The sequence below is a fragment of the Caloenas nicobarica genome, chromosome Z (genome assembly GCF_036013445.1).
Source record: "Caloenas nicobarica isolate bCalNic1 chromosome Z, bCalNic1.hap1, whole genome shotgun sequence".
Classification (NCBI taxonomy): Eukaryota; Metazoa; Chordata; class Aves; order Columbiformes; family Columbidae; genus Caloenas; species Caloenas nicobarica.
This window is the reverse complement of record NC_088284.1, coordinates 47,918,578-48,206,935: the sequence shown is the minus strand read 5'-3', so window position 1 is coordinate 48,206,935 and position 288,358 is coordinate 47,918,578. Positions and strand designations below refer to the sequence as shown.

Genomic DNA, 288,358 nt, shown 5'->3' with positions numbered 1-288,358 from the left:
ATTTTTTTTAGAAAGTGAAATAATAGAATTTTAGATCAAATCACAAAACTGCTAATGCATTTTATCTTTCTATATTCACTTAGTCTGAACTCTCCAATGTTATTAACATAAACCAATCTGCAGAAGGACATATTTATCTATCAGCTCTATGGAAATGAGAAAGGAATTATTAATAAGAGCTCAGGACTGCAGTTTGCCCATCCCTCTACATACAAGAAAACTTAGTCAAGCTCACATTTTAGAAAGAAAAATTCCAGATCTGGGCCCAAGCTTAATACTCTATTTGTAAAGCAGTTGCCATTTTTGCAAATTCAGGCACCAAAAGAGTGTAAAGAAAGGGTCTAAAACCGTTCACTATTATTATTTGCTAAACTCTAGCTTTGATTCTGTCTTACTTGTAAGAAATAGTTCTCTCCTTTTTTCTATCCATATATCTATACCTGTCCATCTATATAAACAAAATGGTCCCACCATATTTAGATGGTAATAGCGAACAACACAAGAACAAATTTCAACTGTCGATTAAAGAGTATTTCATACTTTAGACTAAGCAATAGTTTCACCAAAAAAATTTAAAGATTCTGTAAGAAATGCTTGTCCTGAGCAAGCAGGATGTGTAGGAAGTGTTTTATCCCACAACATATTTCCTGTGATGTGTTTATGAGTCTTCTATAACTGTTCTTTCAGGTTTGTAAAATTTCAGTATATTATCAGGGGACAAAACAAGGATGTGCCTTAACTCCTTCACAGTCTTTGACAGTAACTGAACTTCCTGCTGTAAATGTAGTTCATACACTCAGTCTGTGATGTCTGTAGGTGATGTTTTGTGACTAACATGCCTAGAAAAACTGTAAGATACATCATGTGCAGGAAAAAGATACGGAAAACTGTGGGGGACTATGGTAGGTCCGTGAATTCCCTGACAGAGAGCATGGGAACAGAAATTAACCTTGAAGATATTAAGGCCTACCAGTGAGAAAGATGGGAGTAAAGGAGTATCTGGAGATATTAAGGTGTACCCGTGAGAGAGAAGGGAGTAGAAGAGTAACATTGATGACAGCAAAATTAGCCAATGAGATGTTGCTGCTGTAACTTGTAACCAATAGTGAAGAGACACGTGAATTGGTAAAACTCTATGAAAATGCACTTGTGGCAATAAATGGCATCTACTACTTTCATCCTGGAAGAACTTGGTCTATGTCATTTGTCCGTCTCAACTGCGACATATGGTGACCCTGCTGCGATCCTGCATGAATAAGGATCTCACATGAAGAAGAGAGAGCGGTGAAGCTGTGACAACCGATGACGAGCTGGGGAGATGGAGCCTGGTACAGCTGATAAAGCAGCAGGGGGGAGCTGCCAAAGATCCGGATCCTTGAAAAGACACCACGCCAAGAGTAGGTGAGCTACCGGGAACATGGAGGGGAACTTATCTAGAGAAGAGGGTATTATATTATCTACATGGAAATTACTTCTAAAGAAGCAGGGTATTAGCCTTCTGGAATCGACTTTATGAAGGATGTTACTATGGGGCAAAGCACTACCCAAAGATCCAAAGAAACAACGGAACTGTTGTTGATGTTTGTCAGGTGATGCCACCTCAAACAGCAATGGCTCTGGGTGCTTTTCTCTGTTAGACAAGCAAACATGACACTTGTTGCTAGAGGCTTTGAGAGAATTAAAAGAGCAATGGGAACAGGCAGATATAGTGGAGGGGGGTGGCTTTCCTGGGCTAGATGAATCACTTATATCTAAGTGGTGCAGCCAAAATTCCCCCTGTGATGAAACAGTTTACAAGTATGACCCAAAACCACGCTAAATCAGAAAGAACCTACATTAGTTATGTTCAAATCACTAGTTGATAACCTGGCGGGGAGGCTATGCTTGTGTCTTTAGAGATCAAGGGCCACAATGGTTGCTGGCGCGAAATGTGAAGCCTGTGTTATCTTCCTGAGAATGATTGCTGCAGCTGCTGCGTTTTGGATGCCTGCGCAGACAAAGACTAACATGTGGATTACTTTAGCCAACATGACTGGCCAGGACTCCATACACCTAGCTATGTATGGCATCTCCGGAAAGCCCGTTCCACACATGCTTGGTTAGCATCCCCCTTGACGACTACAGCAGCGTCACACGATTGTTTCAAAATAGTGGTCGGTGCAGAGGCATTGCAACAAACTGTAATAATACCAACATGGCACTTAGGATAAATTGCATCCCGGAAGCAGATATTGAACCACAGGAACTGGAATTGCTGGGATCTGTGCCCAGGGACGCTTGTATCCAGCTGGTTTGTGAACAGTGTCAGAACAATATACAAGAGCATGAATGGATAAAACTGCAAAATGTTAATGCTACCCTTGGTGACTATAGAAATGAAACTCAATGGTGTAATGCTTCGCAGAAGAATACAAGGGGTGCCGTTGATAATGTGGGACAGTGACCCTGAAAACTCCCGTATGGTGTATTCTTGATCTGCAGAGAAAGAGCCTCGCCAGGAATTCCTTCTAATGCTGTTGGATGACTGTGTAGTTTGGGATGATTAACTTTCTTAATGCCCAATGCATCCATGATAGTAGATCACAGAAGAGCAACACAGGAAAAAAGTTTTTTGCATAGATATAAGTCAAAGTGTGATGATAATGTAGATCTTTGGGGATCAGGATTAAGGTTTTAGGATCTCTTGTACCTGGTGTTGGCACAGCTCAAGCTTTAAATACTTTAGAAAAATTAGGATGCTGGCTAGCTAAGCAAACTAACAGAACTCTAAGGCTTTAAGTGGGCTTTTCTTAGATGTAGATTCTGTAAGACATGCAACACTGCAGAATAGAGCCGCAATAGACTTTTTGTTGTTAGCTCAAGGACATGGGTGTGAAGATTTTGATGGTATGTGCTGTGTGAACTTGTCAGATCACTCTGAGTCAATCCATAAAAGTATAAAATTATTGAAAGAATGATTACAAAAGTTACAAGTTGATGATGGATGGGACTGGTTAAACAAACTGTTTAGTGGTTGGGGGCTCTCAGAGTGGTTATCAGTAGTGAAAATGGGACTGATTGTTTTGGTGATTGCTGTCGTTGTGTTACTAATGTTGCCATGAATGATTTCTCCGCTGCAAAGGGCCCTGCAGTGGACAATGAAGGCAATTTTTTTAGCATAAAAACAAAAAGGGGGAATTGTGGGGGACTATGGTGGGTCTGTGGATTCCCTGACAGAGAGCATGGGAACAGAAATTAACCTTGAAGATATTAAGGCCTACCAGTGAGAAAGATGGGAGTAAAGGAGTATCTGGAGATATTAAGGTGTACCCGTGAGAGAGAAGGGAGTAGAAGAGTAACAATGATGATAGCAAAATTAGCCAATGAGATGTTGCTGCTGTAACTTGTAACCAATAGTGAAGAGACACATGAATTGGTAAAACTGTATGAAAATGCACTTGTGGCAATAAATGGCATCTACTACTTTCATCCTGGAAGAACTTGGTCTATGTTGTTTGTCTGTCTCAACTGTGACAGAAAACTTGCTCCAATTCCATAGTGTAAAGAACAGTCCATTCTCCATAACATATTGTTTTGAGCCATTGCTTCTTTCACCATTAGGTAGAAGTCATGATTTGCTTTATTCGACTGTTACAAATACGTGATATGTTACTGTCATCACAAATATTTCTCTTGCTTACTCTTCAGCCATCAAAAAAATTGGATAAATAATACTTTTCAAGGATGGTGTTCTTCGTGTTAATCAGATACCATAACAAACAAAGCCAAATGACATAAAATGACATAAAATGACATAAAATAAAATAAAATTACATAAAATAAAATAAAATAAAATAAAATAAAATAAAATAAAATAAAATAAAATAAAATAAAATAAAATAAAATAAATAATTCCACACGAAATCACATTGCATTTATGTGAAGGTTTGACTGAAAATGAGTTAATTTTCTTCATGTATTTAGAAACCTTTCTTTTTCATAACTACTATGGTTATTATTTGGACTCAGTTTGAGAACAAGACATAACACCCCAGAACAGAGTTAATGTTTTTAATTGCTCTGGTCTGAGAGCCAAGGACATTCCGAGTGCCCTGCCCACGGGTGTGAGGCAGCGAGGGAGTGGGGCATGGATCGGGCAGAGCTTGACTGACATCCAGACTGATCAATAAGAGTATTCCATCCCATTAGCATCATGCTTCATATTTAAGGAGAGTTGGGATCTTCTGGTCTCTCTCACCTTCTTCATTTTCTTCTCTCTCTTTGTTGGAGCCAGGGGAGTTCTGTTTGGGACATTTAATTTGGCCTTTTTGCCATCCCGCCATTTTTCAGAGGCCTCTGGGCCTTTCTGCCTTTTCCCTCTCTTCTCTTTCTGGGATCGGCTTTGGGACCAGGTGCTGCTGCCTGGGACTGGCTGCTCGGTGTGGACAGAGTTCATGAGGAATTGCATTGAGTATCTTTTGGTTTATATTCTATTTCTATTTTATATATACATTTACTAGTAATGTATTAGTATTTTGTTATATTATTATACTGTGTTTATCTCAATCCAAGTTTCTTCCTTCCCTTTCGATTCCCTCCCTTATTTGGGCAGTGGGGAGAGGAGTGCGCAAGTGGCTATCGTGGTTGTATTGTTAGCTCAGGTAAAATCATGAAAATTTGAAAATGTCATTTGTTAACTGGTAACATAACTGTTACCAGTTTAAGAATTGATACCAGTAGCCATTGTAACATAATTAACAATGTTCAAATGTTATTACTCTTCATATAAGGAAATGCTAATCATCTGTTTAGATTTTGCGACGGCAGCAGCCAGGATCCTCTCTCTCATCCATGCACTCTTCTAAATGTGTGTCATGCCCTTTCTTAAGAGCATGTGAGACAATTAAGCCAGTTTTTCTTTTGAAGTTCTTGGCTACAAGAAGATTTAACTACATTTTGATGAGATCTAGTATTCCTACTGATATTTTATTTAGATCATCCTTTGGCAAAAAAGACCTCTCCCCATCCCCTTACTCAAGACAATTCTGAATTTATAATGCTATTTCCCGATCACACAGGAAAATAAATCAGGACAAGGCTCAGCTCAGCCACTGAGCTGCCCTGTGGTTTTCAAGTGCCCTGTGCTTTTCAAGCACGCACCCATGGCATAATCCTCTTACTAGAAGCAAAAATTAGGGAGAAGGGAAACACTCTTAGCACATCTGGGAAAGGCAGAAGTTATATTTTACATGTTTGTGTTTTCCTCCAGTACATCTTCTTCTTCAGCCTGTGTCCAAATGCACATGTTGCACATTTTATGGCTTTTGCTGCAAGCTACAGGCTTGGTTTACTCCAGCACTAGATCCTAGAGGTGAGAGAGACACTTTATTCCACTTCTCCTAATCCACATTTGCTGACACAAGTTACTCTCAGAGCAATATTCTGCCACCCATTCAGTCATACAAAGCAAAGAGGAGAAGTGGTACCAGCCCTTCAGTCTCCCACACCGTGTTCCTGCCCTGTTCTCCAACTGCAGCTTGGCGGTTTCCACCTGTTTCCACTCATACAGCCTAATTAAGTCACCAGCTGTCGGCGTAGTCCAGCTTGCTGTCTCTGCTCCAAAAAAGGGTGGTGTGGTTGCAAGTATGAGGCAGAGGAAGCTGACAGGGAAAGCAGACAGGTGATCTCCCAACCTGTACTTGTGCCATTGTGCATGCAATGTCCACCTCCACCAGCTATGTGGCAGCCACCATGGTGCAAGCACTCCCAGAGGCCAGGTGCCATCACCCAAGAATTTCCATCCATTCCAAATCACCAAAAATGTAAGCCGGGATGTGGCAAGTGGCTTTACATCCACTTTGGCCATGCCTCCAATGGGCCACCAGTAGTTTTTTTGTGAGGTCACATAGGCACTTAGATTAATTCAGACACTATCAAGCCCTAAAAAAATAGTTAAAAGATTTTAAGTTGACCATCTCCTCATACACATTTCTGAATATGAAAGAAGGTAAGTGAGGGACAAAAAAATTTCCTTGTCGATGTTAGATCCTAATTTTCAAAGCCCTGCTGTTATACAACCATGTAATAAAGTGTTTAACAATAATAGGAATTCTAATTAAGCAAAATGGACTTTATGCAGTAGCACATAAAATGAGATTGCAGAGATTAGTATCATTTGTCCCTAGCTGCCATCCACAGCTAATGCTTTTATACATGGTGAATCACTGGTTGGCATATCTAATATTTTAAAACACCAAATAGCTAAAAAATATAGTCAAAAATAAAAGGAATTTTTTCTTAAATACAAAGATAGTGTCTAAAATCAGAAATATGCATAAAACGATCAGTAACCATCAAGACACATTTTTACTGCAAATTGTGCCAAGGAAACTACAATGTAGAGAGAGTCAGAGTAATTATTCTCACACCTTTCACATAGATATATTGGCATATATATAGGTACAATGTACATTTGTGTAGAATATATACAAACACGCACATATATAAATCAGCTTCTCAAGGGTAAAATGACATCTAATTTCTCTTGCAGAAATAAGGTACTTCAGTTCAAAGATTGGATCAGAATGGAAAATCAAGGTCCTGGCCTTGAAAATGTCAAATGCCTCTTGGGATGTTCTAACTTTGGTAGAAGGGAGGATATTGAACATTTAGCTGGCAACTTCTGCAGATGTTGTGGACTTTAATTACAGTGTCACAGATAACATGGTGTAGCTGAAAGGTAATACTGGGTTTTTATTATGCTAATCTTCTGTTATCTAAGATTGTAATCCTCAAGGATGGGTAAAATATAATTTTGTCCACTTCCAATATTGTGTATTGTACTTCAATATTGCAGTTCTGGGCATCTGTAATTAAAAATAAAATAAAATAAAATAAAATAAAATAAAATAAAACAAAATACTCAAAGCCTTGACTAAATTTTGTATCATTACACAGTTTTGTAAAAGACAGCTGAAGTTTGATATTAAATCAAACACTTCATCCTAGAAGAATTTCAGAATGAATGCTGTTCCAGTAGCTGGTTACATGTTGAGTTGTCATATGGCCTGGACTGGTGTTTCATGTTAAATATATGTCTATCTGAGAAAACAAACTGAAGACGAAGAAGGCAAATTCCTCATTTTACCCTAATGTTCTGAATACTGACGGAAATTTTGCTCTCAATATAGATGGGTCAGGCCTCCAGTCTACAGTGGATTTCATTCTACTTTGTTATAAGGAAAACATACCTTTTCTTTTTCCCTTTCATAATGAAGTGTTCAATCCATATATCTTACTTTCATTTGGCATAATTGGCCCAAATCTTAATTCTTTTCTCTCTGAGGTTTACTTTCTATCATATTGTGTTAATTTTCCATGTAAATTGCTGAAGCATGATTTTAAATATGTTACCTAGGCACCTTACATAAAATAGATCAAATGGTAAAAAATTAATGTTTTGCATAAAATTGATCGTATTGAAATGAAAACCAAGTCTTAGCCTATTGCCCTTTAGAATAGTTCAGGGACACCCTTAAAATTCCTTTTACATCTATGACTGCAATCATTAAACTATCTATTCTCTTATTTTGCATATCTAATAAATGCAAAGAGATTAATCAAATTTTTTCTTTAGGTGATATTGGGTGGTAAAGAAGTTTAAAAAAAAATCCCCCACTTTTTTTTTTTTTAAAATTATTATATATGCATATTAGTACCATATGGTAGAACAATAGAGATCTCTTAATCTCCACATCCTTCTTCATTTAAATATGATTACTCCTGAAAAGTTACCAGAGATTTCAGAGAGAAATGAAAGAAAAGACAAAACCCAAACAACAGACACCAAATCAAAATTTGTGAAAAACAGTCAGTCGTGTCTGCCAAATGAACAGCATCATTTGGCGTAATTTTACCTTACTGTGAATATGTCCCATTCACCTCCATATGCAGATATATAAAGCAACCCCCTTTATGTAAATATAAGATATTTGATCCTGAATATTCCTTCTTACTGAAAATATCAAAGAATTGTAATCTTCATACAGCAAGCAACTTGATTTAAATTTACATCTTGTTTTTATTTAAAATGGCTGAATTATTTTCTTTTATCCTCCTTTTTTTTTTAAGAAAGCTGTTACTTTCACTTTCAACAAGTGTGTCATACTCTTTTTATCTAAACATTTCTTTACTCTTCTACATAAATACATTGGGTAGCTTTCCAAAGTTGGATAGACTTTGTTTTAAACTTTAGAGCTTGGTGTACACTATTGTTACTCAATACAGATACTGGCATTTTTTTAAGATTAATTTTGTTAGGCTAAAATAGTTGCTGTGTGAAAGATGGGAAATATCAATGTGAAATTGTTTAAAAAATATTGTCACTGGGCGACTCCATTGACCTGAGAGCTGCAGCCTAAATATGCAGTCTCATCCATGGAGTTGTATTTCATATTCATCAAGGCACCATCTTAATTCTATTCCAGTGTATTAACTTGAGGGAAGAGTTCTCTGCTTGGTGCCATCACGAGTTAGTAGCGATACATAAAAACATGGATTACTCAGTGCTTTAACTCCATATGGGGTAGAGTGTGCCACTCCTACTTATGTCAAATGCCACTTTATTGTATGAGAGCTTCTTGCTTGGGAGCTGCAGAATCAACTGAAGCCAAAATGAAAAAGAATGGCAGAAGCCCTGTGTGCCAGGCATCTGTTTCATGACCTATAAATGAAACATAAAAACAGTTTTCTTTTTCTGTAGTCATGATATCTTTCTCTTTTGGCACCTCTCTATCAAAATGGAGCTCTTCTGCATCTCTTGCTTGACTATATCTTATGTGAAATAATGGACAACTTTCCCTGGAAGTGTCCCCTTCAGCTTATTTAAGTGGGAAGTAGCTTTCAGAAACATGGCTTATAACAAAGCATTGAGTGCATACATGCACACTCAGGTAAGCACTGTAGCAAGATTAGTCTTCAAATAGCTGCTTAAGTATTTGCTTCAATTTTAAATTAAGATGTTTAGAGTTAAATCCTAAATAGCTGCATTTAGTTACTTCTGAAAGCTATCTTCATTGGAGATAACAACTAAATAGACTTCTTCCCCACATGATTTATTTTACTACAAGGGATGAGAAAGCCTTTGCTAACATTCTCGCCATTTTGAATTCTCTAACCATCTTTCAAATATAAAATCTGGTGCTTCAAATCTTAATAGTTTCTGCCCTTACTGCATCTGTTAACTGTGAATTACAACAACAGACCAAATAAGACACCAGGAGAGAAGAGCAAGAGGTGATCAGAAGGGCAGATGCCCATGCAGAGGGACACTAGGGTCATAGCGTAGCAGAGTGCAACCCATACACAATTAGTTCCCACTGCCTCTCCAAAATGAGCTGTGTGTGGTCTCCATTTTGTTGTTCACTCACTGTGCAGTAGGAAGGAGTAGCGGAGGCTGTAAATGTGATTACTGTTCACAAATCCTTAATGATGCAGGACGCTTTGCCTTCATCAACAGCCACAAGTGCAAAGTAAGCACATACCATGTTTTGGGTTTGGGCATTTTGTGTAGTGAAAGAGGAAAGGAAACTTGTTCCTTGCTCTGCTCCCAAATAACTGCAACGCAATGGCAAGATTTTGCCCAAGCTAGACAAAAAAGCCTCATGGATGTAATTTATTGTATTTTCTAGCTGTCCTGATCTAGCCATGTGTGGGTTTGATATCATTCCCAGACGTAAGTCTCTCTCTTTCAAAGAGTAACAAATGTACAGGTGTACAAAACAGGTGTGTCTGAAGCATTGTTGTTGATTATTCCATTTAGTAATAACTTCACCACAAATGGAGGCCTTCAATTTTAGTAAAAATAGATTATCTCATTTCCATCTCTGGGACTGGACAGACTTGTGAGATAAAGGTCTTCTTCTGGTCTTCGTCATTATCTACTGCGTGTACTCTTTCTCTTCCATTGGAAAACGAACTGTTTGCTCTGCCAGTTTGAAACTGGAAAACACATAGGTTTGGTAGAAAGACCCTGATTCTCCCTAAAGTCCAAGGTGTCTTAAACATTCAGGATATTATGTTGCCACTAAGCTGTTAGATTTAGGTCAATGTGCTATTTCTTTAGAGGCTGTAAAACCAAACTGACCCGGATTTTGATAATACAGGGATTTTCCCAGCAGTTCCTGTAGCTGGGAAGCTATCTTGTTAACATGAACATGCGTGGACACTTTGCTTTTTGGATATTAGATGGAGCTTGGGGAAATTATCTGGAAATTATTTGCAATGTGCTTTCAAACAGTATAAATCATCCTCAACACAGACATAGCAGTTTACCCTGGCTTCTTCGAGGTATATGAATGGGATGATAAAAAGTCTCTAACAATTACCTGTTTGACTCTGATGTACTACATGTGTATGCAAACAAGCAGAAATTCAATATTGTGCTATGAAGAAAATCAATATTGTATTACTTTAGATTAGACACTTAAATGGTGAAGACATCAATACTGTAATACACTGCTGCTAGTCTTTTCCTTCAAATAAAAAGCAAACTGTGATAAAGTTCCTTCTTTAAATAAAACAAACTACTCAGCCTCAGGTTTTGGGCAGCTCCAATGAGCCAGCAGAGAATTTGCTTTCTTTTATTATGGTATGGAATCTATAATTCACAAAGCTTTATGAGGCAAAAATGGGTATAAAAAGGGAAGGGCAAAGTGATAGAGGGTATTTGCTAGAAAAGGAAAACTGCATTAGTGGACCACAAATTTCAGGCCTTTTCACACTTCCTCTACCTTTGTTAAATCTTCATGCTGCAGCCTCTGCTTTGTTTTCTGTGAAAACTGGGAGTAGCTGTTTCACACCATTAAACACCAATGAAATGTATGATGATAATTAACTACCATTTGTCATAAGAAGCTGACCATGTAAACTATTCTGTATGTTTACCAAATATGAGCTGAATTTACAGCTAGATCTGTTTCTTATGAAATGTTGAATACACAAGTTAGGACAAAGGTGAAGGAAAAGTGACAAAATACACAATACTAATGAAGATGAGAAAAGCAAACAAACTTTTCACATACATTCACCTTTCTCATTCACACTGGGAGCGTGAATAGTTTCACGAAGATTTCACTCAGAACTGATTATTGATGTAGCAAAAGATCTGATCCAGCATTAGAAGGCAGGATTGTCAAACTCGGCAGTTTGTGTATATTTGCTGTTCTCTTTGTTGGCTGCAAACCTAATTTCTTATTAATCTGTTGACAAGCCGCTCATATTCATGAATCCATGAATGGCAGCTGAAGGAAGAAAACCTATCAAATGCAGTGAGACACAATAAATTGTCCCAGGTTAGCATTACTGTAAGGATATCAAATCGATAACCATTTTTCCCAGATGTAAGAATTTACAATACTTCAAAAATCCAAGATTTTCACTAGGAAGCCAGCCAATGGTTATACACTGCATTTCTATATCTTTTATATGAGTTCATTTGACAAAATTATAGACAGGAACTGCTACTACACTTGTACATTTAAATATTTATGAAACCACACATAACTAATCTGTATAATTTTGTCCCCTAAATCAGTGTTTAGATCTCCAGCATCTGTCCCTTTCTTACAACTAAAGATTTTTTCCAGGTGTAGAGGTGGCATCTTCCTAATTTTTCTTTCTCAGTTAAATTTTATTTATTTGTATGTAACACTAACCACAGTGCTTCAGGGAGTTGTACTTTCTTTCCAGCTTGATACATTTCAGTACCTCTGTTACCAAGCTACTGCTGCAAATCCATCCAAGTGTAACTCCAGGTATGAAAAATGACCTGATTTCATGTGCAGAAATCAATCTCTTTTGTGCTGCTTACTTTCCATGCTAAGATTCTTGAAATTGAGTGCACATTCTGCCTGGGCGGATTGGAATCCTGCTGCAAAGTCATGGAGGGCCAGAGCCACTTTTGGCAAAGTATTATTCCTAAATGTTCACAAAGCTGTTACATATTGGATGCAGCTCATCACAGGACATGACGTAAGATCTAAACTGGATTTCTATGAGTTAGATACTAAAAAAATGTGTTCTGAATCTGCCCTTAGTACCTCTTTTATTTTCACTAAGCATTGCCTTTAAAATGCTCAGGATGTACTCCTGTGGGATTCCCAATGCAGATGCCTCAAATACATAGATATAGTTTAAAGGAGTAATATATATGCTAACTAAGTGACACTTTGCAGAGAAGAATGACAATCTCCTGGGGACATAATTTTGCTCTAAGTGGTATCCATATGCAGTGGGTGACTTTGGGGTAAAAAGAGCAACAATGAAGCACAAACTGAGTGTTTTGCCAGTAAAACACATTTTTAAAGATTTTCAGAGTATTAAAGGGTTTGGTAGCAATGTTTGGAGATTTTTCAGTCCTTTATGTATTGCAAACCAAGCCAAATATTTTTTCCTAAATGTTTGAAAAAGAATACAAAAGACCCAGTTCAGATTATAAAGATGAGTTCATTATCCTCTGAGATCCCCACAGAGAAAAGCAAACAAATAACACAGGGAACTGAGAGCCCCTGAAGAACCATTTTTACATATATACTTCCTTTAATACTAGTTATGTATTACAAACCAAACCAAGCCAAACAGTCCTGAGAAATTAAAAACAAGTTCTATAATATATATTATAAAACTTGTTTTTAATTCCTCAGGACTGTTTAATGCAAAATGGGAATGAAATATCAAATGCTAGCAAGGACACCAGAGACATGGGGAACCACAATTGTTTTACTATTTTCTCACCCAGAGCTAAAATTTAAAGAACTTAAAAAATTGTTCCATCTGCAAGGTCTGCTGCATTTGAAGAGCCATTTCACCATTTTCTTTGCAGAACAATAACTTATGTGTTGTATTAAGTACTCTAATGCCACCACACTGTATTTTTGGTTTTGAATTTTCAGGTCAGAAAAATTACTTCTTTAATTACCATTTTAAAATCTGCATTGAAGTGGATCAAGTCTTCATTTGCTATATGACAGTCAATCCATACAATTTTAATACAAATCTGCATTGCAGAACATTGCAAACATGGTATTATATTCAAAATACCAATTACTTCCATAGACAATATTAGCAGTCAGAAGCAGTCACAAAGGTTCTTTTTTTTTTCTTTTCTTATTTTTTTAATTCCATGGTTTTACTCTGTGGCTAATAAAATTATGTGAAATCACAGTACATCAAAAGATGCAATTACCTTAAATGAATTACTCTCCCGTAATACAGAAAAAAACCCAACCAGACAATGTTCCACATCAAAGCCATTTCAGAAACAAATGTGACATTTCAGGGAAGGAATTTGTTAACTAACAACTTGTAAGCCGTGGAAAGAAATGGTCTTCCCAAATAAAAGTGCTTGAAATCTCATCTTTTTGTCATCTCAAGAACCTACTGAAGTGATAATAGACATTTTCCTCATGTGTTCTTCATTATACATAGTTGATGTACTGGTTTATGTATTGCTGTACTTTCTAAACGTACTGCCTTTCCTTTTTCTTCTGCAGTTAAAAAGAAGTTATTCACACATATACCTCTAGTGTCTTACCTCATTTTTGATGGAATGAAGACTGCAAGTGTGTCTGTCCCTGCAGGACAATGAAAGGATCTTGTATCTTGGGAGAGGGGAAAAACTGACCTGATGATGTGGCACCTGTCCTTCTTTTGATTGAGAAGATAATACTGAATTTCCTGCTTTGGTATGTGAAGTAAAATATTTGTGGATATACTGTGAATAGGAACACAGGAAATGTTTTATTGAACTCTGCCTCTGACCATCATGACTTTTGGGAAAAACCTAAAAAAAAAGGCTTAAATGGAGAGGCATAAGGTATTTTCCAGGGCTCTAACAGTTGGGAAATTACAGATAAATCCAGATACTCCATGCTTAAGACAGCTGTTCTCTATTACTTTGCCTAAGTGCTATTCCAAACTCTTCTGTACTCTTTCCCTCCCCAGCACAACAACTGAAGATTTTGTCTTAGGCTTGTAGGACCCATAAGTGTATATAGCACCACAGTATTCTTCACTTAATTGTTCTCCTTTCCCAAGACAGACCTATGCTCTGTTTGTCCTTTTAAATGGCTCTGCAGCTGGTCCTTAGGAAACTGTTCATAATGGACCCATGGCTTCTTTCTTAGAGGTAACAAGTAATTATAGCCCCTTATGAAGTGAAGATAAGGTTAGATTTTTTTTCCTGCATATACTATTGTGCACTTACTGATTCTGAATGACATCTGCGCTCTGATTTGTAGGCACGCATCATTAAATGAACTTACTGTAGCTCTTCTTGTGAGCTTTTAATGCAACTATTTTGGATAATTTAGTACCACCTTCAAAGCACTAGCACAGAAGGTGCACAGAAGTCATCTTCCCAGCATCTCAGGTTTCTCTACACAGGCACAAACCTAGACCCTGGCAGACACTGAACTTGATCAAGAAAGCTTATTATATTATAAGGGAATGCAAATGCTGAAAAAGATGCCTCTGATGAATTTGTAAATCTAGGTCTGTTCTGTTCCTAACTGTGATGAAATGATGGTGATTTTATATCTCACTTCAGATGTTTATTTCGAATACATATATTGTGCCTTTTGTATAATCCAATTTACTCTCATATTTTCATTTTCTTTAAAGCTTGATTTATAGTAAATTCCAGATGAAAATATTCCCTTTATTTCTATCACTCCAGTTAGATGCATAAGTTTCATAATAATTTGTTACAAAGTCTTTATTTTTTATTCATCTAACATCTGCTGTAGCTCTTGGTTCTCCAGTATATAGGATCGTAGAATGTCCTGAGTTGAAAGGGATCCACAAGGATCAGTGAGCCCAACTCCTGTCCCTGCACAGGACAACCCCACAGTTCACACCATGTGTCCGAGGGCATTGCCCAGTGTCTTCTTGAACACTGTCAGGCTTGGGGCCGTGACACCTCCCTGGGGAGCCTGTTCCAGTGCTCCACCACCCTCTGGGTGAAGAACCTTTTCCTAATGTCCAACCTGAACCTCCCCTGGCACATCTTCTTACCATCAGCGCCTGCCCCTCCTCCTCCCCTTGAGAGGAAGCTGTAGACCACGATGAGATCTGCCCTCAGTCTCCTCTTCTCCAGGCTGAACAAACCAAGTGGCTTTAGCCGCTCCTCATACGGCTTCCACACCAAACCCTTTACCAACTTTGCAGCCCCCTTCTGGACACTCTGCAGTACCTTTATATCCTTTTTATCCTGTGGCACCCAGAACTGCACACAGTGCTCCAGGTGAGGCCGCACCAGTGCAGAGCAGAGTGGGACAATCAACTCCCTCGCCTGGCTGGCAATGCTGTGCTTGATGCACACCAGGACACGGTGGCCCTCTTGGCTGACAGGGCACACTGTTGGCTCAGGTTCAACTTGCCGTTGACCAGAACTCCAAGATCCCTCTCTGCAGAGCTGCTTTCCAGCATCTTGTTCCCCAGAATGTATGTACAGCCACGGCTGCTGTGTCCCAAGTGCAAAATCCAGGACTTCCCCTTGTTAAGCTTTATGTGGTTGGTAATTGCCCAGCTCTCCAATTTGTCCAGATCCCTCTGCAGGTCCTCTCTGCCTGGGAGAGTGTCAACATCTCCTCCCAATTTTGTGTCATGGGCAAACTTGGTTAGTTAGTATTCCATCAAGTCCTGCATCTAAGTAATTTATGAAGACATTAAAGAGCACTGGCTCTAAGATAGATCCCCATGGAACCCCACTAGTGACTGGTTGCCAGCCTGACATAACCCCATTTACTAGAACCCTTTGAGCCCGGCCCGTCAGTGAATTGCTCACGCACTGCATTGTGTATTTGTCCAGCTGTATGCTGGACATCTTGTCCAGGAGGTTACTGTGAGGACAGTATCAAAGGCTTTACTGAAATCCAGAAAGATCATGTCAACAGGCCTTGCTTGGTCAACTAGATGGGTAAACTTGCCATAGAACGAAATCAGGTCTATAAAGCAGGACTTTCCCCTCATGAACCCATGCTGGCTGGGACCAATGACTGCATTGTCTTTAAGGTGTTTTTCAATAGCTCCCAGAATAATCTTTTCCATCATCTTGTCAGGCACAAAAGTGAGACTGACAGGCCTGTAGTTGCCAAGGTCATCTCTGTTGCCCTTCTTGAAGACTGGGACAATGTTCGTGAGCTTCCAGTCAACTGGGACCTCTCTGGATTCTCAAGAATGTTGAAAAATCATGGGGAGAGGTCTCGCAATGACATCAGCCAGCTCTTTAAGAACCTTTGGATCAATCCCATCAGGCCCCATCAACTTAGGGAGATCCAGCTGGAGCAGCAAATCCTGAACAAGTTCAGTGTTCGTTGGGAGTTTATTGTTCTTAAAGTCATGGTTCTCTAGCCCAGGGCTCCTGGTGCCCCAGAGTCCATCTTCAGTGTTGAAGACTGAGGTGAAGAAAGCATTAAATATCTCTGCTTTGTCTATGTCCCTGTTTGTGAGGTTACCATGATCATCAGGTAAGGGGCCAGTGTTATTTCCAGCTTGCCTTTTGCAACCTGAAGTCTGCTCTTATATCCAGATTTGAGGTGTCGCTGGCAGTTTTTCTCTTATTAGCATAGATTTTAAAAATTAACATCTTGAACCTAGTAGATGAAGGATTTTCATGAATTTGAGGGAACTTCTACAGTAGTCATTAGAAAATAATACTTTGTCTCATTTAGTCATTGTTTATGATCTTTACTGTCTTTTTTATTCCTCAGGGATTCATGACATTCTTTCCACTCCTGCAATAAGGAAGGACATTACTCAGGAAAAATTAGAGACACAAGTTAAATCCATCAACAGTGTAGGTGACGTTCTGTGTAAAACACTTCATAGTAAGATACTATTCGTGTTTCTATCACTATCCTAATTATTTGTTTCCCTAATTTTGCTAGGAGAGTTTCTGTAGAATAAGAATTTTAGTCAATTCTGCTCAAGTGCTTTAATTCGTAATCACTCATTTCTCCAATTCAAATGGCATAGTCATGGAAGTAGCTTCATCAGAAGCCAGAACAAAGATACATACTTTTATGTGCTTATAACTCTTGGTTCCCATGCCTGAAAAGGGAGTTGGAGCAAATGACCTCCAGAGGTTCCTTCCAAACTCAACCATTCTGTGATTCTGTGATGTGTATTTCCTATGGATAAAAAATATATATAATTATAAATTTTTTCCCCTGAAGACTGTCAAGCAGGCACAGTGACTTCTCTTATGATTTATTAAATATCTTCTATCTAGTCAAAGACAAAGTTTAATTAATTTTCATGAAATAACTTTCAAAGCATCATTTGGAATACACATCAATAAGTAAAAATCCAAGAGTGATCCTCTGAACTAAATGAAAAAAAAATCAGTTTTGAATTTGTTTCACGATTTCCACAGTAATTATGGAGCATTGTGAGGGAAGCTCTGACACTTTATCTGAGAAATTATCATCACCAGGTGCAGTGCCTGCACACATCCTGCAGGCAGGATGGGGAGCAAACAGGAGGAATTGGAGGTCTGCGTGCCACTGCAGGTCTGCAGTCTCATTGAAATCACATAAGCACAGTGGAAAATCTCACATGACTGGAGTGCTGCAATGGATGGGTACAGGCCACTGTAAAGGACAAGCTGGAACTGCAAGAAGGGGCAGTTGCCCTGAATGTGGGAGAGCAGCAGGAATACACGGAGTTCTGCCTGAGATGGGTGGTCAACTGACTGGGAGTTTATGAGTCAGGATTAGAGGGCAAGCCAGTGTAGGCAGCATTGTGGTGGGTGTCTGCTGCAGACCAACTGATCAGGGAGAAGCAGATAAGGTTTCTTCAGCTGGCTGGAAGAAGCCTCACATTTGGAGACCCTGGTCCTCATGGAGGACTTGAACCACCCAGATAATCTGTTAGAGGAACAACACAGCAGGACACAGGCAGCCCGTGAGGTGTCTGAAGTTAATTGTTTAATAATTTCCTAAGACAGATGACTGAGGAGTGGATGAGGGAAGGTGCTCTGTTGGATGTGATACTTGTTTGTAAACAGGGAGAACTGGTTGGGGATGCAAGGGCAGCAGAGATTGCAGCAGCCAAAGAAGGGTGGAGTTCAGGAACTGAGAGGAGGGAACAAGGCAAATAGCAGTGGGCTTCAAGAGAACAACCTTTGGCCTATTCAGTGACCTGCTTGGAAGAATCCCATGGGAGGTTGTCATAGAGAATAGAAGGTTCAGAAGAACTAGTTGACTTTCAAGGATCACTTAATTCAAGCTCAAGAGTCCCATGACCAAGAAATCAAACAGAAGTGGCAGGAAGTCTGCATGGATTAATAAAATGTTCCTGACTATACTCAAGCATAACAAGGAAGCATGCAGGAGCTAGAAGCAGGAACAGGTGACCCAGGACAAATAAGTATACACTGTCTAAAAGTGCAGAGATGGGGCTAAGAAAACTAAAGCCACCTGGGCTTTACCCTGACAAGTGATGTGAGAGGCAACAAGGGTTTCTACAGGTATATCAGCAGCATAAGGAAGATGAAGGAAAATGTGAGCCCATTGCTTTATGGGGCAGGGAACATGATGACAGAGGATATAAAAAATCTCAAGGCATTCAATGCCTTTTTTGCCTACACCTTCATGTGTCAGATTTGCTTTCAGAAATCCCTGGCCCAAAACCAGCGAGGAAATCCAGTGCAAGGAAGAACTACTCTTGATGTAGGAGGACCAGATTAGGAAACATACCAACAAATTAGACATTTTTCTATAGAAGTCCATGAATGGGATGCACCCATGACTGATTGGGGAGGTGACTGCTGCCTTTATGAGGCCAGTATTGATGCCCTCTGAAAGGTGGTAGTCATCAGGGGATCAGAGGAGGAAGGTGCTTCTTGGGGACTGGAAGAAAGCAAATGTCACTCTTGTCTTCAAAAAGAGCAGGAAAGAGGATCCAGGAACCCTTGATCCCTGGGAAGGTGTTGGGGCAAAAACCTGTAATCTGTTTCCAAACACATGAAGGAAAGCAGGTAATTTGGAGTAGTCGGTAAGCATTTAAAAAAGGAGAAATCATTCCTGACCAACCTGACAGCCTTCTACAATGGGATGACCGGCTCGGTGGACAACAGAAGAGCAGTGGATGTTCTTTATCTGGACTTAAGTAAGGATCTTGACACTGTCTCCCATAATATCCTCATAGATCAACTTATGAAGCACAAACTAGATAAGAGGCTAAATTACCAAGAGTCCAGTGAAAGGCTGTGAATACGATTAAGGGTCTGGAGCGTCTTCCATATTAAAAAGGCTGAAAGATCTGGAACAATTCAGCCTAGAGAAGAGGAGGCCCAGAAGGATCTTGTGCTTGTGTATGAATACCTGATGGGTATTTATTCCTGACAGGAAAAGAGGCAATGACCACATAAATTGAAATGCAGGAAAAGCTATTTAAACACGAGAAAGCACTTTTATATTGTGACTGTGGTTGAACACTGGCACAGGTTGCCCAGAGAGGTTGTGGAGTTTGCATCTCCGGAGATACGAAAAACCTGACAGGACACAGCCCTGAGCTACCTCCTGTAGCTGACCCTGCTTTAAGCATGGAGTTGGACCACACGATCTCCAGAGGTTCCTTCCAACCTCAATCATACTATGTTTCTGTGATTGCTGTTTTCGAGCAGTCTATGCACTTTAAAATCATCATTTTCACCTTATTTTAATAATTTGAAGAAGAACAGTGTCAAGAACTGTTCCTCAAGAACAGCACATAACATGAAAAATCATAATAAACACAATGCCCAAGGCAGCACTTTGACAGAAGAAAATCCGCTCGTCAGAATGCATTATAGTCAAAACACACTTTGAAGCACAGAACACGGATTTATGCAATATTAAACATAATCCGAAAAGAAACTGCTCATTGTTTGAATTTTTCTTCATTTCAAGTTAATCACAATGCATGTCCTCAGACCTGGGAGGTTGATGCTCTTTCAGTTTCTGTTTACTGCAAGTGAAAGCCCTATAGCCGCATAGCGATTAACACCATAATCACATAGGTCTTGTTCAATCTTTACAACACCCATGATTTTGAGACACTAATAGTTATTGTTCTTTGTTATATAGTAAAATGCATTGACATAAAGTACAATACCCTGCTGAATAGTAGCACTCCTATGTATAGAGGAAAAATATATATTTATTGTTCTTTTGTGCACATAATTCTACTTCTCTAAAGCAGATCACAGAAAGCAAGGCTGAAGTGATATTTTCATTTTAGCTGTCCCTTTTCAGTTTCTTCTTTGGGACCAACTTTTCCTTGATGTCTGTTTAAAATATGATTTTTTTTTTATAGTATGAGAAAATGTAATTGATTTTTAGGTATGTGACAGTGAAAACATTTCTCTCTTTGTATATTCCTAATAGAAGTGGCATTTTTAGACAGCCCAGTAACTCAGAAACTCCAATGAAAACGAAAGTAGCTTGTTTCATTGAGACCACTATTGCCAAGGTTGTAGTATTTTCAGCATAATAATTGTTTAAACTGTCTACTTTACTATGGATGTAAGTTTTCTTCTGTGATTCAAGGCATTTTCAGGCTCAGTGCTCACTGGTTAGAGAAGCAGGAGGTATTTGGTTTCATGGAGCAAACACAATCTAACAAAATTCAGCTTAAAGACATAATTTCAGGGGAGATGGAAAGGTGTAAGTCTGCCAATGACTTGGAGTGTCCAGCTTTCATAAATCTCACCAATAAAGCTATGAGATCAAACAGCCTTTAGCAAGCAGGAGGATTATTTAAAAAAAAAAAAATTAAAAAAAATCCTCTCATTTTCTTTTTAATTCCTCCCACTATTAATTTGGAAAACTTGAAGATGTATAACCCAGGAAGAATTTGTATATTGCTACTCTGCTGCAATGTCAAGCACTCAATGTAGGCTTCCATTGTAGTTTTCAGGAAATTTGTTTCGGACAAATAGTGCTAATGTAGGTAAACTGAATTTACTACTGCCAGCTCAGCTATTTGGCCTCAGAAGTGTTGTAGGGAAAGAAATAAACCCAAAATCAAAACTTAAAGCAATTGAATAGAATTTAGGGAAGCAGCAGTCAGACCAGTGGCCCATAGGTGGCTTACTGTAGCTCCAGAGTGAAGGTGCAACAGCCACAGAGGAGGGAGATTTGGAGACAACCATTCACTGCAAAGGCTTCATCCTACAATTTGAAATATTTAAAGTACTGAACTGCAGGAAGGAGAAGGAGATTTTATTCCTCACTTGTGTTATAAGTGTTCAGCCAAGATTTTCAGATGGGGAAGGATTCTTCCCTATGATATTGAACGTACAAGAACGTTCTGAGGAAATGTCAACAGGCGATTTATGTTTTTTATTGCTCCCACTTCCTTGCTTGGCCTGACTTTTAGTTCTTTATAAGTTTAGTTCATACCTCCAAGCTACGTGAGATATTCTCAGATATGCTTTCTGACACTCATTTGTTAAATATCTGTCATTATCTGCCATGCAGAATTAGAAACCACAGTGTGAAAAGTTGGATCTGTTTCTTATGAGTTTTGTTCACAGCAAAATCCCAATGTTACATCAAGGGAAGGAAATTATTTGTTATAAGGAAAAAACAAGTCAAAACAACAAAAAAATATTATCTGATCTCACTGAGTTTTAGACAATTCAGTGAAATTCCTGAGAAGATTCTATTAGTAAATAAATAGAAATAGAATTTTTGGGGGTACCCTTTAAACATTATTTGATTAAAAACAGACTGCATAGTCTTCTGTTCTTTGCATTAACGGTGTGCCAGCAGGCCTTTCTTGTTTGATGAAGGACTGCAAAAGCTGGCTGAGTACAATTCAAGGGAATAATTATATCACCCTATGAATTAAATCTCACCACTGCTTTTTCCAGAAAATCTGACAAGCAATGAGAGGCAAGGGGAGCTGCAACGAATTTTCAATGAAAGAGTGTGTTCACTTTTGGAGCGGATATTTTCAGCACATGTGGTTTAACTCATCGCCACAGCCCCAAGAAATAAAGGCTGACAACAAAGAGAAGAAAGTTGCAATACAAGTTAACCAAGAAAAATAGCAAGATACTTTAAGATATTGTCCAAAACAAATATGGGTATCCAATTGTTATGCAGGGTTCAGTTTCGTATTTTCAGTCTGCCGCTGTAAACTCATTGAAATGAGGCTGGAAAAACGAAACTCATTCATATTTTATCGTACATATTCCAGAATACTGCAAGGTGGTAAGCCAAACAGAGCCATGTTGAAATCAAATACGTTAGTGTGCAGACCTTAAGGCAGTTTTCATAGCTACAGCTGAGTCACGAAGGCAACTGGGCCACTCAGTGAAATTAAACATAGTAAATTAAAGACACGCAGTTAGCTCTCTGTACTTATTGCTCTCTCCATTTTCAGTGCATCTGAATATGGTCAGGATCAATTTCATAAAATCTCTTGTGGCAGAATTCCTCTGTTCCCTTTTTTTCTACTTTCCTGTAAAAAGGACCTTAGTGAATACAAAAAACAGATTACAACTAGTATTAAAGGAAGTATATATGTAAAAATGGTTCTTCAGGGGCTCTCAGTTCCCTGCGTTATTTGTTTGCTTTTCTCTGTGGGGGTCTCAGAGGATAACGAACTGATCTTTATAATCTGAACTGGGTCTTTTGTATTCTTCTTCAAACATTTAGGAAAAAATATTTGGCTTGGTTTGGGTTTTTTTGTTTGTTTGTCTGTTTGTTTGTTTGTTTGTTTGCTGTTTGCTTGGGGTTTTTTGTTGTTGATGTTGTTGTTTCATTTCAACTGTCTCAGTAGAAGTTGGTAATGAGAACAAACAGGTACAAACGAAGGCTATCTTTCCAATACCCAGACTTTTTTTTAGTTTAATAATTTGCCAAAATCTGTCATCAGTCCCATAATAAAAATAGCAACTTAGAAGTGCTCCTCTTCCATTTGCTTCTATTTGACACATTCATTACCGGCATAAGCAGTGTTCCCTTGCACTGCCTCGTTATCTCCTAGTGGCAAGATAAATCTCAACAAGTTAGCTGAATGTTGATGCAGCAAGAGCCCAGAAAAAATAAATTACTGTTTTTCACCATAAGGATCTCCAGAGTTGTGAGCGTAACTACTGCCAACCTGCCGTCCCAGGAAAGGGCTATGCCACCCTGCTCCTCTTTTTTTCCCCTTTCTTGGCCAAATGCAAATTCAGATACAAACTAAAGTCCCCAAAATTATCATCCCCAGAGATGCCTCCCCAGCACTTGTGCTGTCCTGGCAGTGCTCAGTTTGCTTGAAAGCCAGGGCAACCAAGAGATTGGCAGTGCAGTATGGATGCCACCATAACATATTCATCTCAGGGACAGAAGCTCCCTTTTGGATTTGGATCTGTAAAGAGCTGTTTTGAACTGCAGTGGACACCATTTAACAGACTTGTGTGCAGGGAGGTGGTGTGAACTCTTTCCCAGAAGCTTGGCTAGCTCCCCACTCAGTTGTCTGTAATTTATAGAGAAAGAAATAGTGAAGGGAAAGTACTCAGGCTCTAAGACCATTTCATATGTCACAATGGGCATGTCTGAAAATAGACACATCTCTAATAGGGTGGCTTGAATACTGACTTAAGACAAGCCTAAAAAAATCCAGCATAAAATAATTAAGTAAACAGACAATCTAATATCTCCCCACTTTTCTTCTTTTCCTTTCTGTTCCTGCATTTTCATACATTTCCACCCTTTCTATGGCCACTCTTAAAAGAATTAAAACAGAAGGACTTCTAAACTGCTTTGTTTGTTCCTAGGCTGTGTAGCGGTGGTGGTGGATACCGCAAGCTCCCCAGTGAGGAAGCATTTGTTGACCTCCAGGAAAAGTAATTCTGTGGCATGACTGCAAATCACCCTAGTCTGTCAAATATAGCATGGCTGGAGTGGATTATATCCTGGACTTTATTAATCAGCCTTGTAAGAACAAGGCAGGACATGGAAGCTTTCACCAGGTGAAAGTTTAAAGAAGGCACCACTATAATGTTGTCTCTGGACTGCTTTTGTTGTGAACAAGAACTATAGAGCCTTCTCTATCTTACTAATTTTCAATAGGGCTGCTAAAATACATTAGTTATTTCATGTTATCCTGCCTGACTCCCCCCAAGCCCCCATTTGCTTCCCACTGCAAAGCTTAACACATTATTTGGCCAGCTTTAAGCACGAAGTCTACCCTGTTCCTCCTTGCTAATACTGCTCAGCACCACACTAGTTCTTTGCATTTCAAAGGGAAAAGATCCTACATCTTTTGGGTTAACTACTCCAAACACTACACTTCCCAAAGAAAGGAAGTTCTTGCCAGTTATAAAATAGATAGATTAAGCCAATAGCACAGTGAATTAATCAACACACAAAAAGTATGCACAAAGTAAAAGAAACACATCTAACAGATTTAAAAGCCCATTTGTAAACAAGAAAGATCTTCATTATCTTTAACTTAATGGAATATCAAATATAAAGAAAAAACCACAATGTTTCTGACAGATTCATGTTGATTTCTCCAATACTTGCTGGAAAGCAATTAGATATTAGAGGCTTTTTTTTCTTTGCTTTTTTTTTCTTAATATGTTATTTAAAGTAATTTAAAAACTGTCTTCTTTTATAATAGATGGGGAAAACAGAATGATTTGTTTTGCTTCATATACAAAATGAACTCCAGAAGACGTGTCAAAAATTTCAAAGATCCATAGTACAATACAACAAACTAAAACTTTTATCTGAAAAGACAAAAAAAAAGAGGGGGGGGTGGGGAGGCGAATTTTTTTTTTTTTAAAGGCAACATTATCATTTTATATGTCACAAATGCTTTACTATATTATTCTTATTCCTGCATTCCTGCAGCAGCTTCAGAGTGGTCAGCTCATGTTCTCATAAGCATCCAGTTTAACACAAAATGGTCTGTTCTGCTCTCTAACTGAGCTGGTACTGGTCTCCCTCAGTGCCTAAACCAGCTGGTGCAAGCCAGGGTTAAGTGCTGAGACCTTCACTGAAATCAGTTATCTCACCCAATGGGAAAATAATGGCAACACAACAATGAACCTTCCAAGACTCAGAATGCACGTCTGCCTAAGTACTGGAATCGTAGACTTAGAAATAAGTACTGAGTTTGTTTTTCAGAACAGATGATCCATCAAGTGAGGGGGAGGGGAGAGGTGGAACAGTTTTCTAGAATGGGAATAAGTAACTCACTCTTTCATTCCAACTTTACAAATATTTTGCTTAGACTATCTGACTGTATTCATTTACGTTTTACCTCTTTCTATTTTTGCACATGTAGATTTCTCCTGCCACTTTCTATTTCCTTTTTGAAGTAGAAAAGCTGAAAGGAGAGGCTTTAAACATGATGGAAAGTGCATGGAGAAATGTAGGAAGCACTCCAGCGGGGAAAAAAAAAGTAACATGTAACATTGTCAGAAAGACAGCACTTCAAAGTAAGGCAGACTTGCTGAATCATTTATGTTGCCAACTTTAATCCTTATAGTTCATAATTTCCATGAGATTGATTTAGCAGTCTTTCTGGTATTTTGAAACATAATGACTCAATGTTACATTTCCAATGCTGCCCTCAGGGTCTTTGCACAGATGGCAAAATGTTTCCTGGGCATATCTGGCTGACTGTCAGTCTGTGGTCCTGCATGGGTGCACCTGCCCGCTTTCTCTTTCAGGGATAACCATGTAGCTTCAGGCTCCTGAGGTCTCAGAGAGACTGACACCTTGAATTATCAATGAATTCTCTCTTTCTCTTCCTCCTCTGCTCTTTACTTCAAGAGCTGCTCAGTTGACCTGACAGGATATTTCTCTTATTCCTAGGGGAAAAGGATCTGGTTTATTTTCATATGAATCTGCCAGCCTCAATTCATCTGCTTACTACAGTGCAAGTTATTTGGTGCATTTGTTTCAAAGAAAGACATTAAGTCAATTTAACTAACTCAACACATTTCCCCAGAGGAGTACAACAGAGGTGTAGAGGAAAAGCCCTCTTCCCTTCATGTCTTTCTCTGGCAGAAGGATTTGCTGAAGATAGGGGGAAGACCATGCATCGGTTTATGGCAGGGCAAGAGCTGCATGACCACTTTTCCAACTCACCTGATCCTGAACTGGGCCAAAGCACTCAACTCTTCCCTTCATAAACAAGCTCAAGTATAGACCTGAAGAGGACAGTTTCAGTCTGCTAGCAGATTAAAGTTTTCTCAAAGCTACTGTACACAGCCACCTTTCATAAAACAGCTGTTAAAACCTGTTGTATTTAACACATTAAGGAAGAGTGCTTTTTCGTTTGGAGAGGTGTGGGAAAGGTTGGAGGAGGATTCTTTTCAGCCATGCTGCAGCACTAGAGACCTCTCAGGTCTGTGTAGCGAAAAGGCTAGGCAATTCAAGGAGCATGACAAGAAAGGATTTTCTTGTCAGCCTGGCAGAATAACAGAAGTATCTGGGTATGTAACATTAGTGAGGACTGTTGCAGATCTTCTGAGCTATGTTATTCCCAGACTATACCTTCAATACAATGAATGTAATTTATAATTCTGAACATGATGAAAAAAAATCAACTAAATTTATTATGGAGTTGTCTATGAGCATTACAGACGTCTTATTAGTGTTCTTCTTATGATCTCTCCCTCACCTCAACACCACATATGGATTTATAACAGTGAAGGCTGGATCAAAACTGAAAAAAAAAGTGAGTTTCCTTTACTGGGAACCAAGCATAGCCTAAAATTAGGACTATCAATTTGAGCTCCCACTCTTTATTTTAATTCTGGTCATATGTGCTTTTCCCAAGTCCTGATCAGGTAGGAATGCAAATTTTACCTTGTTGGAAAAAATCTGATGAAATCTTTTTCTTTTTTAGGTTTGTTTTTTGTGGGGTTTTTTGCCATTTTCTGGCATCTTGCCTGCCTCATTTAGGGGCAAACTGCAATATATCCTGTCTGTATGGATTCCATACTAGAATTTCACCACATGGTGCTTTATTATATTTACTTTCAAATATTTTGGGAAGGAATAGTAGGGAAATAGAGCAAATTGTGGGGAACACAGGTTTAGGGAAATATGAACACCATTGGTGGCATAAGGAGAATATTTAAGAAAATATCTTATATTGGAAAAGCTTTATTTCACTCTATGCATACACTGTGCACTATACTGTCAGTAAATTTGAGGAAAATTATTCTGGCAAGAAAAGCCGTGCCTTTGAAAGTGGAACCCTTTTTAATAAGCACACATCTGGCTGAATAAAAAAGAAAAAATGGGGTTAGCTGACAGGGAGAGAATGGAGTGGGTATTTGGAAAGAGAAAAGAAGAATGGTTTGGAGACAGGGATGACAGAGTGTTATTGCTCTTGTGACAAGAGAGAAAAGTGAGCACTATCTGATCTCACAAGGATTTCCTGCCTGTTCTAGCTTCAACAGCAATTTTTTTTTTTTTTTTTTTTTTTACTGCCACTCTCAGCATGTGCCTACTAAATGATTATGCCTTCAATCAGGAGATGATCCTGTCACAGCTATTTCAGGATAAGTTACTAAATGATGGTGCTAAAAAAGGCTAAAGTCATGGAAATTCCTTTTTTAAAATGTTAAAAAAGGGTACACCACTGCATGAAAAATAACATTTCCCCACTCAGGACTGGCCTGTGAAAAGCAATAACAAGTGATGAATTTAAACATGCCCTTTGTAAGCCAAATTTAGTTTCACAGTCTCTCCATAAGTTTTCTCATCTGATTTGGTTTTTCATATGGATGTGGTTTTTATTGAGATTCAACTAGTCTTTCAGAAGTTGATGTTTAAGGATCATGCCTTCCAAGCTCAAAAATGGCTGATTCCATCAAGTAGGAAATCAAGGAAGGGTGGCAAGAGGCCTGCATGGATGAGCATCACATATACCAACAAAATACAATAAATTGGAGATCTCAGATCACGCAAGTCTAGGTTTAGTTATTTTCATTTGATAACAAAAATCTGAAATAAACTGTGATAAAAGATATATGGAATTAAGGGAGAGAATACAGTTTTCTCTGTGAAGTGAATAGAGTTTGAATTTTCATTTCAACAAGGACAAGATATATGCAGTGACAGTGAATAATGTCAGATCCCCAGACTTCATGGAACATACAAAGGTGCAGCTTCAGGACAGAGGAGCAGTCTGTATCTGAATTTTATTTCTTAGCTTTCCGAAATTGAACTGTTGATGTCATTTGGGGTTTGGTTGGATTTTTTTTTTTTTTTTTTAAATTTATAGGCGTAATTGCTTTAGCAGCAGCAGCTCTAATTGTAGCAATTAGCAATGTCACTTTTTTCCTCTTTAAAAAAAAATCCAGCTGAGGGTGTGGAAAGAAATTCTAAAATAAATGAGATTAAAGGTATCAAAGACTTCGCATGATGGCATATTTCATTTATACTCTTACTAAAGAGACAGCAGCATAATTTTAATTTTGGAGCTTAACATGCAGTTTTGAGAAGAAGAAAAAACAAGACCACGTGAAGGAATAATATAGACCACAAAAAACTCCTGTCTAACCTAGGAGATCATCTGTTCTTCACCTGAACAAAACCTTGGTTTTCCATTTCATAATTCCCTTTGTCCTGATGTGCTGCTTACTCAAAGGCAGGTGAGTGACAAGAAAAGCCAATAAATATATAACTAAACAAACTCCTGACATCTGTGCCACATTTTGACACCTTTCTCTTCTTGCACTCTTAGTCTGTATTGATAAAGCTAATCAACTTACTGACTTCTGTTCATTCATCAAAGTGCTCATGTAACTGGGAAATGAAAAAGAAACCCAAAGCCATTTAGATTTCCAAAGAGCTTCCTGAAATTTTTCTAGAAATTTTTCGTATGCCCAGCCTCTCCTAGTTTTGCATGTGAAACTACCCCGTCAACTGCTTCATCTTCTTGGAAAGCAGGTAATGACAGAGGAGCTCTGTAGCTTGTCCTCTTGCCCCATTCTTCATTTTCATAAGGCACTTACTGGTAGTGCCCAGTAAGGCCAAGCTGGACAGAGATGCTCCACCTCTGCTAACCAAGTGAAATGCCATGGGCAGACAGTAAATCACTTACAGAAGCACATAATTGGTCAGAGACAGAGCACAATGGCATATTGCATTTTATCATCAGTCTCTACATAGCAAATGGGTATCTCAGTGTTCTCAAAATCATGGCAGCTGCTTTTGACTCTTTCTTGCAAATCCATCTCAAAATTCTCTCAAATAATTACAGGAGAATTTTACACAGATCCTGGGCATGCAACTGAAATTAAGGTATGCCAGATGTATCAGGCAAACTGAAAGAAGAATAAATTTTTAAAGGAAGGATAAAGATGGGTGGTCTTTAGATGAATAGCTATGGTAATCCCAGTCCTGTTCAAGGGCTCTGTTTCAGTTGCCATTAATATACTAAACAGGTGCACATTTAAGCCACTTTTAAACCATTCTCCCAGACATACAGGCTGCACCTCTCTAGCAGCCTAAGTGCAATTTCTTCTTTTCAGCCAGCACGTAGCATTTTCAATAGTCTGTTATGTATTCTGAGGTAGTCCAAATGATATACAGTAGTTATTTTACATACAGTGATTTGCAGCTCATTATAATTTCCTGGAACATCACATCTTAACACAAGATGGCCACTGTCTGCATGCCCTTTGAGAAGAATATTGCTATAAGGGAAAAAAAGGCAGAAATAGGTAGCTGCTTGAGTTTATATCATGAACAAAAGGCTTTAATGCACTAGAATACAGAAACTTCCACTATATTCCAAATTTTTCCCTTTATGTTCCAGCAAGAGAGATACACAAAGCGAATTAAACTCTGGATGGATGCTCCTTTGTAGGAGGAAAGAAGGGAAGAGTGCAAGAGTGAGGTTTGTCTGTTACATGTAGAATATAAATATCTTCTTTGCAATAAGGCAGAAAGTCGGTGGTTGGAGGCGAAGTCATTGTCTGGAGAAAAGACAAAAGGGGAAAGGAAAGGAGAAAGGAAACCAAAGCAATGGGAAACAGAAAATTGGCATATACTTGACAGAATAGTTGATCAGGAAAAAGAGAGAACAAATAAAATATGTATTTTTTAAAAAAAAGCATATATGAAAAGGTTAAGAGAAATTTGAATATGTATCAGTTAGGATCTTTGGATGTTTTGAGTTTTGTTCTCCCTTTAGAGAAGGCTTATTATCATCAAGCTTTCAAACTAGAAGGTGTGAATGTAGATTAAATCCAACGACAAACTACAACCTAGAAAAACTTCTGTAGAGATTGAATTTTGGCTGTGAAAAAAATACAGGATTAGGCTGTGTTTCAGTTAGTGGAATTTGTTCTTAACCATCTGTTCCACATCTTGAATTCATATTAGAGCCTTCCCTGGAGTGGTTGTGGAGTCTTAAATAGTTCTGTGTCAAGAAAACAGCCAGAACAACAAACAAGTGGTCATGCCTGATCAACATGAGTGATGTCCAAAGGCATTGCTCTGGGTAGCAGCAGCAGGAGTGTCTGACAATGTCTCTTCTCCAAGCACACTGCAGATCAGGTTGTGGGGATGACAAGATTGTAAGGAAAAGAAAAACAGGTTATTGTTGCCTTCTGACATCACTGCAAATGTACAATGGCAGGGATGAGGAAGGGATAGAGAAACACTCTAATTCTAAAGGCTTTTTCTGGTAAATGAATTACTATTCTTATAGAGAAAATTCAGCTAGCTGACTCAGTATAATTTATTCTTTGCAAGTTTTCATTTTAGGATCTTTTCAAGGGGAAACACTTTAAAGAGGATAACTTTCCTTAAAGTAGTGCTCAGGGGGGTGATCCAGCTGCACTAAAACCTCTAGCAGCTGAGTTCAGTTTCCTTTGAAGACCATTTTATTATGGCAAATAAAGACTGAAGGACAAGGTACCTAATATATTTGTGCTATCAAAATATTAGTACAAGTTCAGTTTTTCATTAACAATTCCATGTCATACGTTTAGCTTGTAAAAAGTCGAGCATTTGTGTCGGTGCGTAACATCCATGAGAGAGCTACTCCAGTCTCCTGTTATGACCTTCCAGATACCTGCCAAGGGTTCTCAGTCATTTGTTCAGCCCTGGCCACTGGATCCTCAATGGAAATGATAAAATCATAGCCTAGAGTATACCTCAGTTATGAAATGCAGTGTACTGCCACCTTCAGTAATAATGCAGAGGTCAACATCAGTGCTACAGTTCCCTTGTGGCAGTAACCATGGATTGCCCCCTATTAGAGGAATGATGCTGTTTAAGTGAGGACTACATGATGACACTTTCCTTACTCATGGGGGTTTCAGTCTGTGCTAAACTTTGTAAAGTTTCCTGGAGCTTTGAACAATTATATGAAAATGGACAAATATGGGATAGTTCCTCTGTTTCTTCTGAAGGCTGTCCATCACATCAAACAGCTCTTTTAATTATTATGTGAATGAATTAAGTGAACCTGCTTTAGCAGGTGGGTTGGACTAGATGACCTCCAAAGGTCCCTTCCAACCTCAACCATTCTGTAATTCTGTGAATACTGTGAATAACTGGCATCTTGTCCTTTTACACTTAATGAGCAACTGCAGCATCTTTCCTTGTCTCTCCTTTATCTTAACAGTGAGTTTGCCATTGTAAACTCATTCCTTTTATATTAATTTTTCCAGATGGTGCTCTCCAGAGAACATTAAGAAGAATCCATGGCTTAATAATCAGGCCTATGAATCCCACAGTTCATGTCCAAAATTCAACTGGAATTTAGCACCTTTGCAGCCCAGCAGTCCTTAAACTGTTAATGGTCAGAAACTGAGGCTATAGCAGTAAAGAGGATGTACTGCACTTGGGCACCGAATTGCTGTAAATCTACCAACAGCTGCAGCTGATTTGTCTATATTGTACATAGTGGATTTTGCTTCAGACATTTATTAAAAGGTGCAATTGACACTTTATCTCAGCACATGAATGGAGATGAAACAAGGTGTGAAAGACAGTCCCTTTCTTGCCCTGCCAAGATGTTACCCTGTGATGTAAGGTATCACTCATTCCACATCAGTCAACCTGGAGAACCATGAGTGCCCTTTACACAGCAGGGCAGGCTGAAAGAAGTGTTTCGCTTTCTCTAGTCCAGAATATCACCTCTAGGACCTCAGAGAATTTGACTGGCATTTGCCTGTTGTTAAGCAGGTAAATGTCATAGGACTGATGTGGGAAGAAAAGCTTTTTTTTTTTTCTTTCTCTTTAACTCTGCAGTCACTTTTAACCTAGCTCTCTTCTCTGCCTCTCTGCCAGACATGGCTGTACTATTATCTCAAGTATTCAAAATGGCAGAAGCTGTTTGCCTGAAACTTAATTCCTTTGGATTAGATAGGAAAGCCTTGTAAGTTCAGCTGCTGTTCAAGTGAGGGAACATAAGGGTAAACCAGACAGAAAATCTTTATATGCACAGGATAATTCCTTGAGATCCTGCATATGGCCAGCATATTATATGTGAGTTCCAAAATTGTCATTATCACTGTAGAAGCAGAGTAACCAAGGACACTTAGGAAAGTTTTGGATTCTTTGCGTATCCTTCCATTGTTCTGAGTTTTAACATTAAACTGCTTTACCTCACTGTAGCCTCACAGAAGTGAACATGTTAAGAAAAGAATATTGATTAATACTTCCTGGACATCTGGGCCAAAATTCTGTTTCATTATGAATCTCTTCCAGTAATTTCACTGTTCTTTTTTTCTTATGATTACACAATAAATGAAACCATGACTGTGAGAACAATTAGTTTATCTAGAAATCCTGTGTAGGGTCTCTGGCCAGAGCAGCGGTAAAACAACCTAAAATATACTCATTTCAGACTGGAAACATTTTAACAGACTTGGAGAGCTTGCAAGTATTATATCATCATAAGAATATTATATCATCAGTTATACATACAAACAACCTCTGATGTGCACCTGGAAAAATGGTACCTTTTCATGAAGACAGAATCTGCTAAGATGCTGCATTCAAAAAAACAGAATACTTATCCAGTATTTGCTGTTCTTCCTCATGGGACTGTTCAATTGAATAATACAAGTTCTACAGCATATTGGGGCTTAAGCAACTTATATTTCCAAGAAATACACCCAGAGAATATCAGGACACACCACTTTGCAAAGGCCTGGCAGATATTTGAATCATCACTTTTTTTGCACATTTCTTCTTACACTGAGGAGCTAAAACTAAGGGATATCACAGAACATTTACCATTTTACTGTGGTAAATTCATTGAATTTCATAAGCTTGTCTTCATAAGCCAATAAATTATTCAGTTCCTTTGCTGTTTAACTGAATATTTTACAGAGAGAAAGAAAAACGCTTTAAATCATAAGAAATGACAGTATTAAAAAAAGAAAGTCATCTGAATGCACATCATCTTTTGCATGATTCAAAGGAAATGCAGCATCTGAACTAAGCCACTACTCATCCCTTAAAGTTAAATATTTCATTATAACAGTTCTCCTGGAATTCTGAATTAATATTAGCCCTCCTCCCTACATTCACAGTGGTCGTTTCAGAGATACTGAACTACGGAGCACCTCACATTCCCTGTCTACTTGCTCCAGCAGCAGGTCCTGGCTGTGATGCAGTGCTTCATGGCAGCGTAACCTGGAGACTACACCACTTTATCTCACTGAACTTTGTTTGTGATTTGGGAATTTAGAATATTGTAACAGAACAATAAATGTTTCAGACCTTTCTCAACAAATTTGCAGAGCTAACAAGAGTTCATATGATATTTTTGGATTAAAAATTCTTCACATGTTGCATAGCAGGGCACCGTGTTGGAGGCTCTACAAACCACTTCTGACATACAGTATGAGGCCTCTGAGTAAACTCTACTGTTATTTTTCTCCTGCTGTGTTTGTTTCAAAGTCACACAGATTCTTTAAGGATAAGTACTGATAGGCTGCATTCAAAGGGATTTGCATTTGCCAACATGCTAACAGATTCCCCCACCAAAAAAATGCCTTTAAAAAGTAGACATTTTCCTGTTGTTGCAATATTCAAACAATTATTCTTCTAGCACAAGTGGTTAGGATGAATCAGTGGCATCTCCCTCTTTCAAGCAAAAGGACTGGAGCAGATTAGCAGTTGCCTAGAAACATCATATTTTTTTTTTACTCTGTGTAGTCAAAGTAGAAATGTTTTCCCTTCGACAATTTTAAATACTCAGATTGGTCTTTCATAAACACAAAGCTTTCAAAGCCATGTCTGCAGATTTGACAAATATTATTTACAAAGCAACAAACAATTTAAACAAAGGAAGATATGAAATCTTTGAGGACTGAAATTAACTACAAATGATTAATTCAATGATAGAAATAAATTTGGGTTTTTTGATAATATTCTTCTTCAGGATTCTGATTATGCTTCCTAATTGCAAAGATAGAGTCTGCAGCTGAGGCATAGCTTTCACATAATTTTGTATGGGTGGAGTTTTACATCTGACCTTATACTGGTACAAAGAGCCCAAACAATGGAAACATACAATTTGTAAATCATTTTCATCACAATATAGTCATATTATTTTTCAGTGGCACATCTTTTATCTGGGGCTACTTGCCATATTATCAATTTTTTTTCCAAAAGATGGCTTTAAAAGAGTTTTTGTATAATATAGTACATCGTAGTATTTTGAAATGAGATTGGCTCATTAATCAACAGTCTATAATGACTACAAAGCAAAAACAAAGAAACATCACTTGAAGTCCAGCTGTCCTGTAAACTCAGCACACATCGGCATACACTCTCACCTTTCTTCCCATTTCCTTTACCTTTAATTTTGTTTATAGCACAAGAAAATCTGCACGCAAGGGAAACCAATGTGTGTCTTATTTTAAAGAGAAATAAATTAGTAGTCGGGCAATGCATTTCTGGGCAAATATAGCAAGCCTGTAGTAGCACTGAAAGGCAGTGGAGCATAAGCCAAATGGCTCAGAAACATGCTATCTGGAGAACCTTTTGAAAATGATATTATACATAAAGGGAAGTGCAGCAGTTAGACTTGGCTGTGAGCTTAGGAGATCTTATAGACAGAAAGATGAGATCACCAGCAGCCAATGCAAAATCTTCATGTCTTTCACACACGTCTAACTATTTTGCACTTTACTGTCTTTCCTTACATAGAAAGTAATAAACAATCAATATAAAGGACTAAAAATGTGTGAGAGAAAAGACAGCAAACCCCATTTCCACAAAAGACTATTGTAGAGTTTTGTTATGAGGGGAAGAACATGCTAGTGCCAGCTTGGTCTTGGGTCCCCAGCTAGTTCCGGCACGAAGCACACCAAACCTGAGGTATCCCATATTTCATCTGTAGCTGGTTAGAGTTTGTGTATGAAAATCTACCATGAAAATTTACTCCGAAACTTTAAATGTTGTAAGCACAGGTCTTCCCTGTTTGACCCAAAGCACTTAAAGTTAAGCATTTTGCATTGTAATTTCTACACTGTCAGGGAAATCAGGACCTGTTCTTTGCCAGACAACAGATTTGGTATTGTCCTACTTGAAACATCATAGGGAAGTTATTTTATAGTGTAAGTATGAACTTGCTACTGACAGCCTTAGGGTTTGAAAATGTTTCCATTTGATGTAACTGATGTGATATATGAGAATAAGGATCACATACTGTTTTCTCAATGCAAAAGAATGAACATGCATTCCCCATTAGTAAACTGAGATCACTGATTAAGATAAAGAAATGGGTGTTCACCTGTTATTTCTCCAGTCATATTCCATTTTTCATAAATCGACAATAGAAATGTAGTTTCAAGCAATACAGACATGTTTATGAAGTTGCATCCTTTTGCTAGACACTTTATTTAATGCCTACTTCTAAGCATTAGCACTGAAACTAATCTTGGGTCTTCTCAGCTAGTGACATAGAATGTAGTTACAGCATGTTCTGATTGCATCTGATTTTTGCAGTGTATTATTATCATTGCTTTCTACTGGTGGTTCTAAATAATTTCTTTCAGTGTCTGTGAATTTTATTCATTTTCATATACCTGATTTCAGAAAAATGAAGATGATTAAATATAGCAAGACAACATGATGCCATAACATTTCCTGCCCAGAAATTTTAAGGCTTTCAGGATAAAATCTGTTCTTGGGGAGGTTTTCTCACCAATTTCACAACCAAAGAGATAAGAATCTACACTTCAGGACACTTCACCTAAACTAGTAATCCTTTTGAGTTCTGCCCTTCACTCATCTTTATAAGTAATTCTGCTATGACAGAGAGCAGCTCAAGCAGATCTAGCTAACTAAAAACACTCTCTAAATCAAGAAAGTGAGCAAAATTTCAGCAGTTTTCTAAGGAATGACAACACTGAAGATCTTTGACATGCCTGCAAGATTATTCAGACATCTTACATAGGCTGAAAGATCGTAGATTGTGTTGAACTTGAGAAATTTAAGAGATCAAATTAATTGACAGTACTTCAGTTATTAGAATATATGAGTTTATTTTTCTACCACCATAACACAGCAAGTGGATTAATCCCTTGGAAGTAAATTTGGGGCACAAATTTTGTTGTAAGCTTATGCATTTAACCCAAAATCTTATATTCCAGGTAAAATTATGTTTCAACACCTTGATAGTTTATTCATACAAATATTATTAATTTGGACACAGTAATGATGTCACTGCTGTGTAAAATTGCTGAACTACACCACTTTCGTTGAATTGGTTCCCAGCTCTGTTGCAAGTCATTTCTATTGGCTTGTCACTTCTCTTTAAAATATCCTGACTTTTATTACAGCTTCCCTCGGTCTCTTGTCCTGACATCTTGAGTTTCTTGCCAGGAACAGGAACACAAAACCTTTCCAGACTTTGAAACACCTCTCCAAAATTAGGACAGAAACATATGAGACTCACTGATTCACCTGATATAAAAGGGCTCAGTGACAGAAAAGAAAACTCTTGAAAACAGAGAGAGAAAATGATAAAGAAACAGGAGGTCCTCAGCTCATGAGACATATATCACACTTTGTGAGGTCACATTTTTATAATGCTCTTTTACCTGCTAACACACATGACAGCTACGTTGCTTTATTACAGTCTTAACTGCTGAGTGTTGCTTGACAGTAGTAATTCTGAAGTAAATTAAAATGTCAAGAAAGGTGTCTGGGAGACAAAAGAGGAGGAAAAATGCACCCATACTTCTCTACTGCAAGGCTGGTTCTGTTAGTGTTCCCAGAATGGTGGGGTCAGCAAGGCCTCTGAGGGGCACTCTCCTTTCCATAGTGGGGTTGGGTTCCCTGAAGATGAATAAACACCTTACTAAAAACTCTCATGCTTGTGTACCGCACATATTTTACAGTCATACGCAATCACAGAACGGCTGAGATGGGAAGGGATCAGTGGGTATCATCTAGCCCAAAGCCCTGCTAAATGGCAGAATCAGCTACTGCAGGTCGCACATGACTGTGTTTTGAATATCTCCAGAGGTGGAGAGTCCACAGTTTCAAAGGTCAACCTGTACCAGTTTACCCAGACCCACTGGGCACTACTGAGAAGAGCCTAGCTCTTGTCTGTTTTGTTCCCCCCTGTGACAGTTGCACATCCCCCTGAGATCCCCCTTCAATGGGCAGCTTTTGTGCCCCACTGTGCCTCTCCCCACATACACACCTAGGGTGGTACCAAGGTGTGGATAGTCACATCCTCCCCTAACCCGAAGCAGGGTGACTTCACCTCCACCAGTTGGTGGGGCAGGAGGGGTGCTGAGTCAATGGACAGGGCCGTTAGCAGAGGAGGTGCCCAGAGTAGCTGCAAAGCTTCTGGGCTATGTTGTAACACCCACAACCAGATCTGACCAGAATATAAAAACAGGGTTCCTGCCAAAGGCCCCCTTTGAGTGGTCTTCTCCGAGCAGTGGGTCTGTGAACTGGAGCCCTATCCTTAGACTGGGATGCTGTCTAAGGAGACTTCCTGGGATTGAGAGTGCCTCACTTCCTCCTGTGGTGAGTGGTTATTTACTGGATATTTCCTTGAATGAGTCCTTGCCTAACCCAGGTGAGTGATTATTTCTTGTGGGTACCCTGGAGTCAGAGGGCTCTGGTTTTGTTTCTCATGAGTGTGTGCATGCACGCTGTGGATCGTCACTATTCTTATTTTGCTGTACCCTCATAGTCTCCTCAACTGATATCTGAACCTGTATTTTATGTTGTCAGAGTGCTAACTAATTTTGTAAACCCTGTTTCTAGCCAGTTTATTGGCTGTACTTTTCTGGCCAGAATAAAGTCTGTTTTGGAACTTGTTGTCCACCTAAAACTGACTTTGGAGTGCCTCCGTGACAGGGTCGGTCAGGTATGATTTCTTATTTGAAAATCCTGCTGACTACTTCCAGTCACCTACTTGTCCTTCATGCATTTTGAAATGGTTTCCAACTTTATTTGCTCCATCTCCCCACTCCCCTAGGATCAAGGAGAAGCTGACCAGACTGCAGATCCTTGGGTCCTCCATCTTACTAGACAGGGTGGCATTTGCTTTTTTCCAATTCTCAAGAACCTTCCTTGAGTGTTATCACCTCTCAAAGATGATCAAGAGTGGCCTTGCAGTGACATCAGACAGCTCCCCAAGCACTAATGAGTGTATCCTATATGATCCTATGGACTTGCGTATATCCAGTTTGTTCAAATATTCCTTGACTTGGTCCTCTTCCACCCAGGGTAAGTTTTTCTTGCTCCAGACCTTCCCACTGGTGTCAGAGGTCTGGGACTCAAAGAATCACATAATTGGTTGAAGCTGGAAGAGACCTCTGAAGGTCATCTTATCCAAATCCCCTGCTCAGCTCAAGCAGAGACACCTAGAGTTGATTGCCCAGAACAATGTCCAGGAGGCTTTTGAATGTCTCCAAGAATGGAGACGCGATGACCTCCCTGGGCAACCTGTGCATGTGCTTTGTCAGCCTCACAGTAAAAAGTGATACCTGCCATTTACATGGAATGTCCTGTGTTTCAATTTGTGCCCATTGCCTTTTGTCCTATCACTGGGCACCACTGGAAAGAGTCTGACTCTGTCCTCTTTGCACCCTCCCTTCAGGTATTTATATACTATAATCGGATCACCCTAAGCCTTTTCTAGGCTAAATAGTCCCAGCTCTCTTTGCTTTTCTTCACACAAGAATTGTTCCACTCTCTTCATAATCTTTGTGGCCCTTTATTGGGCTCTCTTCAGTGGCACCATCCCTCTTTCGTACTGGAGAGTCCAAAATTGGACACAGTACTGCAGGTGTGGCCTCATGAGTGCTGAATAGAGGGGCAGGATCCCCTCCCTTGACCTGCTGGCAATACTTTTCTTAGTGTAGAGCGGGATGCCATTAGCCTTCTTTGGCACAGTACTAGCTTATCTTCAATTTCATGTCCATCAGGAACCCCAGGGCCTTTTCTGCAAAGCTGATTGCCAGCTGAGTGGCCTCCAACCAATATTGGTGCATGGGATTTTTCCTTTCCAGGGGCAGGAATTTGCACTTCTCCATGTTGAACCTCACAAGAGTTCTGTCAGCCTCTTTCTCCAGCTTGTCAGGGTCCCTCTGGATGGCTGTATGACCCTCTGGTGTATCAGCCACTGCTCCCAGTTTTGTGTCATCAGCAATCTTGCAGTGGATTCACCCTGACACATCATCGGGATGTTTAATGAAGATGTTGAACAGGACTGGGCAGGAACAATCCCGGGTTCCAGTATAAGTTGGGGAACGACCTGTTAGAGAGCAGTGTAGGGGAAAGGGACCTGGGGGTCCTGGTGGACAGCAGGATGACCATGAGCCAGCACTGTGCCCTTGTGGCCAAGAAGGCCAATGGCATCCTGGGGTGTATTAGAAGTGGGGTGGTTAGTAGGTTGAGAGAGGTTCTCCTTCCCCCCTACTCTGTCCTGGTGAGACCGCATCTGGAATATTGTGTCCAGTTCTGGGCCCCTCAGTTCAGGAAGGACAGGAAACTGCTTGAGAGAGTCCAGCACAGAACCACAAAGACAATGAAGGGAGTGGAGCGTCTCCCTTATGAGGAAAGGCTGAGAGAGCCGGGTCTCTTCAGCTTAGAGGAGATTGAGGGGTGACCTCATCAATGTTTATACATATGTAAAGAGTGAGTGTCATGAGGATGGAGTCAGGCTCTTCTCGGTGACAACCAATGATAAGACAAGGGGCAATGGGTTCAAAGTGGAACACAGGAGGTTCCATTTAAATTTGAGAAGAAGCTTCTTCACAGTGAGGGTGACAGAACACTGGAACAGGCTGCCCAGGGAGGTTGTGGAGTCTCCTTCTTTGAAGACATTCAAAACCTGCCTGGACGCCTTGCTGTGCAACCTCATCTAGGTGTTCCTGCTCTGGCAGGGGCGTTGGACTAGATGATCTTTCGAGGTCCCTTCCAATCCCTAACATTCTGTGATTCTGTGATTCTGTGACTGGATCCAGTACAGACTTCTGGGATACACCACTAGTTACTGCCCTTCACCTAGAGTTCGTGCTACTAATCAGCAGCCTCTGGGTTCAGACAGTTTTTGACCTACCTCACTGTCTGCCTATCCAGCTCACACATCAAAATTTTGTTTATAAAGGCAAATTCCTGAAGGCAAATCTTAAGAGTCAGTTGTAGGCAAAGAAGTCATTGAGTAACTTATAGAATTGTAGAATCATAGAGTGTCCTGAGTTGAAAAGGACCCACAAGGATCATCGAGTCCAACTCCTGTTCCTGCACAGGACAAGCCCAACATTCACACGATGTGTCTGATGGTGTTGTCCAATTGCTTCTTGAACACTGTCAGGTTTGTGGCCATGACTACATCGCTGGGAAGCCTATTCCAGTGCTCTACAACCCTTTGGGTGAAGAACCTTTTCCTAATGTCCAGCCTGAACCTCTCCTGGCACATCTTCCTGAATTCTCTTGAGTTCTGTCATGGGTTGCTAAAGAGATCAGCGCCTGCCCCTCCTCCTCCCCTTGAGAGGAAGCTGTAGACCACGATGAGATCTGCCCTCAGTCTCCTCTTCTCCAGGCTGAACAAACCAAGTGACTTAAGCCGCTTCTCGTATGACTTCCACACCAAACCCTTTCCCAACTTTGTAGCCCCCTTCTGGACACTCTGCAGTACCTTTATATCCTTTTTATCCTGTGGCACCCAGAACTGCACACAGTGCTCCAGGTGAGGCCGCACCAGTGCAGAGTAGAGTGGGACAATCAACTCCCTCGCCTGGTTGGCAATGCTGTGCTTGATGCACACCAGGACACGGTGGTCCTCCTGGCTGACAGGGCACACTGTTGGCTCAGGTTCAACTTGCCGTTGACCAGAACTCCAAGATCCCTCTCTGCAGAGCTGCTTTCCAGCATCTTGTTCCCCAGAATGTATGTACAGCCACGGCTGCTGTGTCCCAAGTGCAAAATCCAGGACTTCCCCTTGTTAAGCTTTATGTGGTTGGTAATTGCCCAGTTCTCCAATTTGTCCAGATCCCCCTGCAGGTCCTCTCTGCCTGGGAGAGTGTCAACATCTCCTCCCAATTTTGTGTCATGGGCAAACTTGGTTAGTTAGTATTCCATCAAGTCCTGCATCTAAGTAATTTATGAAGACATTAAAGAGCACTGGCTCTAAGATAGATCCCCATGGAACCCCACTAGTGACTGGTTGCCAGCCCGACATAACCCCATTTACTAGAACCCTTTGAGCCTGGCCCGTCAGTGAATTGCTCACACACTGCATTGTGTGTTTATTCAGCTGTATGCTGGACATCTTGTCCAGGAGGATACTGTGAGACACAGTATCAAAGGCCAAAAAGATCACGTTGGCAGGCTTCGCTTAGTCAACTAGGTGGATAAACTTGCCATAGAAAGAAATCCAGTTTGTTAAGCAGGACTTCCACCTCATGAACCTGTGCTGGCTGGGACCAATGACTGAGTTGTCTTTAAGGTGTTTTTCAGTAGCTCCCAGAATAATCTTTTCCATCATCTTGTCAGGCACAAAAGTGAGACTGACAGGCCTGTAGTTGCCAAGGTCATCCCTGTTGCCCTTCTTGAAGACTGGGACAATGTTCGTGAGCTTCCAGTCAACTGGGACCTCTTTGGATTCTCAAGAATGTTGAAAAATCATGGGGAGAGGTCTCGCAATGACATCAGCCAGCTCTTTAAGAACCCTTGGATCAATCCCATCAGGACCAATTGTTTTACAGAGACCCAGCTGGAGCAGCAAATCCTGAACAAGTTCAGAGTTAGTTGGGAGTTTATTGTTCTCAAAGTCATGTTTTTCTAGCCCATCTTCAGTGTTGAAGACTGAGGTGAAGAAAGCGTTAAACATATCCGTTTTGTCTATGTCCCTGTTTGTGAGGTGACCATGCTCATCAAGGAACTGACCAATGTTATTCCTGGCTTGCCTTTTGCTATTAACATATTTTAAATACCTTTTTAATGTCCCTCACAGTACTGGCCAGCTTCAACTCTAATTGAGCTTTGGCCACACAAATTTCCTCTCTACAGTGGCAAGCAGTACATCTGTAATCCCCCCATGACACCTCAACTTGCTTCCACTGGCCATTTTTGGTTTGCCATAGTTCTAGAAGAAGATCCCTGCTCAGTCAAGCAAGCCTTCTACCTCACCTGTTTTAATTTCAACATTTTAGAATTGCCTGCTTCTGTGCTTCTAGGAAGTGGTAATTAAAAGGTGACCAGTACTGTAGGACCCCAGCACCTTCAAAAGCTTTTTCCCAGGGAACCTAAGTAGTTCTATGAGCAACCTGAATTCTGCTCTTCTCATATCCAGAGCTGAGGTCTTGCTGCGAGTGTTCCTCCTGTTAGCAAAGATTTTTAAACCTGTTTTTTGTTCACTGTGGCCAAGGCAGCTACTAGTCACCACTTCACTCACAAGACCCTCTCTGTTAGTGAGCAGCAAATCTAAGAAGGCACGTTTCCTGGTCAGTTCCCTTAGTACCTGTACCAAGATGTTATCATCCAGATGGTTTAGGAATCTTCTGGACCCTTTCCATGATGTTTTCCTTCTCTTTCGTCATGATGTTCCTGGCCTGATTCCAAAATGGACCTATATTTTCCCTCCTCTTCCCCTTCTCTTACATTTAGCAGCCCTTCTTGCTATCTTGTGCCAATTGCCAGGGTCAAGTCCTGGTGGCTTTCATAGAATCATTTCAGTTGGAAGAGACCCTCAGGATCATCGAGTCCAACCATAACCTAACTCTAGTACTAAACCATGTCCCTAAGAACTTTGTCTAAATGCCTTTTAAACGCCTCCAGGAACTCCAACACTTCCCTGGGCAGCCTGTTCCAATGCCTGACAACCCTTTCCGTAAATAATATTTTCCTAATACCCAATCTAAACCTTCCCTGGCACAACTTGAGGCTATTTTCTCTTGTCCTATCACTTGCTGCTTGGGAGAAGAAACCAACATCCTCCACGCTACAACCTCCTTTCACGTAGGTGTAGACAATGATAAGGTCTCTCCTCAGCCTCCATTTCTCCAGGCTTAACAGCCCCAGATCCCTCAACCATTCTTCATAAGACTTGTGCTCCAGGCCCCTTGCCAGATCCGTTGCCCTCCTCTGCACTCTCTCCAGCACTTTAATGTCTTTCCTGTAGTGAAGGGCCCAAAATTGAACACAGTATTCAAGGTGCAGCCTCACCAGTGCCAAATACAGTGGCACAATCACTTCTCTACTCCTGCTGGCCACACTATTCCTGATACAAGCCAGGATGCTCTTGGTCTTTTTGGCTACCTGGGCACACTGCTGGCTCTTATTCAGCTGGCTGTCAATCAACACCCCCAGATCCCTTTCTGCTAGGCAGCTTTCAAGCCACTCTTCCTGAGCCTGTAGCACTCCATGGCGTTGTTATGACCCAAGTGTAGGACCCAACACTTGGCCTTGTTAAACCTCATAGAACTGGCCTCAGCCCAATGATCTAACCAGTCCAGATTCCTCTGCATGGCCTACCCACCTTTCAGCAGATCAACACTCCCACTCAGTTTGGTGTCATCTGCAAACTTACTGAAGGTGCACTCAATCCATTTATCTGGATCACTGATGAAGAGATTAAACAGAACTGGCCCCAGTACTGAGCCCTGGAGAACGCCACTCGTGACCTGGCTACCAACTGGATTTGGCTGTGTTCACTACAACTTTTTGGGTTGAACCATCCAGCCAGTTCTTTATCCATCGAGGAGTACACCCATCCAGGCCATGAGCTGCCAGCTTCTCCAGGAGAATGTTGTGGGATATGGTGTCAAAGGCCTTACTGAAGTCTAAGTACACAACAACCACAGCCTTTCCCTCATCTACTGGGTGGGTCACCTTGTCATAGAAGGAGACCAGGTTGGTCAAACAGGACCTGCCTTTCATAAACCCATGTTGACTGGGCCTGATCATACAGTTGTCATGTACGGGCTGTGTGATGTTACTCAAGATCATCTGTTCCATGACCTTCCCTGGCACCGAGGTTAGACTGACAGGTCCGTAGTTCCCCGTATCCTCCTTCTGACCCTTCTTATAGATGAGTGTCACGTTAGCCAACTACCAGTCAACTGGGACCTCCCCAGTTAGCCAAGATTGTTGATAGATAATGGAAAGTGGCCTAGCGATCACCTCCACCAGTTCCCTCAGAACCCTTGGGTGTATCCCATCTGGCCTCATAGACTTGTGGTGTCCAAGTGGTGTAGCAGGTCACTAACCATTTCTCCTTGGATTATTGGGGTTTCATTCTGCTCCCCATCCCTGTCTTCTGGCTCAGGGAGCTGTGTACCTGGAGAACAACTGTTCTGACTATTAAAGACTGAGGCAAAGAAGGCATGTACTACCTCAGCCTTTCCCTCATCTTCCGTCACTATGTTTCCCTCTGCATCCATCAGGGGGTGAAGATTCTCCTTAGCCCTCCTCTTGTTGCTAATATATTTATGGAAACATTTCTTGTTGCCTTTTACAGTGGAAGCCAGGCTCAGCTCTAGTTGGGCTTTGGCCCTTCTAATTTTCTCCCTGCATAACCTCACAGAATTCTTGTAATTCTCTTGAGTAGCCTCCCCCTTCTTCCAAAGGTTATAAATTCTCTTTTTATTCCTCACTTCCAGCCACAGCTTTCTATTCAGCCAGGTCAAACTTCTTCCCCCGCCGACTCGCCTTCTGGCACATGGGGACAGCCTGCTCCTGCATCTCTAAGATCAGCTTCTTGAAGAGAGACCAGCCTTCCTGGACTCCTTTGTCCTTCAGGGCTGCCTCCCAAGGGACTCTGACAACTAGCCTTCTGAACAGGTCAAAGTCTGCCCTTCGGAAGTCCAAAGTAGCAGTTCTGCTGACCACCCTTCTAACTTCTCCAAGGATAGTAAACTCAATAATTTCATGATCACTATACCCAAGCCAACCTCCAACCAACACATTACTCATGAGCTCTTCTCTGTTTACAAACAACAGATCAGATGCAGTGGCTCCTTCCCTAGTTGGCTCACTAACCAGCTGTGTCAGGAAGCTGTCTTCCATGCACTGCAGAAGCCTCCTAGACTGCTTCCTCTCTGCTGTGTTGTACTTCCAGCAGACATATGGTAGGTTGAAGTCCCCCACAAAAACAAGGGCTAGTGATCAGGAGACTTCTCCCAGCTGCCTGCAAAATATTTCATCTACCTCTTCATCCTGGTTGGGCGGTCTGTAACAGACTCCCACCAGGATGTCCGCCTTCTTTCCCTTCCTCTTGATTCTCACCCACAGACCCTCAACCCTATCATCACCCACCTCGAGTTCCAGACAATCAAGCCCCTCCCTAACATACATGGCTACCCCACCTCCTCTCCTTCCTTGCCTATCCCTTCTGAAGAGTTTATAGCCATCCATTGCAGTGGTCCAGTTATGAGAGTCATCCCACCATGTTTCTGAGATGGCAATTATATTGTAGTTTTTCTGCCTCGCAGTGGCTTCCAGCTCTTCCTGTTTGTTGCCCATCCTGCATGCATTCATATAGATGCACTTCAGCCGGGCCATTGATTCTGCCACCTCTTTCTGGTGAGAAGGCCTGATTCCTTTGTGGCCACCCTCAAGTGCTTCCACAGTTTCTGATGCATCAACAACCCTCGTGTTTCTCTTACTGCATGGTTCTCCATCCCCTACCTCCACTTAGACAGCAGGCCTAGTTAGCATCACCCTCAGATGACAGTATGTTGCTCTCGGGTGTGCCTCTGCCACACTCGGTTTCCACCCCTTCAAATCTAGTTTAAAGCCCTGTCAGTAAGTCCTGCTAACTCCTGCCCCAGGATCTTTTTTCCCCTTTTGAGACAGGCACATCTCATTTGTCACTAGCGGGCCAGGTGCCATGTAAGCTGACCCATGATTTTGCCAGGGTCAAGTCCCGGTGGCTTTCTTAACTCACTTCTGCATGACAGGAGAGTGTGTGCCTACCTCTATGGGTTACTTGTCCCTGCTTTCACATCCTGGATGTTTTATGTTTAATTTTGTTCATCCATACAGGCGTGTTTTTCAAAGGATGATATTCAGGTAGCCTTCCAGTAGAAAACACTGTTTTCTCTCTGAGCTGGTAGCCTGTATGTGTTTTCAGATGTAATTTGTAGTGCTAAAAACCCTGCTAGATTGTAACTGAAAAACATCCATGGAGTGAATACATAGTTGCAAAACAGCTACCATGAGCTTCTCTGCAGGATCCATCTTGTCCAGCAGTGGCAAGTAGGATACTCAACAATATGAAGATGTTACGGGGAAAAGACCCAGGGATAAGCAGGCAGAAAAGATCTGGAGCATCTCAAGAAGTTTTTTATTGATATTTCTAAGATAAACTTCAGTGTTGCTGTTGCTAAGAAGACAGTTACCTGCTGAGAAATGAACTGAAACAGTAAATTGGTCAGCTTGACTACCAGGGTGGCCAGAGATATCTGTTAAGTGCTGTGATACTGTATTGATAAACTAAGCCATTGCATATTTGTGATTTGAAAACTTGGGACTGTGATCCACCTGCTATCAAATAGTGAATTTATTTGCCCCTTTCATGTTCTTTTATGATAATGTTAGGTATTTATATTAAAAAAATTGGCTTAATTTTGGTTCCTGCAAACCTAGTCTAAAGCGCCAAAGGGAAGAAAATGCACTAAGGTGAATGCCACTGATACTGACAGAAAATATTCGGTATGTATTGCTATCTTTTAGGAATACAGAAACAAGAGAATCTATGTTTTGTCACTTCTTGAGTTTTTTTAGGCAGTGACATTTCCTCCTATGAAAAGGAACAAATGGTTTATCCAGTTACTGCCCTGTATTATCTCCTTCTGTTTTGTCTACTCTAGGTCACTTAGACTTGCTGAATGTGATCATTAATGGTGGCAACAAATGCGCGCCAAATCGGTCTCATCGTAAGTCTGTCAAAACAGATTCGCGCACAGACCAATAAATGTAAAAACTCCGGAGAGCAGCAAGTGACCAATTAAACTATTGCTGGTGGCATTTAACAATTAGGAGGAGGAAGAAATGACAGTTTTGTGAAGCTGTTAAGGAATACCTCTATGACTGAACCATCTACTAGAACTCAATATAGAAGTGCTCCAAGGTTTCCTATTAACTAAAAGCAACTGATCTTGTAATGGCAAGTTGGACACTCCAGATTACTGTAGCAATATCAGGATTTACAGAGGAATATCTGTAGTACAGATATTGTGTATATTACATGTCTCTGGAAGTAGGGGTTTTTTTTGCTATAAATATACTCAGTGGCATATTCACACCACCTTTCTGGCTGGTTTCAGTTTTCTAATTTTGACATGAGTCAGGCCACAGAAATCTGTAACCTAACTTCCAAACAGTCTTTGAGAGCATGCCAGAACTAAAAGAGAAGCATAAAGCTAACATGATTCCTGCCCAATGTGCGGCACCAGAGGACATGCCACACAGTTTCTGCTACTTAACATAGGAGCTCAAGTGGTATCACAGTAGTCTTGAGTTTGCTCAGAAAATGAGCGAAATGGATGGGTTGGGAATGTCTTGACGCTTGTAGACAGTGTCAAGGTAGCCACTCACTAAGACCACATTTGGACAGCACTCAGGTTCTGGTTCTGTATCTACCTTCAAATGAAATAAAAGTTTGCTTAAGAAGCAAGTCTTTCAACATTGCCAACAAAACATGTTTAGATGTTCTACCTGTTTTATTCTTGCAAAATCCTTTAAAAATATTTTAAAACATTAATTTATGACTATTTAGTGGTTTTCTGCCACCTTGTCCTCCAGTAAAGCTTGATGTGACTCAGAGTTCCCTTTTCTTTTTCACCCACCTTGAATGGGTGAGATTGGTTGGGGGGGATGGGTAAACACAAGCTAGACAAACTACTTGCCTTTTCTAAAAGTTCCTTTGGTTCCTGAGAAGCTGAAAAGCAGTCATTCAAAACAGGATATATTTATCCTATTTTGATACAGAAATGAGGTTCTGTATCAAAGGACTGCAACAAAGTGAAGTGATTCCAAAAGTGCTTTTTGCAGCCAGATGGGATTCATAAATCAGACTGATAAAATAGATTGCAGTACACCATATTCCACATAAACAATATCTTTATGATGCAATATATAACTTTTAAAAATAAATTCACTTTTAGAAAGGACTTTTGAATTCTGTACCACTTTCATTCAGCCATAGGAGTGAATCATAGTTGCCTTTTCATCTGCCCTCACTTTGAGAGTAAGACACAAGGAATTCTATTATTTTATGGGCCATTTATAGACGAAGCCATCTTTACAGAAGGCTTTGATGTAGGATTTTAAAGATTTCCTGAAGGGAGTTTTTTTATTAAAATGGAATTCTGCAGGGAAGGGGAGTAGAGTGAAGGATGAATGTCATTTGGCGTACATTATCTGGCTGATTAAAGCTACACTAGACATGATTTGAAACTCTTAAATTGTCTCAGAAAGTTTGCAGCATCTTTGCTATTGTGGTAAGCGTAAGATCAGCTTTTGGAAAAGTGGTGTAAAAAAACCATCATCCAGGAGAAACAGATAATAACAAATGCTAAGGATTGAGTTTACAGGACAAAATTATACTGAAAGCTGGAATAAATTTAGAGTAAATTTTCTCATGAGCTCTCACTCTTTATAAACCTTCAGCCTTGGCAAAGGGGTTGTGGCTGCTGAGGCTACAAAAGGCTGCAGCCAGCTTCAGGGAAGCAGGAGACAGGTTGCTTGAACTCATAAGGTTTGGAGGCAATTGGATTCCTACAGCTGTTGGAACAGAAGGACTGTTAACTGTCACCCAGGCCAGCTTCATTACTGGGACTACAATCCACGACTTAAAGGTTTTGAGGAGAAGAAAGCAAAATTAACAGTGCACATGTCTGTAGAGTGAGAGAACAGGAATGATCACAGAACCACAGAATGGTTGGGGTTGGAAGGGACTTCTGAGATCATCTAGTCCAACCCACCTGCTAAAACAGGTTCACCTAGAGGAGATTGCACTGGAATGTGCCCAGGGTGGTCTTGAATGTCTCCAGAGAAGGAGACTCCACAACCTCTCTGGGCAGCCTGTTCCAGTGCTCTGTCACCCTCAAAGTAAAGAAATTTTTCCTCATATTCAGATGGCTGAATTATCACTGCCAACAGCCCATCATTGGGCTGTGAGAGGTTGTCAAGCCCTATCTTCAGTTTTTCCCAAATGGGATGGAGTCAGCAAAACCCTAGGAAGACACTGACAAAGGGTTGCCATGCTAGTCTCTCTCATCTGGTGAGTGCACACTGCAGCAACCCTATACCTGCTCTAATTTATTCTAGAACAGGTTGAGCATAAGGTTAACTGTCAGTCACTACCTGCACTGCTGGCAACTATGGCATTACATTTGCAAATAGGCAACTAGTGCTTCCAGGCCTGGAAAGAAATACAGAACACCTTGAGGAAGCACAGAGTGACAGAGAGAAATAACTGCTGTGGAGGCGTTGTGCCACATCTTCCTTTATGTAGGGAACGAAAGGGTTATTTGTTATGGCCAAAAGTCACATGAAGAAAGGATGGGGGGTGCAAGAGTAAAAGGACAGTGGGAAAGATGCTCGAGGTGAGTTTTGAGATTAAATCTGCAGTGGCTGGAGAAGCATGACAGGGTGGGGTTTATGCCCAGACCCCCTGCATACCATGGTTATTTAGATAAGAATGTGAAGTCAGGAAGAAATGTACTGCTTACCCTGGAAAATAGGTTGTGAACTTGTTCACAGGAAAAGGTGAAGATACAAACATCACTGAAGCTGGCAAACTCTTTGAGACAGGCCATGCTGTCGGAGTTGGAATGACTCAGAGGACCTTGCTGGCAGAAGTTGGTAGAAAACTTCTCCAGTCACAGTTGTTCTTATACAAATGCCAAAGGAATCAAATGTGACTCCCTTTGTCAACTAGTATATTTTTGATCTCAGGAAAAATCAGTCTGCAGCTCAAAGCTTAATCAAAGCAATGTAATTTGATGACCTGCTAAAACCTGTGAAATCAAGATGTCTTTCCCGGAAATAGTATGCCATTAAACATCATGAACTTCATCACCACTGACCCTTTAGAAATCTTTCCAGTTTCAACATTATCAGTTTGAATTAACAGTAATGATTTGTGGAAGGTACCTGTCTGGCTTGAGTAACCTTTGACCGATTGACAACACATGCTCTATTTTGCATAATGCAGTTTCCTGAAGTTTCATTAAAGAGATTGTAACTCTTATGAAGAGTACATTTTTGACAAGGGCAATGATATTTATTGTGTCCTTATTTTTTCCTTTACAAGCTTAATATATTTGGTGGAAGCCATGCTAGAACTCGAAGTTAGGATGAGAACCATTAGAAACACAAATGCCAGCCAATTATCTTCTGTATTCCCTAAAATGAATGCTACTTTTCTGCATTTCCAGAGGTGAGCTCACCTCTATACACACAACCTTTCACCATCAACATAAGTTACCACTCCCAAAGCTTTGTTATGTTTTTAAAACAAGCTTCTTATACAAGCTTTAAACAAGCTTCTTATGTCTGGAGTGCATTCTGCTTTCCATTGCTGACAAATATATTCATTTTGTTCCCTTCTTTTCTTATTTGAAACATGGCTAGTAGGCCTCTGAGGTCCATTCTGCTTCTTGACCTGTGTTCATACCATGTACAAGAGGCTGCCAAGTCCGTTTGTGGGCTTCAGTGCACCCCAGTAACAAGAAAGCCTCATGTGGTTTCTGCCTTATATTGTCTTTGTGCTTAACCCCTTAATGAAATTATACACTGATTTAGGATCTTGTGAGGTCAGCTTTGCAGAGACAATGCTTCTACATATAATATGGTAGCATATAATTTCTTGCTGGTATGGAAACACTAATCATAGAAACATGAACTTGAACATTACAGACATTTCTGTTACAGTAACTTCCAATTACTTTACTTCACATATAAATGCTTCAGTTGGTAGAAATACTAAATAACAAAAAAAATGACTGGACAGCTATACGTACGTTTGCAAAGAAACATAAGTTTTCCAGTCATGCAATTCCTGTTAAGATCAATGAGTTCTGCACCTCAGTCCCCTTGCAACTTGAAGTTCAATTGCATGGTTCTGGCTTTAGAAGTTTATAACTACAGTACTCAATGGCAAAAAAATGTATGTTCCAGAAAATTGGTATCTGTGTCTGCTTATAGAGACCTCTACCACTATGTAGATTTTCCACTTTAAGTGCTCCTCTATCAGGCTCAAGAATGCAATTAATTTGGTCATATAAAAACTTTACACACTTTTTTCTTTGATGTCTGTTGCCTGAAAAAGAGAAGCAGTGACAGTAAGAGAGAATATGTCTTCATGGTTCAGTAAAAAACAAACAAACAAACAAACAAGAAAACCAAACAACCAAATACATAGCTGTCTTGTAAAGGTTGTCTTTAGATAGGATCACCCTACTTTTGAACATACTTGTTCTGAAGCTGTTAGCTGAGAGTTATTCTTAGGACAGTATTACTTTTTGTAACTCTGTTCAGCATTTTGCTTTTGTCAGCTGGCAGTGAGCTAAGTGTATCACCCCTCGTTCATCCCTGTAAATGCTATAAAGCCTACTCCTGCCAGCTACTGGCACTAGCGAACAGGCAGGGACATCTGATGTCTACTCAGAAGTGGGCAGCGGAGAACCATTCACCAGCCAGGAAACTGGACTGAAGCCACAACCAGGCCCAGATAAAATGTAATGAAATCTGGTTTGTTCTCCTTCCCTTCCACATGTGTTGGCCATTGCCCTTTCTTTAATTTACATCAAAGCCTTATCTCCTGAAATAATTGCAAAAAAGTGGGACCTGTGATGTGGGTACCTAATCATTTGTGTGTGGTGGGGTATTTTGGTCCATTAACTCCATTTGCAACTGCTGGAGTCATCACCTTCAACTCAATAGGATGAAAACGTGAAAAAGGAACACTACATGAGTTTATAAAAGACTGTAGAACAAAATTACAATAATTAAGAGACACTGATGAAAGAACAAAGCGTAAAACTAATGACAGGCTAATGCAGAAAGGCAGACTGAAAGCATTTCCACAATTTGAGATGAGCTGAGAACTGTGACAAAGTGAGAGGGGGAATGGGAAACCTGTTAATGAGCACAGCTCCCTGCTCTGTCAAGAGTGCCATCTTTGAATTATCTCCCACGCATTTTTAATGCTTTGTAAAGTGAAGAAATCACACAGATAACACAGCATAGGCTATCTTTTTTGTGTTGTAGTGCTGGGCCACTGTAACCAACTGGAAAATCTGGTGGCGTTTCATTGTGAAAATTCACGGACTATGGTGTTCACCATCTGCACAAATCAGTAACTTTTCCTCATCTTTTTCACTGCCCTTTCAATGGGTTTTGAAGCCAGTAAAAAATGTAGTTGGTTAGTTTTAAGAGAACAAAGGCATAAAATCGCACTATTTTAGCACTGAAGTTAACTGTTCGTTAAGCAGTATCTGACTACATGAAAATGAGGGAACTTTTTCCTTGTCACTCATGTTCACCTTTTTTTGTAAAAAAATTATCTGTCAAGAGATGTGTATGCTTTCATTCAAGTACATTCAAGTACGCAAGGAGTACGTCTGAAAGGCAACCATATAGTACTGAGACTTGAATCAGGTCCCTAGACCAGGTGGAGCAAAGCTAATTTCTATTGAAGTCAGTGGTTTTCAATGTTTAAGTTTGGTTCTGACCCAGCTTGCACTCTGGGGCTTTGGAGCATCTCCTAGGTCTGGAAGGACATTCAAGCCCTGTCCCAGAATCCAGAGCAAACAGGATTTATGCAAACAGTGGTTCCCCTTCCACCCTCATCTACTAGTGGGTGCAGGGAGCCATGGGGCAGTCTGAGAGGGTCCCTCCAGGGACCAGCTGAGGTTGTGATGTGTGCAAGAAAAGCAAATGCTTGAATGAAGGGCTCATCTTGCATCTGGTCATCTTACCACCTCTGTGAACAAGCAGGTTTTCTAGAATAACTCGCCATTTTAGTTTAAGCTGTGGCAGCTTCAGCTGAAGTCTTGATATCAAGGTGGCAATCTCAGCCTATGTTCTTCCACTTGATTTTAAATTTTTATTCCTCCCTTCCCCAGCTAAATCTTTCTTAAAAGAGTTTTTTTATTCTAGGTCATTAAATAGCATGTTCTGCACCTCTTAAATGCACCCTTGACATTCCTCTGTTTATTTCAATGGATGACATTTTACAAGCTTTTACTTTTCCATACAGAGCATTGCTGTTTGTGGTTTTAGAAATAGAACATTTTAATAACTGGTGAGATACGCATGAGTCGAAGATAATTGCTGCTACTTTCCAAACCGCATTACTCAACTATACCTGCAAAGCACATCTGTAGAATATTTTTCTTCATATTTACACTCTTTCACAGATTTCAGATCTGAATCCATTTGTGTTTGGGATTTCTATTTAGATTTAAATATTTTGTATGAAAAGCATGTACTTATGCTTAAATATTTTTATTGTAAGTAAGATATATCAAATTTTATTAAGTTGGGTTTTTTTTTTCTCCAGAGAAAAGGTGAAATGTAGACAAAAGTATCTAATTTTAACATCAGATTTTTCAGAGTTGCCATAGTAATTAGTGCTAGCATTTTTAGTGTTTAGCATTTCAGTTTGACAGCTTCTGTGTTTAAAATAAGTGACTTCTGGAAAGAAATGTGGTTTCAGCATCACAATGTCAGTTGGCTGGCAGTATCTGATAGCATTCAGTATAGTTACAGAACAGGGGTAAGGATGGAGGGGACACCTTCAGCATACCTTTTCTGTGACCACTTTATAACTAATTCTGAACTTATTCATGCTTGTATGTTCCTATGCTGGTCCTAAGTGATAATGCTGTGTCATATTTTGCTCACAAAGAGAACAGGAATTACTGACTCAGGAATGTAGCATTTCCATTATGGTACCCTGACTGACCTCCTTGAGGGGAGAGTTCAGGGCTCCTTGTAGTGGGAACTAGGGAAAAAACAGAGACACCATCATCTCTTTAAAATTCAGAATGTCCTGACAAATGCTTACAGTCTGACAAATTTAAAGTTACCTATTTCCATTTTAGGAATCTAACTGTAATTATATTAGAGCTTTTGAATATGTAATTTTCCAGTTAATAAGAACAGAAGAAAATGCGTCAAGAGCATTCATTTGCAAACTATACTGATACATCCCTGCTCTCTTCTACTTTGACAGAAGTGCTGTGAAGAAGCCTATGTAATTGTTTTGTCACGAAGCAATGCATTTAGCAGCCAGCACATACTAGAGAGGCTGGAAAAAAATGCAGTATTTTCACATGAAGGATAAAAACATGTAGCTTTAAATGGGAAGGATAAAGGATGACATAAACATGTACTTCCAGAGTTGCCCTTGCTGCTGGAGTCCACAGTCCCTCTTCATTTTAAGAACAACAGCTTGAAGAGGATTAGACCTCCATGTTCTCATCAGCACACTTCTTTGTATATCTAGAATAACATTAATGGCTCAGCTTTCATGCTTTTCATTATATTGCACTGGCAGAATGTTAGATTTCCTGGAGATAAAATATAACAAAAAAGACTTTTGGGCTGCACTACATGCAGTGCATAGTCTTACTGAATTGAATGATGGTCACATTTCTAAACAACTCTGAGTTCATTTTTAGGACCCAAAAAGAACTAGATAATGGGACTCAAAATTCATGCTCATCCTCTTAACACTTGAAACCCTAGCTTAAGTAATTTTGTAGAAAACAGTAAACAAAATTTAAAAATAGATAAATCAGCATTATATAAGCTGTATTTATTTGCAGTTCCATTGACCATGAAAAGAAAAAATAAAAACACCTTACAGATGCTGAGTTGAGCTTAAGTAAGCAAATGTAGGAAAATAGATAAGAGGTTACTCAGCACTGGTTTTGAGTGCTCAACAATCTTTATACCATTTTTTTTTGTAGACAGAATGGCTCTATGAGAGAGTTAAAGGGAACTAAATCATCTTTCTGTATGCTCATAGGAAAAGAACAACTGTGGGGAGAATTTGTGATCAAGCCAGCAGGAGCCTGCTGTAGAGGGCTTAACCTCTGAGTACTAACAAACAGAAGTTTCTGATATACGTTATGCAGGCAGGGACTGTACATGTTAATTTAACTTCTGCCACACTAGGAAAATTTGAGAAAATCTAACATATTATAGAATCATAGTGTCATTTTGTCTGGAAAAGACCTTTAAGATCATTAAGTCCAGCCGTTACCTAGCACTGTCAAGTCCAACTCTAAACCATGTTCCTAAGAACCTCATCTACATGTCTTTTAAACACCTCCAGGGATAGTGACTTACCCACTTCCCTGGGCAGCCTGTTTCAATGCCTGTCAACCCTTGAAAGAATTTGAAAGGAATCTTGCATTGCTTAATTACAATGAGTTATTGCATGCCATGCATTAGAGAGTACCTGTCGAAAGAGTAACATGGCTTTCCTTTCTATCTGCTGTCTTCACAACGCTTTATCTTGCTTTCAGATTATTTTTTTCCTAACTGTGTACTCTGCCTTGATTCTACTGAAAAAGTGGCTCTGTACTAAGACGATATGTACATATTAGAGAGGCTAAACATAATGTCTTAAAATTGCTGGGATACTCCTGATCTTCATCAGGTTTGTGTGCCTCATGTTGTGTCCTCAGGGTGCATGTGTTTGGGCCATGGAGAGCACAACACTCTAAAGAGTAGGAAAAGCTGTATTTCCACATTCAATTGAAGAATATCACACTAGAAAAGTTTAAAAGAAAATATCAGCACATGTATAGCTTCATGAAAGTGTAGACCCTAAAACCAGTAGGACTAAAAAGGAGACAGATTTCCTTAGACATAGAATCATAGAACATCTTGGGTTGGAAGGGACCTTCAAAGGTCATCTGAACCAACCCCCTGCAATAAGCAGGGACATTTTCAACTAGATCACGTAGCTCAGAGCCCCATCGAGCCTGGCCTTGAATGTCACCAGGGATGGGGCATCTACTACCTCTCTGGGCAAACTGTTCCACCCTCACTGTAAAAAATTTCTTCCTTGTGTCTAGCCTGAATCTTCTCTCGTTTAGTTTAAAACCATTACTCCTTGCCCTGTCATAACATGCCCTGTTAAAAAGTCTGTCCCCATATTTCTTATAGGCCCCTTTTAAGTACTGGAAGGCCGCAATAAGGTCCCCCTGGAGCCTTCTCTTCTCCTGGCTGAACAACCCCAACTGTCTCAGCCTGTCCTTATAGGAGAAGTGTTCCATCTCTCTGATCATCTTGGTGGCCTTCCTCTGAACCCTCTCCAACAGGTCCATGTCTTTCCTGTACTGAGGGCTCAAGAGCTGGACATGGGACTCCAGTTGGGGTCTCACCAGAGTGGAGTAGAGGGGCAGAACCACCTTCCTCAGCCTGCTGACCATGATTCTTTTGATGTGGCCAAGATACCATTTGCCTTCTGGGCTGCAAGTGCACATTGCTGGCTCATGTCCAATCTTCCACACACCAGTACCCCCAAGTCCTTCTCCACAGGGCTGCTCTCAATCCCTTCATCCCCCAGCCTGTATTGATACTGGGGGCTGCCCTGACCAAGGTGCAGGACCTCGCACCTGGCCTGGTTGAACCTCCTGAGTTCACATGGGCCCACTGCTCAAGCTTGTCCAGGTCCCTCTGGATGGCATCCTGTCCCTCAAGTGTGTAAACTGCACCACACAGCTTCATGTCATTTGCAAACTTGCTGAGGGTGCACTCAATCCCACATAGTCCTCTAAATTTGTCATCAGTACACAAGTACAGCAGGAGCTAGAAACTGAAGGTGGAGTAGGAAGGGAAGGGAAGATGAGACAAGACTGTGGAAGTCCTAAGTGCCAGCTTTTTGTAATTAGAAGACGATATAATCTCAATGACAAACCAAAAAAAAAAAATCAGAAGATGTACTGTAACATTGGTTTTGCCATTTCTCTACCACTAAGCTGCAACTGTTAGTATTAAAGACGGCTCTCCCACCTTATTTATGCTGTTCAGAAAAAGAAAATCCCAATAACTCAGCACTGGAATAGATATTTATCACAGGGTGGGGGCAAACCAACAGGAAGACAAATATGGGTATTTTAGTCTCTGATAAAAAGCAAACAGAAGTGGAAATATTTTAACATTAGCTTGGTATTTGCTTCTTAAGACATCCCCAGGTAAAGCAGCGGGGTGCAGTGCTACAGAAATGTTTCCCAGAACTTTCGCTGTGTTTCTCAAGCACACTGCAAAGCATTCTGTACCCAATACTTAATTGTTACATCTATGCTAGTTCTTTAGTTGTTTTTTATTAAACCTTTCCAAGTTCTTATTTTCTTCCTGCAGTTTTTTTCCTTCCATTGCTTGTGCTATTTTTCCCATCTACTTTAATGTCTACTTTATACACAGGTACTCTTGTTTTCTGTATTGTGTCTGTATCTTCTCCTTCCTTTCAACTTTATGTCGTCTTATTTCTTCCTCTGTTTATAACTGGCTCTTCTCTTTACAAATCAAGGTGAGTAAAATTGGTTACCCATAGACTAAATTTCTACTTCACAAGGCAAAAAAAAAAATCCATTCTCTTGGCTTCTTACATAACTTCCCATGCACTTTCCTTCCCATCACCCATGAGTATCTGCTCCTGTCACATACACAGCACTTACGCTTTCTTTCCTCAGGGCTTAATGAATGGGCTTCCCCACTCGGTGCTCAGCTGAATGCAGGGAGACCTGGTGGCTTCCTCTGGAACACGGCAACATGTCAAGCTTAAAGAAAAAGAAGGGAATCTTTCTTGCATGCTCCCTTTTTTGCCCGGTCCCAGTCCTATTTTCTCTCAGAGCGGGCTTTCTTCTAAGAGTGTTCTGGGCTAAATCTTGATCTCTCTGGTCTCTTTTGTACATGAGGGCAAGATCCAGGGATCTGTCCTTGTGTCCTTCCCTTAAACACTTGTTGATCATGGCAGAAGTTATCACTGATACAACTCTACAAGCAATACAAATCATCTGCTACCAGCAGTTCTGGAATGGAAAACACAGCATTTCTCATTCACTCTTACTAGACACATCTTCCTCTAACTTGTTTTGTTAAAAACACCTATACTCTCTGGCCATCCTCCAGTATCAGCACATGCCGAGTGTATGGCTCACCATTTGGCTTCAGCTATTTAAATAAATGTGCCCAGCTTTGTCAACAGAAAATATTCACTCATAACCCATCTTCATTCTGGATTTCTCATCAAGTAAAACAATTCTATCAATGCAGCAAATAAAAGGCCATAGATGAACATACCTTATTTCAACCATGTAGCTGTGCTTGCAAGGTTACACCAGGTGCATACTACTGTTCAGAAGTCTTTGCTTAAAGAAATTCTTTCTCATTTAAAGCAGTGATGTGCCACATAATAGTGTGATATATGAAGTTATAATGGAAAGACTAGATCATCTTAGGCACAAATAGAAGAAGGCTGTCAATCATTTCACTCCCCGTTAAATAACTATAAAGTGTCTCATGTCTAAAGAGACCAGGAAAAATTCATACTTGCCAGTTAAATTATAATTTCAGTGAACCTGGGCTTGCTGGTCAGAACAAACCAGGTGTGAAAGGTCTATAGTTTTGGTATTTCTCCACATGGTTTCAGCATTTGTCACTGTATGTAGAAGAGGAATGTAAAGCAAGGCAAAAAGCTTTCAGGAAGACAGCAAAGCTGAGTTCTACTTTAAAACAATTGTGTTCCACTCTGTTAGTGTAACACAGACACACACACCCCTCTCTGGATTTATGTAATTCCTATCTATCCTGTCACCCATGAAACACTTTTTACTGCACTCCTCACTTAATTGCATTCCTCATTTTTCTTCAGCTGGTGGCAGCACTGTGTTTGGACTGCTCCAAGCAGTCAAACACTAGAAGCATGAAGATGGATCCCCAGATGCCATGATGCTTTGTACAAACTCAGGCTTCTACTTCCTACATCTATTCAAATCAGCCAGCTAAGACAATTGTCCTTACCTGGAGCAGATCTGAGTCTTGGTTTTGAGGCTGAACTATGCTCAACAGTTCTCTCTCCAGTCATTCATGGTTCAACCATCATCCTCAAAGCATTTATTCAGCTTTTCTTTAGTCAGCAGTGTATGGACAAATGTGTAAAATCAGCATAGTTTATTGCTCCATATTACCATAAACAAGGGCAACAGCAAGTCACAGAGGCTTCCCAAATAACAAATAATAAAAATGTTCATGATCTCAAGCACAAGCATTTTTTTCTGATAATTAATTTTATTCTTTCTATCTTGTGTGTGTGTGCGTGCGTGTGTGTGTGTGTTTAAATAACCTAAGGGCAATTTACCTAAGTATTTGGCACCATGTTAGCTGCCATACATCTCTTTTAGGACTATCTTCACAGAGCTCATTGCATTGCTGGTACCTCCTTCAATGGCTGTGCCCAGAAGTTGTTGCAGCAGATGTATTTGACCTACGCATGTACCATCTTGAGTATGCCACACCAGAGTCCCTCTGAATCTATGGATCAGTCTCTCACATGTTTAGGTAAGTTCAATAAGTCTTGACTGCTGTATGAACCTGGGTGCTATGTCCATAGCTTTGCATTTACTTAAAATAATTGCTAGACATGGCTGAACTGTGAAGAACAGTACCACACTAGAAGCATCCTGTCCAGAGCTGAGGATCTTCCCACCAGCACTACAAAAGAAACAAAACCCAGAAGCCTATGGAAAACAGTGCAACACTTGATCTCTGCCTACATGGTTAAGCTTTCCACTAATGTTAAATAAAGCTAAATCAGCAAGGATGCCTTTATTTTATCTTCAAAGTTCCTACAAATGGCAAACATCTCTTGAGTAATTAGGTGCCTAGAAAATAAGGATGCAAAATTACAGTTTGCATCATATAGTTCATATGCTTATACCTTAATGACCATTATTTACTTTATTAAAATTATGGAACTGATCAATATACTTCTGGAATTCTAGATAAAATATTTGAAAGTACAAAAAACCCCAAACAAAACAACAAAAAGAGATGAAAAAACCCCACAGATTCTGTCCATTTTCCTAGACTTAAGGATTGGAAAGTTTTTGCATTTCCTTGCCTTGGTGGGATTCCAGTGTGAAGGAGACCAGATGAAGGGATGAAGTAATAATATTCAGAGCACTTTTAACTTACAGTGACAGGCAAATTGAAACAATTTGAAGCAGGACTGGAAACTCATTCGGCAAAATACTCTAGTTCAGCAGTTTTATATGGCAGTGGCATCATACAAACACAACAGAAATATCATGCTAGCTCCAAAAGTTTCAAATACTGTAGTTAATACATACTACAAATGGGAAGACCAAAGGAAAAGGAAAATAGGAAGTAGAGAGTGAGTCATTAAAAGCCAGCTTACTAATCAAGTGAACAAGTGCTGACAGAAGCAAATGTAAAGAAAATTATTCTAACAAATGAGAGAATTTAAAATGGACTGAGTTAAATTTATATGTTACTAACAGATTTATGACAGAGTATAACAATCAGTGATATTCAGTTATTGTAAATAGTTAGACTTCTGTGAAACATCTCATTGTCCTGCAGCTTAGGACCATAATCAACACTGCTACCCTCACATCATGACTGATTTTTGGATAACCACTTGAGGCATTTTTTCTGTTTTCTTCTCACCTGATTCTCTTTTAAAAATCAAGCAGAAACACACAACTTTCCTCCAGTCAGTGGCTCAGCAATTCTTAGTCCATATTTTTTTCAAAAAATTTTAACCAATTTCAAGTTGCAGGAAAATCAGATGTAGATTGCACATGTGTTTTGTTTATAGCTTAGCATTCGTCTTTGGAGCAAAATCCCTGTGGCAAACTATGCCTTCAGTAATCACTAGAATTACTTCTTAAGAAACCAGAAGTTTAAATTGCTTATTTGCTCTATTTAAATAAAGTGGTTGTTAACTAACACTCTTTGGAAGTCTCCACAGTTCCTCAGGATCCGCAGTACACTCCCATGAGCTGTTTTACCAGCATTATAATTTTTGCAACAGTCTTGAGGCGTTGTTCAGCACACACTGCTTTGAAGGCCCTGAAGGCACTTTTGTGCATAACCTTCTGGTCTTCGATAAGTGCAGAAAGTGCCTTTCTCTGTAGTGCTTTTTGGGAAGACCATTTGGCAGATTTTCCCCACAGGTCCCATGATAAGGTAGGACTCCAAGTGCATGGTCCAGGCCCACTAGCCCCACTGCGTGGAGGGACTGCTGGTTTTACCCTTTCCTTCACAATACCCCTTGAGAGGAAGCAGGGAACAGGTGTGGGACCAGACTCCCATTCCAACTGGGAACAGGGAGACACAGTATCTACACAACATACCCTGCTGCTCCAACCCAATGAAACCTCAGTTTGGCATCCTCCTTTCACTCCTCCCAAGGTCTGATTAAAATGGCCTGTTTGCTTCCCAAAAGCAGCTGGTGGCAGCAAGTGGAGCTCTCCTCCCGCATTGGCTTGTGCTACCTCTTTGCATGTCCAAGGAGAGGCACCAGGCAGTGCTGGTGGCAGCAAGGATGTGATGGGCAGAACATGCTGACTCCCACGTCTGAGCCTCACACCTCCCCCTGGCCCTCTGCCTTTCTCCAGCTGGAAAACCAGTACCCTGCTCTAGAGTATACTCAGCAAGTCTTAGGAATCAGAATCACAGAATGTTAGGGATTGGAAGGGACCTCGAAAGATCATCTAGTCCAATGCCCCTGCCAGAGCAGGAACACCTAGATGTGTTGCACAGCAAGGTGTCCAGGCAGGTTTTGAATGTCTCCAGAGAAGGAGACTCCACAACCTCCCTGGGCAGCCTGTTCCAGTGTTCTGTCACCCTCACTGTGAAGAAGTTTCTTCTCAAATTTAAGTGGAATCTCTTGTGTTCCACTTTGAACCTATTACCCCTTGTCTTATCATTGGTTGTCACCGAGAAGAGCCTGGCTCCATTCTTGTGACAATCACTCTTTATATATTTATAAACATTGATGAGGTCACCCCTCAGTCTCCTCTTCTCCAAGCTAAAGAGACCCAGCTCCCTCAGCCTTTCCTCATAAGGGAGATGCGCCACTCCCTTCATCATCTTTGTGGCCCTGCGCTGGACTCTCTCCAGCAGTTCCCTGTCCTTCTTGAACTGAGAGGCCCAGAACTGGACACAATATTCCAGATGAGGTCTCACCAGGGCAGAGTAGAGGGGAAGGAGAACCTCTCTTGACCTACTAACCACCCCCCTTCTAATACACCCCAGGCCTTCTTGGCCACAAGGGCACAGTGCTGGCTCATGGTCATCCTGCTGTCCACCAGGACCCCCAGGTCCCTTTCCCCTACACTGCTCTCTAATAGGTCATTCCCCAACCTATACTGGAACCTGGGGTTGTTCCTACCCAGATGTAAGACTCTACACTTGCCCTTGTTATATTTCATTAAATTTTTCACTGCCCAACTCTCCAGCCTGTCCAGGTCTCACTGGATGGCAGCACAGCTCTCTGGTGTGTCAGCCACTCCTCCCAGCTTGGTGTCATCAGCAAACTTGCTGATAGTACACTCAATTCCCTCATCCAAGTCGTTGATGAATATATTGAATAATACTGGCCACAGTACTGACCCTTGAGGCCCTCTACTAGATACAGGACTCCAACTAGACTTCGCTCCCTTGACCACGACTCTCTGGCTTCTTTCCTTCAGCATGTTCACAGTCCACCTCACTACCTGATCGCTCCTCTGTTTAGCTGTGAGGATGCTGTGGAAGACTGTGTCAAACACTTTACTGAAGCCCAACCTGATGTTTTTCCTTCATCCAAAAGATGCAAATGGTCTGATACATTAAATACCGTGAATGGGAAAATATGTCACAATGGGGGTGCTATAGGGATTTCTGAGGTTTCTGTGTGGGGATCACAGAAAGGCAGTGTCTGAAAAGCCGAAGTGCCAGCAGTTCACAACCTACTTCCCAGCAATGAAACCATGGAACCTATCCCCACACCAAGGAGATTTTGGAAAAATTGGTCATTATGTTCTATTACGGATTAATTAGTTATGCATTTACAATGGGACATCATACACATAGAAATTTCATTTTACAATCAAGATTATGATTCAGACTAGATAAAAGCAAACAGCTGATTAGCACAGACATTCCCAACTTAATCTATACATACATAACATTACTTTAACACTTTTGTGCTTTTATTTCTTTTAATACGATCTCCTTAGAGGCATATTATTCCTTAAAGAAACTAACACAAGTTATCAAGTTATCTCAGGATAGTTATTTCAAAAGACAATACAATATATTTCATAATAAACATTTATAATCAGGTTTTTAACAAAGTAATTCATCATATAAACAAATGAATCAGTCAGACACTAAATAAATATTTGTACTGGTAAATACTAGCATTTTGCTTATATCATGTAGGACCTGATCCTGCAAGCCCTATGTATACATCTTTATCCCCACTGAATGATTGGTTTCATTTCTTGTTCTAATCTACTATTTTACTTCGAGTTGAGCAAATACTTTCTGGCCACTAAGTTAAATATAATTGAAATAAGCACTGGAATACAACCCAGCAAACAATAACTCCCTTAGATGTCTTTGCAAATAATTATTTTTTTTCTGGTTTATGAAATCATCAAAGACATTTACCAACAGGCATTCAGTTTTTGATATTTACAAGCTGAGCTCCATCAGTTACTTGAGATTGATTGAATAAATTGTATGTTCCTTGTTCTTGGCTCTCTAACTGAATAAAACATGACCTTTGCACTCAACTTAAAGAGCACTTTCCAAGAATTATTTCCTAAGTAATACTGAATTTTACTTTCTCCAGACATTGGAGCTAACAATAGTAGGCTAGTCAGGCAAGAGTCTCCAGGAGAATAACAAGCCAGGAGATTTCCTTGAGGAGGGCAGACAACCATGAATTACCTTCTATCTGTTCTCATCTACCATAACTCCTACTTTCTCCAAGGCAATGGGGATGGCCATTTTTTAAAGCATACTAAAAGCTATGGCCAGCTCTTTTATTCTGAGTTTACTCACTCCTTTTCAGGGATGCCTTTTTCCTTGCATGGTAAATCCAGAACAGAGAACTTCAGGTAAGAGACATTAACTGACTTACACACCTTCCTGATGCCTTAGGAAATATAGCAGGATAATTCCATACAAGTAGATGTGTCAGGGAACTCCAGTGTCTTAGCTGTTTTTTGAAAGGACACACAGAAGGAGTCAGTTACATTTTAAAATGTTTTTAAGCATCTGAAAACTTAAATTCAATAATTGCTTACTTTTTCTTACACAGCTGTGTTTGAAATATAGTTCGAAATCAAGGGTACTGAGGTTATTAGCTGTACCCACTGTATTAATTTAAGTTTGGCTGAATTCCGATGGTTTATTGGATGCCTTTGAGCTATTATCGCAGTACAACGTGGAACATTCTAAGCATGTGGCAAAAATAATGACAACTGTAAGGAATTGCTGCCTGAACTGAAAAGAGGAACATATTTTGAAATTAATCTCTCTCTCTCTCTATCTAAATACACACACACACATATATATCCCTACAGAAACATTCCTCTAAAACACGGAAATTTATTTCATTATTTCTTATGTTGGGTGCATTTTAAATACTTTACTCTGGGAATCCACAATATGACAACTTCAGGCTGTTCATCTTAAAACAGTCTTATAACCTCCACTAATACAAATATATTGGCAAGGAACTTTGACCAGCAATAGTAAAATTTGAAACTTAAAATATTATTCTGCATTTATTTTTAACAAAAAATTGCTAATGAGTACCAACATTCATGGAAAATGTCAAAAAAACCCCACAACATACTTCTAATGCTCTGTATCAAGTGCAGCTTTATGAAACGAATGTAAAAGAAAAATGATGTATTAGACACTCATTCTAAAAACAGAAACAGCAACTTATACTATGTGTTAAAAAAAAGAAAATTGTATGTCTGCACTTTATCATAAATAACACATTAAGTCATAGTTTCTTCTTGTCTGCAAATAAAAGACATTGGTTCACAAATCTTCTAAAGTGTACATAAGCATTTGATTAAATCCTGTTCCTTGTGAAAATAAACTTCATTTACACTTGGAATGAACCACCATGAGGAATTTGTTGTTCTAATAAGACATTTAAGGACCTTGGTAGCCAGTACCAGTTGTATTTGCAAGTAGCTCCTCAGCGTTTCTTTTTTTAAAAAATAAAGGTACAATCATAGTTATTCATTTGCTTTAAAAATTCTAAAGATGAAGAAAAGTAGCATTTATACATATAAGTTCTTATATAAATTAGAAAACTCAAGTTTGCCCTATAGAGTTCCATCCCCAGAAGAAGCATAAAGCACTTTTGTGGTACCTTCACCGGTAAATATTTGTATCACATCAAATCTGAGAAATGCAACAACGATGATAGTGCATCCCAAAGCCGAATGAGAACATTCTTCTGATGCAGTTTCTTATGATAGATGGGATCATACGATTGCTGTGACTTGATGGAATTTCAAATAAAGAAATATCAAGGAATTCACCTCACGAGTTCAGTAGGTATAAGAAACATCAGTGAACAGCAGACTCATCCCGCTTGAGGTCAACAGTCTTTGGAAGACAATGATGAGGGAGTTTAAAACTATGACAGAAAAATCAAATAATAATAACAATAATGAGGTAAACTCCCCTAAAGAGGACAAATGGGCTGATATGTCAGGAGACAGTTCGATTGTACCTGACACCCAAATGTTTCTGTAGCCAGAGTTCAGCGAGCTGCATGGTAGAGGCAAATGTACTTGCTTTGGACCCTAAACACATTTTGTATTGTTTCGGATCTAAATTGGGGTCACACTGAACTGGATGAAAAATATGGACGACTCCTACTTCTTGACTTCTGAAAGCCTTCAAACCAGATGTTATCACTTTAGTAAACAGGTCTACATCCTCAAGGCCCCAGCCTTGGATTGAGGTATCAAATCCACCAGCAGTAAGTAGATCACTTTTGTAAATACAGGTAATTCCAAATCCATACTCCCTCCAAAATCCAGTTCTTTTTGTGAAAACAAAGCTACTGTCAGCTGGAAGGTGGCCTCTGTATATTACTTTTGGATCATATTGGCTAAAGATGATAGGGTAGTAAACTTGTTCTCCCTGAATAGTGTTGTCTCTGCATCTCTGGAGGAAGTCTGGTGTGAATACCAGATCAACATCACAGAACAGCAACAAAGTGCCATTGTCAAATTGAGATGAGGCCATTTCAAGACCCAAACCTCTAGAAAACTTTCCTGTTATTGGAATCAGGGTCATATCTGCCTTAGGATACTTAATGTTGTATTCTTTCATTAGCTCTATGTGTTTCCTGGAGTCTTGGCCCGACTCGGAACTGAAAAGAATTATTGCCAACTTTACATTCTGCCTTGGAATCAGACATGTCTTCTCAAAGTTATCCATAAATCTTGAGAAAATGTCAAATCTTCCTGTGAGAGGGACAAGAATATGTATTTTCTTGTCACTGCGTCCCCCAATGTCTTTGGTGCCTTGGAACGATGAGGAAAAAATCTTTAAAGAGTTCGAAAGAAAAGAGAAAGATTGAGTGTCAATGTTAGTATCCTCCAGCAGGCTTCTTACATCCAGCTCCTCTGCTTCTTTGAAGAAAGGTTTGCTAAACAATTGCTGAAGGTAAGCGTGGCGTCTCACTGGAACCGTAACTTTTCTTCCTTTGTGCCTTTTGTACAAAAGCAGTAAATCCAGGATATACTCCACTCCATGCAGAGGGTCCACCCTGCGGTAGCCATACTGTATTTCCTTGAAATCAATGAGCCTTCCTCTAGATCTGGAGTTCTCATTTATCATTTCCATGACTTGCATCACAGTGTCATCCAGTGCAGCCCGCAGGACACTGCTCAGGCTCTGCCGGGGTGGCTGGTTCTCCATCATCGAGTAAAGAAATTTTCCTGTCAGGAACTCCCATTCAATAACTTCATCCCTTTCATGTGGCTGGAAATGATTGAAAGATGGCATCAATCCCAGTAGCTGATCTTCCTTATTTACTTCACTGTTACTCAGCCTACTCATCAGGGCACTTTCCCTATGGAGCTGGATGGTCCGATAGCGCAGATCAGAAATTTTGCGACTCAGTATGTAATTGTGCAGCCTGTATTGGTAGGCTGGTCTTTTGTTTGGATGAAGTGTTATGGCTGTGTGGATCTTGCTGTTGTGAAGATCTTGAATGTAACCCTTGCGGTTGTGTTCATAGTTTTCATGGAACAATTGCTGCATCTAGAAAGAGAGAGAGAAAAAAAAAGACACTAAGTGGAAGCACTTCTACCCACAAATGGACCCACATTGGCACTGTTGATCATTACCAATTCTAATAGATCATGGCTAATTTTAGGCACAGAACTTTAAAGCATTGAGTAAGAATTATTTACTCTGTTTTGGTCTCAGTTTCAGTACTCTCCACAGCAAGCAAGTATTGCCCTCTAACTAAACAGAAGGGCAGATATCTTGGGGTTATTTTCACTTCATCTAACTGCAAAACTAAACTAAACCAAACTTAACCAAAGATCTGTAGGTAATATTTCTGAGTTCCTAGGTGCAGGCTGAATGCTGCTATTCATGAAACACTAAGACTTCACCTACATCTAAACTCTTATTAGCATAGATTTTTACTGAAAGGTTAGCAACACTTATTATGGTTTTCAAAAGGACCTTGGATTTATGTCTGTGGAGCACAAGGCTGCTTGTACTTCTTACAGACATAAGCAAATGGATAGTGCTACTTAACGTTCAAAAACCCAACGGACTTCATTTCAACAAAACTATTTTTTTTCCATGTGGACAAAGAATTCAATGACTGAAATATAACCATTGGAATATGTGTTTTGTCAGGGATACATACAATAGAGTATGTCAATTAAGCTATAGATCATGCTAGTGTAACTCACCCCTAGTAATTTCCAATGTATTTCTGTGGCAAGAAAAGACCTTCTACTTCTGTCAAATTAGCAATTGTAATAGCTTCTAAACAGAAGAGATACACTTTATGGCTTAAGCATGGGTCTAGGATTTAAAGCATCTGCCCTTTTTACCTTTCTATGCTAACAGCTGAACTGTAAGCAAATAATAAAACTTTCTCTGACTCAGTTTCCTTCCTAAAAGAAAACTTAGATCAATATTGATTTAATGTGATGAATGTTTATTCTTAAATGGGAAGTGATATGGAGGAGTAAAATATTAACGTCATAAATACATCTAAGATTCACTGCTCTTTGCTAAGCTAACAGCTACTAACTCCAGAGAAACACAATTATTTCCCACAAGTAGCAGAAAAAGGAGAAGAGGCTGACTTTTTAATCTACAAACAGACTGGTCTGTAACTAATACATGAGGAAAATGTGCTAATTAGATAGGAAATGTTGTTCAAGGAAGTGTTGTAAGATTGAGCTATAATTAGATTTCGAGATGGGTATTGAAGTTTGTCTTTTATACACTGAGGAAATCAAGATAGGTGAGGTCTGATGACACAATGTCTCAGACTCAAAACATCTAGCTCATTTTACTGCAATTCTTTCTAGAACAGAGGTTTTGCTAATGGCAGTAAAATAACTCCTAACAAAGCTAAGCACCATGACAATTATTTAAAATCCATTAGCACATACAAAAAATACACATTGTCATATTTAGAAAAACAGGATTTTAATATAAATTTTCTAGAATCTCTCTCCCACCCCATTTAGACCACAAATTACTCTTCTTGCACAGCTACTACTATTAGTCAGGTTGGCATTTTTGAGGCTACAGTCATGTAACATGAAGAGAAGCAAGAGCCTAATTCTGAGAGTTAAAAAACATACATAGTTACAAAATTACTCAAATAGTCATTATTCACAGAACTCCTACTTAAAGCTGTCAGAGCACATCTGTTCTGTCTTGGGAGGTGGGTATTTTACTTGTCACAGGACATGAGATGAACCAGGGACATGAGGGTTTGGGTGATTTCTTTGCTATCACAGAGAACAGGAACCAACACCATCAGTACTGAGTCAGTGTTTCACCAGCAGTGCTGGCAAAATCAAAATCATCAGGTGAGATTTTAATCTCTCCAATTATAAATCACACTCCCTTGCTGGTCCTTTTTATTTAAAGCTGTTCACTGTGTGCTCCGCAAGGTGACTGTGCTTTTGTACCCTCCAATTTTTCTGGAAAAATTTGAATTCATGATCATTTAGAATTCATGATGTTTAGAATTTCACATTAAAGTACTCTTATAGGAAAATAAAGAAAAAGTATAACATTGAAAACTAAAGAAAGAAGGGGAGGATGTTTAATTGCTGAATGGTATCAGCATTATCCCCCACAAAACCTGATACTTCACTCTTTCCTAAGTCCTCTAATCACTTGAGTTTTTCTTCATCCACAGTGAAGAACGGTATTTGAGTATAACAAAAACAACCACTAACTACCTTTGCACATTTAACTTTTGGTACCTGATTTTTCATAGTGATTTGCTTTTAAAGTAATATAATGTATTTTATCCAAAAGATTTTTAACAGATAACAAGCTATTGCTGTAAAACTAAATGCTGTCCTCCTATTGTGCAAATTCTTTTGTAACACTCAACTTATTACAAGCTGAGCTTCACAGCAGATTCATTAGCAGTACTCATTTAACAGGAATATTGTATTAACATAAATACTGCATTTTTATTACATTCCAATTTCAGATGCCTGGGTGTATTAGATATCCTCCACTGAAATCATAGTGAGAGGATGCACTCCATTATACTAATGATTTTGCTTTTGATAATCAACAAAAGATTAACAGCAGGAATGAAAAAAATCAACTCAGCAATACAATATTAGCACACACACACAAAACTGTACTAATCCGTTTTAAATTATGTTACCGAACACTTTTAATAGATTTCAATACAGAGAAAACAGTTCAGAACAAATATGACACTGAAATCATAAACTCTTCCTGAAGATATCAGGTTTTAATCTTGGTGCCACACAGAAATTTGTTTCCAAAATTGCAGGACAAAAATATATTTTTACAACTCAAATTATTAACATCTAAATGAAAGCAATTCAATGTGATCCTAACTTTGCTTTGAAATTCCTAAGCAAGGTGGTCAAGCCTTGGAGGCAAAGGGAAAGATTATTAAGTTTCCTGGAAAACAGATCTGTGCAAGTGTCTGAATTGGTCAATGGAGTCATAAGGGATCTGCAAAATGAGGTGATTTGGGAGGTGGTAAGATTTACTGAATCTATATGAAATTTATTCAGCATGGTAGAAGTAAACCTGCTTGTAAAAGTTCTCACGATTTTTAATACCTACGTAATAAAATGGCAGTGTAAATTCTGTTCAGATAAATGCAAAGCACATGTGAAGAAGGCAATTCTAATTATACCCAAAGAGTATCAGACTGTGTGCAAGCTGCTAGCAACCTGGAAAGAGAACCTAGTTACACAGTAGGCAATTCTGTGCAAGAAAGGAAAAGCAAATAGCATGAGGACAAGTCTAGAGTGAATTGGAAACATCCTTATATCGTTGTGTCCATAGTGTAACCTGAATCTTGAAAGTTGTGGGCAGGTACCTTGTCAATATCATGATGTCCCATCCAAAACTGACAACATGATTAGAAAGGTACTAACCAAGGCCATCAGACGATCACAAACACAGATGGTTAGATGAACAGATGACTAGGGTGAAACGGAGTAATCCAAAGAGGGCCAACCTCGAGATCTATAAAGTCAGTAGCACCATAAAGGGAAAGGATAGCAATAGTCACCATCTCACCACACATAAAGAACTACAGCACATGTAATTATGCTCTCAGGATTCCAAACCAGAAAAGTAAATGCAAAGCTCAGTGAGAGAACTTGCTGGCACAGTAAGCTGCTGATGGTAAAATCTTGCATGGCTTCAAAGAGTGAGCCAGCAGCTTAGTGGGAGACTTCTATCTTTGCTATGTTAAATGCAAAGGTACGCTTTCCCCACAATATTGCTGTGCTCAAGACTCCCAGAACCCCAGCTGAGCCCATATCACAAAATCTCTTTATTGTTGTACACACCTGCCTCAGCTTTTTCTAATGGTTACTGCAGAGAGAGGATATTTTGTCAAACGAACATTTAGTCTGACATGATACAACCACTTTACATTCACTGAAAGCGATGAATGGGAGAAGCTGTCTTCAATTCAATACAATACATGGAGGCACAACATTTTATTTTTTCATATTGCATGACTTTGTGACATTCCTGAAAAGTTTCCTGTCTTCTGAACAATTCTTACAGCACAACTAATGCAAGAGTTGGCAAGGACTTCTGCTTGCCTCTTTTCATGCTGCTGAAACTAGAAGCTGGCAAGAAATCTGAATAATTTAATTGTGCTCTGAGGAACTCTGAACTGCAAGCAGGAATAAAAAAATAAAATGAAAAGAAAGAAATTATAATAAAGGCAATGCCTCATTATTGTGGCAGAGAAATACAATAGCTAATACGTAAGCACACTGTAATTTGCATTGCAAGCTCTGAAATCATTATAATCTCTCTGACTTAGTGATGTAATAAAAAAAATGAATGTTCTTATTACATATATACAAAAGCCCAAACCAACCTACTTTATTATTGCAAGACTATCTCATATTAAAAGATTGAATGCAAATGCTGGTTTTTAAATAAACACAATTTTTCTTTGAGCATTGTTTAACAACAATTTTTCCCATTTAACAGAGAAGACATGGAACTTAATCCTTCATCCACTCTAGCTCTTCCTAAATCTACAGTAGCACTAAACTGTTGACCATTTTATCTAAACTGCACTTTTAGTAAATTTAGAAATAAGAAGAGAAGGAACTATTTCTGGTCTTTCTTCACCCTTCTCTTTAGAGTTTAGCTCTCCTAAAGATCTATTCACTATTTTCAGTGACTTCAAGGGGCATTTCATCCATTTGAAGAACACATGTAAAATCTACTGGGCTCAAAATGAAACTGTTTGGCTGAACAGCAGCAAGCTGAGTACCTTCATCAAATGATGAGTTAAAAAAAAATCAGGTAACTAGAGGCACAGGAGGATGTTCTCAATAATGTATAGTATAATAAAGTGCACCACTAAGCTGTGGGTGGTCATAAGTTTCTGGATGAGAAAAGAGATCTCAGCAAATCATTTGGTATGGCGATATGAGAAAAACTATCAGCCTGGAGAAGACAAGGATTAAGACTGGAATTATGAAATGCATATGGACTGGATAACAGAGAAGCAATAACCAGCTATGTTTAAATGGGGAACTGTTAGCTTGGAGGGAAGTAATTACACAAGCTTCCAAGGAACAATATCATACCTAGTGACATTGGCACAAAATCTGGGACACTGCTCATGACACGAAGTCAAAGACAACATGGAGACAAGAGGAGAAGACACTCCACAAGAAGAGCCAGAGAACTTGGAGAAGCAACACTTCAGAAATTCAGCTGTTATAATAAAACACATAATCTTATACCCATGGTTTTAAGAGGTAGGTGACTAAATATCTCAGGAAAATTGACTTCTTAAACTGGGAAAAACTGACAACTAAGGAGAACATAATATTAGCAGATAGTCAGGTCACACGGAGAGATTATGAAACATCAGTGTGAATCCTCCACAGAAAAGGAAAACAAGATTTTGTGTTGCATCAGTCAGAATAGTTCTGAAAGACACACCAGACGATTTCACACAATTCTTATTCTGTACCTTTATCAAATGCATGGAACCAAATCAACACAAAAGAGATTTGACAGGACCAGAAACTTTCCTATGAGAAGAGGTTAGTGTTACTTGGCTTGTTTAATCTTGCAAAATGAAGGTCAAGAATAGTATTGTATATAAATACATTAAGTAAATAAGAAAGTGATAATGAAAGCAAACTAGCCTTAGGTTTACCTGGGAAGGAAATTAAAGGAAAATTTCTAGCTGTCAGAAGAAGGCTTTAGATTGGATTTTCAATAAAAGTAACGCATACTTTTAATCACGTTATAAAAAACCAGATTGCTTGTGAGTAGGGAAATCAATGACTTGAGAGATCCATTCAGTTTTTCCTAATGCTATAGTGTTCGGTTTTTAGTAAGAATTAATTACATATTATTAATTGGCAGCAGTCAACCTTCCTACAGACATTACACTGAAAATATCTAACTTCCTCTTTCTATTCACAGTCCTCAGCCAACAGTAGCTCCTTATATTTTCACTTAGCGTAATGCCTAACAAATGAGCTTTATATCTGTAAAAATGATGGCTGGTAATGTAATAGCTTTATAACACAACCATTTGTTTGTAGTTTATAATGCCATCAGAGTAACAATGTTGTGAAGCATTTTGCCACAAAACCAGAACAAAGATTCATGTTTAAATACTCAAATTATTGTAAGGGATTAAAACCTGCTGCTATCTCTATCTTATGCCCATCACTTTAGCATATGATGCACGCAGAAACAACAGGGAAAACTGGAGTGTAATTATAATCTATGCATGATAGTTAAATGCCATGTATACAAGAGTTACATCCTGCTGCATATTGAAAGGCAAATCCACTCATTCTCCTAGAGAAATAAGTTTGAGCCCACATGGCCATAGGAGAAAGTGCTGCATACTATTTTGTTTCACACATCATTAACAGACACATTAAATAAATTAAGCACCAGAATCAACAGTCTTTCTGCTGACATCATTCACTGGATGTACAAAATCTGATGTACTGATTCTAGCTCTGGTATGTAGGGGTTAGTAAGGAAAAAAATTATAAGCACACACGACAATTAAATTAACAGTTTCTTCAGCATTAGGACTGTCTACTGAGTAGAAAGGGATCTAACTTCTTATTTGCAGATTCGCTAGGTATGATATGTAGTGATCAAAACTAAAAAAGAGCTAATTTTTTTTAATACTTATTAAAAGTAGAACTTTATAACTCTTCTGCTGGCCCTCACTTTAATGAGATTACTAAATAAAGGTTAATAGCAAACCCTTTTGGACCATTTTCTCCCCATCTCCTTCTTCACATTAGTCAAGCCATTGGACTGAAATCAGTTCAGCATGCAGTAAGCCAGGTGATATCAAGAAAAGCTAAGATAAAGCACTCATGAAACAGTGCTGCTCTGTTAATATTAGTAGACTTTTTTGACATCTCATCTCTTTATAGTTTTAAACTAAAAAAACCCACTCCAAGTCCCAAAGTTTTCCTGCAATGTAGGACAGACAATACAAGAAGGATGTATAAAGTCACGCTGTTTCAGCTACGCTCTTGCAATAGGGGTACTTCACCAAGCACACAATGTAATAAAATCCAACAAATCAGTACAGACAAATAAAGCATATGCTAGAAAAAGAATGGTAAACACTTGAACTTTTGTAATTTAGCTGATAAACAGGGAAATTAAACAGCATTGACATGCAAATACAGCAGCACACATGGAAGAAAACAGCAAAATGTTTTCAATTATCCTCTGCGTTATCTAAGTGGAGTAATTGTGGTTTAAGGAAATTAGGCTGTCATCCTTTCAGCCTGCTTAGGTTTTGTCTGTCGTCACTAACCCCCTTCTTTGGCACAAACCAGCCTTCAGAGCACCACAGGTAATGGGGAAAGGGTGAGAGATTAACGAATTGCTAACAGTGCAAGAATGATAATGAAGAACAGCCCCCCAGTCACTGCAAATCTTCTTTCCATTGGCAAATGAAAGGGAAAAGGCTGGCTCAGAAGTTTTGATGATGCTGAAGATCTGATTCATTCCCTGTCCTGGATGAAAAAGGAGAGGTGATCGTGGAAAAGGTATAACTGATTTTCATACCATAGCTTAAGCTTTGTATAATTCAGTGATCTTCAGGCTTGTAGTTGCTCCTCCACCCTCACGTCATTGAGAGATCAGGAGAGCAAAGCACATCCATATTCTCATGGAGTTACACAGTGAGACACTAGCAAGTGCACTGGGACCAGCTACACATGCTTACAACATGAGTCTTGGGAGCCGAACATGCCCTCTTCAGCACTAACTGAATATATTTGCAGTCCAGCAGCAGTTAAATCCGCCTGCAGTTTTGCCACATTACTGAAGGTGATTTGTCATAGCAGCATTTCTTGCTATTGCATCCAGGTGACAGCCCTAAGCATGCATGTACTTTATATACTTTTGAAGATCCTGGAGACACATGCACTTCCTTAATCAACAGGTCTTTGCTTAAAAGTTTTCCAAGAGATAAAACTGTTCTTGGGCTCCCCTCAGTCAGGTGAAGGGGCAGACAACCCTTAGGCGGGGCAGACCACGCTTAGGCAAGCCAAACCACCCCAAGCCCTCAGGGACCTACTGCCAAACCAGATCTCACCCACGCTCCTGCCATGCCATAAAGGCTGCTGCAGCTCCCCATACGACCACCCTTACCGAGGGCTCTGCCCCTTGCTCACTGGTAGTGGTTGTGCCTCGGGCACTTTGTCTGGAAGCTCCCTGAGAAACAGGGATTCTGATTTTATTCCTGCAGTAAAGAAAGATGCCCAATATTTGATTGCCAGTAGCCTGCTGGAAAATTTAAGAGATTGCTGCCTTGGTTTCTGAGTAAACTGTTTCACCTCTAGGAAAAGGAGATCTGACAGCTGTTCGCTACTTGTCAGTGAGCTCTCAGAAAACAGTCAGATCTGTAAGAACAGTGTCAAAGGTGTCGAATTTGACTGGTTTTTTCTACTCCGAGCTTGCTGACGGTTAACATCTATTCCCAATCAATTTTTTTTGGTTGGAATTTTCCTAAAAACAAGACATCCTTTTAATAGCTTTGTATACAGTTCAGAGAACTTGAAGCTGTGTAACATCCTATAGCAGTATCTATATAAATCATTCAGAAAATACAACACATATTGAAATTCTATCTTCAGACTGTAAATGTTCTAGGATCAACAAGTAGTACATTCAAATGCTCTCCTGCTGAGCCCTTAAATAATTTGCTGTGATGAAGGTAAAGAAAATCAATTTTCATTCCAAATATAAAGACCAAGATTTCAATGATTTCTGGTTTAGATATACAGTATGAGACAGGTGCAGAGTTGATTAATAAGTGGTATTTCACAAATTTTAAGATTTATTTCATAACCTTATTTCAGCATTTTAGAAACAATAAAAACAGACTCTTTCTGCATTTGTATCAAGTCCTTAAAATATTTCATCATTAAAATAGCATGCTTAATTTCATTATGATTGTCTACCAGCTACCTATAATCTGCATCAACTACACTCAACAAGAAACATTAGCTTTTTATATACTTGCATTGTTTATAGAATTCATATTATATCTTTAAAAAAGCATTGCAAAATTTGATCACAAATGTAATCCATAATCACTTGCAGAAAACAAAACATCTTCAGTATAACTCACTAAAACTTTCCAAAGGTTCACACACTTCACCAGAGCATTTAAAAATATTTCTACCTACAAAACTTATTTTTAATATGCACTTGAGAAAAACCTCAGTGAGCAACAGAAGAGTAAAGTTACTTTGCCAACATCTTACGCATAAGGCTAGACCACTTCTGAAGATATTTTACAGCCATCATAGAATCAAAAAAATAAAACAGAGGAACACAGAATGTTAGGGATTGGAAGGGACCTCAAAAGATCATCTAGTCCAATCACCCCGCTGGAGCAGGAACACCTAGATGAGGTTACACAGGAAGGCATCCAGGCGGGTTTTGAGTATCTCCAGAGAAGTTTCTTCTCCTATGTAAGTGGAACTTCCTGTGTTCCAGTTTGCACCCATTGCCCCTTGTCCTATCACTGGTTGTCACTGGGAAGAGCCTGGCTCCATCCTCGTGACACTCGCCCTTTACATATTTATAAATATCAATGAGGTCACCCCTCAGTCTCCTCTTCTCCAAGCTAAAGAGACCCAGCTTCCTCAGCCTTTCCTCATAAGGGAGATGCTCCACTCCCTTAATCATCTTTGTGGCCCTGCACTGGACTCTCTCCAGCAGTTCCCTGTCCTTCTTGAACTGAGGGGCCCAGAACTGGACACAATATTCCAGATGAGGTCTCACCAGGGCAGAGTAGAGGGGGAGGAGAACCTCTCTCGACCTACTAACCACTCCCCTTCTAATACACCCCAGGATGCCATTGGCCTTCTTGGCCACAAGGGCACAGTGCTGGCTCATGGTCATCCTGCTGTCCACCAGGACCCCCAGGGCCCTTTCCCCTACACTGCTCTCTAATAGGTCGTTCCCCAACTTAAAATCCAAGTTTTTCTGTTAGAAAAAATTTAGAACAATGAAAGTTTTATCATGACTATGGAATGATTTATTAAAATAAATGAAAGTTACAATTAACTCTATTACATAATACATATATTTTGAATCATGTATTTATTTTTAATTCTTGATCTTAAACTGTCTCTTCCTCACTGTGTCACCGATTTGGCCATACAGAGGCAAAAACACAGAAATGTTAAATTATTAGCCTTCAACACTTAATCAGAAAAAATAAAAAGGAAGAAGTCTTTAAAAGTCACATATTTAGCCATAAACATCAAATTCCATCCTTTGGTTTATGGAAAAAAAAAAAGAAATGGTCATTTCATGACTGATGTTCTTTTCTGAATTGTTTCAGACCTAGTGTTATTTGTTTAATGATAAACTTCACTAAAACATGGTGTTGTGCATCTGCATATCTGATCAAAGATTTGAACACTGTTATTATTCTTGTAAGTGTATTAATAACACAAAAGCTGATTCCACATATACAAATTATATAGAATCTGTAAACTTGATTTTTTTTTGTGTGCTATATGGGTAATGTCGCATTTGGTCTAGCAACATATCCCACTTTACAGGATTACCCCAGAAGGAATTTTTACTGAACAATTTCCCTTTTGTTACACAGACAAAGGTCATGGGCAAGTCCATTATTCTAATGACAAGCTGGGTTTTTCAAGCTTTTGATTTTTCTAATCCTGTGTTTTATTACAGAGAATTATGGAATACTTTGTGGCTTGTGACAGATGGTTTGGATGTCCTCTGGACCTTTGTGCATCAAGCAACTAGTACATGTTTGCCTACAATTGTTGCCAATAACCTACAATGACACTCAGTGGTTTTTAGCATGGTTGTAAGAAGGCTGAAGCTCTCTACAGTGTTACAGCAGAGAGCAGTTTGTTCTACGATTGTACGAAGGTTCAGGGGACAGTATTTATTCATACTTAGCTGGAGCTATTCCTAAAAAACATAGCTGTATTGGATTCCCTCTGTTCTTCACTTGTAGAGATCAACGTTCTCATACGATGTGTTTGAGAGCTTTGGTTCATCCAGCCCCACTTCATGTTACCCGAATACGTTTGGGGCAAGGGAACTAACATCCTGTAGTGGGCCTGAGGCCGTGCTGCCTGGCTGTGCTTCACACCGTGACTTCACTACTATCAGACAAGCTGACACAAGTACAGAGGCTCAGCACATGATCTGCACTCCTGTCATATCGCCTTGATGTGGGAAAGTAACTGCTTCCACTCAAAACCCTGTCATGTGCAATGCACGAAATCTCTACCACTGAATGAAGAATGGGGAGATTTTTTTCCGTGCCTCAATTTTATGGTGCAATATAGAAACACAGGGTTTCTATAGCCTTCATGCTTCAAGTACTCTGAGTGTGTAATCTCAATACCATGGGAGAGAATTTTATAAAGCAAGAGGAAGCAGCCCCCCGCATGCACCCACCCCAGTAACAACACTTTGTGTTTAATATGCACAATATATTTAGCATAGCCTACAAATGGGAAGTGTTTTGAGGCACTATGCATCAGTGCAGTAAATTCTGGGTTTTCCTCATCTTGTTAGAGTAGGTTTTAGGAGTCTAATAAGTATTACTGTTTGAGGCTAAAAGGAAAACAAAAAAATAATTTTTTCAAGTTGTTTTTATTGCTCTTTACCCTCAGTTTTACCAAATCATCTGAAGAATCCATTTTGATATGAAAGACAGCAAAAACAAACAGCCCTATTCTCTCCAAAGTCCACAGTTATTTGGAAACAGCACTTCACTTTCCACAAATGTTAAAAGAAATAATAGGAATCTCTTTACTGTAACTACAAGATTTATCTATACAAGCAATGCACCAGAAAAGTTCTCCTTTTAGGCTTAGCATCACAATTATTTATTGACAGCTAATTAATATAAACTGCCTTTGAACAGCAATAGGCATTCTGCCTTCTCATTCTGTCCTCTTCTGTAAAAACATGCAGTTTGGGAACTTGTTAAGTAATGTTAATCCAGTGCAACCTGATGCAACTTTGATCTTCAAGCTTTAAGCTGATCCTGCTTGCAGAGCAAGGCACTGAACAAGATGATCTCCAATGTTTCTTTAACTTAAATTATTCTATGACTCTACAATTCTGCATTAATAAGTATTCTGATGTTACAAAACATAATTTGAATAGGAACATGTGGCAGGAATTTCCACTGTATTATCAGTATTAGGGAATCTGTACATGGCATCCTCCAAAAGTCTTTCACAAAAATATAAGCTTTGTGAGACTGGAAACATTGACAATTCAGGGTGTTTTTAACTTGTTAATACATGACCTACAGTATATAGCAGATATGGAGAAGCAAACATATAGCATGATTCAAAATTTTTTGGAGTAACTCAGCCTTAAATAGATTCTACTTCCTCTGTTCATTTTACTTCCTCCCCCTTTATCTTACAGTTAATTCTTTTCATTTACCTCTATTCTTGGGAGTGTCTTTCTCTTCTGAAGACTTCTGGAAAGTATTTAGATACAGCACATTCTCCTGTGCTTAGTTGATACACGTCCGTTTAATCAGATACGCAATGGTGTTTTTTTCATTCTTCCCCCCCCGCCACCTCTTTTTTTTTCCTTTTCTTTCCCCATTAGGTCTACAACTAAATACTTTATATTGGCCTGGAATTATGTATTAGGAGTCCTCTGAGAAGAGTACCATAATATTCCTGAAGATGAAATACATAGTCTCAACAAAAAGTAGTGTATGCAGCCAGCTAAACCAAATGACACCAATGGCAATGTCATCAGCTGGACTTCCATGTAGCTTGAAAAAGCTGGCTGATATTTTAGTAGCATGCAGCTGATACCATGAAGAGTGCTGTATAACATATTGTGAAGAATGTGATATTTCTTTTTTTACTGACAAGACTGTACACACATCTACCAGATAAGTGGCAAATGAGAATATTCGGCTTAATACTGAACACATGATACTTATTTCTTGGTCAAAGTAGAGCTGTTAAAGGACTGTCTGAGCAGAAAAATCAGTTTGCTAAAGTTCTGTGTAAAGCCCATGGAGGCAAGAATAGAAGTCAGCAAGAAAGAGACATTTTAAAGTCAAAACAAAAAGTCAAAAGAGCAAACTTCACAACAAGACAAGGATGGGATGCCAACCTACTCTGGGGAGTAGTGAGGATCAATTCACTTACATGACCAAGTGAGAGCTGGGAAGGCAAGATACACTGGAAGGAATTTCTTTATCAGAAAATATATCTTGCCCCATGTAAAAGAATGTAGTGTATCAGTAGATCTCTTCTCTGCTAATAAAAAGCTTTGAACAGTAATGATAACAAAGCAGGGAAACGAGCGTGGGGCTTGCTTTGTCAGTAACCATGTACAAGCGAATACTAGTGGTGTGCTCCTAACACCACTGCAATGTAAGTCTTGCCTATACCCATCTCCTCCCAGCAGGAAGTTAAACTGTACCAGGAATGCTCACACAGTTGGAATTAAAGGATTTAGCTAGAGAGGACTATGAGAAATAAGCACTAGGTTCATAAAAAGACAGCTTTTCTAATACTGAATGGCTGCTAGACAGAAGATCAACCCCAAAGAGGCCTGGGACTGCTAGGTAGAGCAGTGCTGGTCCCTGGCTGAAATGCCATGAGATTAAAGTTTGCTATCACCTGCAGACTGGAACCAAACAGAAGGGAGTTTGGTGAGTTTCTCAACACAGTTTGTTCAGATCTCTGATCTCTGAGTAGATCTGCAAAAGAAGAAACAGAATGCTACATTTGCCTTCACTGTTGCTTGTTTGATTATTTCTAGAAGTATTTTCTCCTCAGATATAGGCACATCTGAGAAGAAGTGTTTTCATATCTGAAAATATTCATAACGCATAATAGCAAATCAGATTAGTAATAAAAAACCGACTCAAGCACTAAAATGAGAAATATTGTTTAAAAAGTCATTGATGTCCTAAGGAAAAATGAGATTGGCTGGAAAAAAATCCCAGAACTATTTCCACACAATCCATAATTATGCATCTAAAATTTTATTTCTCTTGAGGCAGAGGCACATAGCTTGTTTTCTTCTCTACTGTTCTGTTCACCAACTACTTTTTTTTTTTAATCTTAAAAAGTTATCATTCTACCGCAAACACACTTCAGAAAACTGATGGTTTTATCTTCTAAATAAGATTTTAAAGCCTTTAATTATTAGAAAATTCAAAAATGCTTTCATAACTGATTAAGTACAGATTTATATTCCAGCACTATCAGATAGTGTTGAAATGATGTACGAAGAACAGCATGAATGTCTTCCATTAAGTAACACCATGAGTTCTGTGTTTAATAACTTTGCCAATCAAATAAATCCACTGTCTGAATATACTACACATTTGTTTACATTAATGCCTAAACACCTACAAGAAAAATGTGTAGGAAAACACTTGGCCTCAAATGTCTTTGTTTATTCACGATTAGCAATACTTCACAAAGAATTAAGGTATTTCAATTCCCCAGTCCATTAGCCTCACTTGGATAGATTTTCCATATAAAATAGGAAAGGACAAGCATTACATATATAACGGAAAGCTTAGCATAGGAATGATACTTGCCTGTATCTTTAAAGATGGAGAATAAGAATTCAGTTTGCAGCATCCGTTTTAAATTACACTCAGCCAGGCAGCATCAGATAAAAACTCACTGCAATCTTTTATGCAGTGCTGGTCTAAGGACAGACACAGAATGTGAGATAGAAGCAATACATGTTTTTAAATCTAACTAGCATAAAAGGAAAATATAAACTTGCTTCTAGGGAAAGAAAACTTCAAGAGACCTACAAAGCTGCCTGGAAGCCTTTCAGACATCTTAGATAGCTAGGATGTTTGCTGGCTTCAAGCTCAGGCCATATTTGGATTTCAGTTTTTTGGTAATAAATGCAAGATACTGACAAAAAAGGAAAAAGGATGATGATGAAAATCGGCAAACTGAAAAGAGAAAGAGATCGGGCCTAGTGCATAGCTAAGACTTACAAGGAAGAACATATTGTTAATATTAAAAAGGTAACCTCATAAAAATCAGCACTTGTAGCAGAGCACCAACTTTCTGTTTAAAACTCTAAAGGCATTTAATTTATTTGATTTCCTTTGAAGCCTACGTGTTTATTCAAACTGCCCTCGAAATACTGCAGCTTGCAAAAGATGTTGGGTGGAGTAGGTGTTCGGTTATGGACATGTTGGAGCAGAGGAGTCCTGAAAGACACCATCCAGGGGAAAAACACAACAACAATGAAACCCACGACACAAAACCCCAAAACCATAACAAATTTTTTAAATTTAGCAGAAGCTACAACCGCTTCCGCATGCATTTGTCTGGATATGAGACTATGAATGTCATTCCACTTCAAGTGGTTTCAGTATATTGAGGCTTGACAGACGAACGACAGATGATACAAGCACTGAAGTGTGTTCAAGCACTCAGCCATGACTTAATTTGTTTATATACATTATATGGAAGTGGTTCGGGAGACTTAGAGCTGTGACAAAGGGCTGCCCACAGCAGAAAATACTGCTGAGTAGTAATCTTGACCTTCCTTATTTGATTAAAAAAACAGGCATAAATTGTATTATTACAGGAAACCACTGAGAAATGCTTTGCTCAGGGTGTTATACACTTCTATACTCATGAGGTAAGAGGGAGGAAATGTTTTTTCCACTTGTCTTCGGCCATGCTACAGCGTTTGCCTGCTGTGTCCAGATATTTTTTATAATTTAAGGCTCACCTTTGGGGACTCAGACGTAAATACAGTGTTCAGTGAGGCGCGAGGCCTTATCGTCAAGAGAAAGGAGATTTACAGAGCCCTTTTCTGCATGGGCAAGCCTAGGTTCTTTCTTTGCTCACTCAACTAGTGGTGGGGCTTTATATTCCCCCCATGCAGAAATCTTGCCTGCCTGGGTGCATGGTCTGTCCTTCCCAGGCAGGGGCAAGTGACTGAGTTTAGCACTGAGAGCAGAGCCTCAAAGATAACTGGAACTAAAACCTGCCTCCAGCCAGATTTTTATAATGCTAGGAATATTAACTTCACAGAGAAAACATACCATCATGCAGCTACAGTAACACAGGAATAATTTACAAATAATAGATAACAAAAATGAGATATTTCTTTTTTACTAGGATGAAGAAACAGAAGATCAGCAGATGTAAAATGGAGAAGGACAAACTCTGTGTGTGATAAAATACCTAAGGGAGCCATGGCTTCTTAACATTACTGAAGCTCAGAACCTAGCATGAAGCTAAAATGATTAAACACACAGATAACAAGAATACCCAAGACAACATTATAAGGGACAGGAGCAGTGAGAACCCTTGCTGCTCCCAGGCAAAAGCAATTTGGTAGCTCAATAATGTCCAATTGCAAGGTCTCAGCATTAGCTCACTGCAGAGATCAGTCCTACAGAATGCAATATTAGTAACTCTTCCCAGAGAAATGTATTTAGTAAAAAATGAGAATTTCACCACTTTCACATATATTACATGACGTTAACATACCAAAACCAGGATTTTCAATACCTTTGGACAACAAAATAAAAAAATAAACAAACCAAAAAAGAACTTATCTCTTTTTTTAACTTCATGTAAAAGCTGCTCAACAGTCTGCATACTGATAGCCTGCATGATAGACCAGGTTAAACCTCTTTTTGCTTCAGTTTTGCTACACTTGCACTACATTGAGTCACTACTCAGCTGACAAAGTGATCAGCGTGATCTCTTCGTCAACCCAGTTTTCCTTTCTTGCTTTGTCAGTAAGAGGAAAAAAAAAAATGTTCAAATTAAGATTTTACTTCTTATGGTATAATCATGGAGATTAAATATAGCTTCCTTCCAGTTGATTTTACTAACATTAAAGTTTACGATAAATTATGAACTGCCCCCGAGCTAAACATCCAATTAAAATAAAATAAGCATGGCAGGATGTCTGTTATAGTGTTTTTCTTAGAAGAAATTGTAATTATATTGCCATCATATTTTTCCTCAGGCATAGCTGTGTTGTTTTCTGACTGGATGGGATGAAAAAATAGCATTAATAAACAGGAATGTATTCTTACATCATCACTGACACTTAATCTTGCACTAAAAATAAACAAAATCCAAGCCTACTGAGTTATATGCTTCATGGGGACTGGAGATGGTGCACTGAACAGTATTATAAAATATTCTTAACAAGATACTTCATAGTTGGTTTTCTGAACTAGGAAGTCCTGCTGATTAGTAAAAAGAAAAAGTCTTCCAGCTACAGAGTGCTAATTTAAAACCCATTTTACATTGCCTCATACATCTTTATGGCTGAAAATGTTACTATCTTTAATACACATTTGAAGACCTATGTTATGAAAGGAGTGGTATTACCCTCCTAATGGCAACTTCTAATTCAAGTCATAGAATTCAAACTATTTTTTTCTTTCAGGTAGTAAAAGACCCTGTGCATTCACTGGCTCTGTCATTAATAAACTCTAGCAATTTTCTTACTAATCACAAAAGCATGTCTAGCTTGGTGATTAGGTCATTAAGGAATTAATAATCCACATGTGCTGTCTTATATAACATTATATCACATCATTCTGTTTTATACCAAATCTGTCATAGCATAATAAAATACACAGAAACCATTTCTATAAATACTTACCATAAAGATTTTGGAACAAAAGTGAACAAAAAATATGACAAATGGGGAAGTGTGATGGGGTATGACAAATGGCCAGGATTGATATATTTGGAGAAATACTCAAAAGAAGCACGTTCCCAGAGAAAATAATTCAGAAAAAAAGTTAAGGACTTCAAATTTTACCAATACAATTGACCTAAATAATTCATAAATGAGATGGCCCTTGTTTCTATTAAATTGTCGGTTGGCTTAATTTATGTTTTGAATGGAGGATGTAGGGCAGAAGGGAACAGGCAAAGGAGAGTAAAAGTCTAAAGTGCAATAGTTCATTTTAATTGTCTCCTGTCTCTCACTGTAAAATGTTATAATACCTTGAAGGAATGAGACCAGAACTATAGAGACCTGTGGCTATTTCTGTAGGATAACGCTACATTTATGGATATTAAGAAAAAGACTCCTCTGTCAAGGTAGCAAATGCTTCTATTTTGTGACGACGGTGACACCATATAGCAAGACAAAGTCTTTCTCACACAATTTCATTTTATGATCAGCTTGAAAAAACATTACAGAGCTGTTTGAAACAGGATTATTACTTGGTTTTTTTTCTTGGACATATGCCTACTGGGAGCCGTTATTTCTGTTACAGCCATGCCTGTAAATTCATATAAAGAGTAAAACCAGACAATGTTTGCTTAAAATACTGAATGAAATGCAGAAAACAGCAAAGACCTTTAGAGAGATACGATAATAGTAATAAGTTCATTCGAAAACATGGCACCAAAATTATTTTTGCTGTATTATGACTGAAGACAGATGTGGAATGCAGGGATGCAAGCGGTAAGACACAAATGGTATTGACACTCAAGTTACACTGAGACAAGGTTTAGGAGAATGGGTTGAAATGTCACTGTATCTGTCTCGAAACCAGGTAGACTCTGCCTTCTGAGAAAAACTATACCCTGTAACATGCAAAGGACCTCACTCATATATGGAGTTCACAAACCTTATCAGAAAGGAAGGAAGAAATAATGTATTGGAACTTACTGCTAACAAGCGAAAATGCACTAAGACTAGGAAATAGAGACATAATTGGTTATTGTTCCTACCACCATTGTGAATATGATAAAGTGATCAATTATTTGCTGAAAGATTTCAGAAAGCAAGCAGAAGATTCAGCTATCTTCACTTTGGAAAATAGTTTTGGTCTTTTCTTTTTAGTGCCAGCTGAGTTCTTCAACATTTAGAACATCTATCAACATCTTTTCCCTACAGATATCACCAACAGGAGCTTCTTTCAAAAAGAGGTCTAAATATACAGATATGGCACCAGTTGGAATAGCAGTCACCTCGTTCACCAAAAAGGCATATTGTATTTAATCTATTTGTAAAAGGACAAATAATGGTGTTAGTCACTCAGATTTAAGCTTTTTCAGACTTACTTAGCCTGGCTATGTGACAGCAGCTATATGTTAATATATCTCACCAGTCTGAATTATGGTTACACCGGTAGCACAGAACAGTTCAACACCACAATGGAACAAAACTCCATCTAGCCGAAAGGGTCATAAGGTCGATACATGTAAGTTGCATCAACTCATTTCTATACGTGAATCAAACTGAAAAACCTCTTTTGCCATTTTACAATTTATTCTTTCTTGCATCAGCTTAAAGAAACTGCAGACATACGAACCAGTCCCTTCTCTTTCCAAGACAGGTGTTTACAAAGCAATTCCTTACTGAGCTCTAACTTAAAAATGCCCACATTAGAAGCCTCAACACATGATGACATGAAATCTATTTTTGTATGAAATAAATTCAGAATCATAATCACAGAATTTTCATCAGTTTCCTTCACAAAAATCCTTCCTATGCAAGACTTTGAAGAGAACGCAAAACCTGGATGCAGCACACACAGCATGGAGCATCCACACAAAATGATGCTTAATCACTGCTTTAACATGACCCAGAAATTTTCAGTTCAGACACTACAGTAAAGGCTGTTCGCCATAATCAAACAACTAAATTTTCAGAACACTTAACTTTAGATCTCATGGTACAAACACTATTTTTCTAAAGCTGGCAGCTACTTGAGAATTACAGTAAGCAAGTCAACATCCTTGAAACACTCAGCTACACATTTACCTTCCGGATATGGATTATAGATTCAATAAGCTCAATATCCCCAAGTGAACAAAGTTGCAAAGAATTAAAACTTGTGTAAATATTTTTGGAAATAGAAGTACCTAAAAATATGCATTTCTGAAAACACTACACAAATTACAACCCAAATTTACAATAATTTAGATTTGCAAATTAAGATTCAGAAGTTAGAAAAAAACAGGGCCCTTTAGAAAAATATTAAGTGATTGTATTTTAAAAGGATTAAAACATTCACTTCTGATATTCTGCAAGCAAAAAGATCACCCACAGAAATGCATCCCATAAACGACTTCACCTTTCCAACCCTGTCAACACATCCTCCCACTCACTGCAGTTTTTCCTCAGATAATCTAAGCAATTTCATATAATGAAGTGCCAAATAATTCTTTTTGAGTTGTATTTAATTGGAAATGAATGCTGTATTGAAGAATTGAAGAGGGTTTGTACGTCCAAATCCTATGTTTCAACCTATATCAAGTAGATCTAATAAACAGCATTATCTCTCCCTACATACCTTTTCTCTTAAAAAACACTCAAATGCATTAGTGCACAGAAAGAATTAAGTCTGATCTGCCCCAGTTTCTGAGTGTGGGAGATTTCAATGCTTCTATTTTTTACTAAATTCTGGATACAATTTTCCTGTTTCTTGCCAAGTAACAAAAATTAAAAACAAGTAACTGCTACCCCATCCATACCACATAAGTAATTGCTCTTCTCAAATTTTGGACCTCACAAGGAAGTTCAAGACCAAAGGTATGGGACATGGTCAAAGCACAAAGGCTTAAGCCTGGGCCAGAAATAGCCAGGTAGGGCCATGTTTACTCCTAGCTGCTACTATTAAATCAGTTTGGTGTCCTAGATTCTCAGGCTTCATCCTTTGAATTAATGAAGGTAAATTTGCAGTCTGCTTTTAGCTACTGCTGAACAAAGAGGAGTATAGAAATGAGGACTCCTACTGATGGCTCCAAAAGATGCATGCGCTAAAATGTACAGGTTCTTCTGTCTCTGTCCTTGTCGGTACCTGTGATAACTCCTAGTGTATTATCTCCTAAAAGCCTTGGTCCTGCCAGTGCCCCTCTGCCAGTTACAGTCTCCACTTCCCTGTTCCTTTCCCATCTGCATTCCCGTGTGATTTTCTGTCCCTCTCCACTCCTCTCTGCTGCTCAAGGGTGTTTCTGTTTCACTCCCTTGAGTCAGTGCATTGGTGTGCTCTGGTGGGATGATGAGTAATGAGTTTTTCTGGCAGGCAGGAACTGTCAGAACACATCCTTCCAGTAGACGGTATCTTTGGAGATCATCACTGTCTCTGTCTTTCCTACAAAACCACAAACCACCATCAGTTTGGAGACAAATTTTCACAGTGATTTTACGTCAGTACACATCTCCACCCTGGTCACCGCCTCTTAATTTTCAAGTAAGTTTCAGTGTGAACCAATTTATCAGTAAAAGGCATTTCTGTTTTCCTTAATACAGATCAGCAATACAGTTTCCCTAATCTTGTACTTCAAAGGACCACAACATTTTTCACAATATTTAAAGAAATCTGTTCGTGGCATAGAAAAATTTCAGACCAAACAGTTCAAATCTGGCAAAATTATAAGCAAAGGAAATAAAGCCCTTTTCTAGGAAGATTTATGCAGCCTGTAATTAACAGCAGCACAATTAGCCCATACTAAACTAAGTAACAGCATATGCTCTGTAGAAGAAGAAGGGAAATCTTGGGCTTCTTAGCCAGAAATACATTTTCCTTCTGCTCACCAAAGCAGAAGACAAATCAATGTCTTTGATCAAAAGTCCAGATATGTCTACATGATGCATTCTGATTTATCCAAAATTTCCAGTCACTTCTACTACTACAGTATCTGTGTTTGATGAGTTAATCTTCTCAGGGTTTGTGGCTAGATTTGCAGCTGTTTGAGTACCAATTGTGTAAAGATTTTCAATATTTTACTTGAGATTTAAAGATCTGTTTAACATTTAAAATACTGGAATTTTTAATTCTGTTTTCATCATTTTACTTACGTGTATTTCTCTATTTTTACATTATTTTCTATCACCTTTTAACCATAGTCATAGACAATTTTTTTCCCCATTAAGAGAAATAATACCTCTTGGTATTAAGTGAAATTTAAATAAAACTAATGTTCATTTCACATCAGAGACTTTTAAAGTTTTGATAGGAAAACACAACATTTATTTTTCTGTATTAGAAAAGTTAGTTAATTTTGAAGGAAACTGTTGCTATGTGTTTGGCTGAGATTAGCCAACACTTTTTATATTTGTGGCTAGTAAATAAATCTGAAGTTTGACATTTGCAACTGCTCCTTCAGATGTCCAGTTGCAGAAAACACTGTATTTTAACCAAGGTTCTTCATTATTATTTCTATCCCCAAATAACTATTTTCTCTGGACACAATACTGCAGATAATAGCTAACTATAAAATTAAATTCTTCTCATTTTTGGCCAAGCATTTTTTTGAGAGAAGCCATTCTGGGTTCCAGCTGAGTTTCTAACTAGATGAAGGTGCATTGGGTACACTTCAAAATTGTGAATACGGGGCATTGCAGGCACTGTATACATAATTGACAGTCAGGGAATTTTCTTGCAATGTATAACCACAGATTTGAACTATGCTGAAAGTGAAGAAGGAAACCCTATAACCTGATAATTAAGTAAAAAGAAATGAAAGGGGACTTCTTTGGATTATGGAACAGATAAGTTTAATTCCTGAAAGGTTAAAAAATAAAAATAAGAAAGGCAATGTTCAATATAGTGATCCTGTGTGAATATACCCAAAATTTGGAAGGGACAGTAATGCAATAAATGATTCACAGAATGAATTCCTACATAGTGTTTTCTTCAGAAGACATGATCATGCAGACCATAACTCTTTCTATGACCTTCCAGTGGGATGCGACATAGAGACAGGAGCCTGCACTAATAAAAGCCTCAAAGCAGAACTGCAGCACCCTGGTAAGAAACCTTTGATGGAAGCTGTCCAACTTACACTTGCAGAGTCAGCAGTGTGTGTATTTACAGCCTTCTACTTGTATGAATGAAATCTTTGCTGATAAAAGCAAAATCACCATCACTTACACTAGCGAAGTGCTTTGCACAGATGTTCAAGAGCTATGAAAAGTATTAAAAGTCAGGTTGATTTTATACTTGGTTATATTTTCTTTGAAAACAGATGGGTTTCTTTTTTATGGCTTATAAAGCAAATTTTTATATATATTTTAATTATTTCTCTTCCATCTGTGCAGTTTAATTACTGATTTATTTCCCTTTTTAGTAAGATACCCATCTCTGTGTATTTTATTACTGGCTATAGTGAAGACTGCAAATAACTTCATTTTCCTTATGAAAGTGGCGGTGCAACTTTTAAAGCCAGCACAGATAGGACATGTCATCACAAATAACTAAACAAACTGCAGAGAGTAAGAACTGTAACTGCAGTTTCCTTTCCTAGTCCCTATATTTTATCAGCTAATTATAAAAAAGAGTTTTGTTGATGAGACAAAATAATATATATACTAATTCAATGTCTGATTACAACTCATGTTGCACAAAGCTTGCCCAGAATTGCCTTACAATTGTCTCTGCAAATGCACAAACTCTATCTCAGGGTCTCTGAAAAAGTCTGTTACTTTTTAATGTAAACACTGCGACATGATTAGTATCATTCCTGTTTCAAACTTAGACAGACTCATTCTGATTTTGATGCAATTCTGCACATACAATGAAACAGAGCAGTCTCCTTGAGAATGTGTCTTTTTTTTTTTTTTTTTTTTTTTGATAAAGCCATAAAACACAATGTGCGTCCTGTTATGAAACGCTGCAGGAATTAACACAATCTTGTCTAAATGGCACAGGTGCTTAAACAGTCATAAGGAAACACAGTACAGAAATAGTGTGATTAATTCAGCTCACAATTCACAGTTGGGAGGTTACATATGTGAATAGATAAAATTTAGGAAAATGGTGTAGTTAACTCCTTGGATGACCTGGATCAGTAAAACTAGCACGGTTGCTTTAACAGATGAAATATTTTACAGTACTTTTTTTAATCCTGGCTTTTCTACATATGAGAAGCTTCCAACCAAATGGAGTGTAAAACATCGTAAGTATTTATCAGTATGGCTTATAAATCATTTCCTCTCCAAAAGCAATTGCCGAGAAATAACTGTACATTTCAATGGTGACATTCTAGTATAAGCAAAATTATGTACAAAGCCTGCAGAAAAGCAGTAATATTGTTGCAGGGTAATATGCATATCAATCCAAATTATGAAAGTCTTTTAAGAATGCATGTAACTTTTCAACAGGCTGATACAAATGCTATCAAACTGTACCCCAAAAAAGGCATCTTTTACATTTGACTTAGCAATGGTCACACTGATATAATAATAACAATTATGGAAGAAAAAAACTATATGCTACCATTCTTTGTAAACAGCAACTGTGTTTAATTTGTCTCAAAGCTGCTGTGAAGTATAAGAACATACTAACCATCTTATGACAGCTGAGTGTTTTGTTAGAAACAACTGATAAGATGCTTCTCTACAAACTGACAGATTGCACATGTCAAAGTGCATCATGGACCAAGAACACAGGGTTTATGTTAACAAAATTATTATACATTTCATTTTAATCATAGGATCATAGAATCATTTGAGTTGGAAGAGACCCTCAGGATCATCAAGTCCGACTATAACCTAACCTAACTCTAGCACTAAACGATGTCCCTAAGAACCTCCAGGGATGGTGACTCTCCACCACTTCCCTGGGCAGCCTGTTCCCATGCCAGACAATCCTTTCTGTGAAGAAATTTTTCCTAATATCCAATCTAAACCTCCCCTGTGCAACTTGAGGACATTTCCTCTTGTCCTATCACTTGCTACTTGGGAGAAGAGACCAACACCCTCCATGCTACAACCTCCTTTAATCACCAGGGACAAACTTGAAAATGGTAGTTTGTTGTGCTTGATCTTAATTTTAGATTAAGATCACATTTTCGTACCTACCAGTTATACAGCATTAGGAAATCTTCAAAAAATAAGTAATTTATCAAGCAAATGTACCTCATTTGGTCCTGTAAAGACAGAGCGAGGGCTTTATTGGAGCAGTTAGCTCAAGTTATTATACCTCAATTACTCTCCTTACTTTAGCCCAAATGAAAGAAGTACTCCTGTGAATCAATACTGACACCAGCATGATTGATTACGACCTCAAGTACTTCTGTAACTGCAGCTTACACAGCTCCCTTAAATCACTGTTCTGTTGTCAGCATTGCATGGGTTTTAGGACCCCTTCCACACTGTGGGCTGGTCTGCTTGACATTAGCTTAAATCACCATTTAAATCAAAGAATTTGGTGCAGATAATGAGTAAAAGGTAAGATCAATGATAGTCCACCTTTGTTATCTCCAGTAACGGGAAGAAAGGACAAAGAGGATTCCTGTGATGATGGGATAAAATAGATATAACAGTATTATATAGCAAATGGAATGGACTGCAAGCGGCGTTTCTGCATGGGCCTGTATGCTGCCTGCTGTGGGTTTATCAGGCCAAGCACCACATTGCCCTGAAGCAGCTGTATCCCTTTGCTACCTGGGAGCCACAGGGCTGTATCTGTGAAGAAGGCACTGGAGCAAATACACCCTGTCTGCCCTGAGCCAGCTTGGTGTGGGACCAGCTCCATGCTCCTGTCCATGTCCCACTCAGTTAGCACCTCAAATAATCCAGCCTTAATTAATTAAAGTGAGAACCCTGCAAAAGAGCTGAGAGCACAGAGAAGATGACCTCTAAGCCAGCTGCACCAGCTGTCACACAAGACTATGAACTGCAGCAATGAAGTCTCCTGTTGCTTGCAGAAGCACCATTTATTGCAGTGACCATTTTAAATCTGATTTCTGAAGGACTGTAAACCACTAAGCCAAATCCAAAGATGTTTTTATGTGTGTGTGTTAAAACTTGAAGCTGTGTTCTTTCTTAATTGTTGCCTGTGTCAACTGGAGACATGAGTGCTTTTGTTCTTACGTGTAGCTATGTCTACTACAATTTCCATAGAGTTTGCAAATGGCTTTTAAACATTTCTTACTTTACTTACTAAAAAGCGTACATTTGCATAGCAAGTGAGAATGGTAAGCACTATAGTCCCATGCTACCTCAGACAGGCAAACTTTTTAACTAGTTTTACTATCACAGGTCTTTGCCAAAAGCACATTAATTTTTTGTGACTACGTAGTCACTGCATCAACATACCGATGAATTCCTACAACCAGGTTATTGATATGTAAATGAAACCATTTCTTCTATGTCTACCTCATCTGATGAGGTCAGTGCCTTGTATATGATGCTTTTACTGAGAAATTAGGATTGTTCTTAGACTGTAAGGAATATCAAATTAGCTAAACCTTTGAGAAAAACAGATATTACTTTCAAAGAGTGCATGATAATCACCCTCATGCCATCTCACTGCTCCAAGGAGGATGTAAATCTTATTTGATCCAAGAAAACAATGTAAGTTTCAAAAAAACACAACAGAGCAAGATGGATACTATAATGCTAAATTGGGTTTTGTGTTATGCATAACATTTTAAATTATTCTTCTTCCCCAAAAGTTCTCATTCTTATCATATTTATTTTAGATGTTTAAAGCCATATATTTTTATTTTTTCTGGGTATATGTTAGCTGCTTAAAGCTATATGGTTGGATTTCCTACACTAGCTATTGTAAAAGGATACTAAAATTCTTGTTTCCCTAGACAAGGATATCATAGCCCTCCTTATCTAAATAGAGGTAAAACATTCCTCTTCTGTGAGATTCTTTAGAAACCTTGATACTGAGAGTTCCAACGTAAATCCTTGTCATATCCTCACCAACACAGGGCAATGTACAATGGTGAGGTATATCTGTGTCGTGGTTTGATTGCGGGGTGACAATAAAACCGCAGCAGATGTATTGTTAACCCTCTCCCCCCACTATCCCCTTCAGCCCCTCCCTCTCCCCCCTTCCCACTAAGGACAGGCGATTGGGAGGGAAAGAAGGACTGAGAGAAGAGAGTTGGAAAAATTAAAAATGTTTTACTAATGCTACTAATAAATAAATAAAAAAATAGAGAAAATAATACAAAATATACAAAACCAATCTTGAAAGTCCCGGCAACGGCTCCGGCAGATGTAGGGCCGGCACCCGAAGTCCTGGACTGGACTCTGCAGCCAACCGGAGCTGGATTCAGTCTGTCACTGGGCCTCAGTTCACAGGGAAAACTCTCAAGGTCCTCTCCCAATGTCGGCCATAAGGAAAAGGGATGAGATCCTCGTGATCTCCCACTTTTATATGAAGTATCACGTGGGATAAAATATTTAGTTGTTCAGTTTTTGGTCACTTGTTTCAGTTCACTGTACTCGCAGGACGTGCATCCATCCTTATCAATGACCTTGCATTCCATTGCTATGTCTAGCAAAACATGTATCTAACTTTTCAGAAAACGCAGTTAGCAAGAAAACTTTAGCTGACAGGGAAATTCACTAAAAAAGAAACTTGTTTTTAACAAAACCAGGACAATCTGAGACCAACTTCTGAAAAAAACAGGAGTCTCAGAAGGTGATTAAGCACAATTATTCCAGATTTTGTTGAGAATGTTTCAGTACCTGGTCACAAAGAAACACTGCTTCTATAATGATATCCTGGTAAAACAAATGTTCAACATCTTTTTTCCCCCCAAAAAAGAGATAAACAAATATGCGCTGTATAGGCCACACAGAGAAAAACCTGAGACTTACATGGACTTACTTTCACCTACATGTGGGTTTGATTTCCAGATAATGCAGATGAAGTTAAAATGATACTACAAAGACATGCATTAAGTTTATACCAGCAGCTAACATCCAGTAGCCTGTGGCTAATCTGACATCTTCACAGACTATTACAAAGAACCATTCATTTTCTGTCTTTTTAAACTGCATTCCTCAAGATGGAACCTTAAATAATTGCCTGAATATTCTTCAATTATGGTAGCTTGGTCAAAGGTAAAACTTTCAAGAGATAGAACTAGAAACAAAAAGGAGCATGCAAATATGCATAAAACGATGAAATGAAATCCTAAACAAGGAGAGAGGGAATCAATTGTAATCAAGTTCTGTTTTGTTTTTGTTTCCCCAAGATTAGTATTGTGTGCCAGGAAATAAAATAATTCAAATAATCTGAAAGCATTCCAGTCAGAGTAGAAGATAAATATGAGGAGACATGGTTAAGATAAAACCTTAACATCACATCTGGAAATACTAGGTAGTTATGAATCGCATCACAGGTCATCACTTCCCTTGACCACTACTTCCCTCTGTCTTAACTTGGAATGGCTACTGCAACTGGACTGCCTTGCAGACAGTCTTGTCTTGTTTCATCTGTCGAAAACTTTAAGAAGAAAATTGCAATTTAAGACACCATTAAAATTGAAGAGGTGACATTGTTGTGTGCAATAACAGAGTTATTTTGGTTTATTATACAAACACCAGTAACATCGAGTCATAACACCAGAGCTGGTAGTCTGCTGGAACAATATATTTAACATACTACATAAACAACTGACAATGGTGTAACACATGGTTAAGTCCTGGGACACACAGATCAATATTTATAAGCCTCTCCCTAACCTGCTGAATCCTCGAAGGAACATCTCAAGATAAACACTGCAAGGAGCCTAAGTTACTGATTACTTTTATTATAAAGTTGGATGGATATACTTAGAAAACTAAGGATTCCTGCACTTCAAAGCGGATAGGTTTAATGCATGCACAGATTATGTTAATTCGCACAAAAGGACACATGTGAAAAAAAAAGGCACAAAAAGACTTTGACGAAAACAGTCAAATTTTAACCAAAAACAAAGGCATATTCAGATATCTTTAGGCATTATGTTTAAAACACTGTGTTGCGTTTCTCTTAGTCCCCTTGTTGTAAATATCGCCACTGCATGTTGCTGATAAACATGGTCTATTACAAAACCGTTTTGCAAAACATTTATGGGAGATGATATCCAGTGCTATTTCCCTAATATGATCAAAACATGATTTTATCATCATACTTTTCCCACCTCTTTATGCTTTTCTCAGTTTGTTTTGTAGGTTTCTCACATCCAAAACATTGTAAGAAAAAAAACTTTTCTGCAAATTCAATTTTCTTTTCAGCTAAAAGATGATTGAGAGCAACTAATAGTGCTATAACAATATAGCAATCATTATTGTTGTATTGCAAATGGATACTGAAATACAGCAATTTTGTAGATTGTATTCAAAACACAATTGTTCTTTAACACCGTTACCTGCAAGCACAAAGTAACATAACTTATTCTGCAAAACTGTTTTCCTCGTGTTCTGTAGTTTTTTGCTTCACACATATTATACTTCACAGAAAATGCTTGTTTTCAAGCTAAAGCAAAAAAGAAACACATTTATTTTCCAACTACTTCCTGCGCTAATTAAAAAAATGGTAATGGTGACATGACTGCAATTTGTGGGCTATATTGAAAAATCGATGCAAGGAGTATGCTAAAAATTATTATCTAGTTAAATATCTGAATTAAGTGTTAGAGTTTGCTACCTTCACTAAAGCATAAGGATTATTTAGGGAGACACTGCCAGTTTCTGGTTGGAAGATCCTATGTGTTCTCATATTTCTACACTCGTACAGAAGAACACCTCACCTTTTCTTCCAATATTCAGATATACCTAATGAAGGTATTAAATGTAAGAGATAAATTATTCTTTATGCCTAAAAGAATAACATGGCATAACAAATGCTGGGTTTTAACAACCTAACTGTGGGCAGTTGGATATGGATATTCACCAAATCTCAGCAGGAAACATGCTGGGGGCTTGTTTCTCTGAAATCATAAAATCATTCAAGAGTCACCAGGTAAAAAAAAAAAAAAAAAAAATCAACCAAAGCCACGCTTGTCTTATGTCTTCAGTGCCAAACACTGTATTTTCCTCTGGCAAACAGGGTGACTTTGTCCAGCAGAAGCATTAGGGATGAAATCACAGCCCACTTGAAGCACTGGGCAGCATTGTAGCTCAATGATCTGCAGAGAGTCTGTGATCACTTGCACACCTTCTCTGCAGCAAAAGTGTTCCAGTTACAGGTGAACAACCACAGGCATACAGGAAACTGTGACCCATTACCTCCTGTCTCGCCATCTGTTTTCATCAAGACACTGTTGTAGTACACTCACTCCACTTTAATTAATCACCTACACATAGGTAGTGTACGAGAAGAAAAGGAGAAGTAACTTTATTACTTTTCTGGATTACTGCAATACTTCTTATGTCATCTGACTAGAAGAAAGAAATCAAAAGCTTTACGACTTGTCTTTTGAAACTCAAACTCTACTTTTTAAGATAAAAACAATTTCTAAATGAAACATTGTTAGTTAGAAGAGAATCCAGCAAAAATGTTGGATAGGAATCAGGAAAAAAACCCCCAAAACCCCAAAGATCACTATTTGTGTCTACCATCAATTCAAAAGTTACACTGATGGAGAGGGAGCTTGTTTGGTTTTTCTGGTTAGTGTCCTGCAGCAGCTCTGCTCTCTGACTACAAATACCATCAAGATGTGGCACTAAAGTAACCTAACAATAGGAAAATACCTTTTTGAGTATAATTCAAATCTATTTACAGTGTTCAAACTAAAGAAATACTATTTAGAACAGTTCCTGCTATTACTCTTCCCTCCAAATGTGTTAAACACTACTTAGTAAATACGATCTCTCCCCAGCTGCTAGTATATTTTAATGGACTCTCATCCTTAGGTAAGGCAAGGGGGTGATGGCTGTCTATTACGGTTGCTGGACTGATAGTGTCTCTTTTACAATTAAAATACAGAATATATAAAACCAAACCCACCACGAGGTTACCTCTTTTAGCTCTCATGTACTATCACAACTCACAAAGCCTTTTTCAACACAGAGTAGAATACAGAATATTTGTGCACAGAGTTTCTCAAACATCCTTTAGAATTTATCTGGAAACTTATTTCTACTACAGATAACCACATACTGTTTTACTACTTACATACTGTAAACAAGATTTAACATTTCCAGCAGAAGAAGACATATAAACAATCTGTACCCCTTAAAATTCTTATGATTTTATATAACCTTTTGCTTTTTCAACTCACAGGACTCTAACACTAGGTTTCACGGAAAAATAACTAATTGTGAAACACTAACTCCTACTCTGACATGCCAAACACACACACAGAAAAAAGGCTTAAACGATTCTTCACGGGGAAAAAAAAAATCACACTGAGCTTAGAAGTAAGAAGTTTTCACTGGAAATCGAAGGCTTCAGCTTTTCTCTGTGGCTTTCTAATACAATACACCTACTTAAGGTTAGCTTTTTCTGCAGCTGCTCTCCAGCACATCTGACTTGTGTGCCAAACTTGCTTAAGAATTACTAACCTCAAGTTTCCACTAGGGAACACCTTGCAGCTGCAGAATGTTTACCAAAATATGAAACCTTGCTGCTATGTTAACAGATTTTATCATAGTCCCTATTGGTCTCCTGCTTCTTTAATAAAGAGAGTCAGTCATGTTTTTCATTTGCTTTAGGTGGTGGATGTGATCAAAACCTCTCTGGGTCCACAGAAATGAATTACTGCAAGATCTATTGCTACGCATTGCTTAATACGTGCAGAGAGTGTTGTTGTTGGTTTGTTTTGTTTTGGTTTGGTTGGTTGGTTGGTTTGGTTTTGGTGGGTTTTTTTTTTAGAAATTAGAGTGTCTTCATCACTTTGAAAAGTAGATGCATTCATCCCAGAAATGGGCTGACATAATGCTTGTAAAAATAGTGATTTTCCTCTTCACCATACCTCAAATTCTCATTAAGCAAAGAGAATCAGAGTAGATGAATACAAATGAAAGAAACAGCAGTTCTGTGATTCAGCACTGAAGTTTGAGGAATCCGTATTCAGTTCTTTATGCCACCAGAAATCTATTGGTGACACTTGAGACAAGCCACTTGGAGTCATGATGAAAAAACTAAAGGACACAAGCAAGATGTCACTACAGACTCAGGCACATAGAATCCAAAGTCTCACTGAAATTTGTTTTAAATCTTACAGTAATGCTTGCGTATATCCAAGGTAATACTTGCAGTTACTCATCCCAGCCTTGTGCTTGCATGGAGCAACGTCAACTGCAAAAAGGTATTCAGTAAACTGGTTAAATAACATCAGCAACAGCAGGCACTGACTGCAAATAAACCTCGAGAAGCACCATGATACTGTTTGGGTGTCACTTGCCTGACTCCCAAAGATCTGATGAGCACAAACTCGTGCAAGTGTTCCTGCTAAAGCCAAACTATCTTCAGGAATGTGAGACTTCAGGTTTTGTATCCTTTTCCTGTCCTTCCTTGTTCTTCTCTTCCCGATTGTGCAGGGCTCTATTTCTTTCTGGCCTATTTGGAAGTGAAAGGAAGGGGATATTCAAGGAAGTAAGAATAAAACACAACTCAGTTCAATGAAGTTCCAACCCCCTCTCACCTCCAAAACTTTCCAAAAGAATGCTAAAAGCAGTCTTTCTCATTCTAAACCAAAACAGTTCGTTGTGGTGTGGTTTTTGTTTTGTTTTGTTTCTCCCCCCTCCACAGGAGACTGTAAAAAAATGCAAATATTCCTTAAAACTTCGTGTTTCAAGTGCGTTAGTGGTTTCCCTCCTTTCTGTATTTTAACAAAGCATTTAAATGTTTTAAGTAGCAATTATTTGACAGATAAAAGTCCCTGTATCTGAAATCCAAAACCCTGTACGACTACTTAGTAGTTTTCAGTGAGAGGATCAGACTAATACAATTGAATTTCTGAGCTCATTTAGTCTACCAGAATTACCCTACTTAGAATAAATAATTAGACACTTGCAGTGCGTTAAGGAAAGACTTGTAAAAAGGCACAGGAAATTTGTCATTTATTACCAGAAATTAATGAGACTTTTATAACGTGGTAGAAAAATGGTTTGAGGCATACTAAACACTTAGACGTGCTTTCACAGTAACTTTGTTGCATTTGGCGTAAGCCAAACTCATACATTCTCTTTGCGTCAGTTTGTCTGACAATATTTAACCAAACAGCCTTGTGGTTTTTTTTTTTTTGGAACAGTGGATCTGACATTTTCTTATCCACACTCGTAGGTAGTTCTGCCCATGCTTTAATACACGGTTGCTCTAATGATCTCCCTGACCATCACGTAATCACGATTGCTGTCAGCAGACTTGGGAGTGGAGTGAGAACAAGGCAATGCCACAGGTTTTCAAATCAGATGCTGAAGAACTTTGAGATGCGGCCACAGGAAACCTCAAAGGAAAGACATGAGAATATTTACCATGATGAATTGTGTAAATGGATCCAGGAATCACTCTTCTGAAACTTTTTAAGGTGGTTTCTTGAACAGCCTAATGGGAGAGTCTTCAGCAGCTCCTCCTCGTCCTCCTCTCCAACAGGTTCACAGCTATTGAGGCCAGCAAGCACATAATTTACCTTGACTTTTGATATTACATACCCTACAACATTTTATGCTGAAATTCCTGAAACAATCCTATGAATTCTGATTGTCACGTCTCTTGAAAAGACTGTCGATCTTAAAAGATCCAGAGAGAAAAAACTTACTTACACCTACTCATAAATGGTTTCAACATTTAATTACCTTAATTACTAAGCATTGTGCCTTGCTTCCTGTCTAAATTTGTCTTGTTTAAACCTGTGTTTGCTTTGGTAATTTGCAATGCCTTTGGGATTGAAAAGTGTTCACCAAACCAAAACATCCCACCCATGCAAAATCTGCTAGATGAAAAGAGATTAGGAATGCCTGGGGAATGTCAGATGGAGGTGGTTTTGTAGAGTTCCAGCACTTCCACCCAGAATCACTTAAACATTTGTGTGTCTTAGCAAATCATTTATATGTACTTAAAATGATCTCATACTGCTGGACATTCTGAGAATGTGAAGAAGGATAAGTGCATAGGTAAAGGAAGGGAGAAAAAGAATTTATTCTGTATATCAGAAGTATCCACCTTTCTATTGGGTCCACCTCTTTGAAACACCCTGTACAATTCACAGTATTTAAAGGAGACCTGGGTACACATTATTTTATCATTTAACTGCTCCTTTTGTCTGCCTTTTCTACTATACAGAGCAGTAATTTGAAAGGCAGAAAAACACTCTGGCTTTAATGTTCCAGAAACCTACTAAAACAGCTTTAAAGAGGCCTCAGAACCAATCAAACCCACAAAGGGACTTCTTCAAAGCCTTGCAATACAGTTTTAATTTTATCAAAGACTAAGGTTGATCACTGATTCAGCCAATATTTTGGTCTTTGGTGTTTTACCATCTTCTAAAGTAATATAAGGAAACAAGCATCCATGTTTTCAAACCTGAAGAAAAGGATAAATTTTGATCCCTGTAAAAAAAAGCCCTGCTTCTGGGTCTCATGAAATCTTTAATTGGACCCTATATATTGCTAAACATCGAAGATGTATACAAAATACAGACCTCAAATCTAGGTTAACCAGCGGTCCCCAAATGACAGGAGCATATAACCAAATTCTATCACTGGCTTCTCAAATTAGCATTTTATTTGACTGAGTTTTGACAGGCAACACGTAAGATGTGGTAGGTCAGAATAAAAAAATAAAATTTATGCACAAATAGATTATGGAAAACTTTAAGATACTTACAGTTTTGTTTATCTTCCCTTGTCAAGCCAATAGTGGAAGAAATAAAACAGTCTGACAGTTTTAACTAACTAGGATTTTTTGATCACTAGTTTCTGTAGGAATTTCTAGCTTTAAAGGCCAAAGAAACTCAAGATGACCCAATTTGGAAATAACTCTAACAACATGTGACAAGGTTCAGCACCGGTATCTAAAAATTGAATACCTTTTGATGCTCAACTAGTATAAACTTAAAATCGATATTTCATTCCAATAGTCCATACAATTTATTGCATTTTCACATATACCACATATTCAGCATCAAGTTTTCCATTACAATATATTACTCTAGAAGAAAGATGTCAAAATTTGAAATGCCAGCATATGAGTGCCTGATTATAATTAGATGTTTCATCATTGAAATGAAATAATAGTTTTACCCCTTGTTGCCTCAATTTCATAAAGAAAAAGTTAGAAAAGTTTGTGTTATTGTTCTGACAGATATTTTTCTGGATTCTTAGTAACAGATATAACAGGAAAATCAATCTTTTTTTGGCATTTTATCTCTAGAAAGACTGGATCAACACAGCAACATTTCTGTGTTTTAATTGGAGACACTTGGATATTCTGAATCTTTAGTAAACACATAATTTCTTTCCTCTGTTTAAACTGTAATTGAGATCTGCAGGTCTTGAAACAAAACACAGCTATAGACATAGCGAACAAAAACTTGCTTCCTTTTCTACATCACGTGTTTGTTCCTTAATTCTAAAAAGAACATACCATATTCCTTTAAAGGAAAACCTATGGGAAAGGTATACTTTTAATACATGGAATGGGAAAAAAGAGAGGTTTTGTATATTGCAGCATGGATAAGAGAAGTAAATGAAAGAATTCACTAAGTATTTCCTGCATGTATTTTATAAAAATCTATTGTCTTATATAAAATTATATACCTAATATGTTAAAAAGTTTATATGTAATATATAAAGTATAAAAGTTCTCAGCGTGGTTAAAGAATACCTATAGGAATTTGAATTTCCCTACAAACCCAACCACAACGTCTTAATGCTCTGAAGCATCACTTAAAATGACAGCAAATGTATGACTCCTTAAGTAAAATGCATGTATAACAGAGACCACCTATTTCCTTGCAGATCTGCTATCTACACAGACAAGCAAACCCCAGCGCTTTTCACTTTCAGATGTGTTTAAACTGATATTTTTCTCAATTCATGTGGTATGGAAACTAATGGAGATCTCCTGAGGTTAAGTGAAGCTATTATGAAAATCTGGCAGTTAGGGAGGGGTGACTTCCCCATTTTCTGCACCAGTTTTGAGAAAGGAATGACAGGACTTTCTCCATGGCCTAATGAAAATACTAACTTCTTAGTCTAGCACCATCTCTCATATGTTTTCTGAACTGTAGATCATTTGGACCTCAGTCTGTTAAAATGCTTTATCAACCAAAAAAGGTGCTGCAATAAATGAAGTAATCTCATGAATTCAAATGGTCATCTCAGTTAGAAATGCACTTACTCTGATTTGGAACAACATGCTCTTAAAAAACTAGAGCTTTGGGATTTTAGGTTTGGTGGGAGATTTTTTTTTTTTTTTTTAAGACTGAAAACATTATTGCTACTCCGAGTCTATTTTTGTCACTGGATGCCTCTCATATTCCTGTGAGTGTACTAGCTTTGAGCAGTTCCTGACTGTATAGAGAACAGGAAGGTTGAACTCTACTGTTTCTATTCATTTTTTGGTTTGGTTTTTACTGCCTTTAACCTTTCTGCTCACTGCCGCTTCACATTCCCACTTCTAAGCACTTCGCATCTCAGAGCGGGAACATCGAACAGCATAGCAGAGATTACAGCTGTTGTCCACAAACCCAGAGCAACACATTTAAAAAATGTACTTGTACAAAGCTGGATTTATTGCTGCAACTGAAGAATTCTTCACTGTGTTGCTGCTGCCCATTTGGGTGATCACAGCCACACGCGGAATGCAAAGGACAGATCTTGCTCTAGGTTTTCTGTCACCTTATCTGTTTGGTTCTCATTCCCAAAGTCTCAGATCTCTCCGAGCCATATTTGCTTTATTCTGATCAAAAAACAGTTACCTTGTGTTTCAAGTGCCAATCTGTTCAATTTTTTCCCCTTGGTGCCGGAAGTTTTCAACATTTGTTTGATTTTAATTATGTTATGACATTATTTTAGTCCACCAGGAAGTTACAGTAACACAGCTGAGTTGTTTAACATGCTTCTTCAGTTGTTAAAATTATTTACCCTGCTTATTTTTATTAGCAAAAATATAGGTAGCTATAGAATCATTTAGGTTAGAAAAAGACCTTTAAGATCATGAAGTCCAACCATTATTTAGCAGTGCCATGTCCACCTCGAAAACCACGTCCCTAAGCACCTCCTCTACACATCTTTTAAACACCTCCAGGAATGGTGACTCTACCACTTCCCTGGGCAGCCTGTTCCAGTGCTTGACAACCTTTTCAGTGAAGAAATTTTTCCTCATATCCAGAATCATGGAATCATCAAATTATTTTAATCACTCCTCTGGAGAACTCAGTCTAGTTCTTGAAAGTTCTTTCCTTTATAAGATGACCAATTTCCCTACCACCGCACACGTCTTCCTCATCCCTACCCTCCCTCCAAATTAACTCCATCTTAGTGCCAGCCTTGTATTTGCATTTACTACAATATCATGCAAGCTTTCCTTCTGCCTCCTCTGCCATCATTTTTGGAGGTGTTATGCCCTTGCCATTTTCTTCACCTCATGCCAGGAAGACATCAGAAATACAATTTAACTAGGCACTACATGCAAGAGCAACCTAGCAGCAAGTAACCCAAAAGGGTAATCCATTTTCATGGACTAATAGGCACACTAATAGACCAGAACATCCATTAGAATACACAGTCAAGCTTACAAACCTCAGGTACCTTCTAATTAAGCTTGATATTAAATTCTACATATCATCTTTGGCAAATACATAGCTTCCCAAAAGGCATACTCTGATTTGAAGGCGTTAAAGGGAAGAGTATCTGCTGTGTGCCTCAGTTGTCAATCCAGGAATTAAACATGTTTCATTTAACATTGTAAATTTTTCAGTTTGTCTGCTTGCACTTTCAGCCTTTTGTTTTTGTTTTGTTTATGTGATAAGAACCATCTAGTACCAGTATTTTTTTTTTTTCTGTGAACTTCTGTGTTCAATCCTGTCATGTCTGTTGGATTCTCATTTTTCAAAATGCAAATACTCTTTCAAGTGACATTCACAGGTTTTCTCAGTAGAACTGAACCCACATCCTTTCTATTTACTTCTTCCTCATTTCCAAGGATTTCACTAACTCCAGTGGCCACACTGGAAGCTCATGTTCAGCGTTTTCTGCTCTGACCCCTGAAACCTGTATGAAGCTGTTTTCAGGGACAAAAAGTCTCCCACCACATTTTATAGGAACAGTTTCCTTTCCATGTTCCTGAAGTACTCACTCTTCACTTGGCTTGTTAAAGCATAGACTGGTCAAATTTACCACTGCTCTCCTTTCTTTAAACCCATGTTTCAACTGTGCCTTTCACCATCTCTGTCTGGTTAGCAGAAAATGCAGTTCCTAGAAACAATTGATCTCTCCCAGTTGCCAAATATTTTTAAAGATCTGACATGCTGTTAATTGTATCTTAATGACTTCAGCATGTACCCTCTTCATAGCATACAATGCTATTAAAAAAATTATGCCTAGCAGTATTAAATAGTTAACAAAAATCATCAGTTCTACACAATTTACCCATATTAAGCAAACCTGAATCTCACCAAGGGATTCAATTTAATCTGGCTGGCAGTTTTTATTTTCCATGTAACAGTTCTGATGAATGTTATTAATAACTACACACTTCACTTTTAACTCTAATTCATTTTTCTTTCAGAAATTAAAAACCTAAATAGTGGGCTATTGAACTTAAAGATGTCAATCTGGTTCCAGAACAAATTTATGGAAACAAGTTATGGAAGAAGGACAATCCAAGACAAAGGAGCAAACAGGGACTTAGAACTGCCAATGTGTGGACTTGCAGAACCCCTCTGAAACAAGAGTACAAAATAAGCTATGTTCAAGTAATTTCCTTTATGTTACCTAACTTGGAGTTTGATCTCAAAAGGCTGCAGGGCACATGATTCCCTAGTGTCACAACACAAGGACAAAGCAAGGCAATCTTTGTATGGATGTGGAGAGAGGAAATAATCACCGATGTACAAGAAAGTTATGTGGCAACTGCAAAACAGCTGTCCCAGTCTATGGACAGACATGCTATGATCTAATACAGTAAAATATCTCATAAAGTTATTAATTTAAAAAAGTAAGGTCTTACCACATCACTATTCCAATAGCACACCTAATGGCTTTTTTTTTAGAAAGACATGAAAGTCCTGATAAAAAAATTCAAATGAAGGTCATGCTTTGTTGTCTCAGCCAAAGCTTCTCTCTCTCCCTTAAATACAGAATCCAACTACAAGGTCACAGGAAATAACCGAGAACACTGAGCTGGTTGCAAGCATAGTAATCCCTTACTTTTTGCTGAAGAACTATCAGAAAACATCCAGGTCAGGGAATCACAAAGACAAGAGCAAAGAGAATGGCAACATCCTGGGAGAATATAACATGCATTTTGTGGACTTCAACAGTCAAACCTCCAAAGTGAACAAAGTTTCTTCTGTCTGATTATAACCGGCTGAGGCCAGCAGCCAAAGTAACCAAATAGTCTAACTGCACTTTTACAGTAAATTACGTAATTTCACAGTTGTAGATCCTATCACCAGGTGACATAATATTTTTGAGCTAATGCTTGAAACTCCTGGCTGAAATCTACTATTATAAGCATATTGTCAAAACCTGTAGCTACGTTATGTCCTGAAATCTTATCCTGTGTTTTACAGTTCATCATTAAATGCACAGACTGCTATAAAATAGTAAAATATAAATATAAAAGCTCATTTTTACTCAGAAAATGAAGTATTAGAGTCAGATATATGCTACTTAGAAAATAACAAGAAACAAATCACCATAAATGGTTTAAATACTGTTAGTGCTTGCTGCATATGTTAGGTGGGAGAAGACGGAAAAGGCAACTCTTTTTTCTTTTTTAAATAAATCACACTACAATTACAATGAAACAGGAATATAGCATTAAGAAAAACACAATGAGAGGGTATGATATTGCTTAGCCAGATCAATGTTTACTGCACATTATGTAAACATCTCTGAATAATATAAACCCATACATTTTACATTAAAGAAGGTACTAAGGTCTTAAGCTTGTATACAAGTCTTCACAAAAAACAAGCACAGCAAAATAAATACGCTCACCAAAAATATATTCTGGAAAGGGGTGAAAACACTGTCATATTATTCAGCTTACTTCCATTTCCAAGAGAGCCTTCAAGATTGAACACTATCATCTATCATTCTTGGTTTACACTGTTCATAAACAGAACAAGAGTATTTAGGGCAACATCTGCCTGAATTTACCACCAAATGTTCTCTTTAGCCACAATTTGCAAATAAATTTCATTGTACTTAAAAATTAAGATAACTGATCTCCTCTGGATCTATCTTCCAGTGGTGTCAGTATTGCACGAGGACAAAGGCATAAATGTACTCTAACACATATTTCAAAATATTTTATTTCTTTTTCAGAGGCAGTGGTAACAAATAAATAAATGCTGTTTCCTCCACCCCCCGCCTCACTTATTTTACTTTTCCATGCTGATTACTTTTCAGTCCCATTTAAAACGGTCATTAGTTTGGTTGTTTCATCCAGATTTGTTTCAAGGGAATCTAATCTTTATATAATCGGATGCTTTTCTCCATTGGTTAGATTTCAGACTCTAAAGGAGTAGGTTATAGCTTAACCTTTTCACCTTATCGCACAATCCAAGTCTACTAGAAGTGTTTGACTATAACAATATAGCTAATGTGGTAAGAAACTACAGAGTAAGACCTGCTGATTTTATTGTAGCATGATTAGGCACAAGAGATTCAAGTCTAAAGGGAAAAAAAATACACATGACCCTCTTTTACATGTCTCCTTTTCCAGAAATGAGAGCTCAGAGAATCCTAAATGCACAAATATATGTATAGGAGCTTTGCAATTACAGTACTTTAGTCATAAAATTACAATACATTATATATAGCATCACTGTAAGAGGAACCAGATTGATTATATGTGTTCTTTTTTTACTCAAAATCCATGGATAATCTCAAATCCATGGATAATCACATCTGCTTTGCTGTCAAATACACATGATGAGCATTATACTCATCACTTATGCAGAAACCAATTGTTTTACAAGTAGATGATCTAAGCAAACAGAATTTTCATAAACTCAGAAACCACAGAACATTTGAGGCATATACATTCCCCAAATAATTCTTTATGCAACAGATAAGTAACAGCTTATCTCAAAAATTTTTAATTTCTCTGTTCTCGGGTACAAAGTAATTGGTTTCAGAGCAAGAAGTGGAAATTCGCATGGATCACTGAAGTGGCTTAAAAAGCATGTAACATCCTTCTGCCCTACGCACTATGTAGCTATGACATTAAATACATCTGCCAACTGTATGTCATGGATAGGACCTGCTTAGTTAAGCTCCTGTAATCCTACTGTTACTCTGCTTTTTCAAGCATCTGCCACTCATGGCTCTTCTCTCTTACCATTTCGTTTATCTTGGCAGGCAGCTCTGCAGGAATGACCAGCAGCTGCTGCGTCTGCAGGTCTTGACAGTAGATGACAACATGCTCTAACAATACTTGCTGAAGGCGCAAGTGCTGCCTATTTCAGTGTCCTTTCTACAGATTTCTCAGCCACAAAACAGTCAGGATGTAGAAGCTGCAATTCTTTAAATGCACTAAAATAACAAACAAGAGACAAAATGAGGTCTTGATCTGCCTTTCAGAAAAAGCGAAGGCCTTTCAGTGCAAAGAAGTCCAACTCACTGAGAACAGAGAGCTCGAAAAATCAGGTTGGACTTAGTAACAGCAATTAGCTTAAGCTATTAAAAACACTTTAAAACAATCTTAAAAAATAGGCTTACAGAGTGCCTTATAGATAGTAATGAGCCGTAATAGGATTAGTAGTCATGATATTGGTGGAGAAAACCCTAATAATATCTGACCCACTGCTAGTAGTATGACCAAAACTGCAAAGAGAAGAAAAATATGAAACCTTCTAGATCAGGGTTATATATATATATATAGATATGCATAAATACTGTATTTATACAGTCCTAAAGTTACATTTGACCCTTTGAAGGCAACTGTGAGGCTAATGTGGCCCTCAGTGAAAACGAGTTGGACACCCCAGCTCTAGATCAATTTATAACCTGTATGTTGAGCAAAACCAGCATTTATTATTGCTAAGCTTTTAAGCACAGAATCAAGCATACCTTCATAACTAGAAAAATTTTTTCCTTTCTCCCACATAAAAGCTGGACAAACTTACATTGTGCTGTAAAAAAAAAAAAAATTAAAAGGAAATTCCACCCAGCGTGCAGTCCTTTTTCCACCATAAACTCATAGAGTGAAAATACCACCACTTCTACATGCTGAGGCCAGTAGCTAGCCAGTTGTTAGCTTTGAATCTACCAAGTGAAAACACAAAATGTTATTTGCATTAAGGAGAAAATATTTAAATTTGGAGTGTTGTATCAAAAGGTTGGGTTGTATCAAGAGGTATTCTCTAGCACCTGTGAAGCTGGGACTTTACGCACCACAGCAGACTCCATGTTCTGGGTGCGTGGGGTGTCCGTGTCCCAGCGCTCGTGCGAGGCGGCTCTGCAGCACCATGTGCTGCCATAGCCAGTTACAACCAGTCCCCACCATCCCCAAAAGACAAACAGCGGGACACAGTTGAGCCCACCAGCCACGTTGGTGATGCCTCTGTGAACGTATATTTAAGAAAAGGCAAAAAACGCTTGGAAGAAGGAACAGCAGAGCAGCAGATAGAACATCAAGGTCAGAGAAGGAGGTGTCATTTTAATTGGCACTGAATTAAGTTAATTTTCCCCAGCTTGAGTCTGCTTTGCCTGTGATGGCAATTGGTGAGTGATCTCCCTGTCTTGGTCTTTTCTCTCCCCATCCCCTGAGACAGGGGAGTGAGCAAGCGGCCGGGTGGGAGATTGGTCCTTAGCCCAGAATGACCCACCATGCTGGCTCAAATGCTTAACAAGCAGCTTCCAGTGTTACAAGGGCAAGTACCAGAGCAATAGTGTCCAAATACTTTGTTGGTATGAAAAGCTTCTACATTGCAGACGCAACAGTATATTTAATCACAAGCCTTGTTCATGACCTAATTTCCTAATTTTGTCTGAAGAGAGCTGCCACGATACGTATCACCAAGAACACTGAGCCAATAAGCTGAAAACATGCTTGAATGCAGAATTCCAGACTGCACCAGCACAAATTATGAATATACCCTAGGTTTACTAAGCTACATAAGACTGTGACCAGTAGCCACATCTGAGCAAAGATTTAAGTTTCTCCCAATGTAACTAAAACAAAGTACAACCTGCTGACCACCTGTCCAGATCAATTAGTGGACAAACGATAATGCAAAACTCATTTTAAGATGAAAGAATAAATTGAATCTAAGTTAATAAAAAATGCAGCTGATGTATTCAGTCTGTATCTTTTTCAATATGCTTTTTGAGTGATGGCTAAGTTTCTCATCTTGAAGACATACAAACTTATAGAGCATTTGTCAGAGACAGAATTCAGTCACATGAAGTGGCAGACAAAAACCTAACAGTTGTTCCTTAGCTCTAGAAAACAGCTTTTCACTCAGCTTCAGCAATACTGGTATTTTAACACCTCCAAAACAGGAGAAAACAAAAATCCTCTAATGGTTATACGCCTTCACTGCTCTAGACCTAATAAAGCCATCAAAAGATTTTTTTGAAAAAAAAAATACCAACAACAAACCACCATAGAAGCATGCCCTGCTCTTTTCAATACAAGACAGATGTATGCAGCCTGGAGCTAACTATAGAGTATGGAAAGATAGCAAGAAGAAATGCAGAGTTTGGGAGAAGTGAGGGGTACATGGCTTCTTAATTTTTAACTTTTTTTTTTTTTTTTAAATAGGAGCCTAAGGCAGAGAGCAGCTAGGTCCAAAAAACAGGTTTCAAGTTTCTTCTCAAGACGCTATATATAATTTTTAATCAAGATATCAACAATCTACAGAAGTTGAGGAAAACACAAAACCAGCTCATACTGGAAACATGATCTACCTGGAGAAAAATCTACAAAGAGAAGAATGGGAGAAAATAAGGTAGCAACCTTCTAGCATTGAAAAAAACCACTATCAAAATGTGGTTATGAACTTCTCCTGATGTCTATTTGGCCTCCAGGGAAAGGGAAATTTAATTTGCAGCAAAGTTGCTTGCACATTAGAAACTGACATTTTAGCTATATATACAGTGAAAAAAGTATGACACCATTAAATAAGATATGTTAGAGTATCCTACCTGGGAGACTTTTAAGAACATATTTCTACATTCTTAAATTTATATTTAATTAAATTCATATTAATATAAGGGGAAGTCTAAGCAGCGTTAAGCAGGTGTGTGAACTGAATCAGTTGAGGTCAGATGACCTTCATGCAGTTACATTCATGTATGTCCAAATAACCCTGAAGAAGTTAGACCCACATGTTAAATTTGAACATCAAAAATGTATGTACCCATATCAGAAGGAACAAATCAGAAATTAAATACATTGTAACAGTGAACTAGGTTAAAAAATGATCCTTTGGAAAAATATCTAAGGATTCATGAAATAATAACTTATACACAGAGACACTTTTATACAGATACAGTTTTATAAAACCTTCTGAATTTTAAATAGTATCGACAATAGTTAAAAAGCATAATGAAAACAAAATCGCCCAAACCTGTGAATGATTGGTGAAAGACCTGAGTAAGACTATCAGTATCTGGAAAAATACCTCTTTCTGGAGGACTTCCAGTAACCTTGGGAGTTTTCTAAATGTCTCAAACCTAATAACTCAGCAATAAAAAATCAGTTCTAACTCAAAGGCTATACTTTGTTTGACTCTAAAATAGAAAGACAGGCGAAAACATTCATGATTTCCTCAGAGGAATGCCTTTCATGTACTAACTGAGAAGGGCTGTATCGGCTATTGAAATTATCAAAGCTTTTATATATATCCCTTAAATTTGTCCTCCTGAACACCACTAAAAAACCCTTGCTCAGAGGCACCAAAGTTTATTTTATAACTCTCACTGCTTTTTTCGTTCTGCTTACTGAGTGCTTTGTAAAGGGAGAATTCCAAGGTTTTTCTTTTTAGAATGCTCCCGAGGGCACAAAACATGTGGCAACTCATTCATAATCAAATGGTAAAAACTCTGCAACACTACACTGCCTAGAAGAGCTCAGGCTCTCCAGCATGTGGGCAGCACCAATATGCTCCAACAGACTTCTGCCAGGAAGACATCAGAGGTCTGAACAGAACCAATATGTCATGAAGGACACGCAGCAGCCTTCTGGGGACTGAGATTACACCCCGTCAGAGCTCTTTGCAGCACGTGTTCAGCAAGGTACTGTTAAGCTCAGCTTGTGTACAGAAAAACACATCCACGTGAACAGGCACATTTGGAATTCCCACCTGTGAAGTTAAGATCCATTTCATTAATTTCTTCTCCCTGTTTCATTAATTCTTCCACTCTTCCCCAGTGCCACTGTTGCTCTAACTCAGAGTTCACAATAACACACTGTTCTGAGTTTCTTCCACTCAGTTCTTTTATAAACAGATTGTCAATGAATAAAACTTTCAGCCACTTTATCCACATTTTCAGAGTGACGTGAAAATGTCATAATGTGACTGTCTCTCACCATGGAACATGCAGCATTTGAATCACACAGACAAGAGCCTTTAAGTATGTTCCAAATCAATGACCAACAACTACAAACAAGATCTTGGCATTTTAATAGGTACTCTAATAAAACTTTCAGGTTCGTACTAGGTTGCGGTCAAACACAACTGACAAAATTTTAGGAACGATAAGGATAGGAAAGGCTAGAAGAGCCTTCCTCTATTTACAAATTAAGAGAAGGAGATAGCAGAACAAAACACAAGTGCACACACAAATAATGAGGTAAGAATGGAGGAAATTAACAAGAAAAAAATAGTTACAAGGAATGTGAATGAGGAAAACATGGAAAAAGAAAAAAATCATGAGCCATTTGAGTCCGTAAATGATTGGCTTCGGGACTGGTGCTACAGGCAGGGCTTTGGGTTCTTTGATAACGGCTGGTTTTATAAGACACCAGTCCGGTCAGTGATATGTGGGAAAGGTTTATCCCACAGGGGAAAAAAGATGCTGGGACAGGAATTAGCAGGGCTCATTTGCAGGGCTTTAAACTAGATTTGAAGGGGGATGGGGTTGTAGCTGGGCTTGCATCAGTGGGGCAGCACACTGGAATCAATAAAGACCGGGAGGCCCCCCAGGCCCCTAGGGTGAAATCGGTGTACTCGGCTCGCTCCCTGAAATGCCTGTACACCAATGCGCGCAGCATGGGGAATAAGCAGGAGGAGTTAGAAACCTGCGTTCGGTCAGGAGATTATGATCTGGTGGCAATTACAGAGACATGGTGGGACAGCTCACATGACTGGAATGTGGTCATGGATGGCTATGCCCTTTTCAGGAAAGACAGGCCAGCCAGGCGAGGTGGTGGAGTTGCTCTTTATGTGAGAGAGCAACTGCAATGTATAGAGTACTGTCCAGGTGCGGTTGAGGAGCGAGTTGAGAGTCTGTGGGTGAGAATTAAGGGGCAGGCTGGCAGGGCTGATACTGTTGTGGGTGTCTATTACAGGCCACCAGATCAGGGTGAGGAAGTTGATGAGGCCTTCTATGGGCAGCTGAGCGTGGCCTCACAGTCACAGGCTCTGGTTGTTATGGGGGATTTTAACTACCCTGATGTTTGCTGGAAGGACTACTCAGCCAGCCAGCCTCAGTCTAGGAGGTTCCTCCAGTGCATTGACGATAACTTTCTGATACAAATGGTGGAGGAGCCGACTAGGAGAGGTGCGCTGCTGGATCTTGTCCTCGCTAACAAGGAGGGTCTGGTCGAAGCAGTAAAGGTGGGGGGCTGCCTTGGTTGCAGTGACCATGAGATGGTGGAGTTCAGAATCTCCTGTGGTGGGAGCAGAATACCGAGCAGAATTTCAACCCTGGACTTCAGCAGGGCCGACTTTGGCCTTTTCAAACAGTTGCTGGAGGAAATCCCGTGGGCAAGGCTGCTTGAAGGTAAAGGCGCCCAAGATAGCTGGTTAACATTCAGGGACTGCTTCTACCAAGCTCAAGATCAGTGCATCCCGACGCGCAGGAAGTCAAGGAAGGGAGCCAGGAGACCTGCGTGGTTAAACAGGGAACTGCTGGGCAAACTCAAGTGGAAGAGGAGGGTTTACAAATCATGGAAGGAGGGGCTGGCCACTTGGGAAGAATATAAGGCTGTTGTCAGAGGATGTAGGGAGGCAACTAGGAAAGCTAAGGCCTCCTTAGAGTTAAACCTGGCAAGAGGGGTCAAGGACAACAGGAAGAGGTTCTTCAAATACATGGCAGATAAAACTAACACCAGAGGCAATGTAGGCCCACTGATGAACGGGGTGGGTGCCCTGGTGACAGAAGATACAGAGAAGGCAGAATTACTGAATGCCTTCTTTGTCTCTGTCTACTCTGCCGGAGGCTGTCCTGAGGAGCCCCGTACCCCTGAGGCCCCAGAGGAAGGCAGGACAATGGAGGAGTCTGCCTCAGTTGATGAGGACTGGGTTAGGGAGCAATTAAGCAATCTGGACATCCATAAATCCATGGGTCCAGATGGGATGCACCCGCGGGTGCTGAGGGAGCTGGCTGAAGTCATTGCTGGACCGCTCTCCATCATCTTTGCCAAGTCTTGGGAAACGGGAGAGGTGCCTGAGGACTGGAGGAAAGCAAATGTCACTCCGGTCTTCAAAAAGGGCAAGAAGGAGGACCCGGGCAACTATAGACCGGTCAGCCTCACCTCCATCCCTGGGAAAGTGATGGAACACCTTATCCTTGGTGCCATCTTAAGACATATCAAGGATAAGAGGGTCATCAGGGACAGTCAACATGGCTTCACCAAGGGGAAGTCGTGTTTGACCAACCTCATAGCCTTTTATGAAGACGTAACAAGGTGGATTGACGATGGCAGAGCAGTGGATGTGGTCTACCTTGACTTCAGCAAAGCATTTGACACCGTCTCCCACAGCATCCTCACGGCAAAACTGAGGAAGTGTGGACTGGATGATCGGGTAGTGAGGTGGACTGCAAACTGGCTGAAGGAGAGAAGCCAGAGAGTTGTGATCAATGGGGCGGAGTCTGGTTGGAGGCCTGTATCTAGTGGAGTGCCTCAAGGGTCAGTTCTGGGACCAATACTGTTCAATATATTCATCAATGACTTGGATGAGGGAATTGAGTGTACTATCAGCAAGTTTGCTGATGACACCAAGCTGGGAGGAGTGGCTGACACGCCAGAGGGCTGTGCTGCCATCCAGCGAGATCTGGACAGGCTAGAGAGTTGGGCGGGGAAAAATTTAATGAAATATAACAAGGGGAAATGTAGAGTCTTGCATCTGGGCAGGAACAACCCCAGGTTCCAGTACAGGTTGGGGAATGACCTATTAGAGAGCAGTGTAGGGGAAAGGGACCTGGGGGTCCTGGTGGACAGCAGGATGACCATGAGCCAGCACTGTGCCCTTGTGGCCAAGAAGGCCAATGGCATCCTGGGGTGTATTAGAAGGGGGGTGGTTAGTAGGTCCAGAGAGGTTCTCCTTCCCCTCTACTCTGCCCTGGTGAGACCTCATCTGGAATATTGTGTCCAGTTCTGGGCCCCTCAGTTCAAGAAGGACAGGGAACTGCTGGAGAGAGTCCAGCGCAGGGCCACGAAGATGATTAAGGGAGTGGAGCATCTCCCTTATGAGGAAAGGCTGAGGGAGCTGGGTCTCTTTAGCTTGGAGAAGAGGAGACTGAGGGGTGACCTCATTAATGTTTATAAATATATAAAGGGTGGGTGTCACGAGGATGGAGCTAGGCTCTTCTCGGTGACAACCAACAGTAAGACAAGGGGTAATGGGTTCAAGCTGGAACACAAGAGGTTCCACTTAAATGTGAGAAGAAACTTCTTCTCAGTGAGGGTGACAGAGCACTGGAACGGGCTGCCCAGGGGGGTTGTGGATTCTCCTTCTCTGGAGACATTCAAAACCCGCCTGGACGCCTTCCTGTGTAACCTCACCTAAGTTTTCCTGCTCTGGCAGGGGGATTGGACTAGATGATCTTTTGAGGTCCCTTCCAATCCCTAACATTCTGTGATTCTGTGATTCTGTGATGCCTTACTACTTTTTTTCCCCCAACCACCATTTCCTTCTCACGATACATACAGGTACAGCACGCCATGGACATAGAAAAGGTAACAAAGCAATCAAGCAGGAGAGGAAAGAAATACAATGTTGATATTGAAATACTGAGTAACATCCAACTGATTATTTGTCAGCTAACAGACTAAATAATAGGAGCTTCCCCTGCATACAAAAGTTTATGCACAGTTCAGTCAATGCTCGTCATCAGTCTCGGCTTGGTCATTAAGTTTCAATCACATCAGCAACTGCAAGTTTAAAGAAAATCAGTGGTGGTGTTGACTACGCATTTGAAGAACTACTCATCTAAAGACCCTGCTGCCTGGATCTAAACACAGGGCAGGCACCAGACAGCGTGTGGGCATGCAGAACACCAGCCCAGCAGATGGGCTGCAGGGAGACTCTGACAGGAGAACATTTATCATGTGTGTTCACAAAGCTGGTTTTGAGTACAAATTCTTGACTATGCCTTTAAAAATAATATTTCTGTATTGAATGCACAACTTCACATACCTGCTACAAATGCTACAAGCAGGCAAGGTTGTTTTTTGTTGCCTCTGTGGGGTCAAATACATAGTGGAGAGCAATACCCCTGTATTGACATTTTGAAACACAGAGATCTACTGTTTGAGTGGGCTAAAAAAAGTCTTGTCTCAGACATATCTTTGTCTAGTTAGTTTTGAACTATTTATATGGACGCTTCCATCGCTAATGTGACCTACAGTCCCACAGGCTGAATCTGGATTTATACCTAATACATTTTTTTTACTGGCATGGTTACTGTCAGGGGGCACATCTCCTTGGCTTATTCATTTGACGTGGGAATGGGTTCAAACCACACTACTTTGCACACTCCAGTTTTTTAAAAGAGCAGATGCTTTCTATAAAAGACAATTTTAACAGTTTGTCTAAAAGTAGAAGTTTAAAGTGCTAAAAATACGATCAGGAATTCGGCCTACCTGAATAAATTCCTTATTAACACAGGCTAAATGAAACTTAACTGTACTACAACCAAATGAAACATTTGTAAAGAAAGTTCCATGAGCTTACCTTACATTGGTTTAACCAACTTAAATCGGTTTAACTATGAACACCAATAGGCCTCAGATTTCTTACCCTCTCATGATTTCATCAAGTTCTGAATGTATACAAACACTGAACTTTGGCAGCAATTCAGCTCTGCACCATGCAAGTAAGAGTGACAGCTACCAAGAAGGGTGCACATTTTACAAAGGTGCCAGACAGTGCCTTTACTAAGATCTAAGAGAAGTTTTGTGAAACAGCATCAATAAATTTTGCCAGTATTGCCAGATTCAGACTGTCTAATGTAGTATGTGAATTTGTGGATCAAGCTACCGAAATCTGTATAGATCCCATTGATGGGTTCAACCCTTTACGCGAGCATTTTCCAAATATTTTCAGAAAACCATGATTCGTCTTAATCAGAATTTTTTCAGTTATAAGGTTGTCTACATGACAACATAATGCAAGGGCCTTAGGCCCCACAGAAATGGGATGTCAGTGCAGCAAAGCCCGTGTGTATGAAGCCCCAGCTCTGACAAGCCCCTAAGCTGAAACTGGGGTGGTAGACCCAGAAACAGATAGAAGGGTCTGTCACAGGCAGTGACACACCACTAGCACCTAATTCCTTGTCATCCTTGACTGGACAGATATCAGGACAGATTATAACTTATACAGTGGGTAGAACAGGAGTGGAAAAAGGGGAAAAAGCATCTGGCTCTGGAAGACAAGCATTTGAATTGCATAAAAGAAGAACCTGATTTTGCCTTCCTCCCTGAACCACCTTCAAAAAGATGGAGGCATCTTTTTCCACTCAGTGTAGAAAGAGCCCAAGATGAGCTGATGAGGCTGATATGCAGTAAGCTGATATGTAGATTCAGAAGTAGGTTACCACAAAATTCCCATCTATACCTTTCCATCTTCAAAAATGTTTTCCTTTTCTGATTAAGCCTGTCTGTCTTCTGGACTGTTGAAAGAACAAAAGGAACAAAAGCCATTGTTTCAAAGCACTAACCTAAAATATCACACTACTTAAAACTTGCATTACACCATTATCATCCTGGTTTATTTGGCCTTCAGTATGAACTCACTTTTGAACTTCACAGCTAAGCAAGATACACATACAAAAAATAAGAGCCAAATATTTGGACACTAATAGGTAGCTTGAACATAAGATTTAAAGACACTATATTTAAATGTCATATCTTGACAGGAAATAGTCTACCATGAAGACCTCAAATATTGAAAGCAATTAAATACTGATATAAATATTAGCAGGAATAGAAAGCTATTAATGAAGATTAGATTGGCCAGATTGTATGTAAAGACACTGAAAATTATTCTGGAACTGTTCACAGGCAAATATCACTGTCTGATTGTAATAAACTTTTAAAGTGCTACCTATACTCCAAACTATGCATCTATAAAGTATCTGAAGGATTTAACTTACAAGGAAAGAAAACAGGAGAAGGTATTATACACAAATTTCTAGTTATATGTATTTAATGCTAAATGTAATAAATTATTCTTTCTCCTCTAGCATAGTATCTAGGTACAATTCCTGTTGTTATTACCCTTCTGGCTTCTGTAACCAATAACAAATAAATAATAGTAGTAACAACAGAAATATGTAGTCCTTTCATGATATTACCATATTTTACTAATTAATGAGTTGTAAGTAGGTGGCCCAGAAAAAGCAAATTTCATGAAAGGGTATAAAAGAGAACAGGTGTACTGCATTGGTGAGACAGATTAGGAATATGGTACAGGACAAAATGTTGAGCGGTTGACGCACTGGATTTTGTGTGTCTTAGGAACAGTTTTTTTGGTTTACAGAAAACAGGAAATTAAACATACTGATGAGTAAGGTAACATCAAGAACCAATGGGATAAAATAAATATCACTTTAAAAGAGTGATTTTTTCTGTCTTCCACTTCGTATCACTAATAAAATAATTTTCACTCTTCTATGTGGATCTCACCATGCAATTTACACCATCAAAAATGAAAGCTTTAGTTTTCTTCTAAAAATTGAATATTTTATTATGCAAGATGTTTTCAAGGAGAGGCTGTTGTAAACCAACCTGACTCCAGTACATTCTGTTGAACAAAAGAAGACACAGACTATGCACTATATATTTTAACAATTTATAGTTCCTAAAGCCATTTGAAACTCTTCCCAGCACGTATTTTCAGGCTTCTCCCCAACAATTATAGCAAAACACTTAAAGATACTATTAATAAACCAGCAGTGAATCTTCCTGAGTTCCACGCAAACACACTAAGCCTAAAATGTTGCTTTTAGCTGAGGCAATTTAGGCAAGGCTGTTACGACTGTGTTGTCTTAGAATAATTTCACAAGCAATTGCTGCCTGAACTTTTAGAGGAATGAATTCATAACAAATTTTCTAAGTGATTTTAAGTACTCCTACCTTCACTAGCTAGCTCTGTCTTCCTTCACATGTTAACGTGAATGGCAGAAAGAGCTGACTTGCTTGACCTGAGTAAAAATAGCAGGTCCTGCTTTCCACATTTAGGATCAAACAAAGCTAAAATGAAACAAATAACCATCACCCAGCACTATCTTAACTTCACACAGGGATCAGAATTAGTTTTAAGCATCAACATCTCCCAATAGGGCTAATGGATGAAAGAGCTCCTTTGCCAAAAAAATTTAGGAAAGGTGTTCAGCATAGGTAAGCGTGAGAGCTGGCCAAACTCTGGATATGCCATTTGGTTATAAAAACGTGTTCCTAGCTCTTTTATAACCCGCACCAGAATTGCTTGGTCCTCAGAGAATACTGTTCCTCTGTGTGCACTAACAGTGAAGACTGAGCATATTGTTCAATCTTTTTTATTCTGTTAAGCATTCAAATCCAATCCAGCCAGAAACAGGTATCTGCAATATGTCATGCAAGAAGAACTTAGCAAAGAAGACCTACCTGCACAGTAAACATACAAAACATAACACATTTTCTGCTTTCTGACATGCTGACGACTGCACTGCAGAGAAGCTTCACCTTAGTCAGATGGAGGCAAACAACTTGTGTCCTACTCTCCCACTGATAATTTTTTTTTTTTGTTTCCCCTGCTGGGTATCTTGCAGTGAAGTGCTTCCAAGACTTCGGCACTTCATTTCAAAATGTTTTCAACTCTTCCTTCTGGAGGATGAAGAGGTTTTAGGGTTTTTTCTGATTTGTTTCTTTGAAACGAACAGTGCACGTTATACCTTCTGTCATCACAATTCAGCAGTCTGGTATCACAAGATTATAGAGAAGAAAAAAACAAAGAAGACCTAAACAATTAACTAGTTCAAAAATTATTCTAGGTCAAGAACACAAGGTCCCTAGGCATTCTGTGGATGATCACCTTCTAAATTACATCAGTATTTTTGGAAAGGCAGACATATCAATTTGTGGGTGAAGATTCATGGGAAAATATGAAGTTGTGGTTGAATGTCTAGTGCTGATATTTTAACTAGACATGTTGGTTACACTCTTTTTTCCCCACAGTAGAAATTAACTCTAAATATTTTGAATCTACAGATCTGTAAAACTGCACTATTTGTTGCACAGATCAACAGGACCTATTCAGAAGAATGACACATGATGCTTCAATAAACCAATTTCCATTTCCAATTTGTGGACAATCCTGTTACTCAAAGAGCCACATTCTTGTGTCTACAGATACTGAGGTAGGCACAGAGAGCAGTCATGCTTCTCTGGTCTGCTACTACTTGGCTTTGGCACAGCTGGTAAGTGTCTAAGAGCAGGCGTAGTGCTGTACTTAAGCCACTGAAGCTGCTCTGCTGCCAGCTCTCTGGTTCTGCACCACAACTACACCTGCCAGCCACTGCCTCTGTGCTCTGCTTCTGGCTGCAGCACTGCCCTGTCTAAAAGAGAGACGGGTGTCCTAGCAGGCAAACTTACACTATTGAACCACTAGGCTTATCTTAACTCTGCTTGTTTTCAAGCTTCTAGTCAATGGGAAAGCTTGTGGCAATGGCACTGAGCTCTCCAGCTGAAAATTACTTAACATAAAGCTCTGTATTGGCTGTGTGCTCCAGGACATTACGTTACACATGCAGGCTTCTCAGACCTAAGCAATAATATGCCATGATTTGGCCTGGTAATTAAAATGCCTTCAGAGAAAGAAGAAGAAGAAGAAAAGTATGTTCATGCTGAGATAGCTCAAAAGTTCAGGCTCCCCTGTCAGGGTGACAGCATTCACAGGCAAAAGTTTGTACACCCGACTTTTGTAAAGATAACTAAGGAACAAAAGCAGTAATTATCTACTACACTGTGTTGTGGGGCAAAACTATGTCACACATGACAGATATTTAGAAGCTAAATATCCATATAAAAACACGTACTTTGTGAAACACAAACCATAAACACATTTAGAGGCCAAAGTGAAAATCTATTCAGTCAGGAAAGGGATGATGCAGGAAGTGGCCATGACTGGAATATTCACTTTATAAGCACACCCATCCCACAACTAAAATGCTAACTGGAGGGGAATGGGGGTGTGGTTTTAAATGCTAACAATCAGTGTTTTGCTGTTAATCATAGACATATAATCAAGATTTGTAACCATGGGAAGATTTTTCCCACAGTTTTAGGCCTATCATAGGATTTCCAGGCTTGTCCCACAGACCAAAACATGTATTTAAGTCACAGTAACTTCTAGTAACTATTGCAAATATCAAAGAAATCTAGATCAGCTTAACTATAACTTTCTTGTTGTAGTAGTTCAGTAGTACTAAGTTAAAAATATGATAAGAATAACAAAGTAAGCTGTGTGTGCCTCTTTAAAGTTTGGAGGAATTCCTTTTAAATCTCTAAAAGCAATAAAGATAGGATTCCCTCAAAGAGGGGAAAAAGTAGTACTATATTAGTAAATATTCACAATGTACTCAGTTATTTTTGCTTATTTTCTTGCAGTTCTGACAATCTTTAAATTATCATCACTGCCTTTTATAGAATTAAGAGCTGAAAGTCATTATGATTTACATATTGCATTCTAAAAAGTCCATTCTTTTCAAGGGAAACTACATTAGACTTCCACAGTAACCACTTCATTTATTAATCCATTTCTTATATAAGTATCTCACTGCCAATGCCAGAAAACTGGAATCTCCTCATTAGCTTTAACTTGAAGTAAAAGATGTACATATTGGTATCATATCAATTTTTTTCAACTTTGTAACATCTCAACTTTTTCATTTCAATGTCTCTAAATAGAGAACAAATGCATCCCAGGAAATTCCCATCAGCCTGCTTTTCTTCATTGGAACAGCAACTGGACAACAAAGGAACTGGATCTGAATCCAATGACTGAATTTTGTCTATTATTATAACATAATATATTCGTATAACATATTATTCATAGCTAAATACACAACAGATTCTCTACTATTCTGTTATTGAAGTTGCCTACCTGAAGTTCATCCCACTTTGTCCTGCTAAAATATGAAATTACTGAAAATCATTAATCAGGAATTGCTCTAAAATGAGGCATTAAAAATACCAAGTTTCTCATGCCCATAGCTCACTGAAGAATAAAAACTGGACAACCACTTGAGACAGAAGAGATCCCTCAAGGAAATGCCAGCCACAGTGTTAACTGAATTGCTGATTGCAACACAATGCACAACATATTGAGAGGAAATCCAGGCCTTAGTTTTGGTGCACAGAAAGTTAATTGGATCCCATGTGGACTCCTGTGATATTCCAGTGGTGATGAGCTCAGCTGAAGGTTTTGTAGCTGATAATGTGCGTGGGTATCTGTCCATGTACCCAGGCATACATTGCAGCTGAGGAGAACACTACCACCCAAGAGAAGAACAGCACAGGTTAGGCATTATCAAGACTTTTCCGTGTTGCACGGCGCCCAGATAAATATATTTCTAAAACCTATATAATTCCTATACACAAGCCTCAGTCGTCTTTTCCATAGGCTAGGATGAGTTTTTACAGCGAACAACACTGCACCTGAGAGGTAGCTCTCAGTGAGAACTTTGCCATCTGCAAGCTTGCAGAGACAGGCTGTGTCAGCTCAGGCTGAAGCCCAAAAGAGCCAAGCAGGAGACAACCACAAGGTGCTTGACATGCAATCAATCAGTTTTTTTGTTCTCAAACACCCAGCAGACATTTCCACCTTGTTAGTATTGTTTTGATGCTGAATAACCTATACTATTTTTGCTTTGTGTAACTGTGCTCTCTTAAGCCTCCCCTGCACCATGCTGCCACTGCCTGTTCCTGCTAAAGCAGAATAAAAATGAATGATTTTAGCAAGTTGTATAAAGTTCTGCTGTGTGTGGACTTATATAAGGTATATAGAGCCTTGCACTATTACAGTCAAAACATACTTCCAGTGCCCTGTGAGGCTGCAACAAACAAACACCATCAGTCATTTTTGATCAAACAAAATTTAATACTGAATTAATGGTATAAAACCTAAAAAAATTCCACAACAATCTCCTCCCCGCAATAATGTCCGGCCTGGGTGTCTTCAAAATCATCCAGACATGCTCCAGGGTTATTTGGGCTGATGTAGTTTGAAAGTCATAGTTTAAAAGTATAATTTCTCAAACAAATCTTCCATGTAAAGCAGCTGAAGAGTTCGTAAGATTATGTTGGAAAATCTGTAAGTAAATGGTGCTATCACTACTAGAATGTCCACACACAGTGCAGACAAACACTTCAGCTATCAGTGACAGCTCTAGATGTAACTAACATAATTTAAAACAAAAATACTTCATTGTCTTTGGAAAATACAGACTACACTGATTTAAAAAACAAAACCAAAAACCAACCACCCCACACCTTATGCTGGAGAACTTGACTATTGTTTGAGCTCAAACAACAGTAAAATATTGCAGTATTCAATCTATGACAGCTGTAAAATCCTCTCACATAAAAGTGGAAGGACAAATGGTATAAATAGGAATCTATTTACTTGATAATAAATATGGACTTACTGGACTAACATTTTTATGTTGACAGACAGACAACGTATCTGTTGGCAGCAGATACATGTATCAACACAGGTTTACGTATAGGAATGAAATTGTATGTTTCACCATAATTAATTCTATTTAGATCCATCTCAAAATACTTATTTCAGTATTTTTAATTCTATTTTCATCCTGCACTAGTTCGTATTATATTCATTAGATGTGCTGTCCTTTAATTGGATTCTCTCTACTCTTACCAGTTGCCTTTTCTATCCTGAGGCTACTGTCTCTGTTTCAAATTTCTTGTTTCAGATTACTGCTTGTTCTGCTGATCCTTAAATACTTTCACTGTTACTTCTACCTGGATAGAGTCTATCTCTGACACTTATTTTACCCGATTTTCCTCTATTAAGACAAATACCTGACAAACCATCTTTTCTTCTATTTATTTCTACTCTTTCATCTTTTTGATTCTTTATATGCAGACTCCACATTTTACCTTCCTGTAAACAGTACAGATGTAATTAATTAGGAAGTATCTGGAGAAAAGAAGATAAAAAAGGAAAGAGTGCTTCAATACGAAAGTGTTACTGAAAATATGAGTCATCCCCACTCACCCACCAACAATCATAGGCCAGAACATTGCAGTGAAAGGAACTGTAGCCATGAAACTGCAAGAGAATATGGTTTGGTAGTGGCGTTATACTGAGGAAATAGTATGTTAGATCGTCTATATCACATCAGTTCCCATCGCACGTCTGAAAATCTGCAAAGGTAGCTATTGCATGCAGCATTGTCTTCAGTCTCTCCTAAAACATATAATCCCTTCTTGTTTGTGTCATCTCTAGTCCTTTCATGGGGTGTTACGCCAGTGTGTATTTTGTCCAGCACACTGGCTTCAAGTATCACTAGAGTTGTTGTAAATCCACTAAAATTTAATAACATCTCTTTTTGAGAAGGAAGAGAAAATAAACCTTAATTCATCAACACAGGTTGTTTTAAGCCAATGACATTTTTCACAGTAACCAAAACTAAATTATCTCTTTATTCAGATTTGACATTTGGTATTCCTGCTGCCTGAAAATATTTTTTTAAATTCCATACAACAGATATTTGCCATGTAGTGTTTTTAATCAACAGTTCCAAATTTGTAAAGATTGAGATTGATTTTTGAAAGTTTCTTAAATTTACAGCAAATCTTCTCTCATAAAATGTTTTCAACACAGAAAGCAATCACATAAGACTTCTCAGCTGGCATTCAGAAATAATAAATAGAAAACCCCTTGTTACTATTGTGACTTTTACACATAACATTCAAGTGTAAAAAGGATTCCTTAATGGTTATTCCACCTGCCTGCTGTCTAACTTCCTAAGACTGTACACATAAATTGTACTTAAAAATCCATATGTTTTGGAAGCCTTATTTGACTGTATGTTCTGCTTTACTGGTAGATGACCCCATAAATCAAGCTATCTAAAATCATATAGACTGTATTGAAAAATACTACTTCGAATGCAGCAAATCTCAGAAGTCTTAAGTTAAACACACACATAAGTGCATCATTGCCTGAACTGTACCTACACTACAGTAGAAGCACTAATGACAACATAATAATAATCTGTTCAACTTTTTACCCATACAAACATTGCAGAAAGATTTGACTAAAACAACACGTTGACTGTTGTAGATGAGTAGGAAAAGCACAATCAATTCAAAAGCAACTGAGAAAGCCCAACATTTAGATTTATGGTTGGCTGGGTTATTTGTTGGTTGGGTTAGGTTTCGTCTGCGGTGCTAAAATAACTGAAATACATAGAGATCCTAATTTATTCTATTAAGTTTAAAAATTGTACAAAAGTGTTTCTCATTAGCTGTCAGATTTTAGTAATCAGGTAAATAAAAGTTATGCCTGTTAACACATAATACAGCAAACTTTAATGTGCATTTCCCAGAGATATGGTTCCATCTATAAATTTCTTCAGTGTTTTTTCTGCAATACTTCATCAAACAAAAAAATAACCATCGAACAACTTAGAAAAGAGAGGAAAAAAAGAAAACTTATTTCCAAATGTTCTACTGTTGGTCAAATTCTGATGAATTTTGTCATCAAGAGGGTACATTATCTCAGTCTGGTATATCTGTAGCTTAAATGCACATATCATTCTAGTATGAAATCACAAAACACACAAATGTTAGTAACTGCCCAAAATAATTTAAGTGTAAGCCAATGATATAGAGCACTGTCATGGGACATAAAATTGGTAGTGGTATACTTAAATGTTTACTTGTACAGAACTTGTGCAGAAGAAAGTCACACAGACAAAATAAGACAAAAATGAAAGAAAAAGTTGAGTTTGAAGAGAACTTATTTTTATACTGCAAACAGGATTAAAGAACTTGAAAGATTTTTTTCTTCTTTAATGGGTGCACAATTTACAAGTGTCTTAGAACTATTATAAGTAAGCAAAATATATCAAAGAGTAAAATATCACAATAGTACTGGAAATCGGGGAACATGTGAGGGAGTTGTAGTGATAGAGTACAATCCTGAACTATAACCATCATAGTTATTTCAACATCAGGGTTTGTGTTTACTTAAAAATAGAACAGTGTCCAGATCAATTCCTATTTAATTTTAAGCATTTATGTTGAAGACCTAATACACAAGGTTCAATCTATAGGGAATAGTAAACGCGTTTCTTAATAACAGACAGAAAAAGCCAGCCTTAAGAGCTGTAGTAAGCAAACTGCGGTGTACCGTCTGCCCGTATATACAGATACCAGGTATAACTGTAACAGCAAATATTTTTCCTCTTAATTTTTCAAAAGCTGTATTTATTAGACAGCAATAATGCAATCCATTTTGTTCCAAGTGTAATGTACTCTACATTTTTACTATGCAAAATACTCTTGAGAATGTATTCTCTGAAAAGGTTTTGGAAACCTTAAAAATTAATATAAAACTGGAGAATATCTTTCTGTCTACTTCAATGATCTTAGTATGCTGTACTATATTAAGGCAAGTTCTCCAAAGACTGCTCCAGTACAATTCAATAAAATATATATTGCACTACAATTAAGATGCCGAAATGTCTCTAAAGGCATAATTATGGCTGTAAACAAAACAAGTATTTCAAGCAATCAGCTGGTGATCTAAGGTGTTACTTAGGGAGAAACTAAGCATTCAGTTATAATGAAAAGCAAAGCAACTGTGCATTTATAATAGCTGATTTTGAACACAAACAAGGCTGAGAATAGAATTCTGATACAATTACACCTCTGCTGTTACTAAAATCTCAAATATCTGTGGTCACACAACTTAATTCAATTCTTGCAGGACAAGTTCCTAGGTACATTAGACTGTTAAACTTTAAAATCCATGTGGCAGCTTTGGATAGATATACCTAATATTCAAAAACTTATAGCACTATGTTTCAAATTCACTTACTTCCACCATTTTATTTCATTTAGCACAAGAGCTTTTAAAATAAAGTTATCAGCTGATGAAAGCATTATTCTGTACTAAAAATTAAATTTAAAAGTTGAACACCATGAGATCGTAGCAGAAGAAAGTTGTATAGGTATATAATTACATAAAGCGTCTTTTCAGATGCAGTTCTGGATTGCAGAAGCAGTATTCATCACTATCTCTGCAACTTAATAGGATTTGCTTGCAGTAAAAACATGCCATGTTTACTTAGAATTTGAAATAAAAATAACGGCTTTACTGTATGATTATATGTATTTCACTTTTCCAGTTATCCAGATGAAGTCAACTCAAAACACCTGCTGATGGAAAGAATGTAGCTGTGGGTTTTTTGTGAGTGGTTGTCGTTTGTTTGTTTTTGGGTTTTTTAAATTTTTTTTTTTTGGGGGGGGAGAGTGTGTGTGTTTCTTTTTATTTTTTTCCAATCCTTGTTCTTTTTTCAAAGCAGTCACAAGGAAACCAAACCAAACCAAATCAACAACCAACCAACCACAAAGAAAAACCCCACATGCAAGCAAACAAACCCCCCCCCCCCCAAAACACGAACACACAAAACCAATCAATCAAAAATAAACCCCCAAAAACCAAACCAAACCAACCAACCAAAAAAACCAAAAAACCTCCACACCACCACCACCACCAAAAAGGAAGTAACATAATGAAAAGTGAAGAATCTTTATTCAGAGATAAAATCTACTTCAATAATTTTTAGTGTTTAAAGCAGGGTTTGGGGACATTGGTTCCAAAATGAACCTTTTAAAATGGAGAGAGGAAACAAACCGATGTAAAAAATGTGCATACAGCTTTCTGAAAGTGTTAGAAAAAAATCAGTAAAATTTGTATATGTACTACACTAGAAGGGTACAACGTTGTCTCACTAGCACCCTTTGTAATAACACTTTTGTTACTGGGTGCAGTTTGCATTACATTGGTAGAAGTTTCCTGTTGCACCATAATTCTTCAGGCACATCCACATATGTAAGTATACTTGACAGCAAACATCTTTAATAAAGCTTTTCAATGAGAGTGAGAACTGCTAGGTTTTATTTTGTTTTGGTTTTAGTACTGGTGACTACAACTAGGATTTTTAAAAGAGCAGAAAGTCCTGCAGTTAAATTAGCTGTCATGACAAACATAACAATCAAGTCTTATGGAGATAACTGCAGCAGAATGTTCACTCCTTATGTCTTGCCCTGTGATAAAATTCTGACAAGTAGTGACTAGCCCATGAAAGTGATTGTGTTTATTCATTCCAATAAATAATAATAAAAGTTAAAAATCTCATCAGAATAGATGTGTTCAAACATTAAACTACGCTGCTTCAACAGCAATTGAACCTTTTTCAGGAGAGTCCATGGCAGTATATCTTTGCCAGAAAAAGACAAATTTTGATGCCACATATTTTTATTGAATAGTTGTTAATAGATAGGACTGATATTTAATCTTCGTTTCCTCACATTTTGAAAAGAATTTTAATTTATATGTATATTTCAATGGCCAAATTGTTAATTCAAAGACAAAAAAAAGAAAAAATACCCAAACTCTTCTTGATTTACCTCCATAAATATTTTGCTAGTGGTAACTTACAGCAAATATAGTATTTGGTTAATACCAAAGCAGTTCAGGTATGCAGTTTGGTATTTTCTTACAATGCTACTTTGCCTTCTGCAAATTAGCACCTTACTTAAACTGTCATACATGAACTGCTTCTTTTCCTGTGTGCGAAGACCAATTTACTGAGGCAGATAAATGTGATGAACTACTTGCTGTGGAAAATATTATTCCCATAGACTGAGAAAATAATTGTTAAAAACAAACCCAGATGTGCTAGAAATCATTATTATTAATGTAATCTGTTCAAATCTTACAGTATAAGCATAATGTAAAGGCATTGTACAGCCCTTCAATGTCTGAAATATTTTTTTCCACTGTGAATCAGAGGAAAACATTATTTACTGTTTCCCCTTTTGCTAGAGTTGAATTAGTGCTCCTACACTTACTAAAATTAGCTGGTTTTTTATCTTTTTTCATCGAAGGCACAGATAAGCCTAGCAATTGTAACCCAAAGGTAGATTTAGACAGCAAAACAGAATGCCACTGCAAATTTCATTGCACAGAAGGGCAAAGATAATTGGTTCCAAATGTCTTAGAAAAAAAGATCTGAATTAACAATAAATTAGATCAGTGAGCATACATAAATTACACAAGATGATAACTGGACCTCTGCTGATTTAAAGTTATCAGTTAATCCTATTAGTATTTTAAAACAAAATATATTAGTTATCTCCTGAACAGTTTACCACATTATTAACGGCACTCCTACTGTTCAAGTCAGAAAGTCGTTCATGTTATCTAAGATGTTCAAGGATGCACATGTAAAAATTTCTGAAACAACATCTGTTTCAACACTTGAGCTGTGGTCCTCCTAAAAAAGAGAGTCAGAGGTCTCAACATCCTGATATGCCCATCACATGCATGGATATAGTAAACATTGCAGACTCAAACACAAAGCAAGAACCCTCTTCTTAGAAAGCCTACCATCCCCCTTCCCTCCTCACTCACTTTTAAAGCAAAGCATTAGGCAGACAGACCCCGTAAACCCATTCCCTTTCATATCTGACCTTACAGGTTTTGTGAAGTTCAGCTCATCTTAACCTTTTGCATCCAACTTTCTCTGTCTTTGCATTCCTTTCTCATCTGGCTACTCAGAATTGTTTCCAGCAGCGTACAGGTGTGTTTCATGGTTTTTTGTTTGTTTGTTATTTTTAAATGTTTCTCCAACAAAGAAGAGTGCAAAGATGAGACCTAGTGTTTGGCTAAGTTTAACACTGAAGAAAATACATAGATGGCACATACAGTTTCCACACGACATAAAAAAACCAAGACAATAGTAATGGGGGCTAGCTAATAGAAATATAATGTCTATGGATTGTATGCATTCAAATAATTTGGGAAACACAATGTGAATTAAAATTGATGCACTAAAATTGGAACAGAAAATTCTATACATTATACGAAATATAAGTTCTTAGGTAGTTGCGTGAAGTCAACATGAAAGCTAATGGGTCTGACTAGCCTTGGAGACATGATTCTTCTTTGACATCTGGCAGTAAGGATCTGCACAGCATAGTGCTGTCAACTTCCTCTCCCAAGGAAACAGTCTCCTGTCTGGAGACATTTAATGTGACATTTCATTAATATATAATTTGAATAATATATCATTAAAATTATATAATTTGAAAATGTATTGCAAGTTTGAAAGTTTTATGGGAAAGGTTTTACTTGTGAAGAGAGTAGAATAAGATATCAGGTACTGGATAAATACTTAATTTGAAGCCCCAGCTGTCATCATTCTGTGTCTCCAGTTGATGGTTATTGATGTAAAGTTCAACACGACACAACCCATAGAATATAGCAGAATTAATTACATAACCCCTATAATAAGATAAGTAGTAAAATGGGAGATTAACTCCAGTATCAGAAGATGGGAGAGCAAAAGAAAGAATCCACAGGGAAGTAACTGAAGAGAGGTTAGAAATTATAGTAGTTAAGAAACAGATCAACAATTTGGATAAATATAAAAAAATGTTGCTCATCAAGACCAGCATCCACTCTTATGAAGAATGTAATTGCACGAGCTTGGCTTAGTAGTGAGAAAAAGCAAATCAAATAACAGAGAAAACAAAAGAAGCAGAAACAGAGGTATGAGGAGAGAGAGAAATGAAAACAGAAAGAAGATGGACTGCAAACAAATACTATTACTGTAGACTAAAAGTGACACAAAATCCTGAGAAAGATACATAGCCCTGAAGAGAGAATTGTGAAGGTTGCCTGTTCCTAGAGGATTATCTGACCAAGTTAGCTAGAGCTCATATTTGATTATTATCTGACTATAATATGAATATTGTTGGGCTACAACAGCTAAGAGATGTGAATTTCTAATTTCACTTAACGTTCTCTCCTTAACTCTCTCTTCACTTAACATTTCACTCCTTAATTATATAAATAACTTAAAACGAAACTTGAAAGCAATTTTAATATGGCCTCATCATGCAAGATCTTTCACTATTCTCAGTACATCATAGTCACGATATGTATAGAATCATAGTCTCATAGAATCATTTAGTTTGGAAAAGACCTGTAAGATTTAGTCCAACCCTTAACCTAACACTGTCAAGTCCACCTCTAAACTGTGTCCCTAAGAACCTCATCTACGCATCTCTTAAAAACCTCCAGGGATGGTTACTCGACTACTTTTCCGGGCAACCTATAAAGTAAAAACACTGTCAACGAAAACCTAGGTATGTTAACTGAACTGCACTACAAGAAGGTTTACTTTCCTGAGATACCTACGACCCAAGCTATGGCTTGGCACAAAGTCTACTTCTTTTCAGCTTGGGATGAACTCTATTTCTTTTCAAGTGAAGGTGTTAGTAACTGAGTGTGAAAATAGCAAATACTGCTTTGTCTTGATAAAAGAAGAGCACATTTCTGTAATTCCTAGAACAAAAACGCAGCTTTTCTTCAACTAATAAAGCACATTTCCAAAGGGCAGTTTATTCAGAATATCTGCACTTGAGTATTCTCATGATATTCTGATAAGAAATATCACATTACTTTAGCAGGACACTGACCATTATGTGGGAGATTTGAGGGTTTTTCTCAAAGCTAATGGACATTATATGGAACTGAACTGAACAGGCCTGTGAGGCCTATGTGAACAAGAAGAGAGCAAAACAGCCTACGTGCCTTACGTGACTTCGAGCAGCCTTGAGCAAGAACAAGAGAAAGTGTGGCCAGTGAAGAAATCAAGAGTCAGCAAATCAACAATTTTGTAGTGAAGTAATGCTGAATGTTAGAGCTCGTGCTAACTGTAAAGATCCAATCCCTTGCTAGTTTGCGGCACGTGAACAGTAGCTATTAACCAATACATGCAGCCTGTAAGCGCGTGGACAAAACAAAAAGATACTTAAGGAGAATTGTAATAAGAAATAAACGGCTTCAGCTGGATTCACATTGAATTGTGTGGAGTCCGTGGTTTTCGCCTTTGCACCATTTGTGACACCAGAGACAGCACTGACCAACAATCTTACTAGATTAATTACATTAGAACCAAATCAGACACCACTTTTACCATTATTTGCCTGTAAGCTGCTAATTCTATTTGAGTATCTCAAACAACTTTACAAACATTAGCTTTCAGTCTAACAGTATACTTGAGAAGAAGCTAGCTATTATTTTCCACTTTGTAATTTCTCTATGCCATCAAAAAAAATTATTTGTCCCCAAACACTTGGGATGCTCCATAACATAAACTCTGATGCCTATATGTCTCACTTCTTCTTCCCACTTTGTTTATTTCTCTATTGTACCTCACCTTTTAAAAATCACATGATTAACTGCAAGTTATGGAAAAATCAGTAAGGTGGCAGCCTAGCATAAACACATTAGCACAACCTTTGAGCCTAGCCATCAAAGAGTGAAATGCAAGAAAACTATTTCTAGATAGAAAAGGATAGAGAAAAAAGACAGGCTTGACTTATGAGTCAGATTACTATTCGAATTATGCTCATTCCCAGGATTAAAAATATCTCAATAAAGAGGGCTTATAATACTTTGGGGAATAATGAGTACAAAATTCACCTTTTTGTTAAAACCCACATATAGAGGCACATAAATGTCAAATCTGTACAAATGATTTCTGGAATGCAGAACTTAAATACTTCTGTGAAGAACAAAATTATACAACTTCTCAGGAATATAATTAATATTTTGCTCTTCAAACAACAGGAGAGATCTTAGCCAATATTCTCATCTAGTACAAAGATGCAGACTTTGAAGAAATATTTTCATGATTTCAGCTACTGATACAACTATCTCTTATCTCATGATCAAGACGCCATTACAGGACAGCTAAAGTAAAATTCAGTTACATGTTCTTTTGAACCTGTCCCTTTGCAATACTATCTCCTAATTTTTCTCTTTTAATAAACTATCACTACTTCTACGAAGCAGAGAAAGCTCAAAGTAATTATATGTGAAAAGAAGTTGGAATCAGAGAAAGTGAGATAAGATAAAATAAATAATGCCTGTGTAATTAAAGAGAACAAGAAAGTTTTCCATGAAAACAAACAAACAAACAAAACAAAACCCACCCCACCAAAAAACCCCAACAGAACCCTGGCTATGTTCCAAACGCATTAAAATTTATCTTCTGGTAAAACATCAATTACAAGTATTTCATAGTAAGACTGCAAACTGCAGTTGTAGGCTGATAATCTGGAAAGGGGAGTTGCCATGCTTTAACATACATCCATAATGTTCATGGACTTTACAGGCTGAGGGGCACCTTACAGAAGAACATGCTTACTTCTAGAATACTCACAGCAACATCCAGGGTCCCCTTAAGCTACTGTACACAATACAGAAATGAAACTCATATTTTATCATGTTTCACACATACCAAAGAAGAGCTAGCTTTTGAAGAAAAAGCAAACAATAAAAGCAGAGGAGAAAAACAAAGAAAACCAAAACAACAAAAAAACCTCCAAGCAAACAAACAAACAAAAAATCACACACACCACCACTACCACCAACATCAAAAAAAACACCCCAACTACAGTTCAGGTTATTGTCCCAGTGTAGGTTATGAAGGATCTCTAAAGATAATCTCAAGCTATAGTTCACCCTGCAAGCAAATCTGTGACAGTCTTCTCTCCCCGTAGGTGATTAAGGACATGCAACAACAGCTCTACCTACCCAAATCTTTGTCCTGTTTTGTATAGCTCCTGCAGCTCTTATGTGGAGAGTCCTTCCCTTTCTTTAACACCTGCTCAAGCCTGCAAATTTCCTGGTTTTTCCCCCCATCCACTCTTCTCAGTTTCCTCTGAGGCTTTGCAGTCCTGTTGGCTGGCTTGAATTACTAAGTAATTTGCTATTAGTAAAATAGAGGAAAGAAACGGGAGGTGTTGAGAAAAGAAGAGGGGATGACATGTATCTATGCACAAAGGAGAAATCTGAGTATACAAGGATCTGGCTCCTTGGAAAGGCAACACCACTGTTTGAGGGATTCAGGCTGACTGAGATGTAAGTTGAAAGAGTCAGAAGACAGAAATCCTTTTTGTTTGTCAACATGGAAATGGACTCTTGATATTTATAATCATAAATATTAATTTGGTTCACCCTTAAAATTACTTTTTTCAAACCATATTTATTAACCTACGTCACATTATTCCCAGCAAGTACAATGGGGAGATTTGCAATTTTTCAGTATGCCTTATGAGAGTGAGCCAATAATTTTCTCTTTGTTCTACTGGCAAGATGTCTATCTGTTTACTTCCTAAGCATCACTTTTCCAATATCTTGGTTAAAAAGTACATGGATATAAAACTGGAAATTGTACCATAATGTACATGAATGAGGGGAACAAATTAAGCAAATGAAGGCTGTGCAACATACCTTTAGATATAGTATCTACACAGTCAAGTGAGTAACTATGTATTTTTTTAATACTCTATTTGCAGCAGTTAAAGTCTACAGCATATATTTCCAACTCAGTAAAATTCAGTACCAAATTCTCAAGTATACAGTTATGAATATTTTAAAGGGCAATACTAATTTTATTTTAACAAAGCAATGAGACAGTCACATATAAACTTGCGAAATTTTACTTAATCGATTTAGTGAGGTTTTTATGTGTGCTAATACTGGTTGAGAAAAGACTGGTATCCTGAGCTAACCAGCTCTAAATTATTATCAAAACACCACTTAGAGCCAGAAAAGAAGCATTGCTCATCAAACAAAAAAACACCTTTGCCATTTGATGATCTACACATTAAAAGTTTTCACAGTGTAACAGCTGAAGGAACACATGCCTTCTCCCCCCGAACGCTTTATATTACATGAGTGAAAAATATTTAAATATTACATTGCAATTTTCTTTAAACTAGTAGGCAAATTCTAAGTTTTATTATCACTTAGAATAAACCTAGGTGCCATGTAACTAGCTCTATTACAGAGACGATAGAATGGTTTCAATTTTATGTTGCTGCTTTGGGCAGTAAATAGAAGATGATGGATTTTTAGATGGTTATTTTACAATATCACTGAAACAATTACGTTGAAAACTTGGCAGTAGAAATAATTAAATTTATGTGATAATTTGTTCATCAATAACATACCTGAAAAGTTTAATAAATCATTCACTTAAGAGCCACTGGAAAATCTCCGAGTGTGAGAAATAGCAAAGGTAATTCAAAAATAACAAAGCACACCCACTGGAAATGGAAGAGAAAATATGTATGATTTATTCTACATACAATGTGACTAATATGTGTACTTGTTGCAAATGGTAGAGGCTGACAGTGACCAGCACAGTAAAAAACCACATCAAACAAAGCAAGATAGTGTACTTTGAAGTCAGAAGAAAATTTGGAGCCAACATAATCCCAACAGCCAAAACACAAACATTTCTGCTGTCTGCACAGTGCCCTGGGGGGAAGAGGAGGCAGAAGAGTTGGGAACAAAGGAGTGAAGTTGAGCCTGGGAAGAAAGAGGACTAGGGGGAAGGTGAGTTTAATTTTGTCTTTGCTTCTCTCCATCCTACTGTATTTTTAATTGGCAATAAACAAAATTAATTTTCCCCAAGTTTGCTTTGCCCATGACCCTAACTGGTAAGTCATCTCCCTGTCTATTCAACCCATCACACTGTGTGTGTGCACGTGCACCAAGATAGCCACAAATTACCTAGAAAATTAACACCCTCAGTTACAGAGTAAGTATTCTTTTCTTGCACAACTCAAAGAGTATATTCACCAGTTTCTCAGAAAATTACTTGGCAATGCAACAGGACATTAGCAGGAGTGAAGCTCAGACATACACACACATAAAACCGCTGCTCTCCCCTCACATCGCTCTACTGGCAAAAATAGGTATTGCTGCAGAAGCCCAAAATTAAAAAGCAATCAAACTATTCCTCAAGTTCCATTATCAAATTCAGATACTTTACAAGTAAGGGATTTCATCACCACCCTTTCAGGAGAAGGTTATCATCACTGTTAAGCACTGCCTGCATTTCTTGTGTGTCCTCTGCACTCCAGTGTGCAGTAATAGCCAGGCCTGCTATTGTTGAGTGCAGTACAGCTGCAGCATCCACATGGCAAAACAAACAAGAAAACTAGGAGTAATGCAGAATCCAGAATACACTTGTATACACGGTAACACATAAAACATACATTGGATTTAACCAAATTAAAAAATAACAATATCCTCTAGCTACTGGATAGCCAACTTCTACAAGTCAAATTCCCTTTCAACTGTCTTGTTTCCAGTAGGTTTCTTAGACAGCTAAGATTCATAACAATCTACAGTAGTCTTCATTAGCAAAATGTTCCCTGATGAACAAAATTTTTTTTTTTTTTTTTTTTTTTTTTTACTTTGCTGCGTTGGCAACAAAGAGTATCAGAAGAATACTTCAACATGCCTTTAAAACAATATGCCTTTTCCTTGTTGCAACAACAACAATCAACAAACAATTAAAAATTTAATATAGATTTCTAATTTGCAGTATGTGTTGGAGAAGGACATCTTCACTTATGTTTAACAACCAAAGAACTGAGAGACTGCTCTTTCAGCAAGTTCTATTAAATCTCATTTTCTTTACTAACTGAAGCTCTGCTTCATATTTCCAATTTTTCACATGCAGATAAAAATACAGGTGCACATATGTATAAGTGTATTTGCCACTTCAAACCATATAACACTGAAATTAGTGAAAACAAATCTTGTTGCCTTCATAATATTCTGCTCTTTTTCCACTCTTCACAAGAATGAAAAAATTATGTTACTTCTTGATTTACAGTAAAAAAGGAGTCAATATCTTCCGTTAGAAACAGTGCTCTTTCTAAGTCCAAGTCTATCTATATGTACTGTGTCTCTATACTACTGGTTAGTATGTTCTGAAGTAGCATATGCTTGTAGCAAAAATGCTGGATGAAAAACAGTGAAAAGAAAGAAAATGTCATTGTATGATAATTACTGCTGAATGTCTTATCTTCTTACTGTTTTATAGATAGAGGAAAAAATAAAGAGATCAGGGAATTTTTTTTGCTAAATTGGATTCCACTTGAATTCAAATGACTACTGTTGAATTCAGCAGAAGCAGCTTCTGCAGCTTTATATAGTGAAAATGTTTCTTTGTCTGCAGTGTAAAGGATTAATATAAAAGATTATAGGAGTTACAACAATATTCAAGGATAAATGGCTTAAGTTAAGGCCCAAATCTGGGACAGTCAGCTTCTCCAGCTTTCTTATTTTTTTCTGGATAGTCGTCAGCCTAAAGTAGCAGATCACATTCTCCTACAGTCGTAATATTGTCAGGCTGCGAATAATTAATTTGAAATGGAGAAAAGGGGAAAATTTGAATTACTGTTCTAGCAACTGGAAGGATACTGGAAATGAGACTCTCTTTAAATGTCAGTGCATTTCATGCAACACAAACCAGTAAAACTGTAATAAGTACTTCTCCTTAGATAACAAAACAGAACTGTTAACAGAACATGAAGCATACAAGCACCTTAAAAACTGAAACTTAATTTCTTCCCACGGGTGTATCACACAGAGTATTTTTTTTCAGATGGCCATTTTTAAAATTTAAAAACGCAAACAAAAATATTCAAAAGAAGATGCAAAAAGAAACAGAGATAGAGTACAATGGCTCAGCATTCAGAAAGAGCTCCAATAAAGTTCTCCATTTTATAAAAAAAACAGTGCAAGATGGAAGAAAAGCAATTCAACTTTTTATATTATACATTTACATTGCTTATAGATGAAAAAACCCCGCCAATACAGCTCAACAATAAGTATCTCCTACTTAATTATAAACCAGTCTCCTCCTGACTGTTTCCTTTACAGATATGGTGAAGAAAACATATTTGAGATTTGTAACAGTGCTCCGAAAAATGCTGAAAGACTTTCTTCTGTTAGGTGTATTTCCATTTACAACAAAAATATAGGATCATCAGGAATATAAAAGCATTAAGGATAATTTCATCTAGTTCTTTTCAGAAAAACCTTTAAGAAAAAGCTTCTCAAATCCAGCTACTGAAGGTACACTGAACATATCACCTAACATTAAGGAAATAAAAAGATACAGTTATGCTATTCAAAATTCTTCATGTTAGAATACACTGAAACACAATGGCCAATTTTAAAAAGAAGTAAGGTTAAGCAGGGGTTAAACAAAAACCCTTCTTAAAAATAGTCTTAAAATTTTCTTCCTTCTTATATTGGCATGTTTCAGAATCTGACAACATTCTATTTTAATACTTCCAGAGTTTTCCTGAAATTATTGGCAAATAAAGATGGATGTGATATTGCTCATAAGCAAAAAACAAAATTAACTCTCCCTATTACTTCCTCTCTCCACCCAGACAAGAAGAAAAATACACTATTTTTAAACTAACATATCAGGTTTCTTAACCAATGGTAAGACTGAAACACAAAGCAATGCTATCCTTTTTCCACAGTGTACTCCTAATGTTAACAACTCCAGGTATTAAACATTTTAATGAACAGTCAGCATGCCGATGAAACTATCTCCCTCCATCAGCTTTCAAGCATATAAATTCAAAAACAGTACAAAATGAGACAAAATAACTGACATCCTACAGGTACATTTTTCTTTTTATTTGACCTGCATAACATGAGAAAATAGGAAGAATCATGCCTCTCTTCTTTCATTCTACAAGGCATTTTAAGACTATGTGTTGACAGACTTGCACAGAAAAGCTGAGTGGCACAATTTTCTCAGTAACATTGGGAATGATCAGTATTCAATGTATTTTCCTGCTATAGGATCTGAAAAGCTACAGATAAATCCTTGAAGTAACAATTGATGCAGATCAAGCGTGCATCTGAGCTTATGAAAGGATCTTTTTTCCCCAACACAGCAGATAGCAAAGGCTGGCAAGATACGTGATGTCTGAGTTGAATGAAGAGATGCCTTTAAGTTTGCACAGAGCAGCTGGGTTCACAAACACACTTCTTTAAGGGCTTATAGGTGAGCTCATGGAGCTAACAATAGTCTTTATACATGCATACATCCATTTGTAAGCAGAACCAGGAAGGCAAATCTATCTCTTTTCCATTTTCAAAAAACAACAGTTTCCTCTGGTCAAATAAGCGTGTTAAATTGCTTAAAAACCTATTTAGGGAAAACAGACTATTTTTGAAAGCTTTAACACTAATCAAAAGATTTACTTTAAAGTCATTGTGCTAATTCAATGTCTGTATTCTCTCACTGCATGAACATTGTCAGTAAGAAGGGGTAAACTGATATTTATTGATGGAAGAAGCCAGCAACAGGACTTAACTGCCATTCTCTATTCTACAGAAGTGCTTAACAGCTCAACATCCAGGCCTTCCAAGTGTGGCGCTACTGCTTTATCCACTGGATCACCAACAAGTTGAAAGTAGAGCATGTGTACGTGCAAATATGTTGTTCCTGTAGTCACACTGCTTTGTAACAGACATGCAATAAGCTCTCACACTTGTTTCCGAAAACCTAGGTGCAACTTACTTATCGTGGTAGTTACTGCTCTTCATTGTTTTTCATTACTTCTAAGTAAGAATCTAAATTAGAATTCTTCTTAGTAACAGAATTTACAGCTTCCATTTAAGAAACCTACCAGAAAGATTATGTTCTTTAGAGAAAGTATACTCTTCTCAAATGTGAGTATATTAAGGATAATTTGTAGTGCATTAAATGCTACAGGTTTATACCATTTATTAGTAAGCCTCAAAAACCTTCTGTTCTGCAATATCTGATGTATTTTCTGTGTTATATTGCCAATTTAATTACTTTTATTTTTGTCTTAAGAGCAAGAAGGTCCCAGTGCCTTCCCACAAGAAACAGTCACTATTCAAAGCTGCAAAGAGAACAGGCATGAAGGCTGTATTTGCTGCCTAAAATGTGACAGCTGGAGTGCTTTGCCCATACAGAGAAATCTGACCATAAAACAAACAATTATCTGAACTCCTTGTTTCTGTAGAACTACTCCAAAAAAACCTGAAAGCCATCTTTCTTAAATCTGAATTGCAAAACTGGTTCTTAAGCTTTGTTACCACTTCCATCATCTCTGAAAAGAAGACTGTCTTGTAAGTTTCCCCTCTAGCACCCCAGACGCAATGCTTGTCACATTCCCTATTGGAAGAGCCTTACAGAGCTATAAGACTTGTCAAACTTGTAACACCTGATGATCAATAAAACCAAATTTTTGTAATATTTCTTGCAGGCCTTTCTTTTCTAGCAGGAGCAGCTCTGTCTGGTTTTACGTAATGAGAAGCTCAGGTAGCATAGATGCATATGATAGCCGAAGAACAGCTAGCTCAAAATCAATGAACCAAGTTCTTACAAGAATATTCTAGTTGTCCATTAATTAAGTCTTATCCATTGTTTAATTTTAAATTAGTGGTTTCCCCTTCCAAATTAAAGTATGCTGATGTCTTATTAATGGCACATATTAATTGGATTGCTCTAAATATAGAGTGAGCAGATGAAGCTCAGCTGAAGGGGTATCATAGGCAGCAAATGACCTGTAAAATGTGGCCATTCTATGCTACACTTGCTGGAAGCTTTTCTGTGCAATGGTCTGTTTCTGAACAATGTCAAAAAGTGTAGCTTACAGGAGCCTAATTTTAAAGGTGTTATTCTATAGAAAGAGTACTTTATCCAAGTCAGAATACAATTACAGGACTATTTCTTTAATTCCGTGTAATGTGCTGATTCTTAGATTTTGAAACCCCTCCCCCAGGTTAACATATTTCCTTGAACACTGATCTCACCTAAATACTATCAAACTAAAAAGTAGTAGAATGTGTGTGAAACAAAGGTGATATAATATTACCATAGAAATTCTGGCAAATAATTTTAAATTACTCAGTAGCCAAACTTCAAAACATTCGCTTCCAGAAGGCAAAATTTCATCAGCCTTTCCATGGAGTAACAACACAACAGAAGTTATAGGAACATCAATAACATTAACAACCCTTATTAAACAGTGCTGTAAATTAGATATTCCTTTCTACTCATTTTATAAACAAGCATATCTTACAAAACTGAACTCTGCAACAAAAAGTAACTCAGCAAGAAACAATTGTGATGTGAAGGGTAAACACAAAGACACCTAAATATGACATCTGAAGGAAAATTATCCCATGTATGGAGATGTAGCATGGCTGGGATATAAAGTTTACGCAATGTACACAATGTTTTACAAAATGGTTCAGGAAACAACGACCTGAATGAATGGCTCTGCAAATAGCAAATATAATTAACCTTCTTTGTACATTCCAGCACAGAAAGCAGGTGGAAGGTTTAACCCGTTCTTGATTCAAATAAAATATTTTTCCACTAACTACAACTATATACCTACCAAGCTGCTGAGAGAAAAAAAAATGCACACAATATTTTTCATTCCTCAATTGTAAGTCAATGGTTTCATCTTTTTTTTCCCATTTATTATGGTGCCCTCCCAAACAATTTGTGCACCATGTACTATTAGTAATTTGTCTTTGTAAGTAGAATTCCAAAATTACAAATGGAAAAATTTTACAAAGAATACAGTAGATATAATCTAAACACATTTTAAGCTGTTTAGCTAATAACAGAATAGCTTGTCATTCACCAACAAATAATACTAATTTTAATATGCTTAATGCAAATATGAGGCAGAACACATTTATTCTAAGAAATGCATATATGTGGCTTTGAGCCAAATACTGAATTTGTGCTAACCAAAGAAAGTTACATAAGTCAAGTTATATTTATAACACATAGTAAGAAAATCAACCAAAAAAGAAAAACCTTGCATAGCATGTCTGTCCAATGCTCCCTGGTTTACAAAAAAGAGAAGGTATACGCATCCTTGTTTACAACACCATCTAATAAAGTGTCTTCTGCTGCCTACAAATGATTAGACTTTCAGGTCTGTGAATAAAGACTTCAAAAAGATCCAATATTGTTGCAAAACCATTTGCCAATCTGCATAGTAAGAGTACAGGCATTTATATTCATTTCATCCCAAGAACACATTTTCAGTGTATTTCCATTATGCAAGAATCACCATTAAATTGAAACCAAAACCCTCTGAATAACAATCAAGATTTTTCCTGAGAGTTTAATTGTCACTTTTTAATTTGAGTCATAACCATCTTAAAACAATGAGGTACACAACTGCAGTCCTGGTGCTCTTACTCTCTCAGACTAACATTACAGAAGGAAAAATGAATAATAAAGCTGATGTGTGTCTGATCATCATCTTTTTCACTCTCTTCTCTGTTGTAACAACAATTCAGAACTATCCATAATGCTGCAAGGAGTATTGTCTTTACAATAGCTTATCATTACCATTAATATTTTCATAAAGGCAGAGGAAAAAACTGACAGGTCTTAATGGAGCAAAGGTGCTAATTTTTAATACTTCCTTATTAAAAATATGAAAGAAAGTACAGATTTTATCATTAAAATCAGATTTTTCTTTTGTTTGTAGTTAACTATTTTATAAGTCTTTGAGAAATAAGACCTACATTCTAAAAAGAAGTCCCAAACTTGCGTACCTTTCCTGATGGGAAAGGCATTTGATTCCTGTAATTCTTCTCAAGAGTATAAAAATACAACCTTAATTTAATGTTACAATGTTACCTCAATCACAGTGATGAACTATGTATCGAAAATAGAAATTAATTATGTTACAAATTTCTAAGAATATTTTAAGATTTAGAATCCTTTTCATTCACCTAGAGAGGTCAAACTTTTGCTCTTTATGTTCCAAATTGCAGTTTACACATGAAGAGGATAAACCAGCTATTACAGTACAGATGATAACAAACACTGATTTCTGTCAGCATTTTGGTTAATCATGTTACATTTCAGGTTTAAAAAATCAGCAAGGATATCATACTTATGGAGACAGAGAACTGAGTGGTTCATGAAGACATTGGTTGCAATTTACTTCTGTTGTTTCTTTAAATGCTTTATTACTTTCAAATTTAAAAGCTGTTTCATTATATAACTTCTGTAGTGAATCTCTAGACCATTTATAATACCACTCTTAAAAAGCCTTTCTCTAGTTGCTTTTATTAAAATTAACTCATCTTCTTTAATTTATCTTAGAATTGATGGTGACTATGAAAACATTTATGAAAATAACTCAATTTGTGAAGTCATTTCCTAAAAGTGTGCACTGTCTGCCAGAACAACTGAAGGAGCCATGAATTTTTGCTGAATTAGGCTGCTGGTAAAACGTAACATAGAAATAAAACACACTTGCCAAGGATCTGCACATTGCTTGCAAAAGAATAGAGGAAGGCAATAGCAGAAAATACTGCCTTTTGAGATCTACCTTTTTCATAGTTGTAATTTTATAAACCAAATTCAAATCTTGATCCAGGGTTTTTGCTGTATAGAGAGAAAAGCAATATATGATCTTCTAAACAAAGCAGAAGAGGAATAACATAAAAAGCAAAACTATTTTTGCACTTCTTATAAATGCCACTTCTTATAAATGCTGATACTGACCAGATCCCTTCAATGAAGAAGTAATTCCTATTTTAGGAGAGTGTACCATATATTGAAGCCTGCCTACACAAGTCTATTGAATCAAATAGAAATTACAAACTAAGAGTTGTTTTAACTTTTATATAATTATACGCACATATATATATATGAATAATGCCCTAATTCCAACTGAAATACTTTGGGACTAGATTAAACCAGGGCAAAATAAATACAGACACACACAAACAGCAGGAGTTAATTAAGGGACTTCCCCCTACAGACAAGCTCTTGAAGCATATCTTACATCCATTTATCAGAATCCACAGACATTCATGATCAGATTTACCATTCAAACTAATTGTCAAATACAGAGATTGTGTAATTCCCAACAATTTTTTTATCATAAGCAATGTATTGGACTACCTCCAAGCTGACAGTTGTTAATGATTAAATTACATAGAGATTTTAAATAAATTATTTGAGAACTAAATAAGGAGATGCTTAAGTGCTTTTGTAATATTAACAAATAAATACTAACCTGTAAACTGGCTTTATTGCAAGTAGCAACTTAACTTATCAAGTGTTCTGCTTGTTATTTTTTTAACTTTCCATGTTTATTTTTCAAGTTGTCTTACAACCCCTGCTAAGGAAGAAGACTACAGTTGCTTCTACATTTAAAATGTTTATCTAGGTAGCCCCAAAAGGCCAGCTTTCCCACATGAGATGTCAAGTTACGTGTAATGTCTCTCCACAATAATTACTCCATGCTACAGTTCACGAAAGTGTTTATAGGCTAACTGAGCTTTAGTAGAGTCTCAAAATCTTCTCTGTATCTGCTCTAACCTGAAGAAATTACTAGGTACAATATTACCGGCTTCTAGGAAGCACAAACTTTCAATGTTTATACACTGTTTAGCAAAAGGAAAATCAATGTCTGCTAAGCAGATTCATCCTGTAAAACAGTATAATTTAACGTATCAATTTCCTGTGCTTTTTACATCAAGTATGTGGTGACTGACGAAGCTAAGGGCCAGCTCAGGATTGGACAAGAGTTTCCCTTTAAGGGTAGCTATTCCAGCTGACATGACAGCAATACCACTTCAAAGCACTCATCACTGGCAGAGACTTCTGGACTCTTGATTTATCAGTTAGGCTACATTAAACTAACGTTTAAAGGAATCCAGGTTATTTTCATAAAAACAGGACAGGGTGCCATTCCAGGGACAACAGTGACAGGGAGAAGTGACCTTCCCTGGAATGATGGTAGCAATAGGAAGTGATGGCCTTCAGCCTGCACATTTATAAAAATCTCGACTTTCCTTTTAAAATGAGTATATCACAATCTCAAAGAAACTGCACAGACAAAACATGGACAAGTATAAGAACCCCAAAGGCTTCACTACCATGCAGTCAAGGGCTGAAGCTGCGGGATGGCAGTGTAAAGTTTCTGCTATATCATCACTTTTTAATATATTTTTAACAATTGTGGGTACTTAATTCATGATTAAAAAAATGAGTATTGTAAATAAGGTAAGTAGACACTGAGAAGCTGAAATCTAAATGCAAAATGGAAAAGCACTCCACAAACCTGTGCTTAATTCAGTTGAAATTGTTGGAGAGCATGCTTTTCCACAGAGTACTTACAGTGGTGCAATCAAGCATTTGGCAGTTCATAATTAAGATACAATATAATAATTAGAAAAATACAATTCCAGGTGCCTGAGAGATGGAGTTTCCAAGAAAGGGGAGCTCAGGTTTCCAACACTGATATGGTAAGATTAATTTCCGCAAGCAAAAAGACAGCAGATATGCTTTTCTGTGATGATGAATACTTCTGTTTTGTTGCTATGTAGTCATTTAAAGGATCTAAACAGTTATGAAGCACAGATATCTATCAGTCAGTATGGGTTTAAAAGCACCAGTGTTTACTATCACCAAAGCATACACATGAATCAAGTAGTTCCTTGTATTAAAAAGCACTTGTTTTTATTACACTAATAGTCCAAGAAAAACATACTAGTAAACACAGCTGTGGCAAAAAAGAGGAAGGAAAGAAGCCTGTAACACAGAAAGCAACACATTGCTCTCGCTCTCCTTTTTCTTTGCACGAACACCACACTGTTGGGCTTTTCTCTCTCATCTTTAATGGGGCACAGCTCTAACCAGTGGAACCAGACAGTTTGCGTCAAGAGCCCAGTAGCTGTCGCCAAAGGCTTTCTGGGTCAATGAATTGTATTCACTGCGGTGAACCTAGGATGTGCACAGAAATGAAAGAAAAGCACAAGATTTTCAAGACAGCAACACATCTCAGCACAAAGATGACAGTCTAGTAAGGTCTTGGAAAGCCTGAAGAAAAGTTTTCAAATGGCAACTTTTGACCTAATGCAAGATATTCATTAACTAAATTACTGTTTGGCTCTTAATAGATTTTGAGTAGAACAAAGTAACTTCATTTCGGATGCAGTGCTAACATATGCTGTTCACCTTTTTGACGGATCATAAATAAGGGAACAGCTCCCCTATGGCATTTATCAAAATAGCACAGCCTCCTCATCTTATCAAAATGCCTCTGGTTCCAATCTTAACCTCAAAAAATCAAATGTGCTTTTAATTGGATAATTTGGGGTGCTAATACTCTGGATTACAAAATGGCCAAGGTGCTCAAACAAAGTTCCTTCCATGCATCTTTTAACATGTAAACAAAACACTCCAAGAAGAGGTAGCATATTGAAGAATACTGAATCTCAAATGTCCTCTATTAATCAGAGATTGATTAATGAGGCTGAGAAAGAACAATTGAACAAAAGAAATGGAACAGCTTTATACTGTGTCACTCAAATTCAAGGTATAATGTAGGCTACACTACACTGATTCTATTTCATTGCCTTATGCACTTCCACACTTCTTAAAATTTCCTAGCATAAATCAGATCATATTTGTTTCTGGGTAAAATAGCAAAAATTATTATAATGACAACTTTTAGCTTAATTCACCAATATTTGATGATTAGACTGGTTCTCACTTAAGAAGAGGTGAGAAATTGAGTGATATGGCAAGACCAACTTTAGAGTAAATCTTGCCGAAGACCTGTTTCTTTTCTTTCTTTATTAGTCTGATCACAAGGATGGTATGTCACTAATATATGACTATGGTTAAGTTTTGGGGGAATGTTATTAAATAAATTGGTGTATCTCAATTAAAAAAAAATTTACATACACTAAAAAAAAAAAACCCAACAAAAAAATCGTACCATTATACTTAATATCACTGATTACTATTGGACACACGACAGTGGTTGACACCAAAATACATTTAAAACATTAACACTCCAAAATGTTTCTTTCTGTCCTTCTAAAAAACAGCAAAGCTTTCAAATAATTAAAATGTCCAGCTTTAAGCATGTGAATAGACCTGCCAGAAGTGTTCATATCATCATGGCTAAGAGTATTTAAAAAGCCTGCTGAGTGCATGTCTTTGGTATTTATGATTAAATTCTGCCTCACAGTGAGCTGAAGTTTTGCTCTCAGCTCTACAGCTGGACCAAAATTCCACTCCTGCAATTCCAGATAAGGATTTTAGGCATGTGCTCTGACTACATTTAAAAAACCTACAGTCCACATTGAATGGAGTTTTAAGCATGACACAAAGCTGATTATTCAAACTGTTAGTGCTGATGTGCATTTGCCTCTGCAAAATACAGGATGTTGAGCTCTATTGGTTAACTATAATAGAAAAGCTTCAAATAGCACGTATTCTTATGTGAATACCAAATGTTTTGTGCACATATTTCTTACACATTTTCCAGACTTCTTTTTAATATATAATTTTCTTATGGACAATATATAACAAAAATAATATTTTAAAAAAAATTTAAAAACCCAAACCAAACAACAAACAAACAAACCCCCAAACAAATAAAAAACCAAACAACAAACAAACAAAACAGAGGAATCCTTGCAACCATTTAGATGCTGTAAGAAGAAAGACTTACAGAAACACTAGTTGATTAGTTTTAATCACTGACTGTTGGTAAAAGAAACTACTGAAAAAGACTATCATTCCCTCAGAAAAACCCAAATATCACATAATAGCTGAAATTATACATAAGTCATTAAATGCATTAAATATATTATATATAGTGTAGCAATTATAGTTAGCAATTTCTGTATTCATAGTATTGTTCCTTGTAATCTCCATCAGAAACAGCACCATTAAAACTGAAATCTGATTACAAACTTAGATTGAGAATAAAAGCATATATGACTTACTAATATACTGAATGGGTGCAGTTAATGGCTTTGTAAACAAATGTCTGAAAAGTCATTTTTGCATTTCATCTAATGTGCTTCAGTCAAAATGACCTTTATCTTATTCTAATTACTTTTAATTTTTTTTAATTCTATAGATGTTAAAAGAAAAATTCTGGTAAACAAAGAATTGGTTGCAGGTCTTTAAAACTGAAAAAAACCCCTAAAAAAACCCCAACAACAACAAAATCACTAGCTTTCACTAAGAAAAAGAAACGATTATACATCTAAATGCCACATAAATCAGATGGTTAATCACAGAATAAACTGTTTATAGTATAAAATGCACGTACTGTTACTGCTTTCCTAGGTTGTGAAAATGTAACTTTGAAAAGCAGAGTTCTTACAGAAAGCATCTTCTGAGATCTGATTCTTAAAAATCAAACTGAACACAATCTGTGTGACTTGGTTTTGGCACTTACAAATTTAGAAAGCAAAAGCTTATTCCATTTAAGGAAAACCAAAAAAGCAATCAACCTGAAATATTTTTAATGTATAGCAAGTCTTTCTAATAAACTCAAAACAAATGTTATTGGGCTTGAGGACACATACATTCACAATTTTTGAAATCTGTTCTACAACAGCATGCATAAATGTACTAAATTAATACACCTGTTCATGGAGCATTTATGGAGTTTTAGACAGCTCTGCAATTACAAATTTCCAAAAACATTTTAATGTAGACAGTGCATGAATATGAAGCACTCAAATAATTTTAATAGAGAATGAAATTACAATGCAACATAGTAGACCCTCTGTATGAATTTCAGCCATATTTCAAGAAAAGCTCCTCTCAATTTACTACCAAAAATCCCTGTTACTTACGCATCATCACGATTCTTTCTAGAGAGGAACATTTTAACTGAGTGGAGCAAAAATCACTCATCTAACTCAGATGAAGACTGAAAAAGCAGAAATAAAATGAGAAGAAGTGTATCATTTTTATTTATTCTCAGTTCAGCCTGTGCCTTTCAGAATTGTAGAAGCCTGCATAAATGAATAGTATATGAACCAGCTCACTTGTAATTTTACAATTACTGTCCCTGACTTCATGCAAGGTAGAATTTCCATTTTCTTTTTATGTTAAGAACATTTTTGTAGACAACTAGAGAAACGGGAATATTTAGCAAAACCCTGGATGATTTCATTCTTTTATTTTAAACTGACTTCACTTGGAACTTCAGTTGATCTACTTTCATTCTCTTTAAGGTGTTCTACCACATTCTTGAATCATTCCACCTAAAAGTCCAATGTGATCTTTTCTGTGACAGGCCTGTGGAGTAGTTTAGGGAGATTAAATTCTGCAATACTTTTAGAATTCGGTATGCAAATAGGCATCACAGTTCTTAAGTGACCTACAGGTTCACAAAAGGTTGTGTCTCTTACAACTGAAAACGGTGAAAAGGATAAAAGTATCCTCAGATCATGAATAAGAAAGTTCATTTAAAGTATTCAAAAATCTGACAGTCCATGAAGACCTGATAAAAGAAACTCCTAATTCAATTAATCAGTAAAGCTTATACACATTAGGACAACCATGTTTTATGTTGAAATTTAAATTTGGATTTCAAAGGCCTGAGCATGTTACACCCGCTGAGTCAGCATTGGACTGAATCAACAGGACTGGCCAGAATAAATTATTTCTTTCTTTAGGTCTAACTTAACAATAAAATCTCTATCATCTATATCAAAACCAAAACAAAACAACAAGCTCCCCTGAGCACGTTGACCTAATCATGGCTAACCTCCCACAGTGATAAGTCCATATGATAGTTGAGGACTTAAAAGTGTGAAGTAGCAGAGCAATAAAATTGGTGAAACAGTCAAGGAGCCCATGTAAATGCCCTCCCCGCTGGCTGCAACACACTGCAGGTTGCAGCGCCATTGCATTTTAGACTGACTTGAGTCCAGGCTGGTTTAGCCTGCCCACATGGGGTTAGTCTAACCCCCCTTCCATCAGCAGCTGTGCACATTACTCCTCCTCTGGCCACCCCAATGTCAGAGGCTTCCCTTACTTCAAGCAGAAGGTATATATTTATTATTGAACCAGGACAAACATTCAATTTCCATAACTACATTAAAAGCTAGTTGTAGAACTCCATTGATTTTAAACATGGAGTTTAAACATGGAGTAAAAGCGAAATACGTTTTTTAATGCTATAATAAACATTGCTGGCACATGGCCCAGTCTCTGGCCAACATATAGCATACATGTATTGTCCACTGTTTTGGGATAGTTATCTTAAGCAATAATTAAGAGGTACATACAATTTTAACAAACTGTTTCCTCAGAATGAAGATGCTTCAGTCTGCAAGGCTACTCTCAACCTCATTTAATTTTTTTTTGTCCTTCTGTCTCTAATAATCCAGACCTAATTCCAACATAACTGGAAATGGATAAAGCAGTGAAAAGAGAAATACAGAGATAATGCTTTTCAAATGCAGGCAAAAGCTATCCTCTCTGTCTTCTTAATGTAATGGTAAGTGGGAAAAAGTGACAAGGAAAGACCTCTCCATCGTCCCTTTCCCTTTACTACAAATATCTTCAAATATGAAGATGGACCTCTCCACTGCCCACTTACTAATGATCTCATTTCCCAGACCACCTCCAGCCTTAAGTAGGATTTTGCAGGTGGAGACCCAATATAGGTGGAGGATGCATATTCAGAATTCTCTTGGCAATTTTCGCAAATAACATGTCATTATTACACAAACATAAAATAAAACACACAGACACAACTTACAAGATTACCACAGCAGGCATTGATTAAATTTTTGCAAATAAAGTTTAGACCAGGTGCCAAATCTAGTGAAGGGTAGACAGTCTTGTCCCGATTCAACGTACCACACTAGCTACACAAGGGAGCTAGGTAGAAAGCAACTTATATAAAAGATGTAAATACTTATCAAAACTTCAACATCTGAGATATTGTCAATATGCTGGTCTACAATCAAATTTCACAGGATGTAGTAACCACAGATATTTGAAGTGTAATCGTACTTCAACAATATAATTGGACAGATGGCTACGTTAATAATCTAAAGACAGAATTAACACCACAAACTACTACGGTGCCCATTTCAAGTCAATGGCCACAGTTAACAGGGAAAAAGGCCAGGTTGGATGGGGCTTTGAGCAACGTGGTTGCGTGGAAGGTGTCCCTGCCTATGGCAGGGGTGTTGGAACCAGATGATCTTTAAGGTCTCTTCCAACCCAAACTATTCTGTAATTCTATGATCTTATATTCCCTCTCTTCTACATGCCCATGGGTGGGGATGCCCCCATTCAAAAGTCTAATCATGCCTACCTCCACAGACATTTATAGATACTAGTGGGAAAAGGTGCCAGGTACTGGGCAGCAAAATAGTCACTACTTACCTGATGTAATATAGATGCAGACACACCTCCAAACAATTCTATTTTTCTGAAACATTCTTAGGTATTTACCTCTATTTGCAGAACAAGCCAAAATTTCAAAGGCTTGACAGTCAGCATGAAATGAATGCTAATCCTCCTGACATGACATCAAATACATTCATCTCTACCAAGAATATGCAGACTACTCCAAAGATAAAAATAAACATATTTCATAAATTACACCCATGCAATCTCATGAAGTGCATTCATAAAAAGTGATTTAGAAAAAATAATGAACAACTGAAATGAACAATTCAGTTTAGCACAATCCCAAATTATGGGCTTAACACAGACTCTTGAACTGATTCTTGACCAAGATTTGACTAGATTTCAATAATGGTTTCTTCAGACTTAGAACAAAGACACACTCTATCATTTCACACTTCTCTATGCAGAAAATATACCCAGGAATTTTCTGTGACTTCCCTCTGAAATTCCTCAGACACTGTGTTAAGAACATGGACATACCACATTTCAACATTTCAAGGACAACCTAGAAAATCAGCAATACTCCCATGGAAGCTATTTCTATAATATGTGATGACTGAGATGGCAGACAGTTTTTTTCTGTCATCTCTGGAGCAATGCACTCACTCTGAGACAACAAAGCATTGAAGGGGCTTATGGGATCTCTTTGATACACAGAAGAAATGCTCCCACTCATTTGAAGGAGGTGGTTTTGTGCTTACTTTTGAAGCTGGAGGCAGAGAAGGCCTCACTGGGTGCAGCAGCTGGTTTCCATAACTTCCTCGCACTGCTGAGGGACCAGCAGGACCAGCCCGGCTCTGCATCTCATGAGTGGCAACTCACAGGGGGCTAACTACAGTGGGGGGCATGGGCAGGCACTTGTTTTTCTGGAAAAAATAGCAGAGACCAACCACACTTCTTCAGAAGGTCAGAAAAGCAGAAAAAGCTGTAGTATTTTACAGCAGACTGACAGGTGTTTTTGTCGCAAGATAACATAGGAGCAGTGTTGATTTGACATGCTCACGGCCCTGTGCACTGGACATCCAAGGAAGGATCTGGCAGATTATTCTCCAAGATGCACAGTTAACTCCCCCCCACATTTTATGCAAATGCTTTTCCTTACAGAATATTCATATTCAATTTAATGGGTAATTGCAACATTTCCATGTAGTGCTGTAAGCACCCATCAAATTTAATAGAAGTATCTATACTTTGCATGGATCTCTACAGAATGGCTCAAGAGAAGCTATGGAAAGCAATGCTACTATTGTGTTCCTTGAGGCATTTGAGCTTCACAGAAATTGCTCAGTATCCTGTTTGCCTGACTTGCAAAGTCAGTTTCACAGCCAGCTCTGTTGGGCTGTGTAACAGATACTCCTCGAAGATTCTTCAAACTACCATTACAAACAACAACTGTTGAATTTCCTGTGCTAATGATCCTTGACATATATTTCATTGCCTAATATCCATTGACATATACTGAGTACATCTTTGAAAGAGAATGAACTACTTCAGGGTTTTCTTTAAATTGGTGAAGCCTGCGATTTAGCTTCATTGAATATAGGTTCTTGCTTTGATAGTATGTCGTTGTCTATGCTCCTTTCACAACAGCAAATGCTTGTCATTTGAGTGCTGAACATTTCATATCTAAGCATATCTTCACCTAAAAACGATATCAAAAGGCAAAAACTGAATGCTTGATATATTTCTTCTTTTTAAACAATAAACAAATATGCAACAAGGAATCCGAGAATCAGTTTTAAGATGCACGAGCTGGCTTGGACATGTTATAAGAAAAGTTACATGTTTTAATTAATTCTATGTATGTATATACACACACAGCTGCACACACAATATTATTAATAGTTATTTAGAGAATCCCAGTTTGCTGTTTCTCTTATTGCATAATTGTGAACCTGGATCTGAATCTTGAAAATCTCACTTTCTCTGAAGGAAGCTTCAAAGCATTTTAGTAAGAGGATAAGGACATATATGTATCTAAAATGTAAGGACGCCTTCTCATCCTCAAGCCTGCTTCAGTTAATGCTTGTGTGGCAAAAAAGGGCTACACCAGAAAAATGCTAAAATCACATATAAACAGATGTTGAAGTCAGGAATTAAGGCTCAACTATGTCACTAAAGCCTGACTAAATCGTATCACCAGTATGCATAATTCTAAGTTATGTTCAGATCGAATTCTAACATTCCATTTCTACATTGTGTATGCTTGTGTAGCTACAGTGTGTCTAATCCAACTACATAGCAAATTTATTTAAAAGGCAGATTTTCTCCTTTCAAGACCTCCTCCTCTTAAATCTAACAAACTCAGTACCCCAAATCCAAATCAAGTTAGAGTAAAGTTGAATCAACAGATGCTGTAGCATTAGACAGCCTTTCTCTTTTAACTGAAAAGTTTTTTTCTATCGTAAATATCTGTGTGGTACACTAACAACCAAGCTCATTCTGTAAGCTAGTAAACTAGTAAACTACATATAATACATATATACATGCACAATATGTGTATGAATACGTTCCTTACAATTTGTTCACTGAACCAATCTGGAGCCAAAAATAAAATTAAAACTCTATCACAAATCAGAAAATAAAGATTTTAAAATGTTAATTAACAATAGTGTTCCTGAAAAGAAGAAGGAAAAAATATTAGTTTCTGCAGATAAATTTGAGAGAGGTTAAAGCATGATAAAAGATAGATTAAGTCTTGCATACTGATAGTATGAATAGCTAAGGTCAATATAATGCACATGTTTGAACAGTCAAGCAAATAAGTTAGGATGGAAAATATTTTATGATTCTATATCTGGAAAACTGAAATTGGTAGTCTGTTGAATGAACACTAGTAATATGATAGGGCATGACCAAACCATTCAGGTTTGATTGTTAGTTTCTGTAACCTCATTATTCTGACTTATTATTATATCTAAATGTGGATTCTGCCCTTGCTTGGCAGACCTCTGTTCCTGAACTTTAAGAAGTCCCTTGTTTTCTTTCACATCTGACTCTAATAATTCCCCTCATACCAAAATCTTTACCATCTTACTTTTAGCAATCTCTCAACAAAGAGTGCAATCGGAAGTTGTATTTTCTAGCTTGGCTGTTGACAGTTAAGACAAAGGAGGTTTTTTGTTCACTTTGCAGCTAACAAGAATTTCCAGAAAAAGGTTATGAAATATCTACTCCTTGGATCTTCTCACTCCTACTGAGGCACCGCACTTCTTAAAATGTATGCAGCTAACAGATGCCACCCTCCTCCCTTTTTATTACCACCCACATTCATTGAAACTCAGCTGCAGCCTGCAGCTCTGCAAAGCATCCCCATTAATCTGAAGCTTTACCTGTGACTGCATAACACCTAGAGATCTCCTTCATGGTTGGAATTCCACTGAACTAAGTGCTGCCCAAACACCCTGGTCTGTGTTTCATGGTTATTGCTAAGTCTGTTCATAAAAATACACCTTTACTGACAAATATTCAGTTGGATTCCTCAAAAGCAAGAAAAAGTAAAAATCCTGTAGATTCAAAAACAAGACACTATTTAATCTTGCACCTTTGAATAATTGCAGGCAGGTCATCTGATGAAAATTAGGCACATCTTGATAATCTTCACAGGCTTGCTTCCTAATAATTTAAAGTATTACAGAAGAGGAACTGAACAAACTCTAGAAACTGGCATGATAGAGCATTTCAAATACAAATATTTATCAAGTTAGACATAAAATTTCAATGTTTCTGAGCTAGAAAAGGAGGCACCTATCAAAGCTACAAAAGCTAGCTGATCTTCAAATCTAAGTTTTGAAGAGCGACAGATTAAAATTTCAAGATACTGATCTGAATAGTATGCATACACTTGCAATACTTTTTTCTGTTGTGACTCTCCTCCATAACACCTTTCATGAAGGATAGATTACAACTGGCAATAAGAAAACATAGAATCTGGGGGTTTTTTATTCCAACACTAAACCAGAAATATCTGCCAAGTGTCTTTTAAAATCCATCATTAGAAATCCAATTTATAAAAAAACCCCACGTTATAATTGAGGGGTTTTCAAAGCTTCTTCCAATTGAAAACTGCAGATCAAAACATTATTAATGAAGTGTAAATTCGGAAATAAAATTCAATTTTTCTAGCAAGTCTCAACTGGTAATGACCATCAGTACTTAGAGAGGTAAAATAAGGAAAAGCTTTTCTAAATGTGATTTCTCTGACTGAAGATGGAGGTTTTGAATCCCTCTTTTTTCACACACTGTCTTACAGATTAACCTCTCTACCTAACAATGCTAAAACTCAGAAAACTCAAACTTTTTTTTTAAAAAAACCCCTCTTAGTCATTTGTAAAACTGTTGCAGCATCCTATTTATGACATACTCCTATGTGGATATATTAAAGCCTTTATAGTTCTGTAGAAGTGAGAACTTTTGTGACAGCTACAGAAAGAGAAGCAGAAGGAACCTGTGGTACCATTTGACTCCATGCACGTTGGCCAATAACTTAAGGCAGAATCTCCAAAAACACTTCCTGGAAAAGGTAAGAGTTCAAATTCAATATAGAAATTTGCTTTCTCTGTAGGAGTAGCATTTGAGGGGTTGCTGTCAAGGTTTTATTTTTTTTCATGCTACATGCTGGATCACAGCTCCTTCCCCAAGTAGTCCTGGGCAACATCCTCCAGATTGTTTTACAGAATCAAAGCTTTGCTTCGGCTTCTTGCCGATTCCCAAAGCCTCCTTCACAGAACAAACTTTCTTTCAGATTTTCAGTTATCCTGAGGTAGCTAAGTTATTCTAGTCAATAAAACTGAAATGAAGAATATTTTTTTTAAAAAAGCATTTTTCTCCTAAAATAAGCTACACACTAAAGAAAAAAAAGTATTAGTTACTATCAAAGCTATAATGAACAAATCATCAGATGCTAATATCTGTAGCTGACATATGTGTAATTATCAAAAAGATCTCCTATTCATTTGATTGTAAGAGATAATTTAATCCCCCTTCCTTCCTTCCTTCCTCTCTCCCTTCCTTCTTTCATTTTACCTTTAGTATCTTAATGTTTTGGTTCCTTTTCTTTTTCTCTATCAAATTTCTTTTTGATTTTTTCAACTCATTTGCACAGAGCTATGAATATTTTTTAAAGAGATTCCATTCAGTTTTAACATAGAGATCATTTTTTTTCCCTCTCATTTTTTGCCTCTCATTTACCCTATGGGAGAAATAATCTAAAAATTTAATGTTGTTTTGTGTATGGTGTTGATGCTGGGTCATAAATTATTTTATTATATAGCCTTTTCTGGCTCACCCATTTCTTTCCATTATCTTACTTCCAGAACGTGTCCTGATGGTTCAGCCACCATTCTGCTGACTGTGCTGGGGCTTGCCACAGCAAGAGAGTGTGGTGTGTACAGGAGGTTTAAAGAGTTTAAACTGTTTCAGTGGTGGTGTGTTGCTTAGAGTCTCAGAAGTCAGAAATCAGCTGATCTTCTAAACTAGTATTGTATCAAGGAAAAAACTGAAATATAAAAAGTAAATTTAAATTAACTGTTCAGAGCTTCCTTTTTAGCTTCTTATTTATAAAAAGTTAAGTAGAAAATATTGATATTGGTGTGACCATGCCAAATTCTAAAACCATCAGAGCTAATTTTTTAATGAGATAATATCTTTTTGCAGAAATGGAAGCAGATAAGAGTATGACTAGCCAGTGAGATTCAAGGTGAGATAGTAAAAAATCTGCGTACCTACTCTACTCCTAGTATTTCCCTTATCATCTGACTCTAATCATAATCAAGCTCATTTCTTACTGCATTGGTTTTCTACAATTTCACTAGCAGATGCACTATCTTCCATCATCTTTAGAGTTTTTACAAATGCTGTCAATTATGAGTCATATCTTTGTTTCCAAATTAAATGGCAAAATCATCAAAGCAGAGTATTATGCATAGAATCTGTGTAAAATCATGTTCAATATTCTGCAGAATAAGGAGTTCAACCACAATTCAAATGCAATATGTGTAGTCCAACTCCTAATGGATTATTTCAGAGATAATGTTCTGAAATTCCATCCACACTAAAAAAAACCCAAACCAACCAAATAAAAACAACAACAACAAACCAAACTCAACAATTTCCACACTCCCAAAAAAACCCAAAACCAAAACCAACAAACAAACAAACAAAACTCCAGAAACACTTGGAAAGTATAATATAATTCAATAAACACAACTATGCAGCTTATGCAACTCTGTCAACGTAAAGAGTCTGCCAAGTTGATACAGACTGATCTGCAGAGCAAGAGCTCAGGAGGCCAAGTACAATTTTCTCAGGGAAAAAAGAATTCCAGGCAAGTGAATAAACTAGAACATCTTTTAAAACTTCAGGTATACATCTCTTGACACATTATTTGGAGACAATGAGGATAAAGTGGGTCTTAAAGCCTGAGGCTACACGCTGCTCAAGCAGTTAGTAGCTAGCAGCTGCTCCTTCTCCTTCCCACCCAGTGTCCAGAGTTCCAGCTCTGATCTATGAATTTCACATTTTCTTTTGAGAAAATGAAAATGCACATTCTTACTTTACTGTATCTTCCACACAGCTAACGTGAAGGACTAGGATACCACGAGCCAAAAAAAAATTAAGCTACAAGTATCACCGAATAGGAGCTTTGTTTTCTAAGAGATATGTCGAAAGTTTTTTACATATGCTATTTCTCTATGCATAGTAAGACAATAGTTAGAGACGTATCATGACGTCATGATACGATGTTAAATCTTCCCACGTCAGAGTTCATTTCTCATTAACAGTACAGCAATATTAATAGAGAGGACATGTACATTTAATAGTTTTTTGCTCCATCCCAGCCTTTTAAATAGAACTGTTCAATGAATTCAATCAGTTTTATCTCTGCAAAACCAAGCACCTATTTTTATGTTAATAACTTAATTCTGTGATAATAAAGACAGAAAGAACACCTGTTTTCTGAGGACAGCTCCTGTGGAAAGAAGCAATATGCAGCTAACATTAAGCTTCTCTAAGCACTGACTTGCTATTAAAGATCGTTTCCTCATGGTCACAGTGAATCCTGTCACAAGCTTGTAATCACAATTTATGTAATTGTACGACCAAACTGCGGGCTGCATTTGAAAAATAGTTACAGAAATCTTAATAAAAATACAAATGATAAAATTAATTTCACATAATGACATAAAGAAAGGGGTTCAGATTTCATCAAATGCCAAAACCAGCAAAACTGACAGTGGAAACTGAAGTAAATATTTTCTTATCTGGATAGTTATTAACTTAAAAAAAAAGTCATAATTATTTTAAAATCAAAGAAATCACTTTTCATTTTTTTTAAGTCTATTTAAATTGAAGTATCAGAAATTTTTCAAAGCATAAACCAACACTTAACAGACTTCTTCAGTTACTGTGAATCAAATTCATGTACCTGTGCCTATTATTCTCCAAAAGACCAAAACAAAGCAAAACCAGACATTTGAGTGCCTTATAAATTGCTTTTTACCTAGCATACTAGGCAAACAAGCAGATGATATGAAAAAGAGGTATTGTGAAGGGATTTCCTTTTTTTTCTAATATTACTAATTTAATTTGGATCTGACCGAAAGAATGTCAATGTATTTTACTCACTTTACTGGATTTTGTACCTGCCTTTGAATATTTTGTCCTTAAATTAATTCTGTGCATATGTTCTCATTTATACTGCTTGTATGGAAATGAGGAATAGCAGAAACCTTAAATATCTGTGCAGCCTGTCATAGTTAACCAATGCTCCATGCACAAAACATTGCGACCCTAAAGACAACATCAAAATAACAATGGCAGCACTAGCTGCTTATTTTATACCTTAAATGAATATAGACACAAAACAAGACAGGTTTTTAATAGCATTCACAGTCATTCAACTGTCAGAAAACTTCCGATTTCCTGGAGATGAGTTAATTTCTCCAAACTAATTCCAAATAATTAAACATATGTAACTGTGCAACATTAACACAAAGCAGAAATAGTTCTATAGCTAACCATCAACAAATAAAGCCATGCTGTAGTATGCAATGAAATGCTATGAAATGGAACTTGTTTGCAAACCTATGCAGGGTTCATTGGCAAAGAATAGTGAAATAAATGATTTGGCAAAATGCGTGTTCTATAATCTCTGAGGATATAATATTTATTACATAACATATTTGATTTAAAGATTTTTTCATTGTTTTCACAGACCAAGTATAAACTAGTTTTTGCTTGGTTGGTTTTGTTTTTGTAAGACTGACTGCACAGAACAAGGTCCAGTATTAGAAACTGATCAATTGGTATTGGTATTAGCATTACTGTTACTATTAGAAACAGATTGCTCATTGATAATTATCCCAAATAATGAAGTCCATATTTGGTTTTCCAGCATACAGTACAGTGAACACTTCTATTTGCCACTGATTGCTGGCAACAACGTAGGCTCTGGCTTCATAGCTCTGTTATTGAAGACTTCAGTTGCACAACCATATTCTTACTCAAAGCTTATCACTCAACCATAGAAGAAGTCTTAGTTACCACAATTGCTATGTTCCGTCAACACAACAGAATTAGAGTAAGTATGCAATACCATATATTAGCAATAGCATATTAAATTTCAAGTTTCAGTATTTTCTTATTGGCAACATTACACGTATTCCAGGAACTGTGAACGAAAAATACACACTTCCTGCAAAGCTACAATTCCAAGCCCTATTTGTTTTGGGACTAAAATACTGCAAAGGAAATCCAAATTATTAAATGTGCAAATTAAATTGAAATTTAAAGATCAAGCAGAATGCCCTACGAAGATAAAGTTCACAGTACATACCACATGTGTCACTTTTGGTCTTGCAACAAGACGTGAATATTCACTCCCATGTAAAATCACTTTTCAATCTAGGATATTTGAATATTATGGTAAAGTGAGTTAAAGTGATGAAAGTTGAATATGTGGTAGTTCTGTCTTGCCACAAATGAAGGGCAATAGCAGTGATAATAGCTTTCTTTTTAATCAGTAATTCCAAGGAAAAGTAATAAAAAATGATGCTTCTGAAATTCTTCAATCACAAGATCAGGAAAAACAAATTATAAAGAAAAATACAAAAATATTCAATTTCAGCTAATAACTAAGAATACTTCTTTGCAGTCTTTCAGGGACAATATTTACAATCTGGGTATTCTTTCATAAGAGAACAAAAAAAAGAAGAAAACACGAAAAAAACCAAACAAAAGCCACAGAACAAAAACAAACAAACAACAACAACAAAACCCCCCCAAAACAACAAACCTAAGATAAAAAAACCACACCAAAACCAACCAATGAACACAACAGAAAACAGAGAGGGATGAAGGCAAATAGGTACCATAAGGACATACACTTAGAAAAGCCAAAGTTAGACTGAAAAATCTTCAAAATAAAAACATTAAGTTCTTCACTTAGTTGTAAAATTCAATCTAACAGTCAGATGAATGAATCATTCTCCTTCTCCAGCCAGCTCATTTAACTCTGCTGCTTGCATAGTCTTTTTATCAGGAGAGTATTACAGTAATTTTGCCATAAAATCTCAGGTGTGCCTTCTGTGTGTTAATACAGTCCTAAACAAGAAGTAAAAATCTGAAGTGTTTTATTAACAGCTTTTAAGATATTTACCAAATGCCAAACTAGGCCACAAGAACTTTTCTTTTAAATTTGATGGGGGTCAACATGTATTTAAGAAATGACTCTACCTACAGACTGCCTTTCAGAATAAATAAGGAATGAATGAAACTCCATTCCATATAGTTCCAGGTTCAAAAATAAAACTACTTGAAGAATGCAAAAGAGATAGCTGCAAAACTGAGCTGTCATACCTGGTAGCAAACCTAGTAGTGGGGCGAAAAAGGATAAATCTTCTCTCTGCAAAAAATATAGACAGATCAAGCAAAGAGGGCAGAAAGAATAAATGGTAAAAATAGTCATACTTCAAATATTTTATATAGAGAGAAAATTAGAAAGTCTTTACAATGAAACATAATTCATCAGAGAGAAAATATCTTAATTAGAAGAAATTACATGATCTGACCAAAGCAATACACTAGACAGAGATATGGAACAGAGCCCATACCTCAACCTTGTAATGTTGTAACCCATGTAAAGAGTCAAGCTGGTTCTCACAATGTATCAGGCCAAACAGTTTCATCTTCAGTAACAAATAACAAGTACTTCAGAAACAAACAAACAAACAAACAAAAACCCAAAAAAACCCCACAACAAACTTTAACAAATTCTGCAATAATTTATAAAAAAAAAATGTCAGAAATCAAAAATCTTCAGAAAATAAAACTATTTCAGAAGTAATACTGGAGTCCACATGAGCAAGACAACTATTAGAGGATATTTCAATACACTTCCCAAAAGTACAGATGTGCTTTCAACAAAGCTTCCAGTCAAGAAATGTAAACCAAGGAAGAGCCTTTGACTTCCAGTAGAATTGCATGAATTTTCCAACTAAAACTATTTTAGGAATTAAAAATAAGTAAACTTATGGTAAATCAATTTCTGAGTTCATCAGGATTTCGTCAAATTGCATCAAAACAACAAAACCATCTCTGTTTCAATGTTTCCAACAAACTACTTTAGTGAGAAGTTTTTTTTTTTCTGAAATTTCCTAATTTTAAGCAGAACGTTCTTAACATTCAAAACTATTTCGCATTCAAACAGATACATTTGCTCTAAAACATTTTCTGCTCCTCTGCTTCCTCTTCCTGCCCCATGATTTAAAAGGAAAATTTAAAATATTTTTTAAAAAATAAATTAAAAAAAAAACCAGCAGGAGTAGTACATCTCATCATTTCTTTGATCAAGGTACAAGCATATCTTAAAATTCAAGCCAAAAGACTAGCTGTTTGCCATGATCTAACAGTAATTCCAGTTAGTTGAAAAATGAAGCACAGAATCTTCAATCACCACAGATGTTAGAAGAGGTACAAATAAAAATATTGTCATATATTTTTCAGGAGACTTCAGCAGGAACAGTACCTTAATTTTACCTTAAGGATAACTAAGATTTAGAACTATATTAGATGACTAACTGCAGCTACTCAGCAGCACCTCAACCTAGCTTAGAGGCTCACTCTCACAACTCCATGAAGTGAATTACACACTGTTTGAGGAAAATTCTGAGCAGGCATCTCCCTTGACAGTGTTTACCTACCTGAACAACATGGTGCTTGTTTTAGTACTGACCTTTATGCCTCCCATGCCACACCTCATAGCTGCCAACTAAGCTACTCTGCAACAGTCATACAAAATAACCAAGCAACCAAATATAGTGGAAATAAAAAATAAATCTAGTTGTATCTTAATATCGAGCAACGAAAATTAAGTAAAAATCTGACTTCCACTCAAAAGAGCATTTGAAGTTATATTTGTGTAAAACATACATACAAAGCAGGCTTTAAAATAATTCTTCCCTGAGATATGTTATATGAGACATTTTGCCATGCAATACAATCCTCAATATAAAGTAGTTTGCTGCTAAAACTTGAGGCTATTGGCAATTAGGAAAAAAAAACCAAAACCAAAACAAAAACAGTTAAAAACCCCAAACTGCTTAAAAAAACCTTTTATAAAATAGCTTTCACTAAATTGTATTAAATAAAATTTAAAACATTTCAGCAGAACCTGCAAGTTTTAATAAATTTCTAATTAAAGAGATTTCAAATACATCTTTATAATTTTGATTCCTTTTCTACTTAATGCCTGAGCAATGTAATACTATATTGTGCACTGCATTAAGTATCAAAATATTTCAGCAATCCAAACTTGCTGGAGACAATAGGAGAGGAAACAGTAGGAAACTTTGTGCTTTTTGCTCAGGCCCACAAAGTTTTCAGCAGTTCTGATTGCCTACAGTTCTCAATAAACCATATATCATTAGCAAAGTATTTAATTTTATCCTTTCATATTTGTATTTCTCACTATGATTACTCACAGAATTTTTGTGTAATTACATTATCTTGCACAGGGTAATAAACTAGATATGTATGACAGACGACTGTGTAAAGAATCTGTAGACTCATCACCAACAACTTATTTGACTATTTAGAAACTGCTCTTAAAAAGCATTATTTTCCTCTTGTGTGTTGCTTAGACTGACAAGCTTCTTCGGAGCTCCTTTAAAATCCTCAGGAATGGTCCTGTACGAGAAGCATCTGGACAAATAACTTTGAGCCTGATCTTTATTAAATTTCTTGTCTGGTTGCTATGACATCACCCAGCTTGGAGAACTGATTAAGCCACTGGAAGAAAAACTGCCAACATTTTTGTGATTCAGTTCCCATAAGTAGCAGTTTGTCGGAGCTGATTAAAGGGACAACTCAGAAGAAAGCAGGGAATGGAATGTTTAATGAGGCAGCCTAAAAACGAAATCACACTCTCTGTCTCTCACATAGGCACAGTGCTATGAATAGTTTCATAGCTACATTTTCAAAGAAACAGACAGCCAGATGATATTTTTCTGACAAGTCAGAGCTAAGATTGAAAAGAAAAAACAAAAACAAACAACAACCAACCAAACCAAACCAAACCTACCAACCTCAAACACCTAAATAGCTACAGTATGAACTGTAAGGACTTTTTTTTGTTAATCATACCATTTTTAAATCATATCATTTCATTGTAATAATCAAGACAATTAAATTAAACAGTATTCCCTGAAAATAAAACAAACAGTTTCAGAACAATTATGAGGCCTTCGTACTTATTTTAAAAATGTTCTTTAAGCTCCAATGATTGTTTGCTGCTACCCCACTTTTGCACAAACAAATGGTGGTAAGATAGTCTTTGTGACCAACAGTGATAATCACAAAGGAGGCAGCAAAAAGAAAAACATTCAACACTTGGAATTATTACTATGTATGAAGTGCAGCTAAATAAATTAAAAAATAATAATAATATAATATAAAATAAAATAATAAATCTAAATCCCAAAAAAAGCAGCCCTGCAATAACCTACTATAGAGACTTTACTGAAATTCGAGTTCCTGTTGGAACAAGCACGTGAATAAGCAACCAGCGATTAGAATTTAGGACTAGACATGTTATCAAATCTCAGTCAGTGTTACAGAATACATGAAGTATCAGAGATTCACAAGTGAAAAATCTGCAATCACTTTCTGATCATATTAACTTTATGCAATGAATATTAGTAGAGTGGCAAAACACAGAAACAGATTTAGTTCAAAGGTTATTCTCCCAGAAGAAGAAAGGGAGCGGGGGGAGAAAAAAAAAGAAAAAATGTCTTCCTATAGATAGTAAGTCAAAAGAGCACTTAAATATACATATTAAAAGACAGTTGTCAAAAAACCCACACTTTGCAGGAGATAACACATAGAAGACAAAATAGCCCCAGATTCCAGAAAGGATTTTGATGGGAGGAATCATAGGTAGAAAGAAGGACCTTGAAGGAAGAATAACGAAACCATTATTAGAACAGATCTCAACAAATAATACAATATGAACTGAAAGAAGACTGTTGATAGAACACAGGATTTAGGAAAACATGGTAGAACAAATAGCCTAAAAATATAGGTAGTCTCAGTTAGTATACAGAACGAGAAACGTGTTAAAGAGTTATAGAAAACCTTCTTCCCCTTTCATGAAACGGGGTGGGGGGAGGGAAGAAAAGAAAAAAATCATAGATGGAACAGATCTTTCTTCTATTTTTGCTGCCTAGCTCAGAATTGGAGTTGTATATACAGACAGAGAAGGCTGATACCTTTTAGAATGTGAATAGAACAGTATGTGTGCTGGTGCAGACCACCAGAAACAGTACCATAATATAAAATGGCAATTTTTTAACTCAAAGAAAATATACCAATACACTAGATAAAGAAAGATGAAAGGATGAATCAGAAGACACTGAATACTGACTAGATTTTAACAAAGACTGACAGAAATATGAAAGAATAAGAAAAACAAAACTACAGAAAAAATAGTAGGGTAAGAATAAACATAGAATAATAGGGAAAGTAATGCCTAATATAAATATCAAAGTGACTGGAGAAAGGCCACTTAAAAAATTACTTTGAACAGCTCTTTCCAGGCATCAATCTCTGATAAAAATTATATAGTGTGACAAATGCAATACTAAATGCACTTGACATTGCAGTAAAGAATCACCCTCAAAATAAAAAAGGTGTCCATGAAAGGGATTACTTTCTCCAAAGCGGGGGGAAAAAAAAAAAAGTTTTTGCACAGAAGGATGCAATGATAGATAAAAACAGTTCATCGTTGTAAAATGATAAGGTAAACAATGAGGATAATTTAGAGATGGATAGGAAGTATGACTTCATGAACCATGCTGAGAATTAAAATGGCCAGAGGTATAATGTCCCAAAGCAACCCACAGAACCAGAATGTAAAGGAGGATACATGGAGGACCTAAAGAGACCTCCATATGTGTTAAAACAGGGAAGAACAGTATCAGAAGTCAGCATGGACACAGTTATTATACTGCAGCTGAACACAGACAAAAAAGGAAAGTGTTAGAAAATGTTACTGGGTAAGAGAAATACACGTAGCTTATATGACAGAACGGATGAAGAGAGCACATATGCTATAGAAGGAAAAGTGATGGCCTCTCTCTGGGGCAGAAATGTTAATTAACAAGCAGATTGAAATAAACATAATACACACACAAAAATAAGAATATAAGCATAGTTTCAAAAGAGAAAGCATTATCAACTGAATCAGACTGCCTACTATTTCAGATAAATAGCAGGCATTTATAACGTCAGAATTAAGAAACTGCAAAAACTACTACAATTCTGTTTTTAAGAATATAGCTATTTTTAAACACCATTTGTAAGAACACAACAACAAAAATTACTAAGATAAAGGCAAACGTTTGTTTTGTTTTGTTTTTATTTTTTTGGTGGCATCTGACATCTCACAGTGATGAAATTAATCGCATAATATATGCTTCTACAGGCAATATAGGAAACAGCATTATCAAGAAACTTGACGCTGAAAATGAACTGCAATATAATTGCCATAATTATATCATACGCAACTGCATTTTTCTCCAAGGGAATGCACAAATATCTTGTTGTTTTCAAAATACAGTGTTGCCTTCAGGAACAAAGCCATATTTCTGCTGGTGATACCATGGAAAACGAGCTCCCTATGTCAGTAATTAATATACTGTGAGACTGAAGTGATTCATGCATTCCTTTCTAAAGCAACAGTTGGAAGCACTGGTCGAGAAGTCAACACAACCCGATGTTAAAAACTCCCTACAGTTTTAGTTCAGAGACATAGAAAAGGAACAAAGCACGGTTGTTTTTATAATTTTAGTTTGTTCTGTCTCGCTCTTATCTAGTGCCAGCTCCTTTTGACAGCATACACACAAAAGAATCTTGGTGTGCCTAACATAATTGAATCACTAAAATCTTCATAAATCAAACGCTATTGCATTAATATACAACTAAGGAAATAAGTCTGCTTGCTCAAATAATCTAAAGGACTGGAAAATAAGGTTTATTTAAACTAAAGTTTCACTGACCTTGACAAATATTAGCCCAATGCTTGCACTGATTCAGTCACCTTTAAGAACATGGAGTTCTGTTTATTTCTCACTTATATAAAACCTCGCTATGTGGTAAAGCAATAATACAAATGCTACATTGTCTTACAATTGCCAAAGTCTCAAGTTCCTCAGTAGATTTAATTAGTTATGCAACCTCATGTTTTACAAAGTCCTCTCCAGCAACACTACAACACAAAAAGTATGACAACTTCATGTGTGCCAACCAAGACAATGATTTTGGTTTGTCAGGACTGAGGATCTTCAGTACTATGTACGTGCTCCAGGAGCTGCAGAATTTGCTTAAAATACTGTCTGAGGTGACAGTGCTTTGATAGAAATAACAATTCCTCGCTTCAAAATAGAGGTTCACAGGTGTGGCAAAACAGAGAAGTCATTTATTAGATATTACCTGCTTCTTTGGTATTAACAAAGTTACCATAGAAAGCCTTCTGTATAAACACACTATTTTACAGTGAAATGAACAAAGGGAGACAGACACCCTGCCAGCAGTTAGTGGTAATCATTTTGAAAGCACATCTGTTTTGCAGTGTTCGAGTGCTTCTGTTCTTCATAAGGAAAACTGGAAGTCATCAGGATCTTCTTGGCAGGCAAGATACTAAACTGCTGAATGAACAAAGCAATGCTCTGTAAAACTGAACTACAACAAAATGAACCAATACCTCATTACAAAACCAGAATACTTGCAAGAGAGCTAATACTTCAAATTCTGATTCAAATCCAAGCACAGCCATGGAGATTTGCATATCCAGAATGTGTCAATAAATTACATTGCACTGTGTATACAGTGAACAACAAGCTACTTTTAAAGCAGTAATCCTCAAAACTGGCTTAATATTAAACAAAACCCCTTAGTTATTTAATCTTCATCAAATAGTAAATTATACCATTGTAACATATCTCGGCAATATTTAAACATTGTCGAAGCAAAATTAAATACAGGTTTACCAGCAAAACTAACTGAAATGTACCTGAAACTATTACTATGTTCAAATACTCACATACTTGCCTTACATTCTATTAAGACACAAATCACTTAAAATATATTCAACGAAATGTCACTGTAATTAACATACTGATTTTAAAACTTGTGTTTCTTCTCTAAATTATGACATACTCTTCTTCTGTCCTAAATTTAACTTCTTTGATCCTGTCACTGCTCAGTCTCATTTATTAGAGAACAGTTTCTCTACACTACTGAAATGAATTAAGAGTTTTTCAAACACAAGGTCTCTTTCTTTCCTTTTTCCTCCACGACTCACTGTCACCTCTTGACTGTGTGTACTCACTGCTTATATTAGCTTAATTCTGAAGTCCTTCCAAGCCAACTGAACTCCAGTAAGTCATTTCAAATTATTAATGTTGCTGGGGTCACTACTTGGCTGCTTCAGTGAGCAGATACAGCTTATGAGTCAGGGGGAACATAAGCTGGACCAGGAGGGGATGGGACTGCTGTCCAATTATGGTGACAAGAGAGTTGAACATTCAATTCAAGCTATGCTAATGTGCACCCACGCACTTAGTCTGTAATGGTATAAAGCACAAGACAGTTTTTAGTGGCTTCGACCTAATTCTAGTTGAAAACAGAAAGAAATAGAGTTTTCCTGAATTTTCTAAGGAAAAGTAAACCTAACCTCTTTACTTTAGAGAAATAACTTCATCATACCTTTAAAGATGACCCTAAAACAAGTAAGGAGTTGTTGATACCATTGTGAGGTCACTCTTGGTAATCTTTGAATAATCATGGTAATTGCGAGAGATGCTTGAGAACTCGAGGAAAGCAAATGTTCCTCCTGTCTTCAAGAAGGGCAAGAAGGAAGACCAAGTGAACTACAAACCAGCCAGCCTCACCTTGATCCTTGAGAATGTGATGGAACAGCCAGTACTGGGAACCATTTCCAGGCATGTGAAGGACAAAAAGGTCATCAGGAGTAGTTAGCATGGATTCACTAAGGGGAATTCATGCATGATCAACTTTATGACCTTCTAAAATAAAACAACTGGAGACAAGGGGAAAGAAGCAGACGCTGTCTACCTGGACTCAAGTAACTTCATCAAACTCTTCATCACCAAGTTCCAGCATGGCAACTGTCAATATCTGTCTACCTCAGGATAAATGTTGTTTTCTGGAGAAAAAAGGAGGGAGGCCAGAAAAGGGAAAGGTCATGTCAACTAAACAAAACACTATTTGATCATATCAAAATTCTTGAGAACTGTTCTGGCAAAGTTGGAAGTAGAAAGCAGATACTTGAAATCTGGCAGAAATTTGAGGAAGAGAGAGAGTTACGTGCTTGCTGGAAATCTTGTACAGCTTTCTGCATTATCACATCAACAGCAACAAATTTAGTCATTCTTGTAAGTAGTTTTTCAATCAAAAAGGGCTAAGCTTCACACAACCATCACAGTTTTTGTTCTGTTCAGAATATATGACTACTGTCCCAGACCTTGGCAGACAAGGCCTTTATTTACCTATCTATCTTCAGAGGAACTTACTTTATGGCAGTACAGTGCAGTATTTGGTTTACTCCTTGCAGAAGCTCTTCTGGTTTACATCACAGGGTCACATAACCCTGTCTCTAATACCTGCAGTCTGGTCAATAATTTAGAAATCTATGCATATTGGATGACTAGTTGGCATGGCACAATAGTACTACAAAGATTTTACATCATGCCATAGGTACCCACATATATGTTTTCCTTAACTTTGCCAACAATTTGTGTAGAGTGAATTCCTGATTCCTTTTATTAACACACATTCTTAAAGAAATAGGAATAAAATTAATGGTTCCTTAGCATTTTCTGCGAAGAAAAGCAGCTGTAAAAATACATTTATCGTCCATTATTTTTCCACAGAACAAAGCTTGTGCCATAGAGGTATACTACAAAAAAAAGAACAAGGTCTCAAGTGCCAAACATCCTTGTTCAACATGAGAACACTCTGAGGCACTGCATGTTTATAACAGTGACGTGGTCCCCTTCAAATGCTTCTGCAGTATGTCTAAGGAAAAACTGTTTTTTCTCTCCCTGGAGATTACACTGACCACTGAAGAGTCTGTGGAAGGTTGCTAAAAAGGGCATCCTCACACAGCTTTTATGAACTACTTTTCATGGGAAGTCTGTGGATACAAGATCATCTTACTAGCTCCAAAAGCTATTTGATTAAAAACAAACAAACAAACAAAAAACCCCAAACAAACAAACCCCACAAACTTAAGCATTCAAACAATTTAAAAGCAATTTGACCAAAAATATTCACATGAAACTAATACACTATACAGAACAAAATTCCCCGGATTTGTTATATTAGACAAAATAGAAACAATAATTCTGGCTCAAGGAGAGAAAGCATGACCCTTACTATCTCTGTTGTCAAGTAGCAGATCAGTGTATCACAGACTAAATTACATCTCCTGAAGGATACAGAAGGTATCCAATTTGATTCTCTGAATAATACTTTCCCATAAGAAGCACCATCATACACTTCACACTTTATCATATAAAAGTATACTCATACATTTTTTTGCACAGTGAATTAGAGAAAGACAGAACTACAAATCAAGCAATGACCTATTTAAAGTAAATTATACCTCCAAATTCTATTTGAAGTACAATCTCTGAAGTCCATAGGCGCTTATACGAAACAAGAGAAATATATTACTGATTTTGGTTGAAAAAGGTTGAACAATAGTGCTCACAATGTTATGCTTACCTAAAACCCTTTTCTGGTCTTATTATTCATGTCACATGTTACCAAGCTGCCACCCCTTTTCCCATCAACTTATTTCTCCTTAAACACACCTTCAAAGCTGCAAATCTTTTTTTCTTCCTGTCCACACCTAGAGTTCAACTCATTTCAGGAGCCTGGTTTTGTGCTTCTTGTTGTTCACAGGGCTGATAACTGACTCTTGACAGCGAAGGATAATTTCTTGCAGAAGTAGAATATCTGTCATTGTGTGGTAATTTAGGTAAATGGTTGCCTGTAGCAATCAATCTCCTTCCAGTAACACAGAACTGCTATTGCTGACAGTGACGTATTTGTGGTGAGGTGTGAGAGAATAGAGCCCAACACCACCATTACATGAAAATGCACATCATTCCCACTCTAAATATGTATGTGAACAGACTGAGTGGGAAACTGATAACAATATAAGTGCTTGGATGGAAAAGGAGATTGAGCACCATAAGGAACAAAAATTTAGCATGTTTTCATAAAGTTTATGCTTATCCTGAAAAAGATATCCCTTATTTCACATGGTTTAGGATTTTGACTCAAAAGAAGGCAAAATAATGTTACCAAATATTTTTCCCTTCTGAGTGCAATGCATTTGGAAGAAATACAGGCAACTCAGATGACTGTCAGAGAAATATGCTACAGAAAAATTCATTTTATGTTCAGTGAAGACCATAAAGCAGATACTGAAACTTCTAATGAGTCATGCTTAATGGTATACTCTTTATGCAACAATGAATAAGGGTCCAAGAGGTAATTGTTACAGAGTCTAAGCAGAAAATACTGTTGGGCTGTCCTGATGGTACATATTTAAAAGGATTAAATTCCAAGTAGTCAGTAAAAAAGGCACTGAAGAAGACACAGATAGCCTGCAGTTCTAGACTTCACCTTCTGGAAGCAATTATAGAACTGATGGATTAGAGCACCAGTTTCAGATGCAGAAGCTCCAATCCATGATATGCATTTTTAGAAGAAGTAGAAGTAGATCAGACTGTCAGTTCTTAACATTAAGGATTCTCTTAAGTCTTCTGTTTCCAAGAACATTTCATCGAACTGCAAGCTTGAAAAAGTGACAGATGAGTTCACTGAGGAAAAAAACTTTAAAACTTGCTCAAAGCAAAATAAATGTACAAACTGCTACTAAAATATTCCTCACTTTAGGCAATCTTGATGGAACAGAAAATGCTTGCAAGACGTGATATCCCATTTCCAACATGATCCTACTGAGAACAAAATTAGCAAGGTTTAGAGGCTACCAGAATCAGCAGTTTCTGGACAATAAAATTACATCTCAAGAACTTGTTACCAATTTCAAGACTTCTTCCTACTCATACAAAGTTAATAAAGTCTAATCTTGCTCTGGATCTATCATAGTTCTGGAGATGCATTCCGCATTTCAGGGCAAGTTCTGCCCTGCAAAAAACGAAAGATTTGGGGGGTTCCCTTGTCAGTGACTCGTCCATAAGAATTACCAGAACTGTTTTTAAATCAGATGTGAACACAATGAGTTTCATGTCTTCATTATAGATGGACCAGTATCATTACAGACATAACTGCTTGTGAATTGTAGTTTACTACAACTTTCACTACTGCTGGCAACAATGGGGAAATAAGAAGGAATCTCAATTCCTTCTCCTCTCTGTCTTGAAACTGGCAGTGAAAGGTGGTAGGAATTAAATACTAATCGTCACGGAAATTAAGAATATAAAATAGTCATACTTTTTTTTTTTCAAGGGCTCAGGTTCCTACCTTATTTTACTGTAAATCTACTTTTACATTGTAAGATCCCCAAACATAACAAGCTTTCTGTGGTGTAAAGCTCCACAGTTACAGTGCATTGTATGCTACTCTCCAATAATTTACTGAAACCCAAGTGGTGCAAGCTACATTACTGCACGCCAACTCAATGCTGCCATGCCTTGTGCACCTCTCGTCTTTGCTACTTCATGTAGCTCTTTATTATCTTAAAGTCTGCAATACAGAAAAAGCCATATGCCAAAGTATTTGAATGGAATAGGAATGTCATTACCATAAATTTGCAATTTATATTACATCGCTCTGCAAGAATGCTCAAAAAATAGCAATTGTACAATCGTGTCAGAAGGGAACTCTACCTCGATTTGAAGCTGCAGTAAGATTAACTCAGAGGATTACTTAGTTATATTTAACTATGTTCTCACCTATTTTTCTGTTAAATCTTTTCCTTACTGATGAGTTATCCAAATAGGAATTAATCACTAATATTGAAGAAACAATATTTCAAAATTATGAAGCATCATTAAAATTAATTTCTTTTCTGATTGGCTAAAATAACCAGATTATTTAACCCAGCTAGGGAACATTCTAAGGAAATTAAAAAAAAAAAAAAAGGAAAAATAAATAACAGAGAAATAACATGTAACAGTTACTATACTACTACCAATCAAAATGTGCAACATCTATATCCCTATTAATTTGGAAAATCAATAGAGATACCAGGTTCCCTTGATATAATTTAAAGTGGGATACCTCTGAAGACACAAGGACCCCACATAATAATTGCAGGAGAACCTGTGAAAGACCATTAAAGGGGAAGGAGAATACCATTCTTGCAGCAGAGGATGATGCTCACATCCCAGATGAATGAAAGCAGCTCAGATGTGTTTAAGGTTCCTGAAAACAAAACTGACAGAGTTTGCAAAATCCAAATCTCCATATCAAATACACACAATGGAGTTGCAAAAGAAACTTCATGTAGGTATGTAAGGGAGTAAGTGTGAACATGATTCAGGTAACATTCTCCCACTCTCCCAGTCCCAAAAGACACCTGACCAAATTTTAAAGAGTCAAGTCACACTCAAGGTTCTGGGCTGACCACTGGGACAAAAGAGGAGGGAAAGGCAACCAAAAGAGAGAAACTTAAAAAGGAATGAAATATATATATATATGGTTCCTCTTTAAGAAAAGACTACTCATCCATGAGACAAATGAAAATGGAAACCTGGCGATCAGCTGGTAACATTAAGATGCTCAAAAGGTCTAGCTCCTTTCAAGAACCTGCAGTAGCTAATTAACAAAAATAAACACATAAATACGCAGGTCACAGTCATTTATTCTTCACTCTAAATACAATATACAGTTAAAACCTAAAGGCTTGTGAGGATAAAAGCAGCAGATTCATTTCTACACATGTGAAGAGAACAGAAGAAATTAAGATAAAATTAGCATACTGACTGAAAGATATATTTAATTCTCCTGAACACAGGTGACCAAGGTTGCAACACAAGCTACTGACCATACAGAGGGCAGAAAAGGGCTGAAGTTCCCTGGCTAGAGTCCTGTCTTTATGACCAGGACGCAGCAGGCTGGAGAATGCATTGGACCTCTTTTTAACCTGACTCCCTCCAGAAAGACAATGCAAGAGAGAAAGGTATGGAGAGTCAGCAGGCTGAAAAAACGAGCGCAAGATCAGAGAGTGAAGTCCAGGGGGTGTAGTCAACAACCTCTTTACTCAGGTTGCCTTCCAGACAGCAAAGTCAAGAGTAAGAAAGGAAATTCACCTCTCCAATACCTGATTTTAAGCACTGCCTAGGGACCTTACAGAACACTGTTCTCCTCATTACCTTCTAAACATGCAGACTAGTAATGCATAGTGAGCTGAAACTGCCAGCGATCCTTTGCAGCAAAGTCTTTACAGTAACTTAAAATTATTTTCCAAATAACAGAGAATAGTCCATAAGAAAGAAAAAATACCTCCTCATAATTCAGTCCAACCCCATTCCACAGGGTATAACATCACAGTAAAAAAAAATCCCAACCATCCTTTAACATGACCCATTGAAAAGGGAAATAAGTAGTGAAGAAAACTGACATGTCACCAGCTTTTATACACTATGCTTCTATATACAATAAAGAATGAAATAGAATTAATTCTGGTTAGTCTTCAGTCTTATCAATTTCCATTTTTCCTCTCCAAATTCAGAAATGCTAGACCAGCTTATATCCAGTAATTTTTTTTTTTTTTAAAAAAAAAAAAGAGAGAAAAATCAGCACTGCAAAGAGAAAATTATCCATGTAAATCAATTATGTCACATAATGGAACTTACTACTAACGTGGTTTATGCTTTCAAAAAACAATGCTACTTTTCACATTTATAATAAATGCTGCAGTCATTCACACAACTTTCAGTAATAAAATTTGCTACAAATGCTACTACTGCTTGTTAAAATTCAAAGCAAACCCTTGATGAATGTAACGGCTAATTACAGTAAAAGGGAAATGATTTCAAGCAGGGAAATGCCTAATAACAATTAATCTCTTTAGTTCAATGTAAGTATTTGTAAGAGTAAAGCAAGGACAATTTGTCTTAGCATAGATGACACTGACACACTGCTCAGAGAAATGCCATAGGCATAGCTGTAGCATAATTGTTTATACAACAACTGTGGCAGGCAAGATTATAATTCCAAAATAAAGTTCAAGGGAAAGGAAACAATAAAATTTTGAAACAGATCAAACAGCAATTTCTGTGATAGTCATTATTACCCTTAGTACATTAACAAAACCTTCTGTTTACCAAAGTGGGAATTAGAAAACTTGTGCTTACTTCAGGGACAGACAAGAGAAATAGGTTGACAATTTCTGAGGCAAGCTAGACAGCCTTAGGGCCAGTCTTTTCTGTGGGGGTTTGCTGTCAGACAAATATTCAGATATCTTCTATTTATGCTTCTGTTCTTTCATCTGGAACAGTTAACTTGTGTTACTAAGAATGTTGCAACTCAGCATGAGAGCTAAAATAAGAACATCTATTTTGCAAATTAATTCACATCTATATCCTGATTCTATAAAATATATTTCTAATACAGCATCATACAAATTTCTGCCTTAGTGCTTGGACTAGAAGACAAAGAAAACCATAATTTTATTTTTTTCTAGCATTCTCAATAGCCATGCTTCAGTCCTTCTTACATGGATAAAAGCACTAAACAAGGGATGCAGAAGCTACCACTAAGTTGTGTCTTCACCCCAACTACAAAACTGACCTCAGTAAATTCCACTATCTACACTTGAAGTGCCACACCTTGAAAAAATTTGAATTCCAGAAATTAAATTGTGATCGTAAAAGCAAAGCAGTTCTCTAAAAAATTGACAATTTTTTCCTGTATCACAAGATGGAATAACATGTTGAATTAAAATGACATTATATGCTGTGAAAAAGGGTATGAGGATCACAATTGTTGTGCCTTTATGTCAACAGCTATGCTGTACCATAGTCCAAGCAGAGGAGTGATCTGTTACTCCTGCTAAAAACAAAAAATTCTACCCCTACACAAAAAACCAAAGAGCTGTTCAATCTCCATCAAGTGTATTTATGTTTAATTAAAATATAAGTTAATTTTCTAAGCTGTTATTAAAAAAAATACTAAGCTAATTTAAGCAGACAAATAATACTAAGCTAATTAATTGCAGAGCACAATTTAAGGTCTGAATTTTTATTTTCTTGAGCTGAATGAAAAATTCATTTTTCATCTGCCATTACTATATACGAGTCTAATCTGCCAAAGTCTGCAGCTGGACTTAAAATTTATTTGTTTTAATAACCCACTTTCTAGCATGGATTAAAATTAAAGGTAATAGAAAAATCCACATTTCTAAATTCCCTTCCATTATGAAATTTTAAAAAAAAGTCTAATTAAATGGAATTAATAGCAGTAGTTAGGCACAGTGTTGCATTACAGTGATTATGAAATTATGCTGGAAATATTTCTATTTTAACATAAAAGCAAATGCTACTTAGTAAAAGACAAAATATTTTATTTTTCCAATTCAAAATCTCTCCTCTAGTTCAAAGTGTCTCCAGTTTTCAAGATAGAAATAATTTTGGCCTATGTAAATTAACTCTATCTTTTATTCAACGATGTAATGGACTTCTGGAAAATATGTCTGCTTTGGACCAATTTCATGGTCTTCTCCTGGCAGACACCCTGCACTATTTAGGAGTATACAATGTCATCCCAAGACTGAGAGCACAAGAAATTCATCATGTGCAAGCAAAAGGGTTCAAAGGAAAAAAACCAACAAACTCACACAGCAGTTGAAAACTCAATGATTGAATTTTTTTTTCTCATTTAATAAAAAAATTCTTTGTATTTCAGGGCAAAATGAAGAAATCACATCCAGGAAGTAGCACCAGCATAGAAGAAACTCCTTTCATTTGATCCTACTTTCCCCTTTGTTAATGTTTCTGCACTTAAAATTTAGAAACAGCTAAGGTTTGAGACTTTTTACTCACTGTTACTCAATAGTTGCCTTCAAGCATCATGAACCAACTTTAATATTCTATCTTTCAATTTTTTTTCCAGTTCTTCTTGCACTTCTGATATATATGTATATATGTACAGCTTTTTAACATCACATAAGAGATCAGTAGTCGCACTGGTCACAAGACATAGCTGTAGGACTGCCACTAAAAAGTCATTGCTTTAGAGCCTGCTTTTTTAAAAGACTGTCTGGTTGACACACCTAGGTATTAAGGACTTCATGAAAGGACTTCCATGAAACCATGGAAGAGGTTCAAATGCGGCATGTAAGTCTTCCCAATAAAACACAAGACTAACTGTGGAAGCACTGGCAGGAGTAGCTGTAAATGTAGAAAACCAGGGAAGTTTCAGATTTCAAAAGTTTTTAAAATAACAATAACTACAATCTAGACAACAGACAACAGACTAAAACACACTGCTAGAAACGCAACAAAATAAATCTTTGGACGAAACATAAGTATGTTACAAACATACGTGACTTCTGCAAGACTTGATGACCAGCATCAAGGGCCAGGTTTAAAAGCCCATGTCATGCTGAACTTGCGCAGTCACCTTGTCATTTTGAATAGCTCCTCCTGTGCCTTATTGTACCTGAAAAACTACCCAAGAGTCTTCTGCCTCATACCTTGCAGAAGGCTGTTATACCATTTTTTCCTTCTCTTTTTCTGGGCTTTAGGACTTGCATTCCAACGCCAGATGCTGCCATCTTCAGTCTCAGTGATCACTTACCCTTGGACAACACAGCTGTACAGTAGTCTGTGCCAACTAACAACATATGCAAGAAGGACGGGGGGATACTTGGGGGAATTGTTTTTTCATCAGGCTTCAGTCACCAGGTTTCCAGAAATATACTTTTATAATCAGATACAGAAAAGAATGTTAACACACTATGATACTGAGCATAGAAGTGCCTAACTCTTGGGCTTCTGCCATTGTAAAGTGCACGTTTTACCAAGTTACCCTGTTAAGTTTCCTTCATAATTCATCAAAAGGGCACAGAGTTTAAGAAGGAAAAAAAAAAAGGAGAAAAAAAAGACATGAACGATTTTAAAAAACCCAACAAAACAAACAAACAAACAAAACACCAAAACCACCACCTGCAACATCTAAAATATCCCTGCCTTCTCCCTGCCTTGGTAGCTTGATTAAGTCAGCCAAACGAAGCACCTAAGAGAGGGATATGCCTGAAGTCTTACTGTTTCCCAGGACTTTGGGCTGCAAGTGAGGTGTCTTTATAAATAAACAAAAAACCTGATGAGAATAGAAAGGGATCACAGCTCCATGGTTCTGACAGAAAAACATACCTGAGCAGACAGAGATGTTGGCTCTAACTATGCTTCTGTGATGGGTTTGGCATTAAAACTAATATAACATTTGCAGTGTTAAAACAAACCATTAAATCTAAAGAGCCTCAGATACGAACAACATCTGCTAATGTCTGCCAAAATAAATGTTTCTGGACATGAATAATAATAAAGCCCTGGACATCAGGTGCTTATGACATTATAATGACCTAGGAGGACAAGTGAGAATGCACATCTCAAGTCTTCAGCATCTAAGTTCATCCCACATAGAATGTGGACCTTGGCTGTATTTGCTGAAAGTCAGAGAGTCTGTATTTAGTGTTGGGGTCCCTGAGAAAGAAACCAACAGCTGTGAAATATCTGTTGTCAGACAAGCCTTGAATAACTGTAGAAGGCCAAGGATTTAAAAATAAAAACATCATTTTGCTTGTCCTGGGCAGAGATCACCAGAACAAAATCTCTAGAACATGTGTAGAGATTCTGTTTGTTTCTATAAAAAGCTGTGTTGTAACAAAGAAGAATATACCACAGCTTTATACTGAATATACACAAGATGCATACAATTTACAACTAAGAAATAAATAAACAAATATGAACATTCTGGGATTAACACTTAAAGAGCAATTGTGGTTTGACAAGATATCAAGAATCATATGACTAGCTGATTAGATATTTTCTCCCTGCTTTAGTTCATACATTTGCTTAACTCAGGACTAAATGTTTCAAAATATTGACCTCTTACTATTCCACATCATGATGTCACAGCTAAACATTGCAGTTAAAAAATTCAAGTTGGGTTCTGATTGCTACACCCCATGTACTTTGTTCAGTAAGCTGACCTGTGACACAGCTTGAACAGGAGGGAACAGCACATGCTCACTGAAATTTTCGGATTAAGGTACAGTAACTTCCAATTTTTCACGTAACTTGACTATCCCTGTGTTTTGAGGTGCATATTGTCTGGAAGCTACCATGTAACTTCATAAAAGCCCACAGAAAACCAATATATGATATGGTTCTCAAAGTACTGATGGTGAAGCAGTAACTTAAAAAGCTGTCTTTCATAGTACAAGTGGCCAACTGTCACAGTATATCTGCACTTAAACGATAACAAGTGCCATGTTAACACAATTAATACTGTGTTTTGCTCAGTGGTTCATGGAGGTTTAAAGATCCTTCATTGATGCCTTTCCTGAATACACCTAAATTATGTAAGGGATTAGACATTTCTACTTCCCAGATTACAATGGATTTACAATTACTGTACAGAGCAGTGAGCGCAGATCATTCCAGCTAAGAGCAAGAGAGGTGGTGGCTGATTGGCACTTGTGGGGGTAAGTCCACAAGTTTTTAAGAGCAGAAAAGAAGCTTGAAACATAATCATACTAAAATAAATCTAAAATTTCAACAGCGTACCTGCTTCCACCTCTCTCTGTACAGTCCTGAGATTTTACAAATCTTACCGGTGGCAAGTGCCAAGTGCTCTTTCTCTTCCTGTGAAATCAAAGAGTCAGTCACCAGAAACTGGAGTTGCTTCACAGAAGTAACAGTAAAATTAAGTTCAGAAGTGCTTTTCTAAAATTACAAAAGCAAAACACTAAAAATCAGTGGGAGTAAAGTTAGGCACTACTTGAAAGAAAACACAGCTTCTCACTTTTCCAATAATTTTGGGGGTTTAACTATCACTTTGGGGTTGTCAGAACAGAACTGTAGTATCATAAACACAGTATTTTTAAATTATGTTACAGTAGTCAATTTTTTTAGTATTTGAGTATTATTACTTCCACATTGTTTGTCTGCTCATTAAAGTGAGCAGACTAGAGATTAAAGACACCTTTCAAAATTCTAGATAAAAATGACTACATAAAATGGTCTTTATAATACCTCTACAGAATCTCACAAGCATAATTGTTTTAAGCTGACTAGTTTATTTTCATGAACAACAATGGAATTGTTTCCTGCTATCTCGAGTATCCAGATTCTTTGGCAGCCAGCACTGCTACACCCTCTTGAAAGATGTCACTATTACTTCCTCTGAAGTCAGTCATTAGTTATGGTTATTAAACCATAACTTATGGATGTACTTTTAACCATTCAAAGCAGAGCACTCTATGGTATTTTGGAATAAGTCTCTGTTAGTCAAGATAAGTATATATTAACATGCTCATTCTCCTCCTTTCCAGGAAACAATTTCTCTTGCTATCAGCTCTGAATGTTTGCTAGTTGCTACCAGCTTAATTTTGCTGCAGGTGACAAGGCAGTGACTATGCCTTACAACTCAGCAATAAAACAATAAAAGCATACCCATTCATTTTCCTTTGATTTTCCTTTAGACGTTTTAGTCTTCCTTTGATCTTCTTGCCAAAAACCAAACCAGCACCAAACACTGGACAACAAACACAGATACTGAAAAGATAAATTTGTTGAGATACATTAGTTCAACTGAAGTGGCAAGCTGCTCTCCTCAGAATGGGCACAGTCTTGCAGACACTTGCAGGGATTAACTTAGTTTCTCTACAGTCGGTAGCAAAAGGTAAATTTCTCATAAAGTATAATGCAAAGTAGGCACCTCTTTTCAGCTATACAGGGTAACCTTTCTGTCTAAAGTCAGTGCTTGCAAATAGAATGCCTCTCTTAGTTTCATCTTGTAGTCTAATATAACAAGCATTTAATTGCTCTGAGTGTGGAGTTACCAGGCCTCTGACCAAAATACCACTACTGTAAAATAAATTGTCTGTGTGCTGTTCCAGGAATGAGCTTGCTAACTGTTCTTGTTTGATTGTTTGTTTCTCAGTCATTTCTAAAGGAAAGTTTAACCCCATGAGGACCCAAACCTCACATCGTCCTGCAAGCGTATAGTTCAGCAAAATCCCAGCTCTCATATACTTGTCTTTTACAAGGACTGCATACTCACCACAGTAATAACATCTGGTCTTTCCAGTGTAAAATGTCATGTTCTACTCAGCCTGATCACGTTTGTACTGACAGAAAGGTAGTGTCTACTGTTTTGTCAGTTTTTCAATAGGGAACAATTATTTACACGGGATCAAACACACAGTATTCTAAAAATACAACACTTGCTTCTACTGTTAGGGAGAAAAGCAAAACAAAGCTGGAGCAAGTGCCTTTAAAAGCACAGGGAAATTCAAATAAACTGTAAGATCTGAGGAGTTAGTGGACTAGTCTAAGCTATTAGGAATGAGAACAGTCAAGCTAGGGAAAAATACTTCCATCTTAACAAGGATACATTCCTATATTACCTAAACAACACCAGTCTACCAGTTATAGTAGCAAAACAGGACTGGAGAGTTAAAAATAACTTTGTAGAATTTCTCTATGTTCTTGAAGAAATTAAAATAATAACAATAATTAGCAGCCTCACTCAGGATACACCTTAACTGCCAAAATCAGTATCAGAAGAGCTTAAAAAATATTGCTTTGTTTCACTGTGACAAGCACAACACTAATAGACTGTCTTGTATTTCATACATATTTTAAGCACCTTATCTCTGATTTTCACTCTGATATTGGTGAAAGAAACCACCAGATTCTCCAAATCATATCAAGGAAAAAACATACTCTGCTTTTTTGCCATGGGAATATCTGGATTTATTTCAGAAGTCCGAAACATTAAAACATTAAAATCTTGGTCAACAAACCCAACCCCGCAACCTTTCTGTGAACACCTGTGCAGGCTACAAGTTACAGTAAAGGTGTCATGCAAATGCTGTGGAAGTTGTACCACCATTCACCCTGTACTTCTGTAGGTTACTTACATCAATACAATTGTATCACAGCCTAGCAGTGGCTTTCCCCAAGGCTAACAGAGAAGGGGGAATATGATCATTATTGTAGATACAGAGTTTTATATGTCAGTACAACACAGGACTTCATCTATTGCTGAAGCCTGTGCAACACAGACTACATGGATACCAGGACCTCATTGTTCTTCTCTAGGGCCTGAACGGCAAGTATGCTCACTATTCACTTCATGTACTTACTTAGGACAGAAAGCCTTGTGATTGGCTTTGGGTGTTTTAGGTTGGGTTTGTCTTCTTCATCCCTCACTGCTTTAAATTAACTTGCTTTATAGATCATGGCTCTACGAAGATTTTTGTCAATTTTTAAAAGGTTTGACAGGGGCACACCATACGGTACAAACACCAGCAAGTTAACGTGGCTGTCATTAGTATCACATAGCAGATTAAATGCCTCTACCTGTTTATTAGCACAGACCTCGAAAAAAATCGTTCTCTGCCACTGCCCTTCTGAGAACTGTTTTTGTCAATTACAAAATTACACTGCACAGTCCTCTGGTCAGTTACGATATAAACACTAGAAAAGCATATGTTTTTTTTAAACAACAGCCGTGATTTGAGTGCCCATCCACATACATGAAGTGAAAAAATACAAGATTTTTGATACAGAAAATCAACATGTCTCCTACTTACTTAGAGAAGAACACCTGCTCTGTTCCTGCAGTTAAAATTTTTGGAAAGCACATCTTGAAGACATTACATACTGCTCAGTTGAACATATGGGATAATGCAGGCAAAGCATGAAAATACATTAATACAATTTGGAAAACAAATAAATGTGTGTCTGTGTGTACATATGCTTATGTTGCACATGCTTGGGCTGAATTGTTCTGTGTGTTTTGTATAGATATAGCAACATCGGAGCTGTAGCGTGAAAGTAATAATTTCAGTCTATCTCTCTCACATACACAAATAAATCTGAATTCTTTATACTTAGCTATACTACATTTCTGAAGTTAAAAGAATCAGAAAAGCAATATACTTTCACAGGTCATTTATAATTCTCATCTAACCAGCACTTCAGAATGAGAAAAAAAATACAGCGAGTTTCCAGTTTCTCTTGTTACTTCTACTTCAAGCTGTCCTACCCATGTGACTGTGATAGCAGGTAATTCTTCAAATAGTCCAACTATTAGGTTGGTGCAAAAGTAATTGCAGTTTTAGACTGTGAATTCTAAATCATTACAACGAGGCTCAAACACATCTTTATTAATCAAAATAGGAACCATTACAATCAATACACTTTTGCCAATAAGAAATAACTTTGTTTATTGCTGTAGCACAAAAATCTGTGCTTCCGGATTCGATGAACTCTTGGAAAGCATTTTCTGCATCCTGCTCGTTGTGGAAGCGTTTTACCTGCAAAAACTTGTCGAGATGCTTGAAGAAGTGGTAACTGGTTAGCAAGACGTCAAGTGAATATGGCAGATGAGTCAAAACTTTTTCACTCAATTTGTTCCACTTTTGGAGTGTCGGTTGTGTGATGCAAGGTCGGGCGTTGTCATGGAGAAGAATTGGGCCCTTTCTGTTGACCAGTGCCGGCTGCAGGCATTGCAGTTTTTGGTGCATTTCATCAATTTGCTGAGCATGCTTCTCAAATGTAATGGTTTCGCCAGGATTCCAAAAGCTGTAGTGGATCAGACTAACAGCTGATGAAAAAGTGACCATGACCATTTTTGGTGCAAGTTTGGTTTGGGGAAGTGCTTTGGAGGTTCTTTTCAGTCCAACCACTGAGCTGGTCATCGCCAGTTCTCATATAAAATCCACTTTTTGACACATGTCACAATCTGATCGAGAAATGGTTCGTTGCTGTTGCGTAGAGTAAGAGAAGATGACACTTCAAAACAACTATTTTTTAAATTTTTGGTCAGCTTACAAGGCACCCACTCATTGAGCTTTTTCACTTTTCCAGTTTGCTTCAAATGCTGAATGACCGTAGAATGGTCAATGTTGAGTTCTTCGGCAACTTCTCGTGTAGTTGTAAGAGGATCAGCTTCAATGATTGCTTTCAATTGGTCATTGTCAATTTCCGCTGGCCAGCTACTATTCTCCTCATCTTCAAGGCTCTCGTCTCCTTTGCGAAACTTCTGGAACCACCACTGCACTGTGTGTTTCGTTAGCAGTTCCTGGGCCAAATGCATTGTTGATATTGCGAGTTGTCTCCACTGCTTTACAACCCATTTTGAACTTAAATAAGAAAATTGCTCAAATTTGCTTTTTGTTTAACATCATTCCATAATCTAAAATAAACATAAACTAAACAGCAAGTAATAAGTCAGTAGCAAAAAAAAAAAAAAAGGCGAGAAAAGCGCATTAAAGTGATGAGTAGTACTGACTACCGAGTGGTCAGTGGTAATCTTTCTTTTTCAAGTCTTGGTAAGAAAAAAGTCTCAAGTTTTTTTTACTATGCAAACTGTTTTTAAGTCTTTCTTGACTTTTAGCTACCATTTCTTTTGCAATTTATAGCTGATAGATACTTTCATTGAGCCTGTCAAGGGGTACAGGTACCTACTGGTACAATACCCTATTTTTTTATTTTTCCATCCCATTTCTTAGCAACAGTAATGTTTTTTCCTATTGTAGTCCTAAAGCTGGTGCTTCCTATTCACAACAATAAGGCAGGTAAGGATCTTCCCAACCTTGACCCATCCAGTGGCTGCAGAAACATTTACAACACAAAAATGTAACTTGTGCATGCCAGTAAAAATTACCATGACATTTTGCATAAGAGCTGTGTCTGACAAATGACTTTGGGATCCATGGAAGCTCTGGGTTCTTTTACCAATGACAAATCAAGGAAAACAAGCATCAGACTGAATGATATACCTTGTTTGATTGAAAGGTTTCTTTTGACATGCTACATGTTTTTACAGAAAACTGAAATTAGTTTCCAAATGCAAAGTCATTTGGGAACTCAAGAAACAAAAATATCACAGCTTTCTGATTTTGGAGCAGAAGAAGGTGTTTCTGCCAACTAGCTCAATTAACTTAGTGAAACTGGTGTGAACTTACCCAAAAAAGAAAACCACACACTTTTTCATGCTCCAGTGGCTGTATACCTGTGGCTAAGCTCTTGACTGAAAAAAAACCCCACATGCCCAGTTCTCACACACTGAAGATACTCAAATACTTTTCAGTTCTTCAGAGCATGCTGTGCTCTGCTTTTGAATTAATATGGCAGAAAAGATTTGCTGAAGTTTCTATTAATATATCATAATGATCCAAGTCAATCAGGTACTGCAATTGATTTTTCTTCATGTGTCCAAAATACAAGTCTCCCAAAGAGCCGCTGCTGTATTGAAAACATGACCTGTTAGACACTTTGCTTTAAGTGACACCACTATGATCTAATATGAACACATCCCTCACTAAGAGCTAATGAAATACCAGCTGATTGATGTTCCTGGAAAAAGCACAATCTAGTCAGCAAACAATCACTGTGACTCCAACTGCAGGCAGACCAACTATGCTATTCCCAGTTTCCCACACATACTTTCAACTGGCCAAATGGAGACTTGCTTAAAATAGACACATACTGGATTGAAAAAATTTTATTTCCAACTGCAGAGCTGCGTTTGTTGAAAAAAAAAAAAGTTCTCGCAACACTATTTCTATGTCTCTTGACAGGCAGGTGTATCTTCCTGACCATGTTAAAAAACTTAATATATTCAAGAGTCACAACTTCCAAAACTCAAGTGGAGTGAAAACCCTGAGATTAATCCAAGGCTGGACAATGTCAGTTAAGAAAACTTTACTGGAATCTTGATTTTTGTCCCCGTAGATAGTCTTATATGGGTATAGGTATTATCTAATAGAGATCTAGTTTTCATAAAACAAAAAACACCCTGTAAAAAATACAGGGTGTTTCAAAAAGAGGGACCCAATTTCAAAGCAGTGTGATTCAAACTGTGTCCACCTTTTTGAAACACCTGTACACTGGCTGCCTAGGTTAAGTGTTTAAAATGTTTTGGTTTTCCTCCTGGGCATTATTTTAGATCTTACTTTGAATCTAAATTCATACAGCTGTTGTTTTCAGATTGTGACTGTGATTCCATGCTGCATTTCATTAAGTTTTCATTGGTAATACTTCTCATGTAGGTATTCATCAGTTGTAAAGAGATCACTTGATTTTTTTCTTTTTTTCTTTCTCTTCATGGATATGAATGAGATACAGACATGAACTGAAACTACAGAAATTACGTCATTCTGCCCACTGAAACAATTTATGCAATATCAAAATCAAAATCAGCCTTATTCCAGAAGTAATTTCTAAACCCAGTATTGGCTTTTCCAAGTGAAGACCACATGAATCAGGATTATAATTATTATACAAAAATATGAATTTAGCTTGCAGTCCTCTAAAAGACACATGCCTCAGAAAGAAATGACCTTTCAAAGTGACTCAATTCCAAAAGAAGACTCTAGAAAAAGCATTTGGGTCTTCCCTGTTTATCTTGTCTCACAGATTTCACACAAAATTCGCTCAGGTGGTAGACAAAAAGCTTTCCTAACTGAAGTCCTGCAAATTTAGACTAGGCTCAGAGCCAAGATGCACACTTTCCACCTCAGGAATTACCATTAATAATAAAATCTGTTACCCACTCAGCAACATTTATGAAATCCACACAAATCTGCTGGATCAAAAACTTATTTCTCCCAGCAAAGATAAGGCCCTAAAATCAGTGTCGCATTTCTCCATCTTGACATTGCTTCCAGAGTTTTCTGATAAGTTTTCAGGCCACGTGGTATACTTGATCCTTTCAGGCAGACACAATTTCTGTATTACAGGGAGCACTGCCATTAGTGGATTCATTTCCCAACTGCTACATCAACACCTTCGAGCTTCTGTCCTGATTCGAAGCAGAAAAATGGAAATGCTAGCAGGGGCATGTGCAACCCCAAAATAACACTAATTCACAGCAGCATTAGTCAGAAACAACTGAGAGACTGGGTGCAACTCCAAGTTTGCACACAGAAAGAGCCAGGATATTCCACAGATTAAAATATAAAAGGTTTTCTTTTTTAAAAAAACCCTTTACTTAAGGGTATTCTTATTATTACTTTTCTTCCAAAATATTAATTCCTCTTTTTTAATGCAATATAAATAATTACATTATTACTTGTGATTTATGACATGGAAATGAAGAAGGAACAACAGTTCCTCCATCCACCTCTCACTTCAATTTAAAAAATAAAAGATGTTCTTTTACTTTTCCCATTTTTCTCCCTAGTACAACAGCAACTTTAACAAAAACATTAGCAAATGCTCTTTCAGGCTTAGAGCTAGGATATTATCCACTATTTACTAAGTTCTCCAACTTCTTTTGTCAGGACATAACTAATTAGGATTTTACTGCTTTTTAGTAGACCACACTGCTGTCTCGTCTTTCTCAACAGACCTAGCTTGCCTACAATTTAAACTAATTCATTCTGTCTTTTGGATTGCAGCCTACTTTATATCACATCTCCAACCTCTCCTTAAACACATAAAGTGTGACAGCATTAGCCCATCAAGGCCTTAAGGAAGCATACTTTTGTTAGTGCTTCCAATCAGTAACAAGCTACCTTTGGCCCTACTTTAAATCTTTCACCTACCCCTCCTTATGCCATACCACCTGAAGTTTTGGGCCTTCCAAGAGATTTGTAGAGTGCGGTGATCCCATCAGTCAGTATTTCCTCATGCAAAAAACAAAAAAAAAACAAAAGCAAAACCAACAACTCTGCTTTTAACACATGGTTCCACTAAATTTCAGTCAAATACCATTTATTTTACCTTTTCACTGATTTTATTATTAGGTTTTGAAAATACACCTGGTTTCCCATAAGTCTTATCCAAGTTTATCTATATAACCATGGCAAATACAAAATAGAATATTTCTCATAAATGATGTGGTTAACAATGCATGACATACTCTTTGACACATCTTCATAAAACCTGTAATTATATCCTGAACTGCATGCCTTTACAACACAGTAACATATTACAGTATAACTCACAGTGGCACTTGTTAACAGACTGTCAGTATCATTTACAGCTTGAGCAGGATTTCATATTAAGAGAGATCTCTCTGTCAGATTTTATTCACCCTGAACTCTTATTTGCTGCTTTCCAGCTATCAGAGGCCTCCAACAAATATTTCAGGATAAAGGACTCGACAATAGATTAAATTAAAAGGATTGCAAATACAAAGGACAATTTTGGGTGTGACTCTTTAGGCTGTTATCATAGCAAAATCTAAACATCCAGTTTAAATAAGATCTTACAGTGAAAGCGCACAATACCTAAGGACAAAACCAGCTGTCAAGACAGCTTGTCTTTTTATCATCCTTGATATTCACCCAGTGTCTTGTGTATGATTAATAGGTACTCTAGAAAATCATAAGCCAGTTAACAAGATGCAGCTAAAGGCTTAAAGGTCTCTACTGTAATTGTGTCTTAATGACAATCAACACCCTTCTACTAAGGAATTCCAAATACGATTTGGCTTGTCCTAGTAAACAGAAGGATTCTATGCCAACTAAGACTAGCAACGGGGAGCAAAAAGTAAGCATCGTAAAATGGCATCAGTTAATAAATTCAAGAAGAAATCTTTCAGCAATGAGTTTATATCTAATTCAGTTATTACCAGCAGCATTCAAAAAAATGATGGCTACTTTTATAATATACAGATTTGCTTTGAACATACCCAGGATCGTGCTAGTGACAACAATACTGATATACTGCAGAAAATACTGCACGGTGAATCACAAAAATAACCAACAGACAGCTTAGCATTGTTCACTGGCAGGGGAGGCTGTGTCAAAATTTATTTTTAGAAGTTTAATGTATTACGAACTTCAAGTTCAAATCTGTTATTAGACATCACAACAAAAAGTGTGTTAAGATTAATATATTTGTAACGTTTTTGCAACATACCACAAAGCCAGGTTTCATAACAGAGGCTAGTACCATGGTTACAAAGACTGTGTATCACAGAGGTGTTCAGCAGTGTTCAGTCATGCTCGTTAAATCCAAGTTTCACCCTTCCCAAACACAGGAACAGAAGGAGTTTGTATTCAAGCAGATCTGGAAGAAGTTACAGGGTAAGTCTAGGTCACGGAATTTAGTAGGGAGCAGGGAGGAAGTAGAATAGAGAGAAACATAAAACATGAAAAGGATTTGCTTACCAGATGCTAGCTAGGGAGGGTGGGGAGGAGGAAGAAGAGGAAAGAGAAAGCAGGATCCCACAAATATAGAGCAAGAGCCACAGTTTCACTGGCAAGTGCTCTTCCCACATTCTTGAGTTCCTGAATCTTAATGCAGGGGCTGGGAGAATGAACTTGCTCCCATTGTATAAGATCAGGTTTGAGACCCTCTGAGGAACCTGACCATACACAGGTCCATGGGACACAATAGGATGTATCCCAGGGTCTTGACGGAAATGGCTGATGTTGTTCCCAAGCCACTCTCAAGCATATTTGAAAAGTTCTGGCAGTCAGATTAAATCCCTCGTGATTGGAAAAAGGGAAATGTTGTGCCCATTTTTAAAAAGGATAAAAAGGCAGACCCTGGGAACTTGCTATGCCCAGCAACATCATGGAATAGATCTTGCTGGAAGCTATGTCAAGGCATATGGAAGACACAGCCAACTTGGCTTCACCAACAAAAACTCATGCCTGACTAACCTGGTGTCCTATGATTGAGTGACTGCATTGGTGGATAAGGGAAGAGCAACTGATGACATCTACTTGCACTTCTGTAAGGCCTTTGATACAGTCCCACACAACATCCTTGACAACAAATTGGAGATATATGGATTTGATGGATGGACTATTCCATCAGTAAGTGTCTGGCTGGACAGCAGCATCCAAAGAGTTGTAGACAATGGCTCAACATCCAGACAGAGATAAGTAACAAGTGATATCCCTCACGGGTCCATACTGGGACCAGTACTTTGTTGATGACAAAGGGACCAGTGCACCTCCCATAGGAGGAACGGTGGAGAGAGCTCAGACGGTTTAGCCTGGAGAAGAAAAGGCTCAGGTCAGATCTCATCAAGCTGTAAAGATACCTGAAGAGAGGGTGTAAAGAGAACAGAGCTGGGCTATTTGCAGTGGCGCCCAGGAAGAGGACCAGTATGCACAAACAGAAACATGAAAGGGAGCACTGAGCACTGGCACAGGCTGCCCAGAGGCCTGGTGGAGGCTCCATTCTTGGAAATCTTTAAAGCCATCTGGACATGGTTTTGGGTAACGTGCTGTATGCGAGCCTGCCTGAGCAGGCACATTGGATCAAATGACCTCCATAGATCCTTTCAAACTTCAACCACTCTGTCATCTCAGGGGCTTTCCCTCTGGCAACAAGGGGCACATCCTCCGCTGGTGGGCCCACAGGAGCCAAGTCAGGGCTCTCTGTTGGCACTGAAGAGCTCACCAGGGCTCCCCCCTTGCACTGTGGGGCTGCCTATTGTCTGGTCCTTTGTGCTTAGGGCACCAGCCTCTTGTCACATGACCAGACAGGCCTACACTTAAAACCTGCCCACTTGAGCATGAGAAGGTGATAAGTGTCTTTCAGAGAAGGTCTTCCCCCTTTGGGGCATCTGCCTTCCTGGCTGGGCGGCTGTCAAGGGCAGCCCCTGACACTCCTGAAATGTCACCACAAAACAGCTGTGACAGCCCCTGATCTCACTGCTTTTCAGCAGACACAGCCTCTGTCCCCCCATATTTTGCCCATGACTCCTGCAGGAGACAAAACCCCACTGAGTGCTTCTTGGGAGCCAATCCTGCTATGCCCAACTTGGGAGCCAACGCCATTGAGCTACTCTCAGGAGCCAACACCACCAAGACCATCTTGGGGACAAACACTGTCGAGCCCGTATCAGGAGCCAGCCCTGTCAAACCCATCTCAGCAGCAAACCCTGCCAAACCCACCTCGGGAGTCACTACTGTTGAGACTAGGTGAGTGCCCGGTTGGCCCCACTGCTGCTCCAGACCAACGCAATGGCTCGGTGTAGCTGCGGCCCCTTGGCATCCATCTCTTCTGCCTCCAGCTAACACCTTGATGCTTTCCAGACTGCGTGTGTTTCATGACCAAAGGGGAACTCACCACAGGGACTGCTATCCAACACTGTCTCAGCAGTGTGAGAAAGCCAAAGGGGAGGATTTCTCAGAGTGCACCATGATTTCATTTCACCCAAGTGCTGCAGCAGGCTATGTCTCCCTACTAATCTCCCAGCCTCCCACTCCTCAGCACCAAGGCAGGGCTCCCTTTGACCAGCTGCCAGGTCCTGAAGACCATAGTCCAGCTGCCACAGAAGTAAGCCATACTGACACAGCACCTCCCGACGTCCTTTCCAACCTGAAGTTTTCTAGGAGCCCATCATTTTCCATCTCTAATTATATACTGTTTCCATCCAGCTGGACCCAACCCCTTCACCCACCTTTGGGTCTTACCCGAGACATCCCAGGACAAGCACTGCACATTTCCACACAACCCTGAACATCATCCCCCTGGAATGTGTGGTGTTCCTGCCCTGCATCCTGCAAGAACTCCTGCAGTGCTGGTGGCATTAACTCATAGTGTTTCTGGACATGAAGTATCTCAGCTCTGGAGAATAGGACCTGGGGGAACAGTAGAGAGTGAGCCAAATATCAGCCAGCACTGTGCCCTTGTGGCAAAGGTGGTCTGTGCTGCAATGGACTGCAGCTGGAGGAGTCTTGTCAGAGAGCCTTGCAAGCTCACCTGGAACTGAATCTGGTGAGGGACACCAAGGGCAACAAGAATGGCTCCCCTAAATCCATAAGTGGCAAAGCAATACTAGAGAAAACATGGGCTCACTGCTGAATGAGGCAGAAGACCTGATGCCACAGCACATGGAAAATGCTGATGTACTGAAGGCCTTGTCTCTGTGTTTATGAGCAAGACCAGCTGTGAGAAAACCCACTCGACCCTTTCATCACCATCGTCAAGCTCTAGACAGCCAAAACACTCCCTAATCTACAGGGCTACCCCACCACCTCTCCTTACTTGCCCGTTCTTTCTGAAGATTTTACAGCCATCCATTCCAGTGCTTCATTTGTGTGAGTCACCCTACCATGTTTCCATGATTGCAATTCTATCATAGTTTTCCAGCTGCAAAATGGCTTCCAACTCTTCCTTTTTGTTGCCCATGCTGCCCACATTGGTGCAGATCCACTTCAGGTGCACTATGGATCCTGCCACCTTTTTGGGGGCAGAAGCCCTGACGCCTATATGACTGTTCTCAGGTGCTTCTGTGGTTTCTAACACATCAACTATCCTTGGGTCTTTGCTGCCGCATGGATCTCCATCTCCTACCCTTCCTCAGATGGCTAAGGAGCATTCATTGCTGTTCCGGTTGGCTTGGCTTTTTACTCTGTTGCTTTTAACTTCACAGGTGTCAGTACTATGAAGCCAGGCCCCCAGGCTTGTCAATTTAAAGCTCACTTCACCAGATTTGTTAGCCTGTTAGCAGAGATTCCTTTGCCTTTTCTAGTCAGGTAGATCCCACCTCTCTCTAGCAGCTTATAGTCATCAAAGAGTGTCCCATGATCATGAAAGCCAAAACCCTGGACACCACACCAGCCATGCAGCCAAGTGCTGATTTGCATGAGGCCTCTGTTCCTGCCTGCACTCTTTCCACTAACCGGTAAAAGAGAGGGAAAGGTAAATTGAGCACCAATCTCTTTCAATTGCACCACCAGAACTTTGTAGTCTCATTTGATTCTGCCCAAGTTCTGGCTTGTCACATCATTCATGCCCCTACAAAAAAATAACAGTGCATAACAGTCCCTGCTTCTAACAAGTTGTGGCATCCTCCTAGTGACATCCCAAGCCTTCGCACCTGGAAGGTGGCAAGCTTCGCATGATTCCCTGTCAAGCTGAGAAACAGGTGCCTTGGTGACCCTTAGCAAAAAGTCACCCACTACAAGGATTCGTCATTACTTTTTGTGGTTTCTAATGTCTGCTGCGAATATCATTTCTCCCTGTGAAGCTTGCTCACAGTTGTCTTTCCCTGTGAAGACATCATATCTGTTCCTGGTTGTTAAGCAGAGGGTGGAGTGTGAAGCAGAGTCCTGCTCTTGTGGATCGCCAGAAGAGGAGGAAAGTGAAAACACTTCTCTTACAAGCAACAATTTTCACCATTTGGAAAATTGTCTGTTTTTCTTAGGAAGCCTACTTCTCAATGGAAATTTCTCACAAAAAAAAAGTCATCACTTCTGCCTCAGATGACTGCAAAAAGAAGCTAAAGCATATCTTTGCTGCTGGTGGATACCTTCAAAATTCCCAACACAGGAACCAGAAAAAGCTAACTATAGTTCTCAGTACAGGAAATGGCATTGTCTCCACATAATTATGAAAAACAGTGATGACAATTATGCAAATCAATACTCAGATTAAACAGTAATGCACCTACTGAGAAGGATTTGAATACCATAAAAGTACTAAGACTATGCTGAGATTGTATAAATTAGACACTACAGACAGCTTTGCTCATCTCCAAAATCCAAGCAATAATTGCCAAGTTCAGGTGAGCAGTTCAGCTGCAGTCCTCAAAAACAAACTAGTTGAGGCACTCTCTTTTCAGGGCAATTTTAACTCAAGGAATATTGAGATTTGTCAGGATTTTTGCCCTCCATTAAAAAGAAGTGTATCTGAATACACCTGTCAACAGAGATAAAATTTTGGCATGTTACTGACTTGCACAGCATTTGACAGGAATATTCACCTTCCACAATTCTGCTAAAAAATCTTGTTTAAAAAAATTACACACCCAGAAGAATTGAATGTGAGAAGAGTATGTGGAAGAATGGAAAGACTCATCCCAGTGCTCGTCCCAAGAAATAGCATATTTCAACAGCATAGATATGCAAGAGATTCTACAAATGCAACCATCAGGTAACATCCTTCCAATTTAATGTAATAGTTTTTGTCTTGCCAAACACAGAAGTGAATGAGAGTATGCTAGCAGCAGAACCTGATCAGTGTAATCCTTTGTTGTCATCTTAGCTTTCTGAAATAACAAGGTGACATAAAGAAAAGTTAGAGGAGATGCTGTAGAAAAAAAATAACTTGTCTTCTCTGTAGCAAAGCAGCTGGGGTTTTCTTTGCATTTTTTGCCACTTACTTCAAAGAAATTCCTTAAGAAAAAGTCAGGCAAATAGTATGAGTGTCTTGACTTCAGCGCAGTTAAGAGATACAGTTCTAAGGCGAGATTTATAGTAGTGTTTAGGCATCAACAGATATAGACATGTAGATATTATAACATTCGGCATATCTTTTGATACCAAAGTACTCTTATAAAGCAAACTCCATTAAAAATGTACTCTTGTCTACAAAGTCTAAAAGGAATTTAAATCCAATATTATAGTATCTTTAAGATATAGAGATTTATTAGAAAGAAAAAATTTGTTTACTTTAGAGTAGAAGTGCTTGGGATGCAAGATCATTTATTTATGGCCAGAGGCACCATATATATGAAAAAGAAAAAAAATACCTAAATACCTGGTCATAAGAAGCAGGTATTTAGTTTATTTAATTTTCCTGCTAAAACTGCTTGCTTTAAGGTTATTCTTCAGATTTCACAGTCTGTTTTCTTGCTTTCTTCATTTAAAATTGATGGGAAGAGTACACTGACTAATCACTAAATGGTTGCCCCAGGTTTTGGACTTTCCAGTTTTCAAATATGCTACGTATGAAGTGCCACAAAAATATTTGGATTGCTTTCTCAAGACTGCACAAGCCTACTTTAGTCACACTTTTATCAAGAGATAATGGACATCGAACTTTGCAAGTTCCACCTCATTGTTTCTTTTATTAAAGAGCTATTTCATTTCAACACCCAGAACAGACATCAGACAACAGAGACAATCAAAAGGTAGCGCTGAGCATATGGCATCATCAGTTACTGCAAATGTCAAAGAATCTAGGCTTCTTTTGTGGTAGCAGTAAGTTAACACAATACTTCTATTCTGACAAAAGCACATTCCAGCCTAGCCCCATAGCTCTCAGCCCTGGCCTATGGCTGAGGCTGCTGCTTTCCAGCCCAAAAGAAGAGCCCTTGGGACGCTCTTGCCTCCTCTCTCCCACAGCCTCCTGAGGCTTCCTTGGCTTTACCACTTGTAGCAACAGACAAGCGCCAGCACTTTACACATCTCTCTTAGCAGGACATGGCGTTGGGCACTGAGAAAGCCATGAGGGAGTGCAGGACTGCTACACAGGATGGTGGCACGAGCTAACTGCCCCAAGCAGGGCTGGCAGAGGCAGCAGCAGACTCCCAGTGCCCAATCTGCCCGAGAGACATCTAAAATGCAGCCCACATGGCCTTCTGCACGCACTGCTTCTGCTTTGCCTGCAACTGGCTGTGGGCCAGGGAGAGAGACTGTAGTAATAAGTCAACACATTGCTTCTAGATTCTAGATTCTGATCTAATAAAAATGGTATTCAATAATAAATACCTCAAAATCAAAGGCTTGCACACTCTCGTCCTACTGGGGTACTTCAAACACCCTGACATCTGCTGGAAAAGTAGCACAGTGATCTGTGGGCAACGCAGGAGACTCCTGGAGTGCACTGAGGATAACTTCTTAAGCCACATCATAGAGAGCCCTACCAGAGGGGATGCGATACTGGATGTAATGGTCACCGATATGACCTAATCAGTGACGTCAAGACTGGAGGCAGCCTGAGCTACAGTGATCATGTGCTCATGGAGTTTGCAGTCCTAAGGGATGTGGGACAGGCGAAGAGGAACGTAAAGTCAGGACCCTGAATTTTAGGAAAGCCAACTTCCAGCTCTTCAAGGAGTTAGTCAGCAGGATCCCCTGAGAAACTGCCCTCCTGGACAAGGGAGCAGAACAGAACTGGCAGATCTTCAAGGATGCTTTCCATCAAGGACAAGAGCTCTCGATCCCCAGGTGTAAGAAATCAGGTAAGGAGGCCATGAGGCTGGCACGGCTGAGTTGAGACCTGCTGGTCAAACCAAAGGACAAGAAGGAAATGCACTGACAGTGGAAGCAGGGACAAGGATCCTGGGAAGAGTATAGGAACACTGCCTCGTTGTGCAGAGATGGGGTCAGGAAGGCCTAGGCACAGCTGGAGCTGAAACTGGAAAGGGACGCAAAGAACAACAAGGGCTTTTATAGGTATGTCAGCCAGAAAAGGCAGGTCAAAGAAAGTGTACTCCACCCCGCTGATAAGCTAGACTGGTAAACTGGTAACAACGAATGACGAAAAGGTTGAGATACTCAACAACTTTATTGCCTCAGTCTTCACTGGCAAGCTCTCTTACCACACTTCTCAAGTGGATAAATTGGAACACAGGGACTGGGGGAGGAAAGTCCCTCCCACTGAACTCATAACTGTGTTTTTAAAGGTTTCTTATCCTATGTACTATCTTCTACTCTGGAATTCACTAGTAACTGTAATATAGTTCTGTCCAGCTAAGATGTATTACTGCTATAAAAATTACATTTAGAGTATTTTGGTTTCTCATTATAAAGTCCCTTCCAGTGCATTTTCTAAAATAATGCCCCTTTGAGCCGCAGTATTGGTATATAGTACTGCATCAACAGGAAGTTTTGGAACTGTGCAGTATCAAACTTCATTATGGCAAATAGTCTCACTAAAATGTCCCATGCCACATCTTGCCTCTCTCTCTATTCCTTATTCTTTTTATTAAAGTTTCAGTGAAATAGATTTAAGGACTTTCAAAAATAATCTTACAAGAAAGTTTATGTCAACATCACAAGGGAGCAGGAAGAAATGCACCCAAACATTTAACTAAAAAACTATGAAGCCGTCAAATATGCTGTCAAATCAGGATGGACCTCTGACTTCACACAGATGCTGAAACAGAGTACAAGGATACCTTACCCATTATTTGCTCTCTTGTGTATAAAATGTAAAGGACAGTGTGTAGTTATGTTATTAAAGCCTGTTCTTATAGTCTACAAAACATATTCATAAGGATTAGGAATATTCATTAGAAAGAAGACATCATTAATCATCATACTACACCCTTTATAGGACTGTTGTAATTTGTGATATGTGTATTAGAGACAAAATAAATCATGATCTGCCACCTTATCGGGGCCACTACATGCTACTGTACACCAATGAATGCTCCACCTGTCTATGATTTGGGAAAATCCCTTAAAGCAAAATTTTACGTTTATCCACTGAAAGAATACCTACATGCAAGGCTATCATCAGAAATTCTATTTTAACACAAGCAAGATGCATTTAAATTGCATCTTGGTGCTTTCAGTTTTAAATGCTTGCCAAAGCAACCTTAATGCTTTAAATAGAGGGGATTTGTTTGCTTTGTATATATGCTTTTAATTCACTGCCAAATGGAAAAGCATTTTAGAAAGAAAACTAACTTAGAAGCTTCCAGAATCAAGTTTCACAGAATAGTTTCAGAAGGAAGTTCAATTAAGTACACTCAGTTGTTTATTTTACTATGCTGGCACTAATTTAAAAACATATAATGATAGCTGAATGTAGTGCAGAGCTTAAAAAAACCCACTACAAACAAAACAAAACACAACACAAGCCTTGTCACACAGATTTGTCCCAAGAGTTGACAGAGACCTAGCATTACCACCAGGGAGCAAAACACAATTCTAGAAGCCAATCACCAACCACGTGAAGTTCAACAAGGGCAAGTCCTTCATTTTGCACCTGGGACATGGCAACCCTGGCTGTACGTACAGACTGGGGGACAAGATGCTGGAGGGCAGCTCTGCACAGAGGGATCTGGGGGTTCTGGTCGATGGCAAGTTGAACATGAGCCAGCAGTGTCCCTGGCAGCCAAGAGGGCCACCCGTGTCCTGGGTGCATCCAGCACAGCATTGCCAGCCGGGCAGGGAGGTGATTGTCCCGCTCTGCTCTGCACTGGTGCGGCCTCACCTGGAGCTCTGTGTGCAGTTCTGGGCGCCACAGGATAAAAAGGATATAAAGCTACTGGATGGTGTCCAGAAGAGGGCTACAAAGCTGAGGAAGGGTTTGGAGGGGAAGATGTGTGAGTAGCGGCTAAAGTCACTTGGTTTGTTCTGCCTGGAGGAGACTTAGGGGAGACCGAATGGCAGCTCCAGCTTCCTCAAAAAGGGAGAAGGAGGGGCAGGCACTGAACTTTTCTCTCTGGCGACCGATGACAGAACTCAAGGGAATGGCAGGAAGGTGTGCCAGGGGAGGTTTAGGTTGGACATTAGGAAAAGGTTCTTCCCCCAGAGGGTGGTGGAGCACTGGAACAGGCTCCCCAGGGAGGTGTCACAGCTCCAAGCCTGACAGTGTTCAAGAACAGACAGGAAAACACCCTCAGACACATGGTGTGAACTGTGGGGTTGTCCTGTGCAGGGACAGGAGTTGGACTCGATGACCCTTGTGGGTCCCTTCCAACTCAGGACTTTCTATGATTCTACCTCTAGACTTTTATCAGCAGCTGACAGAACTATCTATCAGTGAGCAGGTTCATGGTGGCAAGATTTATCATAAATTCAATTATGAATTCTGATTATAATATACAACACAGTCTCTTCATCACTTTTCGAGTCACATCACCCTATTTCTCTTCTAGACCCATAAAGTGACATATAACTGGCTTGCTTAATGGCAAATGGCCGTCCTTTTGAACAGGATACTTGAGCATGTATTTCTCTTAAAAAGGCCCCTGGTTTTATTATCTAACATACAAATGCAAAAATAAGCTACATTAAGTTTTGAAACATTTTTACACTCCTTTCATGTTTTCACATCAGCCAACTTTTTTTATAAGTAATATTCCTTGACCACATTTCATTAAATGGTCTTTTTTTTAATGCCATTTATGTTGAAGGATTATTTTAATTGATCTATGTACAAGGAGAGGCAATCCATAATGAGGAAGAGAAATCTCTTAATTATTTTTTACTGTCTTCAGAAGTGTGTTGTTTCACAGGGCGTTGTTTTCATTCTTCTGTCTCAGCACATACAGAGAGGTTGTTACCACAAGAGCTACAGTAGTTTGTGGAGCTATTACATTGTCTGCTTTATTTCAAGAGATTACGTATATCCCTGTCACACAGGAGACTTAACAAAAATGGAATTAACCAGAGTAATCCTCAGTAACTTGACTATATTTAGACAACAGGGGGTTTGTAACAGACTATTACACCCTTTTTGAAACAACTTAAAATATTTTATTTGACCATATTTTTGCATTTCTGATCAGAAAGTGATCAGAACAGATAGAACATCTTTCAGTAGCTTTCAAATAACTCCCAATTTGCAAGAGAGCTTAAAAAACATATTAAGTAAGTTGCTTCAGTAGTCAGGTCTTGCATGTTAAAATAAATGATCAGAGTGTTAAAACACGTTTGACGTATTTGTTTGTTTGACATATTTAGCAGCACTAAGTACAAGAATCAGATCTCTGCTTCTCTGTGTGTTTATACTTGGACAAGATTACTTATTGTAAGTTTCATAAAGACAGTAATTTATAACTCATAACACATATACATACATTTATTTAATTTTTAAAATAGAGTCCAGTATTGCCACTTTTTTTTTTTCTGTTCTGAGAGCATTCAATTCTGTTCTACCTTTGCCAGACAAAAATTTCTACAAAGGAATAAGACAAAGATGGTGCGCTCATGCTGCCCAGAACCTGGCCAGACCCTCCCATCCCAGGGAGCTTCAGGACTGCGGCACCAGCTGATGATGGCCAACATCTCACTGCAGAGTGGCCTACCAGGTCAGTATCTTTGTTCATACAAGTCCCAGACAGCTAACCGGTCACCAAAGGATAACTGAGGACGATGTGAAGGTTTATTAAAAACAAACAAACACCCAAACAAACAAAAACAACCACCACAAACACAAACAGAAAATTTACAAAAGAGAATGTATTACTCAAAGCATTCAGTAACCTTGAAAAAGTTCCCTGTGGTGAAGAAGCTGAATCACCTATCTGTAATTTAAAAAGCATCAGCTGGAATTTACAATATCCACCTGGTATATATATGTGCTGGTTTGACTGAAAATGAGTTAATTTTCTTCATACAGTTACAAACTTTTCTTTTTCATAGCTAGCACAGTAATTATTTGGACTTAGCTTGAGAACAAGAAGATAACACCACAGCACAGAGTTAATGTTTTTAATTGCTCTGGTCTGAGAGCCAAGGACATTCTGAGCGCTCTGCCCGCAGGTGTGAGGTATTGAGGAAGGCGGGCATGCACGGTGCAGAGCTTGACTGACATCCAGACTGATCAATGAGAGTATTCCATCCCATTAGCGTCATGCTTCATATTTAAGGAAAGTCAGGATCTTCTGGTCTCTCTCTCTCTCTCGCTCTTCTCTTTGCTCTCAGAGACCTGTCTGGGGGAGTTCTGTTCAGGACTTTCATTATTTCGGCCTTTTGCCATCCTGCCATTTTGCAGAGGCCTCTGGGCCTTTCTGCCTTTTTCCTCTTTTCTCTCTCTGGGATCAGCTTTGGGACCAGGTGCTGCTGCCTGGGACTGGCTGCTCAGTATGGATGGAGTTAGTGAGGAATTGCATTAAGTACCTTTTATTTTATATTCTATTTCTATTATATATACATATATGTATATATGTATACTTGTAGTGTATTAGTATTTTGCTATTTTATTAAACTGTGTTTATCTCAATCCAAGTTCCTTCCTGCCCTCCTCTCCCCTATTTGGGGGGTGGAGGCGGGGCTAGTGAGCTGCTATCATGATTATATGGCTAGCTCAGGTTAAACCATGACAATATTGATGTCTATAATAGATAAGCAGCTTCAAACAATTTAAGAGGAATTCAGGTCCGAAAAAAGATAAACCTGATTGATGTGCTCCTTGAAAGAGCTTCAAGCATAAGCTTTTGCAGTAATGAATTCTAACTAATTCATATTTTCTAGCAACTTACTAAATATACGCAATTCATACTTTCACCAAAATTGCTGTTTTCTGTATTTAAAGCCCTTCTTAGTCTTTGCTTCCTCAGACTAATTTATAAAACCCACAAATAAATTCAAGTAACACAGAAATTTCCATAAAGAGGCAATCTGACTCATCTACAGTCAGCATTCTTTCTCACCCCTCACAAGGCTTTTAAGTGTCTGAAATTAAGCTGCAACAGATTTCATCTTATACAATACATTATTGCTCTTAATTATGGCTGAAAATTGGTTTCCTGGTTGTCTAGGGTTTTTTTGTTTGTTTATTTTTTCCCCTCTACTTCAGAGAAGAAAAACTACTTTTGCAAAACCAGAACAGCCAAGTGAGGTTTTTCAGCATATATCATAAACCAAAGTGTGTTATTTAATGTTTGCAGATTTTGCTCCTATAACAAGAAAAAAAAATTCTATTGAATTGTCTGGTTCACACATTTTTGGTCTGTTTATATTATGCACTAGATAAAATTATAAATAAGCAGACATCTTTCTTGAATCTTTCAGTTATGAAGCAACATTATTCTTTCTCTCTGAGTAGTAAAGTGCAAAGTTTTAATATAGGTACAGGGTCTACATGCTTGTCTTGTGACAGAAGCCAAGGAAATATTCATACAGAAATCATGCACTTGGGATGATGTCAACGGGATTTAAGAATGGAGTGAGAAAGAATGGAACAGGACATAGGACACAGACACCACCCAAAACTGTGCTGAGGTCAGCTTTAAAAGTAGATTACAATTATCTCATAAGCTAATGTAACATTTGCCATAGTGGGTTTTTTTAATACTTAATAAAAATGTTAAGAGTCATCCTTGCGAAGGAAAGGAAGGAAGGAGGGAGGGAGGGAAGGGAAGGGAAGGAAAAGAAAGAAAGGTGGAAAAGGAAAGGAAGGAAGACTATTTCTATTGTAAAACTGTGAGTTTCTTTCTGGTTTTAAATGCAGCCAAGTCTTCTGGCCTCCTTTCTTTGGCTAACCTCAAATCAGGGGCAGTCAGCAGGAAAGAAAAGGTCGCATGTCTTTAAAAAAAAGAGACAACAGCCATTAGTCTGATTTGTGACCATCAATACTACAAGACCACAAACCTTACACATCAATACATGTTACTACCAACTGTCCTTACAGAAATAATTTCATTCTGATGACGAATAGGCATCTTCATATTTTAATACATTTAGGTTTGTTGTATATATTGACAATTGTTTCTGATACTCGTTCATTATTATACAACATGTTCTGTCCTAATAATCTCATAAATTAAATAAGCCTCTTCTCTACACTATGAGGAAAAAAAGGCTAACAAAAGTACAGAAAAGTGACCCCAAGTCTCTATGACTTAAGGCCAGTCTGACAAAGAAATTCCTTGTTCCCCTTCTTAAAGACAGAGTATTGCCGCAATTTAGTATTATCAAAAAGTCAAGGAGTTTAAACAAATAACACTGCTTTTTCCTTAGCAAAAAAATAACAAAATTTGAGATACAAATAAAAAACAAGGAGTCTCAGTGGGCAATATGAAAGGTACTGGAAAGGTACTATAATCCTGCTTTATGTCTGAACCAAGTTTATGAAAATTAAATGTAATAGCCAATCAATGCAACCAAACAATGGAGACCATTTAAAGCTATAATGGAAAGTTAGACATTTTCATGTGTTTTTTACAAGGCTCCACTCTGATTAAAAACAATATTTAAGCTACTGACTTATGTCATTCTGCTGTTCTCAGCCTTAAGTCACATTTATTTTTTCTCTCTTCTTTTGGCATATGAATGCCAAATCCTTGATTTTTTTAAATACCTTGGGAAATTCTAGTGCCATAACTTAGTTGTTGTAAAGTGCTAGAAATCATGAAAACAACCCATTTTTTCCCCACTATTTTCTCTTCAAGTAAATTCCTGTCTTGATCCATAGTTATTTTCTGTAAGGGTAAAGGTACTTAAGGAAACATGCCTATTACTGCACAGATATTTGTACAGCATGCTGTATTTGTACAACAGAGTCATCCAAACTTCCAAAACATATAATTGGTGTGATGATGCTTCATTCAAAGAATTTATAATTTGGACTGATCTCCCTAGCACCAGACAGCATCATAGATTAATTACTGGCAAGGGTCAGCATCTTAATGTCCCTTTGGTACAAATCAAATTAGTTCCTACACACAGTCTGTTGTCCAGTCAACATAATCCCACAAATTCTAAAACTGGAGACTGACATGACATCAAATTAAAAAACAGTATTCTTGAGCATTTAATGGGGAAGAAATGAACACATCATAGAGTTGACAATGTTTTGCCGAGATGTATGGACTTAACACTACTGCTGCCAGTAATATTTAGAAGAATAAGAAAAAAAAAATTCTATCTTGTTTTTATCATTAAATAATTAAAAATAACTAAATAGGATAGGGATAGAATTCTTCAAATTACAAATATATAATATTTAATTTGCCCTTCCTAAAGGTCTGGTCACAGTAAACAGAACAGAGAAATACACATTATTAAGCCAGTAAGTAATCAAGCAGAGCACATGCCTTTCCTTTGTCAAGGAATAAAAAGAGCTGGTATCCAGATAATATAAAAACAACTGGTGACCTACGATGCTCAGTTCCTACGTTTTACTGGTTAAATAATAAATACTAAGCCTGCATTTGAAACTCAGAGAACAGATCTTTTGCATCTACTTAGTTATGTTCTATTAGCTAAAAGAAAAAGGTACATATTTTTGCCCGCTTTTTCTGCATATTGCTTAACCCAGTGTATTTCCATTCAAACAGGATTACAATCCAAGCCTCCACCAGTTTTTTCTTACTATTTTGTTGTTCTACCCATTCACCTACCTCAGCCACATGAAGCAGACATACAGACAGCCAAAACCACTTTTTTACCAGATTAGTTTATTCCCTACAGCTGTATCATTACTCAAGATACAAGCTGATCACTATAACACATTTTTTTCCATTTTCAACATTTTACCTCTGTAGACCAACCAGACCTGGAGAACCTTCACCAAGCCTTGATCCCTTGACCAATCAGTGCAGTATTTTACAAGATTTTGGGGTCAAGGAAACTAACGCACAGTGGATTAGGTTCGTTTCCTTCTGCATACAGGCCTAAACTAGCATGTTGAAATATACTGGCCAAATAAATCCATCTTCCTGTAGATATTTGTCAGAAACTGGAAATTGCCATTACAATATCAAAACCATTTTGAGCAGAGATTTCATAATAAATTTGCTTCCTGGAAATGCAGAGAAATCACGTTACATTATGCTTATCAAATATAAACGTTACCATTCTTAGTCAAAGAATGTAAACGACAAATTAGCATAATGTTCCCATGTAAACTATAGAATCTGCTGTAGCTTGAGAGCCAATGGAGTACAAGTCCAGCGTATTAACAACATGAAAACTTATTCTAAAAATACTTGCAATTAATTAGGCAGTTCAAAACTTCAAGAAGATATCAAGCACGTAAGTTTTGTCAAGCACTGAAAAAAAGAATCAACCTCTGATAGAGGCTTGAAAAATAACGGAAAAAAAATCTTAGAAACTTAGAGTTATGATGACCTGTTTCCATTCTATTGCCCTATTTCCACACCTGTTTCTAACTTGAAGTTTAATTTCAAACTGATACTAACAAAAAATAATTTTAATACTGAGAGAAATTCAGTATTACGGTAGGGTTTTATTAAAAAATTAGGTTAGCATTTTCCTAACTTACACCGTTCCAGAGAAACAATTTCATTTTACTAATGCACTGAGACTCTATTAGGTGTTTGGGTTCTTCTCTGACTAGTTTAGATACTTCACAAGCAGAACTGCGTCAAAGACTGCTGTTTTCCACTTCAGAGCTACCTTAAGAGTGTGATGCATTACAGCCTTGGACCCCAAGTGAGCTTTGCTGAGATCTTACCATCATTCAAGAAGTCCTGTTTCTCCCCCATTCTTCAGAGCACTCTCTCTTCACAGACACATTGATTTGCAGGGAGGTAGGGGATCACCCGGAATGGTATAGCTATTGTAGCTATGGATCAGGATGCAGCTTCCAAACCTTCCTTTATGGAGACTGCACAACCCCGCGGGAAACCTCTCCCACTACTGCCCTACCCTCCTCATGCAAAAGTTCGTAATGTCCAACATGAACCTCCCAAGCCACAGCATCTGACAAATGTCCCCTTTTTATACTGCCTAGTGATCTTGACAAGAGCTCAGCTCTATACTCTTTGTAACCGTCCTTCTAGTATTTTTAAAAGGCCAATATTACATTTTGCTTAGAATTAAGCATCATCCTTCCAGTAGTGAACAGAGGGTAAAAAAACTTCTCTCAGCCTACTACCCATGCTCTTCTAATGCAGACAAACACGTAGCTTGCTTTCTTTGCTATGTGAGTGTACTTTTGGCTCAACTTGGCATCCACTGGAAACCTCAAGTCCTTTTCAGAGTATCTGCTACTCAGCCGGTCCCCACACAGACAGTATAGAGCAGAGGTGTCAAACTCATTTTCACCAGAGGCCACATCAGCCTCATGGTTGCCTTCAAAGGGCCAAATGTAATTTTAGGACTGTATAAATGTAACTATTTCTACATGAGTTTGACACCCTTGGTACAGAGCATGGGGGCCTTTCACCGCATCTGCAGAACTTTGCAATATTTCTTGTTTAACTCATGAGGTTTCTAAGGCCCACTCCTCAGGTGTCTTAAGGTCCCTCCGTACTGCACCTCATCTCTTCTGTCTGTGTCACTCCCCAGTTTAATGCTCTCTGCAGACTTGCTGAGGGTACAGTCTTCCTTTTCATCTCAGCGACTAGGCTCTTGACAGAGATACTGAACAATACTGCACCTGGAAGTGGACCCCAAGGTTACATAACTTTTCACCAGGCACTAAGTGGACATCCCTCATGTCCATCAGATCCAGCAGTCCCACTGTTTTTCAGCCCACCTAGCACCCCGTTCATCCAGCTTACAAATGGGAGTAATATGGGAGCATCATAGTCTTCTAAAGTGAAAGTATACTCAGTCCCCCACCCTCCCCTCATCCGCAAAGCCTGTCATTTCATCACAAAGGCATAGAGACATCATAGAGGCTGGTCAAGTATTGCTCACCTCAATAACATCAACTCTTCTTGATTACCTTCTGTCCCCTTGCACGTTTCCCTTGCGTTCCCCCCTGAGGATTTGGGCTGAGTAGTGTGGAACATTTGCTTATCCCAACAAAACCAGAGAAGTCAGTCCTGCTCTGCAGATCGTGGTAAATTCAGTTATCTCCCTTTTTTTGTACCTTTTATATTTAGCACATCTAAACCTGGTACATAAGAGGCTACTCAAAGCCACAAAAAGCTACTCAAGGCTACAGAAAAGGAAAAATAACTCCTCAGGGAAAACATTTCAGGCCGATTTTCAAAAAAGGTAATGATTTGTGCATAAGATATAGACCATAAAAATTAAAGATTACTAGAATGGTGGTGACATCTTTATGAGTGTATGCTCACTACAATGGCATTATCATTAGCTAATACCTGAGCTACTGATGCCATTTAAATCAGGCTTGGAAATTAAAAAATAAATTAAAAAACCAAAATATCGACAAAACTAAATTTGCGAAAGGGACAAATTAATAGAATTACAGAAAGGCTTTTTGTTAAAAATGCCTTTGCTTCAGAACTTAAAATGGAAAAGCAGTTTTTGCAGTCTGTATTAGGATTGCCCGGAACTATTTCACCACTGGGAGAAAACATACAATACACAGATTGTCCTTGCTACTGTTTTTGTCATGTGGTTTTACTGTATTTCCTGCCATAAGTAAGAATTGTCTCACTTGAAACCAAATAGTTTAAGTGTTTTTTCTGATACATCCTGCTCTTATGCCATATTAATGAACTGAAATAAAACTCACTTTGTATACGCAAATGAATGCAATGAAGACACAATGTTTATAGCCAAGAGCTTAGAAGACATTATAAATAACATTCTTTCAAACCAATTTAAACATTTACTGCCTTTTGGGAAGAAACAGGGCCTTTCCCCAACTTTGGTCTTTTTTTTTTTTTCTGATGTAGAGAAAGCAAATTATTTGCATTTGTAATTACTGTTTGAACACAGAGAATACTGACATAAAGGGCGCTTTCAGTCTGTATCTGAGATCTTCCCAGTTTTGTTTTTAACACTTTTGAAATTGTCATATAGTATTCCACCTTCTCCAGTAATAATGTAAACAAAGTAAAAACATATTAAAAGTGCATGTATTTAAGTATTCATTTACTTTTAAAATACTCATTAAAAAGCAGGTTTCTTTGCATAATTAATAAGAGGAAGCAGAGCTCATACAACATAAGGGCTTGCAAACAGAAGAACATAAGTAAGCATCTACACAGAACACCATGTTTTGAAATGTGAGTATAATGAGGTATCAAGAAGGTGAGAAGCTGAGAGTAGGTGGAATGATATATAAGTTTCTTAAATAGGTTTTTTACTTCTAATCAATCTTTTTTATTCAACTGTATTTGATTGTGGAAGTCAAAATAATAAGAGAATAATTTTGCTTACCAATCTTTTTACAGAACACCATCGTAACGTCAAGTCTTTCAGAGAAGGCAGAGGGAAAAAGGCACATAGAAATTATGAACTCAATGCACCAGAAACAAACTAATCTAATTACAATAGCTATACCACTGCCAGTGAATTAACCTGATCGCTTACAGAAGTCTGTTAGAAACCAGAAGATACCATCACTGAAGATGTATCATCACAGAAAAAGTCTATGCATCTCTAAGTGTTCAGAGTTTATCACCAGTTCATCTCCTACATATTAGTCAAAAGACTAGGTTTATTAACCAACAAGATGAATACTTAAGACCATGTTTCTTCCTCCAGCAATGCTAAAAAAATGAAACAATGCATCCTTTGAATACTGGATCAGCTAAATATTGCTTTTAGTCAACTAATCTCTATTTTTATTTTAATCTTAAATTTTATGCCTCATTTTTGCATGAGTAAAAAACAAACCAACAAACAAACAAACAAAAACCAAAAAAAACCACCCGGCCAAATAAAATCTTGACAAATCATCAGAACAGGAAAATTCATAAATCTTATCTAGTATTCATTAAAAATCTTACGAAGCTGCTGGATAATTATCAAAACCATTAAGCATAGTGGAAGAACATTTATAATTTAGGAACCAAAAGGAACACCAGCTAAGGGAAAAAATTGCGACACTTTATTCCAAGCTTCAATAGAATTAATACAAAGAAATGTATGAAGCAGGAACAATGATGTCATTCTACTGTAGTACAACTCATGAACACTGTGGCTATGAGCTAGAGCAGTTAACACACACTGCTTGGAACGAAGTATATTGGTTTGGTTTTTAATAAAAGGTTTAATAATTCCTCTTTCAAAAACTAGCAGATAATCCCATATTAGAGTTTAGCCTATCAGCAAAGCTGCTGAAATCAAGACACTACTCATGTGGTAACAAACTCTTCAATATACTCCATCTTCCGTACAGATTTATTTTTCAATGCATCTCACTAGGTAAGAGACAAAGTGTTGGACTCCTACTTTTCATGAAGAAAATACGAAATCTCAAGACATTTACTTGTCCAAAACAAAATCTGTGGAAAGGAATTTTGGAACAAAAGGCTGGATGAAGAAATGACAGAAAAGATATAGTGACATGCAGTTACAAAAGTACTTTTCCATAAATAGTAAATATACATATATATGTATTTGTTCTGCACCTGCACAAAATAAAATAGCTGCCATTCCTTGTTGTAGAAATCCTGCATCTTGTAAACGACATTGTCTTATTTGTCAGAGGAACTCCAAGTACGATGCTGACTTGGTTACAACTAGTGTGGACTTTAAATAAAAGGTGCAAATGAAATCTTGAATGAAACAGTCTTGATAATGTAATCAGGAAGCAGAAAAGTGCTCAGAGTATTAAACATGTAATCATAATCTACAATTGACCAAATAATTAAACCTTTTTTCCTTCTGTGCTTCTCAGGCAGATTCACACATGCAAAAAAAAAAAAAAAAATCCAGGAAAGGGAAACATGCAAACTTTTAAACTCTGTGGGACAAAAAGCTGCAATGAATATCTGTAAAATTATTCATTTGAAAGTCAATCAGGGACAGCAAGGCCATGTTGTGTCATATACACCCTAGATAATTTAAAATATTCAGAGACTAAAATTTAGAATTTAAAAAAATCCTAATTCTCACAGAGCTAGAAATTCACATGGCAAATCACACCATCTCGAACTTGCTTTTTCTTTATGGGACAAATCTTGGGAGTAGCAAATGTCAGCAAATACGGAAAAATGCTTTCACAAAAGGATCCTCCCCACTCTCTTCACACAGGAATGCATTATATTCCTCCTATGTTATGGCAAGTGAAGGACCACCATGCATACAGTTTTGGAAGACGCTGATAAGCATGCTACAGGAGAGAAAGACTACCTGAACTGTACCTCCTATATAGCAGTTCCTGGCTGGTTGCACCCGGAAAGGCAAAACACACTTCTGCCTCTCTCTGGCTGCCACAAGGAAGGCTCCTGCTTTTTCTTTTGCATTCCTCAGCCAACTGATGATGACAGTATTTCACCATCCCCTCTCTGTGTCTCTCACCACTTCCTCACACTAATAAACGCACCATTGGAGAACTTTCTCTTGGTGCTTCCTCACAAAGAGCTTTTTTTCAACAGATGACACCAGCAATGGAAGTGTTGTGGACTATGGCAAAATAGAAAAACGAGAACATTCAGAATTCATTTGCCTTCATCCCTTGGTTTATAGGCTTTATTTTATAAGATGATCATTGATTTTCATGTTGTATTCCTACCTTCAGTGTAAGTCTCTTGAAATGTGTTGAGAGGGAAAACAAATTAATTCCATCTGGCTAGCAAGCGTTTGAAAGAAATCACAATTTGTTACCTGTACGCAAAGAAATATTGCTAAAATTGATTAAGATATAAAACTACACAATTTAAACACTATTTAAAGCTACTGTCTCTAGACAAGCTCCTTAAAACCCTTCAAGTCTGTAGACTATACTTGTACAGGGATCAACTATGTTGGTTTAAATATTTTTCTACACAATAGTTGTTCCAAAGTTAGTTTGCTTTTCTACTTCTGTACCGCATAGGACACTGTCTGCAAAAACTTGCCAAGATGACAGAATTTTACCTTTAGCTTGCACTTGCAGACGTTGCTCTACGCTGCAGCGTATTAAAGTCTGAGCTGCTTTGCAGTGAGGTTACCGAAGATAACTCTTGATAGAAGTGGAGTGAAAGTATATATTTTCAACTGAAATTCTGTATAAAAGGACTATATGCAGTGTAAGATACATACTGGGTTACAAATAAGACATAGTATCCCAAAACATCACCAAGCAGAATCAAAAATTGTCTGACACTGCCAATGGGGCAAAACAGTAAAACTGACAAAATAAATAGGAATGTGTTTTCCAGTCGTTTTTTTTTTTTCCTATGGGAAAAGAACAAATCTGCTGAAACCAAAAAAATATTTCAAGCAAGATGGGAAGCGTCCAATGATTAGAGAGCAAAAAAAATCCCAGGAATTTGAAAATCCTGTGCTCAAACCCCATATTGCTCCCAATGGCCTGGGAATCCTGTCTGAAATGGCAGCAACCAGAGCCTCCAGACAGAGAGATGCTCTTGACTTGGACTGTGTATTTGGACAATGAAAAAAAGAGCTTTGCTTTCATCCAAAGTGTATACTGTAACAACTGAAGGAAAACATGAGCCTACAAGGTATTAAATGGGGGATACACAGTAGAACTTCTACCAAAAAATGGTTGCCATAAGTTGATTAGGAGTCACTAAAGCTGCCCATTTCCCTTTGCTGCACATTTAGACTGGACCTACATCACAAACTTTTACAGCTGACAAAGTTGTGTTCCTAATCAGATGCAGACCCAGTAGAATGGACACATCCTGTTTGACCTAACTGGTGAAGCAACCAGCAATTACAACTGGGTGTTTGAACGCAGCACTCCACAAGTAAACAAGATAGATACACATATGCATTCTGAAAGTGAAGATGAACAACATCATCAGCCTGTCGTTGTTAAAAGTGAAAGGCTGGGGATTTATAGTCCTGAGAAATTACAGACCAAGAATCCCTGAATGACAACACCAATCAATTAAACAGGAAAACAAACAAACAAACAAAATGAACAACAAAAAAGAAGACAAGAATAGTGGCAAACTGCTATAAAACATGCCTTCACACATTTAAACTTACTCCCACACTTTACTTTCATTAACAGATCATTGCTTTTTTTGTACGGCTTTATTCAGCTTGTGTTGATTTGGGTGCCTAACACCTCTGCTGTAAAAATAAAAATAAACCAAATAAATAAATAAAATAAAATAACCTGGAGAGCTATAAAGAAAAGTCCAATTTCTTAAAGCTACTCAGGGAGAGGACTTTTTGTTATTAACATCACAATCGACTAAACCCTTCATTCAAGTTGCACTTTATTAAATGGCTCTTTTAAAGAATAAGAGACAGCACATTAGCTGCTCCTGCCAAACTTACACCACGTCTTAATTAGTGACACTTTAATTTCCCTCAGAACATCCCATCACCATTACCATTATGTTTTAAACTGACTGCCTTTTGACGTTACTAGAATTTAACTGTGCTTCCAATTTATCCTTTCTTCCTGTACTTACAGGAGCCCCAGATGGATCTCCTTTGCTAGAAACAAAGTCATTCACAGTTACAGAAAGTCTCCCTTTGTTTCCAGCTCTAACAATATGTACTCAAAAGTCCTCTGCTTCAAAACCCTGCCCCAGAGCTGTACATTTCACCCTAGCCTAGACATACTTTCATCTGGAATATTGTGTCCAGTTCTGGGCCCCTCAGTTCAAGAAGGACAGGGAACTGCTGGAGAGAGTCCAGCGCAGGGCCACAAAGATGATGAAGGGAGTGGAGCATCTCCCTTATGAGGAAAGGCTGAGGGAGCTGGGGCTCTTTAGCTTGGAGAAGAGGAGACTGAGGGGTGACCTCATCAATGTTTATAAATATATAAAGGGTGGGTGTCACGAGGATGGAGCCAGGCTCTTCTCGGTGACAACCAACAGTAAGACAAGGGGTAATGGGTTCAAGCTGGAACACTAGAGGTTCCACTTAAATTTGAGAAGAAACTTCTTCTCAGTGAGGGTGACGGAACACTGGAACAGGCTGCCCAGGGGGGTTGTGGATTCTCCTTCTCTGGAGACATTCAAAACCCGCCTGGACGCCTTCCTGTGTAACCTCATCTAGGTGTTCCTGCTCTGGCAGGGGGATTGGACTAGATGATCTTTTGAGGTCCCTTCCAATCCCTAACATTCTGTGATTCTGTGATTCTGTGATACTTGTTTTTACCCCTTCCTAGAAGACCACATTTTTCCCTTACTCTCTGCTTTCCTCCTTCAAGCTCTCACTTTGTCACATCCTTCTCCCCCTGCACAGGAGAAGATGGCAAGACTGTTGCACAGTTCTTTTCGTCTCTGAAAAACTCATAAAGAACTTTTCAAGGGAGTCCCTGCTTAGGTATCCTTGTTCTGTCTGCAAAAAACATCTCATAATCTTGCCTTCCATCTTCTCACCTTCTGTCTCCAGCAGTGATCGTGCAGATGTAGAAGCTGCAGATGTGATGCTCCCATTCCTCCCAGCTCCTCATGGCGGCAGAGTTTGCTGGCGCCAAGTCATCTGCTGGGTCAGGGACTTTTCCTGTGCATTCTTTGAAAACAGCAGCATCCCTTCCATCCTAGCTACAATGCAATTTTTCACCAGCATAGAGAATAACTTCTACTAGCTGTAAATACATATGCAAAGACATTTTCTGATCTGAAGACTAAAATTCCTGTCCAGGCCTCTAAATCATCCAAATGACAGTGCCTGTCAGTTTAATGACTATTTCTAAAACTATATTGGGTAAGATAAATTATTATTTAATTACATATTCCATAGGTTCCAGCAGAAAAGTTTACTTTAAATATTATTTTTCTCAAGAAGAGTTTGTTTATGTATGTATACATACATGTGTAGTATGTATATAAATATACTATACAATAGATTAACTTATGTGATCTACATTCAAGGGCAATTAATTGGGTTTGTTCATCCCATGAGTGTGTATATCCTTCTAAAGCTTTAAAATAAAGGTTTTGATGTATTTTTTTCTGTAACTGCATTTCAGGAACACTTTACAATATTGCTATAGAAACTCTGCAGCCAATCCAATGGCATGCACTAACAGTTCACAATCCAAACAACCTGTTACGTTTTGTGTACCATCGATTACTTAAACTGCCCACTGAGCACACACATAGTGAAAGAAAAGTCAGCTGCATGAAGGTCATAAACCATCTGAACACTGAAAGATTTTATAATTGTTTGTGTTGGACAGAAGTTCAAGGATTTCAGCTCTCCTACAAAGCCAGAATTTGTCTAGCTAAAAAATGAACATTAATAAGCTAATAACACATGGCAATACTGTAACATTTTGCAAAGGCTGACCATTAAAAGAAAAAAAAGTTAGACAAAGGCTGTCAAGTAGATTAACGTGAAATCTCTTTGGGTCAACAGTTGCCAGGACCACAATTTGGTATCTTTTATAGGCACAGCATCTCAACAATCACTACCCGAGGATCTCCACTCTTCACTATAGTCTGGAGGCATTAACTGAGTGTAGATTCAGGAAAGTGAGAACTGCATGAGGTATTGCCAAGGTAATTTCTTTCGAACACCTAAGATCTTCCATATGTCTCCCATCCAAATAATGTCAAGAACTAACCACATTTAACTGATCACATCTGAAAGATTTAGAACACAAAACATGGCTACAGGCATTAAAGGAGAAACTCTACGAAAACACACATTACCATGCTGAAAGCATTTTTATTGCTGGGTGATTTCATAATTTAGAGAACATTATGGTATTAATGTGTATGAAATCATTAAACATTAAAAATGCTTTCTAAAACCCATTCCTTCCCTTCAGTTTAGACAAAACCTTCAACATATGTGCTCCATGATGATCACATTATTCATTCTTTGGAAATTCGTGACAAAGAATGCTTGAACATTTAATAGCTTGAATGCTTGAACATTTAATAGCTAAAGAACTTTTGATAATGAGTGAACAAAAAGGGTGCGTACAAACAATGTGGCCTTGTGAGTTCAGCAACAGTTTGTATGACTTTGTACAAGAGAAAAAATTGTACTGAAGAAAACCTAATAATAATAAAAAATAGTCAAGACATAATGGTGTACAGGAAGCCCAAGAAAGCTTGTGTTTATCTTAAAATATGTCTGGTGTCAAAGAGGCACTCCAGGCAATGGCACTCAGCTGCTCAGCACTACAGGGTAACACAGAAGGAAGAAGGAAGAGCACTGTCTTCAATGCCTTCGTCACTGTGTGAGAAACACAAATCTGGTGACTCACACTCCTCCATTCCAGGATGGACTGCACTGCAAATCAATGCAGCAGAAACCTGTTCCCTACCCAGCCTCAGAAGATTACATCCCAGTTGTCACCTTCCTACAACAGCAAAACTAAAAACCCTTTTAAAAAAATTATAATACTTTCTTCAGAAACGTAAGACTATAGAAGCTGTATTCTTAGGAAAATGTGCATATTGATTAAAAAAAAAAAAAAGAGATTTGCTGAAGAGAATGTAGCTGAGAAGTGCCTATAGACATATTTCTTCATTTAAAGCAGAGGAAAATACATCTACTTTTCTGGGACTTCAGAAAAAAAAAAGTTCAAAAATGACTAGAAGAAATGTACTTCCCCCTCAAAAACCTCAAAAAGTTATTACTGTTTCATGTACTGAAAATGACATCTCCTCTTTCTACGTATGTTCAAACAACTGAATGAAACTTTAAGAGCCCACTTCATTCCTTTAATATGTTTGCCTTGCACATTTATTTCATTAAGAAGTTTTTTTTCTTTTTATAGACAGATTGTAGATTTTATGAAAACAGTTTCATTACCTCAGTAACACACAGCAATTTGTTATGGTTCTATAGGCTTTTATGTCACTTCCAAAGCAGAGACAAGAGCCACAGCAAAAATTTTACTGCAAAAGGAGACAAGGTGGCAACAGGACATGACAGGCAAAACCACAGAAAGGGACAGGGGACAGAGGGAGTGTGAGCATTGAGTGAGAAGGGAATTTCATGGCAGAAAATAAGCCACTATATTCAGTATGTAACATACATTTAATTGAACTTTAAATTGAAGAGACTTCCCACAAAGTGGACTAAAGATATAAAATGTAGGAATGAACACTGTTCTTCCTGTATACATAAAGCAAGTGCATTAAGACAGGAGAGAAGAGAAACTTTCCCTGGGTGAGGACCGACTGCACTTAACCAAACTCTGTTGTAAAGTTTCCTGCTACTCACAGACTTTTGTGTTAGCCAAAAGCAAAACACAAAAAAGCCTCTACAGCCTATGCCAAACTCAAAGGCTGCATCTCTCCTGCAAGCCAAAGGTTTCCTGTTACAGGTATAAGAAAAGCATATAAAAAGATAAGGATTTTGATCTGAGAAAAGAGAGAAGGTGGACTGCTTCCCCCTCAGCTCACACCACCTGTCATGGACAGCAGCTTTAATGCCTGCATGTGCTATGGCCCCCAAGAGCTTCCTCAAGACTTTTATGGCTCGTCTCATCATTCGAATGCTAAAGAGGTACTGAAACATACCTAAGTAGGTAGAAGCATGTACCACAGGTCATTGCAAGGAGACTCCAGAGGCACCTTTAGGTCTACAACTCACATTAATTTATTTACTTAGAAAAAGTTGAGTTCTGCAAAAGTTGATATTTCTCTTCCAAGAAAGCTCCCAGAGCTGGCAGGAGCAGATTGTTTGTATGCTGTTCATTTCATATTAATATGTTGCACGACCTGTGCCAACTTCAAGACACAGGCATGCTCTAAACTCCTTAAAGAACATAGGTACACATGACATTTAACACATACTACTTATTACTGAAGTTGAAAAGCTCTGACGAAGCATTAACACTGGAAATAATACTTGCATTTGTAGGAGTTACATTTTAAAAAACCATATAGAAATAGGTAAATTCAAATAAATGTGGTGATGGACATTTTCCTGAGGTGAAATCTGATGTAAGTGTCTGAAAGACTCTCTTTCTTTCCATGAGTATTGTTACTGGCTTAGAATAGACCACCTACAAAATGGTATATAATTTATTAGCACTTCGAAAAAAGTCCACACTAGAGACAATGGCTAATATATTTCACATAGCCATGTATCAGTGTTTTTATTAAATACGCATTTAAATTAATTTAATGAAACTAATTTAAAAGTCTGTTGCTAAATTTCAAAGGTCTTTATATTACACTTGCATAATTTTTTAAACAGTAACTCATCCACTGTCAGCTAAAAAAATGATCCATACTATCATATAAACGATTACATTTTACTTTGCTGAAGTCTGAAAAAAAGAAAATAGCTCTGCTTTTGGTGTACAAAGGCTTTGGCACTGATTCAAAGACCACCTGAATATAATGGAAACCCCTGCCTGCTCTTCTGCTTAGTTTCATTTAGCTGGGAAAAAGATCACTGTTTATACAACCCAAACCATTACCACTTACAAAACCAAGTTTTCCCACACCATCCCCCTCAAACCACCAAAGACTGAACAGCCAGTAGCTCTGCTCTCTAAGATGGGCAGGAAAGTGAAAAAAGACAAGGAATCATCACAATAAAATGACAAAACTACTGCAAAAATCCAAAGCACTCTTCCCTCTCTCTGCAGATCCACTGCTAAGCAGACCGTATCAGTGAGGAAAGACCTTCCCTGTTGACCACTGGACGAGCACATCAGTATCTGGAACCCAGAAGAGCAAGCAATCACCTGCTATCTTAGATTAAATACAGGGAAAAGGTTTCCCAGATAGCCTTGGAATAGCAACAATGAGCTCACATCCTCAGTGGTGCTTAATTTGAGCATTAACATTCAAATATGTCAGATCCAACACCAACACATCAACTTGCCTACATGCCAAGTCTGACTTTATGTTAAATAAAAACTACTTAAATACCTTACCAGGTAACACAAACATGATGACGACAGCTCCTTAGTACTACAGTGAAAAAGTTACAACTCCTTAGAAAAACAGTTTCTGTATATTTTTTCCCATTTGCAATCAAAACATTTCCTACTCCTAAACAGGTACTTCTCCTGATGTAGCTTTTGCTATAATGCATGCTTACTAGGAGCTACAACCAAAGTCATCTGCAAAGTGTTCTGCACTCACTAGCATGCAGCAGTGGCTAAACAATTTCTCAGAGTAGTGCTCAGATGTTTTTCCCTGCTCTTTTCCTCCTCTCCTGAGTCCTCCAAGCCCTTCACTGCCTCCTCATAGCCAAATTCTGCTGTTCACACTGGTAGCACTGGCAAAAGACACATACAGGAACTGCCCACAAGGTTTCCAGCAAGCAAGCCCTAGTTCACATGTTTTGGTGGTGTATGCTGGATGACCTCTGCAATTAAAGTTAAACCAGACCCCTAGTGAAACAGGTGCGGAAGGACCTACAAAACCAAGCACAGACTGCCAGCTCAAGGTGCAGGGAGAACAGCCTCAGAGGCTCATGCTAACCAGAGTGCGTCAACAGTAGTATGCTCCTAGTTAATTCCTGGCTTTCATCTGTGCCTTAGCCTTCCCTCCTCTTTTTTAAGCACAACAAAGAAACAAAATGAAACAAAGAATCAAAACAGTGTAACTTCTACAGTGCTTTGCATACACAGTGATGGAAAACTTTGAGTGTGCTGCTCTCCTTGTCAAGTAGCTAGAAATAGGCAGGCACCTCAAGTCGGCAGAAACATGGCCCCCTCCTCTGAAACATAATGAGTGGCGGATATGAGGGTATGTAATTAAATCACGTGCACAGGTGATACTGTAGCTACTACAAAAGTCATTTAAGAAAATGGCTGAGGAAAAAAATATCATGGCCTCAGATAAAGGCTTCATCATCTTTGGAAATCACTGTCATTTCATACTAGTTACAGGTCTCATACCAGGTGACTTGTTAGCAAGTCTCTTCATAAAGCTCATTCAGCCTGCCAGTTAGAAGCAAACTCAGTGTAGCAAGCCAGGACTGCTGGCTTTACAAAACAGAAATCTGAAAGCTTGAAGGACACATCCATCCAGCATCAAAACTTCTCGTTTTACATTTCAGTTTATCAATGTAGTCTGCATGATGCAGTAATGATGCATTCCTAAACTATGCATTTTCAAGAGGTGATTTCCACGTCTTCTGGAGAGACCTTTACCTCTTGAAACCAATGCATTTATGCAAGCCTTGTTTTCACCTGAACATATTTTCTGACCTATCCAAAAATCTCTTTTAAAAATCTGTATTTTTATGTATTTTTTTTAGATATTTCAAGGAAATTACCTCAAACTGTTAGCTTCAAAAGTACGAGTATGCTCTCTTACCATTTATATGTGTGTATATATATATAGACATACACGTGTGACTATACACATATACATAGACACTTCTTCGAGTTTTGGTTCCTTAAAAAATTGATTGGAGTCTTTAAATTCAATTCTTCATTAATTAAAACACTCAAACAGTACACAGAGGATCTTTATTTTTTCCAAAGTAGGTATGAAGTCACAGCTTGAAAAGATCTGTGCTACACAGTCAACGTACTTCAAACAGAAAAATCAGCTCTACCAGTAGACTCCAGTATTCATTCAGTATTTATCCTGGCTACAACAGCTGTAGAGCAAAACTGGAAACTACTGCATGTTTGTCTTCCACCTTTGTTCACCTTAGGATTCAAGTAACTGACTTTAAAAAGAATGTCCATCATTCAAAGATAGTCCTTTGAGCTCCTTTGAGGGTTTCTGATTATTTACATGTCTATTTGCAGCAATTTCACAATGAACAACATCAAAAAAGAAAACAGCAAATCACAGAGTATAAAGTTGAAAGACCAAAAGGCAACTTTTCTCTAAGACTTTCCTCTGAATTGCTTCATTTAGTTGGAAGGAAAGCTCTCAACATTTAACATCACGTGCGATTAAGCTCTTAATGAGATGAAATCCTTATTTTTTCTTCTAGGAGGTACAAGCAGACTTGGAGCAATGGCTAGCATTTTCCAAATGAGATGTGATCATGCAATACAGCACATTCCCACTCCTATTACGACAGCATCTGCCCTTGCTATGGAGGTCACTGTGCTAACCAGATATGTCCCCTTTACACAGAAAAAGGCAATTTTTACCTGATGCTTCAACACCATGTTTAGGACAGCACGGTTTTCCAACAACAACAGGATTAAGCATGTGACTACAGTACTAGTAAACAGGTGAAATATTCTGCTAGTCAGAAGCTCAATAGGTGAAAATGGCCAAAGATGACACTGACTTAGTAGTACAAACCAGTTGCAAAATGATGATGAACCCATAGTGCGATGAAGCCTTAAAACTGGTAAATGTAATCCTGAGCTGCAGTAGTGAAGCTGAGCATTAAGCACCACTGTAGAAGTTGCAGATGAGCTCCCATACTTAGTACTGTACCTAACCCTGATCACTCATTAAAAAAAAAAAAAAAAAGAGACTGAGGCAAGCAAAAGGAAGAGTGATTGTGATTATGATTAAGAGAACAAGAGGAACAGAAATCATGGTTTCTTGTAACTCACTAAATAAGAGCTCTGTAGCAGTTATGAATATGTATGTGTAAGAACAAGGGATAAAACAAGAGCTTTCTAAAATAAATAACATCAACTCATAGAAGAAAGAATGGCTGCATATTTACCTCAAAGAAGTTCAAAGCGTAAGCGAAGCAGCTACTTATTGCAGCAATTGCATTTCTATAACCATATTCCAGTAGCATAAAGCAGGTAAAATGGAAAACCCCATTATTTTAGATGGACGTCAATATATTTGTAAAAAGGAATGGTGGGAAGTGAGGAAGGTTTCTTAAATACCTCCTTTGAGTGTGTGAATGAATGCAAATATCAACCTGTTAAATACAATACTGTTGCTGGTTTATTATCTGTATTGATGAACAGATGCCAAAAACTCTACTGGACATCTCTCATTACTATGTATTGGTCCCCAGTGAACAACGAATCATTATTACACTATAAAAAAACAAACAAATTTTCTTGAAACTGTTTAAAAAATAACAGAGAAACACTGCGTGAGTCTATTCTTGAACTAGTCATTAAAGCATCTCTTCCCATATAACTGAAATATTTAATCCAGCAACTAGTTTTATTACCTACCTACATGACCATAATGGATGTGACAAGGATGAAAAGTTATTTCATTTGTACAAGGTAGTTATGCAGTGTACAGAGAAAGATGCATTTTGATCAAGCTGATTAATATAATCATGGCTAAACAGAAACAACAAAATAAAAATCAACAAGAAAAGCACAATCCCTTCCTCCCACAAGCCAGGGCATTGCATTTTATTTTCTTTCAAGTTTGCAAGAACACCAAGTGTATCTATACTAAAGGAAACACAGACATTACAACTGGTGAAACCATCAGCTGGTTAATTTTCATTGGCAACTCCACAGATTCATGGCAGAACCTCCAAATAAATCTTTTCAGAGTCAGTTTCCAAGGAAAACAGGAGGTCTCAAAAAAACATCTAGCAATGGAAAATTAACAGTGAATTTATTTACTAAAATTATGAGTTCAGTACTAAACCAAACATTCCAATTAGCAAAAGCAAAATTCTTCTAAACGGAGATGAGTGGAAAGCTCCTGCAGTTCTAGACTTACCTGCAGGAATGCTACCACTGGTGTATTTTCAGACACTAAATCAGGTATCACAAATGTTCAGAAATAAGAAAAATTTGAGAGTTCCTATTTAATCAAGTCAATAACTAACATACACTCAGGAACATATTTTAACATGGTTCTTCCAAGGGCCTCAGTTAGATTTTTCCCCTTCTGAATTAACGAACTTTTCTCAGTGTTTTATCAACAATGTAGACAGCTAATGGAAATCCTATTCAGATCAATGTGGGAGCATCAGTGCTTTCACATCCCTCAATGCACCAGCAAAACCCAGTCAGCAGGTGAATACTATAGAAGGTAACTGGCATATTTAACAGAAACAAAACAACATTATAACACTGGATTCTCATATGGGGGTGAGATTCCTACAATCCTAGATATGTCTAGGCACAACAATTTTTATAACAAACATCAGTCTCCAGAAACAGCTGGCAACAAGCTAAATGACATAAATTTAATGGCCTTTATGATTATCCAGTGCTTAAAGCAATTCAAAAAGGCAAAAGGCAATACATGGCATTATTCTTAAAAATATACATACGCCCCCCCACACACACACATAGATACACATCTGCACATACACAGAACATCAGCATCATCTCCTATTTTAAGGCAAAAAAAGAATTTTTACTTGTGAGGATGAAGCTCCCAGTCACGAGCAGCTGATCTGTAGTAACTGTTTTCTAATATGCCAAACTCAAGTCATGTCGGTCTGTTATTCCAACCTACCTTCTTCCAGCATTTCCCTCTCCTGCTTCTAGAATAATGTGCAGCTAAAATAGTAAAGCCACTGCTGTTCAAACTGTTTTTCCGGTGATGAGCTACAAAGCTCAGGCTGGGCTGGGATAATTCATAAGCACACTGAAAAAAGACCAGCCCTTACTCATTTGAGGCTCTCTGTCCCATAAAGACCAAAGGTCTCTTACATTTCTCTCCCATTACAAGAGTTGTCACTTTCAAGCATACATGCCAACAGCATAGTGTGGTAAGAGTTTAAGAATGGAGTCTGAAGGTAGGTTTATTCTTGGGTTTAGTACAGTAAAAAATGAGGCTAACTGATTTGGAAGAGGGAAGTGAGCACCAGCTTACCATGGCCAGGATGGAGGAATGCCCAATGCATAGTTTCAGTCCAGAATTCTTTCTTGAAGGTATAAACAATAATTTTTGCAAAGATGTAATAGATACAGTCTACAACTCTAAGCGAACCTCAAGCATCAAATGCCACCAAAGAAGTATATACACACATTTATATGATGCTCTTGGATACACTAATACTTCACTTCCCAAAATTACTACAGCCAAAGATTAATAAAAAATACTTTTTACAGTTTGACAATATTGTTATTACAGTCAGCTACCCTCAATTAGGTGCAATTATTTCCTCCACCATATGAAGAAAAGTACCTTCAAACACAAAAATTTAGAGTGGAAGAAAAGAAGAATACAAACTACTAGCATCTACTTTCATTCGTTCCAGCAGGATAGATTTAGACCTAACAAATTATTTTAAAACAACCATTAAGAGCGTCAATAGTACATAACAATCTTTTTTCGTTTGTTGAGTTAAGCACTTTCCTAAAGGCTTTGTCATCAGATACATCCATTCTAGTTAAATTCCCTCATTTCTGGAACTGAGACTCAGGCACTTCAGAAAATTTTGTCCAAAACTGGTAAAAAGTGACAGAAAAAGGCACTGTGTTTTATCATGATCAACAATAGGAGGCAGTGCAATTCGGGCAGGATAAGATCTGGTCCATAAGAGAGTCCCCTTTGGTGATGAAAAGTTATTATAATAATAGGTGCACTACAGCTGGAAAGAAAAAGCTTTCAGGAAAATGGAAAGCTGAAAAGCTATGCTAAATTGAAGCTGGAAGCCAAAACACACATATAAACAGAAGAGAAGGTCACAGATATAACTACGAAGAGAAATCAAAAATAAGCTGAGAGCTAAATTCTTAAACTTTACAGTAGAGAGATTGCAATAAAAACCTAAGAGCACAACTTAAAAGCTCCAAAGGACCCTCACTAAGGCCCCTGGGAACTTGTTTATCAACTAGGCACAAGCTTTAAACGTATGCTTATGTATATGCAAATGCATATTTCCGTGCGCACAGATTTCCAGTGTAAGCCTCATGTAGTAAAGGCCACATACACTTACTGCATTGCAGCCACATATACAACTAAAGGAACACTGCATCTCTTCAGCACATCTGCTTCCAGAACATCAGTAGCTCGTTCACACATGTTAGATTAAGAAAGGGCCCTCATGAACAAACAGCTCCTTGATACCAGCAAATGCAGAGTCAAAAGGAGCATTGTCCCTGGTCATCAAATTATCACCCTTCAGATGTGAAGGGTGCCCTTGAATGGCTGTAAAAAAAATAAAAATAAAGCAACAAAAAGAAAAAAGTATAGGGACTCAAATGCACTTCAAAGTAATCTTGAAAAAATAAAATCCTTCAGATTATCAAGTGCACCAAAAAAAAGACACAAAATGTCAATCCTATTTGAAAATTATTAACAGGAATACTTCCAAGATCCTAAATTAAATATTTTATCAGAAACTAAAAATAAATTTTTTTAAAAAATCTATCCAGTCAGTACCTCAGGTTTTAGTCTTCAATATTCTAACTGCTTGGTTAAACCAGCACATTCCAGAAGACTTATTTTATAATTTTTTTTCCCCCATTTTTAAATGTTTACAAAGGTTAGTTTACTAAAGGTAAAACTTCAACTAATGTGGAAAATAACTATGGAAACAAAATGTATCTGGAAAGCACTAAATACAAAATAAACGAAAAGGTAACCTCCCCTTTCCTAGGTCCGTTTCAAGACTAAAGCATACATAAAACAGCATTCAAGAAGCCTGTGTCAGTTACCGGGCTGCTTGTCCTCCTCCAGAATTTCCTAAAATTATACCTTTAGTTTAAGATGTTTTTTGTTTACTAAAGTATATGTATGCTTTAAAAGAATTATTAAAAGCAGGCCAAAAACCTTTCCTTAGTGTGATACCCAGGAAGCCAAAAATATTGCAGCCAGGGTAGAACCACACATTTACTTGCTGCCCAGTTCCAAATAGGTACTAAAGAGTAACCAACCTGTGCACTAACCTTAAGACAAATCATTAGCCAGCACTGGTCAGATGGAATAAACTCCGCAAAGCGTAGCAGTCCTTGCTACACTTTAAATAATATATGTATTCTTTGAATATTTCATGTTACATAATGAAATCAAATAACTAAATAAAAGCATATTTTAAAGAATACGTTTACAGCAGCATATACTGACAATGACTTAATACGTATCTTTTCACATAAGAACTGAAAATAAATGGAAACCAGTTTGGTAGTGAGAACTACAGAACAAATAAAGTCCGAAGACCTAAAATGATACAGCTACACTTTATACCTGTTTGCCTACTTCCAGAAAACTCCCAAGAGACATACAGAACTAGGAGAGTAGCTTGAAAGCTTATTCTTCTAAAAAAGAAACACATCCTACTTTTGATACCTAATGAAATACCACAGTAAATACAAGTACAGTTAATTAGCACTTATTTCAAATAATATCCATAACTCTCTTTGTTTACAACTTCCAGCTTCTCTCTTTCTGAGCATTTTCTGCTTCAGCAGAAGCTCGTCTTTTGATGAGATCAAAAGACGCGAAGCTGGGAAGTGAAACTCAGGAAAAAAGTTTCCTCAGGGAGATTTTCTAAGTCAGGACAAGAAGAGATACAAACAACAGTCCAGAAAAAGCAACAAGACCCAGCAACTCTGGGGGCTGAGAGAGAGCAGGAGGAAACAATCTGTGGGCTATCAGTGTTTCAAAGAAGACTGCATATGCTTTGAGCAACTTTATACTGTTTGATTTACCTGGTAATCTGCATCTAACACTTAATCTTCAAAAAGGCTCAACCAGGACAGCTTAACAAAATGCTCTGTCAAAGTATGACCAATAACCACAATCAAATCAGTACATGTGAAAGGGAAATTTATTTCAGAACACCTAGGAAAGACAAAATTTTGAAAAAATAGATAATTTTGGGAATACCTATATAAACTAATGTTTCTTATGTTTGGTTTACTTGATTTTAAGGAAAAGTAAAGAAAACCATTTCAGGGTAAAAATCAAAAACATCAGGGTTTCATTGTGCTTTGTTTCGTGGATTCACTTAAAGTACTGAATCCACTGTTGACCCCAAAGCAGATGAGTTCTTCATCTCTAAGTCTCTTTTTTAAAATCAAGATTATTCCTTGTATGATGTGACAGGCACTGTCAAGGGTGATGCTGTGATGGGTTTCAATGAGATGACTCTTACAACAGTTGTGCCACAATTGCATTGTCTCATGTCAAACACTATTTTTAAGTACACTTGAGCAGCTAGCCTTCCACACCAGACTTGTATGGAAGTATCACCTCCAATATACCAATTTCACAAAAGTCTAAATGTCCACATAAGTGGAGAGATGGTTCAGGCAACCCATATGCAGAACTAATTTTTAATAATTTAAGAACTTTTCCTGATGTGTTTCTTTTGCTAGTCTGTGGGATGCTTTGGTAATTCTAAAAAGAGCTTATTCTTAAAGAGGAAAACTTTTGAAATATTCCCTTTGAGAACACACAAACATGCAAAACAGACTAGAAAGCTGTTAGCTAGCCCACATAACCCTGCACATAAATAGCTGCTGGCATCTTAGAAGAAAGTATATTAAGAGGAAGGTGTATGCACACTCTGTCACACCATGGACATGAAAATGCATCCCAGAGTCCTCCAGTACACTAGCAACTCAGCACCAGCAGTCAGAACTACACAGCTGTCAAACTCCAAAAAGGCACGAGCAGTAGTAACTCTTGGGGCACCGCAGGAAAGACAGGACACACCAATTTATGGCAAACAAGCCATAAAACTAAGAGAAGCTAGCTCTCAATCAGGCAGAGAAACAGCCCCTTTTAGCTCTTGGTTCCACAGCTAAGACTCCATCATACAGCGAACCACAGCCATAGATTTGTGTGTGCTGGCGCAGACCTTCACGGTACCTATGGGAATATCATCTGAATCCTTCACAATAAAGACTCCTAAGAAAGGTATCTCCAGAGACCACTGTTTTCTCACCATGTACTTCCTCAATTCTCAGCCAAGCTGATCTTGCAGGATCAAGAAGGGGCAAGAAGACAGGGAGTCCCCAAAGTATGTGAACACAAGGCAGTCCCCCCAAATTCCCCAGGTAGAAGAGCAAATGAATGACAGAAGGTTACTTACAAAGCCAGAGAAAGAGCAGGGAGTCTGTGCAGCACAATGGGGGCAGGCACCTCAGATGAGGACCAACCAGAGTCACATCGGGGAAGAGTAACGACCCAATTTTAGCACCATGGTTACTGCAATAGGATATGCATCTAATGATTTGCATTTTATTTGGTATTGTGTACACAAAGAAACACTATATTACAATGCTATGGGAATATAACTGACTTTTGTAACCAGGTGAGATTCACAATAAAGTAAAAAAGTTTGATAACTACCTTTCACATTTCTGTAATCAGATAGCTATTAATAACAAATAGTTAAGAGTGCACATACACAATCCTGTATCAGTAATTGGCCATTTATGCAAACAGTCCTCAAGGCCTCTGTGATCATTCCATTCCTCTCTGTATACGCACAGAGACCCCTGCTACAATCTTAATTATCCACTCTTCCATGATTTTCTATTCCAGGGTCACTGACAGCTTGCCCTGTGCTTTTTTAAAACGACAGCTGCATTCACGTAACTGCCTAATGAAGCTGCCCAAAACCAACAGCTTAAGTGAGGGTGGGTACCATTGCTTCAAGACTGATCATTCCAATACCCAAATGAGTAAAATACCACCTTATCATCAAAGGCAAATAAACCTCTAACACTTCTTTTTAGTGTAGTATTCAACTCAAACCTGAGTTGTGATCCACAAACATCTTTGCCAAAGAGAGAGACAATAGTAATGAGCCTGTATTCTAGCATTGTCATAGAACTTTGTAAAAGGAAAGAAACAATGGGAAAACAGACACAATCATTAATGTGGACTGCTTGTATGTACAAAGTACAATATATTCTTTAAGTACCAATGTATGCATTACCAAAAGATCAAAAGTATACAGGGTGTTTTCTGTGAAAGCATTTTTTGTATGCATGTAGTTTTTAAGTTTAAAATTAATGTAGTTGGCATTGGACTTGATGATCCTTATGGATCCCTTCTAACTTGAGATATTCTATGACTCTATGATATTTTCTCCCAAGGAAAGCGAAAAAAGCACTACAAAAATAAAAGCTTTCAAAATTAATATTAGAATAAATGTCCCAAATACACTGACAAATGATCTTTCACTCTTTTTATACTGGATTTGTTTTTTTCAATTTTCTTAAGAAAAACCTTCTCCAATAGTATTTATACCCTGAAAATGTTTGATTTTTCCTTGAATTGTTATAGCCACTTAATCCACGCATTGCATTTTATTTTGTCCTTTTGTGAAACCACGCTATTTGATCTGCTATAAACTTAGATTACAAATTACAAAATGGTCTTCTGAAACCAGAAATATCATTTAAAAAAGGCGGGGGGAGGTAGAGGATAAAGCCACCAGCCTTTATTTTCCAAATGGGAATTTCCCTCTGTTGTCAAGTCCCTCCTAAATAGCAAAGCGATGAAAAACACGGCATCTCAGTTTTTTAACTATATTTTTTTTCCAAAAAATAAAGCAAGTATGAGTCACTAAAATCAAGCTAATCTCAGCATTCATTTAAAGAAAAACATTTCAAAGCTTCAAAACTAGTGGAAGAGAGAGTGTTAGCTTGAAATATGGATTCTGAAAGCACAAAAGCAAAAGGCCCTTTTTAATCTCAACTGTTACTGATTTGGGGAAGCAGGTGTTGCTAACACCAAACAAAAATAAAAAGGCTTTTTACAGAGATATTTCAGACAAATTTGTCAAGTTTATTACACCTTATTCATTACAGCATCATCAAAACTAGAGGATAAATTAAGATATAGTTGACAAATACAATACATCCTTCTGGGTCCCTTCCAACTCAGGACATTCTACAATTCTATGAAACACATCAGAACAAGGATGGATCTTCTGTAGAAAGAAAATGATCCATCCAAAATACAATGCTTCTAGCAGATACTTTCTCATGCAGCAAGGAAATGTCCTAGATTTAGGCTGCAGTTGAACTGTTGCTTCCAGCCAGTTCGAATGTAAGATGCTGCCAAGAAGGGCAGTTTGACACTCTCCTGCCCCTTCATTCTTGTCCGAACATGACCACCCCTTCTCTCTTCTGATGCTTTTAAGCTTCGCCATGAGTACTGACTGATTCAGCTGAAGAAAACACTTCGGGTCAGGTTCAGGTTTCAAGTGGATCCTGCCTCTGCTTCAGCTCACCATAGGGCTGCACAAGTCCTGCCGAACAGGACAGAAACTGAAAGGAGCAATCACCCTTCAGTGAAAGCCCCTATTTATGTCATCTTAGAGCAACTGCCAAATTGCAGCCTGAGGGCAGGTTTTTGTCTCCTCCATTTTGCATAAGTGCCCTAAAAAACCTGTTATTAGATTCACTCTCTCAGCAATCTGATGACTAATTCTTTATTTAAAGTGGAGGAGCTTGATCAGCAGAGGGAGAGACTCATCACCTCAACCATAATTCATTTGCTTTGTGGGAGATCCAGCCTTTAGGCCTGGCTTCGAATCTAGCAGAACAAAAATTAAACTCTAGAAAGCCCCCAAAATAAGAGCGGCTCATTGTAGGCTTGTACACCTCTTAATTTTTTATGCATTCTGTCAAAAAAAGAAAAAAAAAAACCAAAACCACTATCCCCAAAAAAAGCTGAAGATGTAGCCCTCTCCTTGCCAGCAAGCATATTATACATATAAGTTAGCACAGCATACTAGCTAATTCTAAACAGCAGCAGAATAAATAGGCAGCCAGTCTTACCTACACCAGTGGAGCCACACAGCACAGATCAAGAGCTTTAGGTTTTCTCTTGAAATCTTTGATTTCTTTCATCCTCACCAAAAAGAAACTTTCCACTGCAGTCAGAAATCAGGTAAAAAATGCTGCAACAGTGATTCAACTTCTGTTTGAAGTTTATATTACTCTTCAGCAACACATACTAAATACAAACTACGCATCTTCCCAAAAGCAACAAAGTTCATAAAGATCTTGCAGCTAAAAAGGACTTGGTTTAATACTCACATACAAGAGGACTTCAGGACAAAAGTGAAACTGGCTATGCAGAAAGTCCTGTCCCCTATCTGAGGTTTTGCAGATGTGTATCTGAGGGAGTAATTCCCCTTCTAGCATACAAGAAGTGCTTCTGATCTAAAGCAGGAATGAGAGAGCACGGAGCAAGGCTTTCAGTGCCCCAGAAAAAAAGTCACTCTTGTCACCGCCTGATTCACCAACCCACAACATGCCAACCTGTTCAGGTACAGCATCAGACTGCTTGAAATAGCCAGCTACACAACACAAATTATGCCAAAGCACAAATGCGACCTCTGTCTCTCTGGACACTCTATTTCACTCCTTCCCTTCTACACAAATTTAATGCTGGGATAGCATCCTAAGCAGCTTTTTCTTAATCATATGCATGTTCTGGAGTATCTCCTGAGGCTGACTGACATCAAAGATTCTTCTAAGAGATGGAAATACTGGTCAGAAATTAGCAGCTGCTATTGCAATGCCAAACACATATTTTCTTTTTCCATACCTTAATGTATAGGCCTGGGGCCTCCAAGAGCACTGATAGTGAAGACTGGTGTCACTGTATTCCAGATCCCATAAAAATATATGTTTTTTTCAAAAAAGTGTTGGTTTCAAGGCACCAATCCTACCATGAAAAGCTGAGCATCTGGGTAGTCATGTAACTTGGTTTCCAAAACTGAAGAAAGTAAACATATTTTTCCATTTTATACCACTTACCCTTAGTGCCTGGAGCCAAAATTTCCTGCCATTCAACATCAAAATAAATTACAACCAGAGCGATAATGTTATTTATTATCAGTTTTCTTCCCTTCTCCAGATTTTCTCCTAAGAAGACAAACCAGAAAAACAAAAGCAAAACCTCTTCCAAGAGACCACTGTCAAGGCACAATGATAATTCTGCTGTCTGATTCAGATCAACAGGCATCACATGCCCAACTGGATTTGAAAACGACTTTGTACAGACACGCCTCAAACACATCAGTGCCAGATTAAGCTGCCAACGTAGCACAGGGTTTAGAAGTCTGATTAAGAACCACTAGTCCTACATCGATATCCATTTGTGCGGTATATGTCTTCCCTGCTCTACCAGTACCATAGGTGCACTATTTTACAGGGGCATTTGCATTTATTGGAAGTCTTTAAAAGCACCTTTCTATTGTGAATTAAAGGATAGAACTTCCACCTTTAAGGTTTCTACATACTTAGCATCCATTATTCAAAAGTTACTTTCATTCACCTATTTACAAAGTTGTAGCCTACCAAACTCATTTGTTAAATCACCACCTTTCCCCAGGCCATTCAAAAAAACACTAATCCATAAAATTGACTATTTTCTTGACTTTTTCTCTTTAATAGCACATAACCTCTTTCAGTGGTGCATTTAAATAATTTTTCCTGCTTAACAAGGGAGTTTCACAATGGCAAGCATATATTAATATTAAAAAACGGGTCAATATAACTAAAATCTTTTTCATCATTTTAGCTGTCACCCTTTACCCTTTCCGGTAGTTGCACATTTAGTCTATTTTTATCTACAAAAATAGTCTGGCCACTAACCACAGTATTTCCAGAGAAATATGCTTGAATTTTAGTTACAGAATTGCAAATAAACTTCTTGGGTACTGAAACACATTTTTATTACTTTAGAAAATGCTACTACCGAATGAAGTAATTTGCTCCTGAAGTGACTTCAGCATAGGAAGACTTGTTACACTGCATGTGTCCTTAATACATTTTAACACTGTTTTACACTAAGAAAAATACTATTAGAAGTGTATCATATACACAGTCAGTGTAACAAATTTCATTTCTGTACAAGGAAAAAACAAAAACAAAACCAAAAAATCACAACACCAACTTATTTCTGCTTTCACTGGTTATGAACTCCATCAAAATACATCTGAGCAATTAAGAAAATGCAGGGAATTCTTCTTCAAATACCAAAACATATTTTAAGAACCTATGACGCCAAACAAACAAATATGCCTCATGCTTGTCCAAAACCAAGTTCTTAAAAAGATCCAACCTGAACAGCATACGCCAAATACAGCAGCATCCTGTCAAGCAACCTATAGCACAGCAATACTTGAAACATGGCTGCAGTAATTGTTACCAATGAAAACTGAAAGACACAAGTAGACTAAATATGCTCACAGCACCATTACATGAATGTTTTCCTCTCTTTTTTCCTTAGAGTCTGCAGTTTACATTGTGATGCATGCAATAAGACATAATTATGGTGGAAAGAGATTGCGGATACAGGTACTTAGAGATGTAAAACTCTGTAAACAAACAGCACATTGCAATTTACACTGTCACTTACCTCATATGACCAAACACACTGTGTTCCTCCAAACCTTCGGACACACCTGCCCACCTCCACATCCTCATGAGTGGTGTACATTTCTTGAAGGCATTCACCTATATGTGGCACCATCCTCCTGAGAACCTCCCGGCTGAAGATCATTCCTGGCCCTCCCATGCAGAAATTCTCTCCAGGCTCCAGGCCAAGTTTTCCAAGTTCTTCAATATTACCCAGACCAGTCTGTCCCAAATACAGAGGTTTACTGCTGTTCAGTGAGCGAAGAAACTCCTCCAATTTTTCACCTGAAAAAAGATATTACTGTTATTTCTCTGCCTATTCTGCCAGCCATCCCTTTTCTTGTACCTCAAGTTTTTTTAAAAAGTATAACAGGCACCGGAGACTTTCACAGGAAATCACTTCCAAAGCAGTATCCCATGCCTCACTGAAAATATCCTCGGACAAGTTTATCTTTCACACATTTTTTTAAAATTAATTAACATTGCAATGACATTTTAATTCAGCCAAAAGCCAGAATATGGTCAAAACTCACCTACAGTAAACCTTGTTCTGTTCAACCAACATTGATAGAAAACACACCCTTCCCAGTGTAAAACTCTCTCTAAAGTAGAACAATTTGCCAATGTAGTTCCAGCTTGAGGAGGAAAGGAAGGGCAGGGGAAATGCCAGGTATGATTGTAACAGGATTCATTTTTGAAAAGACAAGAGCAAATGTAAATTAAACAAGATGTTTGATTACAGAGTAATTGTTGCAATGAGGTAAAACTCAGTCTCCTTCCAAAGTAATTCCAGTGGTACAATGTCTACACACTTTTTCTTCAAACCCCTTACCTATTTCTTTTAAGAAATTGTGAATTCATATTTACTTGAAATTAAAAGTTTCTGGATAGGTTTAACTTGGAACCTTGGAAGCGGTTAAAGACAGGATCATTACTACTCTAAAATGAACCCAAAGAAATCAGTGACAACTTCTACACCTGCAACCAAATATATGTACATACATAAAGAGGCACCCGTGCGAATATTTCCCAGATGAATGACAGCTGACAAGCAAGCAGCTCATTAAAGGACTCAAACAAAATCAAGGGACAAATAGGGAAGTTTGCAGTTACCTCCAGTTAACTGTCAGCAGTGCAAGCGATCACACTCACAAACTAGGCTTATGCTTACAACTTCAGCTCCTCTTTCCTAAGAGCAGGACACTGCACGAGCGACAGCAGCTACAAACACAGACCAAAAGGAACATTCCTTTCTAACAGTGCCACAAAACTCGCACGGAAAGAGAGGCAGCGCTTTTCAGAGATACACGCTGCAAAGGAGACCAGCAGCTTTAGAAACAGCCTTCAGCGGGTGCGTGGGCTTAGCCTAAGCGTCAGTGACCCAGCGCAGAACTTGTGCTGAAAACACTATTTCCGAGGACTACCGGACTTCGGGCTGAGCCGCAGCCGCGACGGGGGCTGCCCGGCCGGAGCGGGACTCAGCTGCCAGCGCTCCCCGCCGCTCCCGCCCGCCCCTTGCACACGGCTGGCGGGACGAGGCGGCACTGCCACCCTTAGGCTGAGCAGCAGAGCACGGCCGGGCGCAGGGCCGGCACCGCCCCGCCGCTCCCCTGCCCACGCCCAGACCCGCCGCCCGCCGGGCCGGATCCTCGGGCTGGTCCACAGCAGAGCCTTGCCTAGGGAGCCGTGCCCCAGCAAGCGCGGGGGCCGCAGCACCGGGATCCCACGCCCACGCAGGGGCCGTTCACCGTGCCCGGCACGGACCAACCCGCCGCCTAAAGCTCTCTGACACACACCGGCGCCGCGGCCGCCCAGAGCCCGGCCCCGTGGGGACACCTCGGGGTTCCCACCGGGTTCTCAGCGCCGGGACCGCATCCCACGCCCCGCATACGGGGGCTAGAAGCAAAGGCCGCCGGGGCGCGGCGTGGATCCAGGTATCCCTTGCGCTCCCTCTCCCGGGCGGCAACCGACTCTACGCATCCCCCGTGGGACCCCGCCAGGCCCCCAAGCCAGCACTCCACTGCTCCCCTCCCTCTTTCTTTCCCTCCCTCTCTCTCTCTGCATCCCGCCGGCGGGGCGCGCCCTGGTCACCTTTAATGTAGACGTCGTCGTCCGCCCGCATGAACCACTCGAATTTGTCCAGGTAGTGGTCGTGCATGTACTTGATCATCATGAAGGACTTCTTCTGCGGCGGGTAGGAGTCGTCCACACCAGGCAGGGCGACGACGGGCAACGGGGGCAGCCCGGGGGGCGCGGCAGAGCCCTGGCTGGAGAAGAACTCCACGCGGCCCGGCACCGAGGGCGCCCACGTCCGCTGCGCCGCCACGGCCCGGCTACCCAGGTACTTCTGGGCCGTCATCACCCCCACGTAGAGGAAGTTGCGGGGCTTGGCACAGCCCGGGGCGCCCCCCCAGTCCCCGCTCCCGTTGTGGCTGACGCCGGTGCGGCCGCTCCGTTTCTCGCCGCCTTCGTCCTCCTCCTCCGGCTCGCCTTCCCCGCCAGCGGCGGGGCTGGACACCGTGCCCTCCGCCGCCGCCGGCGGCAGCTCCCAGGGGCTGCTTCTGAAACTCGTGCCGCCCAGCACCGCCGCTGCCTCCGGCGGCGCCTGCTGCCCGCCCGCCGCGCCCCCGGCCGCCTCCGGCCCCGCCGAGCGGCCGTAGTACGAGCAGAGGCTGGCGCCGCGCCTCTTCTTCTCGCTCAGCTCCGCCACTTTGGGGGCGATGAGCCAGGAGGCGGCGGTGAAGCCCAGCACCAACCCCAGCACCACGCTCAGCCAGGGTCTCCGGGACCGCGCTGCCATGGCGCGGGCGGGGCGGCTTCCGCAGCGTCGCTGCCCCCGCCGCCTCTCTCTGGAGGAGACCCCCGTCCCGCGGCGGCCACGGGCGCAGCGACTCCCGGCGCGCCTCCCTGCCCCGCCGCGGCGGCCCGGGCGGCTGCGCTGCTCCCCAGTCAAACTTCTCCGGGCGGGAGGGCGGCGGCGAGGACAGCTGAGCACTAGCAGCGGCCCCTCCGCTCCGCTGGCACCTTGTCACCGCGGCGGCTGGTCCCTCCCCGCCCCTCCCACCGCTCAGCCTCCTCCACGCGGCGGCGGCCGCCCCGCTCCGCGCTTGCCGCTCAGCCGGCTTCCTCCGCGGCTTCCGAGCGCCTCACGCCGGAGGGCGCCGGTGCCCGAGCCGCGCCGGGGAAGTGGCGGCCGCCGCTGCCGCTCCGGAAGGAAACGATTTTTTTAAGTGCCGCTCGCGGCTTTGCCGTGCCGTGGCCGCGCCGCCCTCCGGCGCTGGGGCCGGGGCCGCCGCCCGCCGACCGGTGGGGCGAGGCTGCCCTCGGCTGCGACCCCTGGCCACGGTCGCGTACCGGTGCGCCTGGCTCCCGCCGCCGCGCTGGGAGAGCCCGGGGGCTCGTCTGCGGCCGCAGCTTCACATCACTCGAGGGTGGCCACGGAACGCCGGGTGGGACTGTCCTGCTCTGGTTTCTCATCCAAAGGGTGGTCATGGAAAGGCAGGTCAGGGGGTGTAGTTTCAGGAGGAGGGAAGCCATCTCCTCTGCCCCTGCTCTGCCCTCTGGTCCTCGACCCCAAAGCCAGCAACGGTAGCCCTCCATGAACATGTCTTTTCCAGTGGTGCAGATTCCCACAGCCTGAGTATATCACGATTATCACGAGCTCCAAGATGCTGGAGCAGAGCCCCCTCATCCTCATCACCTCAGGATGACTGCATTGTCCACAGCCCAGGATGACCGACAACAGGAATTAAATGTTCAGGCCTCTGTGCCTGTACAGACATCTTTAATTCAGAATTTTAAGATCTCCCTAATATCCTCCATATTTATATGCATCCCTGAACTTCATTGTGCGAAATGCTCATCTCCAGCAAAAGCCATAAATGTTCCTGACATCCATGTGTCATTTCACTGAAATGCATCCAAGTTACTGAAGATCCAGTAGCATATGTTTAATCGTTAGTCTGCAAACTCGCACATTTTCATACCTAAGTCTGTGGGATTGTCTGTCACTTCACGTGGCTTTATCAATTGTCAGATACGTATGTCAGGGCAAGAGGAAGAGTATGGAAGCTGTTGTTGCGTGATGTTAGCAACATCACGGGAATAGTCATGAGAAAAAATCCAAATCTTTTTCCAAAAAGACAAATTACTTCATCCATCTAATGAAATAAAAAGCATACTCTGCATAGTCTTTAGCTATGAAGAGGTCACTTACTGGAGTGATTTTCTGTTTTTCCTTCTGCCTCCTGCACAAGAGTGAGAAGGCTGTGTGTTCTTTGTGGTTTTGAGATGTGTGAGCGTCAGGCTCTGAATGTACACCTTCTAACTTCCTAAGGGCTGAGCATCCTTTCCAATGCAGCTGATCATTAATTTCCTCTTTACACACACATAGGCGGGAGCACTTATACTGCCAGACAGCAAGACGCTAGGTACCAGGCACACGTGCATATTCACTCCACTGTCACCATTTAAAACAGCCCAAGGAATGTGTCCAGGCACATAAATACCACGCGAGATGTTCTGCAAGCAACAGGATGGCAGATCCTGGGTCTGCCTTCGCTGAACTACTAACAGGGACCAACCTGAGGGGGAACATTGTCCTTGAGAAAGCCTTCACCATGGCACTAGCAATTACCAGTATTATGAGTGTCTTGGCTTTCTGTATGGGTCTTCCGCTTAAAAATACTATCTCCCATTCCTTCTCTGTGTCTCCCTGCATACAGTTGGGGGTTGCCAGGTCCCAGCAAGTCATCCACAGTATGACCTCCAGTAGGAAGGGCTCCTTTATACCTACACAACCCTATCACCACAATGTCCTAAATTCCCAGACAACTTACTGCTATGGGGTTGCAGAGATACAATGTATGACACTAAGCTACTTCTATTGCTTATGCACACACTGAAATTACTCCAGTCAGTGTCAGCTGTGCCAGCTCCTCAGGTCTGACAGTGGTTATTTGTGCCCCCAAAAGAGCAGTTAAACTCCATGAGAGGTGACCAGAAAGCCTTTTACACACTTTCAAGACAAAAATGGACCTTAAGGTGTTTCGTGTTATCATTTATAAAGGAATTGAGTATAAGGATATTTGGAGCAGAAATATTACAAGCGTGAACCTGCCTTTATATTTTTAGTGCAATGCTACACCAGTATTTTGATATACCATGGGTGAATCCATTGAAGGTTTGTGGGTTTTTATGGACAGACCAAGAAGTAGACTGTACTGCTTCTACAGGAGCAACAGTGGCATCTAGTGGTTAGTAATAACAACAGTCCTGTACCTGGGTTCACTAAGGGAGTGAAACCCAGAATGCCTTTCCAACTAAAATAAATACTTGATATAATAACTTGTTAAGCTAGGTGTTGTGCGTTCATGTCTACATGGCTTGTTATATGTTATAATCACTTGATAAGAGTATTACATCAACATCACACTGGATGTGTTTCAAGGGAATGGGAAAGGCCAGGGCCAGGCGATACCTTCAAAAACTGGAAAGACAATTTTGTAACAAAAATTGGATTTGAAATTAGAAGATCTACCTTCTGTCCATTGTACCATGTGGTTCTAATTATAATTTCAGGGGACTCTCTTAACATTTTTGGTTTTTCTCTTGTAAAAAAAGGTGGAAAATGCAATCTCTCATTTCATCCCTGTAGTTTTACAGCCTCCAATCAAATTTTACACATATGTCCTTTGATGAACAGCAGAAACATGGGGGCATCCTTGTGCTTAGTCACTTTTTAACTAAAATAATATTTTTTTAGCTCTAGAAGAAGTGGCCAATTGTTCTTACAAATGATATCAGCAGAAGTCAGAGTTCAAATGTGTGGATATCAACTTTTTACTCTCACTTTACTTTTTTGAAAGTCTTTCTGGCCGCACAGAAGTCAGTCTTCAACATGCACAGAGCCCTGGACTGAAGGGGACATCTCTGCAGTGTCAGAGAGGAACAGAACCGTTTTTTCCCAAACTTCTTCTCCCATTCCTTCTCTGTGTCTCCCTGCATACAGTTGGGGGTTGCCAGGTCCCAGCAAGTCATCCACAGTATGACCTCCAGTAGGAAGGGCTCCTTTATACCTACACAACCCTATCACCACAATGTCCTAAATTCCCAGACAACTTACTGCTATGGGGTTGCAGAGATACAATGTATGACACTACCTTTTTGTAGAGATACAATGTAGTGACACTACACTAGTCCTACTACCTTTTCATCTCAGGTTCAAGTACAAAGCCATTAGTGATAGATTACTAGAAATTACTAACAAATACACTTCAAGTTCAATACTGGACAGAAAATAAAGGAAGATAACTCTTTAGTGCATTCTTGGATGTTTTTACTCATCTAGCTTGCTGAGATGTCTGCATATGATACTGACCTTTAAGCTGCAGCTTATGGATCGTACTTATTGTATAAAGGGCATTTAAAACAAGATAGCCTTAATACTGTTCACAATCTCTTCACAGCAACAGTGGGTGAAAAGCACTGACTAAAGCTAGCTGCACTTTATGTGAGGCTGAGGGTTAAGTTGTGAAATTATTTTTGGGCACAGTCTCTCATCCTGCTGGTCCCCTGTCAGTCATCTCAAGAAAGAATGCTTTCACAGTATAAGTTGTGCCTAAATTGATTTTTGGGGTGCCTTCATGACATTTAAATTGGCGTAGCCAACCAGAATATCAAAAATTGAGACATTATTATGCAGGCACATCTGTAATGCTTCCCCCCCACAGTACACAATGGGTGGAAGAGAGATGGTTCAGTCCTAGTGTGGTCACAACCATGTGTGCTGTTCTGTGTGCCATCCTGTACACCTACTTAAAGCAAGCATGGCACTTTCATAAATACTATAAGCGTTTGGAAAAGGATAATTCTATTCTAAGAAACAATCGGTGATAGAATGTGTGAAGGTAGAATTGCAAAGAGAAAGTGAGTGGACATACGCATTGGAACAAAGGATTTACGTTACATTGGCACAAGCAGGGGAGCTCCCCCTCCCCACATTGCCTAAAGTTGAAAGTTGATGGTGGGTGCATATTCCAAGGATTGGGTTGGCAAAGTCTGGGGAGATGATGAAAGTAGTTTTAATGCATGGAGGAACTGGAGTGAAAAGACGTGCAACCTCTTATTAAAACAGAGACATACACAGGTCCACAAGGCAGGAAACCCCAAGCTATTGTCATTGCAGCCCCAGGGATGGGACCCAAGTTCAGTGAATTGCAAACTAGGTTTTTGGACAGACCAAGAGAAACAGAGACTAAAGCACTATTAAGCAATGACAGGAGGGTGCTGGGGACCTGGAGTCCTTCTAAGAAAGAGATTGTTGGAGTTAGTGGAGGGAATACGAAATCTGCCTCTGCATGTGCTCGCAATGGCAGACACTGCGTGATATAGTTATTCTCAGGTGTGCAAAGGGATGAGGTGATACAGGCAGTGCAGGAGGGGTTAGAAGGATCCAGCAGACCAGCCCTGAGCCCCACACTGGACAGCACCCTCTGTCCCCCAGGAGTCTGAACCCCCTCCCCAAGGTAGACCATGCTGAATTTACAATCCAGGAGGGAATGAACAGCGAGAGTGGAAAAAAGGTTTGGCAACTGCGCCCCCACCCTTCAGGAGGGGAAACTTGACCCCTTCATGCCTCTGTGGGAGGAACAAAATGATTTAAAGAATTAAGTCACAGGTTGGGATATGGGCCACCCACCTCATGTGGTAAATTCTTGCCAATGGTCCACTGACTACGAACCTTATTAACATGGGTAAGTTTAGAGGTTTTTATTAATATAGGAGTTGTGGGGTGGAAGATACTCGCATTAGGGCTTCACAGCTCATTCCCGTGCTGCTAAAACTTAAGCTGCTCACATTAGGGACCTTGCACTTTGCTCCCATGCTGCTGCAGCCTAAAGATGGTATTTGCATTAGAACTTTACAGCTTGCTCCTGCATTGCCACTAACCAAAACAACCTGTACCCCACAATAACCCCTGCTGAGTGCAGCAAAACGGGGAATTACAGAGGTCATTAACAAGCTTGAAATTAATTCTCCTTATAATTGTTCAGCTTGGCCAGTTCACAACCCCGATGGGCGATGGCACTTAACTATTGATCATCGAAAACTGAATAGTAACACCCTATCCCTAATGGCCACCATCCCAAACATAACATCTGTGGTGACTGTGGTACAAGCAGCAGCCCATCCATGGATGGCTGCCTTAGATGTCAAAGATATATTTTTCATGATTCCCCTAAGGGTGCAGAACAAACTCCAATTTGCTTTTACCTGGGAAGGGAGACAACACATTTTCAGTTGGCTTCTGCAAGGCTCTAAATGCTATCCCACTATTGCCCACAACGTCCTAGCTGTGCTCCTCGACACTTTGAAAGTGCCATCAGGCATTCACATATATCAATATATAGATGTCATCTTGGTGGGCAGAGTTAATAAGGAGGTTGGGCAGGTAGCTGAGGCTATCTGGAACCGAGTGACAAAAAAATTAGTTAGATATTTCATCTTCCAAATGTCAAGGTCCCAGGCAGAAAATTAAATTCCTAGGGGCTTGGTGGGAAGTGGAAGCTATTGCAGTTCCCATTGATTTCCTATCTGCTATTGAGGAGGGGCAGGCCCCAAATAACAAAGTGGAGTTGCAGCACCTATAAAGCACATAGGGCTAGTGGAGAAAACACATAAGAGGATTTTTGATGATTGCCTACCCTTTACATGACCTGCTTTGGAAGAACAGGGAATGGGATTGGACTTCACAGCATACAGGGGTGCTTAATATTCCAAAAGACAGACTTAAAATTTATCAGAAGCTGGGCCAGCTGCACCCACAAGATCTGTTAAAAGTGGAATGGGGATTTGCAGAGCGTGCTTACTATTCTGGCATATTCCAAAAGGTACCACAAAGGCTGGCCAGAGCCTTCTTGTTTTACTAAGCAGTGTGAGTGTTTCTTGAGTGATACAGTGTTTTACCCACCCTTGAGAGCATTCAAACTGATGATGGAATACACTTGACAGCTGCAGTGGTTCAAGATTGTACATGAAGGGAGATTATTAAGTGGGTGTTCCATATACCATATTACCCACATGCCTAATGGGATCATGGAGCTGACTAACAGTCTCATTAAAAAGCATACTGATGTCTTGCAACCCACTTGGAACACATGGGTAACACAACTACTCCTCATTGTTAATAACAACTGAGGGAGTTATGGAAGCCCCCAAATCAGGACATTTTGCCCGAGAAGCCCCCAATAGACAATGATTCTGTACCAAACAATGGAAAGGACAGCCTCTGTTGGGGAATGGCTACGGGAAAAGGGGCATGGGTCCAGTGATCTGCTGTATCAGGAAAGCTTGTTCTAGTCAGCATGAGTAGGCCTTGGTAGGCCTCGGTGAGCAAGAGTCAGAAACTGCTGATGGAAAAGTACTGACCGAGGGTAATCTGGGTTATTTACAGGCAAAGAGGAGTTTCAGTAAACGACCTTGAGGGACTAGCTCTGGGAAGAAGAGGAGCTTGCATACCAGAGAAACCGCAAGGGGGGTTGGGCTACTTAGGTATTCTCTCCAATTATTGAATGACTAGTAGGCATAATTATCTAAGGGACTATATAAGTGTGTGCAACTTATTAATAAATTGAAGTATGCTTTATCACTCATACTGAGTCGGCTGCATTTCTTCCTCAGCCTTCTCAGGTCTGAATCCCTGGTGGGGTTCTTCCCCGCAAGCCTCCACTAAAAACACACACGGGACAACATGTGATGGTGAAGCTGCCCTGTATTGGCATTGTGACTATGACCATGGCAAAACCCTGAGATTTATATGCCTGAGAAACTCCGGACAGAGTGGGAAAACCCACTGCATCAGCAGCCAGTGGATAATCCTGGACCTTTAACCAAAGGCCTAGTTTCCAAGCCCAAGGTGAGTTTCATGTTTTCTTACTGGGTAGTGGAGAAATGGATCACCCTGTCACTCCTTCTAGTGGTGGTGCCAGCAGCAAACACAGACACTTTGAAGTATGACAGAAGCTGTGATACTGCAGCAGAGGATGGGAATATTAATAGCCAAATCTAGAGATCACATGGTTCTCTAAAGAAGTCATGGGTAGCTATTGTAGCTGTCCAGATTAAGAAACTGTCTCAGATAACCCTTGAAACAAGTTAAGGTTATTAATGTGGATGGTGATGGTAATAAACTGGGTTCTGACATAATGGAACTCACAGAAGAAGAAAGCCTCAAAGGACTCAGAAGCAATTGTTGCTGCATTGGGGACTAATTCGTTGGGAGAAGTGTTGTTGTATTTAGTTTTTCTTTGTCAGGGTGTTTAATCAGCTTTCTACAACCACAGGATAGTGCTTCCTGCTGCTGTTGATGATTGTTGTTATAATTCTATCCTTGATTAACAGTTTATAGTGTATTATTGATTCCTGGTAGTATTTGTAATAGTTGGAAGATAACTGAGAAATGATGATTCATAGTGTGCAGCAAGACTCACTGAAACTGCTCTCCCTTTTAACTTTGGAAACAAGAGATGACTGTACCACCACTCTAAGAGACCAGTTGAATCATTACTCTGGTCACAGGGTGGATGTGTGGCAGATGCACTTCCCGCCACACCCTCCCATGCCCCCTGCCAAAACCACCAGAAACTGCTATGCTGATGGACCACTATGGTCATGCACGTGCCCCTTGGTTAACAGACAGGGCCCTTGACCAATGAAATGCCTCAGTTGAGAGACGTTTCTACACCACTACCACAAATGATCACAGCTCAGATTCCACTAGGTTATAAATGGAGCCTGCCAGAGACCACATTTTGAGTTGATCTTCATCAGAGCAGCAGGTCTGCAGTGAAAGACTCTCCTCCTTAGGCTGGGACACCATCTAAGGAAATTTCCTTGATGATTGCCTTATTGGTAACCCATCTTCTAGGTGTGCTTGAGAGTTGTCACTTTGTATGAGTAGGAAGATGTGCATTTTGAATCATCGTTCTAGAGTTTTGGGATCCCTTGAGTTTGAATCGGCTGTGTAGTAGTTGAACTCCTAACTAGTATCTTATCACTTGCCTAAATTGATTTCTGCAGTGCCTCCATGACATCGGCTGATCAGCTGAAACAGGCATAGCCCTGGAGCAGGTTAGAGTTGAACAGGGAAGAGAAAGCATCTGATTTAATTTCATTGTCAGAAAGGAGCTTCTGCATTAGTGACCGGTTGCTAAAACATGCAGTATGTCATCTGTGAAAGAAAACTGAGGTGCAATTGCGAGGAGAAAGTAATGGTTACAGTTACTTTGGATAGTACTATTACTACTTTGGATAGTACTCCTGACCCTTGACTGTTTTAAGTTTTGCTCTAAAGAGAGCTTTATGGAATAGTAAGATTAAATATATACATAAATATAGGCACACATAATAAAGATAAAGTAGCTGATATTTGTTCGTAAAGCAACTCAGTGCTGTTTCAGATAAGAAGCTATTTATTTGGGATTGTTGGTATGATGAGTGTCTCAGCTTTCTGTATGAGTTTTGTTTGTATGTGTGCTTCTATGGAAGTCATATGATGTATGGTTCCCCCAACACAGACCAAAATAAACTTTAACATATAATCAGGCATTTTTTTGTTCAGATTTTGAGGTATTAAGGATAGGTTTAGAGAATTTCAGAGATGGAAAACAAATTCGGATATCTATTTTATATTCTTTTCAAGAGGATCTTGGTAACATAGTATGTGAATTCAAAAAGCGGCCTTAAGCATGTCTTGTAGAAGCCACTACAATCAACTCAAGCTCTGTTAGAAAATTAAGAAGGAATAATGGCAATGAGTGCCATTTCCAAAACAAAACAAAAAACCTGAAAAATGGTGACAAATGGATCTGCTTGATGTGAGAAAGGAGAAACTCATGACTGAGATATTCATTACTGAAAGGACTGGAGCTCTTAGTTGTGGGAGATTTGAGGGATTTTCTCAAAGCTAATGGACATATGGAACTGAACTGAACAGGCCTGTGAGGCCTATGTGAACAAGTAGAGAGCAAAACAGCCTACATGCTTTACATGACTTTGAGCAGCCTTGAGCAAGAACAAGAGAAAGTGTGTCCAGTGAAGAAATCAAGAGTCGGCAAGTCAGTAATTTTGTAGTGAGGTAATGCTGAATGTTAGAGTTCATGCTAACTGTAAAGATCCAATCCCTTGCTAGTTTGCGGCACATGAACAGTAGCTATTAACCAATACATGCAGCCTTTAAGCCCATGGATAAAGCAAAAAGAGAGAGAATTAAGAGAGAATTAAGGAGAATTGCAATAAGAAATACACGGCTTCAGCTGGATTCACATTGGATTGTGTGGAGTCTGTGTTATACGCCCTCGCAAGTGGTGACCCCAACGCGATCCGCGAGGAGAATTTATGGCAAGGGGACAACTGCTGAAGGAGGGTTAAGCCTTGGCTTGCCAGCACGGCTGGACCATGATCAGGGGTGCAGTTCACGGAGCTGTGGAGAAATAGAGGATCTGACATCGTTGCGCAACGGAGACCCAAAGAAGAGGTCAGTAGCCGGGGGCGAGATGGGGCAGAATGTATCAAATGAAAAAAGGGCATTCTGCAGCTACTCTGGCAATATCCTCTCTAGGAGAGGAGTGAAGTATGAGGAGAGTAACCTCAGAAGATTATTAATATGTAGCCTTTCAGACAGAGACTTGGGAAAAAATGGGAAATGCGTTGTGGGAGGCAATCCAGCAGCTTGTCAGGAATGCGAGTTAGTTGTTTTACTGGTTGTTGTTACAGTTTCTTTGTGGTATTGTGTAAGTGCACTGTAAGCCTTCTCATGGTTTTTACTTACAAGATGGGGTCGGGAACAACTGTTTTCAGTCATGTTCCTAAAAAATCAGTATTGGGAGATGTTTTAGAACATAGGAAAGCACTTGGAAATATGAGGAAGGAAGATCTTGTGAAATATTATAATCACTGGTAGCTGCTGTGTAAGTTAGATGAATGGGAAAAAGTGGCGGGAGAATAGAACCTTGAAATATAACACTTTGTTGTAAATAATGTTGTTTTTACAGTGAGAAGAGCAAGACGGACAGTTGTGCAGGTGGAGTGGTTTGGGCTTTAACAGGCTGGGGGAGAATTGGCTGATGGCACACGGGTCATGGGGGACTTGCTGGGGTCTGCAAGATGTTTTCCTTATTAACCTGTTTTCTTTGTAGGTATCTGTTTAAGCATATTATAGTTTAATAAGTCTTTGCCTGTTATATGGCACAGTAAGTTCACAGAATCATGAGAATCCGTTGACTCAAAATATACATTTTGTGATTATATAGAAGACAGTGAGTAATTCAGTTTTTTACTGTGTGAATGTGATGATAAGATTTTGTGTGTAACAGCTGTTACTTTTCTTTCTAGCATGCCAGGTTTATTCCAACATCCAGACTTGCGCAACTCTGTGATAGGCTGTGTCTCATCTCAGTGTACTAAATTTGGCTCTTTTGTATGCGCACCGGGTAAAGAATCCTGTTTTGGGATAACAGTTGTAGCACCCCAGAGGAGATGCATATAAAAGCCTTGCCCAGTCCAGCTTGCTAGAGCAGTGAGGGGGGCAGGTGCCAGTTGGGCTCCAGTGCTCACTGACCCGTTTTGTCAGGGAGACCCAGTAGCACCTCTACCTGGCTGAGCAGTAAGCGGTCCAAAGGTGCAAAGCTAAAATTGAGATATTGTCTTGAACAAGTGCAATTGTGATCCATTTGTATATTTGAACTTGGTATTTGGTTTGCATATCTGAGCTCAGTATTTTAATTTGCATATTTATATTTGGTACCAAAAGAATTTTGTTTGGGGAGATAATTACAAAATGGGAATGGGTTCCAATACTAAAGTACCACTTTACTTCCCCTTAGGATGCATCCTTACACATTAGAGTAACTTTTTGGGGAAATACTCTGATAAAAGTGGTTTGAATGTGGAATTCTGGGTTTTAGTGCTATATTGCAATTAATGTGGTTCTACAGAACTTTGGAAAAAATGGGATGAAGTATAGTACTGTAAGTTAATTTGCTCTTATTGTTATCTAATAATTTTGAGACCAGAAAAGAATTTAGGTTGTTAAACTCTGATTCGCATTGAATTTATGTGCTAGTTGGAGATATAGGACATAAAACTAAATGCTATGATAGATGTGAACTTGGAAGCAACTTTAAAAGTTGCTAAAATATGAACTGATTCGGATTTAGGAAAATGAAAGTAATGGATTGATGGTTAATATGCTGTTAATTGACATCTTCAAGAAATTGCAAAAGGTAAATGAGGCTGAGGAATGTAACTACTGTTCAGCTAATTAGAATTGCATGTAGAGTGTACTATGGCTGGAATGAAATGGAAAAATGAAGCAAAACATCCCAGGTCTGTGCTGTACAGCTTGAAAATAAATTTAAGTCCTGTGTCAAGCTGCAAGATAAACTCAGCTCATTGTAACTGAAGAGTTTTGCCAGGGCCAGGCAGCTCCCACTTAGCACCAGCAATCATGCCACTTGCTTGGCTTTACCTATATCTAAATTGCAGCGAGAAGATTCTAAAGTGGTGAAAGGGGGGTGCCCCTCCCCCGCCCCGCAGCGGTGTTGTAATACTGAATGAAACAGTCTGAGGGTGAAATTTAAAGGCATCTCCAGCAGATCAATAGTCCTAATGAAGCTGGGAAATTAAACCAAAAACTTTTTTAATAGATTTATTCTGTGGCAACTAGTTGTAAGAGACTTCTTAGTAAATTCACCATGATAGTTTTTGAAGGTCATGGGAGAGAAAGAAAGAAAGGCCATTTTTTGAAACTAATGGAATGCCACATTTGGAACAAAGTTTTAACAGATGAATTCTCGTATTTGCCAGAAAGCCCTATGCCTCTCTTGCATCAAGATTTGTTAAGTAAATTGTAAACTCATATAACATTTTCTGAGAATTCTGTTCAGTTGCATGTCCCATAAGAAATTGATTGTTACTCTGATCAAAAAACACAGAGAGTGGATTCTGGTCTTAGTGGGTCATGACCTATCTGTTATATATGTACCATTTGTGAAATCTAATTTTGATTTTTTTTATTTGCAATCTATGTCCTTGTAAATTACACTAGCTGATTTTCTTAACAGCATAGCTTTTGGCATGCCTAAATGTAAATTGCTGTAGAATCTGCATGTCTTTGATGTCAAGCTACAGAACATACTTGTATTTGGTCTGATCCTACATGCTTACACAGGTTTTGTTGATCGTTTAGGGAAGTCTCATAAAGCTGTAGTGGTCTGGCATGAAGATAACAATTGGCATCATTCTGTAAAAATTATTGAAGGTTCAACCCAATTAATAGAGCTTGGCACAGCTTCACATTCCTTAGAGCTTTTTAAGGAGGAACCTCTAAATTTGATTTGTGATTCTGAGTACTTAGTCAGGACCATCCCCTCCACCTTTTTGAAGAAATCTCACAACAGCAGCTCTTTGAATTGTTTGTATCATTGCAAACTGCATTACAGCATTGCAGACACCCACTATCTGTTACTCATATATGCTTTCATGCCACTTTACCAGGTCCCATAACAGAAGGAAATGCAGTTGCGGACTCTTATACTGTAGCTACAGTCCGTTTCCAGTCTGCCAGGGCTTCACATGCGTTCTTCCATTAAAATGCTGCTACTTTAAAATAAATGTTTTATCTGACACTCGAACAAGTAAATGACGTAGTTTACTCTTGGCTAGAATGTCAAAGCCTAATTATAAATTTACGTTCCCTTGGAGCTAACCCTTGCAGGCTCACAGCTAATGCCATTTAGCAGACTGATGTTACATATGTCTCATCTTTTGGTCATTTGAAATATGTACACATTTCTACAGATACTTTTTCAGGTATGCTTTGTGCATCTGCTTATATTAGTGAGAAAAGCAAGGATGTTTAGTGAATCTGCTGTTTTGCTATGCTGGGTGTGCCACAACAGATTAAAACTGGCAATGGTCCTGGCTAAACTGCTAGATCCACGCAATATTTTTTATAGCAATGGGGTGTTTTGCATGTCACAGGTATTCCACATTCTCCCACTGGATAGGCTATGACTGAACAGGCGCATTCCACACTGAAACAAACGTTATTAAAACAGAAAGGGGGAATATGATGCCTCAGCAACAATTAGACAATGCAATATATACCTTAAATTTTTTGAATAATGCTGTGCCTCCCTCCTCTATCACAGCAGTGGAAAAACACTTCTGTGCTCCAGATTCACTGTCTCAGAGACCAAAGGTTTTGTATCGGGGTCCCCTGCACAGCAGTCGATAGCAAGGCCTTGTCGATTTAATCACCTGGGGAAGGGGATATGTGTGTGTTCTTATTCCAACATGACCGAAGTGGCTTCCTGTGAAATATGTTAAACCTCACTATGAGTTGGAAAAACAGTGCAAGAATCCAATGCCAGAGATGCAATGTCTGTCCCTGCAGCAGAGGGCAACAAAGAAATAGAAGAGACCAAAGGAAGAGGCCAATGATGTTACCTGGGGGCAGCTAAAGAAGTTACAACAAAATGCAAGTACTATGATGGCAGCAGCAGGCCCTTCACTCCAATTAACACTTTCTTAGCCTATTCGGCTATTATCTCTTGCAACAGTGTAATAACAATGACACGCACTGGGTAGGTGGTGCATAGATACCACCAGAAGGTTAATTGCTGGAAAACAAGGATTGGATTAAACTTAATCAAACACAACAGTATTTTGTTGAGACCTCTCCTGTATGTATTTATAAGAAACTAATTAACAATTGTCAGAGAAGTTTCACTTGTTTTATCAGTGATGGGGGATGGAAGGATGGTTCAGAGTAATTTGGATTTTGTTTCCATTCTGGGTCTTAACGTGCAAGGTATCTAAAACGACCATAGAAAATGTTTTGAGTTTGTACTGGGCCCCCTGTAAATTAGAGGCACTAGCATATCAGAATGATACAGATTTAAATTATTTGGACTAGGGATTAACTGGTGAAAAAACTTTCAGTGCCTTTGTTTTCTTTATCAGGATGACTAACCAGCCTTTTCCAAAATTTGTTAATAACTGTAATTGTTGTAATTTGTATGGTTCTATTCTATTGTAAGTTGATTTGTAATAATAATGTATAACAGGAAAATGACACATAAGGTATGATGATCCACAATGGGCATTCAAACTCACCACAGAACGCCCCTTTTTGACTTTGGAGGCAAGAGGTAACTGCACCACCACTCCAAAGTAGCCTGCCAGATGACTGTGGTCACAGGTTGGATTGTGTGGCAGTTGCACATTCCCCTGAGATCTGGAGCCTTCAATGGGGCCATTGATGGCTCTTTAGTACCTGTCGCCATGTACACACCTAGGGTGGTACCAAGGTGCTGTCAGTCACACCCTCCCCTGTCTCGGGACAGAGTGACTTCACCTCTACCAGCTGGTGGGACAGGAGGGGTTGGACCCTCGGTCAATTGACAGGGTCTTCAACAAAAGATGTGCCCAGAGCAGCTGCAAAGCTTCTGGACTATGTTGTAATGCCCACAGCCACATCTGATCAGACTAGAAAACGGGGTTCCCGCCGAAGACACCCTTTGAGTGGTCTTCTCAGAGCTGCAGGTCTGTGAACTGGAGTCCTTTCCCTAGACAGGAACACTATCTAAGGAGATTTCCTGGGATTTGAGAGCACCTCACCTCCTCATTTGGGTGAGTGATTATTTACTGGATGTATCCTTGAATAAGTCTTCGCCTAACCCAGGCAAGTGATTATTTATTGTGAGTACCCTGAAGCGAGAGGCCTCTAGTTTTGTTTCTTGTGAGTGACTACAGGCACGTTGTGGATCCTCATTATTCTGATGTTATTGTATTCAAATAATCTCCTTAACAGATATCTGAGCCTGTATTTTATGTTATCAGAGTTCTAAATATGTGTAATACCATTGAAATTGAATTATAGTGTTTATGAGCGAAATCAAGTAAAACAACACCCCCAAAGAGCAGTCTCAGCTAATGTGCAAGGCCTGATTTAGGATTTAGCCAATGGCCTACAAAACAATTGCATAATTTGCAAGAATTAGCACTGTGAGATATAATGGCTAACATTATCTAATAGCATAAAGTGATTAGACCCAAAAACTTGGTTTTCAGGCCTCAATCTGCACATATGGGTTTTTGTGGGAATTACAGGGTGGCTGAGAGATCTACTTTTACATGGATTAATAATAATGTTTGTGATTGTTGCTATATTGTTAATTGTGCCTTGCTTGATAAAATTGCTCAAACGCATAGCATCCAAAGCCTTTGTGAATGTTTGGTTTCCGCAAAAACAAAAAGGGGGAATTGTGGGAGATTTGAGGGATTTTCTCAAAGCTAATGGACATTATATGGAACTGAACTGAACAGGCCTGTGAGGCCTATGTGAACAAGAAGAGAGCAAAACAGCCTACATGCTTTACGTGACTTTGAGCAGCCTTGAGCAAGAACAAGAGAAAGTGTGTCCAGTGAAGAAATCAAGAGTCGGCAAGTCAGTAATTTTGTAGTGAGGTAATGCTGAATGTTAGAGCTCGTGCTAACTGTAAAGATCCAACCCCTTGCTAGTTTGCGGCATATGAACAGTAGCTATTAACCAATACATGCAGCCTGTAAGCGTGTGGACAAAGCAAAAAGATACTTAAGGAGAATTGTAACAAGCAATAAACGGCTTCAGCTGGATTCACATTGGATCGTGTGGAGTCCGTGTTTTTCGCCCTTGCACTTAGGATCACTAATTAGACAGGTCTGAAAATTTCACAGTAGGGTCTCAGTCTTTTAAGCCAAAATAAAACATTTTTCACCCCTTTTTCACTTCTGTTCTTCAAAATATCACCAGGAAGCAGTGAATAGCTCCCTTTTAGGTGTGTGAAGTTACAGAAAATTTATAGCTCTAAGTGATAGACTGTAATGTGCCTACTCCACAAAAATGGCTCGCGTCAGAGCCAGCACAGCTATCTGCAAAAGACAAATTTCAGTTGTGTTGTAGAGCAAACTTTTGAAAACATTAAGCTTGAAATTCCCCTTGGGCATTCAGTATTGCTGTGGAAGCATGTAAACATCACTTACAAAGCAGTAGTTGTAACTGACAGATGTCCTTTAACATTTTTATTGGCATATATTTATTCATGAATATATCTGGGTAATCATATGCATTAATGGTATATTAACTTTTTTAAATGGTCCTTATTTTTATTCTTATGTTCTAAAATGCCAGGGTGTTTATGCTGAACTTGGTACTGGTATATGGTACCCACATTATTGCAAGATCTGACTCTATAACCATTTGCATTTCTACATATAGTTTGATTTTGGAAAGTAATTATAGGTCTACTCTATTAACCCTCACAGCCATCCAACAGAATTTGATTAAAGCCTTTTCTGTTTATTTTACTGGGCACTGGACCCAACCGGATCTTGGATAAATATAGCCCTTTCTTTCAAGAAAGATCAGCTGCTTGTGTATACTCAGTCACATCCACACCCTCACGATCTTACCACCATTTCCTTGCAGAGCAATGACAGCTACTGGAGCCAGAATTTGACTGCAGTTTCTTGCTCCTTTACTACTGTCCCCGGAGCCATTTCTGAAGCTCCATGTACTCAGTCCTGCTCCAGGCTGAAATCAGTGAAGTACAACAGGCATTACTGAAAGCAAAACTTTATATCTTCCAGAGTTAATATGCAGTTCTGAAAATCCAGCAGTAACTTGAATTTTATATTCAATATGAGTTTGCAACATCAGTTATTACCAAACCCATATTTTACTTGTGAAACTAATGTACTTGATCTGCAATTTAATGAAAGATAAACGTGGAACTCCATACTCCTGTAATTTATTTTTGGATGAAAGCCAAATTGGAACAATATGTATGATAGGCTAGGCTGTGAAACCCATACTTATGAAGATCCTTTCAGATTTAACGTTTGCAAAATTTATTTATGAAGAATTATTATGACACAAGTTTAAACTGGTGATTTAAATGTAAATTTTATTTAACCTGCTTTATTTTGCTCCTCTTTCAAACTGTTTTCAAACTGTTCAAAATTTCTTCTGTATTTCATAGTAGTATTCCTTCTCCCCTTAGAATAAAAATAGATGAGACTAAATCACTCTTATGAATAAGAGACATTCATACACAGTTCCCACCTATATGTGGGATACATTAAATGGTCCTGTGTGGTGGACAGCAGTGTTTACTCTCTTCCTTCTCAGGTGCCACAATAGCTGTGGACTTGTATGGAAGGCATAGTCTCAAGTGGTTTCAACAGATTTGGGTGGTTGTATATAATTTCTCCCCACAGGGGCTGACCTCCTTAGGAAATACTCAGGTAGGTTAAGAAAGGTACATCTTTCCCGGCATCACAGGTCCACCGCACTCTCATGCCATCTCACTTGTAATGCAAGCATGTTTTGTAACACATCGCACAGGCTTTGATCCTGACACCAGGCATGTGGCTGGAGAGCACTGTGGCATCCTTCCAGTCCACAGGCACAGCATCTTCTCCTTTGAAGCCACAAGATGAGACAGTATGGTGCATGGGCAACTCTCATCTGGAAACAGAGATGCACTCTCTGGAGCCACAGTATGCATGCACTGGTAGAGTCTGTAGGCAAAATGACTTTTCCAAAATCCTGCAAAACCTGGAAATTTCTAGATTTGGAACACATTCTGCAACTGTTGACCCAATACGTGGTCTTTGGGTGTCTTGGGATAATGCTCCTGAAAGAATCCCAGGCAGGAGAATTCAGAGAACATTTTGGGAGAACTGAGGACCTGTTCATCCCAGGGGAACCGTTCACAGAAGGAGTCTGTTTCTTGTAGGTTCTTGAACATTTGCAATACTAGAGAATAGAGTGTTGTTTCCTGTATTAACACTTTTGTCACATTATTTGCTGCTGTTCTGGGGGCAGATATAAAGATTAAGTGGAGGAATTTCTGCCATTTGAAATGAAGTCAGCAATGTGCTTCATATCTGTATGTGTTTAGGATAGAAAGAAAACCATGTGCATCAATCCTGGTAAAGTGGTAGCTACAATAGTAAGGAGCACAACAGAAGATCTCTCTTTAAAAGACCTCAACAGGAATATTTGGTTCTCAATATACTGTAAGAGCTGACTATACAGAGAAAGATTAAAAGTAAAAACTTTCTGGCTTAACTTCCCTACAATATCTGCAGTAGGAAAACAACCTGTGTAGTGCTTCCTTCCAAAATTTTAAAATATGTTTAGAAGGCGGAAAAAGTTCATGTTGCAATAGCTTTTACTAATTGTTGTAACACCAAAGGTAACACCATCATTTGACCAGCACGGCGACAAGAAGTCTTATTCATTCGTTCATTCATTCATTCATTCATTCATTCATTCATTCATTCATTCATTCATTTATATATGTTACTTGGAAACAAAAGAAAAAATATAGTAAAATACAGTATTAATTTCTAATAGCAATAGCCATGTCCTCTGTACGCAAATACCTTACTGGTTAACCTACAGTCTAAAGCAATGCAGACTAGGAAGCTGCATAGGATATAATTTGTTATGTTCTTTTGCGAAAGTGGAGGGCATGGCCTGAGAAGTGGATGCAAAAACTCTGAAGGTTGTTCAAGCCATTTGAAAAGAAAAATACGGTAGAGGGAATAAAAATTTAAACTAACTTTGAAAAAAACCCAAACAAACAAACAAACAGATAACCACCACAACACACAAACAAAAAAACCTACAAGACTTAGAAGAAAACTTTAGAAAGGAAACAAGAAAATGCCTGCTGAGGTGAGCAGCTATTGCTCCCAGAGGAAGAACTGAATAGTTATCGTGCACTATAAATCAGCCAAAACAAAAATGTCAATAAACACATGCACACACCTTCCTCCAACATCTGGTGTCACCAAACCATGTGATATCTTAAAAGGGAAAACTAAAAGGAGAGACCTGCTCTAACTAGAACCCACTTCTGCAGTAGGTGTTTTGAATTTACTTAGAAACAGTCTCATTGAATTTGGTAGGATTACGGATGTGTCAGTTCAGCTTCTAGTTCTTATTACTAACTGAGATTATTAGTAATTATAGAAAGATTTCTAAAAAGCTAGATGAGAGCTAAGCATTATGAGCTTATTTTTCCTGAGAAGATTCATTTGTTGCCTGCTGCAGCTAATAGCACACAGGATTAGGAAGCCTGGCAGGAGACTTTTTAAAGGGGATTGGGAAATGGAAGAACCTTAACTGTAAATTACTCTTCCACATCCCACCCCCCCACCAAAAAAAAAAAAAAAATCAATACAATGTATAATCTAGATCCTCCATAAGGAAGAGCACATTTTCTGCTTTTGCGAATCAGCACCTGAAGATGCTTGCTGAGACATAGCTGCATCCATACCATGTACATTAGTGGCATCAGAAACTCATGTGACTTTAACAATTCTGTGCCAAACCATAGGACGTGAATTCCTCACCTAAACCAGATGTTAATTGGATTATTCTGTTAGATTCTCGTAGCCTTTTGGGCTAAGATAAATATTTCCACAGAAGTAATGAGTTAAAAGCCATGTTTGTGTCTAGGTGCCTATTTCAAAGGGAGTTGTTTGAAGGAACTGACTTCGTCAGCTGAAGGAATTTTTCAGAACTGAAGCTAAGTAGATTTGGGCAAATATTTGTTGTTCAAAGTATTCCCTTATTTATTAATAAAATTACTGTTGTTGTTTACTGGGTGCAGATATCATTTAAAACTGCAGTTGCAATGGTTGATGAACAGTGTATTCTGCTTTTTCAATATCAGCTTTCAGACTGGTTGCCAAAATAAGAAAAGAGCTACTTAGTCTATGTTTTATTATTAAGTCCAGCAGACAAGACTGCTACACATACTAGTCCAAGTAGGTTCAGGTAGTAAGGTATCACACCAGAAAGTGTGTCCTATCTGCTGCATAATAGTGTGGAAAAATTTTCAAATTAAAAAAAAAAAAAGAAGAAGAAAGGTAAGTTAGTGCACCCAGGGTAAACAGTCCATAAGAAAATTATCTCTGTAAAAATAGTGTTGGAATTTAAAAGCAATTATAAACACACTGTGGATAAACTCTTAAATTCTCATCAAGGACACTGGAAAGCTAATCAATTTCAACAAGCCTTGGACTGGGCCTGAAGACTATATACTGTGCTTGCACTTTCTGCGATTGAATAGAAGTGGGCTCTTTTACAGCTATACTGGGAGGCTGATTAGATGTTGACTACTTCGTTGGTGGCTGAAGAAAAATATGCATGCACAATGTGAAGAGTAATTGCGCCACCTTGTGAAACAATACTGTGGTTGCAGTCTGATGGTTTGTGGCAGCATTTCATTATAATTCAAAACATCATGTAACACATTCAAGATCAAGTTATTGTTACACCATTTTATTGTATACCTTTTATTGGAAAATACTTTAGAAGAAGCTGTTTCTCTGTTTGCTTTCTGAACTATTTGCTGAAAACATTATATTCTACCTGCTGATTTCCTGCCACATGTAGCTGGAATAAGCTGTGCAAAGAGTAAACAGCTCTTGATAACAGAGTATTTTCCAAAATAATTGTATCATTGGCAAAAAATATAAATTCATTTTAGATGAAGTATCTTGTTCAGAGAGTCTAGAATTTTGAAGGAAAAAATTATTCTAGAGGCAAAGGGAATTTTCTAAGGGAAAAGATAAATTGTTTGTTTTATCATTTGATAATTACATTCAAGAATAAAAAATAATTCAAAGCAATTTCAAAAAACCTTTCTTGATTTAAAAGATATGATATTAATGTAAGTAAAAGTGTGCATGTGAAATATCAATCGCAAAACCAGTTTAGCAAACTTCTACAAGGAAACAGTTGCTCTGTCTTAAAAAATGTATCATATAAAATAAATACATCATGAGTTTTACCATAATTGTTTACGTAGAGTAGGAATAGGAGATTGGATTAGTAATGTTTGAAACCTGCATTTGGCTGAAGAGAACTCAACAGTTAAAGAATCGTCTCATATTTTCCTTTCTACCCTTTCATTCCATGAATGACTAATCTGGGGTATTTTTCGGCTAATCAGTTACCCAGGACATGGTGGCCCAAATTCAGCAAAATCTATTCTTTTTAGCATAGAAGCAATCCTAATGGAACTAGGACATCAGATTCCAGACATCTCAGAAGAAGAAGTGTAGGAGGTTCATTTTGTGCATAAAATTAACAAGTTGTTACAAAATTTTGGTCTATAAGGGTTATATAATTTGAAAATGTCAGAGGTGCTACAAAGTAAAAGTACTGGTTTACATTTGGAAGTACTGGTTCCAAATCACTAATATGGGTATTATCTTGTCATTATTACAGAAAAGACGTGTTTGAAATTATATCAAATTTAACATTTTTTTAATAAGAAAGTTTAGAATTTTCTTAAGCCTCAACACATTTAAGTATAGCTCAAAATATAGTTTACCTGCTGAATGAATCTCTACACTTAAAAGGAAGTGGCTATAGTGAAGAGAGACATTGTGAAATTCAGTGTTTGTGACTCCCATGCATTTAGCAACTAACTTTCTTAGAGCAGGGGCCTCTAGTTTGAAGTCTGGCAAATTTGCTTTCCAAAATCCCTTTGCTTAGTGTCAAGGTTTGATTGCAGGGTGACAATAAACAGTGGCAGATGCTTTGTTAACCCTCTTTTCCCTCCAGCTCCTCTTAGCAGCAGTCCCCCATCAGCCCCCCACTAAGAACAGGTGATAGGAAGGCAGAGAAGGACAAAGAGACAGAAAGTTGGAAAAAATTTAAAAATATTTTACTAATGCTACTAATAAAATAGAGAAAATAATACAAAATATACAAAACTGATCTTGAAAGTCCCGGCAAAGATCAGCACTGCTCCAGCAGCAGCAAAGCAGGCACCCAGAAGTCCTGGACTGGACTCAGCAGCCAACTGGAACTAGATTCAAGGATGCAGGGTCTGTCACCAGGCCTCAGTTCGCAGGGACGGCAGGGAAGGTCCTTCCCAAATGTTGGCCATAGTTAAAGAAGAGAAAAAGGGACAAGATCCTCATGATCTCCCACTTTTATATGAAGTATCACGTGAATGGGATGGAATACTTAGTTGGTCAGTTTTAGTCACCTGCTCAGTTTGGTCCTCTCACAGGATGAGCATCCTTATCAGCGACCTTGCATTCCATTGCTATGTCTACCAAAACATGTATCTAGCTTTCAGAAAAGTGCAGCTAGTATGAAGACTGTAGCTGAAAGGAAAATTCACTAAAAGAGAAACTTGTCTCGTTTTTAACAAAACCAGGACACTTAGATAGCTACTTGTTTCTTATGCAAAATCTGTGGGGAAGAAGTTCACTTATTGGGAAACTGCCATTTACACCACTCTAAAGTAGCATCACGCAGCAAACTTCAGAGACTATCGAGAACTCAGAATAGTTTATCAAGTTTAGCTTATGGCGTTGGGGTGAGAGTGGAGAAAATGTATAGGTTTAGAGTCTCATGCCACAAGTTTCAAAGAGGTATCTCCACATGGGCAAGCATTTAAAATTCCAGGTGATCATAGGACAAATATGAATAAATTCATTTGATGATAAAGGAAGCCTATGCCTTATTTTCTTTTGGATTATCTTGACTATGTCTGTCTCCAAGAACTGCACCTATGCAAACCTGGGATTAAAGCACAAGGGCTTTCAAAGGTAGGCTAGTCAGTTTTCCCTACCATTGAAAGTGCCCATAAAAATACACTCCCAAATACCAGCAATGTTTTCAGTTCAAATACAAACACAGAATAACATGCATGTATGTGTTTGTACATGGAAGTGGATTAATCAGAAGAGGAAGCAAAAACATGAAAGAAAAAATCTGGGCTTTCAAGTGTTGGCAGGTGACCAAACTGTCCTTTTATTTCAGTGGAGGGATGGAGCTCTATGAATGTCATTGTTAATACAACAACAACTGTTTAGTTTTTCCTCACAGGATGAAGAGTTAGAAAGCATGCACAAAGAGAGTGAATAAGCATCTACTGTTTATGGGATGGTGGAAGAACCCAGATCCATTCCTCCTGATCATAGCCACCAGCTGCCAGCCTACATACAGCTGCAACTGCTGCCCTGACACATTCTTGCCCAGCAGGAGGCTCACCCCACAGCTATGCCACAGCTGGCTCCTGTCCTGCATGAAACCCCTGCTTCCAGGCTGGAAGATGCAAGGTTCATGCCAGTAGGCTGATCCTGATGTATTTTCATTTAATTTCTATTAAGGAAGTCCGTTGTTCTCCAGAATATCATGCCCCACTTGGCTTTGCTCTTGCCATGCTTGGTGATAGATCCTTCAAAGCTCCAGCTACACAATTATTAAATAGCACTTTGTGCAGTTCTGACCGGGACACTAACTTGGCCCAGAGTAAATCAGTCTGTTTGAACTGCTCTGCTTCAAGGCAGAATGTTGGAGCATTATTTCAGGTGAAACAGTGTTCAGGGTCCACAAAGATAGCAGTAAGTGTATTTTTTAATGTTTTCATGCAACATGCTGACTTTTCATGTAGGCTAGAAAATTCAAATGGCTTCTAATCTTTCTGGTTTATCCTAAGCAAAACAATGGTGTTCAAGGTGATTAATTAATTATTGTGCTGTATGATCATTAAAAATCCCTTTATATGCCATGTGGTATCTTGTGCCTCTGAGCTGCTATGGAATAAGCTGTAACCATAGTGGAAGGGGGCTGTGAAGATCTGCTGAGTGTTCTGTGGACAAAGGCAGGGATGTTCCCCTGGGGCAAGAAAGATAAATGGCAGATTTCCCTTGATTAACACACTAACAACCTATAAATCATTCCTGAAATAATCTATTCCACCTCTTCCATTCTGTAGAGCTCTTTCCAGGTGGGAGGAAGAGAGCACTTCAGAAGTCATCCGGACGGGTACCACCTGACTGCCCAAAGGAAACAGCCACACAGAATCCTACAGGGAATAATGCACTGCTGATTTTAGCTGGACTGATAAGACTGACTGCGATAGCTGTCAAAGCTTACCCTCTGTCATTTTCCTCCATCAAATCTTTTAAAAAGCAAGGGGAGGGTGGGCAGGGGGAAGTCAACAACTGACCAAACCAAACTCTGTAATGCTGCAGATACAGCTGAAGGCATAGCTGTACAGTACAATGGGAAAATATTTGAGGGGGGACACAACCCTTTCCTCCTTATTCCTGGGACATGGGCAGTAAACGACACTTGATATCATCACCTAAAGATATTTTTTTATGAAAGTTAGTGGTCCAAGTCTATTATTAGCCATATTTGTCTTTATTTCATTATTAATAATAAACAAGCAAGCAAAAAATCAGGATTCCTTTGCCCTTGCTCTGTCTATCTCCTTAATCATTATCTATGGCTTCTTTCATTCAGGTAATCACTACTAGGAATTTCAAGGTTAGAGCTTATATTTGTCAGCTAAAAACTTTTTTCTTGTAAAAGTATTTTAAACAGATTCTAGCTATTCAGCAGCTAGTGCAATCTAAGACCGCATCTAACGAATCATGCCCTGTCATTTGTAGCCGTTAGCTGTTGCCACAGTAAGAAAGGTGATTAACATGCTAAAATAACTGATACTTAAATCAATATGAATAGCTCCTAAGTATTTTTCCTTGGACTAATCAAGCACACATCAAGATCCTTGCTACTACATTGAGAGCATTCTCCAAATGACATGAAGGTGCATAGTCTATTTGCAGGAGAAAAGCATTTCCTAGAGGTCAACATCCCTTTTCAGATACAAAGGTACCGACCTCAACTCATGTCATACTCTGTTTTTTCCCAAAGAGTGATTTCCTGAGCAGAGGGGAGGTGGAGGATTCCTTATTTGTCTCTTGGCATGTCAGACAGGAAATTATAGATTCTATTGAATAATTAAGATTTGCCATTCTCTCTCATTTATTTAGTTTCACTCTTTCAATCCTGGAACAAGGGGAAGAGTCGTATCACCTTCAATATACTCAGTGATCCATCTCTTCTGTTTTCAGAGTTATATTTGAAAGCCTTTTCACATTGAAGAGCACTCGGCTTGCTGCTCTGTGCCTAGACACTAGCTGACAGATCCAACATAAGGAAAAGAGCTTCTTCTTCAATGAAGCTGACATTAGTGTGGGGAATGAATCACAGAATCACAGAATCACAGAATGTTAGGGATTGGAAGGGACCTCGAAAGATCATCTAGTCCAATCCCCCCGCCAGAGCAGGAACACTTAGGTGAGGTTACACAGGAAGGCGTCCAGGCGGGTTTTGAATGTCTCCAGAGAAGGAGACTCCACAACCTCCCTGGACAGCCTGTTCCAGTGTTCTGTCACCCTCACTGAGAAGAAGTTTCTTCTCAAATTTAAGTGGAACCTCTTGTGTTCCAGCTTGAACCCATTACCCCTTGTCTTACTGTTGGTTGTCACCGAGAAGAGCCTGGCTCCATCCTCGTGACACCCACCCTTTATATATTTATAAACATTGATGAGGTCACCCCTCAGTCTCCTCTTCTCCAAGCTAAAGAGCCCCAGCTCCCTCAGCCTTTCCTCATAAGGGAGATGCTCCACTCCCTTAATCATCTTTGTGGCCCTGCGCTGGACTCTCTCCAGCAGTTCCCTGTCCTTCTTGAACTGAGGGGCCCAGAACTGGACACAATATTCCAGATGAGGTCTCACCAGGGCAGAGTAGAGGGGAAGGAGAACTTCTCTCGACCTACTAACCACCCCCCTTCTAATCCACCCCAGGATGCCATTGGCCTTCTTGGCCACAAGGGCACAGTGCTGGCTCATGGTCATCCTGCTGTCCACCAGGACCCACAGGTCCCTTTCCCCTACACTGCTCTCTAATAGGTCATTCCCCAACCTGTACTGGAACTTGGGGTTGTTCCTGCCCAGATGCAAGACTCTACATTTTCCCTTGTTACATTTCATTAAATTTTTCCCCGCCCAACTCTCTAGCCTGTCCAGATCTCGCTGGATGGCAGGACAGCCCTCTGGTGTGTCAGCCACTCCTCCCAGCTTGGTGTCATCAGCAAACTTGCTGATAGTACACTCAATTCCCTCATCCAAGTCATTGATGAATATATTGAACAGTATTGGTCCCAGAACTGACCCTTGAGGCACTCCACTAGATACAGGCCTCCAACCAGACTCTGCCCCATTGATCACGACTCTCTGGCTTCTCTCCTTCAGCCAGTTTGCAGTCCACCTCACTACCCGATCATCCAGTCCACACTTCCTCAGTTTTGCCGTGAGGATGCTGTGGGAGACGGTGTCAAATGCTTTGCTGAAGTCAAGGTAGACCACATCCACTGCTCTGCCATTGTCAATCCACCTTGTTACATCTTCATAAAAGGCTATGAGGTTGGTCAAACATGACTTCCCCTTGGTGAAGCCATGTTGACTGTCCCTGATGACCCTCTTATCCTTGATATGTCTTAAGATGGCACCAAGGATAAGGTGTTCCATCACTTTCCCAGGGATGGAGGTGAGGCTGACCGGTCTGTAGTTGCCCGGGTCCTCCTTCTTGCCCTTTTTGAAGACCGGAGTGACATTTGCTTTCCTCCAGTCCTCAGGCACCTCTCCCGTTTCCCAAGACTTGGCAAAGATGATGGAGAGCGGTCTAGCAATGACTTCAGCCAGCTCCCTCAGCACCCGCGGGTGCATCCCATCTGGACCCATGGATTTATGGATGTCCAGATTGCTTAACTGGTCCCTAACCCAGTCCTCATCAACTGAGGCAAACTCCTCCATTGCCCTGCCTTCCTCTGGGGCCTCAGGGGTACGGGGCTCCTCAGGACAATGTTCTTATTTTTTGCAGTAGTAGAGAGCCCATCACTAACACCTGTTCTCAGCAGATACGTTACAGAATTGGCAAGCTTGAATAAGCTCAGAGCACTGGCAGGCAAAAATCCCTTAGGAGGTAAAGGTAGCGAGGAAGTGGTTCCTCAAAGCAGCAAGGCCGGGGCTCAGAGGAAGAAATTTTCTGTTATGTGCATTTCCAGTGCACCCACTGTGCAGTAACAGACCAGCCTGATTTGATTGTACATTCTTTATTGCCTTAAAGAAGGAAGCATACAGAAAGTGAAAAATAAGCCAAATTACTGAAGACAAGGATGAAAATGTCATCAAGTATCCAGGGACCAAAAGGATGCAAAACAACGATGTGTATTGGAGGTAAAAAGAACTTATCCTGTAGACACACAGAAAATGTGTGTGAGGAAAGCAATGACGCTGAGCAGGCCAGAGAGCATGCATGTGAGTGCTCATATCTTTCTTTCTTTTAAAATGCCATCATATTTATAGTTTTCTTTGATTTTCACTGAAGAGGCTATTTGTGATACAGTTGATAACACATTATGTTTCAGCACCAAAGACATAACAATTCAGTTTAGAAAAGAGGAGGTAGATACCAGAGTGGCCTTACAAAATGTAGGTGTTGCTGAGGTCAGCTGAAGCTGCAAAGCTTCATCTTAGGACGCTTGGAGAACTGGGAAGCAGCTGTAAAACCAGAAGTTACAGAACCACAGAATGCAGTTTGACAGGCCTCTGCATAATTCATTAATTCATTTCTAACTGCCAATGAGTTACACAGCACAATATCTCAAAAGGCCACTTCCTCATGTCTTCTCTCCCAAGTGGGCTTACCAGTGAAAAGGGATGTTCAGCACAGATCCATAACAAGCAAACTGAAGTCATGCAGTGGTCTCCAGCTGGCACCCTAGTTAGTTTCCCTTGCTGCTTGATCTCCAATCTTCCTCAAAGAAGAAGCAGTAGCAGTTGTTAGCAATGCGTAACAACGGACTAATGCCATCTGTTTCACGGGTACTGTGCTCTGGGTCTTGTCTTAGTATACCCTAATTATTGCTTAAGAACTTCTTAAGCAAAATTGTTCTTGACACCAGAGATTTTCTGCTTTGGACCCTGGGAAAAAAAAAAACCAACAACACATCACCTGTTACTTTTAGGAGGCAACAACTTCACAAAGCCAGTGGTTATTTCAAGTGTGTACACACACACACAGAAGTATCTGTCATATATATATATATGTATGTATACATACACATAGAATCATTTGGGTTGGAAGAGTCTCTCAAGATCATCTAGTCCAACCATTAACCTAACATTGGCACTAAACCATGTCCCTAAGAACCTGATCAATGCATCTTTCAAACAGCTCCAGGGATGGTGACTCCACCACTTCCCTGGGCAGCCTGTTCCAATGCCCAACAACCCATTCTGTGAAGAAATTTTTCCAAATCTACAGTCCTCCCTGGTGCAACTTCAGGTCATTTCCTCTCATCCTATAATTTGCTATAATATTTTGGAGAAGAGACCAACAACCTCGGTGCTACAATCTCCTCTCAGGTAGTTCTAGACAGCCTCCTTTTTTCCAAGCTGAACAAGCCCTGTTCCCTCAGCTGCTCCCCATAAGACTTCCGCTCCACACCCTTCACCAGCCCCGTTGCCCTTCTCTGAACTCTCTCCAGCACCTTAATGTCTTTCCTGTAATGAAGGGCCCAAAACTGAACACAGGATTCAAGGTAGGGCCTCACCAGTGCCAAGTACAGTGGCACAATCACTTCTCTAGTCCTGCTGGCCACACTATTCCTGGTACAAGCCATGATGCTGTTGGCCTTTTTGGCCACCTGGGCACACTGCTGGCTCATGTTCAGCCAGCTGTCATTCAACACCCCCAGGTCTTTTTCCCCCAGGCAGCTTTCCAGCCACTCTTCCCCAAGCCTGTAGCGCTGCCTGGGGTTGTTGTGACCCAAGTGCAGGACCCAGCACTTGGCCTTGTTGAATCTCATACAACTGGCCTCAGCCCATCAATTCAGCCAGTCCAGATCCCTCTGTAGATCCTTCCTACCCCCCAGCAGATTAACACTCCCACCCAACTTGGTGTTGCCTGCAAACTAACTGAGGGTGCATTCAATCCCATTGTCCAGATCATTGATAAAGATATTAAACAGAAGTGGCCCCAGTACTGAGCACTGGAGAACAACACTTGTGACCACCTGCCAACTGGATTTTACTCCATCCACCACAACTCTTTGGGCGCAGCTATCCAGCCAGTTTTTAACCAGCAAAGTTTATGCCCATCCAAGCCATGAGCAGCCAGCTTCTCCAGAAGAATGCTGTGGGAAACAAAGTCAAAGGCTTTACTGAAGTCTAAGTACACAACATCCCTTTCCCTCATTCACTAAGTAGGTCACCTTGTCAAAGAAGGAGATCAAGTGGGTCACGCAGGACCTGCCTTTCATAAACCCATGCTGACTGGGCCTGATTGCTTGATTATCCTGTATATGTTGCATGACGGCACTCAGGGTGATTTGTTCCATGACCTTTCCAGGCACCAAAGTCAGACTGACCGGCATGTAATTCCCTGGATCCTCCTTGCAGTGCTGTTGTAGATGGGCGTCACGTTCACCAACTTCTCGTCAACTGGGACCTCCCCAGTTAGCCAGGACTACTGATAAATAATTGAAAGTGGCTTGGTGAGCACCTCTGCCAGCTCCCTCAGTACTGTTGGTTGGATCCCACCTGGGCCTATAGACCTGTCCATGTGTAAGCGGTGTAGCTGGTCACTAACCATTTCCCCCTGGATTACTGGGGCTTCATTCTGCTCCCTGTCACTGTCTTCTGGCTCACAGAATATATATGTATGTATTCATATGCATGCATGTACTGCCCAACTCCATTGGAAAATGTACTGTAACCTGGGAAGCCCAGACACTACTTCTAGGTAGCAGTGAAGGCAAAGTTTGCCTCCAAATTGACAACTATACAAACTGGTTCTGTGACTGAATATGTCACAGGGTCACCTCTAACAGGAGAAAAAAAAAAAATAGCTGAATATGGACTGGTGAGCATGCCTTGAGTCAGAAGTATATATGACTGAGCCTTCAGAAATGTTACAGGTGTCAAACAAATGAGAAGGTCGATGGTAGCTCCCCACTGCCCAGACGCAGAATGAGCAAGGCCAGGCAGCTTCTAACTGGCCCATCATCACAACCATTATGCCTAAACCGAGGGGAGCAGGGAATAATCTACCCTGATGGAAGAAGATCTTGCTCAAAATGGAAGCAGGTTTTTTGGTGGTAGAGTTGCCTTGTGAAAACAAGGTCACTGACTCCTCATTTATTATAGGGGTATAGACACAGCACTGGGGAAAGTATCTGACTAAGGTGTGTACAGTTAATGGTAAATCGAATGGATATCACTATATAAAACCTACCATCACATACTTTAATTTTTCCTTGTCCAGAAAAGCCTGAGGAAGCTGATTTCTCACTTCAAGGTCAGATATGCATTTAGCTCTTCAGTGAATGCTTCGCTCCGTCTACAGTTTGTTATGTATCGCAACACTTATTTCCACATAACATTCATGCTGTAAACCTTACATTTTACTCATTTGTTTTCTACTGCCTGGGGATTTGACAACTTGTGAATTTAACGCGCTGGCATCCAGGCTGCAAACAGGATCTTTACTCCATTTGCTAGGAGACACCATTCTTCTCTGGCTTAGAGCTTTGCATAAGTTTATACTTCAGACCTAATTACCTCTAATGTTTTATATTTTTACCCACATGCACAAAGCTGGAGCTACTGTTACATCTGCTCATTCAATTCTAAATGCCTTGTTCTAAGTAAAGATCACTTTTCTGTGCCACATTTCAACCAGGGACAAAGCCTGATTTAATGTCATGGCTGTTTCTTTATCCTCAGCTTAATCCTAACAAATTAGGAGCCTCCCCTCCCCTCCCCTCCCCTTCCCTCCCCTCGCCTCCCCTCCCCTCCCCTCCTGCAATGCAGACCATTTCAGAGCAAAATAGAACTGTCCGATTCCTGATTTGATTTTTTTTCCCCCACATACATAACCTAAATGGTTCTGAAATTCAGTCCCATTAATCTTAAGAAACAGCCTTTAAAAAACCAAAACAAAACAAAAAACCCAGCACTTTTGGCTCCTGACTGTGTAGATTACCCACATGCCAGTCTACTAATACTTGGTTCAGCTCACTTCTCCTTGAGCTGAGGCAGCATTTATGATGTTGCTCATTGAAAAGAAAGAGAATTAATGCAAATTTCCAGATTGAAGGCCCTGTGCTTATTTTACCCTAACGGCTACTTTTATTAGGCACACAGTCTTTCCCTTAGCAATTTGCTACTAACAGTGCTAGCCACACACAGCATGTTATTAACTTACAACTTCTGTAACTCCACATTGTCTTATATCCCAAGCACTTTCAAAAGATTACTGTGCTTCCTCAGAAAACAAAAAAGCAGGTGAGGCTACGAAAAAAAGAAACAAAAGCATTTTCCGCAAAAAAACCATCCTTTGTCATCTTCACTATAGATCAGTTCCCTTTCCGAGCAAGCACGAAGTTATTTAGACAAGAGAGACCCAAACAGCTCAACACAAAATCCTGCTTCAATGTCAACATTTATATGTGAGTTTTCAGTATTCAGTTGTGCCTAGACAGAAGAAGTTTTAAAGGCTGAACATTATCTTGATATACCACCACCAAATTTGAAGCAAAAAAGCCTGATATCTAGAAGGGTATCCAACAAGACTAACTTTACCAAACACAACAAGAATTGCCACAGATGAATCCACTTACAGCTACAAGAGTTTCAATTTACTGCAGCAGCTGTGGCAAATCGATTTCTGAGCAGGAAGTGGCCTTTTGGAGAATTTCCAACAGGAGCACAATCCACACAGAGCAAAACTCAGAGGGAAACAAATGCTCTTTGGTAAGGCTGGTTCATATGCAGGGTTGTCTGTGAAGCTAAATACACGGGTGGAAAAAATAAAGCACAACAATCCAGGATTTTCTGTCCTCCTGAAAATACAGCATATCATACTGCCATGAATTAACTATTCCCCTCTCTCAATGTAACACAAAAACTGTCTGCCAGCTTTTTTCAGTAATGCTTTGAAAATATAAATGTATACAGGAATTTTGTTGCTGGCTTGCCTCGGTACAACATAATATATTAGAGGACAGACTGCCCAGAATTTATTTTCCATCACCAGATGACTTATATTAGGTTTGGTGAGGAAATAAAATCCTTAACGGTATGTCATTCATCACTCAATATTCTGAGTCTCGGATTCAGTATGTTGTGTTCAGCATTAGAGCAGTATCAGGATCATTGCAAAGTGTCTCCAGCTACAGGGATTCACGAAGCCAACCTCCACAGCTGGGAAATCTTGACGAGTCCCTCTGTCAGGAAGGGGCTTGCCTGTCAGGATGCAACACCACCACTTGACCAGACTGCTCCCTGGGAGAAGTCCACTGAGACACAGTTGCAAAAAGGAGAAGTCAGCATCACACTGTCTGGGGGGACCTGGTTAAAAGCTCTCTACATAAACCCCATGTGCACTCAGACTCCACCTCAGTTCAAATCTGAACTGCGCCTGTACTCCAGTAGAAATCTGCCTGGATTGTGTTTGTGACTGGGAAGTATCCATCTAGGGGCAGTCCTTTGATGATTGTATGTGGATAGCTGAAATCCATCGCTCTTTGCACTTGGACATGTGCAGAGAAGCTGAGCACCTGCAAACGTAGGCAGCTGGCCATTTTCAAGATGTAGCTTAGTAAGTTTATGGTTTGAGCCTAGCTCAATGGCATAGGTCAGGTACCTGTCAGAAACATAAATTCCAGTCCTAAGGAACTTAAATGAAAGATTGCAAATAAAATTCATTGGAATAGAAGGGGAGAGGAGAGGAGAGGAGAGGAGAGAAAAAAATGAAGAGAAGAGGGAAAGGGAAAGGGAAAGGGAAAAGGAAAAGGAAAAGGAAAGGGAAAGGGATGCCCCCCCAAACCCTGAATCTTAAAACTTAAACCTTTCGCAGACAGGTATTTCTTGAAAGTACTTATTTTTCTCTAAGCCAGTTTTCTGTTGTTCTCCTTCCAGCCAACAGACTGGAAAATGGGCACAGGCTGTCAAACTTCACTCACAATTCTGGGTTTACAGTGACAGCCGACTGCTGACTAACAAGTTGAACCATGGCACATCATGTTCCTACCCATGAATCCAGGTACCCTGAGTCTGCACGTAGCAGTGTCTTGAGTCTGAGCTGATCTTGTCCAAGATGGAGTTGGAACTGAGAAGGCCTTTCAATATAAACAGGAGCTCACGGACACAAGAGTCTCTCCTGCATTTATTAATGCATTCCTATGCAATGCTAATAATCAGGTTACGGCTGTACAGGTAATGTCACAGCAGAACTGTAAATCCACAGAAGAGCTCTGGCTTTGTATCCCTCTTTGTCCATGAGGTAAATACTTCTGGGAAATCCTTAAAAATACACACATATATATATATGTAGTGCAAAAAGTACTTTTTCTAAAGAAAACCATATACAAGGAAAATGCAGTTGTTAAACCAAGAAGTGTAATCCATCTAAAACACTGGGCACTAAGAACTTGTAAAATTTATCTTGTGCAACAAAAAGAGATGCTACACCTTATGACACACCTGTCACTTGTTACAGCAGGTAACTGCTGCTCTAGCTTTTTAAATCTAGAAGCATCTTCTAACCAATAAAATCACATGAGAATACAGTTGACAGGAACATCACATTTGTTGTGTTGGAAGGCTCTCTGATGCTTAGTTCGTCTAACTAGTATCCCTGTAAATCCACATTTCAGTGAATTATTCCATTTACAAGAGGATAACCATGCAGACGTAGGTCCTCAAAGTGGATTCTGTGGTATGATATGTTTCAAAACATCTCTGACCTAACCAGTGGGACACTTTCCTTGGGTGAGTGAACTTGTGGAGACCTTCCTGATCTTTCAGTGATAGATAGCAGAGATGTTTAGCATCCACACAGGTTTTGCTGCTATGGTTCTTTATTGTTCAAATAAACATTAATTCAGCACTCACACACCACAACATCATAACTGAAGGAGTAACTTCTGCCCTGGCCAGAGAAATTTATAATATATGACACCTCACAACTCAAATTGTATCTTCCTTTTTCAAATCCTGGTGTGACCAAGGTAACTTCACCCATGACAAACTCAAAAATGTCTCTTTCCCTCTACTTTTCCTCCTTTAGCCCTTGTCTTGTTTAATGAGTGCATTGCCAGAAGGAAAAAAATGAAACTGGAAACTGTGAATACATGCACCCCGATAAAGGAACAAGCCCTGCAAGACCCTTCCCACCAGATAGCTCCGTACTTTACTGGAGTGTCAGCTGTAATTTCCCCAAATAGTGCCTGTTGGAGCCCCAGAGCTAAGCAGGAGCTCCAGAGCTAAGCAGGAGCCCATGTTCAGCAACTTCACATGCCAAAAGCAAATAACATGAGAACTCAGCTGTGAATTTATGGATGCTTTTGGGAAGGACAGAATGTAGCAAAGGAAGAGGAGGAGGAAGGTTGGGAACATCCTCATCAGAATTTTCCAAGGCGCTCTAGCAATTTGGGAGAGCAATTTTACCCAAAACCAGTAAAAAATGAAGTTCAATTGCTTAGGTAGTTTTGAAAGCTAAGCCTTATTTGCTGGAGAGAAGGAAGTCAATTTTTCTAAAATCACTTGTGAAATACAGTAACTGCCAGCACAATTATAGGTTGGCAGAATCTGCATGAACAAGTGCTCTTATTTGCTTCCAGGTTGCAGCTGTACAGTTTGTAAGAGCTAATTCCTGCTACGTCTCACTGCAAATGCTGGTGTTCCCAGTTAAAGGTAGTATTCTACTGCACTTATATCCTTGTTATACATGTTGTGAGCAGTGCTGGCAAGAAATTGATGTGTCAACCTGGTGTTGTATGTTAGAGTTTTTACTGACTGTTAAGTAGGAGACACTGCTGACATTTGAGCTGATTACAACTGGAATAAAAAATTTAAACCCATGCCAAGATTTGTTTCTGTTCAGATCGAAATTTGTCTACTTTCTTAGCTTTAAACACCTGCTTAAATCCTGTTGAAGTCAAACAGAGTGTATGTGTGAGTGTTCTCTCAGGCCAGGATGAGACTAATGAATGTAAATCTCAGAGATTACTTACCATGGAAAAAATGCCGTATGTCCTGTTTTAATGTCATTACCTAGTGGAGTTGTTTTATTCATCCAGTTTTAAAAGCACTTTTGGAAGACACTAAATATTCTGTTCTCCAAACTCCAATACTGATCCTAGTTTATAAATGTTATCTGATGACTTCTCTTCTGCAGTCCCTGTCACTACTGAATTAGAAAACCAACCAAAAAGTTACACAAGAGGCAACGCAAAGCAATATTGCCAACCAAAAATTAAAACTGTTCTTCTACAACAGGCATAACCTAATATTGCATTAAGTGGTTAAAGAAGGGGCATCTCCTTAATTATTTTTAGCTTAAGCACAGAAGGGGCATCTCCTTAACTATTTTTAGCTTAAGCACATCCTACGAAGGATGCCGAGGCTCCACCACGCCCTCTTGAAGAGAGGTCTTTTGTCTCTCAACCTGTGGGGATTTTTCTTCCCCCTAAAAGTATTCAAATGTCGTTTTATTTTCTCAGACCCTAGAAGGCAGCTCACGTCTGGGCAGACAACGGGGCTACCCTCCCGCGAACGGGCCTTTCCCTCGCTTCCCCGCTCCCGCGGCGCCCCGCAGCCACAGCCGGCTACACGTGTGACCGCCAGGGGGCGGGCTGCCGCCGCAGGGGGGCGGGGCAGGGGGCGGGGCGACGGGGCGGGGCGGCGGAGCCTCAGGCGACGCTGGGTCTCTGCGCCCGCCCGCCCGCCGCGCTCCGCCACGAGGTGTCAGCAAAGCAATCCGCGTCGCAGCGGCGCGAGCGGAAAATAAAAAAATAAAATAAAAATCAGTCCGACTCTCCACCCATCCCCCGCCCCAAAAAAAGAAAAAAGAAGGGGAAAAATATTACTCCACCTCCGTCCTTGAAACGTCTTTTCTCAGAATCTTTTCTGATTCTCCACTAGGTGACGGCAGCGAAACCAGACTGAAGCAGCCGTAATGGGCTTGTGGAGAAAACTATTTATCCCTACTGCTAAACCCTCAGAGAGCAACGCAGTTAAGAAACTCTCGTTATTGGCTGTTTTCCTGGAAATTACAGAGCCCTTTGCTTTCAGGCTTCCCGCCTGCAGGCCTCAATAATTTACAAAAATACATTTCTGCATTGTATGCAATGCACTTAAAGCAAATGTACTTGAACTGGAAAAAAACAGTTAAGTATTGTTACCTTAATGTGAATAATTGCTTCATAATGTCAGCTTGTCTTGTAAAATGCTCCCCTGTTCTTACTTTTGTAAGCTGAATTGGCCTGATCTTTCAGACAAGAACACAGATGGACACTGAAACTGCAGCAAGGCAGGAGACTGAGTTCACCTGTATATTTAGAGCAATGTTTGAATTTGTAATAGGGATGCTAATTTTATGCCAATGCATTAAAATATGTTACACGTTTGCTGTTGGCTGGTCACCAGGTTAAAGCAATTAAACTGTTTTAGCTTAGGTCTTTGAACCAGTTACAGTACAAGCTAGACTAGGGTCCAAGTAGTTACAGCACAAATGAAATTCAAACGTGGACTAGGTGAGGAAGGAGGGAAGGAATTAAACACACTAATCTTACTGTCACACTGTACTTGAAGATGAATTAATCCTGATCTGACCTGAAGCACTGCAAAGCTGCTGTAAGTAGGGCACATGCCAGAATTTAGAGGGGGTGATACACACCCTCTACCTTGGTCCTATTCCTGACCTATTCCAAAGCGGGTTTTGTGTCAAGAGAGGTAGATTTGGTACAATGCTAACTTTCCAGCTTTAGTGCATCTGTGAGATTCTCTTGTGTGAGTGAGAGAGATGCCCTCAATAGATTTCATAGCCTCTTGTTGTAGTGTAGAGTTATAAAGGGTCTGCAGCACTCAGAGTATTTCTTCTGTTGCTATTCACTCACTTTTTATTTTGTCATTTTGTCTCATATTTTCATTCTTCTGAATTATTCTGAGGTGTGTGAACTTAACTGTGTGTACCATTTGATTTGGTCCTTTCATTTACAAAGATCCTTCTTCACAACATGAACACGTATCTTTAATCTATTTAAGGTATACTCGAATTTATACTCTAGTACTTCACCAATTTTGCTCTAGTTTTTGATGTACCAGATTAAAAAAATATTGAGACTCCATCTTTTGTGTTGTCAGAGATGCTACATAGTCAAAAACATGCCACAGGGATGAAGAAACCCTGTTTCAGGCCTCAGGGAATTCTTCTGAGAGAAGCCCAGTGGTCTAATTTTTGTTTTTCTTCTCTGAAAAAGTATAAGAAAACATTTATGCACTTAGGCTAGTTTTTTACTAGTTGATGCATCATTGCAGAAATGCATTCAGTCACAAAGTAATTCTTAAATTTTTGGTTTAGAATTATTTGGGATATCTTGAATGCCACTTTGTTGCACTTTTCTATATTCCAGTAAAAGTAATCATAAAAAGGTGAACAGGATGGTAAGTGTTTATTAGATTGAATAGTCAGTTTGTTGCTTGTACACACTATGTGTACCACACCACACATACTGACAGAAATCACTAGTCCAAAGAAGAAAGCTCCAAGAAAAGTAGCATATTCAAAGTTTTGTTTTATTAATTATACCCATAAGGAGACATTCCGCCATGCTCAGAGTATTTGTCTCTTTTCAGGATCAATTCCTTATGCTGCACAGGAACACTGTAAAATAGTGATCTCAAACAAATTGTATTTGTGACAAAAAATTGGAATTCAAATAAAACAAGGCAGGCAAATAGCTTAATAAAAATATTTATTGAGAGAACTCCCATCAACCTTATTTGGCTGTACTAAGTAAATAAAATGCTGAGCGTGACTATGGTAATCAGGATGCAAACAGCTAATACCATGAGCAGGATCATTCGGCAACATTTGGAATGCTTTTTTTCTCTCTCTTTCTTTTTTAACAAGGTATCATACCCAGGAGTATAAATATCCCCCATCCAGAAATGCAGATCATTAGGATTTTCCTAAAAGAAAAATCAGAAAATGAACTCAGTTCCTCTCTCTTGCACATAAAGTCATTAGAACATACCCAGAAGTATTTTGGCTATCATCAGATAATGATTAATGAATTTAAGGCATCACAACACAAATGCAAGAAACTTTCACTTGAATATAGGTTGTTCTACTTGCCAGATGTTGCAAATGTTCCACTGGGGAAAGTTAAAACCACTCTTTTCAGCCAGGAACCAAATGTAGGACACCAGCCACTGAAATGTGATTAAAAAACCCAGAAGAAACCATGTTGTCTTCTCAAAAAGAGATGTCAATTTAGAAACACAGATTTGAGTCCCTTTCCAAAAAACGGAACAGCAAAAAAAAGGTCACAAAAGTAACCCTAAAAGCAATTTGTGCCAAATCACAGGCAGGCAGGATCCTGTATAGTGTGGATGAGACTGAGAAAATGTATGTTATTTGACAACAGAAAGATGTTATGAACAGTTATCAAAGTGGGCATATAGTATTTAAGTGCCTCGTTTATAGTTCTTCCCTATATAAACAGGGACGGTGAGCTGTGGGGTGTTGCAGTTTAAGGCTTTCTCTAGTCACAGAGGTTGTGTTCTGCAGCACTGAAATTCCTGGAGTCTATCCAGATACATAGACTTCTTTTCCTGATAAGACTTATGTCAGTGTCACTTCTGTACCAGAAAATACATCCATATTTACTTCTAGAATCCCACCAAAACAACAAGTGGGTTGTGCGGTGGTTCATGCACACACCACACAGCTCATAGCAATTTACTCTGCTCGAACATGGAGCACCAGTGAGTTACCTTTATGTGGCTGGCCAAGTTAGAGTGCAGAGAGTGTCTGTCATAGTCTTGCACAGTCCAGGAAGGGGTCTTTTTCTTTTCCTCCCAGTCATCGTCCAGCTGAATATCACTATACAAGGGGTTGCTTTTGATTGTAGATTTCAGGGTGATGGGTGTAATGTGTTTCCCAAGGGCTTTGTCTATAATTTCTTGACTGGCTTTGTTTGAGTCTAAGCCCGGCAGCTCAGCAACATTTCTCTTTTCTCTCTGTAAAGCACAATTTGGATCAGAAGCTGGCTTTCATCTTCATTTGCCAAGGACCCAGGTCCCCTTCCAGAGTCATCATTTGTAATACAATAGAATAATTTTTTAAATTATATATGCAACAATTTTTCTCATTCTGGCAAACTTCTACAGTGCAGTAAGGAAGCATGGCTGTTCACTCTGGGCAGATTTCTTCTTTCTGGGGGAAGCACGTGAGTACAATCGGAACATTAAACTCTTTTGCAAATGTGAACTGACATTATAATGCCTACTGAAAGAAAGCTTCTGCTTTGGCGAAACAGTGCTATGGAGCACTGCAGTAGTAGATGTAGTTCTCATGAAAGCCACAGGTGTATGATGCAGAAGCAAAGCGGTAAGGACAAAGCAGAATGAAGCATGGAGATAATGGTGTGTAAGTGACCGCCTTGACTGGAGCTGCACCTCTGACAGCAGGGTTGTGATTCACAGTTCTGTTCATGCTGTTGAGTGCTAGACCCATGTCAGGATGTCAAAGAGTCCCTTCATTCAACTGAGGGACAGTTCTTAATTGAGGCATTGTCAGAACTTGAAGGTAATTAAATATCAGTGGAGTCTCCTGGCAACAACAGTCATTAAATTGGACCTTTTAGAACAGGGAGGTGGCAAAGAAGGAGGATGAACAACCATGGTGGCATCACATGTTTTAAGAACTCACAAGTTGCCACTTAGTGCAGCACTACGAGCCTATTTAGGAGCTGGTAAAATGGTAGTTACCATATTTTTCAATCTGTAATTGCGTGAAGGAATGCAATCAGACTATCCAGTTCAAGCTGTTCAACATTTTCGTTCACCACAAGCTTCTCTCCCTGAGATTCTGAATTAATTTGTCACTGATCTCTGATTCTGGCTGTGCATCAGCTTCCTGAGAGACCTGCTTCTGGCAGAGCCCTTGCTTTATGCTCACACCTCTCCTGTGTATCAGGACTGCTGCTATAGAACCATTACAGTGCAAATTCAGCTTTCCTTGTTAGCAAGCAGTGTTTCTTCATAAGCACCTTTGTCCTTAGGTGTTGAGATAAGGGGAGCCTGACCTGGTGGCCCTGTGACAGGCATGCTGGGAGGGGAGCACACCGCAGAGCTCTCCCACCCTCAGAAATCACAAAAGTGTGGGCAGCACCCACTGCCAGACTCCCATAAAGTAAATGCACATCATAAACACCCAATGAAGAGACTGGGACCTGGGAAACCGCCTTGCGTGAAAGGACATCTTTTCCAGGATGTTTCACTTATATTGAGATATCCAGCCATTAAGGTATCAGGGGCTGGATGGACTTCAGCAGCTGGAGGACATGTCCTGCTTCACCTTCCACCGTTCCACAGAAATGCAGGGGATCCCACCTCCTCTCACACACTGCTGCTGGGAGCTGCTTGGATCCCACATCAGCCAGTGCAGGTCCCTAAGCTCGTAGCAAACTGTTGGCTTCTTCTGCTTGGGTAATTTTCTGCCCCCTTTGTGGGCCAGTGAATCCACTTTCAGTGGAAGTCAGCTGCTAGATGTCATCACCTACTTTATGCCTCAGTGCCTGTGCACACGCATAGATGTGTGAGAGTAAGTCTAGGGCAGATGGGTATAGAAGGAAGTGGGAGGATTGGTTTCCTTGAGAAAGGAAAGGTGGAGAAGAGAGAACAATAGCTTTTGTCTAAGAAATCCTAGGAGGAAGCATCATGCTGGCATTCTTATCACTAAATCGTTCACAAGTGACTAAGCGTATTTCCCATCAATAATCACCATTAGTAGGTGGGTGGATCCTCAGTGCTCTCCCATTCCCTCTGTTAGTTCATAATTTCCATATGTCATTGCTTAGTCTTGACATATCCCCTGATGATATTACTCTTTGCATTGCAGTTACAGCTGGCACTGAACCCCTCTGGGTTGTACTGGCTGGATTTCAGCTGAACCGGTGTTTTTAACTGTCGTTTCTTTCTGACTGCATTTTATGTTATTTCATTTTATTTATTTATTTTGTTTCTTACTTAAAATTTGTCACTGACATTAATGATGCTTCCCTCAGGCTTGTTAGATAATTGAACTTGGAGAACATTTTGTTGAAGAACGCGAACTGTCTCACCAGGAGATGCTTGGTCTCCTTAGGCTAAAATGTTGTGAAAGAATGTAACTTGACAGTAATTTCTAAAGCTGTTTTAAATAAAATGCTCCAAAATTTGGAACAGATGGCATGATGCAAAATTTGTGCATAAAGAAGTGCTTTGTGGCAAAACTTTTTGCCCTGTCCGTCTGGAGTACCTCCCTTTTCACAGTTATGAGAACAGGAGAATGTAGTAGACTGGAGCACAGGTAGGGAGGAAATAAGATGGGAATGGCAGTAGGGTTTTACCATGAGAACTGGATGGGAATTCGCGGTAGGAAATGGTTTGCAGAAGTTTTAGAGAACAGACATAGAAGTGCAAAGCTAATCAGGAGAATACACTTGAGTGCAGCAAATGCTTGCTTGTGAAACTTCTGCAGAAGGTATGTCCTAGAGACTAGTTAGGGAAAAAGGACAGAAGACTGAAGCACATACTAAAAAAAATAAAAGGTTTAGGTGCAAGAAATGCTACAGAGAAATAAGAAAAGATTGCGTGAAACATATGCATTTACAAAAGCAGAGAAGCAGGAGATTAGATAACAAAAATATTCCTGCTAGTATCAATTCTAGCAAAAATTACACATTTTTCATTTTAAGATTCAGAAGTTTTCCTAACAGTTTTTACAGACTTCTGTGTTTTTATTCTGATTCATAAAGTAAATGTTCAGAGAAAGATGAAAGTATTGTAAACTTACGTCTCCATATGCATTATAGAATTTATATGATATACACTGTGTCTCAAAAGACAGTGTGAGTGAGGGTAGAACAGATCAAATCAGAGTTAACAGGAGGAAATTTATGTTACTATTCACTGAAGTGAAGGAGGGAACAACAGATGCTCAAAGCAGAAATAGTTATGAAGAACTCTGAGAAACTGTAGTTGAAATGTGTTGATGAAATACTCATTTAAAAAGATGAAAAATGCTCAACTCTGCAAACACATAACTGTGTTTGATCTACATACAACTCATGAGCAGGAAAGACATTATGATTTATAGCTCGTGTTTCACTGGGAACAGTTTGTCCCTTTTTGACAAACCCAGAGAGCTGACATGTACGAAAAGAGGATTCTGTGAAAAGCCCAAAGATCTACAGAGAGCCAATGCTACTTGCATCCCTGGGTGAAAATGTGCTTACTCCACAGGTTTTTCTCGGTGATTATTTCATAACACAAATTATATCTATAGGTACATCACAATATATATAAAATTAAAATTAAAAATTAATCTATATTGCTAGGAAACTTTTTAATCTCATTTTTATCTTCCCTTCATCCTTTTGTTCCCCTCGTTGGTCTAACTGGTCTTTCCTCAGCCTGTGGTATAAGACAACAAGCTAATCACCCACCAAAACCAGAATACCAACAGTTAAGGCTAGACCTTGGTCTTAAGCCCACCTACCTGCAATAAGAGATCAGAGACACCTAAAAATTAAGGAGATTTACTTCCTGCGAGTCAAATTTTTCTTAATGCCCCCCCAAAGACAGGTAGTTCCTGTTGTCCCATGGCCAGTCATGGTCTCCAGCTGCTGCTGGAGGAGAAATAAGTAATGAAAGTGACAAACACTCTTGGTGGGCAGCTGCGCCCAAAAGCTTTACCCAAGGGAATCTTCAAGAAACTTAGAGCCACCAGATACTGCAAGATTCATTTTGTAACAACTTCCTCAATCCTAATGAAAGTACGTAGTGGGGCAATTATTATATTTGCATGTAATGTGGTTAAAACTATAACCCTCTGTTGTGTAAAAGCCCTGTAATGCACCCTGAAGGACCCTCCCAGGACTTGGAAGGGCATTTTTCTGATGTAAAGACCTGTTTCTAAGAAAGACAAAAGGTCTGACAGACAAAAAGCTCCTAGGTAGTAACCCAAAAATCCTCGTGATAGTGTTAACAACTGTATAGGTATTTCTAGGCATTGACCAATTTAAAAAAAAAAAAGCTCATTTGTCAGGATAAATAATTATTAGCTCTTTAGAATTTCTTGAACAAATTTGATCTCATAGGGGATGCTGTGGAAAACCAAACAGGAAGGCAAGGAGTAACCAAGGGGAGGTAAGCAGATCTAAAAGACAGTAGGGCAAACGGCTCACATCAAGGATTCCTGAGAATGCAAGTTTTCTTATCAGAGGAACTGCAGGGGATCAGAATTGTTTGTCAGAGACATAAGACAGCACCAGGTACTACAAAGCTATCTGGGAAGCCACCTGACATGAATAGGAAGGAGATCAGTAGATGGTTATAAAGACTTAAGCTGAAGTGACAGGAATACTTAGAGAAAAGTAGACTTTCTTATGGACTGCTTTAATTGTGCAGCATTGAGAGTATTTCTGTCTTCCTAATGAACTGTTTACTTAAAGAAAGCTGTTTTATCTGTCATGGCAATGGAGTTCTGAAAGGTTGTGAGTGCATTATATAAAAACTTCTGTACGCTGTCCTGCCAGCCTGGCAGCTGGCTCTGATTGTGGCCTGTTACACATGTATAGGGAAGAATACGGTCAAGAGTGGAAGTATGTTGCACATGCCTGAGCCAGAGGACAAACAAGTGACTGTAAGACAGCACCTAACTCATAGGTTAAAAAAATCTCTTGTCCTGGTCCACTGAAAAACAAGAAAAGGCAGGACACATGCGTTATCTTAGATGAGAGACCACGAAGGCTGAAGAGTGCCGTAAGTATAATAACTGTAATACCTGCAGGTCAACATTTGTTCAGAGTTGTGAATTCCAAAGCAAAAGCAACAAGACAAGAAGTAGCATGGTGTTCGAAGAGCAAATGCTCTCTGCTCTCTTCCGAAAACAGGGAAAAAAGGGAAAAACAAGCAGGAAAGAGAAGTTCAAGGAGTGCAGAAAATGACCAGATGGACTACAGGGGAGACATGCATCCCGGCTATCAGAAGCAGATATAGGGCATTTAGCATCTGGTGTATGTTGATTACTAAAACATACTGTTAAGGCAGAGAGTCCAGTGGTACTGGTGATCAGAAAGTGGTCAGTAGCTAGCCATTTGCAGAAGAAACAGTCTGTGCTTTTTATGCTGCTTTTCACAAGGAAGGGCCAAGATTCCTGGACTGATTTATAGTTTGTTTTATTCAAAGTAGATGATGAAAATATATGCTAAGGAGGGAAGCTGTTCAGGTTGCCTGGTAGAGAAGAAGAAAGCAAGGAGAAAGAACGGCAGTGTTTTGGTCACCAGTAAGAACTGTCATTATGTCAAGCTGCTTTTTTATAATGGAAATAAATTAAAAAACTTACAGGTGAAGAAAACACACAGTGCTTAAGTGCACTTGAATTTAAGTCATCTCGTCATAAAGGTCTGGAAGAGGCCACAAACACACCACTGAGAAGTCACTTTACACGGAGAGCCCTGAGTAGCAATAGTTTCTTAAAAGAAAATTAACTTCTGAGAGGGAATTTAGGATACTCTCAAAGTTTAATGACTTTGGGAGTCTGTAGGTCATGCACATATGTTCTGAAATGAATTCTTCTGTCCCCTCCCCCCTCTCCATTTCCGTTTCTGAATTAACTAACCCTTAACCCTATTAGATCTCTCATCTTAAAGCAAAACATGTTATTCCTGCGCCATTAGTTCTCCACTGTGCCATCGTGTTTATTTTAACGTCTGGAACTCATCAATTCTTTTCCCTTAATTTGATTGTCAGCAAAAGGGAAAAAAGGCGAGCTCATAAGGGAGAGAGAATAAGGCACAATAAATTTTATCTGGACAGCTTGAATTCACTAATAAATACACTCAAAAGTATAGGTTGTGTCCCAGGTTTAGCATTTATAAAACACACTACATTGTAAACTGCATTTCTGGAGATGTGAGCACACACATTTCCTTTGAAATGGCTATCCCAGGGATGGGAATAGAGTTCCAGGAAAACCCTCTTGCTGGTGGCAAAGAGCAGAACACAAGTCGAAAAAGCACAGGGCTCCCCACACATTTTTAATCCTCCGGCAGCTCTGCAGCCCTGGCTCGGTGACAGCGTGTCCTGTTAAACGACAATAGGGAGAAGGATGCCTGCTGCGGAGGAGGCTCTGTGTGTGGCTGCCTCCCTCCTGCACAAAAGAAGGGCTTAGGTGGGGTGGGGAGTGAGGCCAGCATTGCACCATACCCCATTGTTTGGGATCCCGCAGGCTCCTTCCCTTGGTTAGGACTCTTTGCATGGGAGACGACGGGCGACTATGCGTCCCCCTCCTCCCAGCTCTCCTTGGGGAATTGCCAGTAAAGATTATACAATATGAGCAGAAGCAGCTGGAGGCATTTGGGGTAGGCGGAGGGAAGGGTGCTGGGGTGGGGAAGAGGCTAAGGAAGGTAAGGGGGGAGTCATGGAAGCGGGTGTCAGGAGGGGAAGGACATTTGCATGTGGACGAGGACTGGAAGGGGCTCTGGGCGGGAGTGAAGGGGTTGGTTTGGGGAGCTAATGGGGAGAAAAGTCCAAGAGGAGAGAAGTGCAAGTCCAAGTAGCTGTGTGAGACTTTAAGGATCTTTCTCTTCCCCTCTTCTCCTCTCCCATCCTCTTCCCTCTTGTCAGCTGAGGTTTTTTTCAGCTCCCACTCCTCATTCCCCTAGGGAACTGGACCCCCAAATTAATTATCCTCAGAACATAGATCTTTCTCCACCCATTCCCCCCCTCCCCCCCTCCCAACTGCTTGTGTGCGTCTCCATCCCTTGACAAGAACCAGACCTTGGAGCTTTTGCTCATGCTAGGGGTGGGGAAGGCAAGGGGCTCCCCGGGCAGCAGGAAAGGAGTTCTGTGGAGCAGCAAGTGGGGCCCAGAGGGGTGTGAGCTGATGCAGCTGTACTGCTGCTGATCCAGACATGAACTTCTCCTCCGCTGGCCCCAGGGCCTCTACTAGGCAGCACACATTTACATTTTTACTGAGAAACTGCTGCTACCTCTGTATAATAACCTGGATTAATACAGTTACTGTGTTTTACACTTTCAACAGCTGTCTGTCAGGACAACAAAAGGTCAAAGTAGAATAAAGAAAACAAGGCAAAATAAAGAGGAAGCCACAGTGAACTGTGTAAATATATATAAGCTTGCAAGACACTAGAGAGAATCTCTACTGTTCTCTCTAATGTGCCTTTTCTTTGAGTTTGGGGGATATAGCCTGGCTTCCAGATTTTTTTTTTCCCTAGCTTTTTCTTATTTTGCCCCTTTAGTACAATAAATCTGTGTTTGACATCAATAGACTTTCTGGGAAATGCTATGAAAATTTTACAATGAGCCATAGAAAGCCTAAAGTACATAAATAAAGTCAGTGGACCGCCCTGAAGAGTGACTCTTCTCTTGGAGCCTGATCCTCACTGAAGTCAATGGGAAAGCTTACGGGGATATTAGTGATTCACATTCAGAGATGCAGGAAGCTGAATCCACAGCTGAAGTCTCAACCTCATGTCATTTATCTCCAGATCCCCAAAACAAGGTAGAAAAAATCAGGAAAAATGTCAGCCTTTTTTAGACCTTACCTGTAAATAGACCCTGTTGTGCCATCGCTGCACTCCAGGTAAAGCTGCTTCTGGGAATTTTGCCAGTCTGGTTTGTAGGAGAGCAGAGTTTTTCACTAAAGACTTCACCTCCAGTTGCAGGAATTTATCAGGATGGTTGTTGTTTGGCAAAACAGAGAAGTCCATCTTTCTGTCCGGTAGAATAATAATGAAAACAGCCCCAGCTTCTGCTTCCTGGCTGTGCATGCTCCTTCTATTATTAATGATGTGAAGAAGGATACGACAGTTTCCTGAAACTGTATCTGACCTCTGTTTGGTGTCAGGCTCACTTATATCATCTACCAATGATAAAAGATTGTTTAGAAGCGGCAGAGCAGACAGGACATGTTTCTGTAAGTGCCTAGCTTAAGTTTTCAAGTTCAAGGTCTATTTTGATAGATACATACGTGCTCATTAAAGCTAACAGAGTACCAGTGAGTAGATGCATGAGACACTTAAATGAATACCAGCACTTCCTCAAGTGACCTGCCAAAAATGTCAAGCCTACAATACTTCAAAGCAAGCTTTTTTTTCCCCACAAAATTAGAAGCAGCTCCCAGTGCAAAGCAAATCCTCTTTTTCTGTGGCAGCACTGACAGGCTTCATTGTGCTGTGTGGCTCGGTACCATTTACCACGACAGCTATGACATGCACTTCTTTAGGTTCAGGGATTTCTTTCACAGTAAATTCTTCTTGACCCTGGGAAATATTAGATTATTTAAAGTAATTGATAACAGAAGTTTTCAGGGAATTGAATCTGCTCCTGTTCAAGTGAAGGGAAAAAACTCTTACTAACTTAAATGGCATAGTCCATTCACTTTCATTATTTTATTTTGGAATTTGATATTTTCATCATCATTCTGTAAGTCTTAAATTCTTTTGACTTCCAGCTAGTTAAATTCCTCTTCTCATTACTTACAGCCAGCAAAAGTAGCCTCCTCACTTTTATTTTAAACTTTTTTTTCCATACCTTTCAATTTTTCTAAGCTATGTTTCATTTTTGATGACACTGCCACAGAGGATAGATTTTTGAAAGTTCATTGTTTGAAATCCATAAAAATCTATTTTGGATTAAATCAGTCCTGATAAATAGAGCATCACAAAAATTTTAGCCTGATACTTAGACCAGACAATCATATCCATCTGTTTTCCTTACAGCAGATTGCCGAAATTTAAAAAGAAAATAAAACCAGTAAAACACTTTTAAAATGTTACTAATGTGAGATCCTAAGTTAATAAATGGATACTTTGATATACATATGAGTTAAAACCCTTATCTACTTAGAAAGGTTATGATTTTTCCTTGCATGTATTTACTGACAATTATTTTACAGCATATCTATTAAAAATTATTAATCTGTTGCCTTTCAAGTCAATACTCAGAGTATTTGTGGCCAGCCACAAAAGAGACAGTAGTGGCTGTGTTTCTGAGTGGATGTGCATGTTTCTGAGGTAAACTGCTGCTACACTGTGACCTGTATCTCCTCAGTGTAGTGAAGCCCTGTAACACTACCACACGATTAGCGTGAAGCTGCTCTTTGAGACTTACTATGACATGTAGTGGTCCTTTTTTCCCGGGCAGAACTAAGATGGTAACAATTAGTGTTCCAAAATAGCCGGGTACATACAGCCACGACATCTTTCTTAAACATATATACCCTTTCCAGCATCTCTCTGAACACAGTACCCTTCTTTGCTTCTGTAGCATACAATGTGGTGTGTGTCTGTGTGAATTTCACTTACCGACATTATCTTGTTTCATTAGACGTGATCTAAAAACATTAAAAAAAATCCCACTAGGTCAGACCTCCCAACCCCAGGATCTGTCACTGTGTTTGAAAAAGGCAAGAAGAGGTGCTGTTTAGGGACACTATGTACACCTGGCTACTTTCTGCAGTTTGTGCTCCTTTTACTCTTTAAGAAGCCACACAATATTTTGTCCTGGAGTGTCTCTTCCCAGGACTTCTATTATCTATTTATGGACTTGTTATCCATGAATTTTTCTAATTGCTTTCCGGTTCTTCTGATACTACCGCTCTAGAAGCAAGCTTCAGAACATCATCACTATCACACTTTTATGCATTTTAAACTGATTTCCGTACTAGGGTTATCAAGAATGCCCTCTTTGTTGTACTGCAGAATTTTAAGAGCAATAGCTCTACATGCAACTTATCCATCACCTTTGGGATTGTTTAAACATTAAGCATGCTCATCTCAGCCTCTTCCTCTCCAATCTGAAGTATCATTTTTTTCAGCCTCAGCTCATAAACCACTGTGTTTATCTCCTTGCTCCTTTATTTGACTTTTAAAATGTGTTACAGTGTAATTCCACTACATTGTTCATGAGAACACAGCAACCATAAATGAATGCGATGCTCAAGCTGTGGGTACACCACAGTTCCAAAAATGGTAAAAATTATGTCCTCTCTTCTGACACATCCATCCATTTTTGGCTTTTCTTTCCGTGCTATTGTCATAGAAATAATAACTTCAGACTACAGTAACCAATGACACTATTATTTTTCTCCACCTCTATGACTGCCAGTTGCAAGTTTATTATCTTGTAGGAATAGCTTAAGTTATTTTCCATAGCTGTATGATCTTACATTTACCCACATCAAAGTTTGTTGCCTAATCAACTCAGTTTTGTGAGTTTCTTGCCAAGTGAAGCAACAGTTGTTTGACTAGAAGAGCCTGATGTCACCTGCAGAGCTGGAGAATTCAGTTTTCACTCTCTTCCTCATGCCATAGATGAAAGTATTGAAAAAAGTAAACCCAGTATCATTCCTTGGGGAACCATACTGCTGACTCCTCTCCATCCTGAAAGATGATCATTTGGCTTCCAATCCTTCAACCAGCTTTCAAGCCATAAAAATTGCTCCTCTAGTCCTGTGTGAATAACCTGTAATGTGGAACCTTGTCAGAGATTTCTCTGTCCACCAGATCCTCTTTGCTCAGGACACAGCTGAAGCCATGCTGACTTTCTCCCAACAGCCCGTGTTTATCCAGGTGCTCAGGGATCCTATTCTTTTTTATGGACTATGGACAACGGACCAGAAAGGAACTCTAGACTCCTTAGTCTGTAGTTCAAAGGATCCTCTGAAGATCCCCCTTTCCACAGGCAGGAATTACACTGCAATCTGCCAGTCCTTTGGCAGAGTGGCTGTTTGAAACAACGGCTTATGCACCATGGCAAGAAGTTCTGTAATTTCTCAATTGTGTTCTTCCAGGAATCTCACATGACTGCCACCCTAGATACCTGTTAGCATCTAACATACCTATTTGGTCTCACATTCTTGTATATTTCCTTCAACTTGATCCAACTTCTCTGACATCCCTGCTGTAAGGAACATGGAAGGTACAAGAAGCCTTGCAACATTTCAGCTGGAAAGGCCAGCACAAATAATTCACTGACCTTCCTTTCATAGCTCTATCATCCCCAGTGTCCCTTTTACACTTGTGTTATCAGATGGTCCCACTGACTCCCTAGCTTGTTTCCTGTTTTTGATGTATTTCAAGTCCCTTTTACTATTTGTTTGAGCATCTTTTCTACAGAGCTCTTCAAATTCTTTCTGAGCGCTCTTCTTTTTCTCTTTACAATTGATGTGCTAGGTTTTAGGGCCTCCATTGGTCTCCTCATGCAGGCAAGCTTTCAATTTTCAATATATTTTGAGAATAAGCAAATGGCTGCTTCTCTGTCACTAAAGACGACAATGAAAACTGAATTAAAAAAACCCCAAACAACCCAAAACCTGAACCACATCCTCCAGAACAAACCAGCAAATTCCCTCCAGTATAAATGACAACATGATTAAAATTCAGGCATTCCTTTTCTTTAGGGAAGGTATGAGAAGTGCTAACTGTTGTAACCTTTGGTCGCTGCTGTAGCTAGTCAGCATGTATCTGGGAAGAAGTAAGTCCACTGTGCAGCAGCCTAGCACAAGCCCTGTGCACCACTTAAATCCCACTTAATCCAACAAAATAGACTCCAAGTGGGATTTAATTAGCAGAGAGGCCTACTCTACCCCTTGTGAGCTGAAGTGAGTTTCACCCTTTACTTGTCAGCTGGAGTGATTTGACATTCGTTAGCTGAAATTTTACATATTCAGCAGGCTGGAAGGAAAGTGTATTAATGCAGAGGAATTGCTGCTGAAAAAGAAAGACCAAATCAAAAAAATGAGTAAACTTACGTGGGAATGTCTATGAGTGCAGAAGGCTCTTACTTCCCTGAACACAGCTGGAAAGGCCTGCCAGCTGTCACTGTGGGATGTGGCTCTGCAGGGCAGGCACATGCACACACATCCCCCGAGTGTGCTGAGACTCAGGCCAAAGGCTGGGCACACTCTACAAACATTCTTATTATTTTCTGACAAAACAGGTATTTTGGTCTGTGCTACTATGAATGATGAAAGAAGGTGTAGAAGCAGTAAAATTAACTTGCCTTCAAATCCATGCAGAGGAGGAAGAAGCATTTTTGTGATGTAGACATAAAACTGCTTCATAATGATTCACACACATCTAACTAATATTTTTGTACTACTGAAGCTGAAGGAATCAGAGCCAGAGCTATCATTATTATCCTGATTTCACTCATTACACTTGAAAAGAACATCATTTTACTGTGCAGCTTTCCACCACTGGTTCCCATCCAAAAGAATTTTCTTTTATGATGTTGTACAAAGGTGATGGGAGGATGATTTCAGCACAAGTCACTTATCTGTTTTCAATGGATACAGGCAGAGTTAAAATGTACTTTTCCATTTTGAGACAAAGCCTACATTCTTGTTAGTGGAGTATTCAGAAACAGCAGAGCATAAACTTTCAAAATTGTGTACATGATATCACTGGCTGATAAAAGACTATCCTCTGGCCCCTAGTCTGGAGACATCTTTCCTTTCACTTGATTTTTAGGTGTGAATCAAGAGAGTTCAGGTGTATAAGCAGGACCAGGTACTAAGTAAGTACGAAGAAATTTTTAAAAAAATGATTTTTTTTTTGCCGGCCAACAACAATGATTCTATTAGACTTTCAAATATGTCTGGGACATTGAGGAGTATTGTCCAAGAGCATCTGAATTTTCTGTGCATTTAAACTTTTTAGTTATACTAAATATAATTTCACATTCCAGGGTGTCAGAGTTATTTTCCTGCTCTACTTTTTAAAACCAGAAGATACTTAATTTACAATCATACAGCAGCACATCATTAAAGTTGCAGTTTTTCAATGCACGGCAGTAAGATGCCAAACCAAAGATTTTGACAGTACAGCTATTTGAAAACACGTACATTGATTTCAATTGCGGCTAAGACTGTGGCTAAGTATCCTTCCTGGACAGAGTCACAGTACTGACTGACGGCCTCAGTATATTAAATTCTGTGTGGATTACTACATCACCTCTATATAGTAGACTGTGCAGAGAATTAAAAGGAACAAACATTCAAATAAGACACATTCCTTTTTTGCTTTGAGTAGAAAATATGATGCTTTTCGGACTCATTTCTCCACCTCTCTTGCCTTCAGGATGTGCTCTCCCACATATTTTCAGAGCATGCCTAATAGCTCGCATCACACAATGGAGGCAGAGGACATACTCCTCTCCTCTTGTAAAATTCAGTGCTTACAGAACTCACCTGAGATAATAAGTCATCCTCCACTGAATGTTACTCTTTTATACCCAACTTTCCATATATCAAAGCTCACAGAGAGGCATGCCTGGAGCTGCAGAAAAGTGCCTAAGTCAAGAGGCAGGAGGCATTTGTTGTAGGGACTACTGTAGCTGTACCTGCTGAGACGCTGAGTGTGATGGATTTGGCTACCAGACATGGATGCCCAAAACAGAAAAAAAATGCAAATAACAAAAGAAGCTTTACTTTTTATTGAAAATGTAAAAATCATGTGAATCATGTACAATATTTTCTCATAAGGAAAATTTTAGCTGTTTCATAACGTTTCACAAAACTGTAAAACAATTTATTTTTATAAAGACTTTTTCATAAAACAAAGATCAAACTAAAGTAGTATTACAAAGCTATTTTCTAAATTGTCAACAGAGAACCGAAATTGTTTAACAGATTAATTCATAAAAGTGGCAGGAGGAAGGCCTCTTCAATTTGTAAATCTGTAAGAGGACACACAAAGGTATAGAGGGGCATGGGGGTTTTGTTTCAAAATGTTAAAAATCAAGTGACAT

General features: G+C 38.8%; 2 protein-coding genes across 2 annotated transcripts; both read right to left on the bottom strand.

Annotated features, from left to right (window-relative positions):
* Nucleotides 1–66,221: 66,221 nt before the first annotated feature.
* On the bottom strand, nt 66,222–235,322 carry CHSY3 (chondroitin sulfate synthase 3). Its single transcript, XM_065656832.1, has 3 exons — nt 234,614–235,322; nt 232,524–232,807; nt 66,222–67,787 (listed from the first exon to the last, which is right to left on the bottom strand). The coding sequence occupies exons 1-3, from the start codon at nt 235,320–235,322 to the stop codon at nt 66,222–66,224; spliced, it is 2,559 nt and encodes an 852-aa protein (XP_065512904.1).
* Nucleotides 235,323–273,322: 38,000 nt separating this feature from the next.
* MINAR2 (membrane integral NOTCH2 associated receptor 2) lies at nt 273,323–282,330 on the bottom strand. The gene is made up of 3 exons (XM_065657792.1): nt 282,151–282,330; nt 274,310–274,555; nt 273,323–273,502 (listed from the first exon to the last, which is right to left on the bottom strand). The coding sequence occupies exons 1-3, from the start codon at nt 282,313–282,315 to the stop codon at nt 273,323–273,325; spliced, it is 591 nt and encodes a 196-aa protein (XP_065513864.1). The 5' UTR covers nt 282,316–282,330.
* Nucleotides 282,331–288,358: the final 6,028 nt, after the last annotated feature.

Coding starts and splice junctions, on each gene's coding strand:
- CHSY3 (XM_065656832.1), bottom strand. CDS start 235,322: ATGGCAGCGCGGTCCCGGAGACCCTGGCTGAGCGTGGTGCTGGGGTTG. Junction 232,808..234,613: donor CGACGACGTCTACATTAAAG/GTGACCAGGGCG, acceptor ATCTTTTTTCAG/GTGAAAAATTGGAGGAGTTT. Junction 67,788..232,523: donor AGTGTGTTTGGTCATATGAG/GTAAGTGACAGT, acceptor CTCTCTTTCTAG/ATGCAGCAATTGTTCCATGA.
- MINAR2 (XM_065657792.1), bottom strand. CDS start 282,315: ATGGACTTCTCTGTTTTGCCAAACAACAACCATCCTGATAAATTCCTG. Junction 274,556..282,150: donor ACAACAGGGTCTATTTACAG/GTAAGGTCTAAA, acceptor TGTGCTTTACAG/AGAGAAAAGAGAAATGTTGC. Junction 273,503..274,309: donor ACTTGGCCAGCCACATAAAG/GTAACTCACTGG, acceptor TTTTTCTTTTAG/GAAAATCCTAATGATCTGCA.